We start from the raw sequence: 274,668 nt of genomic DNA, 5'->3' as shown, positions 1-274,668 counted from the left end.
GGCACAGGTACAGGGGGCAGTATGGCTGCTGGCACAGGTACAGGGGGTAGTATGGCTGCTGGCAAAGGTACAGGGCAGTATGGCTGCTTGCACAGGGGGTAGTATGGCTACTGGCACAGGTACAGGGGGTAGTATGGCTGCTGGCACAGTTACAGGGGGCAGTATGGCTGCTGGCATAGATACAGGGGCAGTATGGCTGCTGGCATAGATACAGGGGGCAGTATGGCTGCTGGCACAGGTACAGGGGGAAGTATTGCTGCTGGCACAGGGGGTAGTATGGCTACTGGCACAGGTACAGGGGGTAGTATGATGGCTGCTGGCACAGGGGGTAGTATGACTACTGGCACAGGTACAGGGGGTAGTATGGCTGCTGGCACAGGTGGTAGTATGGCTGCAGGTACAGGGGGGGTAGTATGGCTGCTGGCACAGGTACAGGGGGTAGTATGGCTGCTGGCACAGGGGTCAGTGTGATGGATGGCTGCTGGGCTTGCTGGCACAGGTACAGGGGGGGCAGTATGATGGCTGTTGGTACATGATGGCAATATGATGGCTTCTGACACAGGTACATTGGAGCAATATGATGACTGCTGGGCTTGCTGGTACAGGTATGGTGTGGCAATGTGATAAAATTATTCTTCTGAAAAACCATAGTGGTAAGGTGGGAAATGGTAAGGCTTAACAGATTGGGGGGGGGGGCACTGATTAAAGCCCTTGCCTAGGGTGGCAAAATACCTTGGCCCGGCCCTGCACACTTGCATATATTTATGCACACATACAACACACATTTTAGTAAAAAGTCCTCCCCTTTTCAGTTTGCGCTGTCACACAACTTTTAGAAGTGTACATACACATACACACGTATACACAAACTGGGTTTTATTTTTGTTGTTCCCCAGAACCTGTTAACGTTGGCAGCATGACTATTGGATCAGGCATTATAACCACTAATTATGGTGTCGGATCAGTTATTTTGTCATTTCATCGATTTGCACAGTTTTTGTGGGGTTTTTTTTTTTCATTTTTATACCTGCATTATTGTTCATTACATGCTTTAAGCATAATATTGCAGTTTGGTAGTTTGGAGTTAAAAGATATATTTACCAATGTTGGATTTATCAGAATGTGTACTTTCCAAAAATGTATGGTTTTCTGGAGTTCTTTGTATAGTTATGGGGTCTTACAATGCATAATTCACAGGCAGGGTCTTGTTTGCAGAAGCTGAATTGGTAGAGATTAAAGTCATATGCTCTGTTTTCATTTTCAGGACCCTTAAGGCCACATACTTAAGAAAACCTATGCATATTGGGTTTTAACCTGTTCAGTAGACCTCTGGCATTCATATATGGGGTGACTTATCTTTGTGTGTAAGAAATTGTTGCCATTTGCAACATTTTTAGGCAATTTTCAGAAATTTTATAAAAGCTGCTAAATTTAGGAAGTTTTGCAGTTTGGGTGTCAAAATGTTTAGTTTCTAAAAAATATATGGTTTTCTAGGGTTTTTTGTGCAGTTAGGGGGTCTTAAGACCAGGGCCACCATTAGTTATTTATATGGGACCACCCATGAACACAGTCACTCAGTACCAAAATTGGCCACACCCCTTGTGTGCGCTAATGAAATTATCAGCAAGTAGTTAGGTAGGTTTTGCTGGGACAAAAGGCTGAACTTGTTGGATGTCTTTTTTTTCAGTCACAACTATTATGATATAAACCAACCACTGCACTGAAAAGCAGCAGTGTAACTATAGAGGAAACAGACCCTGCAACTGCTAGGGACCCAGTGGGACTGAAAAGTAGCACAATATAATGTAATGGAAAATGTCTTGTGCCCAAAGTTTAGGGGCCCAATGATTTTGCTGTGGGACATAATAGCTAGTCAGAAATAGTTCATATTATTAGTAAAAATAATTGATGAATGTGCTCATAGGTCAGCCAGCTTATTGGGGCAGTGTCAGTGTTTTTTCATTATTTGAGAGTACGTTTTTGCATAAGTTATGTAAATTTCATAAATCTAGGGGACCAAATGGTCTTGCTTGGGCCCAATAACTAATCATTCCACTTTTCCACTGAAAAGTTCATGTTGCAGATATTCATATAATTCAGTTAGTAGATCCAAATTTTAACAGCGGATGTTACTTTATATTAAGCAGTTCATATAAACAGTAAATAAAATAATTAATATACTAATAAGTCAGTTAGTTTATTTGGCAGCAGTGGAATTCACCTGTCACGATCGGCACCCAGAATCCAGAACCAATGCTAGGCTCCCTGGTCTCGGCTCTTGCTTCCTTTCACCTCGGCTAATTGGATGCCGCCAGGTCTTAATAAGAGAGGAGCCAAGCTAAGGGTTCGGGACGAGCAGAGGGGCACGATCATTAAACAAAAAGTCTTTGGGCAGAAGGTCACATTTCAAGGAATAGACGTAAAGCGTAGTCAAACAGGCTGGGTCAGTGCGGGCAGAATTCAAGCAAAGTCAGACAGGCAAGGGTCATGCCCGGGAGTACAATCAGAATGGTGAAGACAGGCACGGGTCGGAATATGGATATCAGAATAGTCGATTTACGAGGCAGAGGTCTGGATCACAGAAATCAGGAAAGTCAGGCAGGCAGGGTCAAAAACAAAAATCAGAAGACAGGATTACTCAGGATAGCACCCAGGAACTCTCACAAGATGAACCTAACAACGGGCAATTAGTTTGAATGAAAGGCCCCTTTAAATACCTTTGAATTTGGCACCATTGCGCGCTGACGTCATCACGCCAGCACCAATGCGCCTACAAAAAGGGAAAGTGCACGCCGTGTGCGCCATAGGAACCAGCACTTAGAAAGAAGATGAGCAGCATGGCGGGTGTCCCTGCCGGCCCACTAGACCACCAGGGTGAGTGTTCCTCACATTACCTTAATTTTGGTGGTCTGTGGAGTTTGCTTCTGCTGCTCCTATTAAAATTCTCTGCATTGCCATTACTTAAAAAGTACCTTACACAAGCTTCTATGTGCATTCCACATAATAGTCAGGGGGTTTGTTTTACAGGAGCTGAGTTGGCAGCTGAGAAAATTCATATGAACTATTTTATTTGGGGTCCATATATGACACATACTTTGGTAAATCTAAGCATATTGACCATCAAATTGTTTGGTAGACCCCCAACATTCATATTCTTATTTGTACGCATGAATTTAGATAAATTAGGCAAATTGCTAAATTTTTAGGTGATTTTCAGATATGTCATAAAAACCACTAAGTTAAGGAAAGCTTTGTAGTTTACATTTTTTATTCCCCAGAATGTGTACTTTACAAAAATATATGGTTTAGAGGGGTAAGCCTACCGATTAAGCCCATGATTAAGTACCCTAGAGGTACGAAACACGTAGGGCCCTAGGAAATGTATGTATATTTTTAACTTTTTTTTGAAACACTTTATTTTCAATGTTTTGAACAGCTACATTTTTAACTTTTATTAATAAAATGTTTTTTTAACAGATTTTTGGGTTCACTGTACTCTTTTGCAGCTTTTGCCACACATAAAACTTATGGTGTATTTATGAATTAGTGTAAAAGTAAGCCATGTAATAAGTATGGTATATTTTGGGGTCTCTGCTAGGGATGCACCGAATCCTAAATTGTTTGTGAAATATTCGGCCTAATCCCAAACCAAATCAGAACCCTAATTTGCATATGTAAATTAGGGGGGAAGCTGGAAAGAGAACCACATGTGCAGTGCGTACTGAATTCCATGTTTGTGTGATGAAAAGTCATGTGATTTTTTGGATTCAGATTCAGTTTGACCAGGCACCTGGATTTGGCCGAATCTGAATCCTCCTGAAAAGGAAGAATCTTGGCTGAATCCCAAACCAAATCCTGGATTCGGTGCATCCCTAATCTCTACATCTCATGTACTTCAATAAACCTATGTACATTGGGCATTAAATTCATAATTTAGGGTGTTTTTATCTGGTTACCTAATGACCTGTAGAAAATAAGGTGCTGCAAAGCGGAAGCTTTGAGGTGATTTTTGGAAATGTCTTCAAAATTGCCAATATTGCTGCTTGGTACTTTGGAGTAGAAATACATTTACCCATTTTGGATTCAGGAGAATGTGTACTTTCAAAAAATGCCAAGGACCCTGGTCTCGGCTCGGCTTCACCAGTAGTGTGACCACCTTTGGGCTTCGGGAGGAGCCCTCAGCTTAATTGGGTGCCACCTGGACTTAACGAGGGGTACAAGGTGAGGAGTTCTGGCTGGCGAAGGGGCATGACCGGATAGCAAGAGTCTTTGGGCAGAAGGTCAAGGACAAGGCGTCTGGTGGAAACGGAACAGACCGGATCCGGACAGGCAGATAACAGAATCGTCAGGCAGGCAAGGGGGCAAAACCAGATAATCAGACAGACTGGATCAGGCAGAAGGATGGTCAGACAGGCTGGGTCGAGGCAGGCGGATATCAGAATCATCAGGCAGGCAAGGGTCGAACCGGGTTGTCAATCAAGGGGTTAAGCAGGAAGAGTTGTCATAGGCAGGCAAGGGTCAGGATACATAATGCAGAATAGTCATGAACAGGCAGGGTCAAACACGGATAATCAGTCAGGATAGCAAATTCTCAGTAGCACAAAGCTCAGTAAACCACAGGATATGATCCTATAACGGGTGCTGGCTACAGGTCTGAATGGGCCTTAAATAGGGATCCAATTGGTGCCAAACGTGCACAATTTTGCGCTGTTGCGCCCTGGCGCAATCACGCCAGCACGCCTGCGCCTTTAAGAGACGCGCAGGCGCGACGTGCGCGCCCCAGGAATCCCAGATGGCGCCGGCAAAAGGCGCAGCGGGTGTCCATGCCAAGGACCTGGCGTGGACCCCGCTGCCCACTAGACCACCAGGGTAAATTTCTTACAAAATGTATGGACTTTTATAGTGAATGTAGATCATATGGGGGTATTTACATTTTGGGGCCCCCACATGCCACATATACCTATGCATATTGGACATCAAACTGTTCAGTGGAGCCCTACTTATTTATGGTCTTTTTTTTGGTACCTAATGCTATGTGGAAGATAAGATGCTGCAAAGTGGAAGTAAAGTTTATCAAATTTGCCAACTTTAGGAAAGTTTTGCAGTTTGGAACTAGAAGTTTGGGAGTAGAAAGACAGAATTACCCATTTTGGGTTTGAAATTTTTGGGGCAAACTAACTTTTTTGTGGCTTTACGTCTCATAAAACGCAGTAATTATGTTAATTTGCAGTAACTGACAGAAATGTCAGGTAAACCCATGCACAATAGGAAAACTGTTTAGTAGATCTCTGAAACTCATATTTAGCATGCTTTGCCCGGTTACCTATAGGAGATAAGATGCTGTGAACTGGAAGATTTGAGGTAATTTTTCAAAATCTCCACATATTTTTATAAAAATGGATACATTTGGAAAGCATTGACACGTCAATTTGTAGTAGAAAGATTTCAGCTTGTTTGTTTAAAAATTTTATATTTTTTGGGGAGGTGGCTCTCTCCTTAAATGCTCGCTCTCCCAACCCCCACCTAATGGTGTCTTTGGAAGAGATCATGCTAAATAAAGAGAAAAGCAGGTATGGTCTGTCTCCCCCCAAAGATAACACTTTATTTTTTTCACTTAGGATATGACTGACGCATGGACACTGCCTTGACGGGGCGCGTCAGTTTATGCATGCTTTGTACAAACTTTGTAACTAAAAGTGTCTTCAGTTCAGTTGTGCAGGGGGGTTAACTTTTTTCAAATTTTGGTTCTGTACATTACCACAATGAATTTTAAATGAAACTCTGATGCAGTTGAACTGCAGACTTTCAGCTTTAATTCAGTGGGTTGAACAAAAACATAGCATAAAAATGTGAGGAACTAAAGCCTTTTTTTAACACTTCATTTCAGGGGCTCAAAAGCAATTGGACAAATTAAAAAACTGAAAATAAAATGTTCATTTCTAATACTTGGTTGAAAACCCTTTGCTGGCAATGACTGCCTGAAGTATTGAACATCACCAGATTCTGGGTTTCCTCCTTTTTAATGCTCTGCCTTTGTTTGTGGGCCTTTCTGTCCACAGTTAAGTCTTCAGCAGGTGAAGTGCATGCTCAATTGGGTTCAGATCAGGTTACTGACTTGGCCATTCAAGACTATTTCACTTCTTTGCTTTAATAAACTCCTGGGTTGCTTTGGCTGTATGTTTTGGGTCATTGTCCATCTGTATTATGAAATGCCTCCCAATCAATTTGACTGCATTTAGCTGGATTTGAGCAGACTGTATATCTCTGAGCACCTCAGAATTCATTCTGCTGCTTCTGTCCCGTGTCACATCATGGATAAACACTAGTGTCCCAGTGCCACTGGCAGCCATGCACGCCCAAGCCATCACACTGCCTCCGACATGTTTTACAGATGATGTGGTATGCTTTGATTCATGAGCTGTTCCATGCCTTCTCGATACTTTTTTTTTGCCATCATTCTGGTAGAGGTTGATCTTGATTTCATCTGTCCAATATTGTTTTTCCAGAACTGTGCTGGCTTTTTTTTAGATGTTTTTTTTTTGTTTTTTTTAGCAAAGTCCAATCTAGCCTTTCTAATCTAGATGCTTATGAGTGGCTTGCACCTTGCAGTGGACCCTCTGTATTTGCTTTCATGCAGTCTTCTCTTTATGGTAGACTTGGCTATCGATACGCCTACCGCCTGGAGAGTGTTGTTCACTTGTTTGGCTGTTGTGAAGGGGTTTCTCTTCACCATGGAAATGATTCTGCGATCATCCACCACTATTGTCTTCCGTGGACATCCAGGTCTTTTTGCGTTGCTGAGTTCACCAGTGCTTTCTTTCTTTCTCAGGATGTACCAAAGATAGATTTTGCCACTCCTAATATTGTAGCAATTTCTCGGATGGGTTTTTTCTGTTTTTGCAGCTTAAAGATGGCTTGTTTCACCTGCATGGAGAGCTCCTTTGACTGCATTTGTAATTTGTATGCAATCTTTTTGTTCAACCCACTGAATTAAAGTTGTTTCATTTAAAATTCATTGTGGTACAGAACCAAAATGTCTCTGTCCAAATATTTATGGACCTAACTATATATATATATATATATATCTGAGTATCGTATGTAACAATAAAACTCTTTGCTGAACATTAATTGACATTTTTGATACTGCACGCAGGCAATCTATACTATTTTTCAAGAGTGCTGGCTACCTCGTGGATTCATATATACACTATATATATATATATATATATATATATATATATATATATATATATATATATATATATATATATATATATATATACACACCTGTGGGGGTACCTGGGTCAGTGTCTTGGGCCTCTTTCCACAGTCTTTTAGGGTAAACAAAGCAGTCAGAGAAGTCGCTCTCTATTTTTCAAGAGTGCTGGCTACCTCGTGGATTCATATATATATATATATATATATATATATATATATATATATATACCTGTGGGGGTACCTGGGTCAGTGTCTTGGGCCTCTTTCCACAGTCTTTTAGGGTAAACAAAGCAGTCAGAGAAGTCACTCTCCTTAAAGGCAAGTGCCTGCAGTTTATTCTGTTACACAGTCTTTGGTAACAACAACAACACACAAAAGAAACGAAAAACAAGGAAAAATAAAACCCTTGCACCAGAGCGCTGGCTCAACATAGTTGACAGCCTAACTACAGTTGGATGGCTTTCCCAACACCAACTTAACAGCAAAAGAACCAAAATATATATCCCAATCACTGGTAACCAGTACCTTTCATGTGCAGTGCCGCTCCTGCTCTTTCTCTCTCACTCTGAGGTGAGTAGGGTTGCCACACGGCCAGTATTTTACCGACCTAGCTGGTAAATCACCTGCCAAGGTCGGTATAACAAATTTACTGGCAATGCCGGTAATTTGTAATACCCTTAAAAAAAGCCCTTGGCCTGCCCCCAATTTGCTCAAAACTTACCTTTTTTTTCCAGCCTTCTGGCCATTGCGTATGTTGCTCCGCCCCCTTTTGCGGCACGATGCGCGGCCCTGCCCCCTTTTGCGGCACAGTCCACCCTTTTTTGCATCACGGACCACCCCCTTTTGTTCCTGCCCCCCCACCTGCCGGTAACATTTTTCTGAAAAGGTACCAACAATAGAGGTGAGAGGGGTGCCTCCTCCCAAGGCCAGTCAAGAACTTTAGCTGCAGCAATTGCCTTGCATCTTTGGTCTGTATTCATTATTCCATGTTCCAGGGTGTTGTATTATATCACACCCTGGGAGAAATATATCACCCATCTATAACTAATCCAGCTGCTTTGTTACTATATATATATATATATATATATATATATATATATATATATATATATATATATATATATATATATATATATATATATATATATTGAGGATCTAAAGATGAAAAGACCTAAACTCCTAAACTGCTGCCAAATATTTCATCTAACTATCACTACTGCCATATATTGATCCAGACATTTATTTAAAGTGCTTGATGTTTTTGTAATAAAAAGTTTATTTGACATGGCTTGCCAAGTTAAGGAAAGCTATAAGCAGCATGGGAGAAGTTCAGACTCAAGTAACTCCACTGTTTTAGAAGTGCTGTATTGCCGGAGTCAGTAATAGAATATTCAAAAAAAAGTTTGATAATATTCTATAAATTTTGTCTGCTATGGTTTTTCATGCATTTAAAAAAAAATGCTGTTTGGACAGTGCAGTGTATGTAGAATAGCGAAGTAACTTTATATCAATGCTATCTGGATAGTTCTTAAGAATGTTTGCTCAGTGAAGAGATCTTCCAGTAGCGTTTTTTTTTCTCTGCAACTGAAGGAATTCTTATACTATAAGATGTCAAGAGGTCATCTTTTGGAATTCTAACCTGGAATAATCATCCCAAAACCTTCAGCTATGCTCTTATTCCAGGTCATAGAATATGCAGATAGACAAGTGCCTTGAGGGACAGGAACCAAAGTGGGTCATTAATGAATGCACTTGCAAGTACAGGTGCTCTATCATGGAGAGTGCAAATTACAACAATTCATTAACATGCTTGTGTCCAAACATGCTCCAACACTTCTACATGGTTTCCAATGCTTCAAACAGTTGAATGGGGAGAGCAATCCAAACAGCAGAATATCTGCTACAATGTGATTTATTTGCAACTCCTAATTCATCTGTTTGAACCATTTATGTTGAAGACTTGCGGTGAAGTCTTTTGAGGAAAGAAGCACCAGTCTATTTCAAAGTTTGGCAGTGCGCTGAAGAAATTCATGAATAAATGGTTTCCAATGCCTCTGCCTCTTCTCATGACTGGTGTACAACTGCATCTATCTTTACTGGAAACCCTGGAGCTAACCCCAGCATGTTCATTATAACTTGGATTAAATTTACGACAAAACAAAAAAATACAGTTGAATCTCTTCTGATGAGGTGCAATTGTGGGAGATGCACAGAAGCTGCATTGTGGGTAAAAAAATATGGTGAATTGTTTCCCAAATTCTGCACATTGCACTTGTGTTTGTAAATGACCCAGCATTTTACTATATGTACTGTCACTACAGAAGTAGAAGTAGGAAGGTGACCTTATAGGAACAGCACTGATGTGAAGTTTCCAGCACTTTGCCTTTTATTTTAAGCACAGACCAACTTGTGCAGTGAATTAATCGTATTGGCGGGGAAAACCCTCCATTCGTGAAAAATATTAATTTCTAGGAAAGTAGTGCAGTCAATCATGTAGAACAGTGATCCCCCACCAGTGGCACACGAGCAACATGTTGCTCACCAACCCCTTGGATGTTGCTGCCAGTAGCTACAAAGCCTGTGTTTATTTGTTAATTCCTAGTTTGTAGGCAAGTTTTTGTTGCATAAAAACCAGCTGTACTGCCAAACAGTCCATATAGGGGCTACCAAATGGCCAATCCCAGCCCTTATTTAGGACCCCCAGGAACATTTTGCATGCTTGCTTTGCTCCTAGACTTTAACATCTGAATGTTGCTTATGGGCACTCCTGATGTAGAAAATAGAAATGTAGTACTTGACAGCAGAAATAGATGATGCTATGTTGACTTCTGCATAGGGTAAATTTGTTTGTCGTGTTTGAGTCTTAGCTTGCACAAAAATATCAAAATGTTGTAGGGACCTATAGGATATCCTATCCCTATAGAGTTAATCCCCTACCGTTTGTATGTAGTTCTCTTTTCCCTTGTTATTGGGCCAAGCCCTTGTAACTGGTAAAGTGTAACACCCACACCTATTGGACAAAGAGTGTAATGACACTCCCCTGCCACACTGCTATATAGTGTGTGCAGGGAGTGTCCTCTTCCTCTTTGGCTCCTGGTGCTGCTGCTAGGTGAATCTCCATTGAGCCTGGGATCACCATAGGCCCCAGTAAAGCCTTTACCCTAAAGGGACCTGACACCTTTAGTGCTAAGTCGGGGACCAGGTAAACCCCGTGAACGAGGACCAGCTAAAATAGTAAGATACTGTTATAGTTCTCTCTAGGAGAGAAAGACAGAGAGATGTAGCAGAAAGAGCAGCTGTCGCTCCAACGAGGATTTGTAGTAGGGAGTAGCTTCCCACAAGGCCTGTTTGCCTTTAGAGCAGGGAACTCAGTTGTTAGGGCAGTAGGTGAGCAAAGGACTACCTGACCCCTACCTGATTGATCCCGATCCCCTCACTGTGCAACGTCGGTTGAACTGGGATTTGATATACACCTATCTGCAATATCCTTTGGGAGTCGCATCTGTTTGACTGTGAACCTTTACTGTCCAAAGTGATTCCATCTGCTGTGTCCTCAGAACTGTTGTAAGTAAACCTGTGGTCATTTGCCTTTGGCATAATAAACCTGTGCTCCTGTTTAACCTTTCAAAAGAACCTCCTGGCGTCCATTATTCTATTTGCACTTATATGCCTGTGAGTTGTAGTTCAACTACAGTTTAAAGGGGAAGCTTCCATTTGGCGAAGGCTCTGCCCTGGGTAAAGATTCGCAATGTAACCCATGCTCACTACCTAGCTGGTCACCCTTAACTCCTAATTGGCAGATTAGGCCAGAAGAGCGTTACAATGTCACTTATCATTTTAGTTGGTAAAAAAAAAAACACTTTCTGAGCTTTATACATTTGTTGGCATATTTCAGGGTCAACCGTAAGGAGATGCAGTGCTGGAAAACACTTATGACTGTAGGAAATCATTTTGAGAGAGTGAAGTGTCAGAAATAGTTTTGCACTTTGCCTCCCCATTTGTAAATTGCCCCTAAAATCATTTCAAATATTTATAAATAAAACTGAGGACTGCTCCTCAATTTAGCCTTTAATGTTCATTTACGTATCATTTCCATATGTTGGTAATATTCTGTATACATATTTTCCATACAAAAATACCTGTTTATGACCTCATTTTGTGTTATCTTCTCCTAATTCTTCATTCCTAGGCTTTCTGGCTTTTGTCTGTCTTTAGCATAGTCTAATGCAACACTGGCCTCACGCCAGCATACCTTTCCTCACTACCTGAAAGTTAGCTCCCTGCTTTTCATGAAACTCTGAAATCACAGTCTGTGCTTGAATGAGAGGTTAACCTAAGATTAAATGGCAGGAATATGCATGTCTTCAGCGCTGCCTGAAAATATTTCCATTTGAGATGTCTCATGGGATACAAATGGTTTCATTTACACTTTGCAAGGTTTTACTGTTTGAATTATATGCTTATTAGACAGGGACATATTTTCCTATGTTTATTTAAGACTTGTGCGCCTGCATTAATTATGATGGCAAAATATATGGCTTTGATAGCTGTTTGGAACTCGTCTGGAATCTAAAATCTGTTGACTGTATCTTTATTTATATAATCTACCTGCTCTTCCAGCACCAATATTCCATTGTTGTGACTGCGTATTGGAAATAGGGTTGCCACCTTCTGTCCCAAGGAAGTCTGGGCAGGGGGCGGAGCCACGACATAATGGGGACTAGTCTGTGACATCAGGGGTGGACCTATGACTTGATTGGCCGATTGCCACATCATTCATAGGAAGTCCTTCCCCTGTTTTCCTAATTTGGAAAACCGGGCAGGCAGTTTTGACCCAGGCAGTCCTTCAAAAAAACAGGCTGTCCGAATTAAAACCAGGCGGCAAACCAAACCGGGTGGCAAACTCAATTGGAAGTCATTGGATGCAAAATCACCTTAAACTGTTGCCATTGTAGGACCCACGCCCAACCCGTATCCTCATTCTCTTGCTCTGTATGCTATTTCTGTGCATGCCTCTGGTTAAGAAACAGAGAATCTTTAGTAATACATGGTGCTTTGGATTTAGATCTGCCAATATATGAATAATGGGACAGAAATAATACATTACATTTTACAGTTCAGGGCAATAACTATATATCTTATGAGTATAAGAATACTGTGCTACACTGGTGTAGGGAGCTATTTATTCTTGTCTCTCCTCTGTGTTGGTCTGTGCAAGGAGGGAGAGGAGTCCCTACCCCTGTGAACTGACAGGAAGGAAGTGTATGTATGTATATTTTTATTTGTATGGCGCTCTTTGAGGGCAAAGCACTGTACAGCAGAGGAAGGGCTGGGAGAGAGAAGCAGCAGAGTGAAAGAGAGGTGCAACATAATCCCAGATACTCCTGTGTGTGAAAAGTCAGTAGGGAACCCCAGTGGCAGAAAAACGTGTTCTAGTTAGGGAGCAGATGGAAAGGGGGTCCTTGTCAGGACTCTAAAGAGCAAAGCATGTTATTATAAGGACAAGCAAAGCCAAAGGGAGAAACTGCCGCATAAGTGGGAATCTCTTCCCCAGCAGCACAGAGATAAAAACTTTTGATATGTTATGTAACATTGCTCCTGGCTGACAGGCTGTTGTATATACTGTTATTTAAATAAACCAATCAACCTTTCCATGGTGAGTGATATTGCGGATCATGGAAGTTCCCAGGGAGGGGTTTCACAGCATCTGCCCTGACCCTGGGTGGAGTCATGCTAAAATATAGTGTATCTGCTCTCCCCTAGCGGAGACACAGGACTCCTGTAGCACCATAAAGAAGAGAATCATTACTAGATTACCTGCTGTGGCAGAATAGGGCTACACTGGGATTATAATTAAAGTATGTTTATTTAACTTTTGCTTTTGTTCTCTTTCCCTGCCAATCCTTGATAATCTTTCATGATATGGTATTTTCCTCCCATTTCCCACCAGACAGAAGACAAACAAATTGTTTAGCTATAATGCCAAGCAGAATTGTGCTTATTGCAGAGGAATACCCATGGTAACAGATTTATGGGGACATATTAAATAAAATGCGCATTTTATCTAATTGTCTAATTTCCCCCATTAAAATGTTAGCATATTTTCATGGTGACTTTGCATGTTCACTTAAAATCCTAATTGCACCATTGAGAGCACAATGTGTCAAAATACTTTGCATAATTACAATGTAATGCCATAAAGCAATAATGTATATGGGGTGTTAACATGAAGGATATGACATAGATAAATAGATCCTAAAGTGTCTGCTATACTTTTTTTAATGGTAGTCCACCAGCTTGAACCTAGTGAATTGGTGCTCCTGATCAAAGCTTTGTAGAGGTGTAATTACGCCTTATGAAAACAATTGAATATTTTCAATGCAAATTACTCAAGCTTTAGTATATTTTTAATGTTCTAGGGAATTTTCGTTTTAGTTCGTCAATTCGTTTTTAGTTCGTCAATTTTCATATTTTGCACTGTAGTAAATATGTCTCATGGCATCTCCTATAAATGCTATAATAAAACACATTGAGTTATCTCTTGTATAAATAGGGCCATCTGCAATTAAGCTGGCCACACTGAATTGACTGTAAACAGAACAGGAGCATGTGAGAGGAAATACGAACTTCTAACTAGCCTTCTAAGCCAGTAATACCTTCAATGAATCCTTGGAGAAAGAAAGCCAATGGAAAACAAAATATATTTCAATAAGGCATACTGTCACGTAAGGTATCCCAAAACCCAGAACAAAATCCAAGGTTCCGGTAGCGGCTCATACTTCTGCCTATAACAGCCGCCTTTTGCTTCGCGAGGAGCCCTCTGCTACTCGAAACCTACCACATCTTAAGGTAGTATAGTCAAGGAAAAAGCTGATGTCAATACCAGACAGTGCAGTATGGAATCAGGAGCCCCATACATGTTTAGGTTTTGCCGTTTCCTGGCCTCTTGGGACAGGTGTCACAAAAATGCCCTTTATCCACACACTACAGGCACCACTTTTTAGCCCGCCTATGACCCTTTTCCTCAGAGGATAAATGAGTAGAGCCCAGTTGCATGGGTTCCTCTGAAAGCCTAGGGGCAGATGCCTGCGATTTAGGTGCTAACTCTGAGGGGAAATTAGAAGTTGTAACTGCAGGGGTTCCTTCCTGGCATCTCTCCCTATGCCTCCTATCAATTTGGATAGTGAGATGCATTAATGAATCAAGGGAGGATGGAGCAGGAAAGTTAACTAGCCTATCTAAGCATCAGCTAACCCCACCCTGAACTGGCTACGTAAAGTGGTGTCATTACAGTTTGTCTCTTCCGCCCATTGGCGGAATTCAGTACAATAATCCTCGACCGGCCATTTACCCTGCCTGAGTTTACAGATTGCTGCATCAGCAGAGGCAGTAAAGTCAGGGTCATCATGAATAATTGTCATGGTCTTGAAGAAGGCCTCGAGTGAGAGACGGGCTGGATCAGCAGGGGATAGGCTAAATGCCTATAACTGAGGGGCTCCCTGGAGTAGGGTGATGACAAAGTTTACCCTGAACTTCTCAGTAGGAAAGAAGTGGGGTAGGAACCCAAAATGTAGTTTGCAGGTATCCCAGAAAGCAAAGAATTTGCTGTGACCCCCACAGCACGTTTCAACCTTTTAAACAAGGGTATTGGTAGCGGTCTGCCTGCTGGAGCTGGAGTGGAAGGATCCAGTTGCTGCTGAATTACATCCAACCTTGCAGACAATTGCTGGAGACATTGGACGATTTGGTCCTACTTGGACACTTGTTCCCAGAGACACTGATGGAGGCTTGGCAGGATTGCTTCCTTCAGCATCCATGTCTGACCCAGCATAATGTCACGTAAGGTATCCCAAAACCCAGAAGAAATGCTAAGGTTTTGGTCGCGCTTCTGCCTATAACAGATGCCTTTTGCTTTGGGAGGAGCCCTCCACTACTCGCATGCTGCCAGGTCTTAAAGTGAGAGAACCAAGGTGAGAGTTCTGGGCAGACTGGGGAACCGTAATGTATGACAAGTGGGAAGGGGAAGGGCAGCATAGACAAAGGGCAGTCTGAGGTCAATTCTAATCAAAATGGATTCTGCAGTATGGAATTAGGAGCCAGGGACATAGTTGAGAGCACAGCCTGGGTCAGAAGCAAACAGTTATGCAGTACAAAGTCAGGATCTGAGAGAATGGTCAGTAACAGGCAAAGGCCGGTACAGGCAGCAAACTAGCAGAAGTCAGGGACCAGGTATCCTTACACCTGCCCTCAGGGAAAATAAAAATGAAAGTAAACTGCCCATTTAATGGAAACTACCCTCATAACAGTTTGGGGAGGAATGAAAGGAGGGGGGAAAGGTTCAGCCCCAGCAACATTAGCCACCTAGTATGGGGTCAGATAAAGGTGGACATAAGGCAAAGCCAACAGGGAAATTATTAATGAAAGTATACTGCCCTCACAGCAGTTTTGGGAGGGATGATATTTTCATTTCCAGCAATATCAGCCATGAGGTCAGGGGAAGATAGGCAAAATGAATGATCATGTAACTTCACAGGCTCAACCTCCCCATAGATGTTTTTTGGGCCCCTCCAGTACAATATTCTGGGTAACCAATGACATATGGAAAATCAGAGGTCACATGCAACCCCCTTTCACTTGACGAACTCCATGGCAGTACTCACCAGGATAGCTCCCATTAGAAGGAACCTCTCCAAATCTTTAAAAGACCAACCACACCCACTGCCGTCTTTTTTTAGCCTTCTCCTTTTGCTCCCATTGAGAAAGCATAAGGCCTGCCCATAAGGCATCCTAAGGAGCAGGGGTTTTGGCCCCTACACACCCTTTTATTTTTACGGATGGGCAAGGGAAGTGGCAGTTAGCTTAAGGTCAGTTAGTGATTGGGCATAATTAGTTAGGGGCCTGAGCCTTACTGCCTCCTGTTACTTTGTTTTCTATGTGTCTTTTAATAGAGGGAAGGTTTCATGGCCAACTGCCTCCCTCAACAGACTTTCCTAAACTGGAGGTAAAAATGGCGGCAGACTTGGGCCTTTGCAGGAGGCACTAACACCAATTATCCAATGTGCCTCTGGGTAACCACAGCAGTTGCTTTTGGTTACCTTCCTATGCAGACAGCAGCTAATTATAATCAACAGGTTCCACTGGCTATGTGACCCCCAGCTGTGTGTAATCAGGGGATTTCTCAGTATGTGCAGACACCAGCTGAGTATAATCAGGTGATTCCTGTGCAACTGCCAGCTATAGTAAGTGGAGGTGGTCCCATCCACTCTTCAGCAGACTAGAATGCTGGTCCAGGAGCCTCAGGTAAGTGCTGCTGGTTTCAGTAAGCTTGTATGGCCTGATTACAATCTGGCATAATGAGGAACGTGTTCCTATTTTGTTCTGCAGTACACTAAACTCTAGCTAATCTGTGGCGTTTTGCCGAATAATTCTTGAATTTCCAGCGAAATTTGCGAAACAGTGAAAAATTATCGAAACGGCGCAGGCAAATTTTTGCATGCGCATTTTAGCGCCGGTTTCGCAAATTTATTCGCCGGCGGCGAATGGCTGGAATAAATTCGCCCATCACTACCTGTCTGCAGGTTCTTAAGGATCATTTTATTTGTTGCTTTAATATGATTAGGATGCCTACAGTCATCTGAAGGATATATGCTTATCCTAAGAAAGCTGATACCTTCAGAATGAATGCTTAACCAATCGTTAACTGTTATGTGTAAGCGTTCTATGAAAGACATATGTGTGTATTTATATAAAGGCCATCGGCATATGTCTGTAATAAGGGGGATGAAAACATTCAACTGTATTTTCTTGGCCAAAGTAACCCTATATGTATTGCCCCATTAGTTGGGGCGGGTTCTCAGTACCTCCTACAAGATAGTGGGGGTGGCTTCCACACAGGGTTATGCATTGACACTACTAAGCCTACTGTTATGATACAGTACTTGCATATGGACCATTTGATCTGTTTCTTGTCATACTGACAGCATTTTTAGGGTATGATGCCTATATAGAGACAGTGTCCATAAAGACATCAGGCCAGTCTGGGAGTTTTTTAGGGGTTGTCGTAAATAAGGCTGGTTGCATGCCTAGTGCATATTCTCCAACCACAGTTTCAGGTTACAGGAGTCTTTCAGCAAGCAGAGTGTCTGCTACACATTAGAGATGACTTTTGTTGAAGTACTATGGATGCATAATTTTACGTTCCATTGGTTGTTATTTAATCCTACCCATGTAAAATCTTCTTGCAGTTAGATTGCCAGGTTATAAAATATGATGGGTACAGGCTGAACGCTGCTGTTTGGGATATGAGTCTTTTAGTCATAGTGCTAGCAAAGTGGAGCATCACTGTGGCTTAAAGGCCAGTTTTCTGCTCTGTGTATATGAAGGCAGATTTATTGAGTTTGTTTTGTCAGTTTGTCCAATCTCCTAGTTATTATGTATATTCAGGATTCAGGGCTACCTGTTCTTCCATACCACATGGGTACTGATTTAGACTGCAGATGAGAGAAGCATCTGTGAGTGTTCATTCTTCCCTCTTCTTATGAGTCGGTGCCCTCCTGAACCTCCAGTATTTGAATCTGCTTCCTCACGGGTACATCCCTGTGTGTTTCTACCCATTATATTGCATCAGCATATGTCTTAGGGTAAGGTCAAATCTTGAAAAACGTGAGCCGCACATCCAATAAAAATATATCCTTTATTGTTTGGCTATCAACTAGTCCTTAATCATAGGCTTTATCATGAAGGACTTCCTTGTGAGGCTCAGCCACTCCTGATACACTCTGGTTTGAGTACACTCTAGTTCATCTGACCCAGTATGTCTATAGTCTGGTGGGTCAGAAGCCCTTCTGACACTTACTGGAATATCCTTATGTCCAGTCCTAGGGTCAGCTTCATTGATGTAGTTCATGGTGACTTTATAGCCTGTCTCTGGGGCTCATGTGATTACCTTAGTATCACTTGGGTTATTTTATTTTTGGATCTGGAAATCTTTATGGGTAACCAGTTATACCTTTCTCACAAGGCTATGTTCTGCCATCCACCAGGGGTTTTTGATCTGGTCTCCGCTGGGATTATCTTTCTGGAGAGGTTGTTTCCATTGTTAGTTAAGTTTCCCTCACACAGGATCTTGCACGGTATAAATAATTTCACCCCAGGTAGGTCTCAGATGCCCTTGTCCCTGTTCTTTGGGATCGGTTTCCTGTTGGAACAGATCTGACTGCTAGACAATCAGATATTTAGGTGTTATGGTACATGTTTTAAGCATGCCTCATTGTGCATTTTATGCCCTGCGCTTTTTGTAATATTCTAAACAGGCAAACCTACAAAGGGTCTGTTTGGAGTTCTCCCTCCTACCAGGTGTTTCTTGCAATCTGCACTGAAACTAGGCATACATGTGATGTATGCTTTCTGGTGAGTAGGAGAGTAAATTTCAAACTTGTTGAGTTTGCCATGTGCAGGGGTCTCTCTCCATCTCTTCTGGAAATGTCAAGCTGTTGAATTCACTTTTTCCTCACTCTGAGAGTGGGCTAAAATCTCTCTCACTCTGTGGTATAGAGCCTATACTATAAGATTATTCCTATCCTTGTAAACTTATTTCTGAACTTTTCATCTGGAGTCTCTATGTTCACTTATAGAAGTTGCATCATTTTGGGCTCTTTCTTCAGTGTTACTCCATTCCTGATGACAGATTCCTGTTAAGAGCCTATTACCCTCCCATTGGGAAAATAGTAGCTTGCTACGTCCTGATGAGTACTGACATGCAGTTCATCAAGGGAATAAGGAAGATTGTATCATACTTACCATGTCAGTACACCCCATCCTTTTCAAGTAATTTTTAGAAGCTTGTTTCAGAGACACCGATAGGTGGGTGTGGTTGGTCTTTTAAAGATATGGGGAGGGTCCTTTTAATGGGAGCAAGGGGAGGGACTATCCTGGTGAGTACTGACATGAGTTTGTCTAGGACATAGTTACACCACTGCTGTGCCATTTATGGTATTCCAGTACTACTGGTGGTTCATGGAGTAAAGCAGACCCAGTAGTAGATTGCTGCCCGTTTCAATGTGGCACTAAATTCACCTTTTTGCAAACTGTTGCCTCTTCCTCTGCTGAAGAACCTTGAGATGCCTGACTACAGTTAAAGAATGGAGTTGCCATTACTGTTCTCAGATGAGCTAAACATGAGCTTCAAAAAGAGTCTTTTTTTGATGTATTAATCATTCTTCTAAGAACGATTCCAGGTCTTTTTTTATTTTGCAGATGCCTTGCAATACACAGTTACTGGCTGCTAGGAAACGTTTGGCAATATCCCTATGCTAAAATAACCTGACTGCTTTCTTCATCCATTACTATTCAACAATATTTGGCTCATTATGTGTTTACTCAGACATATCAAAGTAAAAAATATGAAAGGGAAATATCTACGGTCAGATGCTTTTATTGTACGTGGAAAAGACCTCTGGATCAATTCCTCGACATATTGTGAAAGACTGAATCCTGGTTAAGACATCCAAGAGAAAAATCTGTGTGATATGTCATTTGCGTCATCTTAGTTGATAAAATAGAAAAAAAAGGGAAATTTCACTGAAGGTTAGCTTTTATGTAGTAGGGGAATAAAACTGTTTATTTTGAACATACAAGGAAAAAAAAAAAACATTTTTGAAAGCAATTTTTAAAAGAAAGAATCTGGTAAATTTTTTCCTCTAACCTATTGTTAACCAGACATTTTTCTGTGCTTGAACATTTCACAGCATTCATTGCAGAATAATGTGATAGTTCCCTTGTATCTTGAAGTTTTTCAATTAATTCAGTAATTAATGTCTAACTTCGTCTTCTCATGCCAACATAAATGAACAATGCATATTAGGGCCTAGTTCTGGCTAGCCCAGTTGTTAGAGCTAAATCTTGGTTAGAAAGAAAATAATTTTTTCATTCTGGGCAGTCAATGAAGGGATGTTCTTACAGTCTATGAGAGTCTGTCAATTTAATTAATAAAGCATGTGGGAGTACCTACTTGCTGGAACCTTACCTCGTGCTACACATCCAATGGATTCCCAGTGAACTCCAAAGTCCGTGAAAACATTGTAAAGAATGGAGCAGAGAGGAATACAATAGCTTGACTAAAATTCAATTGTTATTGTCCATATTAAAAACTATAATATACTACATTTTTGGACCATCCTTTTTACCCATTTTGTGGCACTTCCTCAGATGCAGTCTGTCTATTTACCTGTTTCTCTGCATAAAGGAAACTACTGTATAACATACAATGGTTGGCACTGATTGATAAATGCCAACACTAGGTGTCAGATTTATCAAGGGTCGAGGTTAATTTTGGAAGTTAGAAACTTTGAATTTCAAGCTATTTTTGTGTACTTCGACTAGGGAATAGTCCAACTTCGATTCAAAGTTGAAAAAAAGTTGAATATCGAAATTTATCATGTACTGTCTCTTTAAAACCTTGACTTCGACCATTTGCCACCTAAATGCTGCCAAAGTGCTATTGGGGGACCTCCTAGAACCTATATGGAGGCAATTGGTGGAGTTTGAGAGATCAAAGTTTTTTGGGATCGTACGATTCGAATACGGACCACTTTGACCCCCAAAAACCTTTGACCTCTATTTGGTTGGTCTTTTTGAATTCAACCCTTGATAAATATGCCCCTAGATGTTATGGTAGTGCTGTAAGAGGTAGATGTCTTTAAGTTTAGTTTTAAAGAGATTGAAGGACAATTCTCTATGAAGGAATTCAGCTATGGAATTGCATAAGCAAGATGAACAACAGAAAAAGGTTGGTGATGTGAGAATGCACGCTTGCGTCCTGTCTGGCGGGCGCGCTAATGCGCGTCGGCGTCTGACGCGGGACGCTGGCGACGGTCGCGGGCGCGGAGGCACCGGCGACGGTCGCGGGCGCAAGGACGTAGGCGGAAACGCCTGTGACGGACGTGCTGGCGTCAGTTCCGCGACGTCAGCGCAGAGACGCCAGTTTGGCGCCAAAGCTTCTGTATTTAAACCCAAACCAGATTAACATGCATTGCCTGGTTATTAGGTTATTTTGACTGAAACCCTACCGACTTTGAACTTTGGATTTCTGATTATTGACCCTTGCCTGAACCCGGATTTGATTACTGCCGCCTGTCTCGACCTTCTTGCCTGTTTCATCGTTTACGAATATTGCTGCCTGCCTTTTGACCTCGGATCTCCTGACTACGACTTTGCCTAATCCCTTGTACTTCGCTGACCATCTCACTGGCTACTCCCCACAACCCTACTCCCTGTTCCACTCCAGGTGGGTAGCGGTTGTGTTAGGCGCTTGTGGGTTCATTATCTTCTGCTCCGGCTCCTTCTACGTCTGTATTATACTGGTAAGTCCTGACAGGTGAGGCGTAACTACAGAGGAAGCAGACCTTCGTTCTTAGGAGGATTTTAACAACAGAGTTTAAGACTCTGCTGTGGGGAGACATGACAATTTGATAGGTCAGCTACTCAGGATAGATTAGGGGCATGTGTGAGTGTATAGAGAGCACTTGTATGAAATATCTGACTCTAACTTCCTCTTCAAGTCAGCAAAGAATCCTAGAGGTTTCTCATACTTTAGCCACACACTAATATGGAATGTGAGTACTGTACTTAAAGGGATACTGTCGTGGAAAAACATGTTTTTTACAAAATGTATCAGTTAATAGTGCTACTACAGCAGAATCCTGCATTGAAATCCGTTTTTCAAAGCAAGAAATGGATTTTTTTATATCTAATTTTAAAATTTGCTATGGGGCTAGACATTTTGACATTTCCCAGCTGCCCTCAGGTCATGTGACTTGTGCTCTGATAAACTTCAGTCACACTTTACTGCTGCACTGCAAGTTGGAGTGATGTCATTACCCCTCCCTCCTACAAGCTGCTGTAATGTAAATAGAGCCTTGTCTGCTGAGCCTCTCAATTGAACAATAGGTAGGTATCAAGATAAGATCTAACTGACACCACTTCAGAAGGACTGAATTCCTGCATACAAACAAATAAATAAAGCTGGCCATAGATGCAAAGATCCGATCGTACGAATCATTGTACGATCGGACTTTCCCATCTCCCGACCCTCCACTAACCATTCAGATCAAAGTCTTACCAGTCATATTAGTTAAAGAACAGATCAGCAATGTTCTGCCCCTGACAGCAATCGTATGATATCTATGTCCAACCAAAGCTAGTGACAGTCTCCCACTGAAAATCGTACAATCGGCAATACACGCAGAGATATAATCGGCAGCCGACAGAAATGTTCTAACCTGTCCGATCGACCAAACGACCGATCTCCACTGGACGAAAAATTTCGGGACTCTCCACACACGGTCCGAAAATCGTACGAATCCTCGATTCGTACGATCAGATCTTTGCGTCTATAGCCAGCTTAATAATAAGATAGTCCTGTGATCACTGCCCCCACTTTTTTTTTGGAAACGTAAGTGGGGGCAGTGATCACAGGACTATCTTATTATTTATATGTTTGTGTATATGTATGTGTATATATATATATATATATATATATATATATATATATATATATATATATATATATATATATACAATTCATTTTGAGCACTGGAAAAATATTTTATACAGATAGTTTATTTATATTTGTTTATACAAAAATGAATGGCAGAAACACAGGAGTACACTGATGACAGGGAATAGAAAAAAAGGATAAAATAAGGAGGACATCCTTGAGAATCAGGAAAACTTAGGAGGAAGTCTAGGAAGGGTTAAAATAGCTCAGGAGAAAGGAGGCAGTAAGTAATTTATGAAAAAATAAATATTGCAGGCAGGAAAGGAGCAAGGTCTGTGTGAAGTGGATAGCAGAGGGAACTCACAGCTCCTTTACCTCATCTAGTAACCAGTAAAACAAACTAGGAAGGCAGCAAGGAGAGAAAGTTCCCCCCTCCAAAGGAAAGCAATGAACAAACTTACAGAAGAGCAGGAGCTTTGAGAGTGTCTGTGGGAGGAGGGGCTGCTAGTGCAGCTGTAGAGCAGGACGTAGGAAAGTGAAAGTAATTGCTTCCCTGCAAACCATGTGACCTCTCTCCTCCAAACATCACACGCATGGGCAGAGAGGGGAGGGGGAGTGTACAGCTAGATTCTCATGTCGTAGTGCGACCTGGCTTTTCATTACAGAGTGGCTGCCTTCAAGCACACGGGTAATGCTGTGCCTGCTGTTAGAGCAGCACAGGATGAATGTGTAATGAGCAGAAATGGAAGCCCCCATGACAAAATACAAACTAAAATAACTTATGCATGGATTTGTGGATTAACATTTTATTTGCCAGACAGTGTTTATGGATGTGTGTTTTTTATAAAAATGCAAAAAAAAAAAAAAGTTTAAAATGACGACAGATTACCTTTAACACTTCTAAATGATGAACATGCAAGGCACATATCCCATGTGCCACCACCTTCTGTATTCAACAGTGGCAGGCATTCCTATTTATGTAACCATGTATTTCACTGATTGATGGGCCTTGAAATGTTTTTGCTATATATATATACTACAAATATAGGATCGGTTCTCCTGAAACCCATTATCTCTGAATTACGGGAAGGCCATCTCCCATAGACTCTATTTTATCCAAATAATCCAATTTTTTTTTAAAAAAAGATTTCCTTTTTCTCTGTAATAATATATTAGACAAGAAATTTGTTAGTGGAGTTTGGTAGTAGTTTCTACCGTAAGGCAAGGCAATCCTTTAATATCAGCTGGAAATTACAGAAGGCATATTTACAGAGATTGTTTGTGAACTCTTTTGAAATTTTCAATATTTCTGCATAAATTTTACCCAAAACAGGATTTGTTTTTCATGCAAAACCTAAAACTAGAAAAGAGAGAACTGAACAAAAGAAATAGTCAAAAACATTATACTTGTTAATTTATTCATTGAAATTAGTCAAGTGTTTTAATTGATGGGAAAATAATCAGGTGTGAGTTTGTGAAACCATTTAATGTAAATGGCTACAAAATCTAGGAAATCGTCTTGGTAGAGCAGATATAATCACCCCAAAGAGAAAACAACCTACATTTTTCATCATCCCAAAGACATGTATGTATTCCTGTTTGTCATGCTACTGTTGTAATATGACTGTAAAAGTCAGTGGGCTATTTCTAAATGCAGGGCATATTTGCAACTGGTCATTAACCCATAGAAAGGAAGAACAATGGCAGCAAACATCTGATTGGTTGCATTAGGCTACTTCCCAGGTGCAAATATGCCCAGTATTAATAAAAAAAAAAACCTTTGGCACTACAAGTGTTAATTACCTACTTAAATGCCCTTGTAGCAAATCACATATTGGTAAAGCAAAAGAATCTGCAGTGTTCAACATCGAGAAACTATTGATAATTGTAATTTCTAGAGAAACAGTCACTCATCTCTAGTAGGCAAATAAAGGGTCAAGATAAAGCAAATCTTGTAGATTAGCAATAATTTAGTGAATCCATACAGGCTTCAGCACATCCCTTAACAACAGCCCTATAATGTAATCTGAAGAGATGGAATCTTGATATCAAAACATTTTTATTAAATATATTCTGTCGGGCAGAAAACTTTTGCATTTTAGTTACAATCGTTCCCTTTTAATGGGTGATCTGATATTTAAAATGGTACTTTCTGGAAAAGAAGCAGTCTATGGTAGTGATGGGCGAATTTATTCGCCAGGCATGGATTTGCAGCAAATTGTAACGTTTCTCTGACCACAAATGTTTATACAAAACTGCGGCAAAAATTTGCAGATTAAATATTCATTGTGACAAAAAAAAGTCGGGATTGTTGCGCGTATAAAAATTGACATGCGTCAAAATTATTCGGACGGCCATTGACTTTAATGCATTTGGACAAAATAGTGGCGTGTATAAAAATGGTCTCTCATGTAAAAATTGTTGCATGTCAAAATAATTTTGACGCCCATTGTCTTCAATTCCTTTTGCAAATTTTTTGCTGTTTCGCAATTTTTTCTGGATTTTTGCAACTTTTTCATCGAAGTGAAACTGGACAGATTCGCCCATCACTAGTGGTATAATAGTGTCTTTGCAGGTTCACAAGTGTTTTTTATAGTATCAATCGTTTATGTTCCAAGGGAATGTTCCTTTACATATACAATGGGAATGGCTTAGTTGAAAACTAGGTAGCATTGTCTTAGGCAAATGTCAAATCTGCATAGCTTTATTGAAGGAGAACGTTCGATAGTCTTGCTTGTTTATTGGTGTTTGTTTGTTTTTAGCTTTCCCTACAAGGTTTATTTGGTATGAGAAACTATTTAGTTTTCAGATTTTCACTTGATTTTATCGAGTTTTTCTGCAATCCGATTAAATTGAGTTTTTTTATTAATAAATAAGCCAAAATTGGGCATGGGAGTTTGGTCGTGGTTTTTTAAATAAAATGAGAAATTCTGATTTTACTAAATAATCCCCTAAGTACTATGTGTTAAGAGACAAGGAGGAAGAGTTGAACAGGTTTGCTTTGAAACTCATAGGTTGCCGATACATGTTGAGTTTTACTAACCCACCAATCCAAATTAGGTATGACTTAAACACTGACCCATTCACTCCTTCAATTGAAACTTACATTTACCAGATGAAACCTCACTTTAATAAATTGTTTGTATGGATCCATAGGGTTAAGTTCCCCTATGGTGTTAAAATTCTGCATAGTTGGAAATCCCCTAGTATGACCAGCTAAGGGTTGGACCTAAATTGGATAAGGGAGGGGGAGTGAGTCCTTTGTCCCTGTGCAGTGTGCCTTGGCAGACTCTGGATTTGGCCAGAAGGTGTCACTGTTAAGCCATTTCTTCAAAAGCTGAGCTGCCATGTGCTCAGTGTTAGTCTACATTCACTTTTACTGAGAATGGAGTGATTTTATTCCTGCTGGGGTTCTGGTGTCGGTTACAGGCCCCAGACTATGGAGAGAAACCACATGTGTTATGTAATGCCCTTGGTGGGATTGGGAATAGCGGGACCCCGATAATCATGAGAGAGATTGCCCAGAATGAGAGGCCTGGAGATGAATACCAGAGAAGGAGGCTTGGGAGTAATCACACTCCAAATGGGTGTTGGAGTCAGCCTGAAGATTTCTGCGAGATGCTGTGGAAGCCTGTGCCAGTTTTGTGTGAGCCCTCAGTGATATTTTGCCTGAGGAAAGGATATCAAAGGATCCCAGCATGTATTGTTTATGTGCCTGCTACATGGGAGCAACTACCTCTAATTGTAAGCTCTTTGGAGCAGGGACCTCATCTTTACAACTTGTAAAGCACGCCGTACATTTGTTGTACTAATTAAAATACATAAATACATTCTCCATGGCATTGCCTAATAATTCATATGCATACCGTCCAACATTTGGAAAATGGAATGAGGGACAAGAAGTTCTGCCGCAAAAATTTAGTCACAGCCCTTAATGCCATGTCCATTTTGCAAAATTTGGCAGGTTATAGAAAATTTGAGCACATTTCTTGGGAGTTTTATGTGTTATTACAGTTTTGCTAATGAAAGTGAAATTGCCCTTTAAGCTGTAAGTCCCGAGACCTGTTTATCTTATTACATCTCATTAGTTACAATAGTATCTAAGTGCAGGTGCTGAATAATCTGGGCTCTCGAAAGGCTCTAAGTTTCAGAAACTGTATCTTTTTCTGACGTCCGTTCAGGAAATCAAAGGGAAATGGGGGACATTTCAGTAAGAAACTGGCACTGTGGGCTGAGCTGTCAAAATCAGGACGGTCCCACAAAACGGGACAGTTGGGAGGTTTGCGTATGGGTTAGTGTCATCAGCAGAATTCTTACTAGTCAGTCCTAGGAAGCAAGGATTACAAAGTATAAAAGGAACAATAACACCAAATAATGTAAGTGTTTTAAAGTAATGAAAATATAAGGTAGTGTTGCCCTGCACTGGTAAAACTGATGTTTGCTTCAGAAACACTACTATAGTTCATATAAACAAGCTGCTGTGGAGCAATGGCGGAAATTGAAAAACGGCTAAATGGCACAGGTTAACTAATGGATAACAGATTGCACCATTAGACAGACAGAGCTTATTTGCTATCTGCTGTGTAACCTGAGCATCTGCTGTGTAACCTGAGCATTTTCTCCTTTGAATGGCTGCCCCCATTGCTACACAGCTGCTTATTTATATAAACAATAGTAGTGTTTCTGAAGCAAACACAGCAGTTTTACCAGTGCAGGGCAACACTGCATTATATTTTCATTACTTTAAAACACTTTTATTTTTTGACGTTACTGTTCCTAAAAACCACAAGATTTTTTTAAGTTGCTTCTACTGAAGGCCAATACATACTGTTAGTGATGGGCGAATTTATTCGGCAGGTGCGAATTCGCTGCAAATTTCCCCGTTTCGCCGCCAGCAAATAAACTTTGTCGCAAATTTGCGAAATTGTCGCAAAATTCGCCGAAGCCAAACTATATTTTACTCCGGCGACAATTCCGCCGCTGGCGACAATTCTAGGCGCCCATTGACTTTAATGGGAGTCAGAATTGTCTCCGGCGTCGAAAATTTCGCAGATTTTTTGGCAAAACGAAACAGGAGAAATTTGCCCATCACTGCATACTGTAAATATAATATACTTGTTGTACTCCAGCCATGTTTGACATACAATTGTTTTGACAACAACATATCACAATTGTATTGACCTTTTTTTCCATGCAAATCATTACTTAAGGAATTTTTATCATTCAGCTATTATTATTATTATTATTATTATTATTATTATGGATCCTACCTAAATTTAGTTTCCAAGAAGAGGTAATAAATACATCTACTGTGGTTGGTATTTATTATTGTGTTCTTCTTTCAATGTAATGTTATCTATGGAGCAACCAAATTGCAGTAGTCAGGGAATGGAAATTACTTTACAACTGTTGACTTTTGTTGCGTGTCATGACCAAGAAGACTACGTATTTTGGCTCAAACCAAGCTAGCTATAACTTAATAAACTGTATATTGACTTTAACATTCCTAAGTTTGCATATTGCAAAGTTCAATGAAAGTTGCTTTCACCAAACATAGATATTATGGTAGTTTTAGAAGTACTGTGACAGTATTCTTTAGGCTCATGGCACATGCGGTGTTCTGGCCATCAATGTAATCAGGCTGAAATTGCCCTAATTAAGAAATATTTATTTAGATTATGGATGCACCGAATCCACTATTTTGGATTCAGCCGAATTCCTGAATCCTTGGTGAAAGATTTGGCCGAATACCGAACCGAATCCTAATTTGCATATGTTATGATTCGGTTCGACCAGGCACAAGGATTCAGCCGAATCCGAATCCTGCTGAAAAAAGCTGAATCCTGGATTCGGTGCATCCCTAATTTAGATGATAGAATGTCTAATATGAAAATAAGTGAATTTGACTAAAGGGACCAAATTGGCAGCATAAATCAGCCCATGTATTGCCACTTTACTTAAATGGTACTTTTGTGATCCCTGATCTAATATGTATAATACATTGACATTCTGTTATGAAGCATTCATAGTTGCTATTGTCCATTTCAGCACCCATTAATGGAACTCTACCAAGGTTTCCATGAACGTTCACACCGGTAGGGGTACAAGACAGGGATGCTTGGTCTCTCAATACTTATTTGCATTAGCTAAAGAGTCCCCAGCAACCTTAATATGCAGAAGTCCACAAATCAGGGGATTGTTCTTTGGTTAGGTTAAAAGAGCAGGTATCCCTGTAATCAGACAATGCCTTGGTAGATATATCAAGGCATTGTCTGTGTACAGGGATACCTGCTCTTCAACCCTGACCAAAGCGTTCTTTGATCTGTTCCTTCATTTGAGTCTTCATATGGGCCATCAAACAGCTTATAAGTTGAATGGAGGGCTGACACAAAACACAAGATTAAGTAATTGGCCAGTTAGATGATAACCAAGAGTATTAGTCTTTTGCTGCCATGGCAGCAGAATACAACCTCCGCAATAATATGTGGTACGGGTATCTTCAGCTCTGGCACTAAGCCACTAGTCATATTCCATCTCCCACTAAGATCTTCCTCTCTGCACCTAAGGGAACTTTGAAGACATCAGACAAATCAGCCGTATCTACACAAAGGGGTAATACTTTTGCACAATAACATACCAAAAAGACTATAGATATACCCCAGATCTATGCTGATTGTATTTACCTTCTGTATTTCACAGTAATTCAGTACTTATACCATACTGTACTATATACAGAACATACCTTACACTATATACAGAACATACCTTACACTAACACAACTTTATTCCATTGGGCCTTAATGCAGACAATTTATCCTTTAATGTGGGGTGAGCCCTGGTGCATTCCTACATACTTTTTGAACCTGTCTGCTGATTGTTAGGTTTTGGGAAAAGGTGGTAAACTTTCTAGTACAGACCCATAACATGCCAAATGTAATATATAATGATACTTAGCGAACAGCCTTCTCTCCTTCCCCCCCTTTCTTTCTTTCTTTCTTTCTTTCTTTCTTTCTTTCTTTCTTTCTTTCTTTCTTTCTTTCTTTCTTTCTTTTTCTTTCTTTCTTTCTTTCTTTCTTTTTCTTTCTTTCTTTCTTTCTTTCTTTCTTTCTTTCTTTCTTTCTTTCTTTCTTTTTCTTTCTTTCTATCTTTCTTTCTTTCTTTCTTTCTATCTTTTTCTTTCTTTCTTTCTTTCTTTCTTTCTATCTTTCTTTCTTTCTTTCTTTCTATCTTTCTTTCATACATTAATATATATATATATATATATATATATATATATATATATATATATATATAACCTGAATCAGACGCTTGCACTCTGAACCAGTCTTCCATAAGCGTGGGTGCAGGGTCAAAGTATTTATGTAAAGTTCAAGAGGACCCGCACTCCTTGGTTAGTGAACCAAAAATATCTTTATTTTTCAAGTTTGAAAAATAAAGATATTTTTGGTTCACTAACCAAGGAGTGCGGGTCCTCTTGAACTTTACATAAATACTTTGACCCTGCACCCAGGCTTATGGAAGACTGGTTCAGAGTGCAAGCGTCTGATTCAGGTTATATATATATATATATATATATTAATGTATGAAAGAAAGATAGAAAGAAAGAAAAAAAGAAAGAAAGAAAGAAAGAAAGGGGGGGAAGGAGAGAAGGCTGTTCGCTAAGTATCATTATATATTACATTTGGCATGTTATGGGTCTGTACTAGAAAGTTTACCACCTTTGCCCAAAACCTAACAATCAGCAGACAGGTTCAAAAAGTATGTAGGAATGCACCAGGGCTCACCCCACATTAAATATATATATATATCTTATCTTTGGGGGGATATATATATATATATATATATATATATATATATATATATATATATATATATATATATATATATATATATATATATATATATATCCACCCCCCCAAAGATAATACTTTTTTCTCACTTAGATAGGACTGACGCATGGACACTGCCTTGACTGGGCATGTCAGCTTATGCATACTATGTACAAATTTTGTAACTAAAAGTGTCTTTTTTATCATTAGAGTTACAGTACAATTGTGCAAAACAGGTTTTCCCAGGGGGTTCTATGTTGGAGTGCTGAGGTAAATTTTGTAGTTTGTATATCAAGCCTGACCACGTGCACCCAATGAAGGAAGGGATGATGATGTTTATATGTTTGATCATCTTCTGGTTACTCCTGCAGTTTCCAGTAACCCTGTGATGAAATGACACATTGTTTGCAAAAGAACAACCAATGTTTCTCTGAACTGACTGTTTTCCTATGTTCAGGTTGGAACAAATAAATGAAATCTTTTCATACAAAATATCTTCCAGTTATTGGAGGCCTGCAGCTGTGACATGGCTATAGGGAACATTTATGAATACACATGCAAGTGTGGCCATGCAAAATTGAATGCAAATGTTGCATTTATTGACTTTATTCTTTTGTTCATACATGCCGCTTATTATATGTATATTTTGTGCCAAAGCATCTCCTCCTTCATGTGCTGATTTACACACAAGGGCACCTACTGCTGTTGTAGGACCTTGGTTTTTGAGTTATTTAGCTTTCTATTCAGCAGCTCTCCAGTTTGCAATTTCAGCAATTTGTTTGCTTGGGTCTAAATAAATCTAGAAACCATGCATTGATTTGAATAAGAGGCTGGAATATAAATGGAAAAGGGCCCAGTTAGAAAAATGAGTAATAAAAAGTCTTACAGAGCATTTGTTTTTTAGATGGGGTCACTGACTGGAAAGAGTCAGAAGAAGAAGGCAAAAAATTGAAAAGCTTTAAAAAATAAATAATGAAGACTAACTTAAAAGTTGAATAGAATTGTCCATTCTATACTAAAAGCTAACCCACCCCCTTAAAATTAGCACATTATTCTGATTATTTATTTGATTGTGGTGATCTATTGAAATCGTTTCCAGAAAACCTGATTCTTGATTATCTACAAGTGTTTTTCCCTGAAAGTTAAAAACTTCCCAAAAAACATTTCTAACTAGTGATGGGCGAATTTGCGCCGTTTCGCTTCGCCGAAAAATTCGCGAAATGGCGAAAAATTTGCGAAACGTCGTTTTTTTGGAAAAAAAATTTTTTTGACGCCGGCGAATTTTTTACGCGAATTTTCGCAGGCGTTTCGCGAAATTATTAGCCTGCCGCGAATCGCGCAAATTCGCTGCGAATTCGCGCCTGGCCAATAAATTCGCCCATCGCTATTTCTAACACCTAGAGCAATTACACAGTTAATTTGTCTCCAAACATCTCAAACATATTGAAGACATCCTCCTGGAGATTTTTGTATTCCAAGGATTACAATAAATATTTCCATAGGCAACATGATGGACATGAACAGGAAGCAAAAAGGCAGCCAAGTGGAGCAGGAATGTGTCCAAGAGAAACAGGTGGTGTTAAGAAATAAACAATGCAAAGTTCATTAGAAAATTCTGTTTCTTGGTTCCAAAACAACAGCTCAGCATGGCCAGTATATACATTTGCATACATTTGCATTTTACTTTACTGGTGGAAGTCTAATGTAAGCAATTCTTCATTTATTTAAGGATTAACTTTTTCTCTGTAATAATTAATCACCTTATAAATTGTGATAATTAAAATAGCATAAATGTACTCGGATGAAAAAATAATTATATTTTTGAGAATTCAATGTTTTAGTAACCTTAACCTGATTACAGAAAGACCACATATTTGGAAAACCCCAGGTCTCAAGCATTCTGCATAATAGATTGTATACCTATAAATGATTCAGTAGTTTCTTGTCCAAGTTCCATTCGTATGGCATGTTCCTTTGTTCACATGTAAATGCCTATGGAATGACGAGGATGAATAACACTGGTAGTTAAATTCTTTAAGTGGTTGTTAACCTTTCGATTTACTTTTAGTATGATGTAGAGAATGATATTCTGAGACAATTTGCTATTGGTTTTCATTTTTTATTGTTTGTGGTTTTTGAGTTTATTATTCAGCAGCTTTCCAGTTTGCAATCTGATTGCTAGGGTCTGGATTACCCTAGCAACCACACACTGATTTGAATAAGAGACTGTGTTATGAATAGCAGAGTGCTTGAATAGAAAGATGAGTATTACAGATTAACAATACATGTGTAGCCTTACAGAGTATTAGCTTTTTAGATGGGTTAAGTGACCCCCATTTGAAAATTGGAGAGCTAGAGGATGACAAATAATTCAAAAACTATAAAAAATAAATAAGACCAATTGAAAAGTTGCTTAGAATGAGCCATTCTATAACATATTCATATGTTATAATATTATTTATTTTTTAATATAATAACATAGGTTGGAGAGAAGACTTCTGGGGCAGAAGTCTTTACAAATAGTAAAGAATCCAGCAAATTAATTGTAGGCATATGCTATAGACCCCTAGGGGCAGATTTACATATGGTCGAATATCGAGGGTTAATTAACCCGCGATATTCGACTGCCGAATGTAAATCCTTCGACTTCGAATATCGAAGTCAAAGGATTTACCGCAAATAGTTCGATCGAACGAACCTTACCCATAGGCTAATATTGCACCTCGGTAGGTTTTAGGTGGCGAAGTAGGGGGTCGAAGTTTTTTTTAATGAGACAGTACTTCGACTATCGAATGGTTGAATATTTGAAAGATTATTAGTTTGAATCGTTCAAAGCGTAGTCGAAGGTCGAAGTAGCCAATTCGATGGTCGAAGTAGCCAAAAAAAAACATTCGAAATTCGAAGGTTTTTTTTTATTCTATTCCTTCACTCGAGCAAAGTAAATGTGCCCCCTAATGTAAGTAGGAGGCTAAGCTCCTGATGCAAATAGAAAAGGCTGCTAGTTTGGGTAAAGTAATGATAATGAGGGATTTTAATTACCCAGATATTGACTGGTAGTACTGCTAGATGTGCAAGTCATTGCACCCCTGGGTAATAGTGACCATAATGTTATATCATTTAGGGGCAGATTTATCAAGGGTCGAATTTCGAGGGTTAAAGAACCCTCTAATTCGACCCTTGAAGTAAAATCCTTCGAATTGGAATATCGAATTCGAAGGATTTTAGCGCAAAACGTTCGAACGAATCAAACGATTTTAAGTGATCGATCGCGCAAAAAGTTCGATCGAATCAAACGATTTTAAGTGATCGATCGAATGATTTTTATTCAATCAAAAAAAAACGTAGAAAAGTGCTCTGGAAGGTCCCCATAGGCTAACATTGGACTTCGGGAGCTTTAATGTGGCGAAGTATGAAGTCAAAGTTTTTTTTTAAGAGACAATACTTTGATTATCGAATGGTCGAACAATTTTTACTTCGAATCGTTCGAATCAGTTGATTCGATCGAATTTGACCAATTCGATGGTCGAAGTACCCCAAAAAATACTTCGAAATTCGAATATTTTTGCATTCGAACTATTCACTCGAGCTTAGTAAATCTGCCCCTTAATGTCTGGTGCAAAAAACAAATATATACTGGGGCAACAAAAACCATGAATTTCAGAAAAGCTAATTTTAGTGCCTTAAAGGCTGCCTTTCAGAGCATTGATTGGGGCATTATGTTTTCAGCTAAAAACACAGAACAGAAATGATTGTCATTTAAAATGATATTGTTACTGTTCTCAATTTAATGAGTAAATGTTGAAGCACTAAGAATCACCCTATGTGGATTAATATAGAAGTAAAGAAGTTAACAGAAAAGAAGAGAAGGGCATTTAAAAACTACAAGTCTGGGCGTGGCCAACGATGCTAAGCTGAACAGACGCGTTTTGCTTTAGCTCCGTTCCCAGGGGGGACAAATCTACTTTTTTTGGGATATTCGGCGAGCATCCACAGCTGATTTTCTGCTATAAGGATTTTGAATCATGCCTAAGGGCGCACGGCCAAAGAAACAAGCTGCACCTAAGCGTTTTACACTTTCTACTGCCTCTACTTCTAAACGGACCGCCACTCCCAAGATGGCCGCCACGGAGGACTCCTCTCCTCTACACAGCTCCCTGCAATCGGAGCCCGACCTAGAGCAAGGAGAAGGTGAACCAGCAACAACAGAGGTTCTGCACTACTCTGGCGATGCCTCACTCATTAGCCGATTTAAACAAATGCTACAGGCGGAGCTGCGGGAAGTTGCGGACACCATTACTCAACGTGTGACGCAGGAGATTAAGGAATTGGGCGGCCGCGTCTGCGCCATTGAGGATAAAGTAGACGAACTGGTTGTGGAATCTACTGCTCATGCGACCGCAATATCTGACCTCCAACAGCAAGTTAAAAGCCTGAATGACCGGATGGAGGATGCAGAAAATCGGTCCCGTAGGAACAACATACGGATTCGCGGCCTACCAGACTCCGTGGTGAATCTTCAGGAGGAAATCCCGTCGTTGCTTGCTGTCCTTGTCCCCGAAATTTCTCGGGACAAATTGCTTCTGGACAGAGTACATCGGGCGCTGGGCCCTAGACGAGACGGGGGACCTCCTAAGGACATAATTGCACGCCTGCATTATTACACCGCCAAGGAGGCAATTATGCAGGCCGCTAGGTCGGCCTCTCATTTGGATTACAATGGCTCTACATACACCCTGTTCTCTGATCTATCTGGCATCACGCTACAGCGACGAAGGGACATGAAGCCGGTGATTGAAATCCTCATGGCCAATCATCTCAAGTATAGATGGGGATTTCCCTTCCGAATGACATTCTCCTACAACAACGGATCCCACACCGCTTCATCGGTACCAGAGGGTATGGATTTATTGGCACGACTTAAACTGACTACTACTCCGACTATCTCCCCGCGCTCCGTGTCCGAGCACCCCAATATCGAACAAGGCTCCGTGTCTCCATTTTGGCAGAAGCAAGCTTAGTCGTAATGTATGATTGTTGTACCCTGTTGGCAATGAGTGTTATTATTGCTTGCCGTTCTCATGTTTGGGTGTGATTATATTGTCCCCCCTGGGGGAGCCCCCCCCCCACATAGCCGATTACATGTCTCGGCTCACCCCTGCTTGCCAGGGTTTTCTAGTTAACAGTTCTTCTTTTGGAAGAAGTTTGTCTATTTTTGTTTTTTTGTATACTATTGTGTTTTTGGTACTCAACTCTCCTGCTATCCTGATGGTGTTATTGCTTTTGATTCTTGAACTCAGTCGTGGTGTCAGATTCGCAGCTACCTGCATTACATTATCATGGCTCTGATATGCGCTTCTCATAACGTCAAAGGGCTAAACTCCCCGCTCAAGCGGGCTAAGGCGTTCCGGCAGTACAATTCCATGCATATTGATGTGCTTTTTTTGCAGGAAACACATTTTTCCCAAACCTCTGAACCTAAGTTTTTTCATAGACATTACCCCAAAGTGTATACTGCCAATGCTACTAAAAAACATTGTGGGGTTGCTATCTGCTTGCATAAAAGGTTAAATGTTGATATTCAATCTATTTTTAAAGATAAAGATGGGAGATATCTTATCCTTACGGGTTTGTTAGATGATACGGTAATCACCCTAGCGGTAGTGTACGCCCCCAATGAACGACAGAAGCCTTTTTTCCATAAATTCTTTGCTACACTTGAGAAATATCAAAGAGGTCAGCTCATTTTAGGAGGTGATTTCAATGAGGTTGTGAACCCATCTATAGACAGACAAGGCCCCTCCCTTAATATGCGACTGCGTCACCCGCACTTTCTTTCGGCCCTACTGCACAAATACTCTATGGTGGACTCCTGGAGGGAATCTCACCCCTATAAAAGGGACTTCACATTTTTCTCCCACCCACATAAGTCCTATTCTAGGATAGACATGATTCTCCTGAATAAACAACTGGCCTCTTCGATTTCTTACGCTTCTATTCATGCTTGCCCTTGGTCAGATCATTCTATTGTGAAACTTCAGTTGCAGGGAGTAGCTATACGACCTAATTTCTATACTTGGAGGCTTGACGATACCCTGTTGTCTGATCCGATTGTAGTGAAGGACCTTGAAAACGAGCTGTTAGCTTTTTTTGCGGCCAATACAACCCCTGACATGAAGACTTCTACACTCTGGGCAGCCCATAAGGCATTTGTCAGAGGCCTGCTGATACAAGCTTTGTCTAAGCGGAAAAGAGTTGCGAAAGAGAAAGTGACAACCCTAATGTCCCATTTGAATCGGCTTGAGTCACAGCATAAACTTACCCCTACCACCCCTCTCTGGAAACAAATTGAGAAAACGAGAACGGAACTGAACTTGTTAATGACAGAACAGGAAATTAAACGGCTGTCGTGGGTAAAGCAAAAATACTTTCAAAAAGCCAACAAGGCAGACACGATGTTGGCGAGGAAATTGAACAATAAATTTCACCATACCCCATTTACACAGATTAAAACTAAGGAGGGGGCCTTGACTGCTAATCTGGCCAAAATTGTTGCTGAATTTGCATCCTTCTATAAATCTCTCTATGAGCAGAAGGGGAATTTGAACCCTCAGTCCGTCCACTCGTTTCTTGATAGCATCCCTATTCCTAAGCTATCTCAATTGCAGCAGAGTAGTTTAGCCAAACCGATAGTCGGAAGAAATTGCAGAGGCTATCAAAGATCTTAAGCTGGCCAAAGCCCCGGGCCCTGACGGTTTCTCCGCCAAATATTATAGGACCTACTCTACCACACTAGTCCCCATTCTGTCCACTTTATATAATGACATGCTGACTGGGGAGGGAAAGTTTGACGCGGAATCTCAACTCGCATATATATCGGTCATACCTAAACCTAATAGAGACATCACATTGTGTAAAAATTTTCGTCCTATATCGCTGCTGAATATAGACCTCAAACTCATCGCCAAAATATATGCCACTCGCCTAAATATCTTTATACATGCCTTAGTACAGAGAGATCAGGTGGGATTCATTCCTGGTAGACAGGTAACCGATAATATTCGTAGAGTTATTGATATGGTACACCATAGCAAACAACAGAATATCCCTTCAATGTTCCTGTCGTTGGACCTGGAAAAGGCCTTCGTCACGGTCTCTTGGCAGTATCTAACTTTGGTGTTAAAAGCATACGATTTCCCCTTAGAATTCCTGCATGTACTTAAGGCATTGTATCACACACCTAGAGCCTGCGTCCGACATCTGGGATTCCTTTCGGAAAAATTTGTACTACAAAGGGGTACCCGTCAGGGGTGCCCGCTTTCACCCCTACTGTTCGCCCTGGTTATAGAGCCTCTTGCGATTCATGTCCGTTTACATAAAGATATCTTTGGTCTGAAAATTGGGGACATAATCCATAAGTGTGTGTTATATGCAGACGACATAATGCTGTTACTTACTAAACCAATGACCTCGCTCCCGCACTTATATAAAATTCTTGCTGATTTCGGTTCTATTTCGGGTTTGAAAGTTAACTCACAGAAGTCGGAAGCGTTGAACATTAATCTCCCTGCTCCTGTTCAAAAATTACTAGAACTGAATTTCGAGTTCCAATGGCAGCCCAAGACAATCAAATATTTAGGCATACTGTTAACTTCGGATTACAATACTATTTCTGCTGCTAATTACCCTAAGGTATTTAAGAAAATATTCTCTACGCTTAGGACATGGGAATCCATGAAACTGTCTTGGCTTGGTAAATTCATGCCTTAAAGATGTCTATCCTTCCACAGTTGCTGTATCTTTTCCGTACGTTACCAGTAAGCCCTCCTATGACAACCCTAACTAAACTCCAATCCTCTTGTCAGAAATTTATCTGGGGAGGTAAAAGAGCCAGGATGAAAGCAAGTGTGACTTATAGGAGTAGACGTAGGGGAGGACTTGGGGCCCCAAATTTCCGACTGTATTATATCGCAGCACAATTGGCCCAGATGTCGGAATGGCATGTCACTTCTCACTCTCCTCTTTGGATAGATATAGAACAGTCGCAGGTTGGCAATCTGTTACTTAGCAATCTCATCTGGACCAAAGGGAACGCAAACCTCACACTACCCCCCACTGTGACCCACTCTCTGTCGCTATGGAGGAGTATCCGGTCTCAATACCCGTTATCCTCATATTACCGCCCAGCCCTGTCTATGTTACGAAATTCTGAGTTTCTTCCTGGTCAGGCAGGGTCGACTTTTCAGTGGTGGCATATGAACAATTTGTCTATGATAGCCCAACTGACTCCGAATTATAAGTTTATAGATGTTCCCACTTTGACAGCCAAATATCATATGCCTCCCTCCGAGTTATTCCGGTATGCCCAGATGAGACATTATTTCCTTTCCATAATAGGAAATGCATCTCGCTCTTTACCTCCCCCCACTATGTTTGAACAATTGTGCCTCCATTCACTCCCACATAAGGGTGCCATTTCCAGAATCTATGATCAGTTAGCTCATCAACAGCCATTAAAGGACTTACTATACATTAGGCAATGGGAACGGGAGCTTCATGTCACTTGGAGGAGGATGATTGGTTAGATAGGTTCCTAGATATAACTAAATGTTCCCCAGTATCTTGATTCAAGAAACTTCTCAAAAGGTTATGTCACGTTGGTACCTGGTCCCTGAGAAAATTTCCGCATGGTATCCCGCTACATCTCCCACCTGTTTTCGGGGATGTGGACAGGTAGGATCTTACCTACATGTCTGGTGGTCCTGTCCCAAAGCAATTAGATATTGGACACGTATTTATACCATGATCACTAGCATCACAGGGCTCACTTTAACTAAGCTACCTGCAGTGGCGCTGCTTCACGGCAGAATTACAGGATGTAATAAATATGTGAAAAAATTGATATGCCGTATTTTTTCGGCCGCCAAACAAATTATAGCTAAAGCATGGAAAACACCTACTCTTGATATACCTTTGGTTAAGTCCAGATTAGATGGTTACATGGTGATGGAGAAGCTTACCATGCTGGCTAGTGACGAGATGGATACTTTTAATGGGATCTGGATATAGGGGACTTACTATTTGACTTACTATTTGACTCCAGTCCTGTCGCCCTTTATTAGAAAAAACAGCCCTTGACCTAAATACCACCTTACCTATATCAAGCCTATACAATGTATACCACCACGGCTGTTACTACTTTGAGATGGTTCGCTGTAAGAGTTGAGACTATATTTTGGTTTTTTTTTCTTTTGTTTTTTTCTCCCTTGCCTTTCTCTTTTTTTTTTCTCTATCTTTACTGTCCCTTGTTTTCTTTCTTCTTTCCATGGCATGGGAAGTTTCTTAGGGCAATTGTTCCATTATGGCTATGTTGACTTGATATGCTGACTCTGTACTGATGTAATGTGTATCCCTGTTTATACTGCATTTTGTTGGATATTGTCATATTGCCAACTGTCATTTTTTTTTCTCTTTCCATTGCCTTTTTTTTGCTTTCTGTATTTCCTTGAAAATTGAATAAAGATTATTTTCAAAAAAAAAAAAAAACTACAAGTCTGGTGGGACAGAAGCTGCATTTAATGAATATAAACACTATAATAAATGTTATAAATCAGCAATCCGGAAGGCAAAATGAAGAAAAGCAAATGAAGAGTGCATTGCGGCTGAGGCAGAGACTAACCCCAAAAGTTTAAGTATTTGTATACTGTATGTATTAACAAAGTGCCTCAGTCACACCAAATTGTGAATACTTAGACAGGCAAGTGAACACTATTTTCTATCACGTTAGCATAATAAAATACTGGGTGAAACTGTAAATTATATACTTTGCTGTCATGCAAACAGCGCTAGCCATCCTTTAAAACTGGGTTGCACATTCACAACATGGTACCAGTGTCAGACTGGGGGGTCAGAGTCCACCAGTACTGCCACCTTAGGGGCCCGCATGCACCCGCCCGGGCCCCCCCCACCAACTTCAGGGCCACTGCCTGCAACCCACCCCGATCGCCACGTACCTGCTTCTTTCAGTCAGGACAGGGAGAGGCAGGCAGGTGGAAGCGAGTTTTTTCCCCAGTGTCCCACCAGTCCTGTCTGACCCTGCACAGTACACATTTTGTATATAACAAGAATTAACAGTAACAAATTGTAGCACCTAACTGTCCAATGCTTATATATAACAGCGTACTAAATACGAGGAATGTGTTCATTTGCCCATGGTGGGCTTAAGTGCACTGTTAATTTAAACTTTTAAGGGTGGTCTGGACTATATATTTTCTCTTGCACTTCCCTGTAGGTGTGTGTTCTGGCTTTATTTGTATCTGCCTTGGTATGAAGGATAGGGAAAAGCAACAGTGGAGTGAGTTATTATGTTTTATATGGCCACAGAGAAGCATTGAGTGTTTTCTACTGACTACATCCATTCCTGTTTGTATCCCAACACACTCACTGGAATCTGTAGCATTCTGTGAGAAAATCTGTTTTGTTATTCATTGTATAAGCCTTGTCAAGCCTGCTATAACACCATCAGTATATTCAAACATAATCTACATGTAACATATTTTCCACTACAATAATCTGTTTTTTTTTGTTACTATATGGCTGGATATGGGTTATGTTTAGTGCACATGCTAGCTAAATTGTCCCTGCATTTGTGGCTTGACACAATTGATGGAACTAATATGGCTAGCCAGGTCATCATCTAGTATTGACTCTGCAGAGGAAGTAAACAATTCCTTTACTGTTTACTGTTTTGTAAATACACCCCTTACAGTAACTTATGCTTAGGACAAAAAATGCTCCAAGCTGAATTTTTCTTTGGTTAATATATCATTATAAGGACAATATGTTGGTAATTTTAAAAAGCAACAGTTTTTAATTAAAGATGTTGATCTGATTTTAATTTATCCCACCAGCATTCTTCCTTTCCTTTTATTATTCCTAATACTTGGCATGTTTATCCATCATTGTTGAGCCAACATGTTATTATATTGGTGTTGGGTGGTGCTGATCTAAATAGATTTCTTCCTAGGGGAACAATACCAAGTTTCTAGGAATATTTTGTTTACTGCATACATGTAAAAAGCCTTGAAATATGTTGACATTTATGAGGAATCCAAAATATAATATGATAATATTATTATGAAATATATTTAGTAGCTTACTTGAAAATGACAGATGTTATGTTGACAGCCCACTCTGCCTTTTCTACTTGCATTTTAACAAAATTATAAGAGTCAAAGGCCATTTATCAAAGTTACTAGTACATACAGGTATGGGATCTGTTATCCAGAATGTTCAGGACCTGGGGTTTCCATATAAGGGATCCGTAATTTGGATGACCATACCTTAAGTTGAACACCTATGGTACACGATGCACTAATAGGCACTTTATATTTATATGTATGAATTGGGTAGAAATTACCTTGTTGATTAATTAATTGATCAGGCACACTTTGCACTTTATTCAAGTTAATTATTTAATTTAGGGATTCGATTAATCACTGGATATTAATTAAGACGTTACAGTCTAGGTACTTTTCTATATTTTCTTACTAATTATAACTTAGTATCAAGTACAAAATACTGTTTTATTATTACAGAGAAAAAGGAAATATATAACATAAAAGGAAAATATAGATTAGGAATGTCACTAACATTTATTATTCAACAGTACTAAGCCATTGAATAAGCCGCATACCTGCCTGTGAAGACAATCGAACATTTCATGGAAGGTTATCCCATCACCATGCTTCATTATCTTGACGAGTCAGGCTTAAAGGACAACTAAAATCACAATAACTGGGGGGTACCAAATGTTGGGCACCCGCCAGTGATTTTTACTTGGTACCCCAGGCCTCCTGTTAGCAAAAAAAACTGCTCCGGGTCAAGGTACAGGATTATATCAGTGCGCAGTGCTCAGAGACGTAGGGGCAAATTCACTAAAGGATGAATTGTCGCCAGCGACTATTTCGCCACACTCAACTCCACTTCACCAGGCGCAAATTTTCGCTAGCGTTCATTTCTGCCTAGCGAAACTTGTGCTTAGCTTAATTTGCAAAGGACAGGTCCATTAAAGTCGTATGGATGTCTTTATTAGAGATGTTGGTGCAAATGCTTGAAGTGGCCACTTTTTATTACAAATGTCCAAGGAAACTGAATAAAGACAAAAGAGATTCTCTAATGCCCTACACATGAGCCCACACTAAATCGAATGTTCCATGCCCCTCAAATGTCTGGGGAAAAGTGTTAACACAAAAAAGTTTAATAGTTAGGACTTTTGCAGGCAATCCCGCTTAGAAAAAGGACAAGTCACCAGCTTTTTTTTTTTTTTTTTATAATCTCTTTTATTTTTCAAAAATAGATACATTGACAGAGGATAACGTAAATATCTTTTCCAGTATAGAACATTGAAAGTAGAACACATCAGTACAATTCCATGTAGTATAACATACATTAAACTTATTGTTTTGCTCAAGGTTGCAGAAATGAATCCCATGGGGCCCAAATTTGCATATGTCTCTCTACCCTGTCTTCCAATAAAGCCGTTAAATATAACATATTCTGTGTTTGAGTAATTTTTGCAATGACAACATGAGTATCAATAGAGTATTGTAGCCAGTGTTTCGCTAAATTGGTTCGTGCAGGAGCTAAGATTTGTCTCATCAAAGTATTCTGGAGTTTCGTAAGGGACTTGGACGGGCAGGCTAAAAGAGCCGTAGTAGCTTCGGGGACTATATGTGTGTGAAATACTCGGTCAATTAAGTTATAAATCTCTGCCCAATATTGTTGTGCTACAGGACATGTCCACCAGATATGCAAATAATCCCCAACTGCTGTACAACCCCTGAAGCAAGAATCGGGAGTGGAAGGATCAAAACGATGTTTCCTTGCCGGTGTAAGGTGCCAACGCATCAGCACTTTATATGTGGATTCTCTAATGGCAGTATTAGGGGATATCCTGGAGACAGTATTCCATATTAGTGACCATTCCTGCTGAGGTATAGAACGCCCTAAGTCTTTCTCCCAGTCCAGCATGTATTTAAGGGGCTTTTCCACATCCATAGAGACTAAATATTTATACAGTAACGAGATGGTGCCTCGCAGTTTCCCAGCTCGTTGAGAGCAGGTTTCCAACAAGGTTGGAGGTCTAGATTTAAAAGAGGGGTCAACAGAGCGAATGAAGTGTAATAATTGGGAATATCTATAAGTCTCGCTCTCCGGCATAGATTTTACAAATTGTAAGTACTGAAATGACTTAATACCCATAGTCAGTAACATATCTTGTATTCTATTGATACCATTTACTTTCCACCATTGAAACGCCGAAGTAGCATAGCTAGGGAGAAAGAGCGGGTTATTGTGTAGCGGGGTGAGAATACTATGAGATCCAGCCGGTTGGAATTTCCCGCGGCTGTCATGCCATGACCAAATGGTGTGTTTCAGCACAGAGTTAAGCACGGGGACAGATTTAACTTGTGTTCTGTCTGCCCACAAATAAAAAGACAGGTCAGTAGGGTGTGCTAAAAGTGTCTCTAATTGGACCCATCTATTCTCGTGCGGTGGTAGATGCCATTGGGTGGTCTGGGAGATCCTCGCAGCTTTATAATACATTAATAAATGTGGTAAACCTAGACCACCTTGTAATGGAGGCCTATACATAGTTCTCCTATTGATACGTGGTGGTTTATGGGCCCAAATGAATTTGTTAATTTTAGTCTGAAGAAGTCACCAGCTTTTTTACAACTTTACTGCATTACCGGCAGACAGGATATGATGTACTGTAACTGACATAAGATTGAGGAGGATGTAGCTTCATTTTAGCAGTTTGCCTGGTCTATGGTGGCGAAGGAAACTCTGATAAAAGAAGTAACATTCGGTAAAATCTGCACTTTAGAGAATATGCAGAGTAACGACCATTCGCTACAGCAAAAAGTCACCTGGCGATAAAGTGTGAACGCTAGCCACTGTCTCTTTCGCTAATGAATTGTTGTCTGTGCCTGTTATTGAATTGGCGATGTCCCTGCGAATGTCATTTCTGGCGAATTGACGCTAGCATCAACCTCTTTGCCCTTTAGTGAATCAGCCAATTACTTTGAACAGCACAAAAGGAATTAACTCTACATATCGTCTTAAATTGAGTCATAATGTGTGGTCAATAACTAAAATTTATGTAAGGGCCAAGTGACCTAAATAATGTAAATCTACTTACAAGCATGTCAATTGCAAAATATTTTGTATTGCTTGTCAAATTATTCCAGCCATTCTGATTTCAGCCCATAAAAGTTAATCCCTCCTTGCTGCTAAAACAGTTTTTATCTTCTTCTCTTTGTAAGAGGTTGGACAATGGTATTGGGACAGGATTGGCTTGCCTCAGTATTCCAATTGAGCAAAGTTTATGCAGATAGAGGTTATGCATGTTTTGAGTGTATTGTATAAAAGTTTGTCTTTTTTTAGTTTTTGACACCTCAGCTTGCCTCCGGCATATGAAGTAATTTACTATTAGGTTATTTACTAAAAAGGGTTATGCTCTGTTTTTATAGTGCAGGACAGGGCTGGCCGGTGTCCACTGATGCACCTTGCACCATAGAAGTGTTGGCTGAATTAACTATAACCGGTGCACTCTTATGCCACTTACCCTGGTCATCATACACAATCCTAGTTTTATTACTCTCTCCTATAGGCTGAGAGTTCTAAATATAAATCACCTCTGTTGGAAAGGGCAAACACTGCTGCACTTTTTATTTCTGTATTTAAGAATCTTTTTTATACATCACACATTTGTAATTCAAAGGAGGCATACCATTTAATGATTGATAACTACTCAGGATCATTCAACTTACTTTAAGGATTACACTTCCTATTAAATAATTGCTACATGAGGGAAAAACAAATTGTGTATTCTCACTAGACAATTTTGGTGCTTTGCTCGCAATGCCTTATCATTTTACTTTATCCAGCATAAGCCATAATTTGTTAAAAAAAATGGAATTCCTTGTTTTCTCGAGTAGACTTTGGTTAGAAAAGAATACAAAAGTTGGAATACCTTCTTTGTTCATACGTTTGAAATGGGTTTAGAATTTATGAGTGCATGAGCCTAAAGGTGGCCATACACGGATAGATCCGCTCGTTTGGCGATGTCGCCAAACGAGCGGATCTCCCTCCGATATGCCCACCTTGAGGTGGGCAATATCGGGCTGATCCGATCGTGGGCCCTAGGGCCCAACGATCGGATCCTAGCGTTCGCCAAACGGGCGGTCGGATCGCGGGACCGCATCAACGAACAGATGCGGCCGCGATCCGACGGGATTTTTAACCCCATCCGATCGAGATCTGGCCGACTTTCGGCCAGATCTCGATCGGGGAAGCCCGTCGGGGGCCCCCATACACGGGCCAATAAGCTGCCGACTTGGTCTGTCGGCAGCTTTTATCGGCCCGTGTATGGCCACCTTTATTCTCTTCTTGGCAACTTATAAACAATGGTACATCTGGTTTTCTCTGCACATTTTTATGCTCAGTACTTAATTACAAAAAAGACACTGACAAGGGTTCCCGAAAGCTTAGTTTGTAATATTTCCATATAATTAGCCATACAAAAACTCTCACACAAGACTAACATAACTTTCTTTTAAGTACCGTATTTACTTAACACTTATTTAAGATTTGGCAGTTAGTGTTTTACATGCAGTCTTCTAAGGTAAGAAAATGCTTTGTATTAAGCACTCTTACCTTTAGCTATGCTGTAAAATAAGCCAAATACTATTTATAAGCCTTACCTTTGTATAATAGGTCACAGGTTATTCTGCTGCTTTAAACCCCCTAAAATAACCTCATATGAAGTGCAAGATCCCAAACTGTAACAATTTTAAATTATACCTGGTATCCAAGAAGATAAATTTAGAAACATTTTTTTTCTATTTGCCAAATTAATATCCTATACAGATACAGGATATATGAGTATTGTTGATGTACTATTCCATTGTTTCATAATTTATAAACATCTGTGTAAGTCAATAGAAATAATAATTCCAGATGTGTAAGGAAATTGTGATGAAAACATGTGAAGTAAATAAAAAAAGATAGTTACATTAGAATGGCTTGCATAAACAAATTAGTGCCTGGCGAATAAATTCGCCCATCACTAGTCTCCCATACACCCCATTTTATCCAAATAATCCATTTTTTTTTCTGTAATAATAAAGCAGTAGCTTGTACTTGGTCCACACTAAGATAACATAAATTCTTAATGGAAACAAAACAGCCTATTGGGTTTATTTAATGTTTACATGATATTCTAGTAGTTATGAAGTAAGGTATGAAGATCCAAATTATGGAAAGATCCATTATCCAGAAAACACCAGGTCCCAAGACTTCTACTTGAAAAAAACACAAAAATGTGTAAAAATTAATTCCTGCAGTTGGTTCCATTTCCAACTTTGTTTTTGTCTGATAATTCACTTGTGATGAAGCTGACAGAACCATTTCAAAGTCCTTTTTCTTTTTTCTTTATATGAAGAGTATGGGGCAAATTCACTATGTGCTGAAAATGCGCTATCGACGGCTACGCCGCGTTTCGCCAGGGCTGCGCAAATTCACAAGGATCTGAAGTTGCGCACAGGTTACCAAATGGTTGCGAAGTTGTGATAATATGATAATCAGTCCAAAGTTACGCTAGCGATGCCTAATTGGACGTGTATGCTGCAGCAACTCCATTACACTACACAAGGCCAGGGAAACTTAATAAAATTTAATAGAGGTCTTATATTGCCCTACACATGAGCCCACTGTATAGTTTAGGTACCAAATATAAGGGGGAAAGAGGGTACCCCCAAAAAAATTTACAATCTTTTTCAGCCTATCACCCAGTAAAAAGTAAAAAACGCCAGCGTTTTTTGGGACTTAGAAAAATGTTCAACTATTTTTGCAGAAACTCCTATCGACTTTATTGCACTTCGCCTGGTCTGAGCTGGCGAAGTCAAGTCTGGCACAAGAGGTAACGTTCAGTAAAATCCGCAAGTTAATGAATTAGCATAGTTACGTCCCTTCGCCAGAGCACAACTTTGCCTGGTGTAAGGATGCGAAGTATCGCTAGAGTATGTCTACTTTGCTAGCGAATTTAGGCCAGGGACCGTTAGCAAATCGGCGAAGTGGCAAAATGACGTCATGCTGGCGAATTTTCGCTAGCGTTACCCACTTTGCCCTTTAGTAAATTTGCCCCTATATATCATTGTCCAGTATTTTTGGAGGACAGTCCTGCATCCGTCACCAAAAAAATGAATGGGGCTTTGTAGGAAAGCAACTGCAGTCTGGGCATATTGGGGAGTGTCCAGGTGTTACTTGGCTTGACTGAGGTATGATGGGTCTAATTTGTTCCTTATTTCATGATTGGGTTGTGGGAGTTATGTTATTTATACGATAAACCATAAGGTGACTGAATGCATATAGACAAAATGGATAAAGGTAATGTTTTTATATAAAGCATCAACCAATTTTGCTTTCAAAGCATCTGCTTGGTCTAGCTGGCTTGGCATGTGTGGCCAATAATACATTTTCTTTATTCATCAGATTCTCTCACAGAAGCCAATTGGGCACTGTGTGTTTTTGGGGTGTGGGAGGAAACCAGGGGAAAAGCCACAAAATGCACAAAGCCTCTCTGTCGCTTGTGTTCTTACCCAGTGCTGCCATCAGAAATCACAGGCCCCGCACAACAAAATTATCAGGGCCCCCCAGGGCCTAGTGGTTAATGAAAACACAAATTAGTAGCCAGGGGCCCTAATTGTCCCTGGTTCTACATTAAAAAAGAAAGATATTTCTAATATACATTAAAAAGTAAATACCATTTATCAATAATGTGATCCCTTGCCTGTAGTTGCTCTGATTACTGATCACACACATTTTTAGATGGCACTAGCTGCATTACTTCAAAATCTTTATCCCTACCCAAGTTCTGGACAGCATTGAAGCAGCTTGCATGGTGCTGCTGTCCTGCTGTCCAGAACTCAGAGCACCACCATTTCACAATAGTCCAGCTGAGGATTTGTGTGACCAGGACTTATAGCTAGGAATTGCAGGAAAGGGAACCTAATAAAAAAAAAACTGGCTAATATATTGGATTCCTTGAAACCATACAGTGGGTGGGATCTGATCAGCCCATGTGCTTGAAACCCCATTTTGTGAGTAGCAGCTTCTGGGGAATTCCATTAAAACTAAAACTAAGAAAAGCTAGAATCACTGGGAGGTGGCAATAACATACCTTTTGTGGTCTTAGCCCACTTATCATCATTCATAAAGTATGCCCTGGCCCAGTCATTTTTAAGTAGGATGGTTCACCACAATCTCCCTGTAACATTCTCGTTATCAGGAACCTTGTACGGTGATGGGTACACTCACATGCACAGGGAATCCCTGTGGATTCCGGTGTTCGAAGGACTTTTGGGGCCCCGGGCTTTCTGCTGTGGAAACCAACAAGGAATGAGTGTGTATATAGAAAAAGTCCAAAAACTAGGTACTGGCAGGATAAAACAAGATGTGGTCGAAAATCAGACAATGGATCAAGGCAGGCGGCAGGAATCAAAAGTCAAAAACCAGTAATTCAAATCACAATAACAACGCTTTGGCAGGATCAGTAAACTGAAGCCAGCTTGGGCACTTCCAAAATGGAGAATGGGCCTTTTAAAGCTGTTTTGGTGGCAAAATTCTAATTTGCGCCGAGTGGATCCGCTATGCTATGGGTTACTGCCCATGGGCAAATTTGCCAAGTTTTTATAAATGAGCCCCTGTGTGTAAGAGCTGCGGGTTAAATGGAAGGAACTGAATAAAAAAAAAAAGAGGGCATTGTTGGCCAGACAGAGTCTTATATTGGGCCAAATGTAGAGGTAGTGGTTTGGTATCATAAGTGGATGCAGATAGAGTTTGTCTACTCAGAATAAGCATGCAATTTTGAGACTGAAGTTGATATGATTTAGTGCCCAGGTGCAAATTTGCCCATGGTTTATAACTAAGCCCTATTTCACCAGCATATGCAGTACCTCCCATACAAGTGCATTTAAAGACATGTTTCAACCTTCATGATCGAACCCAGAGAAAGAAGCTCAATTCAGCACATAGGAACACTGATGTCCCTTCTACATCACTGTTGGTGGCAATAGTTTGCTGGCACCATCTTGCTAGCAGTCTAGCAGTTGGGTGAAATGAAGGAAAAGAAAATAACTATTAAATAAATCATCAGAAAGGTAGATTTTTTTTACAAGGAAATGTTTCCATTTTTTTTGTAATTGCATTTTTCATTTTTTTTTCTTTTTCAGTTTCTTATTTCTTCTAGTACTACTCTGTCCTAGTAAAATGTGACTTTCTGTAGTTTCTAATGTACATTCTTGTACATATCTCAGCAGTTCATTCTATATTAAGCTTTACATGTTAGTTACCATATGATCAGCTTGTAAAATCCTTAAATACACAATACCAAAATACATGTCATTGCAGTACATCCCTTTAAAGTACACAAGATCCATAAATATCCTGTAAAGGATATCCTTATAAATTATGCTTAGTGACCTCATTAGATATAATTGGTGCTTAGTGATGTCATTTGTGCCACATGACTTACTGAAATTTGTGTATTCTAAAAAAGAATGTACAGCCTAGTTATAAAATATAAGGCTATTGAAATTCCTCTCAGGGTTTTAATACCTGTTTTTAAAGCACTTGACCATGGCTTTGAGACTATGGTCATGGAATAGGGGGTACATTAATCTTTAAATAGAGGGCCAGACTGGGTTGGTGGGACACTGGGAAAAACCCCTGTTGACCCCGCTGCCCAATGTTCCTGCAGAAATCTGTGGACGCTCAGTGCTCTCCCCCTTACCTTCGCCTACATCACAGCTGCATAAGGACAGCAGTGAAAAGGAATCCGAGGAGGGGGTGGGCTGCAGCCTCTGGTCGAGTCAAGACTAGGGCTCCTAAGGGGTGAGGGGGCCCCTGGACCCAACAGTTCAAACCAGCTTACATAATGGTCTGTTAAGATTTCTGTGGGATTATATGACTGCCTTGTTCTGTATTTTTGGATGTTAAAAGTACTATGTGTGCATTTTTGTTTTGTAGTCTGTAAAACCTCCGTATGATATGGAACAGGGTCAACTTTTGATCAAACCAGTAACACATTTTACACAATTGTAGGTTTTTAATAAATATTGGTCAAGGAATAAATGCTTCTCTGTTAAAAATGTATCAGGTTTACACGTCTAGACATGTCATCATATGTTATAGTGTTGTATTTGTGGGGAAAAAGAGCATAGTTAAATAGTTACATATAGGTGATACAGTTTCATTTGAACTTATGTCTGATCTGCAAACCACCAGCCATTTTATAGGTCCGCAAATCGGCCATTTTCTAAAGACATTTCTATATTTTATCTACTAAATTTTGGAGACTTGCAGATATCAAGTGCAAGTTGGAAGCAATGGAACTCATTTATAAACACTGGGCTAATTTGCACCTGGGCAATAACCCATTACTTTTATTGTTCTTTTACTTGCATCTTGTGAGGAACACCCATCGGCGCTCCTCTCCTCCGCTGTGCCTCGTGCAAGATGGCGGCGCCTGGGGAAAGATGTCACGTCACAGCACGGTGACGACATCATGCCAGCACGTGACACCCGTGTCAACACGCAGCACAATGGCGCAAATTCAAACTTTAAAAGCCGACAAAAGGATTAGATACACTGCCCCTGTATAGGTTTTGTATTCTACATTCCTAGGTGTGCTTTACTGCTATTTTGGACTGTTTTCCTGATCTTTGACCTCAGCTTCCCATCTGACCTTGAATCTTGCTGCCTGCCTTTGACCCTCTGCCTGGATTTTGACCACAATTTGTTTAACCCTTTGGATACCTCACTTGGACTGTCTTATGCTATCTGACTTCCTCCTTCCTCATCTGAGCGAGTAGGCAAAGTGCAATTTCAGACCGAATTTAACTTGTTTTTTTAATATTCTGTGTTTTTTTCCAGCAATTCCAGTATCATTGCAGCTCTCTGAGAGAATTCTGGAACTACTGCCATGTTCAGGTTGTAGCTCCAGAGCAGTGATCCCCAACCAGTAGCTCGTGAACAACATGTTGCTCTTTAACCCCTTGGATGTTGCTCTCAGTGGCCTCAAATCAGGTGCTTATTTTTGAATTACAGGCTTGGAGACAAGTTGTGGTTGCTTAAAGACCAGAGTACTGTCAAACAGACCCTCCTGTAGGCTGCCAGTCCACATAGGGGCTACCACATAGACAGTCACAACCATTATTTGGCACCACCCAGGAACATTTTTCGTGCTTGTGTTGCTCCCCAACTCTTTTTAAATCTGAATGTTGCTCACGGGTGAAAAAGGTTGGGGACCCCTGCTCCAGAGGGTCCTAGCATCAGTTGGTGAACTTGTGCCCGTAACTAGGCAAGAAGAATAAACAGATGCTTAGCCCAGCTATGCAGAAGTGCAAGGAACACTTTGGTCAAAAGTATCTTTATTGAATAATGTCAACATTTAAACTGTACAACAGCTACAGATTCTATTATACCATATAAGTAACAGTAGATGCAAGAGTTCACCTAACTATGTCTTATTAATTTAACTGCATTTTAAAAAATTCACATGAATAACCATGCATTCATCTACAGTGAATTGCCAGTTTGACCGCATCCTGCTGCAATTCGGGTTTATCCTGCCTGGGTTCAGTGGACCTGAACTGTTCAAACCCTCCCTACTTTATGGACGGGTTAGATCTGAAGGTACATTAAAGACTGAAGGGCTCATTAATGAAAGCAAGCCCAAATGCAGAGTGGTACAAAGGTTTTATACATGCTGCATAGCATTTTCCGGTGAGCACCAATACGCCCCTTGAAACTGCTAAGAGCAACTTGAACCTGCCAGTTATCGAGGGTTACCAAGCATAGTCCCAATTGACTTCCACCAAATGGCTGCTTTTGTCATTATTGATGCCACATACTGTAAGTGACAGTATTTGCACAAATATGCCAAATGCAGAAAAATGTATACTGCCCACAATTTGCCAAAATTATTATTGCATATTTTTTTTTTTTGCATCTCATGCAAGTTACAACATATACTTAATGGCTTGTAAGCTGCCTTGTTCATCATGAATTCAATTACTAGAAATCAGCAATGCTGAATAATTAGTTGTTTTTTCTTTAACTAAACAGGACAAGTAGAGAAATGAAAACTACTCCATGTTTCAAACGTCTTTCAGTATGGAAATGTTCTAACAGAACTGCCACTATTTATTGCTGTATATTTATGGCTACAGATTTTATTTTATACCCTGAGTAATATAATGTTTTGTTTTTAACCTGAAAAATTCAAGTTTTTACAGAAACTACTCTGGAAAAACTCTTGGGGAAACACAACTTTATCTGCTCTTAAAAGTTCGTCCTTTAATTTGTATACCTTGGATGTAATTGATTGTGCTGAAGGAATTTAGGAGTTTCACTTAGTGTTCCCTCTGAATGATCTATTTTGTCTCCATTATTGATGAAAATACAATATTGATAAAAATAAAAAAAAGCATGATTAATTCACATTAGAGGAGTATCCATTACCATGGATGTAATGTTGTTTGATACTTTTGTTGCAAGATGAGACAAACGAACAGTATAAGAGACTGACAAAGTAACTTCTTTAAAATGTGTTTATTGATCATACGAGATGATGGGAACAAAAGGGATGTATTGAATAAATGAAGGGAATCACGTCAAAAAAAGGGGGAGCGGCTTCATTTTTGCCATTGACAGGGTATTTAGGGGTGGTTTGTATAATACTATGTAACTTTGACAAAGGCTGAGTTGCAGCCGAAACGTTAGTTTCTAAATAAAAGCATTTATACTTTTGGATAAGTCCTGTGAGTGCGGCTGCTTCTTTGGAGGATTGTATGCTTGATACCGGGGTGTGCACCCAGGCAAGGTGAATCTACGTATCGTGAGTGCTGTGATTTTGGGGAATTAGATATATATATATATAGAATCCGTGAAGAGCCGGCACAACTCGTAATTCGCTGTGTTATTTGCCTGGGTGCTATCAGCAAAAAAGCATCATGAATATCCATAACCAAAGCGAGCACTCTCAGGTCTTATTAGTCCAATACAAGTGTTTTTATTTAGCAAACAGAAGCTGACGTTTCAGCTAGCACTCTAGCCTTTCTCAAAGTGAGAAAGGCTAGAGTGCTAGCCGAAACATCAGCTTCTGTTTGCTAAATAAAAACACCTTTATTGGACTAATAAGACCTGAGAGTGCTAGCTTTGGTTCTGGAGATATGTGTATATATATATATATATATATATATATATATATATATATATATATATATATATATATATATATATATATATATATATATATATATATATATATATATATATATATATATATATTTCAGTTCAAAAACTATAATAAAATGTGACCTGCAGAAATAACTTATGTGCTATACCCACTATTATGTTCTGAGGTTTCATTCTTTAAAAATGGGGGCCATGTAGAGTTCAGAAGTGCAAATGCATAAATATATCCCTGTGTGAGTGAAAAGACAGATGGAGCAGCACAAATAGCTTCTGTGATTTATTCTACAGTATATGTTGGTTTCATAGAGACCAATATTTCAGTAATGGTAAAACAACAAACGACTTTAGCTTTGTCTAAATTTGTAGCCACTTTTTATTGTCTCATTTGCAAGAATAATGCAGTGAGGCTGTTGAAAAAATTAAGTGTGTTCTGGGGCCTAATGGAAATAAAATATGTTATACCTGTTCTATTACTGATATACAGTAGAACCCCCCCCCCCCCATTTTACTTTTAACAGGGCACCAGGCAAAAAGTGATGTAATATAAAGAATGTAAATTCAGGAAAATGTAAAATCAACGAAATGTGTTAAAGCAACTTACTCTTTAAGTACTGAAAGGATATAAGCAAAGGACTCCGTTTTACTGTGTTAATGAAAAAGGTTAAGATTTCGGCATGACTTGTGAATCCTCAATCCTGGGCCCTTTTCTTCTTCCCCAACAACTGACACCAATAAATCTGGATGGAAAGGCCACAGCTTCTTTTATTATACATTTACTGTAAATAACATTCCCTTAAACATACGAATTACAAACCACCCATAATGATATTCTTAACCAATACATAAACACATACATAAACCATTTCTGGCTGCATATAACCATATAAATGTAACATCCTGCCTTAATTTCGAACCTGAGGCTAGATCCCAACACACCCACATACTGTGGCACCTAACAGGGCCTAGCCCCCCATGGCCTACTCAAACTTGAACTACCTTCTTCTGTTTTTTTCCCCTTTTTGGCTGCCCATAGTGCAGCCCACCACACTCCCATATTGCTGTGACTACGTAACCATCACTGTCACACTAACTACATTACATGACTACTAATTTATTGCACGGTGATTGATTTAAAGGCAAGTGGAGGAATAGCAAACAAAAGGAATGATGGAAAGAAAGAGATCTTCACCAATTAGGCACAGAGTAACCCTACTAAGCTACGTTAATGTTGGAAGAAAAATGTCATATATATGGGTATGGGATCTGTTATCCAGGATGCTCAGAGCCTGGGGTTTTCCGGGTAATGGATCTTTCATAATTTGGATCACCATCCCTTAAGTCTATTAGAAAATAGTTTAAACATTAATAGGCTTGTTTTGTCTCCAATAAGGGTTAATTATATGTTAGTTTGGATCAAGTACCAGGTACTGTTTTATTATTAAAGAAAAAAAGGAATTTGTTTAAAATTTTAATGGATAAAATGGAGTCCATGGGAGATGGCCTTCCTGTAATTTGGAGCTTTCTGGATGCAGATTTCCAGATAACGGATCCCATACCTGTATATGTAAAAACCTGCTCATAGTATCTGATGTTACGGCTGTTGGAAGTTAAATGCCTCAACCACATGGCCACGAGGCATACTAAGATGCAGAAGCCTCTGGTCTCCTCAATACCTACATGCACAAATGCAGTATACAAACCAATTTGCACACAGACACAAAAGAAACTGGAACAAATAATGCAATACAGTGAATCATAATCAGTAAAGTGACAACAAATAAATCAAAACAATACAACTAATCCTGCATTAGTCCTAATTAATATAAACCTTATAAACCCTTACCATGTCTTCTGTTTGGGCACATATTCCCCACACAAAATGCATCATTGTATCTGTATTTTTCTCCTCCGTTAGCCTGTACACGTAGTGTTTTTCTGAATGCAAGATCTGCTTCAAAGAGGGGGCCATTTTCTATCGGCTACATCATCATTTTTATTTGCATATCCAGACACACCTGATGACCTTGCTCAAAAGTTTTTCTAGTTATGTAACTTTTCTAGCAAGTATGTGTAATCCTATTTCATGCATGTATAATCCCACTCATTTATATATGTATAACCCCAATCATACATGTAATCCCACTCACTCATACATGTATAATCCCACTCATACATGTAATCCTACACACTCATGCATATAATCACACTCACTCATGTGTGTAATCCCACTCACTCCTACATATATAATCCCACACATGCATTTAATCCCAATCACTCATTGGCCATATCTTCCCCACCCAAGACATATCATTTGTACTGCATATATCCCCTCCATTTGCCAGCGCCATCACATTTTCCTAAAACAGCTTTCATCCGGCAGCCATTTTCCCTCTGACACATCATCAGTAAAATTGACATGTGCAAACAGGACATGTACTGAATGCTGTAAAGTTCATGCGATACAGAATACAGGTTTACACAGTCACAACATACTTTGATTAAAAGTTCTGCTGAGTTTGAGCACTGTAATGGTTAAACTGAGCTCAGAAGAGATGGTTAGGAGAAAAAAATAGGATCATACAGCTAGAGCAGAGTTTCTATGGGAACCAGCAATGCTATCTGTTCACTGGCTGTTAGCCTGGAGGGTGTGTTTAGTAATCTGAGTTGAGAAGCACTGAGCATGCTCAGAAGCCAACAGCCAAAGCAAATTCCTGAGGGAGGGGTCAGAGTGGGTTTACAGGAATGGAAGGAACTTCACAGTGCGCTCGAGCCGACACGTCGCCATGCGACTAAAAGGTGTCTGATTTTCTGAAGATACAGGAAGTGAAGGAGAAATCTCAGGTAAGAACTACATTTATCCGACTGTCAAATGAACACGTTGCGTTTTCATCTGACAGACGGATAAATTTAGTTTTGTCTCAATACGACGCTTGAGCCGCACCGTGGAGTTCCTCCCTAAGAGATTAAGGGGATGCTGTAGCCTTAATGTTAACCTTTTAACAACCAGAGTGGCGGATATCTAAAGATGGCTCTAAAGAGGCTGTTCACTGATTAAATTAGTGTGGAGGGGGTTTACATGTCCTTTAACGCAGTTTGCGTTTTTCATTGCACAAATCAGATTAGTTCTAAACTGAATCATGAACCTAAGTTTTAACACATTATTACTATTATCCATTATTTATCTAGTGCCAAAATATTGTGCAGTAACAGCATTCATATCAGTCACTGCAGCAGTGAAGCTTGCAAACTAAGGTCCCTAGACATTACCATATATTTTTGAATCTAGAGTCAATGATGAAATCTCTGTTCTGTATGCAATTTTATACTTATATGCAGCCCATAAGCTTGGGGAATTTATTTGTGTTGCACTGAAAATTAGGAATTATCAAAAGTGGTGTCAGTATATTACAGAGAGAAGTATGTGCCATTTTTGGTCTGCCTTTAGTCCCTAAGTCCATGTATATAAATTCCACTGGGATTTCTTTCTTTTATCAACAGTAATAATGTTCAGTTGTTTGTTTACCTTTTCCTGTATTAGATAATTGATTGTTAATGGTGGACATGGCTTGGAACTGCAGCAATCACTTTCTAACATTTAGTGCTTTATTGTAATCCATAGTAAACAATTCATTTTAACTGTCAACTTTTTACATGTTCCCATTAATCATGTTAGTAATCTTTCAATTGCCCTGTGCTTTCTGTATTCAGTAATTTAAAATATACACGTTTTAAGAAATTTTGTCTTGTTTTTTTATTGAACACAATGCTTGCTACTTCCATAGCTAAGGCCAGGGGCCATCCTACCCAATTTACCGTCTGAGGCGGCCTTAGTTTTTGCCGCCTCCCCACGACACTCAACCTCAGCACCAGACGGGGGTCGGCGGGGGGTCCACGTCGCTAGTACAGAGAACGCAATTGCGCTCTCTGCACTAGAAGAGCCGAATTTCCGGGTTTAAAACCGTAAATTCTGCACTTAGTTTCCAGGAGCGGCATTTTAGCCGCCCCTGGCAACCAGGGGGGCCCTGCCGCCTGAGGCGAGTGCCTCAACTCGCCTCATTGGCCGAGCGCCCCTGGCTAAGACAATGCTTTTGATGGAACATTAAACACTTATAAATACTGTAAATACATGTTCATAATATAACTATAGTTAAACTGTCCTAAACCAGTAAAAAGTATAAATACAGGTATGGGACCTCTAATCCACAATGCTTGGGACCTGGGGTTTTCCGGATAATGGAATCTTTATATAATTTAAATCTTTATACCATAGGTCTACTAGAAAATCCTGTAAGCATGAAAAAAACCCAATAGGCTGGTTTTGCTTCCAATAAGGATTAATTATATCTGAGTTTGGATCAAGTCCAAGGGCATGTTTATTAACATTGGAGATAAATATCTGGTGAGATTTCTGGAGCTTTAGGGGGTTATCTCTTGGGTGCCTATATAGGAAAAAATGAATTAAGAAAATCCTAAAAGCTCACTCCCAGAGTGGTGGAGCTGAGGCAGATGGATACACCATTCTTTCTCATAGTCTGCACATGCTCAGTACTGTACATGCACCAATCAGCAATAGGAGAGGGCAAAGAGGCCACACCACACCAAATTACAGATACTGATTGACCCCAGCAACCAAAAATATTTTTTTTTGTGAGGTTATGCATTTATTTTTATCAAGGCCCTTTCCTTGCTGCTACAGGTATGGGGTCTGTTATCCGGAAACCCATTATTCAGAAAGTTCTGAATTACAGAAAGGCTATCTCCCATAGACTCCATTTTATCCAAATAATCCAAATAATTACAAATGATTTCCTTTTTCTCTGTAATAATAAACCAGTAGCTTGTACGTGATCCATATTAAGATATAATTAATAGGTATTGGAAGCAAAACCAGCATATTGGATTCTCTAGGTGAACTTCTTCTTTAATGCTAGATAGACCTATAAAATATTTGTCTCTCTGGAATAAAAAGGCTATAAATCACTCCAGTATCAAATCCAATGTCCACATAAAGTCTAGCCGTTTTATATCAATATAAACCCCTCATTCATTAATTAAAGAATCTTATTTTAAGAAATACTGGAATTCTCCATTGAATAGCACACATGGAAAATAAGTGTTATGTGGGCTTTAATTTTGCTATTTAGCATCATTAAATCTTTCAACTTTCCCTTATGATTAACAATATGGCAGACTCAATTTCCATGTAAAGTAATTCCACTCTACCAAGGTTTCCCATGACAGAAGACTATAATGTCTGGTACATTTCATTCTCTATCTCTGTCACTATCAAATGCAACTGTTATCTGTTGCTGATATATTGGCAGAACAAGGGCTAATTTTAGCATTATACCATGACGGGACTTAATCATTATAATGCCCATTATATTTGAAATGATGGGTGCCAGAAGTTTTGCTGAACCAGACTTTACTGCAAACATTAAATAATTTAAAGACAATTTGAGGAACAGTGTACTCACAAACCAGGAGATTAGAGAGCCTATTAATGTGACTCCCTTTAAAGCAGTTTTCACCTTCAAGTTAACTTCAGTATGTTATAGAATTGCTATGCTGCTTTTCAATTTTATAATGAATTGCCTTCTTTTTCTGACTCTTTCCAACTTTCAAATGGGGTTCACTGACCCCATCTAAAAACAATGCACTCGTGGCGCTTCGATTTCCGAAATTGCCCGGGCGGTGATTCGGGAAATCTAATTGCCATGAGTGCATTGCGCTGGCGTTTTCTCATTCAAGCAGGTGGAAGACAGGAAGAAGGCAGTTCGGGGAAATTGTCGCCCTGCAGAAGAGGCGATTAATCGCCAGGTGTCTACATCTCCACGAATATGCCCGTCTGCCCTTACCCTTAGGCTATAAATATATTTCTACTGTTTATTACTCATCTTTCTATTCAGATCCTTTCCTATTCCCATTCCCATTTCTTATTTAATCAATGCATGGGGTAATTAGAAACCTAGCAAACAAGATTGCTGAAATTGCTAACTGAAGAGCTGCTGAATAAAAAAATCTCAATAACCACAAATGAGATGCAAATTGTCTCAGAATATCACTCTGTACATCATGGTAAAAGTTAATTTAAAGGTGAACAACCCCTTTAAAGGAACAGTTCAGTGTAAAAATAATAACTGGCTTAATAGATAGGCTGTGCAAAATAAAAAATGTTTCTAATATAGTTAGTTCAAAAATTTAATGTATAAAGACTGGAGTGACTGGATGTCTAACATAATAGCCAGATTTCAACTTCCTGCTTTTCAGCTCTCTGAGTTAGTCAGTGACTTGAAGTGTGGCCACAAGGGACAGAACTGTTCAGTGAGTTTGCAATTAATCCTCCGTATTCAAAAGCAAACCATTATGACCCATGTGCCCCCCCCCCTCAAGTGACTGATTGGTTACCGCCTGGTAACCAGTCTGTGGAAACCAAGAGAGCTGAAAAGCAGGAAGTAGTGTTCTGGTTATTATGTTAGACATCCAGTCACTCCAGCCTTTATACATTACATTTTTGCCTAACTAACTATATTGGAAACATTTTTTTTATTTTGCACAGCCCATCTATTTGCCCAGAATTATTTTTATACTGAACAATGCCTTTAAAGGGGTTGTTCACCTTCAAACAACTAGTTGTTATCAGATAGATCACCAGAAATAATGACTTTTTCCAATGACTTTCTATTTTCTATGTGTCACGGTTTTTCTAATATTGAAGTATAAAGTGTCATTTCTCTCCTTCTGAAGCAGCTCTGGGAGAGGGGGTCGCCGATCCTGTAAACTGATCTAAATTGATACATTTAGTTGATACATTTCTTATCTTTGTCCCTGCTGAGCAGAATCTCTGGGTTTCATTACAGGCAGCTGTTAGAATTGATACAATTGTTGCTAATACTCCAGAGATGCTGCTGAGAAATGTATCAACTCAATGTTGCAAAATTGTAACAGTTCAGAATCTGCACCTGGATTACTGAGCTGTCAGACTCAAACACCAGAGACACGAACATTCAACTTTAAACTTAGATTTTGGAAAAAACGTAAAAAATAAATAGTGGAAAGTAATTGGAAAAAGTCATTATTTCTAGGGAACAATCTAAAAACAACTAAATTGAAAAAAGTGTTTGGAAGGTGAACAACCCCTTTAAGATACTAGCCAACTAGTCCTGTCATCTGGCATTATCAACACAGAGTCCTTTGGAATAGGAACACCCAGATGACATCACTCAGGTCTGCCATTATTAATTTGGTCTGGTATATGTACTAATCCATTGCTACAGATTGAATTATCAGTGCAGCCAGTCTAATAACCTACTTACATTCACACAAACACATCTGCTCTACTTTAGTTTAAAGGGTTCCTCTATCCAAAAACTGTTTTTTTGCATAATGAAAGAAAATGTACAGTTTGCTTCTTTGCACGGCTAGAAAGTTAGAAGACATGTGAGTAATGGGTAGCAGTCCTAGCATAGAAGGACCCAGTGAGCTAGAGTAAGTATATTAAGGGACACGTTAATAAATAAGGTGCTTTGTCACTGTTTTTTACATTTTGCACCTTGTTCACCATTTATGAATGAGCCCTAAAGTATTTCAAATACTCTGCAGCTGCTATTAAACTAAAGACACAGATGTTAAGCAATGGCAACTAATATTTATTGCGATATTCCCTGACTTTCTCCTTAGTTTCCATTTTTTTTTCAAGTGGTCGGAACATTCCTCAGCTTTGATAAACAGTCATTATTCTTGAGAATGGGATGGCATCCAAATACTGAGTGCTTGTAAATTCTTTAAGTGAAATTCCATTTATTGTAAATTTGGCTTTTAAACATTGCATTTTTATTTTCTATATGTTCCCTGGCTTTAGATTTAGATTCTTTTGTGTAGACATTTACATTAATTCAGTCAGACACAATTTCACATATTGTGTTGCTTAAGACATTGCACAATTCACTTTTGGGGTCATTTGCTAAGTCTATTTTTTTTCAAAACTTCTCTTTTTAATTCATTTGTATGACGATATAAATATGTTTATCATTACTACTGAACATTGGAGAATATTCTTTCTATTCACAAATGGCTCCCTGCTGTGAAACAACAGGAATCCTAAGTATGTGCAACAATATGGGTTTTTTTTTGTTTTGTTTTTATATAAAACATATAGACCAGACCTTTGGTCAGGTTTGCTTAAAGAGGTGGTTCGTACTTCTAGCATGTTATAGAATAGCCAAATCTAAACAACTTTTAAATTGGTCTTCATTATTTTTTTTTTTTATATATAGTTTTTTAATTATTTGCCTTCTTCTTCTGACTTTCAAATTGGGTTCACTGTCAAAGTCTAAGTTTTTTCAATTCAAATCGAATTTTAGCCTATTCGATGGTCGAAGTACCCAAAAATTACTTTGAAATTTGAAGTTTCGCAAATTCACTTAGACCCTTAGTAAGGTTCGAGTTGTGTTTTCCATGAAAATTCTAGTTTTTTTGGGGTCAAAACGCACTTTTTTTTATACCCCAAAACTGCTTGTCACATAACCCACTAAAACTTGTGCATTATAATAAATAAAGTACCCCTTTGTTGGAAAATATGAGGATATTAGAAGTGCTTGTGCTTTTATATGGTCATGGAACTCATCTGTGACTTACAATATCCTCATATTTTACAGTAAGGGGTATTTTATTCTCTATATAATACACAAATGCTATGAATATCTTGTAAATTATATCCTTTTAAACGGTGAGTTCTGATGTCATTTCTGTCACATGACTCACTGAAATTTGTGTATTATAAAAAATAAAGTACCCCCAGTTGCAAATTATGAGGATATTAGAAGTTACCTCGGAGTTCCACGACCTGTATAAAAACACTCTGCCTTCGGCCTCATGTTTTTATATGGTCATCAAACTCCTCGGTAACTTATAATATCTTTATAATTTACAATTATACAGTACAGTATATCACTATATACTTGGCTGTGTTTATGCAAATTTATTTGGGTTCAAAGCATGCCCTTCATATGGATCTGTATACTTGACAGATGCTTGTTTGGGTTGCTGAAAATGACAGTAATTTTGCATGTTGGTTTGAAAACAAGTCTTTCAGGCAATTAAGGTATTGCCATTACATATTGAATGTGTTCTGGTTTGACATTTGCTAACTTGTAACATGTCCCCGTCTCTGTCCAGAGCTGCTGTCTTGAACTGCCATGTCCTTAGTCTATTGAGTAATGCTTGGGCCTGTTTAATTCTCTATAGTGTGTTCTTCTATCTACACCAAGACTCTCTTCATACACCATTTCCAAGTTTATGCAAAAAGCATTACTTTACTAATTTCTGTTAATTTTGCAAATGCAAAGTCGATGCAATATCAAAGGAGATTTAAAAGTAGCAATGGAGGAATCAGCAGATTTGTAGAATCAAAAACAGGGAACGTTGTGCTTTAAATTTAAAACCATTAAGCAGGGTGCAATGAGGCTGGGACCACGAAAGTCATTCAAAGACAAGAAATCCTCTATTTTCAACCCATTATTAATATATTAAGGACATTGAGACATTTTGCCCTTCCCTTTAAACAAAACAGGGAATGTTTGTTAAAGATATGCTACTACAGGTATGGGACCTGTTATACAGAATGCACAGGGCCTGGGGTTTTCTGGATAAGGGGTCTTTCTGTCATTTAAATTTTCATACCTCAAATCTACTAAAAATCTACTTAATTAAACTCAACAGGATTGTGTTCCCTCCAATAAGGATAATACGTTTTAAGAAACATAGCCATACATGATCCATAGGTTTATTATGTAAATTACTTTGACGGCTGCCAGGGATACAGTTGCCAGTCAGACTAAACTGAAATAAACAATATATGACTACTGTGCTCAGGGAATATTCAATAAAGCACTGCAAGCATATCCTCCTCATTATAACTCACATTTAAAACTTAAAAAAAAAGCTTTTAAAACAAATGTGACCCAGAAATAAATATACAACAAAATCGAAATAAACGAACAGGCTTTAAATTATAGATTTATTGTTATACTGTTACTTGGTGGCAACTGTATTGGCATTTTCAAGAAACTTAATAGCATTACCAGCTTATTTGCATTAACTTAGGCAACACCCAACACAGTGCTCAAGGCCAAAAATTACAGTACGGCTAAAAATACCATTTTTAATGAAAGAGTAGGATTTTAAGACCTACAGCATATTGCCTGCACACAAAAGAGCACATGCAGAATGAAATGTAATACACAGCTGTATCCTCAAAATCCATATGGTGCATATAGAATAGACTACACAAGTAAGTTATTCCAAGCATAGTTTTATATGTTGAACAAATAACAAAACCCTACCATTAAGGTTAACTTCCAAAGCAAACCATGGAAATTTTTAAGCATGAACCTAAATCCACGATGATATAAATTTACAGTATTGAAATTGAACTTGACTGTAGTAAAATGTGGTCTATTGCTCACTGCATTTTGAAACACAAAATACATTTTGTAAATGAAAAGATTCATGCATTGTATTTTTAGTTCAAGAGCAGTCCTGATGGCTTCAATTGGGTTACTTAGAAACTTAGAAAAGTGTGTCATCTACATACATTGCAACCTTTCTGTAAATCCCTTTAATTATAGGCCAAAAACCATCAGGTTCTCATTAAGGAGCATTGGCAATGTTCCATAGCCAGCGCAAACAGGAGCAGCGAGAGGGGACATTCCTGCCGAGTGCCATGAGAGAGTTCAAAGGGCTTAGAAATATTTTGATTTGTTTTAACTCAAGCCCTAGGTTGGTAGTATACGGCATCGATCCACTTCTTAAAGTTCTCTCCAAGTCCCATTATATCTAGTACTGCTCTGGGAAAGTGCCATTCCACAGAATCAAAGCCCTTTTCATTATTTAGCGTGATCACATTTCCTGAATTATTGTGTTTTATTGAGAGATTAGAAAAGTCTACATAGATTTATATCCATGGAGGAGATAAACCCTGTTTAGGGTTGGATATACAAATTAAGACGCTGGGCTAGAATTTTTGCATCTACATTTATTAGAGAGATGGGACGGTATGAAGAGCAATTGGTAGGGCCTTCCCCAGTTTTAGGATTAAAGTTATTAGTGTTTCTCTGATGGACTCAGGCAGGCTGCCTCCATCTAATACACCATGGTACAGTTTGGTTAGCAAAGGAGTAATATGTTTGATATGTTTTACATACCAATTGGTATGTAAATCAATCCAGGCCGGGATTTTAGCCATGCTGGGAAGGAAGCTATAGCTTCTGCTAATTCTCAATCAGTAATTGGAGTGTTTAGAGAGGTCCGGTCCTCCAAGCGCAACCTAGAAATGGAAGCAACATATTCGCAAATCTGTTCTGCTGTACATGCAGTTGATGTTTTATAAAGTTCAGTATAGTATTCGGTAAATACCTTGTTTATATCCAGGGGAAGTGAGACCAGATTGCCCTGACCATCTGATATGACTGGTATAGAGGTAAATGGGGAAAGATCCAGAGATAACAATACAAGTAATTTACCATTTTTATCACGATATTTGCTGTTTGGTATACGAGCTGCTTATTTACTTACTTTATGTTTACAGGGAATTAACAAAGTCTGATTCATCCTCCAGAGCCTTATTTTCTAAATCATGAATCTCTTGTTTATGTGTTTGTTTAGTGAAATCTTAAAAAGCAGGTTTTAAGAGTGTGCCATTCCACCTGAGGAGAAACAGAGCCTGCATTCCATTCCACCTGAGGAGAAACAGAGCCTGCATTAATGTTTGTATGAGATTCAAGTTGTGCCTCAATTGGTTCACATTTAAAGGGGTATATTTATCAAAGAGTGAAGAGATCCCACAGTCCTCTAGAGTGAAATTCCGCCACTCTCCATTAATTTCTATGGGATTTTTAAAATAGTATTTATCAATGGGTGAAAGTAAAAGTTCATCCTTTGATAAATACGCCTTTCAAAATCCCATACAAATGAATGGAGAGTGGTGGAATTTCACTCTTGTAAGCTGTGGCGATCTCTAACTTCACTCTTTGATAAATATACCCCATAGAGTCTAGATTAATCCAGAAGCTGCTAAGTCTCCAGGTGGACTCAGATGGGGCTGTATTGGTCATTAGGAATACTAGTAGTGAAGAATGGTCTGATGGATGGATGCCTCTGGGCAGTATATTTGTTGATACTAGACTTTTTGTTATCTCAGGTGACCCTAGTCCCAGGTCTATTCTGGACAAAGCATTGTGTGATGCTGAATAACAATTAAAGGGTTTTTCCTCTGGTGGTCACTTAGATGAAAAATGGAAGTTTAAGCAGCTAGTGGTGTAGCTCTATTAGTTTGGGGAGGCAGTCTGTCCCGCTCTTCTGAAATCACTGTGTTAAAATCACCCATGAGTACAAGTGGTACTAGCCACTCATTCCATAATATGGGTTAACAGATCTCCCTTAAATGGTGTGGGGGGGCATATTTATTAATTAACATATATGGTTTTACAAAATAGCAAACAATACATAATAATATACATTACCTGCCTTATCTATCAGTAACTAGTCTATGCAAAGTAAAGAAACAAGATTTTGATATCAATATGGAAACACCTTTAGTGTAGCTAGAGTAACTAGAATGATAAGTTGCTGCTTTTATGTGATTTTAAAGAGAGCGTTTTTACTGGTAGTTTTTAAAAACACGAAAAACACTAAAATGAGAATGTCGATAAATGGGCCTCCATGTGTTCATTTAAGGAACCAGTTGTAATCTTTTCTGGTAATGGTGCCAACACAGCTTACTCTGGAACAGTGGTTGCCTTAAAGCAGCCAACAAAATCTATGACAGGCTATGAGTAACATTAATAATAACTACATAAATAGTAATAACAATTTAAGAGTTTTGCAGCCAATGACATGTTTTTACAGGTTTTTACAGAGCCATACGACTTCATACATCAAGGCTTTAACAGACCAGAATATCAACGTATCTGTGCTCCACTGCAAGTGAAGTTAATTATAATTTGGTAATTATGTCCAAGTCATCTGACCTTAATAAAAGATAAACTTTAATAATTTGGTTGTCATTGTTATATAGATGCCTCTGTCTATTACAAGGCTTTATATGTGAACCATGAAAATATAATAATGTATGAACATCAGAACTGAAGACATCAAAGAATTATGGAAACATGAAAACAACATTTTTGTAGATTCCCTTTTTATTGATTTTATATACAGGTGTAGGGCCTGGGGTTTTCCGGATAAGGGATCTTTCCATTATTTGGATCTTCATACATTAATTCTACTATATTACAGGAAATGACCTGACTTGGCTTGTTTTGACTCCAATAAGGATTAAGTATGTCTTATTTTGAAACAAGTACAAGGTACTGTTTTATTATTACAGAGACAAAGGAAATGATTATTAAAAATGGGTATTATTTGGATAAAATAGAGTCTATGGGAGACAGGCTTCACATAATTTGGGGCTCAGATGATGGGTTTCCGGATCACATACCTGTAATATTAACAGTAAACTAAAACCAAAAATGCAAATACTGTACAAACGTACAGTGTATTTTGGGTAATTCTCAGATGTGATATTTATGTTTATACAGTTCCAAGTGGCTATTGACTAGTGACTTCCTTCTGCTGAGAGAAGGAGTCAGCCTCGCACTGGAGGGTCTGAGGCCCACTGGGGCTTCCATCACAGGGCCCCCCTCCAGCCAAAATCCCCCTCCAGGCCCCCTGTGCTTACCTGTCCTATAGTTGAGGCCACAATCAGGGCCTGGGGGGGGAGATCAGGGGGCAGGGCGGGCACGTGCAGACAGGTGCGGGTCTGGGTCGGCATGGCCAATTGAATTTTTACCCTGTGTCCTGCCAGCCCAGGCCGGCCCTGGAAGGATATAATGGACATATCCAGTACATTGCAATAGTTTTTTTAGCTTAGAATAGTAGCAGCCTCATTAGTCTCTTTTTGTTTGTAGTCACCAGGACATCCACCAAGAGCAATAGACAAATCTTTTTTTGGACCATTCCCACATCCAGTATTCCAGTTGTAACCATATTAAAAAACTTTAAAGGAGTAATCAGGAGTCTGGTTAGTCATTTGAAATGTATTACTCTTTCTCTAGCACCAAGGATATACAGTTACTACTTTCCAGTCATCATCCATTCTTTTAAGCATAAATCTTACTTAGTAAAATAGACTTTAAGTAGCTATGAATACCAGGAGAAATGAACTACGGTTTCTTTTTTATCTATATATTGTAAATTTTATTTGTGACTGCTTTATTCATATCTCTCTTCCAGCTTGAATAGAGTTTATAAAGAGTGTCTGCTCTAGGTTACAAGTTCAATAGCTTAGAAAAAAAAAAAACAATTGTGTGAACTCTGAAAATGTTTAGTCATCTGTGCGATTAATAAAATAAATATTTGGCGGGTTTGTGGGGAAATGATTTCAAAATGCTGTAAACCGTTAATAGAGTGAGATCTTCAAACAGGTGTACTCATTTAAGCTTCAAACAGTCAAGGAAATTTGGCAGTTTCTAGCCCGTTTGCTAAATGCAAATGGTATTTTCCTAATTCGTAAGCACAGCATTAGAACCTCGTATAATGTTCCTCGGGATAAAGTATACATAATTGCAGCCCAAGATGGAAACGTATTGGTGATCTATTGTCAGTAAGTTAAGAAAAAGCCAATTTAGCTAATTTGTTTGAAACTGAACCATGCCATTTACTATTGGTGATCTTGATAGTCCAATAATACACGGCAAGGGTTCTTACCTTTAATACCTTGAGGGGGATCTTTCATCTTTCCACCACGCAATTTAAAAACTATAAAAAGTTGCTTAGAATTTGCCATTCTATCACATACTAAAAGTTAACTTAAAGGTTAACCACCCCTTTAAAATGTCCAGAGTTGCTCTTTGATCTCCTGCACTGAGGCCAGAAAAAGATACAAAGTTTCTGAAACTTAATTAAATAAGAGGCTTTTGGCAGAGAGCCCAGAATACTCAGCACCTGTACTTCGATACAATTATAACTAATAAGACTTGCAACTTAAAGGGAATTTTCACCTTTATTACTTTATAAATACTCTAATGTGTTTAAACTTTCCATAACCTGCTATAACCTGGGCAAAACATGGGTGTGGTCAAAATTTCTGCTGTGCTGTGCATGCCAGATCTTTTTGTCCCTCTTTACATTTTTCAAATATTGGGAGGTATGCCATCACAGGGGGTGGCAGTAAGAACACCAGTGTGTACGAGACCTTGAAAGAACTGTTCAGTGTAAAAATGAAGCTGGGTAACTTTGCAAAATAATAAAAAAAATGTTTCTAATGTTGTTGTTGCTAAAGGTGATCTATAAAATCTGGAGTGACGGGATATCTAACATAATAGCCACATTCAATTATAAAAAGAGTTGGGGAGCAACACAAGCATGTAAAAAGTTCCTAGGGGTGCAAAATAAGTGCTGTGATTGGCTATTTGGTAGCCCTTATGTGGACTGGCACCATACAGGAAACTCTGTTTGGCAGTACATTTGTTTTTTATGCAAATAAAAATGCCTCTAAGCCTGGAATTCAAAAATAAGCACCCGATTTGAGGCCACTGGGAGCAACATCCAAGGGTTGGTGGGCAACATGGTGCTCATGAGCTACTGGTTGTGTATCACTGTATCTCTTTTACCTGTTAGTGGTCAGCAACTTGATGGGAGGGCCAAATGGGACATAACTGTTCAGTAACTTTGCTTCTGAATCCGACCTACATGCTAAGGATCAGAAGCAACCTAGCTGAACAGTTATGTCCCATGCAGCCCCCCTTCAAGTTGCTGACTTAGAGGTTCGAGAGCTGCACAGGAGGAAGTTGGGTTCTGACTATTACTTAAGCCATCCACTCACTCCAGCATTTATAGATTACATTTTTGGCATTGAAAAATTGTATCATGCCCAGCCGATCCATTTACCCAGTTTAATTTTTACATTCTACTGTTCCTTTAATATTTTGGCACTCGAAGAACAAGAATAGATTAAGTTAAATGGTACCTAAAGTATAAAGGTATACTGTATCTTCTTTCACTGCAGTTTTCCTGCTGATACTTCTCTATCCTGCATATGAAAATCTAAAGCTGCCATGGAACTATGGCGTGTCATTCTTCCCCTGTCTTACAATTCTTTACATCAAGGAGAACCATTAACTTACTAGGAGTTGTTACATATTTTTGCTTCAAGAGACAACTGTTATGATATCAGGTCATTGCAGATGTACATGAGACCCTTTAAGCACTTTTAAAAAAGTGATAATATTGCTCTAGCACAATACTAATGTGTGGGCTGTGTCGGCAGGGTATGTGTGTCTTCAATATAAATGTCTCAGCAGCTATTGAATTTAGTTACCAATGATCAGTACACTGTTTGGGGAATGAGAATCACCTCTATGTGAGACAGCCAGCCAAGTAAAACATAAGTCACTTTGTCCTTGCGTGCCCCTTTCTTTGCTTCGCATTAGGTTAGAACTGGAATTCAGAACAGCCCAAGATTACCAGATGGTCTCATATGCAGAGAAACGTATAAAAATCCAGTTACAGTAAGGAGAATCTATCACCTCTCCAAGTCTTTCACCATCTATGCCAATAGTAATGGTAAAGGACAAACTGGTAATTTGATTGGTAGAAGTGAACCTATTGATATTTTTTTACCAAAAGGTAACTATCATTATTACTGTTTGGAAAAAAATAATCTGCCTCTATGACTCTCTGAGGAAGTTTACAAATGCCCCAGCCCACAACAAATTGGATGTGCATTAACCACTGTGCTAAATCCTTTGATATGGAGGCACATGCAGCCTGGAGGCCCTTTTCTAGGGGCAATTGCAACAAAACAAATGCCCAAGATGAATGCTAGAGCACTAATAGGTGCAGAACACAGGCCACACTGTGTTTATCTGGAAAGCACAGGTCATTGGGCTTTATTATTAAGGCCTCACCATTGTAAATGAGCCTTTATGGATCTGAATTGTTTTCACAGTGGTTGCATAGAAGTTTAGATGCACTTCTTGAATCAACATGCAGTCTAGTGGCAGTGCAGAGAATCAGGGGCGTAACTACAGAGGAAGCAGACCCTGCGGCTGCAGGGGGGCCCAGGAGGTACAGGGGGCCCCATGAGGCTCTCATTGATGAGCAATTTGAATATATATTGGTAAAACAGGACAAATACTGGATATGTTGGGGGCCCTAAAATTAATTTGCTGCGGGGCCCAGCATCATCTAGTTACGCCACTGCAGAGAATCATATCTGAATTACAGGAAAGTCTGTTGCCGTGTACATAGAATACAATACAGATTCTTCTATTGCCATAAAAGAGGAAAATATTAACATTATTGCAGCCCAGATGATTGATTACATTTGATTCTTTTAGAACAGAACATGTTATTAATTATATATGATTCTTTCTGAGTAGAACATACAGTTAATGGTAGGAAAATGCAGAATTTCTGATCGGAGTTTACATTTCACACTGAAGGGGGGACTTTGCAACACTTCGTTGAACTTTCTGGCAATAAAACTGAGAAGCGACTATTTTCTGAGCTCCATTGTAACTAAACAAGGCAGACTGGTTAGTCAGTGCTCGCTTTTGAGCCCAGAACTAATTCATTGTTCATCTGTTTCCTATTAGCTTCATTGCAGTAGCAGTATGAAATGCAACACAGCCATCTCTTGCTATGAACACTGACATTACACTAAAGCTGCCAAAGTAAACAAAGAGCAACTTAGATGGTTTAACTATTTTAATGCCAAATCAAACCCCCAGTTTTGGAAAGCAGCTTAATGGAAACTTTGTGGAACATAATAATCTGGGCATTTGAACTTCCTAGAGGTTTTGTTGTTGCTGCTCTTTCACTTTTTTTTTTTTATAGCCATAGCCAGAACTTTTCATGTGAGCTAAGAGACAATATCCTATATGCCAGGCCAAGTGGGACCTTGTTTCAAAGAATAAGGAAAGAAACACAGAAAATGACAAGATGTGCAGAAACTGATACATTTCCGTTAGAAAAGTGTGCTTTATATCTGCCATCACCATTACTTGGAATCCGCGACTGAGGCAATTTGTTACTACATAAATCTGTATTCTTGGGCAAAGAAATCTGTTATGTATTCCTGCTCTTTTCTATAATTCCTTATGAAATTCTTTTATGGAAAAAAACATTCTACTAATTTATTGTGTCACAATTATTCCAGCATTGCACCAACTAATCCCATGACCATGCCAAACACTTCTGTGATAGTTGTCAGTTTTAGTATGATGTAGAAAATGATTTTCTGAGACAATTTGTAAATGGTTTTCATTGTTTATTTGCGGTTTTTGAGTTATTTAACTTTTTATTCAACAGCTCTTCAGTTTTCAGTTTCAGCAATCTGGTTGTTAGGGTCCAAATTACCCTTAACAGATGCATAGGAAAGAATTTGATAAAACTATGCACACAACATTGTTCAAAACAACATTTGTTAAAGGTCATGATGATTAAGGTTACCAAGGTACTACTTACTGTGTGCAGTTTGGTTGATTGAGAGGGGTAATTCCTAAGACAGGTATGCACTATGGAGGCATAACCCATTGCAACACAGAGCGGCACATTTATTAAGGTTCAAGTTGTGTTTTTCATAAAAAATTTGAGTTTTCGTTGTGTTCTTGGTCAAAAATAGATTTTTCGAGTTAAATAAAAACTAAAATGTTTCGAGATTTATTTAAAAATCTCAAATTGTTCAAGTTTTATTATACCCTGACCCTGGAAATAGCTAGAATCTTAAAATACATCATCTAAAACCAGTTGAGGTAATGCAAGAGTCAATGGCAGAGGTCCTTCATGATGTTTGAGTAAAGGAAACCGTTACTCAACATGCTTGGCTCCAAGATGGCATCCAAGATTGCGGCGCCCTGCTCCTTCACGTGGATCCTGCAGGTCGCAGCACTGTGACGCCAGCATCTTCTCGCCTGCCGATTAGTCGCCAGTGTCGGAATGGGCGCCGGCATCAAAACGGGCATCAGAACGTCCACGTCAGCGTCATGACGCCATCACGTCAAGCTTTTGGCGCCAAAACAGGCCTATTTAAAGGAGCTTGAACAATGCAACATTGCCCAAGTATAGGTTTCACTTTGTGAATTCCTGGGTGTGACTCTAGTATTGTTATATTGATTCCTGTGTACTGACCTTTGCCTGAATTAAATTCAAATTCTAAAATCCTTTGATAAGTATCCCCCATAACGTCTTTGTCCTACTGCCAACTGACTGGTCAAAACTTAGATTTGCTTTCTGAATTCTTTCCTGCAGTGTTGTGGGTGGGTACTAAATAGTGATGGGCGAATAAATTTGCCTGTCACAAATTCGCAACAAATTTCCACATTTCACTGCTGGTGACTAAATTTGCGAATCTCCAGTGAAAATTTGTCTGCGTCAAGAAATTTTGGACACGCATCGGAAAAGTTGATTGCATCAAAATCGCCATGCATCAACACTATTCGGACGCCCATTGACTGTAATGACAAAATTGATACAAGTGACTTTTCACACGTACGTCCAAAGTTGGACGCGGGCGTCCATTTTGATTTTCACTATTTTTTAGCAAATTTTTCCCCGTTTCATAAATTTTTCGGAGAATCGAAACGGAAGAAATTCGCCCATCACTGGTACTAAATCATAAAGCTATCATTTGCTTAGCCTAACATTAAATAATAATAACAATAACAAGGGCCTGTGCGCAAATGAATGGAAAAACCAAATTGCTCAGCAACAATAACCTTGATTCTCTGGGGCTTTTATATCATTGCAGTAATGCACCTCTGCTAGAAATATTAGAAAGTAAATGCACTTTCAAATCCAGTTATACAAAGATCTTATAACCAAATGCAGCATGTATAAACATACAGTATGAATCACGGTTAGCATAGTTTTCCCAGCTGTTCTATTCTGTAGCACAGGGAAGAAGCCTTGACTTGGGGTCCCTGGGTACAGAGGGTGCTCCTGTGTTCTGTATTCTGAGAAAGCCTTCCTGGATTAAAGAAGCTGACAGTACCTTAATGAAGGTTAGTACCTTAATGAAGGTTCAAGTGACCAGTGACCCTCAACTGGATATACAGAATCAATATTCAACAGCATGAATAAAATATCCATGCACTGGGTGCTGCTCCAGAAACATTGCATTCCCAAAGGATTTTTTTCTGTTGATTAGTCCCACAGTTTACATTAACTCCTTGACTATTCTGAGCTCATACTATATATATATATACAAAAAAGCACCTGCCTTGTAAATTGTAAATAATCAGACAGTTATAAATCAGGTCTGTTGGATGGACAAATGTCTGTATGTTTGTCTGTGTGACAAAACCCAGGGAGTAAATTGTCTGTATTTTTTTTTTTAGTGCTCAGTATGTCACAAATACAGCTATTCCCATTGACGATATTAGGAATGGACAAGTGGTTAAGCCTAAACACCATCAAAACACAAATCCCGCATTCAAAATACCTTTTTGAATAACATCCTTTGATTTATCAATAAAAAAAAAAATATTGAGTGCTAAGAATTAAAAATATGTACACTCCAGTATAATTATAACTATTAAACTTGAATAAAACATATAAAGATTCAAATACACCGATACCAGTGTGAAACCTGCGACAACTAAAAAGGAGGCTTATTACAGATTGTAACCTTACAGGTCAGTCTTACTGCATTTCAAAATGATTTTGAGTTGCAAGTATGTGAAGGTGAACATCTATATCCGTGCACCCCTCTGCAGAAAGTTTATAACGTGTGCTGGAGGACTGCCACAATTCAATCTTACTGCATCCAGGGTCTGACTGAGGGCCCCGGGGCCCACTGAGGCTGCTGCCTTAGGGCCCCCTATGCCTCCCGCCCTTGACGCAAAACCCCCTACAGCCCCCCACACGTACATGTACCTATCCTGGGCAGGGGAAGGAGATTTGGGCAGCGATGACTGCATTCCAAAATGTCAACTTTTTAGTATTTCTATTTCATTTTGCATTTCTAAATAGTTTTATTTAATTAAAAAAAAGTTGTTTATAAAATAATCCATTAATTTAACACACCACTGGCTTGGTAACGTTTGTTATCTCGATTACCCTGATAATATCCTGGATATTAATCTTTTCTCTTTCATGTTACGCTATGCCAGGTTGAACAGTGAGTTTCACATCATAGCTAGAACATCTAACTTTCTCATAAAATATACTTGTACTTGTCTGATCATTTACTTTCAGTTACTTAATAACTGAATGGAAGTAACAGACGATAGGCAGGGAAAGTGAATGCATTATTTACTTGAAGTAACTGTACAATTTCCCCCCCCCTTAGAAATTTATTATTAGTTTCAATTTGTAAATAGATTTTTTTGTTACCAGAAATAATTCAGAAAAGCAAAAAGCAGGCATTATATTGTTAATAATTAATAATTTGATTTTAGCAACAACCTTCTGAACTAAAAAATAGTGATATAGAAGAGATTCCAGTTTTAAAGGGGTGATATAAAATCATGAAGGATTGGATAATGAAGGAATAATGTATGTTCCCTGGATTCATATACAAATACTACATTGACTTATACCACATCATACATTCCCTGTCCTGTCTGCTCTTAGGTCTGGTTCAGGTGTAAGTTCCCACATAATTATACAAGGTTTCTTATGGAGCTTTTTAAAAGATTCCCCAGATGAGTGAGGGCATTAAAATGATGTGAATTCCACAAGTAAAAGCATTTTAGTTAATTTAAAGAATTCAAACCAACATCAGTATTCTCCAAGAAATGCACTTCTTAATAAACCCACACTACCTTCCAATATCAACTTATTACAGCTCATTACATGTGGCCCCACTAATTGCATAGTGATAATTTAGGAATGCAAAGAAATATCTAATTTGGGTGAAAATCACCATGCTTTTATAACCACAATAAAGTGTCTTTCCCAGAATTCTACCATATTATCATCCTCTCACTTAGTAGTGTCTGCTGCAACATAATGCACCAACATGAGTGCAAAAGAGTGTGTAACACATGCAAGTTGCAGCAAACAGTTTACAGGGTTTCCCGGAAAATGGGCCTTTTTGTAATTTGGATCTCTATACTGTAATCTGTTAAAAATCATTTAAACGTTAATTAAATCCAATGGTTTTGCCACCAATAAGCATTAATCAAATCTTTGTTGGAATCAAGATACTGTTATATTATTACAGAGGAAAAAGGAAATCCTTTATAAAGATTTTAATTATTTGATTAAAATGGAGTCTGTAGGAAATGGCCTTCTCATAATTCATAGCTTTCTGGATAGCGGGGTTCCAGATAAAGCATCCCATGTATGTGTATGGCATTGCCAGTGGAGCATAGCATATAAGTCCAGTTCACTTGGCACAAGTCAATTGCTGCTAAGGGCATAAGCTGCTAAGGTAACTGAATTCCAGGGTTCTCTTATGTGTGCAATTTGGTGCAACAGACTGGACTGCAATTTGTATAGAAACAAAAGAAATACTTTCTTTAATGAAAAAGTAACATATCTCCAATATACTTTGATTAAAAAATGTGTACCGTTTTTATAAGAAACCTGACTGTATGCAGTGAAATTCCCCCCTTCATTTATTGCTGTGAATAGGAATTGTCAGATAGTCCCTAACTGCTGAGCAGGGAAACAATCATACTTATGAACAGCAGGGGGAGCCCCTGCCTTACTTCCCAGCCATGCAGAATTCAAGCTTTGTTTTTGATGATTCCTAAGCAGCCCAGACCACACTGAGCATGTGCACAGTCTTGGTCTTGCAAAGATGTTTAACAAAGTTACAAGATGGTGACCCCCTGTAGCCAACTTTGAAAGCATAAATAATTTGTTTGATTAGGCTTGTGGTGCAGTAAGTTCATGTTTATATTTAGTATACAAAATACAGCATTTCTAGCCTTATTATATTTTAGACTTTACATGCCCTTTAAGTTTGTAAATGAGTCCTGTCTGTGCTTCTTTCAGAAAGAGGTCTTTACCATGTGTACTCCAGAATCAGAGTCAATGCAGATTGTTGCTTCTAACTGGTGAATCCTGGTGGCACTGCTATGCTACTATGACCCTTGTATTGGTAAAATCCCATTCTCTTATAAATTCCTGTATCTGGCTACATCAAACAGCAATGGAAATATAATCATTGTAGGAAACTCAAATCTCTGTTTTGAACCCAGTATTAATAAATATTCAACATCTTGCACACATCCCCCTGTGTGTCCTGATTGGGTTGGCAATTGTTATCCCAGCTTGCAATTATGAATGCCTGGAACTGGAGGAAACATCGTGCCTTTTCAAAAGATAGATTTCACATTTATTTGATACTCCCACAATACATATACAGGTATGGGTCCTGTTATCCAGAATTCTCGGGACCTGAGGTTTTCCAGATAATGGATCTTTCCGTAATTTGGCTCTTCATACCTTAAGCTTACTAGAAAATCATGTAAACATTAAATAAACCCAATAGGCTGGTTTTGCTTCCAATATGGATTAAGTATATCTTAGTTGGGATCAAGTACAAGCTACTGGTTTATTATCACAGAGAAAAGGGAAACTGTTTTTAAATGTTTGGCTATTGTAATGGAGTCTATGGGAGATGGTCTTTCCGTAATTCTGAGTTTTCTGGATAACAGGTTTCCGGATAACGGGTCTCATACCTTTACTCGAATTAATCACCTATGGATTGCAGTGACACTAAATCCTGAGACAACCTCATTTGTGATCTTGAGCATAGTTTGGCCTCACTATTTTCCAGCTTCCCTTTGAGTAATAGATTTAGTAGTTGATTTTCTATGGAGGTTTTCGTTTGACAAGGTCATAAGATACAGTTAAGGTCATTTAGTTACTGCACTGCAGTCAGCTGTGCTAAAAATCCCAATCAGGTACTTGCACCAAAATGCACTCCTTGCATTTTTGTATAATTCTGATTGTAGTGGTTTTAGACATTCCACAAAAAAACACAAAAAATTATTTTTGTCAAAAAAACCACAAAAGCCAAGTAATTTATTAAAACAGCCTAATATTAAAACGTGGAACTAATCCAAATATTAGTACAAAAACCTTGAAATCCTCGAAAAACTTGAATTAATTAAATATTTTACAATTGGAAAAGGACAAAAAAAATTAGATGGCAAAGTTTTGTATTAGGCCCATTCGAACAAACTTTTTGTTTACTTGCATACCACAGGGTTTCCTCACACGGGGTTTGCTTTATTATTGACATCTTGTACATTAAGCTGCTAAAAATGCCCTCCCCTTTAAAGGAGAAGGAAACCCTAAAAATGAATAGGACTAAAAATGCCATGTTTTATAAACTTAACTTATTGCACCAGCTAAAAGTTTCAGCTTCTCAATTGCAGTAATGGTCTAGGACTTGAAACTTGTCACAATGGGTCACCATCTTGGAAAGTATCTGTGACACTCACATGCTCAGTGGACTCTAAGCAGCTGTTGAGAAGCTAAGCTTAGGGGTCATCACTAATTATCCAGCAGAAAATGAGGTTGGCCTGTCATACAAGCTGATGCTACAGGGCTGATTATTAAATTCTGATGCTAGTTGCACTAGTTTATATGCTGCCATGTAGTAATTATCCATATTAATCACTAATCAGCCTTATACTGTGACATTTATATTCTATGTGTACTGTAAATTCTGAGTGGGTCCCTAAGCTCAGTAAGTGACAGCAGCACAGAGCATGTGCAGTGAATCTGCAGAAAAGAAGATGGGGAGCTACTGGGGCATCTTTGGAGACACAGATCTTTACTGCTACAAGACTGGGGTTGGTACAGAAGCCCAAAACATAATGTACAACATTTCTAGCTTACTTCTTTAGTTTAACTTTCCTTGTCATTTAAACAAAACAAGGGTTGTTTGTTTGCAGTATATTCAAGCTGACCAACTACTGTACTTTAGTCATCCCCAGGGATTGTGAAACATTATAGTCTTTAGTTAAATGTCCGTTCTTTTGCTCCATGAATTGCACTTTAGAAAATGGTCCTTTGTACCATTTTATTCCATCTAGAATGTCTTTATTACACAGAACAACTGTCAATCTTTTCCTTGTAAGTTAGAGGTTTCTCTCTTAATTATTGTCTTTGTCCTTCTCCAAACTTTTTCCAGTTCATATGTGTTTATTTTAGTACATGGGCTGCCAAAATTGTACCCTTTCGTAAGGTCTGATTTAGTCAATGATTTATACCAAGCCAGAATAATGTTTGCATCTCCTGAATATCCTTATGAATTAACCATTGCACACTCAGCCTAGTGCATTGTACTTTTCTACATTTAGAAGGTGAGTTATCAGTTTTCAAGACTGCATTTTTTAAAAAACGCCCGATTTTCAGGAGGGCTGTCCGGGTGAAAACTGCCTGTCCAGATTTCCAAATAAGGAAATCCGGACAGGGCTTTAAAGTGGATGGTGCAGTGATCAGGCAATTGTCAATCGCCACATCATTGGACCCACCCCAACATCATTGGACCAGCCCCCAACGTCATCTGACCCATCCCCGACGGACATCATCGGGCCTGTCCCTCAAACCGCTCGGCAAAAGGTGGCAACCCTATCTCAAATAATGATAGATTTTTCAATAATACACTTTAATACAATAGATTAAACAAAATTAACATTAATCAACATTTCTAGCCGAGATAAGAGCAAAACTGGCAGAATAACCCTTCCAAAACGTTACTTTCCAGCTTTGCTTCAGAGCTAGACCTTCTTTTGCCACTCTGTATTCTGTATTATATTCATGGTTTAACTAGGAACAAAAGAGAAATCAGACTATTGTAGGGGACTGGTACTTTAGCTTCCTCTTTTTGGTATCCTAAGGTTTGACATCGAAGTGGGCCTCAGTATAAGTTTAGACAGCTAAGGGATCCCTTAGCCATAGAAGGGAAGTAAGGCCTTTTTCCTGGGTCAAAGGACCTGTACAGTTCTCTACTTTGTGCACTAGGTGGGAGCATTTATATATGAGCACACATGCTCAGGATCCATTATGCGAGTCCTTACATGAGCAGGCAGGAAGGGTCTGATAGAACATAGACAAGTCAGGTCTAGTAAGTGGTAGGCTATACCTTTTAATAGGTCACTATAGGAGTGTCGGACATATTAGGGCTATTTAGCCAAACAGCCTGATGCTCACTGAGGAGTATTAGTGAAATTGTGTTCCCAGGTGCCCTACTGCCCAGAAGTAGACAGCTAAGTGTACGGACTCAGGGACTATGAAGGTATCTCTAGGTTCCACTTAGGATAAGGCCTAGAAGCTGGGAGTGCCTTTTACATGCTGCTGGTTCTCATTGCTCACCCTGCTGGGATATACACTGACCGATGTTAATAGTTGGTATATTCTGTTATCCTGCATCATTTTGTGGCATCCATTTACTGTGTACTATCCAATAATTGTTTAAAAGCACCCTGCCTCCAGTACACACAAGGACTCACACCTGGGAAAAGAGAATCTCAACCAGGGCAACTGTCAGTTAGCAAATGGTTTTGTGAATCCTGGGTAGTCCCATTTTATTATAGCCTTACACAATGATTGAGTTTTATCTCAATAAAAATCTGTAAAGAAGCATATATAAAAGGTAAAATAAAATGTGCTGCAGTAGCTTTCCCTTCTAAACCATGCATTTTCTCTGCAACCTGTTTGCCTTGTATTAATCCCATGATATAAAGAAAACACTATACTGTACATGGTTGTAATCAAATGAAATTGTTTCTAAAAGTATTTTCTCTGTTTATGTACAGTGTCGCAAATGACAGGCTGTATCTTAAATAATGTAGGAAAGCTGTTAGGGGGAAAGCTGTTAGAGGCTGTTGGATCCTGGGTTACATGAGGATATCTTACAGATGTCACAACTGTGCGGTGGAGCTTGTAAAATAACATCAAGTGTGATTATGTTGAGCTTCAAATTCACTTGTGCAAACTGACTTTATTATTTCCTTTAGTAAAGTGTTGTTACTCTGCAATGTTTATGGGCAAATAATTATGAGATGAATATTAAAAATATGAGTTTTCTCATCTGGAAAACTATTATCCATAAATCTCTGAATTACAGGAAGACCATAGACTCTATTTTAACCAAATAGTTTTAATAGTTTAAAAATGATTTCCTTTTCCTCTGTAATAAGTAAACAATGCCTTTGTACAGTACATGATCCCAACTAAGATATAATTAATCCATACTGGAGGCAAAACAATTCTGTTGGATTTAATGTGTAAATGTTTTTTAGTAGAGCTGGTTAGAATGATCCAGTGTCCAAATCAACTTTTCTAGCCTTAAAGGGATACTGTCATGGGAAAAAACATTTTTTTCAAAATGAATCAGTTACCGTATATACTCGAGTATAAGCCGACCCGAGTATAAGCCGAGGTACCTAATTTTACCTACGAAAACTGGGAAAACTGATTGACTTGAGTATAAGCCTAGACACAACTACAGCCCTGTCTCCCAGCAGCGCACATTCAATCAAAGCGACCCCCCAGCGATCAACCGGACTTCTTTGCAAAGTTGATGGAGACAGAGAATTGCCAAACGGATTACTGTGTGCATTGTCCCACTGTCCCACTACCATGTGCAGAGGGTGCTGTGTGATATTTCCATCACTGTTAATCTTTCGTATAACCAACAGACGGCGCTGTGTGATATTGCAGTCACTGTTATTCTTTCATATAACCAACAGAGGGCGCACTGTTATTCTTTCATATAACCAACAGAGGGTGCTGTGTGATATTGCAGTCACTGTTATTCTTTCATATAACCAACAGATGGCGCTGTGTGATATTGCAATCACTGTTATTCTTTCATATAACCAACAGAGGGCGCACTGTTATTCTTTCATATAACCAACAGAGGGCGCTGTGTGATATTGCAGTCTCTCCCCAGGCGAACTGTTGGTATAGGAATGATTAAAAGTGACTGCAATCTCAGCTACTGCCCACTGACTTTAGTATAAGCCGAGGTAGACTTTTTCAGCACATTTTGGATGCTGAAAAACTCGGCTTATATTCGAGTATATACAGTAATAGTGCTGCTCCAGCAGAATTCTGCACTGAAATCCATTTCTCAAAAGAGCAAATAGATTTTTTATATATTCAATTTTGAAATCTGACATGGGGCTAGACATATTGTCAATTTCCCAGCTGCCCCAAGTCAGGTGACTTGTGTTCTGATAAACTTCAATCACTCTTTACTGCTGTACTGCAAGTTGGAGTGATATCACCCCCCTCCCTTTTCCCCCCCAGCAGCCAAACAAAAGAACAATGGGAAGGTAACCAGATAGCAGCTAACTAACACAAGATAACAGCTGCCTGGTAGATCTAAGAACAACACTCAATAGTAAAAACCCATGTCTCACTGAGACACATTAAGTTACATTGAGAAAGAAAAACAGCAGCCTTCCAGAAAGCATTTCTCTCCTAAAGTGCAGGCACAAGTCACATGACCAGGGGCAGCTGGGAAATTGACAAAATGTCTTGCCCCATGTCAAATTTCAAAATTGAATATAAAAAAATCTGTTTGCTCTTTTGAGAAATGGATTTCAGTGCAGAATTCTGCTGGAGTAGCACTATTAACTGATGCGTTTTGAAAAAAACATGTTTTCTGATGACAGGATCCCTTTAATAACATCAGGTACAAAGTACTGTTAAGTTAATAGGGAAAAGAAGCAAAACACTATGAAAAAAGCATAGCTATATTTCAGAATTGCTTGGGTAACAGGATTGCAGATACAAGTATGGGACCTTTTATACAGAATGCTCAGGACCTGAAGTTTTATGGATAATGGATCTTTTCTGTAATTTGGATCTTCATACCTTAAGCCTACTACAAAATCATGTACACATTAAATAAACCCAATTGGTAGGTTTTGTTTCCAAAAAGGATTAATTATATCTTAGTTTGGATCAAGTACAAGGTACTGTTTTATTATTACGGAGAAAAAGGAAATCATTTTGAAAAATGTGGATTATTTGGATAAAATGGAGTCTGTGAGGCAATCTTTCCTTTATTTGAGCTTTCTGGATAATGGATCCAATACCTGTTATAGATTGCATACCTGTACCTGTACCTGTAAAACTGAAACCATCCCATTAAAAGTACCAGCAGCTAAAAGCCACTGGTGAGTTGCAATACAGATATGAAATTAGAGGTCTTTGGTTTAGGTACCCCTTCTTTTAAGTTAGGGGCCATATTTGCTGCACTGATCAGGCTCTGCTTTGCATTAAAAAAAAAATTCTCAATATGTTTGAGCCTTGCCAAGAACCCACAATGCCTGGAACCATAGAATGAACTACATTTAGCAGATGTAAAGTTTCCTGATTGATGCTGATCGATTAAAAAGCTTTACAGAAGGTATTTAAAGAAGCTAAGAAATGCATGCTGGAAGAAGCAGACTAAATAAGCAAGTTATGTTTTTGAGTTTGGACACCTAGAGTACCTCATAGTGACCTGTGTAATACTTTCTCAGTTATTGTTTTACAAGACTAAACCTGGTGTTCTGTGTTCCAAGGTAGAAAACTCACACCACAACATGTTTTATCCACATCAGCCAATGACTCACTACTGTGCTGAATTATTTTTTTATCATTTACATTGCAGGCAATGAACCTTATTTTTATTGATGGCCTTTTTTAATGACTAGAAAATAAAACAAGTGGTTTAACTGTTTTTAAGAGGGGTAGTATTTAATTATTTTTTTAAATTGTTATTGTAAAGAGGTTTTTGGCTGGCCAGTTGCATTTTAAATGTATCAATAGAAAAAATCCCAGTGTTCTTAGCTGCAAGAGCTACATTCAAGTTTTTTTGTGCTTAATAAATACCAAACATTCAAGTTTCTGAAAATATTATTCAAATTTGTCAGTTTTTGTGCTAATTTTTTTTAATTCGATCATTGATAAATCACCCCCTAAGTGTGTCTAAGGTTAGAAAAGGTGCAGGGTATAGTTCCCACTATCCCTTGTTTTCACAAGTGGGAGGTTCCCATACCAAACAAAGCACATGCACTCCAGTAAATGGTTAAGGAGGGTACTTACAATCCCCTCGCTTCTTTTCGGGGGGGGGGGTATTGCTGCTTCCTAGGTAAACCAGTGGTGTGTATCAGTGATGTGCGGGCCAGCCTGATACCCGTGGGATCCATGGGTCGGGCAGGTTCGGGCTGACTTCGCACTCCTCTTCACGGTGACAAATGCCGGCTTACGACTACAGGCTTCTGGCTTTATATATATATATATATATATATATATTGTGGTAGAGTGACCAAAACAATGTGGGAAAATGTGTGTTTTACCTTTAAGTTCTCCTTAGTGGGAGAGGTAGGCACCAGGAAGGGTGTTCATAAAGAGAGAATAGGTTCTCTCATTAAAGGTTTTGGCAGCCAGATTCTGGAAGCTGGAGTATTTTGGAAAGAACAGGCAAGCCAGGTACTCCGATCCAGAAGTCCAGCTCATGGATTAGAGCTCACCTTTCACAGGAAGGCTGTCCTGTGGAAAGGTATTTAGGTCTAGTGAGGCTGTTAGGAAACTCTCTTTAATGAGAGAACCTATTCTCTCTTTATGAACACCCTTCCTGGTGCCTACCTCTCCCACTAAGGAGAACTTAAAGGTAAAACACACATTTTCCCACATTGTTTTGGTCACTCTACCACATTATATATATATATATTCCATTGCTGGGGGTCTATAAAAGGAACCCAGAAAAGAAAAAATATCTAATCTAAGAGAGTTATATCTCAGGTTGGAGCTAAGGGAGTACCAAATATGTAATTTCTTGTGTTCGTTTCTGTTTGTGAAAATTTGGGTCCCTTACTGTAAACTAATAATATCATAGGGGTTCTATGTAGGGTTGTTTCTTGACAAGTAGTAAGTTAAATATCACTGTAAGCAATGCATTATATCTAACGTATGATTATAGACTACCCTACTACTATTTATCTATACTTAAGGGAAAATTGCTTAGTCTGGAACCTTTTTTTTCTGTGGCACTGAGTAGAATTGATAGCCTGTGCTCTGGATGAGTTTCAGTTTACATTTATATAAATATATTACAATGGTCACCATATGTATTAATCATGGTAAATGACATTTCTAATCAAATGTTAATCTTGAAAAAATTCACTTTCAGCATTCAAATGTATCTGACACAGAGAGAAAAAAAAATAAAGACTTAAAAGCTTGGATTTATTGCACACAAGGTAACTCTAGAAGAAATTTCATCCACTTTCCCTTATTTTCATCCAGCCCGTATATTTTAGTTGTCAGGTTGTCCAGCCGTTTCCAATTATTGAGAACTGTTGTTTGACCATAGATACCAGACTATCATTGGCAACTTTGATATAGGAAATAAAATAAAACTTCTCAACATCTTTGTGTAGTATTGTAATTAGTGTTACACAATGCCAACAAAGTTAAGCCTGGGCACACCAAAAGACAGAACCCCTTTATAAGGAAAACATTAAATTAAGACTATTTTTTGGTGGCATCTTTATAGTATAGACTATTTGTTTGTTAGATTCAGAATACGTGTACTCATCTGACCATATGTCTGGTTTCCTTTACTCTTCTGCCTGCATTTATTTTTGGGTGTAATGAAGAGTGCATTACTTCCTGTTCATGCCCTAGACCAGTGAATGTTTTAGTTCAAGCTCTCTTGAATGTTCTTACCTTATAACAAAGTTTACAGGTACAAGTAAAACAATAGTGTAACATCCAAATATCTCCCACCCTAATGAACCTTCTAATCATGCCATTTTGGAGAGCAACGTCTTGCTTGTTGAGCTAATTCAACACATTATATTAGCTTCTATGACAATATTACCTTAAACTCCAAAATATAATTATTTCTTCTCTGTCATATCAATAATACACTAAAGGCTGGAGGCTTCAAAGAGATAGAAATTCATTGATAGGTACATATCATTTTATTGGTGTCTTTTCCTTCTGTTAGTGTTAAAGCCCATTCTGCTGTTATCGGTTTCCCAGAATGCCCACATAACCATTGCCACAAAGAGTATCCACATATAAGAACAATTAAATGATGATTCAGAGTGTACACATCTTTTATTATAAAAGTTTGGTGCTGGTGTAAGTGAAGGTAATGCCATAACAGCAATACTTTGATAGTGGTCATGGATGGATGACTTGACTATGCCTGCCTGAGATGTCAGTGTGCCTCAGGCCTTCAACATTCCTCCTCCAGCTGCCTTCTATTTTTCATTTACATACTCGTACCTGCCCCATGCCCTCCTTTGATGTCGCGAGGGGTAGGTGTAATTTCAAAAGTGATGTTTCAAATGGGCAAGACCTCTGTGCTGACTTTGATAAGTATATGTAAACTTCAGTGATGCATGGGTTGACAAGTCGGTGAAGGGGTTGCCCATGACTTGTCCTCTCGTAACTCGGACCCAATCAACACCATTGTGCCATCATCAATCACAATCCCATAAACTGCTATATAAATGTTTCCATTGTCTCAGAAGAAGGAGCCATGCCCACAACAATTCCAAATACTCTATTGACTAACAGAGTAGCTCTTGATAGAATTATCTACAGTACTTTTATGTATGGTGAGTCAATTTTACCTCAATACTGTATATTTACAGACGACAAGTGAGTTTTGTCTGTCAGTACACATCCAGCATCTGTGACTGCAACTGAGATGCCTTACATTACAGCAACTTCTGGAGAGTTGCACGTTCTAGCAATTGAATTATCCCTGTAAGTGTTTCGATAAACTGCTCAGTCTATGATAGGATTTCTATTTAGTTGTACTTATGTGGACCTCTTCTTTCTTCATCCCTTTACTTGCAACTGGAGATCATTTCTTATTTTGAAAATGTTTTATTTGATTTTCATATTAAACCAGTAATAACATTATGACAGCAAATATTATGCAGATGAAGAAAGACATGTATTCAATATGATGGCATAGTGAGATTGAAAACGGAATTGGAGATCATTTCTGTTTCTCTCTGTTTGTAGAAGCAGTTTACCCCAAACGGCATACTGTTTAAGTTTAGTTCTGGAAAAGTATTATATGCCTTAAATAATTTCTTTAATTTAAAACCTGTGTGCAAACGTTCACCATTTGCCATTTGGGGTTGAAATATAATATCTTTTCCAGGATGTAATTCCTGTATTTTCAAATATTTTCTGTAGAAGAAATGAATGATCACAGTGGAAAAAGGAGCCTCAATGTTGTACACAGAAGACATCAAAAGTGTAGTGGTTTTTAGTGCTTTTCAGTACAAATTACAATAACGGCATCATGGAATAAACAGGAAGCAAAACCAGCTGATTTCCAGCATTTTAATCATTGTGAACAAAATAAAATGTATGAATGAATTCTGTGCATAGCTTGTGTTTAGATCTACACTGACATGTATAACAGTACTGTACATTTACACGCATTGGGGGTTATTTATTAAAATTAAAATGTTAAACACTCGAAAAATTAGTTTTTTTTTTAACTAGAAAACTGGTTGAGGTTCTGTATACTGTAAATCAAAGAGAGAGGCATCTCGACTTGTTTTTGTGGTCTGCGATGGGTTTAGCAAGAAAAAACTATTTTCCCAGGGTTTTTGGTCAAAAACGCAAAATATTCGTGCAATTTGGAAAAAAAAATTTGAGAGATTCTGTTTTTTTACTCAATTTTATAGAGTTCAATCTAATTTTTTTTATTAAGAAATAAGCTAAAAATGGGCATGGGAGTTTGGTTGTGGTTTTTTTTTTTAATAAAATGAGATAAATTCTGATTTTAGTAAATAACCCCCAATGAGTAGATAAATAGGGGTAACAGAGACAACCTTTTGTTGCAGTTCTATAGCCAAATGAGGCTGCAGTGAATGGGGCTCTCCCAAACTCTAGTTTCCACTCTAAAGCTGGCCATAGACGCAAAGATCTGATGATTCGTACGATTTTCGGACCGTGTATGGAGAGCCTGACATTTTTTGTCCCATGGAGATCGGTCGTTTGGATGATCGGCCAGGTTAAAAGATTTCTGTCGGCTGCCGATAATATCTCTACATGTATTGCCGATCTGACATTTTTCAGTGGGAGACTGTCAGCAGCTTTGACTGACGTAAAATTTCTGTTAGGGGCAGAACATCGGCTGATCTGTTCTTCTACTATTTATTTAAACTGAAGGTTAGTGGCAGGTCGGAAGATGTGGAAGTCCGATCGTTGGAGGATTTGAATGATCGGATCTTTGCGTCCGCTGGCCCAGTCCCCTTCCTCTGAACTCCAGGACCCCCAAATAAAATTAATTGCGTCGCCCACGCTCGAGTATGCGTGCTCTATTCAGAGCCTCCCCTATTAATATTCCATGTTCTCATTCAAATTAATGGATGGTTGCTAGGGTCATTTGGACCCTAACAACCAGTTTGCTGACATTGCAAACTGAAGAGCTGCTGAATAAAAAGCTAAATAACTCAAAAAACACAAATAATAAAAAATTAAAAACAATTACAAATTGTCTCAGATTATCACTCTCTGCGGTACGTCATACTTAAAGTTAACTCAAAGGTGAACAACCCTTTTAAGTCAGCCCATGTATTGTATGGACACCTTTAGCCTCCCCAAACAAAAAAATCAACCTCTGCCTATGCCGCCTTATTTTTTTCGATCTTGTTTGGTCTCCAATTTGATAACAATCACTGGTCTCTTCTTCCGATAATCTCTGTTCCACAGACTTTGAAGTCATTTGTTAGGTGTTCACATTGAGTATACCTCACTTCACTGACTCGTGTTTCCCTAGGAGGCAAATAAATATATATACAGTATATACTGGTTAGATATCTGCCACCCTGTCTGGTGGGAGATTGATCCAATGCACCCTAAAATGTAAAAAGCTGGAAAGCTTTGTATTTATGCTATCTGTTTAAGACACTGATGGCTACAAAAAAAACAAAACACAAAGATAGGCTTCTCTTAAGAACTAGTTGATTTAATTTTTAAGAGATGGCCCTTATCATTTCCATTCTGAATGATATTACACTTAGGGAAAGATCTACTAAGCTTGAGGGAATAATTCGAATAGAAAAAAATTCGAATTTCAAAGTATTTTTTTGGGTACTTCGACCATCGAATTGGTCAAATTCGATCGAATCGAATGATTTGAACGATTCAAAGTAAAAATCTTTTGACTAATCGACCATTCGATAGTCATAGTACTGTCTCTTTAAAAAATACTTTGACTTCATACTTTGCCACTTTAAACCTTCAGAGGTTCAATGTTAGCCTATGGGGACCTTCCCCAGCACTTCTAATTTTTTTGTGGTCGAATAAAAATTGTTCGATCGATCGCTTAAAATCGTTCGATCGATCGCTTAAAATCGTTCGATCGATCGCTTAAAACGATTTTTATTTGATCATTCGATCGAAGTATTTGCGGTAAATCCTTCGAATTCGATATTCTAATTCGAAGGATTTTACTTCGAGGGTCGAATTCGAGGGTTTTTTAACCCTCGAAATCCAACCTTTGATAAATCTGCCCCTTAGATATCCATTTAAAAATCTAAAATGTCTTGAATATTCCCTGATTGGTTTTCATATTAGAAAGAAAGAAGAATAGACCCCTCAATTTGTTTCATACAGGTGTCAAACAGTTTTCCACAGCACTTTTTCCATAATTATTTAAAAATATAAATCTTATCTGCATTAGAGAAGATTAATTATGAAAACTCCAATTACCAATTCATTAAATAGACCAAATTAATTACCTTAAATTCAATTAAGTATTCCTAATCAATGTAGTTAATAATCAATAAAATGTATTTCAAATCACTTGCGTTGTGTTATTATTTAATTTCTAATTTGTTTTTAAGAAAGTGCTTAGTGCTTTTTTTAAAAAAAAACAATCAAATTTGCTGGTATTGATGACTTAATTAAATCTCTTGACCAATATAACTTAGTACCTCCAGTGATTCTTAGAAAATAATCTCTTCTTATTCAGAGAGAAAATGCAAAGTGCTTACAATAAAAGGGGAATTAATCTATTCAACATTATCCCCCATATATCTAAAGTGCCATTATACTTGTGGTTAATTATATCTAAAAGTTAATAAATCTTTCTCTTTCTCCTTCTAAAGCAATTTCTATACTGACATAGTCAGACCCCTGTATAATTTTCATTACAATCTATATTAAACGTCTTCCACCTTTAAATTTTCTTTTATCTACATTATCATCCTAGGAACATTTAAGCAACAGTTCAATACAGTTAGGCTTCAGTGTCTCACATACATTTTTTATCAATTTACTCATAACCCCCAGGTAATCCATTTTCCCATCTTAGCTATTAGCCTCCATTTGCCAATTTCAGGGGAACTTTCTCTACGTGCCAAACAGATGACATCACCCATGTCAGATACGCTACGATGGGCCACTGAACACCAGTTTGGTTCTTTTCTTGAAGCACCTCAGGACCTACACTGCCCTGTATTCTTCCTCTAGCTCTGGCTGACATGGTATCTGCTGGGAAGCTATTTCCATTAAAGGGGTGGTTTACCTTTAAGTTAACTTTTAGTATGTTATAGAATGGCTCGTTATTTATTGTTTATCGGTTTTAAATGATATCCCTTCTTCCCAACTTTCAAATGGGGGGTCACTGACCCCATCTAAAAAAACATTGCTCTGTAAGGCTACATATGTATTCTCATTGATTCTTTGTATTACTTATCTTTCTATTCAGGCATCTCCTATTCATATTCAAGTCTCTTATTCATATCAATGTATGGTTGCTAGGATGATTTGGACCCTATAAACCAGATTGCTGAAATTGCAAACTGGAGAGCTACTAAATAAAAAGGAGAATAACTATAAAACCACAAATAATAAAAAAATAAAAAACAATTGCAAATAGTCTCAGAATATCACTCTCTACATCATACTAAAAATTAATATAAAGCTGAACAACCCATTTAACACTTTTGTGGGGCAACAGCTGCCCGCAGCTAATTATTCTGTCTGGCTTACGCTGCTACAGTGTCAAAGTACAGCTGGATACATTGAATTACTGCAACGTTTCCCATGCAAAATACAACTGAAGTCAACAATGTTTTTCCACTACAACTTTATTTTGTGCAAAATACATTGGTATCAAAAGGTGTTTTGTTGCTGAATTTTTTCTGATTTAACAAAAATATTCACTGATGGCAAAATTCACAATGATTCACAATGAAGCTATGCCTGGACCCCTCTATCGCTTGCATGTTTTGGGCCACCTGTAGCAACCACTTAATTCAGTGAAAGTTATGGAGGACTAAATCCTACTACTCAACCACAACTTTGCCACATTTTACTGGACTACAAATCTCAGCACAGGTAGTAAATAATGCTGGGAGCTGTAGGCCAATGACATCATTGTTGTATTTTTAAAGGGGTTCACCTTTAAATTAACTTTTAGTTCTGAGACAATTTTCAACTTTTTAATTTTCATAATTTTTTATTATTTGTTGTTTTCTAGCTCTCCAGTTTTCAGCAATCTTGATGCTAGGGTCCAAATTACCCTATAGGAACCATGTATTAATTTGAATAAGAGAATGAAATATGAAAAGGGTATAGAATAGAAAATGAGTATAACATGTAGCAATAACAATAAGAGGAGAGTATGTGGTGTCAAAAACGGCAGTATAATTCGGCAGGCATCACTGTGTAAAAATTGGCATAATAATGGTGTATTTAGGCACTATTTCTTTGAGCAACTTCTGCCAGAACTTGCTTAGAAAGGTCTGAAGCAGTGTAAAATAATGGCGGAAAACCTAGCGTTCGCATGGTGTAAAATATCACAAACCTTGATAAGTTCGCCATTTATTTTACGCTGCTTTTCCAGCAAATTTAGTGTTTACAAAAGCATAATAAATGCCCCTAAATGTGCAGCCTTACAGAGTATTTTTTTTTTTGACAATAATTGATCTCCTTTTGAAAGCTGGAAAGAGTCAGAAGGCAAAAATTATGAAAAATTAATAATGAAGATCAATTGAAAAATTGCTTGGAATTGGCCATTCCTTAACATACTAAATGGTAACTTTTAACTCTTTAAAGCAATAATGCTCAATACAGTTTTCTCCAGGACCAGCAGCCCTAGATAATGCAAGAGGATCCTTCAATGAGAATCCTACCTGATCTGTGTTCCTGCAGTTGGAGCAGAAAGCATTAAATACAGTTATTATTGTACACAACACTATATTCTCCCTTCTTTTGATTGAGTGAATGGTAGAGTAATTGCTATTTGTTTGACAACAGCAACATGAAGGACAGTGTTCTTCTTGGTGATCCCCATGCATCTGTAGTTTTGTATTGTAGGGTTTAGATCCGCCTTAAGAAAGTCTGCATGTTTTAAATTAAAACCCTTTAAAGTATGTGGTATGAGTACTTCAAGATAACATAAGGGTGATATGCATGTATAGGATCTATTATCTAGAATGCTTGAGACCGGGGGTGTTGTGATTAAGGGATTTTTGTGTAATTTAGATGAGTATTTCTTAAGTCTTCTAAAAATCATTTAAACATTAAATAAGCCAAGTAGGATTGTTTTGCCACCAATAAAAAATCCTCCAGCTTTAGGATCAACTACAAGGTACTGTTTTATTGTTACAGAGAAGAAGGAAACCATTTTTAAAATTAGATTTATTTGCTTAACTCTATGAGAGATGGCCTTCCCATAATTCAGAACTTTCTGGATAATGGGTTATGAATAAGAGATCCCATACCTGCACCCCATGCTCACTCAACCTCGTAGGCAAAAATATTTGCTTTATCTTCTGTTGGCCTGAGTTCAAATGTCCTTCTAATGCAAGTATGCTGTGTGCTTCTTTTATAAAATACTGCACCGGTATGGAATCCGTTATCCGTAAACCCATTATCCAGAAAGCTCTGAATTACAGAAAGGCAATCTTCCATAGACACCCATAGACATGTTATCCAAATAATCCAAATGTTTAAAAATGATTTCCTTTATCTCTGCAATAACAAAACCTTGTACTTGATCCAAACTAAGATATAATTAGTCCTTATTGGAAGCAAACCAGCATATTGGGTTTAGACTTAGGTATGACTTAAGGTATGAAGATCCAAAATACAGAAAGATCCAGAAAACCCCCAGGTTCCGAGCATTCTGGATAAAAGGTCCCGAGCATTCTGGACAAAAGGTCCCTTACCCGTATTTCTAAGCAGAAGGAACTCAAGCTTTGAAAGGCACATGGACACTAGGTATATTGAATGATATTTTCTTTTACTCTAATAAAATCCAGCCACCAGTCCTAGCCCAACTTTTAGCAGTAGTCCAAAAGCATATCGTATTTTCCGCATTTCTTGGTCTGAGGAATGTGATGGAACAAAAACAGAGAAAGAGAAAAGGAAGGTTTTGTACTTGTCTTGTAGCCAAATGTGTCTCATCACTGGATCATATTTTTTTCTGAGTATTTGAAATGTTTGTTTTGAGCAAAGCATCATCTGTTCAAAGTCAGCGGGAGCATGAAATAAGTGGAAAATGCTACGGAGCACTTTTAGAAAACTTTCTGTGCTATTTGATCAGTGTATTCTATATATACAGCAAGAGGGTTTAAAGGTAAAAGAGGAATAACTATTACCAAAAAAAATTATATAATAATTCTTATAAGTACTGAATGTTTGGTCCCTAACAGACATTATTAAATATTAATCGCCTTTTCTTGGATTCATATATTATCACCATAATCACTGTATATGTGTAACATATGAATTTGAGTACTTTTACTTAAAGGACCAGTAACATAAAAAATTTTTTTTTAAAAATTCGTTAGTACACATCAAAACAAAAACACCAACACAAATTATACTTTAAAATCACAAAGCTTTTATTAAGAAATAACTTACAGAAACTGCACTTCCTGTCCTGTACAGAAACGGCGAAAAGGCGACCATCCATCCTGCTGGGCTCGATTTCTCCTCCTGGCTACTCTGCTGACAGCGTGTGAAGGAGCAACTATTCACTGACAGGCATCGGCTCTCCTCGGCTCTCCTCTCCTTCACTGTGGATGGCTTCCCTCCTCCTCGCTGCTCCCCCCAGCCAGATCCCCTGAGCAGAATGATGAATGATCGGCCCGCTTGTCACTTCACAGCCGCACAGTACCTTTATTGCTGCGTATTAACGGTGCGCAGGGGGAAAGTCCTGAGGCGCCACATCCCTTTTGCTTTGCTAGTCAAAAAAGAGGAAACCACTGGCACCCACGGCACAGCATGGGATTTGTGCACCCACAAGCCAATGCACAAGCTCAAGCACCTTCACGCTTCCACCTGCGGCTTTGTTCCCACACGCTATTGCTAATACCTGACGTGACATTTGCTGCGCTGCTACACTTTGTCACACTGAATTAGATAGAAAAGCCTTTCTTTTCCTAACTGTGCTTCAACCACCCTTTCCGTCCCTGCTGCAATGCACAGAGCCTGAGATAGCGGGCCCTCGCCTTCTCAATTCTCATGGCCAGACCCACGCAGAGCTGCGAGCAGAGCAGAACATTTTATAACCATTTCTGGGAAGCCGCATGTTTACAGATGGGAGGGAAGTAGCGATGTATTTCCTAAACTTCAGCTCACAGAGGCACAAGGGGTCAGTATAAAAATGTGAGGGCAATGGACTGAGCAGCTTTCTCTGTAATCCCTTTGGAATGTGTTAACCCAGTCTCCTCTTCCTCCTGCGCACCGTTAATACGCAGCAATAAAGGTACTGTGCGGCTGTGAAGTGACAAGCGGGCCGATCATTCATCATTCTGCTCGGGATCTGGCTGGGGGGAGCAGCGAGGAGGAGGGAAGCCATCCACAGTGAAGGAGAGGAGAGCCGAGGAGAGCCGATGCCTGTCAGTGAATAGTTGCTCCTTCACACGCTGTCAGCAGAGTAGCCAGGAGGAGAAATCGAGCCCAGCAGGATGGATGGTCGCCTTTTCGCCATTTCTGTACAGGACAGGAAGTGCAGTTTCTGTAAGTTATTTCTTAATAAAAGCTTTGTGATTTTAAAGTAAAATTTGTGTTGGTGTTTTTGTTTAGATGTGTACTAACAAATTTTTAAAAAAATGTTTTTTATGTTACTGGTCCTTTAAGTATGTAACATATGGTAGCTCATTTGGTGTGTGAAACACTGAACCTTGGGTTCTTGCTGGGACCCTTCAGAGCTGACTTTTTTTCTTTTATTGAGTTTAAAACACAATATCATACAGTAAACATTGTTGTGAGACTGAACTATTTAATAAAGTTCAAACCATGAACATACACTGCTTAAAGGACAAGGAATGATTACTAGGGGGTGCCAAGTTGTTAGGAACCTCCTAGTCAAACAAGTCGCTTGTTTGAAGCCCCACAATGCTCATTGCCAGACCTGACCAACACCTTCCATCGTCGTTCACTGTAGCCACCACTCTCTGCAACTAACACTAGTCACCGCCTCCCAGTGCTTCAGTTGCACCCTAGGCATCTGCCTACTTGTCTACCCCTAGTTCCGGCAATGGCTATCCGAGTGGTAAATAGCTCTCTGGGTGGAACAGAATAGGGAAAAAAGGATGTTAGTACACACACGTGTTGCACAGTTGTATAGATATTTTGTTCTTCTGTTCCTTTTTTCAAACTATTAATAAATTACCCTGAAAAGTTTGAAAGTAAGAAAGTGATTATAATTCAGTGAATCCACTGGGACAGGGAGTTATGTGAATGATACACAATCTCTGAAAAAAATGCATAAAATGTGTTGGTGCTACAGTACATAAATAACAGATCATAATGAATGTGTACATTGTGTATAGGTTTGAGTGTATGTATGAGAAGTCCACAAACACCTGAAAAAACATCTCAATTGAACATGTCTAGCAGACAAGCCTTTATTATACAAAAAGCTCCAGTATTAGCATTATTGGGGTGTGTTTGCTCAACAAGGTAAGATAAGAATTGGCTTTAATTTTTTTGGATTTGGGGAATGAGAGGCTTCAGATGAGCAATGTATGGGCCCTTTAACAAAAGGTTTGCCTTGGGCCTATAATACTTTAGTATAACCCTGTATATAAAAGTGAGAGTAAAAGTAAGCTGATGTGTGAGAGTTCTAAGATAGTTACAATGTACAAAATGTTCTGTTCCATGACCTAGCACTGAGGAAGTTTATTTTTGACCTTTGAGCCATCAAGAAAAAAATAGTATTTAGTTTACTGTGTAACACAAAATAGAATGGGTTGGTTTAAGGTTGAGGTTTAAGTATTTGACAGGTGAGATCATTATTTAAGACACACACTACGGATTCACTTTTCAGGACCAAAAATCAATTCCTTCAATATCACAGGCTTTCTCAGGTAAGCTAAGGATAGATCTACTAGTTGTAACTCTCAGTTCACCTCTTATGCCATTAACTTAAATCAATTCATCAACCTGTGTTTTATTTAAAAATATAATATTTTATACTATAACCAGGGCTATGGTGAGTTCTTGGCTAATCATTACTTTTGCTGTCTTATATCTTTAGAAATTTCAAGGCCTCAAGATCAAAGCACCCTTTGAAACTATTTGTTGCAGCCTGTAACTTAGAATAGCTGATATAATGAATTTCACTGGAGGGGAAATGTATCAGTCCATGTTTGATCCAAAAACATATTTAGCTTCTTTTTGCAGTTTTGGAAAAGGAAGAGATAGAATATTGAATTTCCGCCTACAGAAATGTTTTGAAACATTTGGACCAGGTATGTATGATAGTAACTGATCTGCTTTATTGTGTATACATGAGGCTTATCAATCTGCCTTTTAACAACATGGTGGGATGTGCTGGACACTCATCTTATTACTCCTTTGCCTTAAAATTACATTATAGACAATGGCATCCTGAGACAATATACTGCTAATGAGATGTTTTTTAACGATTTGCCTTTCAATTCTGCATTTCACAAACCTGAGATTTTAAATGTCACTTACAGTATCTGACTGGGTCACTGACCCTGGTGCAAGAAAACCGATGAACATGAGGCTAGATTTTTGTCATTATTAATGTTATTAAAGGAAAACTATACCCCCCAAACAATGTAGGTCTCTATTAAAAGATACTGAGTAAAACAGCTCATGTGTAAAACCCTTCTTCATGTAAATGAACCATTATCATAATAATATACTTTTTTAGTAGTATGTGCCATTGGGTAATCATAAATAGAAAATTGCCATTTTAAAAAATAAGGGCCGCCCCCAGAGATCGTAAGATTCACTGTGCACACATACAAACCACATGTAAGGTCACATGAGCCAATTAACAGACAGAGTTCTGCCTTTTGCTTCCTCACTTCTTCCTGTTACAGTTAGTGTTGTAGTATTTCTGGTCAGGTGATCTCTGAGGCAGCACAGATAGAGTCACGAAATGGTGGTTCAAGGCAAGAGATGTAAAAGGGCAATATTTATGTAAATATATATTCCAGTTTGGTAAGATTCTTTAATATGTCATTCAATTTGATGTAAACTATCTGTTGCTTTAGTATTCATTTTCTGGGTATAGTTTTCCTTTAACTGTTATTCTGACTCTCTAGTAGTCTACTATTGAACTCACTGCTTGGTTGCATAGCTGTGTTTATTCAGAATGAAAATCTAAATAATCCAATAACTACAGATAATAATACACAAAGACCAGCAACAAATGTCTTGCAATAGCATTGTAAGTACAGGTATGGGACCTGTTATCCAGAATGCTCGGGACCTGGGGTTTTCCGGATAACAGATATTTCTGTAATTTGGGTCTTCATGCCTTAAGTCTACTAGAAATTCATTTAAACATTAAATAAGCCCAATAGGCTGGTTTTGCTTCCAATAAGGATTAATTATATCTTAGTTGGGATCAAGTACAAGCTATTGTTTTTTTATTACAGAGAAAAAGGAAATCGAAGTACTGTCTCTTTAAAAAAACTTCAACTTCAATACTTCGCCAACGTAAACCTGCCGAAGTGCTATGTTAGCCCATGGGGACCTTCCAGAGCATATTTTTGTATTTAAAGGAAGATCGTACGATAAAATCGTTCGATTCCTATGATTCGAAGTACGATTTTACTTCGAATTCACTTCAACCCTTGATAAATCTGCCCTTAATGTATATAATCAGATGTTAAACTATACAGTGTTTAATTTCCTTGGAATGTTTAATCATTTATAAAATAACAAAAACATATAATTACAATATTAGGGTAACTGAATATGTATATATACATAATAAATAAATAAATAAATAAATAATGTAACTGTGCTGCAATAATGTGAGTACAGGTATGGGACATGTTATTTAGAATGCTCGGGACCTGGGGTTTTCCAGATAATGGATCTTTCCATAATTTGGCTCTCCATACCATAAGTGTACTAAAAATTAATTTAAACATTAAATAAACCCAATAGGCTGGCGTTGCTTCCAATAAGGATTAATTATACCTTAGTTGGGATAAGCTACAAGCTACTGTTTTATTATTCCAGAGATAAAGGAAATCATTTTTAAAAATGTTGATTATTTGGATATAATAAGTCTACAGGAGATGGCCTTTCTGTAATTCTTATCTTTCTGGTTTCCGGATAACAGATGCCATACTTGTATAATTGGAACAGTAATATTTGTCTTGCTCTGTATGTTTTTATTATATCCCCTTTAGAAACTTGAACGAGAAAATGAACAATTTGTCTAGAAAATGTTCGATGGTGTGCTAGGTATGATAGGCTAAAATGGGTTGAATATAGTTCTCAATAGTAAACTGGTAAAAGGGTTAAAAGAAGTGGCTGAATTAGATTAGGAGGGACCCCTCAATGGTTTTCTTGAAAATGCCCAGGACCCACCACATAAAGGGACGTATTGACGTAAATTGCCATGGGAAAGCATCAATTCTAACGGGGAATGGCTTTTGCTTTTAAGTATTTTTTTTTTTTCCTGGGTGGGACAAAGTGTGCTTTTAAGTAGAGTAAAGGGTCTATTAGCAAGTTTACAAAATGCCAAGAGAGATTTATTTACATATACATTTGACTATACTTACTTTTTTTTTTTTTATCTGTGAGCCCTATTGGAAAACCGAAATGCTCAATCAATATTGAAAGGCTAATTTTTAATAGAAGAGTGTGGTTTTGTGTATAATCACTAATTTATTTTCCTTTTAAGTCAAAAGATACAGAGTGAATGTTAATTTAATGTTCATGTGACATTTTCTTTAGGTGGTGTTGGAGGAGACACTTTGATTGACATAGGCAGTGGTCCTTCAATCTACCAACTGGCTTCAGCTTGTGAATCTTTCAGAAATATAATTGCCACAGATTTTACTGACTGTAATCGTCAAGAATTTCAAAAATGGCTAAATAATGAGCCAGGATCATTTGATTGGTCAGAGCTTCTGCAGGCTGTTTGTAAGCTAGAAGGCAACAGGTATGTAAATAAGATTTATTATATATATACATAAATCGGTGGAGAGCAGGCACTACTCGTAATCCATAGTGTTATTTGCCTGGGTGCTATTAGCAAAAGAAGATTCTAGATATCCAGGAAACAGGCGAGCACTCTCAGGTCTTATCAAGCTTGTAAAAGTGTTTTATTTAGCAAAAAATAGCTATTTTTTGCTAAATAAAACACTTTTACAAGCTTGATAAGACCTGAGAGTGCTCGTCTGTTTCCAGGATATATATATATATATATATATGTATATATATATATATATATATATGTATATATATATATATATATATATACTGCCTGTATACGTATTTTTTGAGGGGACATTAGCTATGGTAGTCAGGCAAGCAGAGGATCAGAAGAATAAAGGGACACAGCGTGTTCAGGCAAAAACACAAGTTTAAAGTCACAACACAGTTCATAAGCGTTTTAACAGCACGCATTCAAAGACTTTTCCCCACACTGGGGTTCTCATCATACAGGTTGGTTTCTACCTTCTCACTCTCCCCTCCTGGGATACCAGCTCACCAGCTTCTGGCCTGGCTTACCTACTGTCAGCACCTCAATCACTTTAGACTCAGTCACCTGGCCACATCTCCCTCTGCTCCTTGCAGTGTCAGGCAGCACCCCCAGCCCCTGGAAATGTAAATCCTTGTACACAGCAAAAGGCTGCATTAATGTGTCTCTCAAGCAAAGAACCTTTTTTTGACTGTCCTAATTGGATAGTATTTAGGCCAAGGTATCATGGTAAAACAACTGTATTAACCTATCATTAAATATGTCACCTTGATTTTATGGATTGACAGTGTTATTTTTCTGCAGCCTTAACAGCCACAGCATACTCTTTAAAGTGGTGGTTCGCCTTTACATTAACTTTTAGTTATGTTATAGAATGGCTAATTCTAAGCAACTTTTCAATTGGTCTTTTTTTTAATAGTTTTTGAATTATTTTCCTTTTCTTTCCAACTTTCAAATGGTGGTCACTGACCCCATCTAAAAAACAAATGCTCTGTAAGGTTACACATTTATAATACAAAGCTAAATAAAAAACCTCAAAAACCAAAAATAATAAAACATAAAAACTAAAACCAATTGTATATTGCCTCAGAATATCACTCTTAGGGGCAGATTTATCAAGGGTCGAATTTTGAATTGAAAAAACTTTTTCGAAATTCGAATTCAAAAAGACCCACTGAAATTAAGTCAAAGTTATTTTTTGGGTCGAATAGGTAAGTTTTCGATCGAATAGGTCTGTATTCGGCCAAATTCGAATCGTTCGAATCAAAAGAATAGAGCTTTTCCCAAAATAAACTTTTTCAGAGTCCATCAAATGACTCCAAATAGATTCTAGGAGGTCCCCCTATGGCTACAACAGCAATTCGGCAGGTTTTAGATGGTGAATGGTCGAAGTCGAAATTTTAAAGAGACAGTACATGGTAAATTTCAATATTCAAATTTTTTTTCAAATCGAATTTGGACTATTCCCTAGTCAATGTACACAAAAATAGCATGAAATTCAAATTTTTACAATTCGAAAATTCACTTCGACCTTTGATAAATCTGCCCCTTAATATCATTAATTGAAAGGTGCACCCCTTTAAAAATGGCTTTTGTATCCCTGCCTCTTACCCCATTCCCTTGTTTCCTACCACCAAAAGCGCAGTGTCTTTTTCTTCCTTCCTCCAATAAATAGATGAATCAGCCAGTATCTGATTCCCAATTCCTAGGCAATGATCCAATAGTGTGGGAATTGCTTGTTAGGCAGTGTAATATGTATGATATGTCTGGTAAATCCCGACCTGCACATCACTACTGGCTCTATACACTTGGTATGAGAGTAGGAGGCCAACTTATATATATATATATAAGTGTATATAGTTGCACAGCATATGCATAAGGAGATGTGCTGTTGATGCTTGGGAATATGATGAGACTAGTGGAAGATGAGGGATGAACCAAAGGGATGACACAAACAAAAAATGGCAGTAAATTCTACTTTATGTTCTAAACTACCTGCAGTATCACTACATGATCTTATGGAACACTGAACCTAGATCCATTCACTTGACTTTAGTTATTCCTTTAGTTATTTTGTTTTTTCCTGGTACTTTTTATGTATTTGTTTATTGCTCTGTGTCCTTGTGTTTTTATGGCTGAACAGAGAAAACTGGAGAGAAAAGGAAGACAAGTTGCGAGCAACAATCAAAAAGGTTCTGAAATGTGATGTGACAAAAAGCAATCCACTACACCCAGAGATTCTGCCTAAAGCTGATTGTTTGATCAGTGCTCTGTGCTTGGAAGTAGCCTGTAAAGACATTGATGCTTATAAAGATGCAGTGAGAAACATAACCACGCTGTTAAAACCAGGAGGCCATCTGGTAGCTATTGGTGTATTTGGGGATAGTTTTTACAAGGTTGGCAAACAGACATTTTTCTGCTTGCCATTGGATGAGGAGACAGTTAGAAATACTGTAATAAATGCTGGTTATACCATTAAAGAGCTGGAGGTATTTCCTATTGATGATGCTTCGTTATATGGTGACCTTACAGATTGCTGTGCTAATTTTTTTCTCGTTGCTAAGAAAAATCTCACATAAATATAAAACAATGATAAAATGTTGAAAAAGCATTATCCAGATACCCACCTAACCTTACAGCTAATAACAACCCAAATAAACTTCATATATGCTGCATTATAGGATTCTAATTCTAATTTAGCAATTTGGTACACGCTAATTAAAAATCAAAGTGCAGGGCAGCTAAATTAGAATCACTTTGTGATCCCCATTTGAAGGCTGGAAAGATATATAAAGAAATAATTCAAAAACTATAAAGAATAACTAAGGAAGACCAACTGAAAAGTTGCTTAGAATTGGCCATAACAGGGGAGATCCATACCTCCTTGAATGTTCCATATAGCTGGTCATCTTTCTTTTAACTATGGATGAACTTACATTACATTGAGAAGTAAGGTTAAATGTCAAATCACAGGACAAACAGCAGCTTTGTGTAAAATAGATAGACAGACAGCAAAGAAGTAATTTGAAAAAGACACACACTGGTTAATTTGATTATGTGACTGTGCATGAGCCAATCTGCCAGCTGCACTGCCCTATTGGTTTATGCGTGTTTATATAAATTGCATAACCAAATGTGTGTCTCTTTTAGCTTAATGAAAGTATTTTCCTTCACTGCTTGTAGAGTTGCCAACTTTTCTTCAAATCACTATCACAATTCTGATATTGATACTGTTTAAAAAAAAACAAATGCTCTGTAATATTGTTGTTGCGACTTTTTAGTACTCAGGCCTCTCTCATTCATATTCCAGTCTCTAATTCTGTATGAATAAATCATAATTATATATATAAATAAACATTTTTTAGTGCTTGTTTTAATATCAGATACCTATGTTTTTCTGCTTACTGAAAATACAGTACTATTTCTGTTTGTTTGTTTCATTTTAAGCAAATAGTTTTAATTTTAGAAAAAGATTTATTTTTTCTCTGTATTAATAAAAAGTACTGGTAACTTAAATTTTGAGATTATATAATTTTTTAGTAGACTTTAAGGTGTTCATTAGTGATGTGCGGCCCGGCCCGATACCCGCAGATCCAAGGTTCTGGCCGGCCTCGCACTCCTCTATGCGGGTGGCAATAATGCCAGCTCCCGACTTCCGGCTTTATAGTCGCACGCCTGCTCGCTGGGTCTATAAAAGGAACCCGGAAGTCGGATGCGGGTGGGCTGAGGCAGGGCGGGTTAGGGTCGGGCTTTTTCCGACCCGCACATGACTAGTATTCATATTATGGAAAAAAACTTTATCCTGAAAACATCAGGTCTTAAGCTTTCCAGATAATAGATCCCACACTTAAGGGCAGATTTATCAAAGGTCGAATTTCGAATCTAGTCAAATTCGATTTACCTTGAATCTCATTTTTTAAAAAAAAATTATTTGATTATTCACATATTTATCAAGGTAGTCGAATTTTGGCTCTCATTCGAATAGCTTGCATGCGATGGACTTTGAATGGAATTAGATTCAAGGTTTTGACTGTAGCGCATAGTCAAATATGATCAAATTTGCCGGTGCTCCCACTTAAACATTCGAATTTTAAATGCCCCACTTCCTTTTTGGCATATTTTTCACACAGGAAGTCCTCCAGTGGTGCATTTTTGGGCTAATGGCGCACTTGCTATTTAGACTACACAGGTGGAGGAGGTGTTTCTGAAGGCAGGCTGCTTTTGTGATAAAATATGTCTGGGTGGAGGAGGAATGAGGAGGAGGAGTAATGCCTCTCCAGCCCTGAAGAGATGCCGAGGGCAGCTGAATCCCACACTATGTGTGATTGTAGTCACCACAGGAGGTGGAGAAAGGGTAACACGGACTGGGGAGTCACTGGGAGGGGTTTCTGGGGGGGGGAGAGGAGGAGGAAGAGAGTAGTGTAGGGCAGGGAGGGTATCCCCCTGCCCACGCAGGGTGTCCCCCTCACCATCTGGGGCATGCAGCATGTCCCACACCCCACCCAGGGCTCAGAGAGGCTACCCCAGGAGGAGGCCACAGAGGCTGCCCAGCATGAGGAGGAGGCTGTGGCAGCACCTACTGCTTTACAGAGGAGACAGGAGGAGAATGATAGAGGATACGAGGGCCCAGCAGCAAAATGGCTCAAAGATTTTCCAGTGACGAGAATGGAGCATTGGTGGACGAAGTCCTAGCACGATGGGATGTGTTTTTGGGAGTCAGTCCCACCGCATTAGTGCTGCCAGACACCAACAAATCTGGCAGCAGGTAACAGACAAAGTGAACGCTGTAGGCGCTGTACAGTCACCTGAAGGGTTGGATATGGGCAAAGTTAGCTCCCGGGAGAGCTAAAGCCCAGAAGACCAGTGGCAGGCTGAAGCCTTACGAGCACCGGCTTCTTGACACAATAGGCAAAGAGGTCTGTGAAGGGTTGGAAGGACCATACCGTGACACAGACTGGAGAAGTAAGTACATTTTATTAGAACAAAATATCTCACTCCTTTTTCCCATCATTTGGATATCTAGTATAGGTCAATCTAAAAACAACTGGATTTGCTGAGTAATCCAGTTGTTTTTAGAAGTCCAGTTGTTTTTAGATTGACCTATACTAGATATACTATGACCTGGATGAATGAAAATCTTCATAGTCATCATTTGGATAAATATCTAATTTCCCCTTTAGCATTTTATGGTAACATATTGCTCCTGTTTTGCATTAGTTTCTTGTGCTTTTCTTTACAGCTTTGCTGTTTATTTACCTGCAGCTGTAACATTGACAAAATGGCAACCATTTCTTTATTAACCATTTCCCCATTATAGCACAAATGTTTAGAAACTGAATTAAAGTTAACTTTTAAGTATGTTATAGAATTATATCATTATATATTTTGTATATTTTTTAAATTATTTTGTTGATGCTTCTGACTATTTCCAGCTTTAAAATGTGGGTCTAGAAAGAAAGGCTCTTGAAGTTTATTGTGAGTTTTTATTACTCATATTTCTATTCATACAATCCCCTAATTATATTCCAGTCTCTTTTTCAGATTAATGCATGTATGCTATGCTAATTTGGACCCTAACAGTCAGATTGCTAAAATTGCAAAGTGTAGAGCTGCTGAATAAAAAGCTAAATAACTCAAAAACCACAAATACTAAAAAATAACAACCAATTGTAAATTGCCTCAAGATATTGATCTCTGCATCATAGGGAAACTTAACTCAAAGTTGAACAACCCCTTTAACTTCAATCTGCAAAAGTGAAGTGTCAAGCAACACATGCAGAGCCTAGAGCAGCTGTATTGTCGTATATTACATTCTCTCCTGCGCTCATCATTACAAACAATGCCTTTGTGTCCTGTATTTAAGTTTTAACCATTCCATCTCTCGTGCTGTTGCATTATAGATTTAGGTTTAACCATTCCATCTCCCTTGCTGTGCCATTCCATTGGAGTTAGTATTTGGAATGAGAAATAAGATATTTTTGTAGCATGTGGGAGGTCTCTACACCAGGCTACTAGCCAAGTCAACTTGCAATTCCATATGATTCTGTCTTTTAATTCCTTTTTGCTTTCTTTATTCACAATTGCAGCCCCACCACAAACATTGTGGCATAATTCGGACAGTGACCAGGACCGGGATGAGGCCGCTCAGCAACCCCAGGAAGAGGGTAAGGCTGAAGATCCAGATAGAGCCTGGAAGCTCAGGTTACAGACATGTTCAGTGTTTATGCCCAATGTAGTTGCTCCCTCAACTTGTTTAGAGCATTACTAATGTATTTCATATTACAGAACACAGAGCTGATAGCCGCACCCAGTCACCAGCCGTGATTCCTGTGGTGCCCCCAGACGTAAGATCAATGTTTATAACTAATAACCCCTTCCTTTATTTGTCTGTGTGTGTCACCAAAGATGCAAAGCACATTTAATTAGTCCCTTATGCAGCCTTCTTTTTTATTGGAAGCTTGATTGAAATAGATTTTTTTGAATTGTTGCTTATTTTAATATAATGTATGCCCTTAAAGGATATGTAAATCCTACATTTTCCTACCATGTATATAACTTGGCCATATCTTTCCCACACAAGCCACATAATTTGTACTGCATATATGCCCTCCATTTGCCAGCACCATCACATTTTCTTAAAACTTATAGCAGCTTTCACCCGGCGGCCATTTTCCCTCTGACACATAATCAGTAACATCGAGACATGTATGTTGTTCATGCAATGCAGAATGCAGGCACAACATAGTTTGATATAAAGTTCTGCTGGAGTTGAGCACTGTAATGGTTAAGCTAAGCTCAGGAGAGGTGGTTAGGAGAACAAAATAGGATCAGACAGAGCAGAGTTTTTATGGGAACCAGTAATGCTATCTCTTCATTGGCTGTTAGGCTGGAGAGTGTGTTTAGTAATCTGAGCTGAGAAGAACTGAGCATGCTCATTAGCCAACAGCCAAAGTCAATTCCTGAGGGAGGGGGCAGAGTGGGTTAGAGGAGGAGAAGGAATTGTAAGTGATTAAGGGGATGCTGCAACATTTTAACCTTTTAACAACCAGAGTGGTGGGTAGCTAAAGATTTAAAAGAGGCTGTTCACTACATTTTTGTGGGGAGGGTTTATATGTCCTTTAAAACAGTTGTATTTTGTATTTAAAAAACCCATACTTTCAAACCTACCGACTGGTGTGAAATTTCCACTCTAATGTTGTCATGTTTATGCCACCCCCAAACATGCAAACACCCACCCCCAATCCAACTGGGAATATTAACTTTGCCAACTTCCTTCACAACCTTTTATTTGTTATGGGTTACGCACATGTCCAATATATATCTATATTTATATTTGATTTTCCTTGTAGGTCTTTCTGCTGCTACCGCTGCTCCTGCAGCTGCTGCTTCAGCTGGTGGATGGCCCAAATCCATGGTGAGATGCGGTTGACCATCCATTGTGAATTCCAGGACCTGGTGGCAGCCATGGCAGCCCAGTCTCACCGACCAGGGGGCTCTGCTGAGGGTGAAGTCCCTGGTCCACCTGCTGCTCCCCGGCCACCCTCTGAAGCTCCTCAACATTGGAGGGAGAGGGGGCATGGAAGGGGACAAGGTCCTGTCTGAGGGGACAAGGTCCTGTCTGAGGGGATAAGCGGAAACGTCCCAAGCTCCAGTCTGTGTCACTTTCCAACTGACTCTGGCCTCTTTGCCTATTTTTTCCTGGCGACAAGCTTTGCCCTATTCATGCTTCAGGTGTCACTATGTCCATTACCCAGCTTTATTTGCTCTAACATATTTCATATTTAAAGTGATTTTAAAGTGTTTCCCACTCATGCAGTGTTGCCTCAAATGTAACATATGCTAATCAAGCGATGTATGTATGTGTTTACATGTTATGTGCATTCATGTAACAATAGCCTTTGTTCAAGCAACTGTCAACACTTTCAAGTGAAAAAAGTGTACCTTGTGCTTTGCACTATGAAGTATTGTTGGCTACCTATGGCCTAATTTGGCTACCCAGCACTCATAATATGTGCTAATGCCTACTACTAGCTCCTCTACCTGTAGTGCTTAAATAGCAAGTCACATGTATCTGGTTTGCCTTAAGGCACAAAATGTTGGTTCTTACTTTGCACTATAAAGTATTGTTGGCTACCTATGGCCTACTTTGGCTACCCAGCACTCACAATATGTGCTAATGCCTACTACTACTGTACCTCCTCCACCTGTGGTACTTAAATATCAAGTCACATGTATCTGGTATGCCGAAAAAGGCACAAAGCGTTGCTTTTTACTTTCACTTGCAACTATTGCTGCCTATATTAACTGACCAGCACTAACCTTGTATGTGTTGATACTTTCAAACAGCTCATATTGTCATATACGGTAATGACAAGTGTCATTTGTATATCATATTGATTGTTATATTCATGTTCTGTACACAGGGCTTCTCAATGCCAAACTTTTTTTGACTTCTTTAATTTATGTTGACCAGCATGGACACATGGCTTTATTATGAATCTCATGCAAGAAATGCTTGCCAATAACCCACTAAAGCTCTGCCCTTTCTTGGTCAATGGGGGCTGCTACATATTGAAATGAATGTTGAGATTGCATTCCTCCTGTTTGTTACAGCTAGGGTACATATTGAATTGGTTGTAAAAATGTTTATGTGGTGTTCAAGAAACAAAAATTCTTTTGTCACACATCCATATTGTCTTTTTATTCTTATAAAAATGTTTGAGATTTTGAACAACATTTTGTCAGTAAACCCACAAAAACTGTGCGTTCCTTTTTTACATTTTGCTAAGGTAGTTTCCAAAAATGTAATACACATGGATAATGTCATTTGAAACAAAGAGAGCAGGTACATAACTTTTCAGGGTATATACCAAACCCCCTTTTTTGCAGAGTTAACAATTAAGTTCCATGTCGGACAAAAGAAGAAGGGAACTAACATATAAACCCCATGACAAGACCAACATATTAAGGCCAAAGAACAGATCTAGGTATTTGTGAATTTCATTGTTAAGTTAATATAGATGACGGCTCCTACAAAGACTCTAGCTCATTATCATTAGATTGATTAGTAAACATTATTACAATGGTGGACTAATAGGTTCAAAGGGTAAGCAAATGACAACATTCCCAGCGGAATAAGATGCTTTGAAAAGTAAGTGAAAATATTAGAAAAATCTCAAGCACAAAAATCAGATTTAGTAGTAAGGGCCTAACAAAATATGTGGACTTCTTTCGTCTACTTACAACAAGATCCATATCTTATTATGAACTAAGTTTTGGGTTGCAAAGCTAATTTCCTGAATTTGGGTCTCATGAGAAAAAAAGTTAATTCAGGTTAAGATCTCAGGTACAGGATAGATATTTGGTAAAGCGATATCTGGAGCTGTATTTCAAGTTAATCCTGTTATTTTCTTGAGTAAATCTCTCTAATATAAAGATGACACTTGTTATAGATTTTAGATAATCAGGAAGGTGTGAAATACAATTGATATAAATATTTTCTTGGTCTGGTATAGGAAGGCCAATAGTTCAAAACTAAACTAAATAACTGAATAAGGAAGACCAACTGAAAATTTGCTTGCAGGTCCACCTGTAGCATACCAAGCATAATTAAAGTTATGGTGAACAGCAGTACAGTTCTTACATTTGAATCAATTCATAGTTAATAGCTACTATATGTTGGAGTAAAATAAGAAGGGATTATGATTGAGATTTTAAAATATTTATTCCAGATTTTTTTTAATAGTTTTGAATTACCGTATTTGCCTTCAGCTTTTAAGTGGGGATCACCCACCCCCTCTAAAAAATAAATTCTAAGTAAGGCTACTAATTTATTGTTTTTGCTACTATAGTATTGCTCATTTATATTCAGCCCCTCTCCTATACATCATATTCTAGTCTCTTATTCAAATTGGTGCATAGTTGCTAGGGTAGTTTGGACCCTAGCAAACCAGATTTCTGAAACTACAAACTTAAAAAAACACATACAAATAAAAAATGAAGACTAATTGCAAATTGCCTCAGAATATCACTCTCTACAACATACCGAACATTAATTTAAAGGTGCACAACCCCTTTGATACAAGTATAGCAAAACTTATATCACAGAGATGTATATGATGTAACTACATCCAATTTTACTTCCACCCACCCTTTAGATGGGTGATGGGTGAATTAGCCAAAAATGTAAGTGCATTATCGCCAGCACTTGGTCTAATGAACAACTTCCATTTTCCGAGACAACATAGAGAGGCCACCCTGCTGAGCAACAACACATTTATAGAAAAACCAAGCCAAAAAATACCTACTCTACATATTTTGGCAGAAGCAAGCACAGGGAGATAGCAGCCAAGCAATGCAGAAGCCTGACAACAGGAGAAGGGAAAAAATGCAAATTGGACTCCAAGCAGAAATCTGAATCTCTTCATGGATGTCAAGAGTCCAGTTTTTGTAATGCACAAGAACAGGCAGGATGAAACAAAGCAGTAAAACAAAGGAACATATGATAAATACTCACACTCAGGTAACATACATATGCTAGGGCATTCCAATAAACAAACTCAATCGATAGTGTTGCCTTTGCAACGGAACCAACTTAAAGGGCACCTGTTGTCAAAAAATATTATTCTCATCCTCCTGATGCAGATGGCCTAGCACTGGCAGTATTCTGCACTATATATTTTGCAATATGAGGTCATCAAATAATTCACAAGGTTCATTACAAGACTAGTTAACTAGTTAAAAAAGACAAGAATTCCGAATTCCGAAGAGGGGTGCAGCCCTTGCAAAGCCTTGAATGCGAGCATGTGAGGAGGTAATGAAAGAAGAGTACAGGTCAGTAGAGGAGCATAGTAACAGTTGGAGTATATAGAGATGAGTTCAGAGATGTAGGGAGGGTCAGAGTTATGAAGTGTGTTGAATGCCAGGGTTATTAGTTTGAATTTTATTTCGAAAGGTAGCAGAATCCAATGCAGGGATTGGCTGAGTGGTATGGCAGAGGAGGAGCAGTTTCTGAGGTTTATGAGCCCCGCAGCAGTGTTCATTATGGACTTGAGAGGTGTCAGTCTCTGGCGGGGAAGGCTAAATAATGGTGAATTACAGTAGTCTAGACGTGATATGATGATAGAGTGCATAAGAATTCTGGCAGCATCGTGGGTGATAAATGATTGTATTTTCTGTAGCTGAAAGAAGCATGATTTAATAAGGTACTGGATATGAGGAGTGAAGAGCAGGGCAGAATCTAGGATAACCCCAAGGCACTGGGCCTGGGGAGACAGGGTGATAGCTGAATTAACTATGATAGATTCTTCTGGGATGTTGCGGGCTTTAGTTGGTGAAATGAGAACCATTTCCGTTTTAGAGAAGTTTCATTTAAAGTAGCGTTTCGACATCCAAGTAGAGATAGCGGACAGGCAGGAGGAGACCCAAGGATTCTGTCATGATTTTTATGGTGTAGTTTTTATTTCTTAATTACACTGTTTACACTGCACACAATTCACTCTACCATATAAAATTTAATTTCTGAACCAAAAACTGTAATTTTTTTAGTTGTAATATTGGTGTGTAGGCAGCCATCTCAGGTAATTTTGCCTGGTCATGTGCTTTCAGAAAGAGCCAGTGCTGCACCATGGAACTGCTTTCTGGCAGGCTATTGTTTCTTCTACTTAATGTAACTGAAGATGTTGCAATGGGACCTGTATTTTTATTATTGAGTGTTGTTCTTAGATCTAACAGGGAGCTGCTATCTAGTTACCTTCCCATTGTTCTGCTTATGGCCTGCTGGGGGGGAAAGGGATGGGAGTGATATCACTCAAACTTGCAGTACAGGAGTAAAGAGTGACTGAAGTTTATCAGAGCACAAGTCACATGACTGGGGGCACCTGGGAAACTGACAATATGTCTAACCTGATGTCAGATTTGAAAATTAAATATAAAAAAAACAGTTTGCTCTTTTGCAGATGTCTGCTTGAGCAGCACTATTAACTGATGCATTTGGACAAAAACTTGTTTTCCCATGACAGTATCCCTTTAAGAGCTCTGAGATCAGAAGAGGATCAGAGATGGATCTGAGTATCGTCAGCATAAAGGTGTTATTGAAACCATAAAAGTTGATTAGTCTGCTGAGGGAGGAAGTACAGAGAGAAAATAATAAGGGGTCCAGGAGAAAGAGGTCGAGGAGAAGACATTCCTAATCATGAAGGAATGATTAGTAAGGTAAGAAGAGAACCAGGACAGGGCTGTGTAAAGAAGGCCAAGCGAATGAAGGGATTTGAGAAGGAGTGGATGATCCATGGTGTCAAATGCATCAGAGAGATCAAGAAGTATTAATTGTGGGAAGTGGTATTGACTTTAGCTGTTAAAAGGTCCCTAGTTAGTCAGGTTAGGGCAGTTTCAGTGAAGTGTTGGTGACTAAAGCCAGATTGTAGGGTGTCCAGCAGGTTATTGTCAGAGAGGAATGGCGTTAGTTGTAAACTAGGCACTAGGCACTCAAGAGATAGATGGGATTATCTAGGGTTTTTTCAAAAGAGAGGGTTTTTTCAAAATGGGGGTGACAAGAGAATGTTTTAGTTGAGAAGGAAAGATTACAGTTGAGAGTGAGATATTTAATAGATGAGTTAAGTCTTTGATTAGACAGGGATTGGCATTGCTGAGAAGTTTGGAATGAAGTGGGCAGGTAGTAAGGTGAGAATAAGTCAAAAGTTTTGAGACTTCCTCATCAGTGACAGGGGAGAAGAAGCACAGAAGAGACTGGCGAGTTTGGATGGAGGGTGGTGAATGTCTAGGGGGGTTTAATAGTGTAATGTCACTTCTGACGGTGTCAATCTTGTTTTTGAAGTGCTCAGCAATATCTTGAGCATAGACAGATGTGCACGGAGGGGGGAAAGAAGAGTGGTAAAGGTGGCTAAAGGTTGTGCAGCTTTTTTAGAAAGGGAGTTAATGAGTGTAGTAAAGTACAGTATGTTTGTTTGGCTAGGGAAAGGCTGTTGTTATACAGTAAGAGTGTAGGGCAGATTGGTAGCTCCATAAGAAGATTCTAAGCAGTAATTGCGCCAGCGATGCTCAAATGCACATGAGTGTCTTTCGAGAGCTTTTGTATGAGCAGTATGCCAAGGTTGAATCGGTTTGGGTCTAGTGCATTTAGTTTTGGCAGGAGCAAGCTCATTAAAGGAGAAGCAAACCCTAAAGTTAAAAAACCCTACCCCCCTACCCTACATAGACCCCATCCCTACTCCCCCCAGCCTAGCTGCTACCTCGGGCAAATGCCCCTAAGTCTTTACTTAACCCACGGTGCAGATTCTGTCCAGCGGAGTTCACGGGTGGCATCTTCTTCTCTTCTGTAATCTTCACATGCACAGTTGGAGCAATTGTCTGTTTCGCGACAACTCACAGAAAAGTCACAGAAATTGAAGAAGACTACCGAAGATTACCGAAGCAGCTGAATATGGCACCCATAGGGGAATTTGCCTGGAGTAGCAGCTAGGCTAGGGGGGAAGAGAGAGGGAGTCTATGTAGGGCAGGGGGGTAGGGTTTTTTCAACTTTAGGGTTTGCTTCTCCTTTAAGGGCAGTGGTGCGAATGCTATAGTAGACAGATGTTGCCACAGTAGTACAGGAGGTGAGACATTAGAGTGAAGAGTCAAAGGATGCAACACTAGTCTAGTTCTTGCAAGTTGCGGTAGGTATGTGTTGGGGAATAGCAGGGGGTGAGGAGGTAGTTAGTGAGAGTTGAAATGTGAGCATATTGTGATCAGAGAGGGGAAATGCTGAGTTAGTAAAACTGGAAATTGAACAGAATCTGGTAAATATAAGACCCAGAGAGTTACCGTTGGAGCGAGAAGGGGAGCCTAAGCACAGAGATAAGCCTAGGGGATGTTAGTGAAAGAAGCAGGGTTGTTAAGATTGTTGACGGGTATACTAAAGTCACTTAATATGATGGTTGGGTAGTCAGATGAAAGGAAATAAGGAAGCCAAGCAGCAAAGTTGTCAAACAATTGTCAGGTTGGTCCAGGAGGTCCATCTATTACAGCAATGCGAAAGAATACAGGTTCAAAGAAAAGAGCCTAATGTAGTGAGACTCAAATGAGTAAAATGACAGAGAAGGAACAGGTGGAAGAATTTTTTTTAATACCTCACCCCCAGCTCTGTTTCCAGGTCTCGGAGTAGGTGTAGGTCCCATAGGACAGGGCAGCAGGAGAAACAGTGTCTGTAGGAGAAAGCCAGGTTTCAGTAAGTGCAAGTAGGTTGAAGGAATTTGTGATTAAATGGTCATGCATATTGGTGAGTTTGCAAACAGATCCGGCGTTCCAGAGCGCACAGGAAAGATTAAATGGTTTCTAGGGTATAGGGATAATTAAACCGAAGGGAAGGAGACCATGGAAGTGATAGAACATACATAGTACAGAAGAAAGATCTGGATTGTTTATAAATGTATTTACAAATGTGGGATCATTTTGTTTTGCCTAAAGCAGCCAAAGGCAGAATCCTGCAGGTACCATACCAAATTTTAAACAACACTGCAATACAAATGATCTTTGTCTAAAATAACTGTGTTATTGTGCAAGGCTTTTTCTAAAGGTGGAAGATTTAGAAAAGTGATTGTTTGGATGGCTAAAATATTCTTATGTGGAGTGTTTATTACACTTGGCTATGTCTTGTAAACAAAATCAGTAACTTGTTATGATGAAGATGACCTGACCCGTTTGATGGACATTTAATAATAATTTAAATTCTCTGTTTACATTTGGAATATCTGACTACTCTAGTAGGAATCCTCTGATATTTTAGGAGATTATCCAGCCACAAGCAAATTTGCCTCATCACTTTGTCAGGCTGCTAATATGATTGTAATCAAAAGTATTTTGATGCACATGTTTAAAGGCTCATAACTCCCAAAATCAAAGTTTCAATTTCTGATTCCGGATTTTACCATTTTATATAAACTGAAGTCCTGACAAAAATTGCCAAACAGTCAAGCGGAGGACAAAAGTTTCATGACATTTTAAATTGGCAAAAACAAAATATCTGAATGCCAAAACAAACAAATTCCTTTGAATTCTATAGCTGACAATCCTATTGTAAACATTTTCTTAAACATATATCAGTGCAATCAATTATTCGGCAATTAAAATGTGCCTTTTTTCATACATATAATATAATTTAGAACACATATTTACTGGCCATGGAGTGAGGGTAAAGGCTCAATCCTCCCTTCCCTAATTAGAGCTGTAATGTGGGTTACTCCCACTGGTGCTTTTGTTACTCCCACTAACTTGATTATAAATTTGCAGTCTATAATTGCACCAGTCAAGCATCACTAAACTGGCTGATGACCAACTCGTAATGCCACTGCCAGCCTTTATTGTCTTATTATGTCTGTATTATTAGAAGCCAAGGCAACAATGCCTGCAAACAAGAAACATCAAACTTAACTGACTTTGATATTAATTTGTTCAGAGTCCATAAGCGTTTTATGCCGTAATGGTCACAATTATTTGCCAATCCCTTTCCTTATAACTCTCTCAAATCTATTGTGTTGAGCAGAGCTAACATGAAACAGTGTTATGAGAATTGCAATAGTTGCCATCGCTCTCTCTGGGCTCTGGTCTTAGCACTTCATGTTTAGGATTTCCATCAGTCCCTGTTTTAAGACATTGGTTCCCATGAAATTGTGTCCCTCTGCAGAATGCAAAGCTGCAGCTATTGGCTTAAAGGAGAAGGAAAGCTACTAAACCAGTTTATTGTCAATAGATTAGCTGCAATAGTGCAAGCTAGAATGCTATATTTATTCTGTAGAATGTTTTACCATACCTGAGTAAAAAGCTCTAAAAGTTCTCTGTTTGTTTAGGATAGCAGCTGCAGTATTAGCTTGGTGTGACATCACTTCCTGCCTGAGTCACACCCTGCTCACTTATAGCTCTGGGCTCAGATTACAGCAGAGAAGGGAGGGGGAAGAGGAACAAACTGAGCATGCTCACGCCCGGGGCAAGGAGGTTTAAGCTGAAGGCAGGAAGTCTGATACAGAAGCCCATGAGTACACAATAGAAGGAAAGAAATACAGTGTTTCTTTTGACAGAGGACTCAGAGCAACACTACTGAGGGTTTATGGTATATTTAGGTGGACCTTTCTTCTCCTTTAAGAATGTTCCTGTTTTTGGACTCACCCATCCCCCATTCTACCGTAGGGGAGATTCATTTGAGTTGACACAGCAGCAATGGTATAGCAACAGTTGCAGCAGTTGCAAAGTGTGACATGTTAACATATCTATTTTCTGTCTTGTATTAAGTGGAATTTTGTGGCAATGACCTTGAGTGAACGTGATCAAAGAGGAGTGGTCAAAAAGTAGCAATGGCCTAAATAAAAATTTGCACGACATGCTTTGCATATTAAATAAGCTGTATGTGATTGCATGCTCATAGCCAAGTGCTGTGTATCAGTGCAAAGGATCTGGGATACAATGTTGATCTTTGCATTATGGGATACAATGTTGAGCACTGTCAGTGGGGCCCTGTACATTGCAGGGGGCTCTGTACCAACTATGTTTTCTGCTACTTAAAGGGGTGGTTCACCTTTAAGTTAACTTTTAGTATGTTATAGAATGGTTAATTCAAGCAACTTTTCAATTGGCATTCATTATTTCTATTTTATAGTTTTTTAATTGACTCCATCTAAAAAAAAACAAATGCTGTGTAAAACTACAAATTTATTGTTATTACTACTTTTTATTACATGTCCTTCTACATACCTCCCAAATGTCCTGCTTTCTGCAGGACAGTTCCAATTTTGATAGCTCAGCCCGCAGTCTTCGGTTTCTTACCGAAATGTCCCAACTTTCTCTTTGAGCGCCTGCACTCTGACTCTAGAAATAGATACAAAGTTTCTGAAACTTAATTAAAATAATGTTTGGCAAAGCCAAGAACAGCCAGCAGCTGCAATTGGATACTTTTGTAACAATTTAAGATAAGCAAAGATACAATTGTAACTATATAAGATAAGCAGGTCTCTTGGGAGAACTAGCATCTTAAAGGGCAATTCACTTTCATTAACAAAACTGTTAAACACATAAAACACTGCACTACGACTCCCAGAAATTTTCAACCTTTTATAATTTTGTAAAATGGACATTGTAATTAGGGGTTGTGGTCATAAAATGAGCATGGCCAAAACATTTGCCGCAGTGAGCTCAGCACAAGTTTTTGTCCATCTTTTTAGCAAATGTTGTGAGGTATGCTTGTATTCAGTACCTCCCCATTTATATCCAAGTCTCTTATTCAAATCAATGAAGAGTTTCTAGGGTAATTTGGACCCTAGCAACCAGATTGCTGCTGAAATTGCAAACTAGAAAACTGCTTAATAAAAAGCTAAATGGCTCGAAAACCATAATTGATCAAAAAAATTAAACCCATTGCAAATTGTATCAAGATATCAATCTCTACATCAAACTAAATTAATTTAAAGGTGAACAACCCCTTTAAATACATACATACAAATATATGACAGATGATGGCTACATTTGCTTGATAGTTGTGGCTTCACGTCAGTCTCATGGTTCATTGTTAACTTAGAGCCCACATATATTTTACTTTAAGTTAAAAAAAAACACAAAACCTTTTTCTTTTTTGGCCATTTCTGGTAAACAGTACAAAAACATGCATGTGCAGTAATACACTGTTGATACAATGTAAGACAAGGCAGCTGATTATCAGCTCTGTCTCTGCTGGGGAACTAAGACTTTTGCCACATTGTTTAAAAAGTAACAACCAGAAAATACTGCTTTCAATAACAATTGCTTTTACAAATAACTAAAAGCACTTTTTAATAAATGTATATTGGAAATTTGTTTAGAATTAGGTTTTCTTTTATTAGGCCCATTTTTATTTTGGGGATGATTTGCCCTTTAAATTCAATTATTCATTTTAATCATATTTTTATGGTGTAGCAAGTGCTAGGGAATTTCAAGTTTGTCTTAGCAGAGATCTGCTTTAAGAAAGACTAGCAAAGGTAGTGACTTTGGGCACTCCTGGATTATGTTCCTTATCCGGAGAAACTTTATTCAGAATGCATAAGATTAAAATTTGTACATTATTTTTCTTTTTCTCTGTAATAATTAAACTGTACCTTGTACTTGATGGTAACTAACCTGTATGAAACCATATTGGTGGCAAAACAATTTTATTTGGTTTATTTACTGTTTAAGTGGTTTTTAGCAGGCATTAAGGTATGGTGATTCAAATTACATTCAGGATAATGCATCCATAATTGGCCAGTACCTATTTAATAAACTGTGGTATAACTACTGCAAAATACAGGTATAGGCCATGCAGAATAACAGAATTTGCATTTGAACACAATTAGACTGCAGAGTTTTTACTTGAAATACCCCCTGTTATGTGAGAGTACTACAGAAAAAGAGTGCAGCTAAATGCTGGCGAGATGGGCTGTTGTGTTTTATTTTATTGAATTCACATTTACAGGGCTTTTACTGGAACTTAAAATTGTTTCTTACATTTGATGCCAGTGAATAAGCCACTGGGCTAACACCTACCAATCAAATGATTACCCATGGGATGTGTAAAAATCCTATCGATAGAACCGAGAAGCTCAAGTTAATTGGTCTGAATGAAACCGGCATTATATGTGAGGCTCCAGTAAGTTTATCCCTTTTGGCTTCTGAGAACATCATTTTCTTTGTAGAAAGGAATTACACCCTAACCACAAACTAAAAGCGTGCAGTGTGATCTTATCTATTGTAGTCAGATTTATGCAGGATGCTTTTTATGTTCCCTATTAAAAGTTAGTAAGACTATGCTTTTATTTAATGTTAATAAAATATACATCAATTATCAGAGGCAGTCCTTCTTTATAAGCATTCCCTTTATTATGATCTTTAAAGTGCACTGGCAGGAAATTGCTGCTTTAAAGCTTTGATATGTTCCTCCCATGTACTTATGTGCGGTATATATTATTATTATTGCTTTCTGTACAAAAGGTTAGCCATGGGTCAGCAGAAGTATTGTTACTGGTAATTAATCCTTTAACAGATTATATTAGAAGGGCCATGTGTCAGCTGGCTTGGCTATAAGTATGGCTGAACTAAACAGCTGAACTACACAGAGAGAGTCAGTTACCCAGCTTTCTACTGTAATACATCTATAAAAAGGCACCCCGAAGATAATCCCAGTCCTCCCCTGACTGGAGCTTTAAACCGTTTCTATAGATATCTGAATTTAGGCCAAATATGCAGGCCCGGACTGGCAAATGCCAAAGTGGCTGCTGTAAGATGCCATAGTCAGTCACTGTTTAAAAGGCTGTTCGGGGGCTGTTTGGTCCTCTGTGTACTTGAAATACCATGGCATTTTTTGAATCGCAGTCTGGGCCTGGACTAGTACTTTTTATTTTTAATTTTTAGACGCATTCCTAATTATTGGAGTAAAATATTTACAATTAAATGATAAATATAGCAGATGTTACAGCAAAAATAAGTCAGATGTAATTCTTTCACCTTGCACCCCTTAGCAGGGGACAACACCATTGGGCAAGCAGTAAGTGCAGTGCCCCATTGCATCCTGAGGTAGCGTAGGGGTATGGGACAGGAGGGGAGATGCTTCAGCCCACATAGATGCAGAAATGGAGCAAGAAGACTTGTGGCAATAGTCTTACAATCAAAATAAAGAGTAGAAGCAAAGTTGCTTTCAATTTTTACATCCACAAAACTGTTGAAGTTACATAGTAACGTAGTAAATTAGGTTGAAAAACGACACATCCATCAAGTTCAACCTTTTATGCCTATATATAACCTGCCTAACTGCTACTTGATCCAGAGGAAGGCAAAAAAAAAAACCCATTTGAAGCCTCTCCAATTTGAAAAATTCGGACTAGTCCCTGGATCAACTTGTACTATGCGCTATATTCCATACCCTGTATTCCCTCACTTGCTACAAAGCCATCCAATCCCTTCTTAAAGCTATCTAATGTATCAGCCAGTACAACTGATTCAGGGAGAGAATTCCACATCTTCACAACTCTCACTGTAAAAAAAACCTTTTGAACCTTTTTTAATCGGAATTGAGTGCCCTCTTGTCAGCTGGAAAGACCTTCTAGTAAATAAAGCATTAGAGAGATTATTACATGATAACCTTATATATTTATATGTATTTATAATAACCCCTCTTAAGAGTTTTTCTCCAGCATGAACTACCATAATTTGGCCAGTCTTTCCTCATAGCTAAGATTTTCAATACCTTTTACCAGCTTAGTTGCCCTTATCTGTACCCTCTCTAATACAATAATGTCCTGTTTGAGGGATGGAGACCAAAACTGTACGGCATATTCTAGATGGGGCCTTACCAGCACTCCCCCTCCTCCCGCTAATCTATGCACCTTTTAATACAGCTCAAGAACTTGTTTGCCCTTGAAGCTAGTGGCTGCCATTGCTTGCTACAGCCAGGTTTATAATCTTCAAGGACTCCCAGGTCCTTTTCCATTATGGATTTGCCTAGTGCAGTCCCATTAAGGGTATAAGTGGGTTGGATATTTTTACAACCCAGGTGCATGACTTTACATTTATCAATATTGAATCTCATTTGCCACTGTGCAGCCCAGATTGCCAGTTTGTAGATTCTGTTGCAAGGATGCCACATCCTGGATGGAATTAATTGGGCTGGATAGTTTTGTGTCATCTGCAAACACTGATATACAGTATAACTTACAATACCCTCCCCTAAATTTATGAACAAGTTAAATAAAAGTGGGCCCAATACAGAGCCCATAGGGACCCACTAAGAACCTTACTCCAAGTAGAGAATGAACCATTAACAACCAGTTTCCTATCCATGTGCAAATGATTTCATTTAGCCCAAAAGACCTTAGTTTAGAAAGCAGTTGTTTGTGGGGCATGGTATCAACCTAGGATGAATGTCCTCTTAAATAACTATAATTATACACAACACAGTTGCATTACATGATATCAGCCTTAAAGGTATTTGTAGCTTACTATTTTTAATCATATCATATAGCATCTTCTAACTGAGATCTGCTGAAAGATGTTTTAATGCTGCCTTCTTAAAAAGATCAGAAAGGTTTCTTTTTCTCAGAAAGCAAGATGGCAACCCTATATGACCCCTATCTTTGAAAGCTGGAAAGAGTCAAAAGATGGAGACAAATAATTTAAGAACTATAAAAATGAAGACCAATTGAAAAGTTGCTTAACATTTCCCATTCTATAACAGTTAATTCAAAGGTGAACCACAGGCTGTCCTAAGCTATAGCCTAGTGTGATCAACTATTATTATTTTTATTTTCTTTAATATTTATTTTTATTTGTGCTGCTGGGTCGGTCGGACACAGAAGAAGTCAGACAAGGCACGTGTGTGCTCCCAGGTATGTGCAGATCCAGTGATGTGACTGGCATGCACCGACCCCGATCCTGGCGTAGAGAGCTTGGGTGCACACCTAGCAGTAGCCTAGAAGGGGGGCCTATGAATGTAGCCTAGGGGCCCCACATCTCATTAATCCACCATCTACTCCAGGATATTCATTACTGTGCTGAGAAATAAAGGCAAGGTATTTTAACTATGCCCAATACAAATCTCATCCCCAGCCCTCTATACCTATTATGCGTATTATGCAAATATGACACTGAACTGTCACATGTTTACTTTGTTACATTATACTGTAAATGTATTTGATTCTAAATTTTAAAGGGTTTATTTGTAAAAGAAAAAAAAATCCTGTCTACAGTCTATTATCATTCATGTTTCTCCTTCAGTCGCAACCCTCTTAAACATTTGTAGAACTCCAGAAGCAACTGTCCAACTTGTTATCTTTAGTAAAAATTCCCTTCATACATGTTAACTATGTAAAATGTAATTTTTTTGGTCAGATTTACTTGTGAAAAGATGTGAAAAGCTGAAGTGCACAGATTTCCATTAATCCATACAAATAGAAAGCACATGATTTCATTCACATATTTCTGGATTTGAGAGTAACAACCAAGTGCAGTTACAGATGAAAAACACATGCGTGGTCTAGGACTTGGCAGTAAGATCAAGCACATGGACAGGAAGGGGAATGTTATACTGTATATAGGCCTGCCAATAGATTTAACTGTATATTAGAATATCAAATAGATATGGTATTTCAGAAGGTTTAAGAACTCACGAGACCAGGTTTGCATGTCATTTGTTCTCCATGTCAAAATGCGGCTGGCAAAATATCTTTCCCCCTCTTCTTTAATAAAATCTGTATGAAATGTGGCCATTTTAAGTAACCAAACTGTTTGAGATAAACAAAAAATAGTATGGTTGAATATACTAACATTGCCAGGGATATTTTTGATGGTACCCAAACTCCTATACTGTATATGCCTACATATATTATATAAATGGTGTCATCAGTTATAATCGGAGCATGACTTACTGAAATGTTTATTATAATAAATAACGTACCCCCATTGCAAAATATGAGGATATTAGAAGTCACCTCGGAGTTCCATGACCTGTATAAAAGCACTCGGCCGAATCTCCTCGGTGCAAGAGGGGGTACTTTATTGACTTATTCACAATGTGTGTGTGTATATATATATATATATATTTATATTTAATTTGATGAAGGTCCAACATTGGACACAAACTGGCAGTTTAAAAAAAAAGGTTGAACTTGATGGACGTGTGTCTTTTTTAACTTACAATACTACTACGTAAATGGTATGTAAATAAATATTTTTTTCATTTATCTGGAGTGTGCTTGTCCTATACGGTATATAGATAGACATTTTTTGCAATATAAAAAAAATATCAATTTATATGAATCTTCAGTAGATATTTTATATATGTTATCTATACACTTAGGGGCAGATTTATCAAGGGTCGAATTTCTAAAAAAAAAACTTCAAAATTCGAATTAAAAAACGACCAACCAAAATTTATTAAAAAATAATAGAAGTTTTGTTTTTTCGGGTGAATAGACAGAAGAAAATTTGTATTTGATCGAATTCGATTCAAAGTATTTAAAAAAAAAAAACTTAGATTTTTCAAAGTCCACCAATTGACTCCAAATGGGTTCTAGGAGGTCTCCCATAGGCTAAAACAGCAATTCCGCAATTTTTAGATGGCGAATGGTTGAAGTTGAATTTTTAAAGAGACATCACATGATAAATTTTGATATTCGAATTTTTCCCATTCTTTTAAAATTCTAATCGAATTTGGAATATTCCCTAGTCGAAGTACACAAAAATAGCTAGAAATTCTAATTTTTTCAATTAGAATTTTCACTTCGACCCTTGATAAATCTGCCCCTATACAACCACACAAGAAGTCATTTCATGCAATGCAGTCTTAAAATAGAAACCTCACTTCTATTATGTGACTACATTGTACTGCATTGATTTAATGTGTTTTCTGTATTTTCATTAGCAATGTTAGAGGTCTCAAAATAGCAGCCTAAGCATTCTACTCATGGGAGCCATAAATCAAGGAGTCTTGGGAATACTGGGGGTATATCAATTTATCATTTGCCAGAGCAATAATAAACTGTGGTGCAGAGCCTTTCTGATTTTCTTGTAAAAAGCAAATGATCTGTGATACACCAGAGACCAACACCAGTGATACTTTAAAAAGTTCTCTTCTATTTTAAATAAAAGGAATGCATCTGTAATGTACATTAGGGGTTCAGAAAAGAACAAATGAAGACAAGAGAAAAAAAATATATACTTTATAAGCAGGGATTGTCTTCCACACACAACAGCAAATCTTGTGTTAAACAAAATGCAATATCAAAAAAATGGAACCTGGGTAACAAAGATATTAAATGATGTCTCATCTACTGTAGATCACCCATGTGTAATTCACCCTTTAGACTTAAAGGGGTTGTTCAAATCTGCGTTAACTTTAAGTATGATGTAGAGAGTGATATTGTGAGTCAATTACATTTTTTATTTGTCTTTTTTTAACTATTTAGTTTTTATTCAGCAGCTCTCCAGTTTGCAATTTCAGCAGCAATCTGGTTGCTATGCTCCAAGTTACCCTAGCAACCATGCACCGAGTTGTAATATAGGAAAGTAATACATCGTGGTTTTTCATTTTCTCTTAGTTCTCTCAAAACTGCACAAGCTAGCCCTTCCGACTTCCCGGACAGAGTGGCCTCACAGCTCCCACCCTCTTCTACAAGTGAGTGGGTTTTCTAGCCTCAGTGACCCACTCATGTGTAGGGCCAGATTTAAATACCATTTCGCCTTTACGTTAACTTTTAATTTATTTTATAGTTTTTTAATTATTTGCCTTCTTCGGATTCTTTCCAGCTTTCAAATGGGGGTCACTGACCCCATCTAAAAAAGCAAATACTCTGTAAGGCTAAAATTTATTGTTATTGCTACTTTTTATTACTCATCTTTCTATTCAGGCCCTCTCCTCATATTCCAGTTTCTAATTAAAATCGGTGCACGGTTGCTATGGTTATCTGGACCCCAGCAACCAGATTGCTGAAACCGCAGATTGAAGAGCTGCTGAATAAACCTCTAAATAACTCAAAAACCACAAATAATAAAAAATGAAAACTCAATTGCAAATTGTCTGAGAATAGCACTCTCTACATCAGTGGTCCCCAACCAGTAGCTCGCGAGCAACATGTTGCTCTCCAACCCCTTGGATGTTGCTCTCAGGGTCCTTAAAGCAGGTGCTTATTTTTGATTTCCAAGCTTGAAAGCAAGTTTTGGTTGAATAAAAACTAAGTATAGTGCCAAGTAGAGTCTCCTGTAGGCTACCAGTCCACATAGGGGCTACCAAATAGCCAATCACAGCCCTTATTTTGCACCCCAATGGACTTTTTTATGCTTTTGTTGCTCCCCAACTCTTTTTACATTTGAATGTGGCTCACAGGTAAAAAAGGTTGGGGACCCCTGCTCTACATCATACAAAAAAGTTAATTAAAAAGTTAATTTAAAGGTTAAAGGTGAACAACCCCTTTAAAATGAGTACCAGAGATCAGAATCCTTTTCAGTTCTTTTTATTTAGGTACCATATTTTACTTTGTACATATACATAGAGAGTTACATAGAGGCTTAAACTTATTCAGATATCCTTATAATACACAAAAGCTATGAATATCTTGTAAATTATTATAATAAATAAACTACCCCCAGTTGCAAAATATGAGGATATTAGAAGTTACCTCAGAGTTCCATGACCTGTATAAAAACACTTGGCCTTCGGTCTCATGTTTTTATATGGTCATGAAACTCCTTGGTAACTTATAATATCCTTATATTTTACAAAAGGGGGTACTTTATTCACTATATATTTTATAAATGGTGGTACATTCTTCCCTATATATACACAAGAGCTGCAAATAGTCTTTATATATACTATTATTATTAATCTTTATATTATACTATACCAATAGCCATAAACAAATATGTAAGTTCTTAAATTTCTTGACATTTTATTGGTATTACCAATAAATATGACACATATGATTCTAGTTCATCATGTTATTTTCTTAGGTTCACAGTTTAGGATTAAGGAAATTAGTACGGAACATTTAAGTCGGCAATAGTCTGTCGTGAACCATAAGTATTTGTTTGCAGATTCTATCAATACTAGTATATCCTATGTGTTACTATATATAGGCTAAAATAAAACAATTTATGTACTCCTTTGATGTAAACAGAGAGACTTTCATATTGTGGATCAAAACCTCTTTGAAATGTCTACTGCCAACATACTTTATTCGAGCATTCCTAGCATTCTCTATTAAATCAGTCGTTGTGGTCTGCGTAAACTGTAGTAATATTTTATGATATCGATTCAATGTCAGCATGTCAAACAGCAAATGAAATCCAGAACATGTTCTCTGATTCTGAGGTACTAACTTTATATATGAGGATAAGGTGGGAATTGACTAACCAACATTACTTACTAATTACCCATAGCAACCCATAACAATTAGTTCCGATCAGTTATAGGGGTTATTCACTTAGTATGATATAGGGAGTAATATTCTGAGACAATTTCTAACTGGTTTTAATTCGTTTTTATTTGTGGTTTATGAGTTATTTAGCTTTTTATTCAGAAGCTCTCCAGTTTGCAATTTCAGCAATCCCAAATTACCCTAGCAACCATGCAATGATTTGAATAAGAGACTGGAATACGAATAGAGAGATGGGTAATAAAAAGTAGCAATAAGAATACATTTGTAGCCTTACAGAGCATCTGTTTTAGATGGGGTCAGGCCCCCCCCCTTCATTTGAATGCTATAAGGCATACGGTGGTGTGAAAAACTATTTGCCCCCTTCCTGATTTCTTATTCTTTTGCATGTTTGTCACACAAAATGTTTCTGATCATCAAACACATTTAACTATTAGTCAAAGATAACACAAGTAAACACAAAATGCAGTTTTTAAATGAGGGTTTTTATTATTTAGGGAGAAAAGAAATCCAAACCTGTGTGAAAAAGTAATTGCCCCCTGAACCTAATAACTGGTTGGGCCACCCTTAGCAGCAATAACTGCAATCAAGCGTTTGCGATAACTTGCAACGAGTCTTTTACAGCGCTCTGGAGGAATTTTGGCCCACTCATCTTTGCAGAATTGTTGTAATTCAGCTTTATTTGAGGGCTTTCTAGCATGAACCGCCTTTTTAAGGTCATGCCACAACATCTCAATAGGATTCAGGTCAGGACTTTGACTAGGCCACTCCAAAGTCTTCATTTTGTTTTTCTTCACCCATTCAGAGGTGGATTTGCTGGTGTGTTTTGGGTCATTGTCCTGCTGCAGCACCCAAGATCGCTTCAGCTTGAGTTGACGAACAGATGGCCGGACATTCTCCTTCAGGATTTTTTGGTAGACAGTAGAATTCATGGTTCCATCTATCACAGCAAGTCTTCCAGGTCCTGAAGCAGCAAAACAACCCCAGACCATCAAACTACCACCACCATATTTTACTGTTGGTATGATGTTCTTTTTCTGAAATGCTGTGTTACTTTTACGCCAGATGTAACGGGACGCGCACCTTCCAAAAAGATCAACTTTTGTCTCGTCGGTCCACAAGGTATTTTCCCAAAAGTCTTGGCAATCATTGAGATGTTTTTAAGCAAAATTGAGACGAGCCTTAATGTTCTTTTTGCTTAAAAGTGGTTTGCGCCTTGGAAATCTGCCATGCAGGCCGTTTTTGCCCAGTCTCTTTCTTATGGTGGAGTCGTGAACACTGACCTTAATTGAGGCAAGTGAGGCCTGCAGTTCTTTAGATGTTGTCCTGGGGTCTTTTGTGGCCTCTCGGATGAGTTGTCTCTGCGCTCTTGGGGTAATTTTGGTCGGCCGGCCACTCCTGGGAAGGTTCACCACTGTTCCATGTTTTTGCCATTTGTGGATAATGGCTCTCACTGTGGTTCGCTGGAGTCCCAAAGCTTTAGAAATGGCTTTATAACCTTTGAAATTGAACTCAGGTGTGATAAACCACAGTTAAGTTATTTTTTAACAAGGGGGGCAATCACTTTTTCACACAGGCCCATGTAGATTTGGAGTTTTTTTTCTCCCTTAATAACGTAAACCTTCATTTAAAAACTGCATTTTGTGTTCAATTATGTTATCTTTGACTAATAGTTAACGGTTTTTGATGAGCAGAAACATTTAAGTGTGACAAACATGCAAAAGAATAAGAAATCAGGAAGGGGGCAAATAGTTTTTCACACCACTGTATAATTCAAAAACTATAAAAAAAAGTTGCTTAGAATTAGCCATTCCATAATATATTTAAAGGTAACTTAAAGATGAACCACCCCTTTAACCACCCCTTTAATTATAGCAAGACATACAGCTGTAGGCCTTTAATTTGGACATCTGTAGCGAGCTGAACTCCACGAATGATTCTTGTTGGATAGTCATGCTGCGACAAAACGAAGGCGGCAAGTCAAATATAATGGGAGTGATAGAAAAATTGCAGGAATAAACTACATGTATACGACACAACACAACTGTCGGATGTGAATGCCACATGCTGTGTCTTCACCCAATAGTGGTGTCATGTGTAGTTTATACCTGAGATCTTTCTATCACTCCCACTATATTTTGTTGCGGCACCATGGATCTGACAAGAATCGTTCACGGGGTTCAGCCCTAAGGGTTGAACTACATGGGAGATTCTGATCAGAATTTGAGAGTCAAATTTTATCTGATTTTGCCATTCAACACCATGCAACACCATGCAGCACCATCCAACACAATCCAACACCATTCAACACCATCCAGCACCATGCAGCACCATCCAACACCATCCAACACGACAAGATCTGTAGGATCCTATGAAATCTGATCCCCCTATAGCTAGAATGTAAAGTCGATCAGATAAAGTCAGATGGTGAAGTTTGTTCATGCATCTGCATCTGACATTCAATGTATTTCAGTGGGGAAAAAAAAGACGGACACCATCAGATTTTATCTCATCGGATGAAGATGCAGCATGCAACATTACCATATTGTCAAATGTAAAAATATCCATGTAGTTTATCCATCAGATTTTTGTATTGGTCCCATTATATTTTGAAAAACTCCACAAGGGTCGCCAAAAATAAAGTTAAAAATTTAATATTTATTGTAGAGTCATTAAAAAAGGCACAGTATTTCCATTGTCCCAACAACTTTATTTTTGGTGGCCCTTGTGGAGTGCCAGATAACCCTCTTTTTTGTATTCTGCTGGTTTATCCTCTCCTTAAGATGAGGGTCTGGAGCTGCTGCACCTAGACCACCTGTTGCACATAGTGAGTGATTAATATATTGTGTCCTGTGCCCCCTTTATCAGTGGATTAATACCATTATATTTTGACCCATGCGACTTATAGGATGCGATCTGTCGATCCGACACTATCCTACATAATCTCTTGTGGAGTTTAGCCCATTTTAATACATTATGGGGCCCATTTACTTAACTCGAGTGAAGGAATAGAAGAAAAAAAACTTTGAATTTCGAATGTTTTTTTTGGCAACTTCGACCATCGAATGGGCTATTTCGACCTTCGACTACGACTTCGAATCTAACGTTTCGAACGAAAAATCTTTCGACTATTCGACCATTCGCTAGTCGAAGTACTGTCTCTTTAAGAAAAAACTTCGACCCCCTAGTTCTCCACCTAAAAGCTACCGAAGTCAATGTTAGCCTATGGGGAAGGTCCCCATAGGCTTGCTAAACATTTTTAGGTCGAAGAAAAATCGTTTGATCGATGGATTAAAATCCTTCGAATCGAACGATTCAAAGGATTTAATCGTTCAATCAAACGATTTTTCGTTTGATCATTCGATTGAGCGAATAGCGCTAAATCCTTCAACTTCGATATTTAAAGTCGAAGGATTTAACTTCAACAGTCGAATATCGAGGGTTATAAACCCTCGATATTCGACCTTAAGTAAATCTGCCCCTCAATGTCAGATATAGATTTATGAACAAACTACTTCATCCAACCTTATCTGATCAGACTTTGCATATAGAGGGAGATTTTGTAAGGATTCTACAACACTTGTGCTGTTGCATGGTGTTGCATGTTGTTGCATGTTGTTGCATGGTGTTGTGTGGTGTTGCGTGGCAAGATCAGATAAAATCTAACCTACAAAATTTGATCAAAATCTCCTGTGTAGTTTTACCCTAAAGGTTTGAAGGGATCACATTTATATTCCAGAGAATGGCTTTATGAAGTTTAGATAATGTCAGACAAATGTATTTGCTTTTAGTGTAGTGGTAAGTTGGACAGTTTGGTTGCAGAAGTATTAGGTTTACTTAGATTTGATTTGTTTATTAATGATTTGGAGAAGGGCATTGAATGCAGTTTGTCTGTGTTTACTGATGGCACAAAACTATGTTGTACGATTGAATCTATCCAGATGTGTCATTCTTGTGGGGGGGGGGGGTAGTGGCTGTCTGCCTGAAAAAATAGTTTTTGCAGAAAAACACAACTAATAATTTAAAAAAATATGTAAAAAAGTAACAGATGTGCCCATAGCATATTGCTACCATAAGAGCTTGAATGCTGAAGTCCTCTTAGAGCTATACTCAAGCTTATGTAGTCATGGCCAAAATTGTTCACCAAGTTTTGCAGCAAAAAATGACTGCCATAGACTCCAATGGGTGAAAAAAATTGTCGTGTATAAAAAAATTTGACTTCAATGATTTTTTTGAATGAATTTTTGGGGTCAGACGGGTCAGATTCTCCCTATACACCCTATAACCAAAAAACAAGTAGAAGATAAGATGCTGTTTATGGTGTGTTATTTTTTTTCAAGTTTTATTGAAGTTAAGCAACAGTTGCAGTATAGTAGTTTAAAGTAAAAATATATAAATAATCTGAATTCTTCAGAATGTGGGAGATTGCCTTACTTTTAAAGTCGGCTTATTACTGGTGCTGTGCTTTGAACTGGTGTAGGTTTTTATATATATAAGTCAGGAATCTCCATAAAGCTGTGCCTATATTTTCACTTGTGTTGACAATGAAGGGTGTGGCTAATATAGGCAATTGTAAATTATTAGAAGGACATACCTCCCAACTGTACCATTTTTCATGGGACAGGCCCGATTTTGACAGTTTAGCCCGTAGTCCTGGTTTCTTACTGAAAACCAGGTGAGTTTCCCTTTGATCTCATGTGCTGATGCCAGAAGAAGATACAAAGTTTCTGAAATTAAATTAAAAAAGAGGGTTTTGGCAGAGAACCCATAATACTCAGCACCTCCACTTAGATATATTTGTAACTAATAAGATAAGCAGGTCTCTTGGGGGCTGAGACTCACAGAGGACTTTACCCTTCATTATCACAAAAACCCCTAGAAATGTGTTCAAACTTTCCACAACCAGCCAAATTTGGTAAAACAGACATGGTAGTTAAGTGGTGTGGCCATAAAATGGGCATAGTCAAACAATTTTCACTTTTTGTCCCCGTCGCATTTTTCAAATATTGCAAGATTTGGAAGGGGTATCAATATTCTTTCGCCATGTAGTGTAAAACAATAAAACAACGGTTTGCTGAATCAGCAAACACAAGAACAAGTAGAATATATATTATATACTTTTTGTGTTGGAACTTTTCATTAACAGAGGACTAAATCACTGGGGGTGGGAGCATTTACAGAAAGTAACACCTAAGCTGGGGGGGAGGGGAGCAGGGAGGGGGGTCTATGTAGAGTAGGGTGGTAGGGGATTTTAATATAAAGGGTTTGGTTCTCCTTTAAGAACTTGCACACTAACCCGGTGTGCTTCCGTATTTATAGACCCACGACAAACCCACTCTGATGTCATGGAAGGGGCGGTGCATACAGGCACAAGTCTATAAAAAGCTGTTACTGGAGGCAGAAGCAGAGCACTGTAAGGTCAAGGGCAAGGTGGGCACAGGGTAAAGTTCAGCCTGGACCTGCCCGTGGCCTACTAACATTTTGTGGAATTCGGCCCGAAACCACCCAACTCACAGGTCCCTCTGGTTTCAGTCTTCCCCGCACATCACTACTGTGCATACCTTTCCTTCTCCTTTAATTATAAAACTAAATAATTGTGTGGGAGTGTACACTATAAAATAATTTTAGATTTATGTAAAGTATTGGAATTGTTAGTAATTTATCAGAAAACAGAAAAAATAATTGAATACACTACCGATATACCTTGTCATACAGAGAATAATTTCCACTCCCTAAAACATGCATAATACATGTAAAATGTTGTTCCTGAAGAAAACAGCAGAATTTCTATATTTAAATTGCATGACTATGCCTCGGGAAATTCCCAAACGTCTGAGTGTAAAAATTTTCACCCAACATGAACTCTTGACATAGCGTAGATAATCTTTCCCTAGCAATATAGCTGGCATTCCAATCTAAATTAGTCTGTGATAAAATCAATTTTTTTGGCAGTGTCTCAGATATGAGATAACAATTACTTGCAACAAAGATTGTATTCAAACAGCACAGCCTTAAATAATGTAAACACAGTTTCATTTTTCTTTTAGAATGGAAAAAACTGCAAACTGCCAAGTTGTCAATAGCAACAGAGCATTGGTATCACAGTACTGTATGTAGACTTATGTTGTGTCTGATAAAACAATCAATACTAGAATGTACTTTCGGAATTATGTTTGTCCTGTAATAGCTTTAACATTATTTACAAACAATTCCAATGATGTAAAACGGAAGTGGGCGGGAGGCCAGATGGGAAGTGGGCGGGAGGATGGGGATCAGAGTGCGCCTGGACCCCTCTGAATATTTTTTTGCAGGGGGCCTGGCAGACTCTAGTGAAGCCACTGACCAAAATGATTGATTAAACCTCTCATCACACCAAACTTTAAATTCGTTTGTCCATACTCACATTCCATTCGTATTCAGTGAAATCCTGAAAGTAAATCAAATCTATTTAGTAAATGTAACACTGCTCACACTTACAGATACATTCGTCGCCCAGCTTTTAGGAGCAGCAAACCAGTATACAAGAAGAATAGGACTGTCCGGCACTCAAAGGAATCCACAGGCCAAGGTTAGTTAAAAATGACTTTATTAAATTACTTTATTAAACAAAGTTAAAAATATACTTGAATCTCTATTTCGTACCCACAGGGGTACTTAGCCCATAGCCCATGATTTAGTAACCCTGTGGGTACGAAAAGTGTAGGCCCCATGGAAATGCAAGTATATTTTTAACTTTGTTTAATAAAGTCATTTTTAAACAAATTTTTCTTGGCCTGTGGATTCCTTTGAGTGCCGGACAGCCCTATTTTTCTTGTATCCATTATCTAGAAACCCGTTCACCAGAAAGCTCCAAACTATGGAAATCTTATCCAATCTTATCCAAATAATCCACATTTTTAAAAATGATTTCCTTGTTCTCTGTAATAATAAAAAAAACAGTACCTTGTACTTGAGCCAAACTAAGATAAAACGAATACTTATTGGAAGCAAAACCAGCCTATTGGGTTTATTTAATGTTTATATAATTTTATAGTAGACAAGGTATGAAGATCATACATAAATATCTGTTATCCGGAAAACCCCAGGTCCCAAACATTCTGGATAACAGGTCCCATACCTGCACAATACTTTGACGAGGCAGAGAAGGATCATTTTAAAAAAATCTGAGAATTGCTGTGTTCCAAGGCACGATATAGTACTTGCTCCTTGGCATCAATTATACATGTTCTTGCAGAACTTCAGAAAAGAATGTCTTGACATGTTACAATATGTTTTATCTTATCAAATGTTCCCAAAGGTGTCAAATGGAGTTGAAATGTGGTGACTGCATCGGGAAAGGCATATATTAAGCTCACTTGATCTTTGTTGGCCTTCAGGTTAAAACAGCTTCAGTGCATCTTTAGAATCTTTGCCCTACTAAATATTTATCTTTTTCAACACAAATTTTGACCAGAAGGGATGGCATGCTTCTATGGAATAGTGTGGAATTTTCATTTGGTCAGTGTGTAATTGATCCTGTGAAAGTTAACAACTGCAGAATAGTCAAAAAATCCCTTTAATTGAATGTTTCCCCCCACCATATTTGTCTGTAGCATTTATTGCTGTTTAACTTCTCATGCTACTCACAAGTTCTGCAACAGCAACAGAGAAATGAAAATGTGATTAATTTGTAAGCAAGATTTTCTTCCACCCATCGCCTGTGAACTGTCCATATTGTGTGATTTGTGCTACGTGTTTATACTTTTAAAAGTTTTGTTGTTGTGGTTTGGAAACTTTAAATCTTCCATGAAGTTAGGAGTTTTCCAAATGTCTCAGCACTTTTACTAACTGGAATTGGGCTTTGGATCCTGGATGGAGATGCTGCTCTGTCCCATAATGAAGTTAACTCAAAATGCTGGTCTACTGCATTGGACCAAAATTAAATGGTTATTAAAAACTCTTTTATGGGAGCTGTACGGTTACCTTAGCAAATTCAAATGTAGGAAAATAAGTTGGTATTGAACTACTTAAACTGTGCTAACTTGACAGTACTGAAAATATTGCTTGGCATTTCAATGTTTTTCTAGTCAGGGGTGCTTCGCCAATGAGGCGAGTTGAGGCTGTCGCCTCAGGCGGCAGCACCCCACTGGCTACCAGGGGCAGCAAAAAAGCTGCTCCTGGTACTTTAAGAGTGAATTTCTGGGGGAGGGGGGGCAGCAGCAACTGCTGCTGCCTCAGGCGGCGGAGGGGCCAGGTTCGCCCCTGTTTCTAGTACAGGTATGATATCCGTTATCCAGAAAGCTCTGAATTATGGAAATGCCATCTCCCATAGACTCGATTTTATCCAAGTAATCTAAATTTTATTCTCTGTAATAATAAAACAGTCCCTTGTACTTGATCCAAACTAGCCTATTGAGTTCATTTAATGTTTACATGATACTACAAGGTATGGAGATCCAAATTACAGAAAGATCTATTATCAAGAAAGTCCCAGGTCCAGAACATTCTGGATTACAGGTTCCATACATGTAGTAGCAACAATAACTTTTAGGGGGCATATTTACTAAAGGGTGAAAGTTAACATTTGGAGTATTTTCACCAAAAATTAAGATTTGCCACAAAGTTTTAACACATACATACATGTACACACACCAACCAGGCAACACATGTTCAATAGGAACTTATTCCATCATAGTAGACTATATTAAGCAAAAAGTCCAGCACTACTAGTTGCAACCAACTATGGGGACCCTGGAATTACTGTAATATATATACACTTGTGAGATACTTATCAGAATAGAAGGCTCAGTGTGTGCATTGCAACTCCTTACCACAAGCCACAATATGCTAAAATCATGTATGGGAGCAAGTACAGTACCTTTTGGTAATGAGGCTTTCTGTAGAACTTTAAGGACCATATCCAGATCCCACACTGGTGTTAAGCATCAATGCCTGCTCAATTCATTTCTTAGCTGCTGTTAGAAAATACTGAAACTATATTTATCATACTGTGACGATTTAGAGAATCAGACGTCTGGTTTACTGAGCTGCTATTGGGAAACATAAGAGGAGGGACAGGCACTAATTTATTTTAAAAAGTACATTTTAGAAAATGGTAAAATGATAAAAAAACTATAAAGAAATATAAACTGTTTTTGTGGTTTTGTCATTTGTTTTAGTTCTTTTATATACAAAATTGATCTTTGTATATCCCAAATTGTTTCAATTTCTTTTTTTAGTTGTTTCTATACTGTAAGAGGTACTGTATGTTCCAAACACCCAATACACTTTTCAGATGTTTCCTTTATTTTTAAGGGAACAGCTTTTCACACCATAGAGAGAAAATTATCAGAAAAACATCAGTTTAATAATATATATGTGAAACATCCAACATCAGTGGGAAAAACACCTGTAAAATCAGGTGCATAAAAACATGTTGCTAAAAAGGTTTTAGACAAGCATGAACTTTTTTAGGTGATACGTCCAGCAACCAAATTACTGAAGCAATGCACCAAGGTGAACACTAGCAAATTGAGAAATAAAGTTCATCTTAAATTTTAATACAAAAATAGGATTTTATATCTAGCATTCTAATACGCAGAACACTCCAAAAATTGGCACTTGGAGAAGCCAACCCTAAAATCCAGCCCCATCCAATTCTGCTTTGAAATCCAGGAACCTATTACCAAATTCTGCAACCTTCCTCCCACTTTTAGCTCCTGGTCTACACTTTTACTCCACTACAATACAGTGATATATGATCTGTTAGGGGAGGTTTATATGGTAAGTTCACCTTCACATTTACAGTACTATGCTATTGATGGACCTTTTCTAAACAACTCTTAACTTAGTCTTTATTAAATATTTTGTATGTTTTTTGTAAACTTTTCTATTTTAGCTCTTTTCAGTTTTCACCATGCAGTTGAAAGTGCTGTCTGATTGATGGGGGTAACTGAAAAACAGATTGTCTGTGAGGCTTCAGTTTTATTGCTATTTTTGTTTTTTTATTACTTAATTTTCAGGTTGACTGCTATTCAGCTTCCATTCGCATTGATAATTATATCTCTAGCAACCAAATACCAGCATAAATAGCAAGCCTAGGAGCTGCAGTACAAAAAAAATATAAATACTATAGGGAAATGAAATAAACTTTGCAAAGAGAACAAATTTGTGCACAAATAAGAATAAAAATTCACATTGCAATGTAATATTCTGCGTTGGACTTTTATTGCATTGTGAATTTTCAAGACATGCTTGAAGGTGGTGTAAACCATTGGAGCAAACTTAAAGGGCTGGTTCACCTTTAAGATAATGTTTAGTATGTTATAGAATGGCCACTCCTAAGCTACTTTTCAATTGGTTTTTATTTATTCTATCTAGTTTTTTAATGATTTGCCTTCTTCTTCTGATTCTTGTCAGTTTTCAAATAGGGGTCACTGACAATATCTAAAAAACAAATGCTCTGTAAGGCTACACATTGTTATTGCTACTTTTTATTACTTATCTTTCTATTCAGGCCATCTCCTATTCATTTTACAGTCTTCAAATCAATGCATGTTTGCTAGGGTCATTTGGACCCTGGCAATCAGAAAGCTGAGAGCTGCTGAATAAAATGCTAAATAACCTCAATGTAAGTATGGAACATATAGTTATGAACATATAGTAATAAGGTATATTACACATGCTTTAAAGGAAAACTATACCCCCAAAATGAATACTTAAGCAACAGATAGTTTATATCAAATTGAATGACATATTAAAGAATCTTACCAAACTGGAATATATATTTACATAAATATTGCCCTTTTACATCTTGCCTTGAACCACCATTTCGTGACTCTATCTGTGCTGCCTCAGAGATCACCTGACCAGAAATACTACAACACTAACTGTAACAGGAAGAAGTGAGGAAGCAAAAGGCAGAACTCTGTCTGTTAATTGGCTCATGTGACCTTACATGTGGTTTGTATGTGTGCACAGTGAATCTTACGATCTCAGGGGGCGGCCCTTATTTTTTAAAATGGAAATTTTCTATTTATGATTACCCAATGGCACATACTACTAAAAAAGTATATTATTATGATAATGGTTCATTTACATGAAGCAGGGTTTTACACATGAGCTGTTTTACTCAGTATCTTTTAATAGAGACCTACATTGTTTGGGGGGTATAGTTTTCCTTTAATGGTAGCTTCTAGATGGAAACCACCCTCCCCCCCATACCCTACCTCCCCCCACTTACAAGTTAGGCCAAAAGGCCATGTAGTTTAAATTTATAAAAGCACACAGCACAAAAGAAAACAAACAGACAATGAACTGTAGAAGCATTTGTAATTATTGTCTGAACATACAAATGCAAAATAAATACTGTCAAATACAAAGTTAAAAAAAGCTAAATAACCTAAAAACCACAAATAAAAACCAATTGCAAATTGTCCCAGAATATCACTCTCTACATCATGCTAAAAGTAAACAACCCCTTTAACAACAGCAATTTGCTGTGTTATATTTGAGCTTGGAAAGACAAAAAGAATGGTATAAGGGTAGGAGTAATAATTAAACACGGTAGCAAGAAAAAAAATGAGTAAGTAGGAGCAAAAAGCACCACCATGACAAATAGAGCAGATAATGACAAAAGAGGAAAAATTGGGCTTAGAAGGGATACCGGTAGACTAATTTACAAAGAACTATAAAAGTACCTGAGGCATAGAAGTGGGGCAAGCAATGAATCTTTGACAGCTGAGATATACCTTTAATAACTGGTAGGGATGTTTTAATTAAAAAATTGGGTTTCATTTGAAAAGGGCTTTTATTATACAGCTTTTTATGTCTGGATGACAGGTCCCCTTTAAAATGGCAATTTTCTATTTAGGATTACCAGTTGTTACATACTACTACCAATATTTTTATGAAAATCGTTTATTTAGATGAAGCAGTATTTAACATAACATGTTTTATGCAACATATTCCTACATTATTCAGGGTTTAGTTTTCCTTTAAGGCCAATTAGTAATTAGATTCTCATTCCTTGGCGGCACAGAAACCTGCATCCACATTGAATAATCTCCCCTGCAGCATCTTCTTATATGACATGCATATCTCATTTTCTGCTCGATGACTCATGATGAAGCTTGGCTTCGCAACTGCTTCCCAGAGCACACTGAGCATGTGCAGTGCCTCTGACACCCCTAGCAAAATCCAAGATATGGAGCTCCTGTGGGCCTGAATCCTTAATGTTATAGAAATGCACAACCATTAGGCTGGTGAAGAAAGTTCAATATATATATATATATTAAAGGAGAACTAAACCCTTTGCTAATAAAAACCCCTACCCTCCCTGCCCCCCCTCACAGGTGTTCACACAAGTAAATGCCTCTAAGCTGGTAATTACCCCTCTTTGCAGAGTCAGCGCAGAGGAGCTCACGGGCACCATCTTGCGGCGCTTCAGTAATCTTCGGGTCCCTTCGGCATTCCGTGGCTTTTGGCGTATGCACAGTTGTTTAGGACCGGAACATTGCTACAACTGCGCATGCGCCGATATGGCTCTGCTTCGCTGACTCTGCAATCAGGGGTAATTACCAGCTATGGGGCATTTACTTGTGTGAACACCTGTACAGGGGGAGTAGGGAGAGGGGGAAATGGAGAATGCAACCTGTTCGTAAAAAAACCTGTACCCCCCACCCCAGGTAGACCCCCTCCCTCCTCCCCCAGGCTAACTGCCCCCCCTCCCGGGGAAATGCCTCATACTCCATACTTACCCCTCGCGCAGATTCTTCCAGCGGAGTTCCACTAATCCATCTTCTGCAATCTCTGTAAACTGACTGGGAGATCGGTATTTTTTCACATGCGCAGTTGGAGCAGTTTGCCGGTTTGCGACAACTGCGCATGTGCGAAATTACACGGAAATTGATGATCTCTCAGTCAGCTTACAGAGATAGTGGAAGATGGAGGCGTGCAACTCCGCTGGAAGAATCTGAGCCGAGGGGTAAGTATGGAGTATGGGGCATTTCCCCGGGGGGTAGTTAGCCTGGGGGAGGAGGGAGGGTGGTCTACCTGGGGTGGGGGGTATGGGTTTTTTATGAACAGGTTAAATTCTCCTTTTACCATGTTTCAAAAGATTTTAGGCATAGGGCTACAAATTAAATAAAAACCCAAGTTGTATTTACCAACTGCCAATTTACAATTGATATTTTTATAAGAGCTTCCTCATGAATTGTCTCTTTATTGTGCCTCTTCCTAAATAGAAACTTATCTTTTGCTTACGATCCTGCCTGTTATTCAGCTTCCAGTTTAACATTAAAACCACTAGTTGCTATTGTGAGTTACATCTAGCAACTATGTCAAAATGTTTCACAATTCAGAAATATATATATATATAGAAAAAAAAATAGAAAAACATCTGAAAATTGTCCATATAATTACAATGTTTCCATGTTAATAATAGTTGACATCTCCATGCTGGTTTTCCATAGTTCCTTGACAAAATGTAGAACATGGACAACGACAAAGATAGAGTTCATCAAGAAACAAATATTTGGAGTTTTCCATCCAGAGTAGCAGTGGTTAACTAAGATCAAACAGAAAAAAATCACTAAATTAGAAAAAAAGTAATTTCCAAAATCAAGAAATCAAAGCAAGAATAATGCATTGTGAAAACAGCATTACAGTTAAAAACTAAAAACTATGATATATTATTAAAAATTCATTCAATAACAAAATCAATATATTTGGAAACTGTGTCATGAAACACACTGCCACAACGAAGTAAAAAAAAGTTGAACAAAACAAAAGTATGTGACCCTTAATTTTTGGGCGTATATGCCTTAACATTTTACAATGATCACACTTTATGTGCTCCAAAATGAGCTTGTTGGAAATGAAAGTATTGAACAATGAGGTAGTTGCTTGCGTTGAACCAAACTTGAGGTTTCTTCATTTGACATGTGTTGCCAAGCTTTTGCCACAGCTATTTTCCATTGCTCTTTTACTTTGGAGGGTTTCTGCACTGCAGCCTCTTATTCCATAATGCATACCTTATTGTATATAAATCATTTTGCCTGACAAGTTTAAGGCTCTGGATTATCACCATGACTCAGAGAACTCCATGGCATTTTGGGTTACAGTATTTCTACAGGATAAAGTGTTAATCTGAAGGCAATACAGACATGATATTTCTATACACTTTTAAGTTTAAGTTGTTCTACTGCGATATTTATCAGTCATTAGTGAGCAATTCAATCCAGTGGCAGCCATACATGCCCCACCAAATATACTCCCTGCTGCATGTTAAATGGATAAAATGGTGTGGCTCATAAACAGTTAATTCCTTCATCCATACTTTCATCTATTCATTGTATTAGTAGAGCTTGAGATTTCTTTAAAGGTGTGGTTCACCTTTCAGTTACCTTTAAGTATGTTATAGAATGGTCAGTTCTAAGCAACTTTTCGATTGGTCTTCATTTTTTTTTATAGTTTCTTTAATTATTTGCCTTTTGAGCTTTCAATGGGGATCACTGCCCCCTTATAAAAACAAATGCTCTGTAAAGCTTTTAATTACTTATCTTTCAATTCAGGTCCTAATTCAAACTAGAGCATGGTTGCTAGTGTTATTTAAACCCAAGCAACCAAATTGCTGGATTAGCAAACTGGAGAGCTGTTGAATATAAAGCTAAATAATTCAATAACCACAAATAAAAATGAAAAGCAATTGCAAATTGTCTCAGAAAGTCACTCTCTACATCATACTACATGATAATGAAAAACCCCTTTAATGGCAGATTGTAATACATTTGGGGGGAAATTTACTTAAGGTCGAATATCAAGGGTTAATTAACCCTCGACATTCGACTGCCGAATTGAAATCCTTCGACTTCGAATATCAAAGCTGAAGGATTTACCACAATTCGTTCAATCAAACGATCGAACAAAAAATCGTTCGATCAAACAATTAAATCCTTCGAAACGTTCGATTCAAAGGATTTCATTCCATCGATCGAACGATTTTTATTCGACCAAAAAAAGATAGCAAAGCCTATGGAGACCTTCCCCATAGGCTAACATTGACTTCGGTAGGTTTTAGGTGGCGAACTAGGGTGTCAAAGTTTTTTTTTAAAGAGACAGTACTTTGACTATCGAATGGTCGAATGGTCGAATAGTCGAACGATTTTTAGTTTGAATCGTTCAATTAGAAGGCAAAGTTGTAGACAAAGGTCGAAGTAGCCCATTCGATGGTCGAAGTAGCCAAAAAAAAACATTCAAAATTCTAAGTTTTTTTTCCTCTATTCCTTCACTCGAGCTAAGTAAATGGGCCCCTTGATGTACAGTTTGTGAATAGCTGACCTGTAAATTGGCAACTGCAAAAAGCACCAGTGTTTGCTCCTCCCCCTGCACCCCCAAGAACTTTGGATTTTTCCATGCTTTCAGCGCTGTTGTTCTGACATTAAGGGAGTAATTTATTAAAGATTGATTTTTATAACTAGCATGAACTCGAATGAACTCACAACTCGAATGGTATCTTATTTAAGACAAAACTCTAATGGAAAAAACTTGATTCTGCAAGTTCGATTTGTGAAACATGAAAACTCAAATTGATCGAGTTTTTGGAGAAAAAAAACCTAGAATCGCTTGAATTATAAGAGTTTTCAGGCAAAACTTGAAGGCTAGTCACATCTTCAAATGATTCAAGGGACCTCTGCCATTGACTCCTACATGACCTTGACAGGTTTTAGATTTTATTTTTATTTTCGGATTCAAGCTATTTCCAGGGTTGGGGTATAATAAATCTCAAAAAATTATTTTCTTTTTAACCCAAAAATGTGAATTTTGACCAAAAAATCACCTTGAAAACTCATATTTTCTTGGAAAAATGTTTTATTTGAGGTTTCAGCTTATTTCGCTTTTAATTTAGCAGCTGTCCAGTTTGTGATTTTAGCAAGCTGGTTTCTAGGGTCCAAATTACCATAGCAACATGCATTAATTTGAATAAGCAACTCGAATATAAATAGGAGAGGGCCTGAATAGTAAGATGAGTAATAAAAAGCAGCAGTAAAAGAAAATTTGTTTATAAATGGGGTCAGTAACCCTCATTTGAAAGCTATCATTAAAAAGGCAAATAAATAAAACAACTGTAAAAAAAAATAATAATGAAGACCAATTAAACAGTTGATTTGAATTGCCAGTCTAAACATACCGTCATACTAAGGGGGTTATTTACTAAACCCCGAATGCAAAAATTCCCAAAAATTCGTGATTTTTTAAAATAAAATCAGACTTTTAAAAAATCACAAATTTTTCGGAATTTATTGATGGAAAAGTGTGAATGAGAAAATCCAGCATCTCAGACCATTGAGTTTGCATACAAGTCAATTGGAGAAGTCCCAATCATTTCTTGATGTGCGCTGGGTATCGTGCAATACCCCGAAGTTTTCGGTCAAAAAGTATAAGAGATCTGAGTTTTCAGGTGAAAAATCCGAAAAAGAGGTAAAAATCTGATTTTTCCCATCAAAGCAGATTTTCGGGAAAATGTAATAATAAATAAGCGCAAAAACCCGAGCGGATTTGATCAGAGTTTGTAGCAGAAAATGTTGAGATAAAATCAGACTTTGATAAATAACCCCCTGAAAGTTAACTTGAAGGTGAGTCACCCATTTAAATACAATTGATAAAGAATAGCTGCAATTTTACAGGAATTATTATGGGAATTACTTTATAATGCACCCTTAAGAGTAATGGCATAGGTAATATGAGAAGCAACATATTTTATTGTGACATTATATTTAAATTCATACATATCCTCTCTTCACAGTTACACTAAAAGGTTTGCCTTTCTGCACATTCCAAAAATATTTGGAAGACTGACCCTTTCTACTGTTTTTTTATAGATCATCTCAGTTTTCCTTATGCAGCAGTTAAAGTTTCGGAACATTGTATCAACAACATGCAGTAAATGTGGAACTGATCATGTGTTTCTGCTGTATATGGGATCACAGCATTCAGAGAATACAGCAGGTTTTGTATATCCCCTTAATCCAATTCAAAGATTTTTTTCCACTCTTTCTTTTAAACAGGAAATATTTCAACACAGTCATTTGATAACTCCAGATTAAACCCAAACAAGATGTTGTTTGAATAGAAACCTCATACCTTTCTTGTGTCTCAGGGGGAAATGTGCCTATCTTTATATATATATATATATATCTCAGTAGCAAAATGAACACATTGGTAACATATGGCTTTGATAACCCAGTGCTTTATCCCAAAGGAGGGCTCTAACATACAGTATAGTATTGAGCAATGCATTTTGTTTATTTGTACATGTGGCTTGATATAGTCTAGAAAGCTCAAAAATACAAAAATCACATTTTTCGTAGAGCCCTGTTCCAGCAAACAATACTTATTTTTGTGTATTTCCCTTTTCTCTAATAAAACAGTACCTTGACTACAGTTAGGTCCATAAATATTTGGACATACAACTTGTTTTTCTAATTTTGGTTATGTAGATTACCACAATGAATTTTAAATGAAACAACTCAGATGCAGTTGACTTTCAGCTTTATATCAGTAGGTTAAACAAAAAGATTGCATAAAATAATTGAGGAACTAAAGCCTTTTTGAACACAATTACTTCATTTCAGGGGCTCAAAAGTAGTTGGACAAATTAAAAAACTGAAAATAAAATGTTCATTTCTAATACTTGGTTGAAAATCCTTTGCTGGCAATGACAGCCTGAAGTCTTGAACTTGTGGGTTTCCTCCTTTTTAATGCTCTGCCAGGCCTTTACTGCAGCGGCTTTCAATTGCTGTTTGTTTGTGGGCCTTTCTGTCTGAAGTTTAGTCTTCAACAAGTGAAATGCATGCTCAATTGGGTTCATATTAGGTGACTGACTTGGCCATTCTCTGATGTTTTTTTCTGTTTTTGCAGCTTAAGGATGGCTTGTTTCACCTGCATGGAGAGCTTCTTTGACCGCATGTTTGTTCACAGCAAAATCTTCCACATACAAGCACCCCCCTCAAATCAACTCCAGGGCTTTTATCTGCTTCATTGATAGACATAACAAAGGAATTGCCCACACCTGCCCATGAAACAGCCTTTGAGTCAATTGTCTAATTACTGTACTTTGTGTGATGTCTTGGGCATGCATGGCTGCCAGTGGCACTGGGACACTAGGGTTTATCCATGATGTGACACGGGACAGAAGCAGCCGAATGAATTCTAAGGTGTTCAGAGACACTGTCTGCTCAAATCCAGCTAAATGCAGTCAAATTGATTGGGAGGTGTTTCATAATTCAGATGGACAATGATCCAAAACATACAGCCAAAGCAACCCAGAAGTTTATTAGCAAAGAAGTGGAATATTCTTGAATGGCCAAGTCAGTCACCTGATCTGAACCCAACTGCGCATGCATTTCACTTGTTGAAGGCTAAACTTCAGACAGAAATGCCCACAAACAGAATCGAAAGCCACTGCAGTAAAGGCCTGCAGAGCATTAAAAAGGAGGAAACCCAGAATCTGGTGATGTTCATGAGTTCAAGACTTCAGGCTGTCATTGCCAGCAAAGGACTTTCAACCAAGTTTTTGAAATTAACATTTTATTTTCAGTTTTTTAATTTGTCCAATTAGTTTTGAGCCCCTGAAATGAAGTGATTGTGTTAAATAAAAGGCTTTAGTTCCTCACATTTTTTTTGCAATCTTTTGTTCAACCCACTGAATTAAAGCTGAAAGTCTGCAGTTCAACTGCATCTGAATTGTTTAATTTAAAATTAATTGTGGTAATGTATAGAACCAAAATTAGAAAAAAAAGTCTGTAACTGTAAGTTGCATGAATCCACCTTGGTGGCAAAACAACCCTTTTGGGTTTATTTAGGTATCAAAAGTCAGTTATGATAAAAAAATATATAATTGTTTGATATTTATTATGCCCTGAAGCTACAAAAAGCTTGAATCTGAAAATACTCTTAAAACATATTGAAAAACAGGTGTAGCTCACCAAATTGTCTTATCGGCTTGTCTCACGGGTTATCCTGTGCTGATATCCCAAATAGGTTAATCTGTTAACACTTGATAAAGGGCTTTTCCCGAAACATCTTGGGTGTATCCACTCCACAATAAAGAAAATTGCAGTCAAAGGTTGCTGCTTTGGATTTGTCCTACACAACATATCTTCACCTCACAAACTCAATCATTGATAAATAACCCATATTATTTAAGTCAAATGTGAACAACCTCTTTATGGTTAGATCAAGATAAAGTAGAATATGTTTAGAGGCTAAATGCTATGTTTATAAAAAGACCAAAATAAGTCGGCAATACAGTTATATAAAACAAAAACTAAAACCTCTACTGCAGTAACCCATAGCAGATTTTGCTTTTAAACACAACTAGTAAATTGGTTGCTATAGGTGATTAAACCTGTAGAAAACTTTGAATGCTTTATTACATAACTCCCTACAACGGTATTAATGTACTTCCCCAGAGTTAAAGGAAAACTATACCCATCAAACAAAGTATTTGCATAAAACAGCTCATATGTGAAACCCTGCTTCATGTAAATAAACCATTTTAATAATAATTAATATACTTTTTTAGTAGTATGTGCCATTGGGTAATCATAAATAGAAAACTGCCATTTTAAAAAATAAGGGCCACCTCCTGGGATCGTATTAATCACGGTGCACACAAACATTCCAAACAAACTATACTTTTTGGATCACATGAGCCAATTAACCAGGGGCGCTTCACCAATGAGGCGAGTTGAGGCACCAAATTTCTGCTTTTCAACCTGGAAATTCGGCTCTTCTAGTGCAGAGAGCGCAATGGACTTTTGCTTCCATACTTCTTCCTGTTACAGTTAGAGCTGCAGTATTTCTGGTCAGGTAATCTCTGAGGCAGCACAGAGACCATCATGAAATGGTGGTTCAAGGCAAGAGATGTAAAAGGGCAATATTTACTTAAATATATATACCAGTTTGATAAGATTCTTTAATATGCCACTTAACTGAAATAAATTTGTTACTCAAGTATTCATTCTGGGGGTATAGTTTTCCTTTAACACAAGAGATTCTTCTTCATAAATTACCCAAGAACCCTGGACCTGAGATGTTTTGTATATAATAGCTTTTTATGACAAAGTAGTAAGGTTATCTGTGGTGCCAGCTCACATCCAACAAGTAGTATAAGTGCTGTCATGGGTATATCCAAAGATCATAGATATCTCTGACCCTGTTCTGTATAGAGGACATATCATGAGATAATAGGGTAGAAATTCTGTAATCTGGTCTGGAAGATATACTTTTGGAAAGTAGGGACCTTGTTGTTGCAGAAAACACCAGAGGTACTTACTTAAAGGGGTCAGGGCCGCCATCAGGGGGTCACAGGGGGGACAGTCCTCCCGGGCCCGGTGGGTTTTCAGATCTAAGGGGGACCCGGACACGCCACCCTTTACCTAATCTAATGGGCCCGCCCTCCCTAAATTTCATTGGTGGTCAGCGGCAGTTCCAGTTGGTTGCGACCCGTGCGTACACTTGACGTGAGTTGTAATAGAGAAGTGTGTAGCCTGCCGGCTGCACTCAGAGGATTAAAGATGCGACGGGAGGCGGTGCTTCTTCCTTGGAGACAGTGGTGCTTCTTCCTGCACTTTATTTTCACTTTGCTGTGGCTTTGAGTACTTTTGCTAGGATTTTTGCAAATTTGCACTTTATTTTAATTTTGCTGTGGATTTGAGTACTTTTGCTAGGATTTTTGTCCCTAGTGTGATAACTTGGTAACTTTTGCACTTTTTTTTTTTAACGTATACAAAAAAATGCACTGTACAATAAATATGCGTATACATTAGACAAGTTAGATGGGGAAGTTATTTTTAGGATTTTTTTCAGCATGAGAAACAATTCAATCTTCCATTGCCCTTATTAGGACTGGTTATTTTTTTTACCAAGGGGTTAAACCAAATGGCTCTTATTTGTACAATTTAAATGCAGAATAATTGTAAAAGAAAGTATATTTTAGGTCAGAGCAGGTACCTGCTTAAAGAGCCTACCTTTATGTGGTGGCAGGATTAATAACCCTTGGCCAAATGATTTTATTCACTGTTTTAGTGCTTGTATTCATGTGACATTTGTACTGTTGGGGGGGCGTGGCAAGGTAGACGTGACAAGGAGAGGGGAGGCGTGGTGAGGGAGGGGGCCCAGAAAATGTTGTTGTGCGGGGCCCCGTGATTTCTGATGGCGGCCCTGAAAGGGGTTGTTATTCTGAGACAATATTCAATTGGTTTTTCATATTTATTATTTGTAGTTTTTGAGTTATTTAGGCTTTTTATTCAGCAGAATTACAGTTTGCAATTTGTATGCATTATAACATTCTAAAAGTTAAAGTAAAGGTGAACCAACTGTTCAAAAAGCAATTTCAAAATTTGAGGATTTCCATTTCTGTGTATGACTTTTCATAGTTACATAGTTACATAGTTAAATTGGGTTGAAAAAAGACAAAGTCCATCAAGTTCAACCCCTCCAAATGAAAACCCAGCATCCATACACACACCCCTCCCTACTTTTAATTAAAATTCTATATACCCATACCTATACTAACTATAGAGTTTAGTATCACAATAGCCTTTGATATTATGTCTGTCCAAAAAATCATCCAAGCCATTCTTAAAGGCATTAACTGAATCAGCCATCACAACATCACCCGGCAGTGCATTCCACAACCTCACTGTCCTGACTGTGAAGAACCCTCTACGTTGCTTCAAATGAAAGTTCTTTTCTTCTAGTCTAAAGGGGTGGCCTCTGGTACGGTGATCCTCTTTATGGGTAAAAAGGTCCCCTGCCATTTGTCTAAAATGTCCTCTAATGTACTTGTAAAGTGTAATCATGTCCCCTCGCAAGCGCCTTTTTTCCAGAGAAAACAACCCCAACCTTGACAGTCTACCCTCATAATTTAAGTCCTCCGTCCCTCTAACCAATTTAGTTGCACATCTCTGCACTCTCTCCAACTCATTTATATCCCTCTTAAGGACTGGAGTCCAAAACTGAACTGCATACTCCAGATGAGGCCTTACCAGGGACCTATAAAGAGGCATAATTATGTTTTCATCCCTTGAGTTAATGCCCTTTTTTATGCAAGACAGAACTTTATTTGCTTTAGTAGCCACAGAATGACACTGCCCAGAATTAGACAACGTGTTATCTACAAAGGAAACTCCCAACACATTGCCATTTAGTGTATAACTTGCATTTATATTATTTTTGCCAAAGTGCATAACCTTGCATTTATCAACATTAAACCTCATTTTCCAGTTTGCTGCCCAGTTTTCCAGTTTAGACAAATCACTTTGCAAAGTGGCAGCATCCTGCATGGAACCTATAGTTCTGCACAATTTAGTATCATCTGCAAAAATAGAAACAGTACTTTCAATGCCCACCTCCAGGTCATTAATAAACAAGTTGAACAAGTTATTAATAAACAAGTTGAAAAGCAAGGGACCTAGTACAGAGCCCTGCGGTACTCCACTAACAACACTGGTCCAATTAGAAAATGTTCCCACCACTCTTTGTAGTCTATCTTTTAGCCAGTTCTCTATCCAGGTACAAATACTATGTTCCAGGCCAACATTCCTTAATTTAACCAGTAACCTTTTGTGTGGCACTGTATCAAATGCTTTAGCAAAGTCTAAGTAAATCACATCCACTGCCATCCCAGAATCGAGGTCTCTACTTACATTCTCGTAAAAAGAAATTAAGTTAGTCTGGCAAGATCTATTACGCATAAAACCATGCTGGCACAAACTCATAGTATTATGATTTGCTATGAAGTCCAGTATCTTATCCTTTATTAACCCTTCGAAAAGCTTTCCTACCACTGACGTCAGACTAACTGGCCTATAGTTTTGAGGCTGAGAACGGGATCCTTTTTTGAATAGAGGCACCACATTAGCAATTCGCCAGTCTCTCGGCACTATGCCAGATCTCAATGAATCCTGAAAAATTAAGTAAAGAGGTTTGGCAATCACAGAGCTAAGCTCGCTAATTACCCTGGGATGAATACCATCTGGCCCTGGACCTTTGTTAATCTTTTTTTTTTTTTAAAAGTTTTTATTATTAACCGTAGGCATTACATACATTAGCATTCATTGCATTGACATGTAGATTGCAGTTTATCACTGTAACATCAGTTAGTACACCATATATAGAAACTCAATATAGATACTTAGTTTATTCACACTTGCTCCGTTGACATAGGATAAATGTCTATCCACTGACCCCATACCTTGTCAAATTTGTCAGGATGCCCTCTCGCTTCATAGGTGATCTTTATTAATGGCAGCCTATGGTTTACCAAATTGAGCCATTGGTTTATTGATGGAGGCTGTGGTTGAATCCAATGCATAATGATTACTTTACGTGCATAAAACAGGAGAGATCTATACATCGTTCTAATGCCACTCTGGGGAACCATTTCGTCTATCACCCCCAATATGCATGCTTCAGGAGAGATTACTTGAGGTAAGTCTAGGACGTCGCTAAGTAAGCGAACTACTCTGTTCCAGAAGCTTTGAATTATCGCACATCCCCAAAGCATATGTATGAAGTCTGCATTCACCTGATCACATCTCGGGCACTTTGATAGCCTATTAGGAAATATCTTACTCAGTCTAAGAGGAGAGTAGTAATAGAAATGCATAATTTTAAAACTAATTAATCTATCTTTCGTTGAGATAAGGTAATTGTAGGCATTTTCGGTAGCCTCGTCCCACATATCATCAGATATTGAGGGTATAGCTCTCTGCCACTTTCGTTGGGCTACCTGGAAGGGGGTACCCCTTGCCTCCATAAGGGTCCGGTATAGTCTTGATACCAGTTTATGTGGGTTATCTGCATGCAATGTAGTATTAACTTCAAACGTATGGAAGGGGGGACTGTATCCATTGAATTGGGCTTTAAAAGCATGTTTTAGTTGCATGTATCTGAACACATTAATGGGCTCACCAGGGCACATATCCTGTAGTTGAGGGAGAGTAGCGAAGACCCCATCTTTCACTAGATTTCCTAGTATTTTGATCTTTCTGTTAACCCAGTAGATAAAGTCTGCGAGATATCGGAGATGTGGGAGGTTAGAATTCCCCCACAGTGGAGTGTAGTGAGAGATCAGATATGGGGATATTTTGCTTATTCGAAGGGCCACTTGCCATGCCTTATACGGAGCCTGTAGGACCGGGGGTAGTGGGGGGAGGTCTTTTGTTTTGCGCATAGGACAATGTGCCAACCCTTCCAGGGAGCCCAGAACATGGGCATGTAGGAGCATATTGGGGTTTTCGGGGTCTGGATTGAACCACTCATGGACATGAGACATTTGAGCCGCAACATAGTATAGCCACAGGTTCGGTAAACCCAGTCCCCCACACGCAGGTGGAGCCGTGAGAGATTCCCAGGATATCCTAGGTTGTTTTCCTGCCCATATAAATGAAATCAATACCTTATTGACTTTCCTAAAAAAATCCTTTGGTATTGGGGTTGGGGCATTCCTGAAAAAGTATAAAAACTTTGGAAGGAAGATCATCTTAAAGATGTTGATTTTCCCCCATAACGACAATGGCAGGTTTTGCCATTGAGTGGACGTTGATGTGAATTTGGCCAACAGCGGATTTAAATTAAGGTCTTGAAAGTTAGACATCCGTGTTGTCACTTTTATTCCAAGGTATTTTATCTGAGATTCCCAGACTAAGGTATTGTCTGGTGTTGGTTGATATGGAGGGGCGTTATCAATTGGCATTATAAGTAATTTGTCCCAGTTTACCCTTAGACTTGAGTGGTTACCAAAGTCTTGTATTATATGTAAGGCGGCTTGTAATGATGGGCCAGAGTCAGCCAAGAACAGCAGGATGTCATCAGCGTATAAAGCTATGCGCTCTTCACAAGTCTTGTATCGAAGTCCTATTATGTTTGGAGCTTTTCGTATATTTATGGCCAGGGGCTCTATGGCTAGGGCGAACAGCAGCGGGGAAAGAGGGCAGCCCTGTCTAGTGCCCCTGTGTAATTGGAATGGTAGGGATAATGAATTGTTTACTCTGACTTGTGCCATGGGTGCTGCATACAGTATCTGGACCCAGTTGATAAATTTGGGTCCAAAACCAAAAGCCTTTAGTGTTTCCCACAGGTATGGCCACTCAATGGAGTCAAAGGCTTTGGCTGAGTCTAGGGACACCACCACTCTTGAGCCCATGTTCTCATGCATAATTTGTAGATTGGTGTAGAGCCTTCTCAGGTTAACAGAAGTCGATTTATTTGGCATGAAACCCGACTGATCCGGGTGAATTATTGATGTTATAACTTTCAGTAGTCTGGAGGCTAAAACTTTGGCCAGGAGCTTGGCGTCCGTATTTATCAATGAAATAGGGCGATATGATTCACATAAGTCGGGGTTTTTCCCGGGTTTATGAATTAGAACTATCACAGCAGAGTAAAGAGATGGTGGTAGTCTCCCCTCCCCAGCCGCCGCCTCTAGCATTTGTACAAATTTAGGAATTAGGTCCTTGGCTACCTGTTTGTACCACTCCGCTGGCAGACCGTCTGGGCCTGGTGTTTTGTTGCTGGAAAAGGATTGGAGTGCCACTGCTACTTCGTAAGGGGTTATAGGGTTCTCTAAATAGGCCTTTTGTTGGTCATCCAGTTGTGGGCATTCAATTTTCCCAATATATTTGGCAATGTCTGCCTGTGAGCAAGTCAATTTTGATGTATATAGATTAGCATAGAATTGTCGAAATGTCTCTGTTATTTCTTTTGGGGAGGAGGTGATAGTCCCACTGCCGGACATTATTCTTGGGATAACTGTGGACGGTGTATCAGTTTTGGATAGGTATGCCAGAGCTGAGCCGCCTTTTTCCCCTTGGTCAAATAGCCTTTGAGCTGCATAAAGCTCTTTCTTTTTGGTAAGGGTAGTAATGGTGAGTTCCAGGGCTTGTTGAGCCTTATTTAGTAAAGTGTGGTTAGCATCCGAGGGGGCTGCTGCAAATGTTGCCTCTGCCTGCTGCAGCTCAGCTGTGGCATCCGCCACCTTTTGTTTATTGTGCTCTCTTGCCCCTTTAATGGCCCTAGAAAGAGAGCCCCGAGCTACTGCTTTGGATGCATCCCAGCACATATCAACCGAGACTGTATCACTATTGTTTACCCAGTATTCAGCGTATTCTAGGTTAATTGTCTCTTGTACCTCTGTGTTTCTCAGCCATAGTGGACTAAGCCTCCACATTCTATCGGTGGTTTCACTACCCGCCTGTATCGTTACCATCAAGGGAGAGTGGTCTGAGAAGGCTCTGGGCAGATATTGCACTTCTAAGACTAATGCCAGGAAGTCAGAGGAGGCCAGTGCTAGGTCGATACGTGACAACGTGTTGTGGGTAGTTGAGTGGCAAGAGAACTGTTTGGCACCCGGGTTTTTCCACCTCCATATATCTCTCAAGCCCATTGTTTCAGCCCAATTTGCCAGCGGAGTGGGCGTTGCTACTTGGGACATCAACCTATCTAGCGAAGGGTTTAGCGGGGAGTTAAAGTCGCCCATAAGGCAAACAGGAGCTGGAGGGAATTCTATTATTTTGTTGAAAACCTTTTCAAGTATGTCCATTGACATAGGGGGGGGAAGATATATGTTAGCTAATGTCACTGGGGTTGAATTTAGCCTACAATGAATAACAATGTATCTTCCATAAGTATCTAGGTGGATCTTGATTAAGTCAAACAGGACATGTTTCTTAACCAGTATGGCCACTCCACGGGCATAGGTGGAAAAAGTGGCATGATAGTGGTGTGCTACCCACGCTTTTTTAAGGGCGAGAATTTTCTGTCCAACTAAATGAGTCTCTTGTAGTAGTAACAGGGCGGGTGAGTAGGTTTTAATGTATTGAAATAGTTGCGCCCTTTTAAATTTTGAGTTTAAACCCCTAACGTTCCAGGAGCAAATCTTGATACTAGACATTATTATGTGATATCTTTGTGAAAATAACTCAGGATCAGCATGTGTACATTGAAATACTTGTCAGTTACCTTGGTGCCTACAAAACTATCTACATAACATTCAAACTGTACGTTTGTCATAACTTTCCCCCTTGTCCCTTCCCACCCCTGCCCGCTTTTGCAACTGAGCAGGCCTGTTCCCCAAACTTGCAAACTTCCGTTGAAAGAGGTAAAGGTAGGTTACTATTAAGTCACAGTCTCAGCCCCAAAAACACAAAGGGGTAATTTGCCCAACTTGACAGGAAAGTTCCGACCATCCATGTAGTAAAAGTATATAAGATATAGGGGAGGGGAAAAAAAAAAAAAAGGGGGGGGGGAGAAGAAGAGATATAGTAAGTGGTCTGCCCTCTGACCATTCCAGGGATCAGTGCAAAATGTTTTCAGGGCCTGGGTAGAAGATATTACCACTTTAGCATATTAGGTAGGTTGGACGGATTTACTCGCCCCTTAGGCCATAAACAAAAGTGTTCCTCTTAATGTCGGTGGGTAGTCAAAGTAACGGACAAATGGCAGTATACTCACAGTCAATCACAGTCAGAAGTACGTATCTTGCATCGGTTAGAGCCCTATTTGTAGTGCGATCATCCGGCCTGTTCTTTAGTTGTTGTCGCCAGCGTGTCGCAAGGATCTCTGTCTTGGTTCAGGAGGGTGGTTTGTGTCAATCCACTGCATGACCTCCTCTGGCTGATCGAAGAAAAGGGTTGAGTCTCCATTGGTGATCCGCAGTTTGGCGGGGAATAACATTGCATATTGAATTTTTAACATGCGCAGCCTGCGGCGTGCTTCTGTAAATGAGCTGCGTTTGCGTTGGACCATGGAGGAGAAGTCATGGTATAAGGAGACCCTGGCGTTATCGTGGATGATTTCTCCCTTGATCCTTGCTGCACGCAAGGCGGCATCTCTATCTTTAAAATTCAGGAGCTTCATGACCACTGGCCTGTGAGGGCCTCCCGGAGGGGGTCGGCGGGCTGGCACTCGGTGAGCGCGTTCCACTGCAAATTGAGCAGAGAATGTGTCTGCCCCGAGCTTGGCCTTCAGCCATTCCTCCATGAATGCCTCCATCTGTGGGCCTTCACATCCTTCAGGTAGGCCTATGACGCGTAGGTTCGACCTGCGTTGTCTATTTTCTAGGTCGTCGACGTGGTCTATGAGCAGTCGTTGATCTCTCTGTAGTTGTTGAATCTGGCGCTGCATTGGTGTCACATCGTCTTCCAGTGCTCCTATCCGTCTCTCGGTCTCTGCCGTCCGCTCACGGAGTTTTTGCACATCCTGTCTTAGCAGCGATAGATCCACTTTGATTTCCTCCATCTTGGAAGTCATCGTGGCTGCAGTGTCAGAGATCTGGGATGTTAAGGAGTTTCTGGATTCGGATATCGCTAGCATTAGCGTTTGCAGGGTAGGTTCCGCAGAGTGGTCTTCGGAGCAATCAGATTGTGGGGAGTTGGGTCCGCCATTATTTAGGTCGTCCGCAGGTTTCTCCCTGGCGTTCCCGCCGCCATCTTGGCAGTGCGGTTTGCCAAATAGTTTCTGGATATTCTCCGATCTGGACTTCGCCGTGCTTTTATATGGCATCATGGAGTGTCCGTTGTCCACCAGGACTTCTTAGGTCGGATTTGGGTCAGTATTATGAGCAAGGATTGGGTCAGGATCAATGCTGATACGGGAGCTCTAGCTCTGTGCGTCTGCCCTGATTCACATCCTAGCTCCGCCTGGACCTTTGTTAATCTTAACATGTTCAAGTCTCTTTTGAATTTCTTCATGTGTGAACCATGCATCATTAGTTGTATTACTAGAATTGGGAGTGTTAAGAAGGAAACCTTCACTTACTGGTTCCTCATTTGTGTAGACAGATGAAAAATATGAGTTCAGAATCTGCGCTTTTATTTTGTTTTCATCAACCAGCTGACCCCGCTCTGATAGTAAGGGTCCCACCCCTTCCTGCTTCATTTTTTTACTATTAACATATTTAAAAAATAATTTTGGATTTTTTTTACTGCTTGCTGCAATATCCTTTTCTATAGCAATTTTAGCTTGCCTTATAGCTTCTTTGCATGATTTATTGGCCTCCTTGTACCTTATAAATGTTTCGGCTTATCTTTTCTTACCCACCTCAACACCAACGCTTCAATTGAACATGAAAAAGGTATAAATATTTAGCCAAATTGTTAAGATTAAAGGCGTGTCCTCATGGCACAAATCTACTGAATAGACATGCTTTTAACTTTCAATGCAAATAGCCCTTTCCTGGTAGACATAAATCAGACACAAACCTTGTAAATTCTATAATTATACATCCATATTAATAGATAAAACCCCTTGTTCCTTCTAGCCAAAACATGTTAATATGAATGCCAGAGAGTTTAACCATATATTAATGGCAAGCTAACATTTATCTAAATCCTATTCTGTTTGTGGTCATACATTTTGGATCTGATATTCAAGGCTTCATTCTTAAGGTGATAACAAATACAGAAAAGGAGATGAGTGCTCTAAGAGGAGAATGAAGGAAGAACTGAGGGATTGGAGGGGCAGACGACTCATTTTAATTCTAAAGACTCATTTTGGTGTATTTTATTTTCACGTGAAAAAGCACATTGCATAATGCCATCCCATCCACACCACTGTAAAACCACCTAAAAGTAGAAAAAGGGTACAGGAAGGTACATTTCTGTGATACAAAAATAAAATCCTGAACAAAATGTCAACTTAGAAGTTATAAGCCAGTAAGCCTAGCATCAGTAGCGGATGAAAATGTAAAGGACAGGCTGTTAAAGGGATATTGCAGGCTGTTAAAGGGATATTGCAATCAAAATGCATATCACAATATGCATAATTTAGTGACAGAGGAAAATACTATCTTTAAATGTAAAAATAAAAATTTAATGTCACTTTAGTTTTTCCATCAAAAGCTGACAATTTGTGAAATCAGAGCTTGAGATATGCTTACTAAAAGAAACTATGATGAAGTGGGCCAATAAATGGGAGATGAGGATTTTTCCTTTGCTTCTTGTTTATAATTTAGTGTGCATATCGTACCCTGCCTAAACACTTTTTTTATCCTGTTAATGTGCATGCGAATCCTCCACAATAGAATGTCGTTGGCTATGGCAATAACTGAAGAAATGGCATGCCAATGGCCCTTTGCTCATAGCTTTATTTGCTTAGTTGAGTGACAAAACATGCAATCCATGTCATGGGGCATAATGTTTGAGTTTACAGTGCCTTTAAAAAGTTTTACCAAACTGTCATACACGACAGCAGCAATGCCGTCATTCTTAAATTGGCCAAAGAATGTTCTCTGCTCCAATAAGAAGAAAAATCCCATATATGAGATTAAAACTAAATATATCACTTTATAGAAGCAGCAACTAAATTCGAGTTGCATTGGGTAGATTTCTTCATATAACAGTAATGGGTTTTTCTGGCCAAATGCCCTTCTGAAACACAACAAGTAAAGACATTTTTCTGAATAGACAGACTTGTGGTCTGGAAATGAGCCATGTCCTGATCCTCTGTTGCACAAAATATATTTTTTGTCATCAGTCTCCTAAAACTAACTCTCTGTTAGAACAGCCACAAAGGCTATCAGTATCTGTGTATGTACCAACCTCTGCATTACTCACACATATATTCTCTGTCCTTGTGGTCAAGCAAAATGTAAAATTAGGACAAAGTTAAAATTGGGACAAGGATTATTTCAACAAAAATGCTGCTAAGCATGGGGATGAGCCCCCACATTTTGCTTCCTTTTTATGCATGATTATTGAGAGGAGAGTAATATTATAGAATCAAATCCAAATAAAGGACAATTTAAAGTACAGTTTATGAGATTGGTTGCCTAGATTAATTTGTTCAGTGTGAATAATTCCATGTCCAAATTTCATAGAATTTGTCTAGGTTACCCTCCAAATAGGCACAAAGATTGTGCCAGATATACAGTATGTTAAAGTTTTTGAGTCGCTGCCAACCCAAGTCTGCTTCTTTATCTGGAAACTGCATCCTATAGATGCCGATGGCGGCATTTCCAAAGCACCCCCCCGCGCTTGCGCATGATTGCGTTGCGTGTAACATTAACATTTTTAATCTCTTGTTACACTTTTAATTAACTTGTATTTAAGCATAACATGAGATTTTCATCTATATTGATAAAACATATACAAATAATCTCATATGCACACAATAAAAGAGCTCTGTATCCCCGCACATTTATTTCCGTCACACAGTAAAGTTTGGGAGGTACCTGAACACAGATATATTGGAAAAACTGCTGAGCATATGTGAATAGAACAGTTAATTACCCAGCTAATGCTGTGAAACGTCAAAGTTTATATTAAAAAATATAAGTATAGTTGATAGAAAAATAGAACAGATCATATATGTTGCTATAATCATTGTTGTAGGGGGTTATTTACTAAACTCATTGAATGCAAAAATCCTGAAAAATTTGGAATTTATTAAACCCCGAGGATGGAAAAGTCTGAATAAGAAAATCTGGCATCTCAGGCATGTCGAGGTTGCATATAAGTCAATGGGAGAAGTCACAATGATTTTTTGATGTGCGCTGGGTTTCGAGCAATACCCGAAGTTTTTGGGTGAAAAAATCGTAAAAATTATGAAAATCTGATTTTTTTCCCAAAAGCAAATTTTCAGAAAATGTAATAATAAATAAGTGTAAAAAACCCAAGTGGATTTGATCGGAGTTTGTAGCAAAAAATGAGATAAAATCGGACATTGATAAATAACGTTGAATATATGGAACAGGTGTTTATTTTTATATTAAGATACATGGTCCAGCAGTAGCAGCAATAAAGCTATCTCAGTGGTATGTTGAGCTAAAGGTTCTCATTCATGATCATTAACACTGTGACTATGAGCTGATGTTTGTAATGGTAATGCCACCACATGTAAAAGAAAGTGCTAGATCTTCCACATCCTCGGCAACAGAGAGGTAAGCATGCTTTAATAACCTTATGGAGTTTTGCTGGTGTTAGCTGCCATCTTTAGTGTATTTTTTGAAGATTTAAATAAATAATACCATCTTGTAGCACCTGATAGTATTTTTGCTATATCCTGCCAGAAAAAGAGCAGGCACTTGCAAAGACCAATCTTCCAGACAGACTTGTCAAATCATAAGTAGTTTTATTCCAGTACACAAGGCCAGTTAGTCTGACGTCAAAAGTAGGAAAGCTTTTCGAAGGGTTAATAAAGGATAAGATACTCGACTTCATAGCAAATCACAATACTATGAGTTTGTGCCAGCATGGTTTTATGCGTAATAGATCTTGCCAGACTAACTTAATTTCTTTTTACGAGAATGTAAGTAGAGACCTCGATTCTGGGATGGCAGTGGATGTGATTTACTTAGACTTTGCTAAAGCATTTGATACAGTGCCACACAAAAGGTTACTGGTTAAATTAAGGAATGTTGACTGGAACATAGTATTTGTACCTGGATAGAGAACTGGCTAAAAGATAGACTACAAAGAGTGGTGGTAAATGGAACATTTTCTAATTGGACCAGTGTGGAGTACCGCAGGGCTCTGTACTAGGTCCTTTGCTTTTCAACTTGTTTATTAATGGCCTGGAGGTGGGCATTGAAAGTACTGTTTCTATTTTTGTAGATGATACTAAATTGTGCAGAACTATAGGTTCCATGCAGGATGCTGCCACTTTGCAGAGTGATTTGTCTAAGTTGGAAAACTGGGCAGCAAACTGGAAAATGAGGTTCAATGTAGATAAATGCAAGGTTATGCACTTTGACAAAAATAATATAAATGCAAGTTATATACTAAATGGCAGTGTGTTGGGAGTTTCCTTAAATGAGAAGTATCTAGGGGTTTTTGTAGATAACAAGTTGTCTAATTCTGGGCAGTGTCATTCTGTGGCTACTAAAGCAAACAAAGTTCTGTCTAAAAAAGGGCATTAACTCAAGGGATGAACACATAATTATGCCTCTTTATAGGTCCCTGGTGAGGCCTCATCTGGAGTATGCAGTGCAGTTTTGGGACCTTTTTACCCATAAAGTGGATTACCGTACCACAGGTCACCCCTTTAGGCTAGAAGAAAGGAACTTTCATTTGAAGCAGTTAGGGGGTTCCTCACAGTCAGGACAGTGAGGTTGTGGAATGCACTGCCAGTTGATGTTGTGATGGCTGATTCAGTTAATGCCTTTAAGAATGGCTTGGATGATTTTTTGGAGAGAGAGAATATCAAAGGCTATTGTGATCCTAAACTCTATAGTTAGTATATGTAATGGCCACTCACCCTGGTGGTCCAGTGGGCCAGCGGGTGTTGTTGCTCCCTCGGTGTTCCACGATGCACTGCCTTAGGGTGCGCGCAGCGCGCACTTCTGAAGTTTCTGTGCGCAATCACGTTGGCGTGATTGCGCCCTTGCGCAATGGCGCAAAATTCAAAATGTTAAAAGGCGCATTAGAAGCTGCAGTGCCTTGCCCGTTAAAGGATCTTGTTCCTGAGTTTCCTGGTGCTTCTGTAAATCTGATTCTCTGTTGTGACCCCTGCCTGCTACCGACGCTCCTGATTTCTGAATCCTGACCCTTGCCTGATTATCGACTTCGCTGTTTATGAACCCCTTACTGATTGATCTCCTGGTTTGACCCTTGCCTGTCTGACTTGTACTGTGACTGTCTGCCCAAAAGACTTTGCTTTACAGTGGTGCCCCTTTGCTCGTTCAGAACCTCTCGTTTGGCACCTCTCTTATTAAGACCTGGCAGCATCCAATTAGCCGAGGGCTCCTCCCGAGGTGAAAGGCGGCTGTTAAAGGCAGAAGCAAGAGCCGAGAACAGGGTTGGTTCTGAATTTAGGGTGCCGACCGTGACAGTATAGGTATGGGTATATATAACTTATGTGAAAGTAGGGAGGGGTGTGTGTATGGATGCTGGGTTTTCATTTGGAGGGGTTGAACTTGATGTCTTTTTTTCAACGCAATTTAACTATGTAACTATGTACACAAGGATACAGCCTTACGCATTTCATATCACTCAGATACTTAATCATAGGCTCACGATAGGCTTTGGAGACTATGATGAAATAATAATGATCTTAAAAATACCAGACAAAATCTAGAGATCACCTTCAATCAATGTAATTTCATATTTTGTTATAATGAGAAGCATTCCAGATGCCATAAATAATCTTTTATAAACTTAAGATTTCAGATTGATTTTAGAGAAATGTATCCTGACTAAATTCTGCTTACGTACAAAAAGTTCTTGACAAAAAATCCAATGCATAATCCCAACCAAATCTAAATTTCCAGGTACTACAGTTTCAGAAAAGGATTAACTGTTACCCGTGTGTCTGTACAAATGTTTGTTTGAAGGTGGACTCCTGTTATTAGTTAATACTGTCCATTACGTTTAACAGAATATGGTCCAAACTGTGGTCCTGTCAGTGGTGATATTTTATAGCTTATGGAAACTGTGACATTGTATAAGCAATGGAAATATAGAATAGGCAGAGCACAGAGTATATTACATATGCAACCAACTATGTGCACATCATCTTTTGCTTAACGGGCGTGTTTATCAACATCTTAAGATAGGATTGGTTGCCAAGGGCAACATCACTGGTGATATTTACCTCCAACATACCCCTTAATGCTAAATGCACAGCTATTTTATCAACTTCAATAGGTTTTAACAATCTAAATGGTATACATAGGATTATACCGCTAAATTACAAGGGGTCGTTTCAGCTGATATAAACCGATTGCAATTGTGAGTCTGTTTAAAGTCACATGGGTGGCCAATTCTTTAGACATATGTGTGCTACACCTATTGATGAATGGTGCTGAGGGAACCCTGGAGCTCTATCTGGTCCCAAAGCGGTGGTAGCTCCATGGTTCCACTCCACCAATAGGTACAATTGCACTTGATTCAGAATGGGAGGCAGGGACTGATCGGCGCAGAGCAAATACACAGAAGTTCAAAGACTGCATTTTGATGCAAGTACCTAAAGAGTGGGGTTTTATGCACAACTGACTGCAGCAGACATAAATGACCCCTTTGAGACTGACACATGTGGGATTATTTATTAAAGATCGAGTTGTGTATTCCATAAAAATTAGTTTTCGAGGTTTTAAAAATCTAATTTTAGGGTAAAAAAAAAAAACAATTTTTTTTTAAAAAATCGAGATTTATTATACCCTGACCCTGGAAATCGCTCAAATCCTAAAATACACCATCTAAAACATGTCGAGGTCATGTTGGAGTTAAAGGCAGAGGTCCCTTGAACCATTTGAACATGTTTCCGGAGGGTTTTGCCCTGAAAACTATCAATTCAAGTGATTCGAGTTTTTGGGTTGGTAATTCGAACTTGCTGATTCAAGTTTTTTCTTAAGTGAGAAACCATTCAAATTGTGAGTTCATTTGAGGTATAAAAAAACTCTAAAATTTGACCTGTGATAAATAATCCCCATAATATGTTATTGAAATACATTTGAACTTCAACAAAAATATTTGACCTGGCATAGGACAGACACAGCTGTGGTAAATACAATTGACTTTGGCCATTTGCTGTTCTGGACCCCCTCTCTATGTGCACCTCACACACACCTCTCCACCCGCACACATCCTGTACTTAGCAGTTTATTATTGTCCATTTCTCTTTGCTCATTAGTGCATTTTTCTAGAAAATGGCTGTTTGCTGCTGTATCTAGCAGTTAACAGTATGTCAAGACAAGCTTTCAACTACATATTCTTTCCTTCATGACAGGATTACTGATTATTTCCACCAGTTACCTAAGGAGTATATAAAATGTTATTTTCTTTGTCATGTAATGATGAAAACTTTGTTCTAAATGTAATTTAAGAATGCATATGATGCAATGAAAAAAAGAAACCATCCATTCTACGACAGTGACTTGATGGAAACTATGCATCTAGGTACAAAAAACTGTAATTTACTGACATTGAACTGTGTTAAAGCTACCCCACAAAAATCAAATTTTTCCTCAATGTGACAAGCAATAATAAAGTAATTTTTCATATCCAAAACATCTTTCTTCCCCTGAGAAAACACTCTATGAGTAACAAATTTGCTCAGGTCTAAAAATGTATAGCAGCCATGATTCCCAACAGTCCAGTGCAGTTCTAATGATGCGTTATATGTTGCAACAAGTTTCACTACAAAGAGCCCAAACTTGTGTAACATCACATTTGCAGGAATTATCTGTAAAGATAACTGTTGCTATGTCAGCAAAAAAAGCCTTTCATCCATTAAAGCTAAAGGTAAATTGCTAGGCATATATGCAGCAAATCTCAGTGGGGGGAGGAACAAACAGTTCCCATAAAACATCGGATTTGAAAACAATATAAGCAATCATTAATAATATTTTTGGGTTAGGTCCTTTGTACTTTCAGCAAACAGAAATATAAAACAGTCTACTTTCTCTGGGGTTACATCCTTAAAAACATGCTATGATAAATAGTCATAAACTATAGAAAGCACTTCTACACATATCAAACAGATATAATGTGTCTCAATAGCAACAAAATTCTCTGTTTAAGAGATAAGCAAAATTATTTCAAACCACATATGCAGCTACTTGAACTACCTACCCAGATACCTATAGTCATTATAATCGTTAAGTTAAGTATCTTATAGAGTGGCTAATTCGAAGCGAATTTTCATTTGGTCTTCATTTTTTCTTTTTGAAAGAAGTTTTTGAATTATTTGCCTTCTTCTTCTGACTCTTTTCAGCTTTCAAATGGGAGTCACTGAAGCCATCTAAAAACAAATGCTCTGTAAGGCTACAAATGTATTGTTATTGCTACTTTTTGTTACTCGTCTTGGACCCTAGCAACCAAATTGCTGAAATTGCAGTCTGAAGAGTTGCTGAATAAAAAACAAAGTAACTCAAAACCGATTGCAAATTGTCTAAGAATATCACTCTCTACATAATACTAAAAGTTAATTTAAAGGTGATCAACCCCTTTTAAACAGATTTCAAAGGAGAACAATTTAATAAACATTTTATGATTTATTATTATTCCATTAATGGGACTTGTATGCATTTTTGTGCAGTCCTAATCAAGACAAGGATGATCAGGCCCTGGGATTGATCTGGAGTTGGGATTACTTTGAATGGCAATCCCTAATGAGTACCTGACATTGTCTAATAGGACTATTAAATAACTTTAATTGCTCTGCAATCTAAAATAAAGGCCACTGGACTACAAAATGAAGTACAGTTTCATGGGGGGTGCGGGGTTCCTTTAAACTTAATTCTACCCTGACATTTTTTAGTGTATGTGTACCAATAAAGTTCTCTGTAAGGTTCTGTGGCATATGAGGGTTATATAGGACAACAGGCATTCAGTTGATCAAATGGTAACCACAGATAATGGTAGTTTCACAAAAGTCAACAGAAGAAATGGAATCTTCCAATGGTTGCTCCTTTGAAGAATTTATATTTCTTTTTCCAATCAACATTTAGACACAAGATAGGAGGAAAAGAGAATATGCACATTTTAGTTAGAAATATTATATTTATTTTGTATTGCATTTATTCTGTGACTAGGATAATCAAAGGGTTCCCTGCTTAGAGTAAATCTAAATTCTTGCAAAAATTCTTTCCTTGAAGCAATGCATAACTTTTAGCCACAGTTTAGCTGCTATAAACTGTCTGCCACAAGCCCCTAGCATTCAAAATAATCACCCCTTGTTTTGCTGTTTACTCACTGGCACTAACTAATACTGGAGACCTCAAAATAATTCAGTTACATTTCATTCAAAAAGCTTTCTTGGCGGTTTTCTAATCTTTCCATAACTGAAAACATATATAAATTAGATTGGTGAAAGTGATTTAAAATAATTTTACTCCTTGACTAACATCTTACATAATATTCCTCATAAGGAAAACAGATAATTAAAGCTGTACATGCTGATTTCAACTACAGCACCTGCATTCTGTACAATTTGTCTGTCCTGCTATTACTCAACTTTAACAAAATGCTAAAGGTTTAACACTTAAAGGCAAAAGTCATCTCTGTATTTTTTCTCACACATATCAAACACAGCTGCAATGAATTTGTTTAATCATAGTTAACATTTTTATGATATTTGTTGAGGAACAGCATCAGAATTCACCAGTAATTGAGAAATTATTCTTTTTGTTTTTAGGCAGGTGGTGTGAATGATTTCACCAACTAAGAATTTTTGGCCTATTGGTGAGTGGTAAGTGGAAAACCTATGCACTTCAAATAAAAAAAAACGCAAAAGCTTTGTTGAGAAATAAATTTACAACTGAAAGTCAAGAAGCTTTTGTCAAATCTCTGTCCATGCAATTAATCAGGCAACTTGACATTAACAATGAACTGCATTCTACAACTAGTATTCTAGTACAGGAATGGGATCTGTTATCTAGAAATCCAGTACCCCGAATGCTCCAAATAACTAAAAGGCTGTCTCCCATAGACTGCATTTTATCCAAATAATCCAATTTTTTTTCAAAAGATTTCCTTTATCTTTGTAATAATAAAACAGCATCTTGTACTTGATCCAAACTAAGATATAATTAATCCTTAGTGGAAGCAAAATCAGCCTATTGTTTTTTTTTTAATGTTTTGATGTTAAAATTTTAGTAGACTAGACAAGACTGAAGATCCAAATTATGGAAAGATCGATTATCCGGAAAACCCCAGGTCCCGAGCATTCTGGATAACAGGTCCCATACCTGTATTGGAAATGCTTTGCCTATGAGAGTGCGACAGTGATTGTCAATGACAGGCTGATCACCATTCATAAATGCTAAAGCCGGTATTAATACTCTTACTATACATACTAATTATGACTTTTATTATGGACGTGCAAGTCTAGAGAGTGCATTTGCAAATATTTGCCCACCCCATGTACTGCCTTTGAATGTGCTCTGTTTACTAAACTTGATCTTGTTAAAAAAAACAGAAATGCTAAAAGTGAACCTATTTGCGTAGTGCTCTGCTGTCAATGTCAGGACTGCCATATAGGATTTCCCTTTATATTTATATTGGAAGCAGTGTCAGACTGTTAAAAGTGTTTGGCCAAAGTGGTCAAGATTGCCTTGTGTGCCATTAGCCTAAATATAATGGCACTTTAGGGGGCCCATTCACTAAGTTCGAGTGAAGGAATAGAAGGAAAAAAGCACGAATTTCGAGTAGTTTTTTGTGCTCCTCGACTAGTAGCACAAATAGAATAATTCGAATAGATTGAGCGCAAAAACGATGCAACTATTCACCCACAGTACTGTCTCTTTTAAAAATACTTAGACTCAGAATCAAATATACAAGGTGGGTGCAATAAATCTTACCTGGATAGGCAGACAATAAAAAAAGTTCTTCTTACATTTACTTTTCTTAAAATACATATCCATAACTTTATGAATTGCATAACGAAGTAAACAAAGACTTAAAGGTCTGGCAAACAGACTTAATAGGCATGTGAAATCTCAGAAACTATGCAATGCAATGCAAATACAAAGCCTGATTTAAGAACTATGAAAGCCAAGGGTTTTTTTGTACTAATCTGAAACAGATTTTTCCAGTACAAAAAAATGCTTCACTTGTAGAAATGTATCACTGCAAAAGTAACAATTCACTTTTTTTTGCCATTCACATTCAAACTGCATATAATGTATGTGAGTATCGAAATGAATAAAACAATAACACACCAAGAAGACCAACAACACTGGGAATTTGTGATATTCAAAAAAGTGTATTGATAAGAGCATATAGTGATAGTGTTTGGAGTGTGGTTGCCTTGTGAAAGGACCCAAACATCATTTTTGACCACTAAGTGAGGACCAAGATGGAAGCTAAGTGGGATACAGACAGGTTTAAAGAACTTTTATTAGTTTCTGCAATGTAGGTTTACTGGCAGACAAGACAAGGTACACAATGCATTGCAGAACTAGCAGGATTAGAAGGCAAAGGTAAATGCACTGGGACATAGAAAGTAACAGGCAGGCATAGCACAAATATTCAGGGAAGGGATTAGATATGGCAACATACAAGCAGGATCAGAAAGACCGTGTCCATACCTGGACCAGGATAACATTTACCTCAAATAGGCTTACCACATTCCCCTTGTGTCTAGTGCCATGCTGATGGTCCAACACAGGCATTATGAATCCACCCAGGCGTGCCTGAAAGGAAGCACCCTTTAAACTGCCCTACATTTGATGATTAATACCGGTGACCATGTTGGGGTTTTCCTCCTTTTTTGCACAATAGCACATGATATGAATTATATCTAAGTTGCAGTAAGCATTACTAGTGACTACTGAATCTGTCCCTTTTCACTTCGAAGAAAAATTCACAAAACTATTGATCAAGATGTTGATCAGTTGATCGACTTTTGGGTGTTCTCGTTCGATGTAACAAAAATATTATGATAATATGCATTATTTTACGTTTTCATATAATCAGTCCCAGGGAGCATACATATCATTTATTTGCACTGAATTCAACATATTTTTAAATTTATATGCATGTGCACTTTCATAATTTTAAGTCATACATGTGACACATTAGTTTTGACACAGTCCATTTTTAAAATGGTGAAACCACCCCTTTAAACTTTAACGTACTGATAGAAAACTTTGGATCTTTAACAGATTAATAGGTTGCTCATTCCTAGTGAAAGCAATCTGATAATTTAACAGACCCAAGAATTCACAAAACTCAAAAAAATTGTTACTGAGAATTTCTTTTTTTACTGAGACCTCTACTGAGATCAGAAATTTACCTCTATGGTTTAGGATTCAGTAATTAATGAGTTTCAGTTCATAATTAAATAGAATGCTCATTTGTTCCTTACATACTTTCTAGTGGAAGGGAAAATATGCATGTCATTAACATCTTGAGAATGTGTTTCCAATGAACAGTACCACATTTTTCATTTTCTTTTTCAAATGGAAAATGAACTTTCTACTTACACATACCTGTGGTGAAGAAGGATTGAATGCTACATTGATGACTGTCTGTGTGTGTCCAGAAAGCTTTTGCAGGTATGTATTGGAATGAATGTCATATATGTATGCCTACAGAAAAATATTATTAAAGTTATATATTCTGTTGACGCAAGAAATAAAAAGAAAGAATATGGATTCTCAATAAATTAAGATTGTTAACATTTAGCTATATTAAAGTTTGTATATGTAAGTCATCTAACTATATTTCAAATGAAAATAATGCACAGATGAAGATAAACTTTTGCACTGCTTGAACCAGAATCCTGATGGAGGGAAGTTATCTTTTGTATCATCCATTTTTTCCCCTCTAAAAATATATGGTGACCTATTAATTGTCCTTGGTATCAATGCATTGTGTAAAACCTGACTGTGTCTCTTAGAAGATGTATGGTTGATGTCCTGTCAGGTGTCTAGGAAATAATAATTTCACAGCTTTGCAGGTTCAAAGCTTGTGCGAGTCCAGATTAATAAAATATCTTTATTTGAGTTGGGATAACATTTAGCTTTATTCTACATTTCAGATGTAACCTCCAAGTTCCTTACCATAAAAGCTCTATTCATATAAAAATTGCTATTTTAAAAATTGATCCTGTAATAGATACAATCTTGGTGGAATGCTGTAAATTTATAACCAATTTGATGACCTAAAAAAATATAACCCAACTGGCCTCATCCATATTGGAGTGTATATACTGTATGTGGCTCTGGACAAGGTGACGAAAATAGCAAAACATTTCTTAGTATATTCTGATGACTGGATACATTTTTCAATAACCAGAATGGAGTTCTAATTTTAGTGGAGGCAAATTGTTTAACTTTATGAACAAAAAGAATTGTCAATCCAGCAGCTGAACTTTGAATTCAATGTTACCTGCTATTTAAATTAATTGATTCTCTGCATTTTGCATTCTGTGCTTACTTCTTCTCCCTTTCTTTTCCATTGGGTAAAAGCCTGTGACCTTGGGCTTTAAATTTACCTCCATTTCCTGGTGGGCAATGAGACTTTTAAAAAATGTGCATTTGTGCACAAAAAAACACAAAGCTGTTTGTACACCTTAAATGCCTACCCATGGGTTAAGTTATGGGTTACTTCTAGTGTGAATTACCTCCTCACAACCTCAGAAAAGCTGTATTTGGCCATATTGATGATATGCCAGTTACCTGCTCAGCATGCCACCTTGCTACACCAGACCATATCTCTTGCTCCATCCCCACACAGTAAAAAAACAGGGAATACCTCCCTGTGTTATTGAGCTTTGCACTGCTGTGCTACATGAGGTTTACATTTTACAATACAGCAAACTAAGATATTTTCACAGATCACTAACTGCTCATGCTGCAGAGCATCAGACTGCTTACAAAGACACAGGCAGCTATTAATTCTGTTTATTGATATGCACTGATGGGGTGACAAAGGAGGATCAGACATCACATGGGTTGGACAGTACTGTCCATAAATTATGCCAGAGGTTTCTGGGGGAAGAGGAGTAGAAGCAGTGGTTAATGAAACAAAAATTAAAAGATATGGATTTGCTTGCAATTAAGTTTTCTGCTTGTTAGACATGGTGCAGACATTTTTATGTAACCTGCTAGGGAACTGTTTAAAGTTGTCTTTCCTGAAAGCATTTTCATTTCACTGTTAAAACTGCAAACTTGAGTTAATAAATGCATTTAATCTCTCCCTTACATATATCTTATATCCAAGCATGAAGTATCTGTATTTTGTTCATGAAATACTGTGACACAAAAGAATGTGCAGACAAATCAAAAAATATCAACAAATACTGAAAGCCTAAAAATTACAGTTTGAAAAACACACATATGCAAAATGAACAAAACAGTAAATAAAGCATGTTTTGCTTACACTTCTGTCTTCAGAGCCACATGCTATGAACCTCCCGCATGGACTAATAGCTATTCCACATGGCTGACAACGATTAACATGTCCCTCAAATTTGCGAACACACCTATTGAAAGAAACACAAACACAAAGTTTTCTATACACAGTAGTTACACTAAATTAATTCTATACATTACATGAAGAAACAGTTGAAGACATTCTTAAAACAAATATATATACAGCAAAGTAGTGTAAAGAGATTTTACTGAAAAATAAAGTGGTATATATCTGCACCTACAGAAGCATGCTAAAACTGGAGGGAGGTATGGAGAGGCAGAGTTAACCCTAAAAGTCCCAAAACCTGAATATAAATTGCATTGTAGAGTTGCAGTACTGGAATCTGCTAACAAGTTATAATACAAAAAAATGGCTTTCTGAAACTTTGGGGCTCATTTCTGAAAATACCCTATCTGGGTGCATGGACACTGAACTAGTTACTTAAATGTAAGCATTAATGAGCCAAAAAGTAAAAGTACAAAATGACAACATTATAAACATTTTCTTTCCACCATAAATTTCCACTCTTCATATTCACTTTGTCTGCTGCCTTTCTTTACTTTTTTTCTTTGTTTACGGTCTCCTCAGCCTTGTCCTTTTCTGTTCTCATCTCTTCTGCCTTTTTCATTCTTTTTTTCACCCAATCCACTTTTGTTTTCCCATTTCACTCTCTTTATATGTATTCTTCCTCATTTTATCTTTTTTAGTTTCCTCACTTCTTTTCACTGCTTTCTATTTTTCTTTATACCTCTGTACTAAAGCCTTCTACCAAATTCCCCTAATTTTTCTTCTCCTTTCAACTTTCCTACTGTTCTCCAATGCACTTCATTTCCTACTGACTGGCTTTTTTTCAAATTAGGGTTATTTATTTGGGTTATATCTGTAGTTACATAGAGTTAGATATATACATTTTTATGTACACATTTTGCAAACAAATTAGTTAAGTTTTGATTCTGAAACTATTCAAGCTGAAGTCGAACTGAAACAGCTAGCCGATTGCTAGAGATTACTTTCAGTACCAACCAGGAAGTGGTTTGGAATCAGGAATGGAAGATGAATAATGCATGAATAGAATGATAAGCTATAAAATAAGAACACCAAAACAGCCTCTATAGGAAGAATCAGATAGCATTTTAAAGTACAAGACAGAGAAATGAAGATAAGTAACAGAATAAAAAAAAACAAGAATGAAAACTGGAGGTATTAGAGTCTGCGGATGAATTTACCTCATCAGAGCAATCATGGCTGCTTCTGTTGATACATTTGAGAATTCCATGTTCTATTCAACATTAATAAACCTAAAACCTAATTAAAAATCAATAATTTTGTTCCTTTAAGGTTGAAGACATAGGGGGCATTTTCTCTGCCAGTAATTTTTGGTTCAAAAGGACCAAAAACTGTCTTTGCTGTCTGAAATATCTGTATGCACTACTACTGGTTGTTCTTAACCCATACACACTCCATTGTGTGTTTTCAGGCAAGAACCTTCAATACTGGCACTTGCAGGCAGTTCTCAGTTTAGTCAATGGGAAGCATCAGGGTGATTTTGGCAGGTACTGTGGTATTTCAGCTTTCATCCCAAATAATTAATAATGTGAAAGTGCATTTTTAAGGGAATGACTAATGGTACTATGTATGGTTTCGCTAATAAGTGCATATTTTAAGAATATATTAAAAAAGATGAAAATATGACTATTTTGGGTGGGTTATTTTCAACATTCAGCACCTTCTCTTTTAAAATTAACTCTTTGACAACAGTGGCATAACCATAAATAAAACAGACCTCAAAATCACGGGAGACGACTACCGTGGGCCCTGCTTCCCCACATGAGCAGCCTGGGAGTGGGGGTTACAGATGGGCGAGTGGAGAGAGAGCCAGACCCCCAAAGACTTTTTTGCAGGGGGTTTGGGGCACCCTTGTTAAACCACTGCTTCACAACTTAATAAGATTTAACAGGTATTTTATATTGAAAGGCATTTGGTGTACTCAGAGTATTTATAATACCTTTGCAGAATCTGAGTTAACCCAGTTCTTTAGCAACCAACCACAGTAAAATCAGGACACAATTAACAACTGATTTTAAAATACTAAACCATATAGTATAATGAGTTACAATATAGTAGGATGATTTGAAGACAATGAGTGGATGCTGAAATCTCCCGAAGTAGTATAGTTTACATTACAAATAATCCAAAATTGGATACTAAAAAGGCAATATTTATTCACAACCATGCCATGAAGAAATGGTTAAAAACATATTAAAACCAAGCAGTACTGCATCTGGAAAGAGGGATCCCTCTCTTATGTGTGCTTGACCACACCACCAGATTATTACGTATCAGGTGCGTGGAAAAGCAAATAATGGGGATTGAAACAGTTTCAACAGTGTGCTGAACTAACTTTTGCAGCATTGCGATCGCTGATTCACTAATTATGTTACGGGATTAAATATTCTTTTTATACACACTCATTTGGATTGAACATTGGCCATTATACATTGACTCTGCGTCTGAGTCTCCACTCAGCTACCATACTGGGCCTCACTACACCACCAATATCGACATCTTTTGGGGTCTACAGAACTCGCTGGGCTTATTAGCCCCACCTATTTAACATCTTTGATGCAAAAGTTCCTAAACATTGCACGCCTCCTTGCTCTTTGAGACTACCTCTCTGACACCTAATATTGGATTAACATGACTCACGCTGTTTTATTTTTCTAAGGCACTTTGCAGATGTGGATATCACGCATACAATTAAGACAGACCTGTCGTTAATTGCTTAGTGTTTATTGTTATTTATAGCACAGTTGCAATCCCAATTATTTGCTTTTCCACGCCCCTGATACTTATTAATCGGGTGGCGTGGTCAAGCACACATAAGAGAGGGATCCCTCTTTCCAGATGCAGTACTCAAGTATTTTCTATTTGAAATATGTGTTTGTGGACACCCTAATATTTTCAACTCTTGGCTATAATAATTATTGTTACACTTTGCTTAAATGTTTGGGTATTTTTCAATAGTTTACATTACTAAGATATAAGGAAGATATATGATATGTCTAACTACTCCCTATAGGAAACTTAAAAATCTGTCAAAGCAGTTTTTTTATATTCTTTAAATTTAAAAGCTTCCTTACCCGAGAAAAAGGAGATTATTTGCAGGATATCCAGAATAAGATGATGATATCATTGCTTTAACATTCACCATAACAAAATGTGATGACAGTTCTAGCTACTGTTTCTATTTTTCTTTTCTCTGTATATCAAAGTTGCGTAAAGAGATTTTACTGAAAAATAAAGTGGTATATATCTGCACCTACAGAAGCATGCTAAAACTGGAGGGAGTTATGGAGAGGCAGAGATAACCCTAAAAGTCCCAAACCCTGAAGATAAATTGCATGGTAGAGTTGCAATACTGGAATCTGCTAACAAGTTATAATAAAATAAATAGCTTTCTGAAACTTTGGGGCTCATTTCTGAAAAGAACCCTACCTGGGTGCACGGACACTGAACTAGTTACTAAAATGTAAGCATTAATGAGCCAAAAAATGTGATGACAGTTCTAGCTACTGATTTTATTTTTCTTTTCTCTGTATATAAATGTAAAAGAATCATAAAATCTCCAATGTTACTACCACTATCTACAAAAGATTATGCAGGTTATGTACTTTGGTAGAAATAAAATAAATGCTAGTTATACACTAAAGTTTAATTTTCTTTAAATGTGGTAAGCACTAATGACCATCTTTTTTTGGGCTACTAAAAACTACTGCAGCAGGAAAAGCCTGCAACCCCCGCCCCATGCCATTGCCATTACGGTATATAGATGTGGATTTGTGTACATAATGAAGATGATCCATGTGAACAAATATATACAAGCAAAGAAGGGATCTGCACTTTCAGGGCTTAAGGTGAAACAATAGGTTGTTTATTGGGTGGAGACTTGTGTGGTGTGAACTGTATCAAATATGTACAACGTCATTACAAAACATTTTTGTATTTAGAATAGTTTTCGAGGACATACAGTATAAGCAGAATATATGCAGAATGGAAAATAATAATTTCCTTTAGAAAAAGAAATTCCCAGAATACAGGTCCCTTTAGAAAAAGAAATTCCCAGAATAAAGGTCACCTATGGACAACCAAATATTATGATTTTAGATAACTTGGGATACAAAAGAAATTAAATGTAAAATCTATGGTCAATGATAAGTGATCATTTCAGCTGTCATTCCTATACTGGGTCATCTATAAAAATGCAGGTATTTTGCCAGCTGCCAGAAGGGTTTTTGGATGCATGTATGGGTCAGATCAGTCGGTTGAGGGTCTAACAGTAAACTTCTCTGCCTCACCACCCTTGTACAACAACTATTCAGGGATTATGACAACATCAATTCCAGGCTATCATGATGCCACTTTTGGTTTTATGGTAGTAATGGATAGCATATAAGGTTAAGGGTGCAGCAATAGCAGAAATGATCGGGTAAACTGGGAGTGGCAGGTCATGTGTGGGTCAGATCAGATTAGGTCACAGTAGATGAAATTGATTTTGCCTTCCTCTCTAGATCAACAAAGTAAGAGTGTTTGAAAAAGGCTGAATACTATGGACAATGTTCAGCTTCACTGTGTTATTCTAGATTTTAATTTTCAGTTTTACATGCTGCATGCAAATGCCTAGCTGCCAGCTGGATAGATTGAGAAAACAATAATATACACTATTGCATTTTGGTGTCTACATGTAATTTTACAGAAAAAAAATCCTTTGCATTCTATTCAAAACTTTTTACCTACCGCAATGTTCTCATGTCCCAAAGCTTCAGTCCATCTCCAATGGCAGTTGTTGCAAAGAGATTGTATGCTTCAGATGCTTGGGTACTGAATGCAGACCCCTATATCAATAGTGGAAAAATTCCAATATGAACAACATATACTCAATATGTATGTTTATAACAAATACATCTTCGTTCTTTGTAATCTTTTACAGGTAATGTTTAAATTGTTGATTTACATTTTAGCTATTATAATGGTGTAATAGGGTTGTGAAAGGGATTCCATGAACTATAGGAGGCAGCAATGCTAGTAGGATTTGTGAAGGGCCCAAAAGGGGGACAATGAACAGACTGCAAAGAGGCAGAACCTCTGGCACACAGGACAGAATAGAGCAGGATAGACAAACTACACACTATCTGGATAGACAAGGATTCTTATACAAGGCAGGGATTCTTACACAAGACAAAGCATGCACAAACTAGTGTGACCAAAGTACACAGGCTACACATGCACTTGCAAGGGACTCAATGCTCAGACCAGGAATCAAGAAGGAAGGGTTTATATAAAAAGGACTGGAGCTTGATTGACTGGATCTATATAGGCTATGAGGCCTATAAGAGTTGACACAGGCATCAGGTAAGGCAGATTCACCAGAAACATCTCAGCTGCCTGCCTCACAAGTGGTGAGGGAAAAGCATTCAGAGGGTAGGAAGTCCCTTGTACAAATCTCAGAAGAGCATAAGCAAAACAGACAGGAGCAAAGACTGTTTCAATTATAACATGAAGATAGCATCCAAATGGTGCATGACAATATCTAACACAGCTTTGGAAGCAATAGTAAGCTCTATGACTTTAAACTTGATCAGAAGTATTTAGACACATTTTTAGCAAAAATTATCCAGACATTCCATCTAAAATGCCATATTTTGAAATGGACATTGCTGAGTCTAATGCAATGCCAGTAAAAGAACTATTTGTAAGGTGCATGGGATTGATATTGATCAGAAGCAAACAAACCATGTGCATTGCCAAACATCAACCAGAATGGTGCAAAGGTCACCATCAATAAACTCTGGAGCACAGGAAACATGTCTTCTGGTGAGATAAAAGTCATGTCACATGTGAGATGTCATGTGTAAGAATAATGGTCTCAAGCTGTTTTCCATGGTTTGGTGAAGGAACCCTAATTCCATTAAAAACTGTGTACAATTACATCCTTGCTAATTCTGTACAACAACATTCTTGACAATTACAATCCTTCTATTCTGTGCTCTTTTATCTCTATAATTCCCTAAGTTAGATACAAGCCAGGCCTGATCACCGATATCAGTTTACAATCGATCATATACCTGAATGAAATTAACAATGTTATGAAATCTAGTGGAAAGCAGAAAAGTATAGGATACTGCACCAACAAAATGAGCACTAACTTCACATGAATTGCTTTGGTTTTGGAATAAAATACTTTGGCTATATAGTGTATCCAAACATATAACTTTACTAGCTCCTCTGTACTGCACATCAGATATATTAAGTGCCAGTTATCTAAAATTCAAAGGACAGAAAATCCACTTTGTGTTGATGATACGTTAATTAACCCTGATCCGCCTGCAAAGCTCGCTGGCAAAATATATTTGGATTTTTTCTGTGCACTAGGTTAACACAAGAAATTTCCATTACCCTACATAAAACGACTCCCACAGATCTTGCACGTGCTTCTGGTCAAACATATTTCAATCATTGGGACTAAATTAAATTTTACACTGAAAAAAATAAACCCTCTTCAAAATGATGTTATCCTAATCTTTGCAACTTGAATAGATATTGATATTTATATCAATACTTTCATTGTATCCAAATGCTTTACTTCTTCCAGGCCTACTATATACCAACCAGATATTTTCACAGGAATAGGACCCATTCCGCCATATAATTTGGAAAAGTGAAATGGATTCTTGCACAAGATAACTATGGCCTTGATTAGAGTATTTTACAACCCTGTTCAGTAACTTTGATGCTTCATTTTAACAAACTTTGCAAAAACAAATGTGATTTATGGCTTGCTTCTACTTTCCTAAGCCACAATTGCTATTTTGCCTCCACTGAAGTGATTTCATGTTTCAACAGTCTTGGAGGAATACAGCATTTCCCTAGCCTCAAATCATTCTGCTGACTGAGCACAGAAACAAAGCAGCAGTAGTAGGACGAATGATACTTGAGAATTTCAACACAGTTAAGTATTTTACCATATAATGCTAAAACATTCTGTATGTAAAAAACACAGCCCTGTTGTGTTACTGTTATTCAATGATTCATGTATGCACTGAATGACATTAAATACAAAACTAAACACAGTAGGTAAAAGATAATTGTTATAAGTGCCTTACAGCCTTACTTTATTCTGGCAGATTTGGTGTGCTGCTCTTGGATGGACATCTGGAATCGTAGCCACACTGCAGTTTAAGTTGAGATCAAAAACCTCTAAAGTGCGGTTACTTCCAACTGCAAGGACAAGATCTAAAAGCACCAATGCTCAGACGATAACAAGCAAAAAGAAACTCTGCTTCTAAAAAAATATTTTCTCAGCAAGAGACATGATTGCCTTTGCGAACAGTTAAGGTGGCCATAGACGCAAAGATTCGCTCGTTTGGCAACATCGCCAAACGAGCGGATCTTTCCCCGATATGCCATTAACTAGCATGGCTATATAGGGGGTAATCTGATTGTTTGGCCGTATGGCCGAACGATCCGATTACGATGCGCAATGGGCTCTGGCACGATCGGTAGGGTCAAAATCAACCCTGACCGATCGACCTAACGACCGATCTCCGCCGGACGAAAGATGTCGGCACACGCCACACACGATCCGAAAATCGTATGAATCCTCGATTCGTACGATAGGATCTGTGTGTCTATGGCCACCTTTAGCCCCTCACCCAACAGTAGGATATCGATTGCAAACTTTATAGTTTGCTCCACTGTGCAGTGTATGTAATAAAACTTCTTAATGAAAAAGTTGAAGCAGGTGTTAAAGGTTCGCAATACGCAATTAAGATTTGCAATGCAATAAAAACCTAATAAAGAATATTACATACTGACATTCAAATTTTTATTCGCAAATTTGTTCTCTTTGCGAATTTTATTACATTTCCCCCTTAAAGTGGAAAAAAATAAATTTCAATCAATATTTGGCTCTGAATATCAATCCATATTCAGCAACTTCCCTGTTTGCTGAGATACTTCTCCTACTAACCAGTCTGTGCTGGTCAGCAATATGGGTGGATAGGGCATTTATCCTTCTGAAAGAGGCTTGCTAAGTTACGTGTGAGTGAACACATGCTATTACCTCAGATAGGATAGTTGAGGCTCTATAGTTGGCCTAAGGGAATGTCCATTTAGCTAAATTCTGGTTGACTTGAGATATGGAAATCTTGGCTAACTCTTTACTAGATATGATATTACCAGTTTCAATTATTCAAGTGGTTTCCAATCAGGAACCTGTAAAATATTTTTGACTTTTTTGAGCCTCAGGGAGAAGTACTTCCAGTTGGCAATAATATCATAATTTCATTAGAAAGATAAAGAAAAGAATGCAGTATTTTCTTGTGTTTTATAGTGAAAAACATTTCTCTTGCAATACCATTCTTGAATAAGGTTAATAGGAAGTTATAGGCAAGAGTTTATGCAGAAACCAGAACAAAATATCCCCTAGATTATGTAAAACCAAATGCATTTATTGACTTTTGCGTTTTTATGCTAATATATTTCAAAACATTTCAAATAAAGTTAGTAATATTAACCCAGATAAATTCTCTATGATTTTTAACACTTCATAATATGAAGACTACAAGAAAAGGATACAGGAGTAAAAGTCATTTACTGCTGAAAGCCCAGTGATTTCAACTGCTGTGTCCATCTGAAACTTCTGAACTGACTTGCACCAGCTTTTTTGTTTGTATCTGTAAATCAAATGAGCAAAGTTTAGCTAATGCTATTAATAAAGCCAAATTATAATCTTATATCATGTATACACTAAACATTTTAATATATTTAGATAGAATCAATTTTCTTTTTTGCAAAAGTCAACAAGGTTAATCAGGCAGGAAAAAATGTTAGAATGTTTTACCTATCAGTATAATATAACAAAAGAATTGAATTTGCAAATGTATTTTTATGCTGTATTTTGCTGTGCAACATTTTAATTAAACCTGCACATATATTAAAGAAAAAACAAAAACATATTGTCAACTAGTCAATAAATTAAACACTACTTTGAGTTTCATTTAATGTGAACTCCATACTGATTGATTTAAAGATGCCTCAAAGCTCATTCGTGACTGGTTTAAGAGTAGTGGTGGATAGATTTAAGGGCTCTTTTTTCTGATTTCTCTTACTTTTCTCCTATAGAGGCAGAACAGAAGTCTGGTTTTGTGTGAAGAACCACTTTATCCTCATGGAAGAAACATAGAGGACCAAGTATATTAGAAATAAGGTCAAGAGAACAAAGGAGGGGTAGAACTTAATGTGCTGCCTCTATAGGACTATAGGAGTAAAAGGATTTATTGGCGAATATACATATCCCCTTTTCACAGATCATTCCTGTTGAAGCACAGTTACACAATGGTATGCCCTAAAGCAAGGACTAGGTATGTCCAAAAGAGAGGGCCAGAAGAAAAGGATGAGAAGGAACCTCCACCACTTAGTAGACGTTATATAAAAAGGACTAAGGAACCAAGTCAAATTAATCACTGTCTGTAAAACCTTGCAGCCAAAGGCTGCTTGAGAGGAGGCAAACGACAATGAATTTCTCTGGCTTGCAATCCATAGGACCCCTACAGTAAGTACCACTTTTCAGTGGGGTGGCAGCATGCTTGACTAATCTAGCCACTGTAGCACTGACTTTTAGATATTTTATCCTACTGGACCTTGTGCATTTGGTGGAAAGGATATTTAGGGGGTTATTTATTAGAGTTCAAATGCCAAAAACTTGAAAAAAATTTGTTTGTTTTTTATACTATAAAATAGAAATTTTTAGTGGGAAAAAAAATTGAACTTTTGAGATTTATTATACCCGGGGGGTGGAAAATGTCTGAATCCGAAAATCCGGCATATCAGACCTACTGTTGTTGTATATAAGTCAATGGGATAGGTTCCTAGACTATTTGAACGTTTTGGAAAAATCTGACTATTTCTGACTTTCAGGCAAAAATCCCAAAAATTATGCTTTTTGGGGAGAAAGGACAAAAAAATCATACGATTCGGGTTTTTCGCTCAATTTTTTCGTGCTTGTCCCTGATCTAATTAAATCGTGATTTACTTATAATATATAAGGTCCAATCGTGGATTCTAGTTTGGTCAGACTTTTGTATTATAATAATCAGAGAAATTTTGACTTATATATGATACGATATATATGATAAATTTTGCCCAGAATGTCTAATTTCTTGATTGTATTCTGTCTGGAGTCTGCCCAGAAGTATGATTGTCAGGGAAAAGGTTCAGCATTTACAATAGAAAAAACTTTAGAAAGGTTTTCAAAAATGAGGGACTGGCCCCAAAGCAAGTGATGATGTACAACCTGAAGGACAGAGAGGTTAAGTTTTGCTGCTGAGAACTTATTATTATATAGTAAGCTAATACTTAAAGGACAACTATACCCCCCAAACAATGTAGGTCTCTATAAAAATATATTGCATAAAACAGCTCATATGTAAAACCCTGCTTCATGTAAATAAACCATTTTCATAATAATATACTTTTCTAGTAGTATGTGCCATTGGGTAATCATAAATAGAAAATTGCCATTTTAAAAAACTCTTGGGATCATACGATTCACTGTGCACACAAACTATACTTCTTAGGTTACATGAGCTGTAGTATTTCTGGTCAGGTGATCTCCGAGGCAGCACACAGACAAAATGGTGGTTCAAGGCAAGAGATTTAAAAGGGCAATATTTACTTAAATATATATATTCCAGTTTGGTAAGATTTTTTAATATGCCATTTAATATGATATAAACTCTGTTGCTTAAGTATTCATTTTTGGGGTATAGATTTCCTTTAAGAATATTACAGATATCTGAAGCCTGGTCCTAACAAAAAGGGGTACCTCATCAAATTCTGAACCACAAAGGTAGGCCTGAACCCAGAATGTCTTAAAAAATCTCTTATGGGGGCAGATTTACTAACCGGCGAAAATTGCCAGCATCCACTGCGCACACAGCGCAACACTTTGTCAGGCAAAAATTCGCCCAGACTACACCAAATAAATAAAATACGGATGTTTTGCCATGGGCGCTGAACACTGGTGACCTTTCGCTAGCGTTACTTCAGCAATGCGAGCATTTGATAGTGAAGATGCACTAGCGTTCATTTATGCCTAGCGAAACTTCACTAGGGATCTTGTGCTCAGGTCAATTTGCATAGGGCGGGAAATTAAAAGTTGTATAGACTTCTTTATGTTAAATGTTGGTGCATGTACTTACAAACTACACTTTTAAAACACGTCCAGGGAACCTTAATAAAGACAATAGAGTTATTCTAATGCCCTACACATGTGCCCACTGTTCCATATGTTTGCAAATGTATGGGGAAGTTATGCCTTTTGCAGGCAATCAGGCTGAAAAAGAAGTTTGATATAAAATGGCTAATTCTAAACAACTTTTCAAGTTCCATTTTTTTCTTTTTTATCATTTTTGAATAATTTGCCCTCTTTCTTCTGACTCTGCCCAGCTTTCAAATGGGGGTCACTGACCCCCATCTAAAAAACAAAAGCTCTGTAAGGCTACAAATGTATTATTATTGTTACTTTTATTACTCATCTTTCTATCCAGGCCTTCTCCTATTGATATTACAGTCTCTTAGTCAAATCAATGGATGGTTGCTAGGGTATTTTAGACCCTAGCCACCCTAGGACCCTAGCCACCAGATTGCTGAAATTGCAAACTGGACAGCTGCCAAATAAAAAACAAAATAACTCAAAAACGCTAAATAATAAAAAATGAAAATTAATTGCAAATTGTCTCAGAATATCACTCTCTACATCATACTAAAATGATTATGAAGGTGAACAACCCCTACAAAATTCAGCAAAATGTAAGCCTTCTTGCTACTGATTGACTGGGTCATTAATCAGAGCCGTAACTAGAGGGGGCAGGCCCTGGCGCGGGACGTGCAGCCGGGCCCCACCCCCCTCCGTACGGCCAGAAACGGCCGCATTAGAACAGTGGCACGAGCTGCTGGGGGGGGCCCTGAGGGGGTGCGGGCCCTGGCCCAATCGCACCCACTGCTCCCCCGGTAGTTACGCCACTATCATTAATTAAAATATGCAATAATTAGCTGGCTTGGCTATGAACATATAGTTTTTGTTGAATTAAATCTGATTTCCCACTTTATAAAAGCCAAGCAAACAATGGCACCCAACACTGCAGTCAATAACAGCACTCCTTTGACATGATTTTACTGTATCAGTTTTCCAAATTGTGCAGACATGATTAGAGAGATGTTCAGGCTTTCCTTCCCATTTAAAGAATAAGTAAACCTTTTATTTTAATAACCTAACCCTAAAAAAAACTCCCAAAATGCCAAACTTCTCTTCCTACATTGAGTCTGATGTCCTTTCAAATATATATACAGAAACACCCTTAGTATACTGAGCCTTCCTTCTCTTTTGAATAAGAAGACGGTCCAAGATCTGAACTGCGCATGCCTGGTTTTCATTGAAGCAGGAGACATCAAGCAAGTGCAGTAGACAGTTTTTTGACCAGCTTCCTATTCATAGGAGTAGAAATTTGCATTTCTTCTGAAACTTGAATAGTTATTGTTTATATTATATAATATATATTATATTGTTTACTTAATATTAAATCAATTTAAAGCATATACAGTGTTTTTTCAGAAACAGGTTAACAGGATATTGTATCTATATATTTTTATAAAGCTATTACTGGTTCTTCAAGAAAGGTACTGCTGCTGTTCAAAATATATATATAAGGTGGTCAGTTTTAAAGTAGGAGAAAAGTCCATGTTTTGCATTGGATAGGATTACCACAAGCATATGCTTCAGCTGCAGAGACTGAAAAAAAACATATTATACATATTTTAACATGCTGAAGTAGACACAAGTCTAAACTGCCCTAACAGTCCACATTTAATGACTCACCTGCTATCTAAATGCCATCAACTGCTGTTTCCATACGTATATCTCTGACAAATACGTATAGAAATTCTAAGTAGCCATGTAAATAAAGCTTAAATAAAAGCACAAAGGAAAGAAAAATATACACTTAAACATGTTTTACACTGTATGTTTTCTTAGATTGAAAAAATATATTCATAATATATTCACCATTATAACACATATGAAAGTCATTAGTATCTTCCTCTGTTTTTCCAATGAATCTGTTACTGCAGATGAGCGTTTAGTTCCAGGCTTGCAGGGGATACAAAATGCATAATTCTGAAATAGTATAATGGTTTCCTCAGCTATGGCTTGGCATTCTTTTGTTTCTGCTCTTAAAGTACATGAAAAGTCATATGCCAAAATCAGTTTTTAACCCTCTTGAGGAAAATGGCTCATATCAAATATGCATCTTCAGTGAATTTCCTTAAGTTATTTTGATAGAAAAACACAAGGCTTTCTGTTGTAGAGAGCCCACATTATGTTTATCTTGTGATACAATCATATTATAAACAATGTTAAAGTACCTCTTTAAATCATCCTTGGCGTCATCTAGTGAATATTTCAGAATATGAAACTCAGCTCCAGAGGAAAGCAAAATAAAGGTATCCATATAATAAAATTGTGGGAATCGAACTGGCTTAGAAAACATTCCCTTCCCCTAAAAATTGAAAAAGAAAGTAATAGCTTTAAGTTTTCTTTTTGCATATTTTGACACAACACAGCTTTGAAAGTATTATAGATAATAGAATTAATTGCAAACGAACATTTCAGTTATTACACATCTATATTGTAGAAATTAGCAATTAGTATGTTCATTTTGCAGATTGGAAAGTCAGTTGCATGGAAATGATTCAGATAAAAGGACTTTAACGGATCGCATGCTGCTTTATTCATACATTGGTTTCTTTACTTATTCCTCCAAGCCTAACGTAAAATACAGGTAAAGGGCCTGTTATCCAGAATGCTTGGGACCTGGGGTTTTCCAGACAAGGGGTCTTTCTGTAATTTCCAACACTAAGGGGCCGATTCATGAAGCTCGAGTGAAGGATTCGAATGAAAAAAATTTGAATTTCGAAGTATTTTTTTGGTACTTCGACCATCGAATTGGTTAAATTCGTTCGAATTCTAACGAAATCGAACGAATCGAACGAAAAATCGTTCGACTAGTCGACCATTCGATAGTCGAAGTACTTCCCCTTTAAAAAAAACTTCGACCCTTTACTTCGGCAGGTAAAACCTACCGAAGTCAATGTTAGCCTATGGGGAAGGTCCCCATAGGCTTGCCTGTGATTTTTTGATCGAAGGATTTTCCTTCGATCGTTGGATTAAAATCGTTCGAATCGTTCGATTCGAAGGATTTAATCGTTCGATCGAACGAAAAATCCTTCGATCGATCGATCGCAGGATTAGCGCTAAATCCTTCGACTTCGATATTCGAAGTCGAAGGATTTCAATTCGAGGGTCGAATTTCGAAGTATTTTTAACTTCGAAATTCGACCCTTAATGAATCTGCCCCTAAGCCTTAAGTCTTCTAAAAATAATTTAAACATTAAATCCAATCGGATTGTATTGCCTCCAATAAGGATTCATTATATCTTAGTTGGGATCATGTATAATGTACAGTTTTATAATTATAGAAAAAAAAATATTTTTTACATATAAAAGTGAATTATTTGATTAAAATGGAGTCTATGGGAGCCTTCCTGTTATTTGGAGCTTTCTGGATAACAGGTTTTCAGATAAAAGATCCCATACCTGTATATATTATGTTTGTATCCAGCCCTGAAAATATCTATGTACACTGTAAGTTTAGTTTAAAGAAAAAAAATGGGGGCAAATAAAATATATTTTTGATGACTGTATGTCCTTAGAGCAAACTAGGTTCAAACTTTGAACCATATTTATAATAATGTGAACTGGATTTACACTAATTTTACTGCATATGGTAGTTTCAGACAAGTCTATTAGGGGTGTATGAGCTTACTTAAATAGTTTTATATAGTTTGTAGCATTGAATGGATTGGGTTAGAACCAAACTGTAGTCAATTAGTTCATCAGAATCTTTTACACTCAAATGTCAACTACCAGAATCAGCAGGGAAAGCAACAAAATCTTTAAAAAACATTCATACAAAGTGCATAAAGCCAGTTTATTAAAGGCAATGTCAAAACAACTCAATGTTTTTGTCTAATAAAACAAAAACATAATCCTAAACAACTTTGCAATATACATTCATTACACATTTCTATGTTTTTTAAGTTATTTGTATACGCAATGCTACTGAAAGTAGTGTTTGTCTGTCCCTGTCTATTCTCTGCTCTGATGGCTCAGACTGTTGATACAACGTAAGACAAACCAAATGAATAACAGACCTGTCTTTGCTGTGGAACTAAGACTTTTCCAACATTGTTTAAAAAGGAACGACCAGGAATGGCAAGAGGCCCTCGAGTCTCCTCAAATAGTCTCTATTTATAAATTGAGAATGATTCAATTATATGTATTACATAGGGCATATCTTACCCCAGTAAGACTGCATTTGATTAACCATGCAATACCTGAGGTCTGTAATAGATGTGTTGTGGAGAAAGGCACGTTAGTACATATACTATGGGAATGTGATGTCATTAAACCTTACTCGGCTGCAGTTTTGATTCACTTAGTCTTAGAGAATATTTCAGGGGTTGCTATTCCTAGAACTTCTATGGTCTGCTTATTAAACATCCTAGGACATATGGTCTCTAATCAATATACCAGAATATTCATTCAAGAATCTCTTTTCTTGGCAAAAAAACTGGAAAAGTAGAACCCCACCGGAAATCCGGGTATGGTTAAATACTGTGCAGGATACGTGTAATTTGGAACGTATAATCTATCTTAAAAGGGGTTGCCCCGACAAGTTCCATAAAATTTGGGACAACTGGATTGATAAAGTCCCCCAAATTCACAATCTAAAATATCATTTGTGTCACTGTCGCTTTTGGAATTTGCTAATAAAAGCTACCTGAATTAAAAAAAAAAAAAAAAGGAACGACCAGGAGTTAAGTAAATGCTGCTTTCAATAGCAATTGCTTTTACAAATAACTTTAAAAGCACTGCACATTTTTAATAAATTTATATTGGAAAGTTGCTTAGAATTATGTTTTATTTTATTATTTTGTGGTTGACTTGACCTTTAAAGGGGATGTAAAGGCAAAAATATCTTGTTGTATGCAGTTTTACTTGCTCTGAAGGCTGCAGATAGGAAACTTTAGACTGTCCCTAACTGCTCTGCAGGAAAACAATCATACTTTCAAAGGGCAGGGAGGAGCCCCCACCTTACTTCCCTGACCTCGAGCAGCTTTGCTTGTTTCCCTGTAAAGCAGCCGGCGACTGTGTAGACTCGAGAATTGTATCCACAGACCCAGTGCAGTCTGCGTATTCTGATCTTGCTGTTATCTGTTTCTATGGCAGATATATTATTTGACTTGTGCTGTTTGATCATTTATGACAATCCCTAAGCTTAACCTCCCAATTGAAGCCCAGACCACACAGAGCATGTGCATGGTCTTGGAAAGATGTTTAACAAAATTACATGATGGTGACCCCCTGTGGCCAACTTTGAAAGCATAAATCATTTGTTTAATTAGGTTTCTGGTGCATTAAGCTCATGTTTATGTTTAGTATACAAAATACAGCATTTCTAGCATTATTATATTTTAGACTTTAGTTCCCCATTTAACCTGAGTAAACCTCAATGTACATGAAAATCGTTTAATACCTATTATGATCAGCCAGGCAGTTCTTGCAATGAAAATGAACACCCATATCTAATAAATCTCTAATTTCTTATTAGAAAGTATTACAACTTTTGCTGGATTTAATTCAAGCATTCCTGCCAGTACGCAGAACATAAACATTAAAATGCATTGTTGCAGAGCAAACTACTAAGCTATATGCACTTTATTTGCACAGAATACCCTGCATGAATCATCTCATCTACTTGCTAGAACAGAGTGAGTAATATTTGCAACACACATACACAGCTTTACATAATTTTTTAATATTCTCTTACTTACATCATATTGTGGAGAGCTTGTGCTTTGAAATGATCACAACATACTAAACGTACAGAAAGCAGAAGACACTAGCAACTCAAACCCAATATTGACTAGTACTGCTTTAATGCCTTACAATTTTAGTATTAGATTTCTGTTCTCCCAGCTGGTATAGTAACGCTGTCTGGCACGCAAGAGTCTGAGCCTTCCAGTTTTCCTGCATAATATTATCTGAGCAGGAAGACATGGCAAAGCTGACACAAGATACTATTATTGGTAAAAGTTTTAATGAAACCACTGAGCTACCAATGCTGAAGATATCTGTAAGTCAGCACAACGGAAAGTCTACAGTGGTTATTTTATTTCCTTTTGGAAATACAATTTGGTCCAAGAGAATAAATCTTACTATTTTGGGAGTCATGAATTAAGGTTTTAAAAAAGTCTGCACGAGTTTCCAAAGAACAAAAATATATTAGAATTTTAAAATTTTTCATCAAACCTTTGTTAAAATTATAGAGGAAGAAAAACAAGATGGTATAATGCAGCAAACCACTGGGTAAAAGGGGATTCTGATGAAGGTAATAACAGTAGTAAGGGGGTTATTTACCAAAACTCAAACTTTTCTCATCTTTTTATTAACCCAAGCTCGACCATCCATGAACTTGAATTATACAGATTTTTGGGATTTGATGCCGAAATCACTCAATTTTTTCGGGTTATCGACCGAAAACCCCAAGAAACCCAGTGCAACCAAAATATATTCAAACTGTAAAAGGGGCATCTACCATTTACTTCATGAACTCTGCAGGTTTGAGATGGTGGATTTTCAGATTTGGACTTTTAGCAACTTTGGGGTATAATTTTTCCCCAAAAAAACCTCTACCTGAAAAAATTGAGGTTTAATAAATAACTCCCTAAATGTGTTCCTAGCAAGTTTGCACTTCAAATGGCAAGCTGCATTTGCTGCTCTCTTTTCTCTTTGCCACAGTTATCATTGGAGTCTCCCTGCTGATGTCATGGTGTCTAAAAATATAAATATTATATATATATATATATATATATATATATATATATATATATATATATATATATATATATATATGACTTTGATTGAAATACAAAAGTTCAGTTCCTGCTTTAAAATGTGTTTTGTTTTGCCATTTCTTAATTGGTAACAATTAACAATTTTCTGCCCCCTCTCCAAAACCCCTCTGAAACAAAACATTTGTTTTGCCTTATGACCGGCCTACTCCTGTTGGTGGAACTCATATGTTCTTATGATATCACTTCCAAACAAGGTAAAATCATCTCAAACTACCATTGGATAGATAGTAATAAAGGCATGAGACCTGTTAACCAGAATGCTTGGGATCATGGGTTTTCCAGATAAGGGTTCTTTCTGTAATTTGGATTGTCATACCTTAAGTCTACTAAATCATTAAATAAACCCAATTGGATTGTTTTGCCTGCAATAATGATTAATTATATTTAATATATTTAATGATTAACTGGGATCATGTACGATGTACTGTTTTATTATTACTGAGAAAAAGGAAATATTTTTTCATTTTTAAAAACTGTAATTGGTCTAGACTATGTGGTCTATATCTTTCTGGATAACAGGTTTCTGGATAATGGATCCCATTCCTGTACTGTATACTTTCTTAATTAACTTTAACATTAAGTTTGATGTAGACAAGAATATTTCCAAATGGTCTTAATTTTTTAAAGTGTTTGTGATATTTAGCTGTTTTGTTCATCAGCGCTCTAGTTTGGAATTGTAGCAGCTTTATTAGTGTATCTATTTACACAGTTTTTATTTTCACACTGAACTGTTCCTTTAAAACACAATTTTTTTGGTGTTACTAAAACTAAAGAACTAAAGCCTTACAAAAGAAGTAGGTTAGAAATGTTCTACATTATATTTTGGGCTTCTGTACCAGCATAAGGCAACCACAGCCCTTTAGCATAAAAGATCAATTCCCCCAAAGATACCCCAGCTCCCCAATCTGCTGTTACTTACTGAGCTTAGGGACCCACTCACAATACACTGTATATACAGAATATAAATGTCACAATATAAGGCTGAATAGTAATTAATACAGATAATTACTACATGACAGTAATTAGCATCAGAATTTGTAAGATCTGTAGCATCTTATATTACAGGCCAACCTAATTTTCTGCTTGATAATGTGCGACGACCCCTAAGCTTAGCTTCTCAACAGCTGCTCAGAGCCCACTGAGCATGTGAGTATCGCAGACATTTTCCAATATGGTAACCCCCCTGTGACAAGTTTGAAGTCCTGAATCATTGCTGCGATTGACAAGCTGAAACTTTAATCTGGTGCAATAAGTTCAATACACAATTTTAACCATATTCATTTTCAGGGTTTAGTTCTCCTTTAAGTATTATAGACACCGCTTTGGATCCTGGAATCAAGGATAGCCTGAACTACAAATTCTTCTGTAAACTGGATTATTTAAAGTTTTTTGAGGAGACATATGTCTGTAAAGGCTTATTAACATAGATGATAACATCCACAAGTTACGTTGCCAGTAACATGCAATAGGTTGCTTGTTTTTGTTTATTAACTTATTTAGGTTGCTACTAGCAACTGTTCATAGTAAGGCAGATCTAGATATAACATACAAAGAGCATTTTTCCTAGAATATGCTCAATTGCGAAGTACTTTAAAGAATAAGTTGCAGCATATAAGGGCAAGGAAGAATACTATCTAAAACTGGTGTATTGTTCTCTTTGGCAATAAGACTTTCTGCATTCCTACGTAGTTCCCTAAAACATCAAAAAATTCAGTATAGCTACTGTATAAACATTCCCATATTTATAATTAGGGAAATGGATGGAGCTGAAATCTTGTGTTCCTGGGTATTACATCTGGGCTCACTTTCTGAGTTTCTCTCCAGATTCTTCTTTTACAGCATAAATAGAAGATGTAGAATACACAAACAGTCATAGCACAACAGCTAAACCAGAAAGCAGAAATCTCACAAGAATATGGTCAGGGCAGGTAGAAAGGTGCTGAATCCAATTTTGGCAGAAGGTCATAATTTCAAGAGAACCTGAACAAAACACTCAGGGGCTCATTTACCAACAATCATATTTAGATTTTTTTTCTACGAATCTCAAAACATTTGTAGTTTTCCCATTTTTTTAAAAGTTCGAAAAGGTTTATTACGTGTAAAAACCACGGAAACCTCTAATACAAAACTTTTCTAGGTAAAGGTTGTTGAGACCCTACAGAAGTCCATGGGAGTTGTGTTGATCCTATTGGACCATATTAAATCAATTCAGAAGTTTTCAAATTTTTTTGTTTAGAATTGTCCAAAAGGTTTTCATGTTAGTATTAGAATTTTTAGATGCATTAGTCAAGCAAAATAAACTTTACTTACACTGTATAAATCATTTAAGGTGGACCTGTCACCTACACATAAAAAGCTGCATAATGAAAGTCCTTTGCAAATTAAACATGAAATACAAATAACTTTTTTCATTAAAACATCTATACCTGTTATAATAATGTTTAAATATCTGAGCTGTCAATCAAATATTATCTGCCCCGCCTCAATTAGTTTCACTTTCCATTCAGCACTTCCTACATGTCACTGTACTTCTCACATTGTCCCTTCCCTCCCTATAATTATGTAGGGCATTGTGTATGAGCATTAGGTTCTCCATTCTCAAGCATACACAGGATTTTGGGGTGATACACAATTTATCTTAATAACAAAATGACTCCTGCCTGCTTGCTGTGATAGTGTAATTCCAAGACTAGGAAACAACATTTAAATAATAAATATAGTGTACGTAAAGATTATTTTGCTCAACTAACATGATCGATAGAAAAGAATTGGAATTGTTTCTTAGGGTGACAGGTCCCCTTTAAATTTTGTTTCCTTACATCTGGGAATTCATTATAGCAAGGAGGAAGGTGCCATTTTGTGAGCACTGTTTCTAAGGCAAGCTTGTTTGTGCACCAGAATAGTGGACCTGATGCCCATGCCAATGCAATGGCTATACAATAAAATGGTGAGGAGGGAATGAGGGTAGTGCAGTGACATCTAATAAGTGCTGAATGGAAAGTAATTGCCTGCCCTGCCTGCCCTGCCTCCATGCCTATCACATAGAGGAGGGGCAGGCAATATATGATTGACTGCCAAGATTTTTAAATGGGTTTACAACAGGTATGGATGCTTCAATAAAAAAACTAATTTGGATTTCATGTTTAATTTGAAAATTACTTCTATTATACAGCTTTTTATGTCTGGGTGGCAGGTCCACTTTAAAGGAATTGTTCAGTGCAAAAATAAAAACTGGGTAAATAGATAGGCTGTGCAAAATAAAAAATGTTTCTAATATAGTTAGTTAGCCAAAAATGTAATGTATAAAGGCTGGAGTGATTTGATGTATAACATGTCAGTCAGAACACTACTTCCTGCTTTTCAGCTCTCTTGGTTTACACTGACTGGTTACCCTGGCTACCAGGCAGTAACCAATCAGTGGCTTGAGGGGGGCCACATGGGTCATACCTGTTGCTTTTGAATCTGAGCTGCATGCTGAGGATCAATTGCTAACTCACTAAGCAGTTATGTCCCATGTGGCCTTCCTTCAAGTCGCTGACTAACTCAGAGTTATAGACCTGAAAACAGGAAGTTGGATTCTGGCTGTTTTTATAATCTGTTCACTCCAGCTTTTATATATTACATTTTTGGCTAACTAACTATATTAGAAACAATTTTTATTTTGCACAGCCTATCCATTTACACAGTTTTTATTTTCACACTGAACTGTTCCTTTAAGGCTACAAATGTATTGTTATTGCTACTTTTTATCACTCATCTTTCTGTTAAGGCCCTCTCCTATTCATATATACATCTCTTATTCAAATCAGTGAATGGTTGCTAGGATACTTTGGACCCTAGCAACTAGATTGCTGAAACTGCAAACTAAAAAGCTGCTAAACAAAAAGCTAAATAACTCAAAGAACACGTAAAATAAAAATAAAAAACAATTTTACATTGTGTCAAAATATATAAATTAATTTAAAGATTACATTAATTCATGTTTTTCTTTGAATAATGTGATGAGTAAGTCAGAGAGGCAGTCAGGCATTGTAAGCAACAATATTTTTTTGAATGCAAGCCAACTATATATGGCTCTTTTTCAGATAGGATATCTTAACATTACATTGGGAAACTTGTATTCAAAACTTAGGACATTTCATAGAATGTCCGTTTAAAAGAGAAAGTTTCAGTATTCTTATTATTCAATTCTTGTTTAAAGCCACTTCTTGTTTTAATCACTTTTCCTGGTAACCTGCCATCTCTAATTAGGATACATCAGTGTTTTTGCTGGAACTTGGATACCCACTTCTCCAGAGTTATGCACTGCCAACTATAAAAGCCTGCCTTACTTCCTCCGCAGCTGACATCTACATAAGTCAGAGAAAGAGAGAGAGAGAGAATAGTAGATGTGTGCTGGTTAATTATAGGTTTAAGCAAAAATGGTCCAGACGGACCATAAGGTATGCACCACCTGAAAATACATATAGGTATTGAACATCTTGAAAACAGTCATAAATCTGGGGCAAATTATCCAATATAAACAATACAGTGCCTAAAAACCATATTACTGCAAGAACTGACTGCGTAAAGCAGATATTGAATAGCTTCCATTACAAGGAATTACTTCAAAGAGAGCCTTAGAAAGATTTAAACTGTCAGTTAAACGAAAGAATTAATCAAATCAAAGGTAAAAATCTTTACTTATTTATATAAAACATTACAGGTCAAAAAAAAGTTTTCATTTTCATTTAATATATCAGTTTATTTTCACTTCCATTCTGCTATATTACATTTCATTAGCCCATGATCTGATTTACCTTTCCAGACCACAGTGATTTGATTCCCCCCACCCGAGCTTTGAATACAGCATGAAAAAAAAGTGTTGGATAACTACTAAAACCTGCAATAGGAAGTAATGGGGCCAAAGCGGTAACTAACAAACGGTTGTGTTAAAATAAACAGCCATTGGCCCTCCAAACACTGGCCATTGGTTGCCAGGAATAGTAAAGGTACATAAGAAGGAAAATAATTTAAAAACTAGAAACAAAATTAAAAAGGAAGATAATAGAAAAATTGTTATGAATCAAACATGCAATAGAAAACTAAAATATTAATTGAAGGAAAGATAAATCACTAGGGGGGAGCTAAATGTTATGTACCCCCCCCCCCCACCCTGGCAGTGCTCCTGTTTTCAGAAAACTGCGCTGGCCTGAGGTATTGAGAGCATCACAGAGCAATTGTCTTTTTCCACTTCATTCTTCAATGGCCCCAGGCTGATACAGATTGAAAAAGATGCTGTTTTTTTATTAAAATTGGGCTTTCCACTCTACTGAGCATGTGCACCCAGTGCAAAGAAGCAGAAAGAAGAATGCTCCGTGGTGCTCGTTCATAAGTAACCTGGGCCGGTGCAGTTTTTGGTAAAAGGAGCACCAACCTGTGTGATTTTAATCATTCATTGGGGGATGCATAACTTTGGTGATTTATCCATTCCTTCTCTTTTTTAAAGATAAACTAATATTGTAAACTAAAACTACAATATAATTTCTTATGATAACACACTAAATAGTGATGGACGATTTTCTCCATTTTCGCTTTGCCTAAAAATTCAAAAATGGATGCCTGTGTCAAAATTTTTTGCCAATTTTGATGCGAGCAACTTTTCGGACACCTGTCGGTTAATTTTCACAGGAGTTTCGAAAATGTATTCACCAACGGCGAAATGTGGAAATTTGCTGCAAATTACCGACAGGCAAATTTATTCGCCCATCAATAACAGTAAATTTATCGAATATCAAACCAGGGAATCTGAATAAATCCCAACAGTGTGATATTTTCTCCATTTATCAAAACGTTCCTGTTATATACATTTATCAAAGACTTGACTACTTTGAGAAATTTAACGGAGTGGTAAATTTACTGATAATTATTATATAGCCTTCTGGAGTATGGAACACAGATAACAGTGAAAGCTATCAACAGTTAAGACCGAAAACACAATTAAAAGACAGACTGGCCCAGCATGTGTTCCATATTCTGAAATCAGCACTAATAGTAATGCATCTGCCAGACACACACACAAACTTACAGACAAAGTTATACAAGGCAATCAGGCCACCAACATACAGTACATACTATAACTTATCCAAATAATAGCACTATTAGCAACATCATGGTAATAGCTAACACTAATATTTGGAACAGTCAAATTAATATTAAAAAGTTATGCCAGGATCACAATGTTTTGTTTTAGTTACTATTTATAAGGGACTGCAAGTCTCTGCGTGTTCCGTTTGTTTATATATTTTTCAGATGCTTTGTTTTTTTTAACAATGCTGAAGGAATGCACTCATTTAAACATATCAATAATGTGTTTTATGTGATGGCAACATATTGACAGAAAAAAAGAAACATTTCATTAACTAGTTTTTAATTACCATGACCAAGACAGGATCTGCATTCTTAACACTCCATATCTTCAAGATATTGTCTTCAGCTGAAGAAACCACCCAGTTGGAATCATGACTCCAGCCCAATCCATTCACTGTACCATCGTGACCTAAAGAACACAAATTTTCTGTTTTTACTTCACTTTACTTTTCTTACATTTCTTCCTACTATGTATAGTGCTTCCCCCTGCCTGCCTCTCGAGTCAAGCACTGCCTAACAATGGCATTCAAGGTGCCGTCCTCAAGCTACGTTTCGTAGCTCAGAGGACTGTGGCAAATTGAACCATTCCCCATGCAATGAGCAAAGTGCAAAAAAATGGCTGACATTTTTATGTTTGGATTACTACAGTATGTTGGTTGTTAAATGGTTTTAAGATCTGCTCATTTGACAATGTGGGCAGAAGAGCAAATATTATAATGTGTGGGCAGCTTAACTACTGTGAATATTACTGTATTTAATTGACAAAAAGCTAAGCTTGCATGGGCACCCCTTGGGATCTGTGTTCCGGCACCTCTCCCAGTCAGGAACGATCCTGGCTTCTCCGCCACCTGAGGCAGCTTGCAACCCAATAGGCTGGTTTGGCTTCCAATAAGGAATTATTATATGTTAGTTTAGATCAAGTGCAAGGTACTGTTTTATTATTATTACAGAGAAAAAGGAAATCATTTAAAAATTTTTAGATAAAATGGAGTCTATGGGAGACACCCTTTTCATAATTGCGAAAACATAGGTTTTAAATGTCTTTAAAAGCAAATGACAGGAATTTTTTTTTATTGCACACATAAGGTTTAGTTCTAATGCATGGAATGCAGATTTCCAACATATGTTTATTAGTCAGAGTGGGGCTGGTACTGCCTTTTCCTGCAAGTTTAAATATAAATTAATATAAAAGTGTTATATCACATTAAAATGATTTTACTGAAGTTTCTCTGCAATGAAAGCATTAGAAAATCAAACACTTCATAAATTTACACCACATAATTCTCATTATTGAATTCTTGGATAGCCTGGCATTCAGGGCAATACACGTATATTGGACATTTTATATATGTATCATGCAAAAACTGTATTGTGTAGTGTGCAACTGCTCTGTATTCAATGGAGAAAATCAAAATAGGTCCAATACAAATAAGACATCCATGTTAAATACAGAAATAACCTAGAGGGTAATAGTTATTGAGGGGACATTGGTTAATCTTGATCTGAGATAATTGCTTTATAGTTTAAATTTAAGTTATTGTGCATTGAAAAGCCATGATCCAAATATCATGGAAAGCACTTCGAGCTATATAAAGGGATAACTACAATATATAAGAAATATGATAGCAAGCACTTTAGTCACAAGGCCCCTGAGCCTGGTTTTGGCCTGAATACATCTATAAAACTCATGTCCAACAAGAATTTTTCAACAAGCACAGATGTGTGTATAACTTAATGAAAGAATAGCCTGTATGGAAACCTGCGATCTATTACATGAACTGACATCATTTAAGTAAAATTGCAGTTAATGCAAATATGGAGAAATTTAAAACACATAATTATGATGAGTAATTTAAAAATATAACAATATCAAATAAACTCGACACAGAAAGAGAAGAGGAATGTAAACCGTTGAAAATGTACGTTTTTATTCATAATGAATGGCATGCATAGTCCTTGTTTGAGTTGGTTAGTTGGTAAGCTATGAAAATATGTCACTATATCAAACATGCCCAATATTAATTACCTTCTCTTACAGTCTCAGTTGAAGGAACAGTTTCAGAAGCAGCAAAGAAAAGGAGCAAAACTAACAGAAGAAAAAAGGTAACCTGCCACTTCTTTGTAAATGGATATAAATTAAATTCAATTCTTAAACACTAAAATCATCACTTTATTGAGAAATATTTAAAAACAGAGCACACCATAAAGCTACACGATTGACGTGTTTCGTGGTCAAACACACATCTCATTCAGTCCACTTGAACATTTAAAAGGCTAGAAGACACACCCCCTAAAAACAATAACCATTGCAATGCCACACATATATAATATACCAAAGGATATACGTATACAAAATAAGTAATGGGCTCGAGCCACTTTGTAAATTTAATAGATATTAATATTTGGTATTCTGGATGAAAACCCATAAATATATATTATAATACATAGACTTAGAAGTTGAGGAATCTAGAACCATATTGTTTTCCGAACCATAGAGAAATTGATTAGAAAAGTTAATTGGGGAAAAATTAATTAGAAAAAATCAATTAATTAAAAATAATTAATTGATAAAGAATAATAACTGTATATGATTGTTTTATTCCCCTTTAGGAGTGAATAAATATGTAAAGAAAATCATTAAGCAAGAAACCTCCCCCCATGCATGTGGATAAAATGAGGAGTAGTGCATATAGAGGTGGGCCCAGAAGTCTGTGAATCAGTTGCAAAATAACAGAGAACCAGGACTTTAATTTAAAAGTAGGTTGGGGTCCCCATACCAACTGTATGGCTGCAGATAAGCATTTATAAGGGCTGAACCACACAAATGTTTTGTACTTGCATTAACTGATTGCATTCTACAAATCAGCCCAGATATTTAAATCTGTAACTACATAAACTTTTTAGCATTTCTTTGACAAAAATAAAAAGCTCGCCACCTGAAAAATGCCAAGCTTTTTTTTTTTTTTAACAGGTTTCCTTTTTATTATTTTCAAAAAATTAGGGATACAGAAAGCAAAAAGGAGGGACGGGAAAGCAAAGAAAAGAAGGTACAATAACATCATATCACACACAGCATACAATCAAATGTACAGCAAATTTCAGTACATCAATGCGAAGAAGCCCCTAAGTGAATATCACACCACAAGTCCCACATCTTCTGAAATTTACCCGGACACCCTCGAGCCTCATAAGTGAGTTTTATTAACGGAAGCATGTTATTAACATATTGTATCCATTCCCTCTTAACCGGAGGATCAGGAGAGATCCAGTGCATCACCAACATTTTTTTTGCATAGAACAGTAATGTCCTCACCGTTAGTCTAACATGGGCAGCCGTCAGGAGATCCCCTACTATCCCCAACAGGCAGCTTTCATGGTTATACATATTAGGCACCTCTAGGACTTCTGAAATATATACACACACTTCCTTCCAATAGCCCACAATTGTCGGACAGGTCCATACCATGTGCCAGAAGGAACCATCCAATACACGACAGCGTGGGCACCGTGGTTCAGTCAATCTACCCATTCGAACTAGCTTGTTAGGAGTAAGGTAGGTACGCAAGAGAAACTTATGCTGGATTAACCTGTCTCTAGCTGAAATTAAAAAACTATATAAGTGACCTGTCCCATCCTCCCATTGATCGATAGAAAGGGATGGCAAATCTAACTTCCACGTGTCATATGCTCTTCCAAATGGAGAAGGTAGAATAAGCAGAAGACTAGTGTACACATACGAAATCATTTTAGGAGGATGAAGTTGACGTAAATAGGTAAGTATGACAGGTTCTGACAAGTCCCCCAATTGTCCCCCAAATTGTGAGTGGAACATATGCCTCAGTTGGAGATAACGAAACATGGGAATCGTAGGGATGACCAACTCCTGTTCCAATTTAATTTTGTCCACAAAAAGACTGTCTACTATTAATTCTCCTAAATACTTAAGCTTCTTGGGGGCCCAATAACCGACCGCATCAGCCCCATGGAAATGTGGCAAATAGAAGTTATTCCATAGTGGAAGATAAGGGGACTTGAGTGGGAACTTAACACCAAGCAATTTCATAGCCTTTTGCCAAGCCTGATAGGGTGCTAGCATACAAGGGGGCAGATTTGGGTGGTCTTTCAATTTCCGGAGGGGGCAGTTCCGTAATGCCTCTAGCGAGCCTACCCAATGAGCCTGAAGTAAGACATTAGGATTATCTAGATCTTGCGTGAGCCACCAATGAATATAGACTATTTGCGATGCTAGGTAGTAGTAGAGAAAGTTAGGTAACCCAAGACCTCCCTTATCATAGGGCACATTCAGAGCCTTAGAGGAGACCCGTGGCACCTTATTGTTCCACAAAAATGGAGTAATCAAGGACTGGATTCCAGTACAAATCTCCTTATGGAGTGGGAGTGGACTATTATGAAACACATAGAGATATTTGGGTAAGTAAACCATTTTAATCAAATTGACCCTCCCCCACAACGTCAGTGGCAGAGATCCCCAAACCGAGAGGGCCAATTTAAGTTTCTGAGTGATAGGGGTGACGTTCATAGGTACAAATTGGTCTGGCTCACGATGAATGTGTATGCCCAGATATTTAAAGGACTCCACACATTGTAAACGAGTATCCGCAAGCAGATCAAAGCACCTTACCGGGTCTATAGGGAAAATAATAGATTTAGTCCAATTTATACGTAACCCCGCAAAGGTGGTGAATGAGTTAAAGATCTTTAGGACTGTCTGTAGCGAAGGGCCAGGATCTTCCAGATACAACAAGACATCGTCAGCATACAGCGATATTTTCTCCACTAGGTTGCCATAACTTAATCCTTTAATCAGAGGGGTATCCCGTACCATTAACGCAAGGGGTTCAATCGCCAATGCAAATAACATTGGGGAGAGTGGGCAACCCTGACGTGTGCCTCGTTGTAACCAAAATGGAGGTGTGATTACTTCATTTACTTTAATTTGTGCACTAGGATGCTTATATAGAAGTCGTATCCATTTAATAAACGGATCCCCTAACCCAAACTTCCTGAGAACCACCCATAAATAGTCCCATTCGATCGAATCGAACGCCTTTTCCGAATCTAAGGCCACAGCTATCCGTGAGCCTGTATTGTCATGAGGTACCTGTAGGTTAAAATAAAGTCTCCTTAGGTTAACATCAGTCGAACGGCCTGGCATAAAGCCCGTCTGATCAGAATGAACCAACATAGAAATCACTGAGGACAATGGAGTAGCCAGCACCTTGGCCAAAATTTTTGCATCAACATTTAAAAGAGATATTGGCCGGTACGAGGCGCAAAGTTCTGGATCCTTGCCCTCCTTATGTATCAACACAATCAACGCTGAATAAAACGACTGTGGAAGTTGGTTTTGCTCATATGATTGAGTTAGAATAGTGTGCAGTGTGCCAATAATCTCTTCTCCTAGGGCTTTATACTGTAAGGTACCTTTGGTCGCAGCTCAGTCTTCTCGTGGACGCAGGCGCAGGGGTGTGCAGGGTTCTGCGCATCCTTGGCGTCTGTTTCCGGCGCCCGCGTCTTTGCGCGGGTGCGCGTCCGTTCATTCGGGCGCGCGCGCGTCGCGACGGTCGCGGGCGCGCTAAAGTTGACGCACGGCGTCCTGACGCTGCGTCCTTACGTTTGGCGCCAATCTGTCCCTATTTATCCTTGTCGAAAAAAGCAAACAGCGCTTGGTGATTATTTTCCTTGCTCCTGAACCTTTGCTGTTGTACCTCTCTTTGAACTTGATTCCTGGATTTTGACCTCGGCCCGTTTCTGACCACCGCTTGACTTCTGCCTGCCTATCGACCCTGCTTGTTTTGACTGCCGCTTGTACTCCGCCTGCCTTCTGACCTCGGCCTGTTTCTGGTTTGCTTGAACTCCGCCTGCCCTTCGATCTCTGCCTGTCTACGGATTCTTCTCTACTCTAACACGGCCTGCTACCACCACCTGTGAGCTCCTGCTGTACACTAAAGCAGTTTTAACTGCTAAGCTCTTCTCCAGTGGCTCCTACCCTCCTGGCACTCCTGACAGAATCACCAAGCCAGAATGGAGCCATCAGAAGAGTTGCCAACTCTAGTCGATCTGTCTCAACAGATTGCTGCTCTGACCCACGTTGTGAGGGATCTTCGGGGAGACTATCAGAATGTCCAAGAACAACTTCAAGACATTCGGATGTCCACTGCTGCCTCGCCTCCTTCCTCTTCAGGACAGTCGGATTCGGGAACTGCAGCTGCTAGTGCATCACATGGGGAACCCAAGGTAGCGATGCCCGACAAGTTTTCTGGCGATCCTAAGACTTTTAGAACTTTTATTAATGGTTGTCGCCTCCTCTTTACCCTCAAGCCCCACTCTCATGCCACAGATCAAATCCGAGTGGGGGTTATGATTTCCCTTTTGCAAGGACAACCACAAGCCTGGGCCCATCGTTTGTTGGAACAGAATAGCCCTCTTCTTGCCTCCACTGATTCCTTTATCCAGGCGTTATCCAAGATCTATGAGGATCCTCATAAAGTAGAGACTGCTGAAGCGGCTATCAGTAATTTACGTCAACTCCGTAGACCTGTGGAAGAATACGTGACGGACTTTCGTTGTTGGGCACCAGACACCTTGTGGAATGACAGGGCCCTCCGGCATCAGTTTCGCAAGGGTTTGTCCGATCAACTCAGGGATGAGTTGGCTAGAGTGGGTCTTCCTGGTTCTTTGGAAGAGTTGATTCTTCTTGCCATCCAGATTGACAGAAGATTAAGGGAGAGACGTCAGGAAAGAAGGTCCAGTATGCCAAGTCAGGCATGGGGCCATGAATGGGTGCTTCCTACAGCTCCTCCTCCAGTCCTTGTTTCTCCTTCTTCTGATGGCGAGCCCATGCAAATCGGGGTGGTACGCAAGACCCTGTCCACGGAGGAAAGACTGCGACGAAGACGGCTAAATTTATGTCTATACTGCGGTCTTTCTGGACATTTGTTAAGGAATTGCCCCACTCGACCCAATGGTAATTTCCTCTCACAGCAATCTTCTAATACTCCCTTGGTTCCCTCTCTCCAGTCTTATGTTCTTCTACGTCTCTCTTTGCAGTGGAACCAAAGAAAGATTGAGGTGGATGCCGTAATCGACTCCGGAGCTTGTGGGTGCTTCATAAACCAAGACTTCGCGAGTCAATACAAGATTCCTTTTATTTCCAAGGCCCAGCCAATACCTGTTAAAATGGCTGATGGTAATTTTGTTTCTTCTGGTTCTGTTTCGCAAGAAACCCCATATATTTTTGCTTCTTCTTTAAGAGGTCACTCTGAGTTAATAAAGTTTGATGTGATGGAAAACCTTCTTTTTCCCGTAATTCTTGGCATTCCCTGGTTGAGGGGTCATAATCCAACTATTGACTGGCAGGCTGGAACAGTTTTCTTCAACTCGGATTACTGTCGTTTGAATTGTTTTCCTCCAAAGATGCTGGGTGCAACCATTTCCGATGATGAACTTCTCCAATTTGTCCCACAAGTCTACCATGAATTCGCTGATGTCTTTAACAAGAAAGCGGCTGACTCACTTCCTCCCCATAGGAGTTATGATTGCCCGATCGATCTTCTCCCTGGCGCATCCATCCCTTTTGGAAGAATATATCCTTTATCTGAGCCTGAGTTAGCTACTTTGAAGGACTATATTGATGAGAATCTGGCTAAAGGCTTCATACGTCATTCTTCCTCTCCTGCCGGTGCAGGTATTTTTTTTGTCGAGAAAAAAGACCACTCCCTAAGACCCTGCATTGACTTTCGTGAACTCAACAAGGTGACAATTAAGAATCGTTACCCGTTGCCGCTCATTTCTGATCTTTTTCAAAGACTTGGTCGTGCTACAGTTTTTTCTAAGTTAGACTTGAGGGGTGCTTACAATCTGATTCGAATACGTGAAGGGGACGAATGGAAGACTGCCTTTCGTTCCCGATATGGTAATTTTGAATACACCGTCATGCCCTTTGGCCTTTGTAACGCTCCTGCCACGTTTCAATATTTTATCAACGATATTTTTCATGACTTACTGGATCAATTTGTCATCGTATACCTGGATGATATTCTTGTTTTCTCCAATTCTTTAGAAGATCATCGTTCTCATGTGAGGGAGGTTCTGCTTCGTCTTAGGAAACATCTTCTCTACGCCAAAGCTTCTAAGTGTGAGTTTGAGAGATCTCACATTGAATTTCTAGGATTCCGAGTTTCTAGTCAAGGTTTCAAGATGGACACTAAGAAAGTTGAGGCGATTATTAACTGGCCACCCCCGAATGACCGAAAAGGGGTTCAACGTTTTGTGGGATTCGCAAATTTTTATAGAAGGTTTATCAATAAATTCTCTTCCATCATCAAACCTCTCACAGATCTTACAAGTTGTAAAATTAAATTTTCCTGGTCCCCAATTGCTCAACAAGCCTTTGAACTTCTTAAAAGACTTTTTATTTCTGCTCCCATTTTAGTCCATTTCGATGTTTCCAAACCTTTCGTTCTTGAAGTGGACGCCTCTGAGGTAGCTATTGGAGCAATTCTTTCACAGCGAGCTGGCCCCAAAGACAACTTACATCCGGTAGCGTTCTTCTCTAAGAAGTTAACTCCTACTGAAAGGAACTATGATGTTGGAGATCGTGAGTTGTTGGCGATTAAAGGTGCTTTGGTAGAGTGGCGTCATTTATTGGAAGGAGCTGTCCATCCTTTTATCATTTTCACTGACCATAAGAATCTGGAATACTTAAGATCTGCAAAGCGTTTAAATCCTCGTCAAGCTAGATGGGCACTCTTTTTCTCTCGTTTCCAATTTCATATAACTTACAAACCTGGGGCCAAAAATGCAAAGGCTGATGCCCTGTCCAGAGTTTTTCCGGTGGAGAAGGTGTCCATGGTTCCTGATACAATTCTTCAGTCTGGACATTTTTTACTTCTGCAGTCTTCTTTTATTGATCGTCTAAAGAAGGTTCCTCAAGCTCCAACAGATTATCCTGGTGTTGAAGATATTTTTGCTCAAGATGATTTACTTTTGAGGAACAATAAGTTGGTGGTTCCACCAAATCTTCGGGTGGAGGCCTTGAGAATAGTTCACGATCATCCTTTAGCTGGGCACACTGGTATTCGAAAGACCTTAGAATTGGCCAGACGTCTTTTTTGGTGGCCCTCGTTAATAAAAGAATGCACTGCTTATGTGCGATCGTGTGAGTCCTGTGCTAGATCCAAGTCTTCTTGCAACAAACCTGTGGGTCTTCTCCGTCCCTTACCCCTTCCTGAGAGACCTTGGAGTTCTATTTCCATGGATTTTATCGTTGAACTGCCTCCATCCAATGGGTGTAATACCATTTTTGTGGTTGTCGATCGCCTTACCAAGATGGCACATTTTATCCCTCTTCCCCGGCTCCCCTCTGCTGCCATGACTGCGGATGTGTTCATTAAAGAAATAGTTAAATTACATGGTCTTCCTAAAGAAATTATTTCTGATCGCGGTACCCAATTCACATCTAGGTTTTGGACTGTGTTGTGTAAATCCCTTGGTATCTCTTTGTCTCGTTCTTCAGCCTATCACCCACAGACCAATGGGCAGACTGAGAGGACTAATCAGACGCTGGAGCAATACATTCGTACTTTTTCTTCCTATTTTCAGGACAATTGGGTGTCACTTCTTCCATGTGCTGAGTTCTGTTATAATAATTCTATGCACTCTTCTACTGGCCAGACTCCTTTCTTTTCTAATCTGGGTTTTCATCCTATCATGTTTCCAGATGTCCTTTCTGAGGTGACCCTTCCTGCATTACAAGATCGTTTGGAGTTTCTTAAACAAAATACGTCTTTTTTGAAGGAACAGATAAGTAAGGCTCAACAAAATTTCAAAACTTTCGCAGACAGAAAACGAGGGAAGGATCCTGAATTCAAGAGTGGTGACAAGGTTTGGCTCTCTTCTTTGAATCTTCGGCTCGCTACTCCTTCCAAGAAGTTGGCTCCAAAGTTTCTGGGTCCATTCGTTATCAAGAGGGTCATTAATCCTGTGTCATTTGAATTAGAACTTCCTGACTCTCTTAAAGTATATCCTGTGTTTCATGCTGCTCTGCTTAAAAAATTTGTGCCTAACATCTTTCCAGGTCGTGTGTCTCCACCTCCTCCAGTTATCTCTTGTCAAGGCGAGGCTGAGTTTGAAGTGGAAAAGATCTTGGACTCCAGAGTTCGTGGCAGAAGGTTGCAGTACCTCGTCAAGTGGAAAGGTTTTCCAAATGAAGAGAATTCCTGGGAACCAAAGAACAATGTTCATGCTCCGAGGTTAACCACAGCCTTTCATAGGAAATATCCTGACAAGCCTGCTTTTGACGTCCTGAGGCCGCCCCTCAGGGGGGGGCAATGTAAGGTACCTTTGGTCGCAGCTCAGTCTTCTCGTGGACGCAGGCGCAGGGGTGTGCAGGGTTCTGCGCATCCTTGGCGTCTGTTTCCGGCGCCCGCGTCTTTGCGCGGGCGCGCGTCCGTTCATTCGGGCGCGCGCGCGTCGCGACGGTCGCGGGCGCGCTAAAGTTGACGCACGGCGTCCTGACGCTGCGTCCTTACGTTTGGCGCCAATCTGTCCCTATTTATCCTTGTCGAAAAAAGCAAACAGCGCTTGGTGATTATTTTCCTTGCTCCTGAACCTTTGCTGTTGTACCTCTCTTTGAACTTGATTCCTGGATTTTGACCTCGGCCCGTTTCTGACCACCGCTTGACTTCTGCCTGCCTATCGACCCTGCTTGTTTTGACTACCGCTTGTACTCCGCCTGCCTTCTGACCTCGGCCTGTTTCTGGTTTGCTTGAACTCCGCCTGCCCTTCGATCTCTGCCTGTCTACGGATTCTTCTCTACTCTAACACGGCCTGCTACCACCACCTGTGAGCTCCTGCTGTACACTAAAGCAGTTTTAACTGCTAAGCTCTTCTCCAGTGGCTCCTACCCTCCTGGCACTCCTGACATATACCATTCGCTAGGTAACCCATCGAGACCCGGTGATTTAGATGTGGCTATAGAGTGAACAGCATCTCTTATTTCTTGTAAGGAAATAGGTCTGTTCAAGTATTGGGCATGGTCCCCAGGAAGCCGTGGGAAGGGGATAGCATCAAGGAAGGCATCTAATTCTCCCAAACTGTAAGTGACTCTCGTATTATACAGGGACTCGTAAAATGAGGCAAATTGAGCCGCCATCCGTTCCGGGTCAGTAATAAAGTTTAATGCCAAGCTTTTTATTTTTCAAAAAACCACTCAGGGAAAACATTGGGCAGCAAGCCAAAGCAACTGATTTCTGCAGTGGTTATGCATAAAACAGGATGCTCACAGCTTTATAAATCTGCACCTGAAACCATCAAACTTTATCTGTTCAAATGTAAATATCATAGTAGAGATTCAGATTTTCTAGTAGCCCGCAAAATCTTGTGCTGACCTCTGCAGCTGCATGTTGAGAATTTTTGTAGGATGTTAAGGCTATCCAACTGGATTCTCCCCTTTATTTCAGCACTAAGCTCCAAAGCTAATAAGAAAAAATAGGCGGTGACTCCAAAATGGAAGCATAATCTCAGCAGGCATGTATAACAACAACATTGCAGTCTTTTCTACTAACAACCTGTGTAACCTTTTACAGAAATTATTTGCTGTAACTACAGCACAGTGTCTTTTGGGAGAACATCCACTGCTTTACTAATCTCAGCTGGAGATGAAACAAACTGTATTCTAATTGCAAGAAATACTCATACATTCTTTTGTAAAGCTTTATTCGCTCATAGGTTCCCATATGGATTAACGTAAGATCCATGTGCATTTCTTTTTTTTAATACATTTTATACATACTCAACTTGGCTCCTCTTCTTCAATAAAAACAAATATGGAATGTATCCAATAGTCAGCTCGTTTAGCAGCATTAAGCCATTGCTCTATTCAGCACAACTACACACACTTCAAGCCAGACTGTAAGCCTCCTATCTATAATTGATAGATACATACAGTATATGCAACCTTTACAAACCTATTATCCATAGTCTACATATATAGATATGCAAGGGCACAGGAGTCTTGATACTTTTGTAGTAGCATGATCAGAAAAAAACAACCTAAGAAAAAACCTCCAATAATGAATGAAAAACCAAAAGTGTAAATAAAGCAAAATCACAACTCAAATATTATAAATTTGATACCTATTATTCAGCCCTCTCATGTACCCAGACATGTCACCCTGGCACATACGCTCCAGGAGAGACAGTAAGCACGAATTGGTAAACATCTGAATTCTCTACCTAGAGAATTGAGTAAATATAAGAATTTTCTTACCAATTTTTCCCTTACATGGGTTACATCAGATCTGATGTTATTTGTAAAAAAAACTGACTGTATACAGTATAAATGATTATATTGCAGTTAGTCAACACTACAGTGTACATTAGTCTGTGTTCATAATTCCTTTTTTTTTTTGTTTCTGGAGCAAATCTGAGCCTATTTCATTGCATAATTTGTGTTATTAAGCATCCTTCATTTCTTGTGAACTAGTTTTATATTATTCTTAAAGTGGACCTGTCACCCAGACATAAAATAATAAAAGTCCTTTTCAAAATAAACATGAAATCCAAATTCTTTTTTTTATTAAAGCATTCATAGCTGTCATTCATAATTATGAGTTCCAGACTGATGGAAACATGATTCAAATAATTTATATAGTGGAAGATGGTATGCTACTAGCCATCATTGACCTGGACAAGACAAAAGACAGGGAATGCTGGGAGGGGGCAATGATTTAAACCTGCTTTCCTGTTCAGTGACCTGATGGGCGGATTAACCTAAATTGTTTGCCATGTGTGACTTGAGAAATTTAGAGTGTTTTTCAATTGTATGTAAGAAATTGTGTGAGAAAAATGACAAATTGCAATATTTTTAGACGAAATAAAAAAAGTCATCAAACCGCTGCCTTTATTGTAGCTTTGCAGTATGGTAGTGTGGAGTAGAAAGACATAATTACCCATTTTGGAATCGTCAGAATGTGTACTTTCCAAAAATATAGGATGAGCATACTTTTTTATACATTTGCCCTTCAGTACAATAAATGCTGTACATGTGTTGATTTTGCAATATCTGGAATTAAAGAACTGATAGCTTGTATGGGGTGTCTTAATTTTGGGGCACTTATATGCCACATATTTAGGTAAACCTATGCATATGGGGCATAAATGTATTCAGCAGACCCCAAGCATTCATATTTAGGGTGTTTTATCTGGTTACCCAATGATATGTGGGAGATATGATGTTGTAGACTGGAAGTTTTGAGGTAATTTTTCAAAAATTTCACAAACGTTTATAAAAATTATAACTTTAGGAAAGAATTGCAATTTGGTAATTTGGATTACATAGATATATTTACTCATTTGGATTAATCAGAATCTGTACTTTCCTATACAAGTGACAAATCTCCATAAAACTACATATATTTGGTATCGGCGCATTCAAGAGACATAGAACATTCGAAATCTGCTGTTTTCTCATGCAAAAAATTTATTCATTTTCTGATATATGTGTTTGTATTATCGGAAACATGATTCATAGCATATTTGGAAAACTTAGGTTGTCCTGAAAAAAACAATTTATTGTTGTCCTGGGTAAACTAAAAGACCCACCAGGAAAGGCCCCTAAAAATGAAAGAGTACCAAATCAGCTGGCAGTAAAAGTTTTAAATATGTTATTTTTGTTTGGTTTTTTTTAAAAAATGATTCAACATTAACACTGAGTTTACATTTCAGTTTATAATATAGTTCAAGCTGAATAGGTATTTTTGTCACAAGTCTTACACTAGCAAATTGCCCAATGTCTTCAATACAAACAAAACCCAAGAAGCAATAAACCCAGAAGTAAAAGATGACGAAGCACAATTAAGTTGAGAAGGGACTGTCAGGTTGACAAAACAGTAAGGTTTAGGAACTTAAAGTAACAACCACTTACAAAAGCAGAACTATCAGCGAAAAACGATAAACATGACCTACAGGTAACTTTTCATGTAGATTAATATTTTGAAATAAAAATTTTAGTGTCAGTATCACTTTAATCAGTGCCATACAACAGAATGATAAATTGCGTATATAGAAAATTATGAAATGTTTTGCATGTGAAAGTCAGATGTGAGATTCATTTGGATCTATTATCCAAAAACCCATTATCCATAGAGCTCTGAAAAAATTAGAATGCAAATTGTTAATGATTTTTTTTTTGAGAACTGTGACTATGAAAATTGTGGTGGATATTTAATAAATCTGTTTCATAAATAGTCTTCATTTTTATTCTTAAATTTATATATATAACGAGTATGAGTGCTTGGGTCATTAAAAGCACTTTAAATTCCAAGCAGAAGTACAAAAAATTATAAGATGATTTTAAATTTTAATTTTAGCACAAACAATGGTAGTGGTATGCAACTAATGTCTTGTTCAAAAAAAACATTTTTTTTTTCCATACAAAACAAACCACAAAATAATGGTTTATAAACATTTTAGCTGTAGTATGTATTTGGTTTTATAGACTTACATGTATAAATGTAGTTTCATATACTGTACATAATGAAATACATACCTAAACTAATTCTCTGCTCTTTAACTAAATCCAGACCCAATCAAATTCAGGAATCATTTATTTGCTGTGCAATCTCATACAATATATACAGTACCTTCATTTTCTATAACAGATGTTCTAATTTCCTATTGAATACAGTAAACCAAAAGCATACCTGCAAAAACCGAAGGCTCCCCACTGAAATCAGAACTGAACAACAAAATAGATTTGTCAGATAATCCACATGCAAGTTTCTTTCCATCTCCTAAAAGGAAAAATATGAAAACGGGTAAATCTGCATATTTGATTCCAAAAAAATTAATTCCAAGCCAAAAATATTGATATTTTATTTCCATGATCCTATAACCCATACAAACCAATCAGTATTTTAATTGTCTAGTACAGTTAAAATGGTAAATGTTAACAGGAATAACTGGTTTTACTATTGGAGCAATACCAAAAAGGAGATAAGATTTTTTTGTATTCTTCAAAGGCTGTTATGATGTAAAATTCCACTCATCACAAAATTGTGGGTTGATTACCTAATGGTCTGTGGGGAGAATATTTAAAAGGCAATACAGCACAGAACATTATTATGTTAAATAGTCCCAAAAGGACAAATGATTTCTTGCAAGGGTCTGTTACCTTTCAAGAAATGTATCCGATTCCTATTTACTTAAAAACTCCTGTTTGTTCTACAGGAACACACTTTTCCTCTGGGGATGTGCTAGCACTGCCTGTTAAAGTGATTGGCAGCTACCAATGGTCAGCAGAAATTGCAAAAAGATTGTCTAGAGAGAGAAAATTACGTCTGTGAAAACTGAACAACACAAAGAAGGCTCAAGAAAGGTTACAGTATCTGTACTCAGTTCTCATGCCAGATGAAAGAATACAAGTTACTTTGCATTCCAAAGTAACTGTACTCTGTCCAATGATACACTCAAGGGTGCTTGGTCAAGGTTTCCATTCAATCTTGTACAACAGCCCTGCACATCATTTCATTATTTATACATCATGGTATACCCAATGTTTGGACCACACCTTTATCATCATATATTTCAGATTTATAGTTTATGACACAAGTACTTATCTATTTAGTATTCTGCCTTATTACATCATTTTGCAAGGTAAGGAAACGGCTTTGAATAAATAAAATGTTCCAAGCTACCGTGTTCTAATGTTTTCTACATTATTTTTAGCTAAATGGTAAAAGATAACCAAGTGATGTTGAAAAACATACCTGAATACTGAATGCAACTGACAGCTGTTGGCTTGCTAGCTACAGATAATTGTTTCCAAGGAATGTTTGGTGCAGAGCTTTTCAGGGGATATTCTTTCATTATTCCGCTAAAAATGGTAAATATGAAGGTAAAATAAGTTTAAGATAGCTAAATGTCATTAGGATCTTTATACGGCTATATTTACTCTTAAGAAAGAGTTTTGTATCCATCTTTCTTGCTTAAAGGAAATGTCTACCCAAAAAATTATTTTTCCCTAATAAAAGAAAACATAATTCTAAAAAACTTTGTAATATACATTCATTACAATTATTCTATGGTTTTTAATTTATATGTAATAATATAATGTAATAATTTATATGTATATGTAATGTTATTAAAAGCAGTGATTGTCCCTTTTTATTCTCTGCCCTGGTGGCTCAGATTGTTGATACATTGTAAGACAAGGCAGCTGATTAACAGACCTGTCTTTGCTGAGGAACTAAGACTTTTGCTACATTGTTTAAAAAGTAACAACCGGGAGTTAGGCAAATATTTCAAATGTCTTTCAATAGCAATTGTTTTTACAAATAACTTTGATGGGGTGGTTCACTATTAAGTTAACTTGTACTATATTATAGAATGGCTAATTCTAAGTAACTTTTTATTTGGTCTTAATTTGTTCTCTTTTATAGTCTTGGAATGATTTGCTTTCTTCTTCGGACTCTTTCCAGCTTCCAAATGGGGGGTCACGGACTCTATCTAAGAAACAAATGCTCTGTAAGTCTACAAATGTATTTTTATTACTAAGTTTTATTACTCATCTTTCCATTCAGGCCTCTCCTATTGATGTTCCAGTCTCTTATTCAAACCAATGCATGGTTGCTATGGTAATTTGGACCATAGCAACCAGATTGACAAAAATGTAAACGAGAGAGCTGCTGAATATAAAACGAAATAACTCCAAAAAAAGATGAAAACCAATTGCAAATTGTCTCAGAATATCACTCTCAATTTCATACTAAAAGTTAATTATAGGTGAACAACACCTTTAAAAGCACTGATATTTTTAATAAATGTGTATTGAAAAGCTGCTTAGAATTAGGTTTTCTTTAATTAGGCAAATTTTTATTTTGGTGTTGACTTGCCATTTAACTATTTAAAACATGGTCATCAAGTATTCTTTTTACCATCAAGTGAAAGGTGCAGTAGTATTGACTACTAATAAGTTAATATATTTCAGCTTGGATGCTGTCACATTTGCAATTAATGCCTACCTTTGAATGTTCTTCTTCACTTTTGAAGGCTCGATAGTCTTTTTGATGTTGGTTTTTGGAGAAAACATTTTCATTCTGGTGGTTTATAAAGAGAATAATATTTTAAAATGGGTCACATATTTGAATTGCAATCTATACTGAAGTTTACCACAAAGTAACCATAAATAACATGGGAAACTCTGCCCTGGTGTAAAGGCGTTTCATGACCATACAAAGGCATGCGTATGCTAGCCAAGTATTTTAATGCATGTCATGGCTGACCAAACCTGGGCAAAACCTTGCGCCTTTTATGGCATTATCCCTAAAAACGTTTCGGATTGCGGGGTTGGCTTCCTCTGTAGTATTAAAATCCCCTCTCCTCGCCGCTCGACTCCTTTAAATTAACGGGTTTCTGTCACAATGGTTTTGGACCATGTAGCCAGCTCAGATTTTTTTGCACTCAGGTGGGCTAATTTAAACAGTTTTTCCCAGTGTGTGAAGAAAAGTTTGAGAAACTGGGACGAAGACTGCAGTATTTGTGAACATCAAGCACCAACTGGAGAAAGTAATAGAAAAAAAATCCCTCCTAAAAGACTAAGTTTTGGAAGTCTTACAGATTCTTCTAAGTCTATAAGTGCTGGAAATCTTTTGTTTTGTATACCAAGCTGTATATTGTAGCAGGGCTGCTAATCCTATGTTGATGCAAGAGTGCTGAACCTTTTTATTTTGTTAATAATAAAAGCCAGCCAAGCTGCAAGGTGGCGTTAGACTCCATTTGTGTGCACTGGCTATGGTCCCAGCTAAATCTTACAATATCTATGCATACATTTTATATTTACACATTCAGGGTAAGTATACACCATAAGGGGGAATCCCCAACCTTTTTAATCAGTGAGCCTCATTCAGATGTTAAAAGAGTTGGGAAGCAATAAGGGCTGTGATTGTACACCTAGTCTTTATACAACCAAAACTTTCCTCCAAACCAGGAATTTATCACCTGCTTAGAGGCAACTGGAAGCAACATCCAAGTGGTTGGTGAGCAACATGTTGCTCATGAACCACTGGTTGGGGATCACTGCATTATAAGTAGGGATGCACCGAATCCAGGATTCGGTTCAGGATTCTGCCTTTTTCAGCAGGATTTGGCCGAATCCTTCTGCCGGCCGAACCCAAATCCTAATTTGCATATGCAAATTAGGGGTGGGGAGGGAAATCGTGTGACTTTTTGTCACAAAACAAGGAAGTAAAAAATGTTTTCCCCTTTCCACCCCTAATTTGCATATGCAAAATCTTTCGCGTAGGATTAGGGAGTTCGGCCGAATCCAAAATAGTGGATTCGGTGCATCCTTAATTATAAGATCCAATTGTTGGCTAAGGGAGACCTATTGGTACAGAACTGCATCAAGTTTCTGAAGCAGTCCTCATCCAATAAGAGGGGCCAGTAAGCTAATGTCTCAGTCTGGAAGGGCACGGTCAGCAGCCTTTATCAGTCTCTGTAGTAGAGCAAAAAGTCATTGCTAGTCCCTCCAAAGCTGGTACAGATTCTCTGTCAACCATCAATAAAAGTCTAGAACACCAACACATCCTGCACCCTGCTACACACAGAGAAGACTATACTAAAACATTTGGTGTAATAAATGTCATTGTGTATAGAGAAAACAATTCTAAATTATCTAATGGAAAGCTCTATCTAAATTAATTACAGCTGTCAGGTTTTAAAGATATTACATTAGCAATAATATGTATAACATCTCAGTATAAATGGAAAAACCTTGCCTACCTTGGTGCTGCAGAGTAGCCAGAGGACTTGACTTTTTTGTGGAAAACTAGTGGCTGATCCTTTACAGTGTTCTTTACACCTAACATTAAAAATAACTATTATCAGTCTGATACCGTACAGCTGTGATGAGTGAGGTAAGGTGTTATTTTATTCATTTTCAACCTAAAAAAGAAAAGTAGTTGAAATACCCCACCCCTTCTATGTGTTATCTATGTTTCTGTGTATGTGCTAAAGTTTGTCACCATCTATTCCCAATAGGTAGCACAACAGAAACAGTGCAAATCATTTATAATAAACAAACTATTTTTGTGTTGAAGCATTACTAAGATTTCAGATTACTGGCATCACCTTAAGACATTTCCTTCAGTGTAGGATTCTCAACCTATGGTACAGCACACAAAAATGAATCCCCAAGCTGTTTAGGCTTGGTCTCCATTATTATCTTTAACAATGTATTATTTGATATTTCATCAGATTATGGTATTTAAAAGAATGTGCAGATTCCCTGCAATGATTTATGTCTCTTGAGAAGTGTATTAATAAACCCTGGCAAAGTAGTATACCATAAGAAGTGACCACAATTTGTTATACTGTTATGAAGATGGCTGAAGGCTACTGTTTAAAACATCTCAGAATGACATTATGTGGTAGCTGGAATTTGCTATAAGGATTACTAAAGAGAGATGGAATCTGGAGACATGGTCTTAAAATAAAATGTAAGGTTAGCTTTGTGTTAGTCAGGGATATTTTCACATAAAATTGAACAAGATATGCAAGTGAGCATGCTTTTCACTCACACCAGCTAACCACAAAAATGCAGCATGAAGAACCAAATCATTGCTCTTTAAAATTAATAAAGATAGTGCCAGTGAAATATTAAAAGACTTTTTAAATGATCGATGAATGCACTTAATTAAAAGTGAGACACTGGATCAACTGTTCCCAGAAATGGAAAAGCAATCAGTTATTTGACCACAGGACAATCCATGACTGTTTTTGCGAACATAGCTAGGCATTTTACCAAACACTTTTATGTTTGAAGACCATTGTACTGAACTCAATTATATTATTCCAGATTAACCATTTCACAAGGTTTGTAAAATACAAAAAAAAACAAAGCTACCACGTTAGTAACCTAACAACTGAGATAGTTGCTTTTATATAAATACATGATGTATAAAAAAATATATATATATATATATATATATATATATATATATATATATATATATATATATATATATATATATATATATATATATATATATATATATATATATATAGCATCCATGTTGGGCCGGCACTACTCGTAAGAAAAGTGTTTGGTGCCTGGGTGCTATCAGCAAAGTGAGTAAGATATCCTGGAAAAAGACGAGCACTCACATGTCTTAAGATGCTAAAAAAAACGGTGAAATTGATTGAAAATAAATAACTGACGTTTCGGCTAATCCTATAGCCTTTCTCAAAGTTCAACACACAGTGAAGACCAAACATTTAAACCCCAAGTGGCATGAAAACAAACGTGATGATGTCATCGGGTGTCAAGGGGCGTGGAAAAGAGTATACAGCACAAAGAAAAATAAAGCCTGAACATACAAAAAAATTGAATAAAAATAAAATAATATTGCCCACATGCAATCAGTAGTTTCTCACCACTTGGGGTTTAAATGTTTGGTCTTCAATGTGTTTTGCACTTTGAGAAAGGCTATAGGATTAGCCGAAACGTCAGTTATTTATTTTCATTAAATTTCACCTGCATCTTATATATATATATATATATATATATATATTATATATATATATATATATATATATATATATATATATATATATATATATATATATATATATATATGTATATATATATATATATATATATGTATATATATATATATATATATATATATATATATATATATATATATAAAACACATCTTGATAAAGACCCCATTGAGTGACAAAATGTCGATTCAATAAAGCTTTTTACTGCATAAGTCCCTAGAGCGCAACAGCATTTTTGTAATATAAAAGCAAATATCTCAGTATAGTGTGGCTTTCATTCCTGCAACCTGTTCAAGTTGAACATTCTCATTCTTCAAAATGGTCAGCCAAAGGGAATCTAAAGCTACTTCATATAGACAAATGTGTAATTAGCAAAATATACTTGTTTTTCATAAACATAATTACATTTTCTCATTTACTAAATTACTGCAAAATGCAGGATAGATAAAGCACTTCTTAAGTAAGTTAAAGGATGAGCTCTAATAAAATTATTTTGTTTGTGTCATAGACCGTTAATTAGAGCAATAATATTATAATTAATGTGGTATACAGAAGATGAGGCAGAATAGATATGATTTAAGTCATAGTTACCATTTACACAGCCAAAGATTTGTTGCCAGCTCAGCCATTCAGCTGCTGGCAGCCTGTTGGTATATAAGTTCCAAAGCAATGGCTTACTTGACTGATATCAGATCAGCACTCGATCAGGTATACATTGGGTTGTGCTAATAGTTCTGGCAACTGAAGACAGAACTGGCCTGTGTTGTCCACAGTCAGTGACTCTGCATCGGTCCACTATGAGATCCAGTTGTTGACCCAAGGGACAAATAATCAAATCAGCCTGATCCAGCAGACCACTTGGGTGGCCAAATCAGATAACATTTGTGTGGCCAGCTTGAGTCAAACATTTGCAGGCACAGATGTCAGACTTTCAGTTACCAAAATGCTTTCAGTATGTTCAGGGACCTAAGGAAATTAAACAAGCAGCTTCATCACAAGCTTTGAGCTTTCTTAAGATTAAGTTTGAAGTCATAACTGTTACATTTGATTATTTATACATAATTATTCAGCTTTGTCCTCAGTTTTAAAAACTCAAACTTTAACTTTATTTTTTAAAGTGCATTTAAAAGTAATTTACTAGGGTGGTTAATTTACTGGAGAAACTTTAGTCTAAATATTTCAAGTGGCAGACAAAGTCCTTATATGGAAAATATCAGTTTGTTTCCAGTTTTATATAATACAGAGCAGTCATGTTACATGCCCCTTATTTATTCCAAATCAGCACTATCCTTTTCATACTAAAGTTTACTATCATTCTGCCTTCTGTCTAAATGGTAACAGTTAACACTGCTTATGCTAAGTTAAATTATGCTAATTGTAAAAAATTATAATTAATCTCCTCCGCCTTGAATTGTTAACTGCTTAACAGCCAAAAATCCCAAAAATTTAAGGTCTATGGCAGCTAGGGTTGCCTTTAAAGCTGTACTACTGCTTCTACATTGTCCCTTCCCCTAGGCAACGAACAGACACATGAGTTTGCCCCAGACAACAACAAACACATGTAAAAAGAATGTAAAACCACATTAAGGGGTGATGTTCTGAATACCAATGGGGACTACAGACATTATTTGCTTTACAATTCTTTGAGACTAATTGCCAACAAGCTTGGCAAAGGAATATGGTATTGGTAGGTTTAGATTGGCAGGTGGGGCTGCAAAAAATCTGTGGAATAGGCAGGGTTTCAGAGGTGTTGGCGAATAGAGAGGAACAGGGCATATGGGATGAACTGAAGGTGGAATGACAAGATATTAAAAATGTATGAATATTTAATATTAGCCCCAATCTAGACTAGTGTTCTACCTGCTAGGCCAATGACATACTGCCAAGATGGCAACCCTAGCTTGAGCCATGCATGAATTGGTGGAGTGAATATTGTGATATCTAAAGAAACCAGGTTGCTTGATTATGTATTATATCTATAAAATGTAAACATGAAAAACTTTGGCATGTTATTTTTAAAAACTGGGTGTCACCCTACCTTTAAACTGTTTTAAAAAGTTGCTTAAAGGGGTTGTTCACATTTAAATTAACTTTTACTATGGTGTAGAGAGTGATATTCTGAGACAAAATTTTCACTTGGATTTAATTTCTTTTGAGTTATATAGCTTTTAATTCAGCAGCTCTCCAGTTTGCAGTTTCAGCAATATGGTTCAATAGGGTCCAAATTACCCAAGCAATCAAGCACTGATTTGAATTAGAAGCAGGAATATGAATAGGAGAGTGCCTGAATAGGGAGATGAATGATATAAAGTAGAAATAATTATACATTTGAAGCCTTACGGAGCACTTGTTTTTAGATGGGGGTCAGTGACCCTCATTTGAAAGATGGAAAGAGTCAGATACAGAAGACAAAAAGAAAAAATGAAGGCCAATTGAAAACATACTAAAAGCTAACTTAAAGGTAAACCACCCCTTTACTTGTGCTTTGTAGACAATAGACTTTTTTTACTATATATTTTACTAATTTTTGAGTAGTTAGGGGCCCATTTACTTAGCTCGAGTGAAGGATTAGAATTCGAATTTCGAATTATTTTTTTGGCTAGTTCGACCATCGAATTGGCTACTTCGACCTTCGAATCAAACGATTCGAACTAAAAATCGTTCGAATATTCGACCATTCTATAATCGAAGTACTGTCTCTTTTAAAAAAACTTCGACCCCCTACTTCGCCACCTAAAACCTACCGAGGTGCAATGTTAGCCTATGGGGAAGGTCCCCATAGGCTTTCTAATGTTTTTTTGGTCGAAGAAAAATCGTTCGATCGATGGATTAAAATCCTTCGAATCGAACATTCGAAGGATTTAATCGTTCGATCAAACTATTTGCAGTAAATCCTTCGACTTCGATATTCGAAGTCGAAGGATTTACATTCGGCAGTCGAATATTGAGGGTTAATTAACCCTCGATATTCGACCCTATGTAAATCTGCCCCCAAGTCTACATTAACAGAGGATTTCATTGTTTGGAGACATCCAATGGTTGTTTTTACAATGTGCATGTGTGTATGGATTTAAAGCGTTAAAAGTATGTGTCTCGAGGAGTAAAGGAACCCCCATGGGCTCCGTGATATGGATTAAAAAAATTTCTAATTAATTGTAGTATTTGGTCACAATAAAAAAAAAATTGCAGTTGAATAGTGGTGCCCAGTTTAACCTTCTCTCCTTATACTATAAAGCTTTTCCACATTTTTTTTAAGGTCTGGTGCATTTTTCCTATAATTACCCACTCATACCAGGCAGTATGTGTGTCTGGAAGGCCAGAGGGGTCATGCCACCCCCCCCCAACATTTTATTTCTTTTTTTTATCCATCCCGTTCTTTGGAACATGAGGAACACAATACAGGAAAGTAACATTGGTGGTTTAGAGGCTTAAAAATAAATTGCCCTTCCTTGCTACTATTTGCCATACACTTACCTATTGGTTGTGCTTCTCAGTTGTATCGGAAATTCAAAACGGAGGAACAGAACCAATATGCAAGCATTCTCTTGGTGTAACTGGACTGCACAAAAGTGTGCACAGATGAAGTAAGCTTTACAATCTCAAGCCAATGAACAATGAGATGCTGCCATCCTAGATGCCTGCCTACATTCTACGTGGGGGAGGCAAGTAAAAGTGTGATAAAAAAAGGAGAGAGACTCAGCGGCAGTGCTTTGAAAGAATATATATTAGTGGTTGTGTAGGGTGGAATATGAAAAGGAGAGAAAAGCAGGGAGAGATGAAATAAGCAAAATAAGGGGATCTCAATTTTTAGAGGTAGGGCAGGAATAAGAACAGGACACAGCAGCAGGGACATACAGCAAAGAAAACAGGATATTAATTGGGAACTAGAACTTTATACCCTTAACATATATTTCTACTGCAGGCATTTAGAGAGCGTTGTGTGTAGGATAAGGTTACCATCTATCCCTGAGCGAAGAGGATCAACCTCGTATTTGTAGTCACTGTCCCCATACCAATTTGTGCCTGTAGGCAGTTCCTGTCTGGAAAATAATATCCTGATAATCCCCTGTAATATAACAGATGGTTCTCTAATCAATATCCATGCTATTGCAAATCAGGGAGTCACTTCAGGTTAGACAGCTAACTGAATATGCTGCTGTTTGTCCAATTCTGGGATGGCTCCCCAATTGCCCAATTTGTGCGCTGAAGTACAGCAGAAGCTGCTAGGATGGCAACACAATACTGACCAAGTGCAGAGCTGTCTAAAGAAATGTCAATTTTTCAGCTTAACACAAGTAAAGAAAGCAAGGGTGGCAGAAAAAAAGCTATATAAGGCAAGCTAAAGATATATATATATATATATATATATATATATATACACACGTGTGTGTCCTGAATAGTAAATCACCGTAAGTGGGTGCACGTGTTGTGCGAGATGTTCCCTACATATTTACTGGGGGCCCTTTTGATCTGTTCTGATGCCCTGTCCTACAGTAGTTTCTAAGTGTACTTTGGCTTGTGCTATTATGAAAGTTTTTTCCCAATAACCTAGTTATTTTGGTCATAATCATGCATTAACCACTGTCCAGCATTTTTTTTTTACAAAAAAACACGAAACTTGAAGATTGTACCCTATACTGTGTATACGGTAAGCGAGTTCTGGCGTCCTTTCCCTGCAGCGTGGTAGACTTCAGGTACATCAGGATGATGTCACTAGCCTGTAGGAGGTATCTGAAGAAATGAAATGCGTTGGGTTAGTGACATCCTGGTGCACCTGAAGTCTACCATGCTTCAGGGAAAGGATGCCAAAAATCTGAGCTACCACGAGCAACAAATCTCCCTGTGTGCCAGGGAAGGAAAAATGAGGTATCAGAGAGACAACAGAGTGAGAGATAAAGGTGAGAAAGAGTGGAAAGAAAAAAATTAAATTGTAGGGAGAGTAACAAAACAATGACTCCTGAGGAGGAAGTAGGGTGAAAATGAAAAGAGTTCTGGAGAGTGGGAGGAAAAAAAGGAAGAGGATATAAAATTGTAATGGAGTCTACTGACCTGCTCCAAGATGGCGTCCAAAATGGCGATTCCTCTTCCCTGCACATGGCTCCGGGTGGTCGCAATCATCCTGCATCATCTCCTTCTTGCCCTGTGATTGGTCGCCGGCGACGGAACGGACGCCGGCGTCAGAATCGGGCGCCGGCGTCAAGGCGTCAGCGTGGGGACGCTGGCGTCTGCGTCTGACGCCAGCGCGTCAATTTTGGCGCCAATAGACTGGACTATAAAGACCCTCATTTCCATCCTGACCTTGCCCAATTATAGGTCTATTTCATATAGTTCCTGGGTGCGATATATTCTGTTTTGCTTATCCGTGTTTGAACCTTGCCTGTTATCGACTTTGAATCTGTACTGCCTGTCTTGACCATTCTGCCTGTTTTACGACCATTCTTTGATAAACCCTTTTCTGTACCGCGAACTTGGATTGTTGCCTTCTCTTTGGTCCTTACTTCAACTGCGCCTTCGGGCATTACAGTATAATTGGGCCATGGACCCCTCGGAGGAGGCCCAAGTACCCCTCGATGTCGGAGGGGCCATTCGGGGATTGGCTTCTCGCATGAAATCCTATGAAGCCCAGCAGTCTCAAATTGGCCAGGCAATTGATGTTATCCTGGAGAAATTGACTGCCATGTCTCCAGCGGCTCCTGCGGCTGTGCCTGTTCCTGCCATTCCTGCTCCTCTCCAGGTGTCTGAACCTCGTGTTCCCGCTCCACCTCTTTTCAGCGGAGACCCAAAAGCTTGTCGTGGTTTTATTAACCAATGTGAAATTCAATTCACTCTGCAGCCAGGCCAGTTCGTCTCCGAGCAAGCCAAGGTTGGTTTTGTCATCTCCCGTCTGCACGGGAAGGCTCTGGAATGGGCGTCTCCCCTTTGGGAGAAGAGAGACCCGCTGATCGACAACGCCGGGGCCTTTCTCCAAGAACTCCGGACGGTGTTTGACGCTCCTGGTCGTACTACTGCAGCCTCGGCTCGACTGTTCCAGCTTCAACAAGGCACTCGCTCAGTTCCCGAGTATGCCATTGAATTTCGTACCCTGGTGGCAGAGACCTCCTGGAATAACAATGGTTACCACGCGGCCTTTTACAACGGCTTGGCTATACGCATTAAGAATGACCTCGTTTCCCGGGAAATTCCTTCTCGGTGGGAGGATCTGGTGGCCTTGGCGGTGAAGGTGGATACCCGGCAGAGGGAGTTCCAGCTTGAACTCGACCGAGAGCGTACAAAGAGGTACCCCCGGTTCCAACCTTCTTTGGCCCCCCGCTTCCAGAGACCCCTGCTTTTCAATCCTGTTCCCCCTGAGCTTCCTCCTGCTCCTATGGATTCTGCTTCTTCCTCCTTGCCGGCTGAAGAACCCATGCAGATTGGGCGGGCCCGCCTGTCCGAACAGGAGAAACTCCGGAGAAGGGCTGCCGGCCTGTGCCTTTACTGTGGGGGTAAAGCCCACTTTGCCCAGGAGTGTCCAGTGAAGCCGGGAAACGCCAAAGCCTAGGTAAGCTCGGGGAGACTTACCTGGGTGGGATTTGTCATTCTCCCCATTCTTCTACTCTACGTTTCCTTCTTCCGGTGCAGATCCAGTTTGGCTCTTTAAAGTTTTCCTCACAAGCCTTTCTAGATTCCGGTGCTGCAGGAAACTTCATGGATCGATCCTTTGCAAGACGTCATTCCATCCCTCTCCAACCCTTGGCAGTTCCTCTTCGTGTCCTGGCGATTGATGATCGTCCTCTGTCGTCTGCCTTCGTCTCGCATTCTACTCAGGAACTTTCTTTTAAGGTGGGCACCTTGCATTTGGAGAGATTATCCTTCCTCCTCATTGATTGCCCTTCCACTCCGGTTGTCCTGGGACTGCCATGGTTATGTGCACATAATCCAGTCATTGACTGGTCCACATTGCAAGTTTCCAGATGGAGTCCTTTTTGTTTACAGAACTGCCTACCCACTGTTCCGGTTGTCAAAATTTCCTCTGTGTCCTCTAATTCTTCTCTTCCCTCTGTATACCAAGCATTTGCCGATGTGTTTAACAAGTCTTCTGCTGAGATTCTTCCTCCCCATCGGCCTTACGATTGCCCAGTGGAACTTCTATCCGGCTCTATGCCCCCCAGGGGCCGCACCTACCCACTCTCTCTTCTGCTATGAAGTTATACATCCAGGAGAATCTTCAGAGAGGATTCATCCGTCCTTCCACCTCCCCTGCCGGTGCAGGTTTCTTCTTTGTTGAGAAAAAGGATGGTAGTTTGCGGCCCTGCATCGACTACAGAGGACTCAACAAGATCACAGTTAAAAACAGGTACCCTCTTCCTCTTATTTCTGAACTGTTTGATCAACTTAGGGGTGCCAATATCTTTACAAAGCTGGATCTTCGGGGGGCATACAATCTTATCCGGATCCGTGAAGGGGACGAGTGGAAGACCGCCTTTAATACCCGTGATGGACATTATGAGTATTTGGTCATGCCCTTTGGTCTCTGTAATGCTCCTGCGGTCTTCCAGGAGTTTGTTAATGATATTTTTCGAGATTTGTTGGGTCTATGTGTGGTCGTTTATCTGGATGACATTCTTGTTTTTTCTAAAGATCTTCTGGAACATCGTGCCCAAGTACGTGAAGTCCTCTCCAGACTAAGGAAGAACAATCTCTTTGCTAAATTGGAGAAATGCACTTTTGAAGTCTCGTCTATTCCTTTCCTTGGCTATATCATTTCTCCTCTAGGTTTCAAGATGGATCCTGCCAAGGTGTCTGCAATCCTGGACTGGCCTCTTCCTACTAGTGTCAAAGCCATTCAGAGGTTTGTCGGCTTTGCCAATTATTACAGACAGTTTATAAAAAATTTTTCTTCCAGACTTTCTCCAATTCTGGCCCTGATTCGTAAGGGGGGCAAACCTCAACACTGGTCTTCTCAAGCCCTGGAATCCTTCAAGTCCCTCAAAGAGGCCTTTTCTTCCGCTCCAATTCTTCGGCACCCAGAACCTCTACATCCCTTCTTCATGGAAGTCGACGCCTCTGATGTCGGAGCTGGAGCAGTTTTATCACAGAGATCCATTTCTGACGGTAAACTCCATCCTTGTGCGTTCTTTTCTAAAAAATTTTCTGCCCCAGAACAGAACTATGATGTGGGGAATCGTGAACTACTTGCCATCAAATTAGCCTTGGAGGAATGGAGACACTTACTGGAGGGTTCTTCGGTTCCTGTGACGATTTTTACCGACCATAAGAATCTTGAGTTCATCCAAACCCTCAAACGCCTGAATCCCCGGCAAGCCAGGTGGGCACTTTTCTTTTCCCGTTTTAATTTTGTCATTACCTTTCGTCCTGGCTCCAGAAACAGGAAGGCCGATGCCTTATCCAGAAGCTTTATTCCCGAAGATTCCTGTGGTACCCTCCATCAAGATTATTGCTGCCTTGTTCCCTTCCTGTGCCTCCCAATTGTTGTCCGCTCAAGATTCTGCTCCTGCGGAAACTCCTCTTGGTGTTGCTTTTGTCCCTCCAGAATTTCGTCTTGCTATTTTGTCTCAGTCTCATAGTTCCAAACAGGCCGGACATCCTGGAATTCAGAAGACGACCGAGCTCTTATCTCGTCTAGTATGGTGGCCAACCTTAAGAAAGGACGTTAAAGATTTTGTCTCCTCATGTTCCACGTGTGCTGTATCCAAATCCGGACATTCTCCTCCCAAGGGTTTTCTTCTTCCACTGCCCATCCCATCTCGACCCTGGACTCACCTCGCCATGGACTTTATTGTCGATTTGCCCATTTCCTCCGGCCACACTGTCATTTGGGTTGTTATCGACAGATTCAGTAAGATGGCTCATTTCACTCCTCTCCGCAAACTGCCTTCTGCTCCTGAACTTTCAGAACTGTTTATTAAACATATTTTTCGCCTCCATGGCTTCCCAGCAGAAATTGTGTCCGACCGTGGTCCCCAATTTGTGTCTAAATTTTGGAGGTCACTGTGTAATGCTTTAAATATCTCTCTTCAATTTTCTTCTTCTTATCATCCCCAGTCCAATGGTGCCGCTGAACGTGTTAACCAGGCCTTGGAGCAATTTCTTCGTTGCCATGTGTCTTTGTGTCAAGACGACTGGTCGGACCTTCTTCCCTGGGCGGAGTTTGCCCATAACAATTCTTTACATTCTTCTTCCCAGAAATCTCCTTTCTTCTGTGTGTATGGCCGGAACCCATTGGCATTCCCTCAGGATCTCTTACTCACAAATGTTCCTGCTGCTAATGATCAAGCCGCTCATATGCTGGCCATCTGGCAGGCCACCACTGCTAATCTGGAAAAGAGTTCATCCTCTCAAAAGAAGTTTGCCGACAGGAAGAGAATTGCCGCCCCACCCTATGCTCCTGGTGACAAGGTCTGGTTGTCTACACGGAATATTCGCCTCAAGATTCCCACTCCTAAGCTTGGCCCCAAATTCATCGGTCCCTTCCCATCATCGAGGTCATCAACCCTGTGGCAGTTCGTCTTCTTCTTCCTCCCGAGATGCGGATCCCTAATGCCTTTCATGTGTCTCTCCTTAAACCTGCAGTGTCTTCCCCCTCTTCTTCTTCCACAGCTCCTGTTGTTATCGATGACCATTTAGAATTTGAAGTCAGCAGGATTCTGGACTCTCGTTTTTCCAGGGGCGCTCTCCAGTACCTTGTCGAATGGAAGGGTTTCGGTCCCGAGGAATGCTCTTGGGTGAAAAAGTCGGATGTCCATGCCCCCATCCTTGTTCGCAGGTTTCATAGGCAGTTTCCTTCCCGTCCTGGTCCCGGTGGTCCTGAGGCCCCCCCTAAGGAAGGGGGTACTGTAATGGAGTCTACTGACCTGCTCCAAGATGGCGTCCAAAATGGCGATTCCTCTTCCCTGCACATGGCTCCGGGTGGTCGCAATCATCCTGCATCATCTCCTTCTTGCCCTGTGATTGGTCGCCGGCGACGGAACGGACGCCGGCGTCAGAATCGGGCGCCGGCGTCAAGGCGTCAGCGTGGGGACGCTGGCGTCTGCGTCTGACGCCAGCGCGTCAATTTTGGCGCCAATAGACTGGACTATAAAGACCCTCATTTCCATCCTGACCTTGCCCAATTATAGGTCTATTTCATATAGTTCCTGGGTGCGATATATTCTGTTTTGCTTATCCGTGTTTGAACCTTGCCTGTTATCGACTTTGAATCTGTACTGCCTGTCTTGACCATTCTGCCTGTTTTACGACCATTCTTTGATAAACCCTTTTCTGTACCGCGAACTTGGATTGTTGCCTTCTCTTTGGTCCTTACTTCAACTGCGCCTTCGGGCATTACAAAAATAAAAAGGGCAAGGAAGGAAAAGAATGGAGTAGGAATACATAAGTGAACAGCAGAGGAGGAAAGGTGTAGAGAAGAAAAAGAGAGAAAAATAAAAGATAGCTATAAAAGAGAACATAATAACAAAAAGGGGGGAAAGGTTTCTTTTTTTTTTTTTTAATATAAAAATGGTAGATACGATAAAAGTAGGCAAAAACATAACAGAAGGAAGAACAGGCCTTAAAGAGAAGTGAAAAACAAAATGAAAGTAGAGAAACAGACCAGAACATAAGAAGAGAACAGAATTCAGTAGATAACAGAAAGTGTGCTCCATGCATAAATGATACCGTGGCTTTGGTTGCTAGTGTAGTTGAATTTTGAAGACTGGCGGTGCAGCTCCACAAGTTTATAAACATTATAATGCAGCATTATTGTCTAACCTTCCCGGCTTATGCAGTCCCTGCACCGTTTTCCCTCCTATGGGTTAGGCATTGCTGCAATCCTCTTGCTCCAAATAACTTGATCCTTGCTAGGAAAGGGAGTTTGGTAGAGCTTGGGGTGCCAGAATCTATTGCCCGCACTGTACAATATGCTTTGGTATAATTACCACTGCCTCACTGTATATAATGTGTCTGTGGTGTTTACGATTATATTCTTGATGTGCAGGACTCACTAGTCTTTCATCTTATATTGTAGAGACAGCATTAGCAATTTCCCTATTGGTGTATTGTGCTGGCAGTGAGTGCTACTAGAACATCACCAGAGGGTCCCAACACCATGGATATATTATGTTCTTATAAAGCGCTTCTGCACCCCACAATGCACCTTTGAAAATTCTCAACACTTTTGGGCAGAATCTAAAATAATAAAACTATATTCTTGACTTTAGCTTCTTTTATTAAAATGGTGGTTCACCTTTAAGTTAACACTTAGTATGTTATAGAATGACCAATTCTAAACAACTTTTTAATTGGTCTTCATTATTTTTATTTTTAATTATTTGCCTTTTTCTTATGACTTTTTCCATCTGTCATAGGGGGGTCACTGACCCCATCTAAAAACAAATACTCTGTAAGGCTACAAATGTATAATTATTGCTATTTTATTGCTCATCTTTCTATTCAGGCATCTACTATTCATATTCCAGTCTCTTATTCAAATCAATGCATGGTTGCATGGACCCTAGGTTTCTGAACCAGGTTTCTGAAATTGCAAACTGGAGAGCTGCTGAATAAAAAGCTGAAAACCAATTACAAATTGTCTCAGAATATTCAACTTTACATCATACTAAAATTAAGATGAATAACCCCTTTTAAGTACTAATGTCCACCCTCTGGCTAACACACACACCACCCACCCACCAAGGGAACACATACATGCTAGGCTACATTGGCCAATGAATAGACTAAGTTCTGTCTTTTACTCCCACTTCTTCCTATTACAGTTAGAGCTGCATTATTTCCTTTCAGGTGATCTCAGAGGGAGCACATAGACCATCACAAAATGGTGGCTCAAGTAAAAAGATAAAGGGCAATATCAAAACGGCAGTACAGGTATGGCAAAACTCTTTGATAGGTCACTATGTAATAGAAAGTATAGTTTTTCTTTAATATGATGTTATTTGGGCTATCAGAGTTAGAGTATATTTTGCTGTTGCTGTGGTTCTCCTTAAAATCTCATGAAGGCAAATCTTCAGGTAGGTGGAGTTTAAAGGGTGTGGCTTTTAAAAATGGTTATGGTCTAATTCTTGCTGCTGTGTGCTATGCGAGCTGCCACCCTTGTGTTCCCGACACACACCTGCCTCCCTCACCAAGTAAAATCATCTGCTCCCTAAGCCTGGTAAAAGATCAGAAAATATAAAACCCAATGTAGTTCTTTCTTAGTATGGATGTTGTAAATTCATATATGATTTCTAACTAACCAATTGTCTTGAGACTGATAGACTTTTTTGATGCTTCCATGCAAAGTGGAGATGTTGATAGCAGAGGCTCACTAAAAGGAACAAAAAACAAATTAAATTGTGACTAAAAAGAGAAAATAAAAATTATATATTTTTTAAGTATAATGCAGTTTTAAAAAGTGTCATCTTTAAAAAGTGTTCATGAACACATTACGAAGGCTTGGGTTTAAATGTGAAAAATGGTACAAAGTTATAGAAATTCCCTGCTAGTAAGACGAAAATAGTTTACCTACAGATGGGTAATTGGCATCGCCTTTACATATATAACTAATTAGTAAAAGAGAAAAAAATCTTATTGGAAAATAACCGCTCTTCACATTTTCACAGAAATTCAACCTTTAGTAAAGAGGCCCATGATAATTACTATGGTAGAATAAAGAAGGCGGTGGTGGGGGAAAAAAGAACACACAAAAGGAGAACTAATGCTTAACTGGGAAGTAGGCTAGAAATGCTGAACATTATATTTTGAGATTCTGTACCAGCCCATGGTGACCATAGCCCTTTAGCAGTGAATATCTGTCTCTCAGAATACTACCAGCAGCTCCCCATATTTGTTTTCACATGCTTTGTGCTGCTGCCAGTTACCTCAGCTTAGTGACAGACTCACAATATACAATTCTGCTTGATGATTTGCAACAGCCCCTAAGCTTAGCTTCTCAACAGCTGTAAAGTCCACACTGAGTATGAGAGTGTCACTGAGACACCTTACAAAATCCAAGATGATGATCACCACCACTGCACAACCTTTATGTTATACTGATAATGAAACTTTAGGCTGGTGCAAGCACGTTCAGTATAGAAAATATGGCATTTTAACCCAAATTAGTTTTTAGGGGTTAACGTCTCATTTGAGAGATCTTAATGATAAAAGTGAAGAGGCATGCAATGGGGCACTGAGAAAAGTGATGGGAAGGAAGTGACAAAATATTGAAACTATGTACCATATGTATGTAAAACCATATATATATTGCAAACATAAATTATGATGTCGGTTTACAGTCTCAGTGAGCATATGATATCAAAACCACACCGAAGCAGCTCAGGTCAGTGCTAAACATACCATTATATTACAGTTTGCATATGATGTGCATAAAAGCATGTAAGGAACAAGAAAATAAATCTAGAAAAATACAATCTCCTCTTTTTTAAACCAGTGATCATTATCATCTGACAGTCTTCCCTGTACATCTGAAACCATGTAGACTGACAATCCAAAAGTATGGATAGGTGAATGAGACACAAGCTGATTTTCCAAGCATTGTTTGATGGCCCCATATTCATTCTATTGAAAATAAAAATGGTACCTGGAAACAATGGAGAGGCCGATGACTGATCTATGTGCTTGTACACCTTGGTGTTGTGATCTCATCAGAGTAAGTGCATCAAATTCTATGAGTGAAACTTGATTGCTGAACATTGAAGTGAGCAGACAGTAAACCTGCAGTGGGATGAGTGTGAAAATCAGGTAATTCTTAGGGGCAGATTTATCAAGGGTCGAAGTGAATTCGAGGGAATTTTCGAAGTAAAAAAATTCGAAACTCGAAGTAATTTTTTGGATACTTCGACCATCGAATAGGATAATATGACTTTGAATTTACTTCGATTCGAAGTAAAAATTATTCAAATATTCGACCATTCGATGAACAAAGTACTGTCTCTTAAAAAAAACTTTGACTTCAATACTTCGCCAAATTAAACCTGCCAAAGTGCTATGTTAGCCTATGGGGAACTTCTACAACCATTTTCTAAGTCTTTACACATCGAATAAAAATCCTTAGATCGATCGCTGAAATCCTTCGAATCGTTCGATTTTTATTCGATCGCAGGATTGCCAAATTTGCTGAAAAAACTTTGAATTCGAAGTTTTTTAATTCGATGGTCGAATTTCAACTTTTTTTGTACTTCGAAATTCGACCCTTGATAAATGTGCCCCTTAATGTTGGCAACTGGTGTCGGTTATTTGGACAATTTGGCAGTATATTTGACTCATTATCCAGAAACCTGTTATCTGGAAAGCTGCGAATTACAGAAAGGCTGTCTCCCTTTAATCCATTTAATCCAAATTATCCGATAATTTCCTTTTCCTCCTTAATAATAAAACAGTTACTTGTACTTGATCCCAACTAAGATATAATTAATCATTGGAAGCAAAACCAGTCTATTGGGTTTATTTCCCAAGTCTAGTAGACTTAAGGTATGAAAAAAAGAGATATGCCATGTTTATACACTATACACTGTGTTTACAATATGAATCAATAAGACTTGTAATATGACACTTTCTAAACAGAAGATTGTTTTCCTGTCCTATTTACATATAAAAGCGGATAGAATGAGAAATTTGGAATCATTTTGACAAAAAAAGAGAGAAAAATATGGCAGTTTTAGGCTATACCCAAAAAATATGGTGTTATTTTAATATACAGAAAATTAGAGCCCAGCACACAATGTTGTAATGGTCTATTCTAGGTTTTACTATTGGCAAAGTATTAATATATTTCCAACCATGATATACAATAGTAACTAATATCCACCAAATTAAACATAGCATACCTTTTTGTCCACATTGCTCGCCAGTGCACATGATCCCACCAACATGATGCTGAGGTTATCATAATCTTTCAAGAAATGTTTAGATGTAAGGCTAATTAATTTGATAATTATGACAATACAATAAAAAATATTTTAAAAAACATATTACTACTAATATTTTGGAATTTAACATAATTAGAGACAGTTATGCTGCAGAGTGAAATATTATGTAGATATAGTTTTGTAACAGCAATTGAAGTTGAAAAGTTGAACGTTTGTGAACCCTTTTGAATTTTCAATATTTCTGCAAAAATATGACCTAAAACATGTCCACTGATGAATGCACTACCCTTATAAGAACTGCCTCTAAACTGAGTGGCAATAGAGTGTGTTTTTTATGTCTTGGCACTGTGTGAGCGCCTGCTCTGTGCCAGTGCTCTTTGAAATAGAAACTAAAATTTTGTGCAGGAGGGCGCAAAGTTTAGGAGACAGATTGTCATCTCTACCCTACACTGTCTAAATTTTCACTTTAATAAACCAATGGCAAATAGAACTCATTCCATGGTGCTGTACAATAGCTTTCCCAGAGGCTACACTTGTTTTGTATTTCATTACAAAGTTTAGTTGCTTGAGAGGGCTTTTACACATGTTGGAGCTAATCATTTGAGGAGCAAATCTAAGGACAATAGCATATTATATTACAGGTATGGGATCCCTTATCCGGAAACCCGTTATCCAGAAAGCTCTGAATTATGGAATTGCGGTCTCCCATAAACTCCATTTTATCCAAATAATACAAGTTTTTAAAAATGATTTCCTTTTTCTCTGTAATAATAAAACAGTACCTTGTACATGGTCCAAATTAAGATATAATTAAAGGGGACCTGTCACCCTAAAAAATAATTTCAAATTCTTTTCTATCATGTTAGTTGAGCAAAATAAACTTTACTTACACTGTATTTATTATTTACATTTTGTTTCCTTCTGTCTTGGAATTATACAATCACATCAAGCAGGCAGCAGCCATTTTGTGGACACGGTTATTAAGGGAAATTGTGTATCACCCCAAAATCTTGTGTATGCACGAGAATGGGGGACCTAATGTCCATGTGCAGTGCCCTAAACAATTATAGAGCCTGAGGAGGGAAGGGGGGATGTGAGGAGAGCAGTGAAATGTAGGAAGTGCTGAATGGAAAGTGAAAGTAATTGACTGCCCCTCCTCTATGCCACGGGCATAGAGGCGGGGCAGGTAATATTTGATTGACAGTTTAGATATTTAAACAACTTTATAACAGGTATGGATGTTTTAATGACATTTTTTTTGGGGGTTTCATATTTAATTTGCAAAGGACTTTCATTATGCAGCTTTTTATGTGTAGGTGACAGGTCCACTTTAATCCTTCTTGGAGGCAGAACCAGCCTTTTGGGGTTTATTAAATGTTTATTTGTTTTTCTAGTAGACTTAAGGTATGAAGATCCAAATTACGGAAACATTCGTTAACTGAAAATCTCCAGGTCCCGATCATTCTGTATAACAGGTCCAATACCTGTATATTGTGGGGCATTTTGAAAGCCATATATTTGAGCTACTAAAAGAATGCAGCAGCAAACTGCCCTTGTCCCATTGTCCTAAACTCAAAAAATTCCATTTTTATAAAAATCTTTTTAAAAAATTATAACACCTGAAAATGCTCTTGGGTGTGTGAGAGAACTGCCTAAAAAACAATGCTAGAGCTTTCACGCAAAATACCTGAGAACTATTTGTGCCTAAAGCCTTAGGAGATAAAAAGCTCTGCTCCTTTAGTCAATGGTATATAGAGAAGAGCTCTTTTATTGACATACTTGCGAAATTACAGCAAGCATCAGTAATTAGCTTTAACGGAATACTAGAAGTTAGAATAAAACTTACCACTGAAATTTAAGCTAGCTTCAACTTCACAGTTTTCCATGTTAATTAGAATGAAGCCAGAGGAACTCCCCACCCACAGAAGTCTAGGATGTCCAAAGAAGGAGCTTCAAGGTAAAAAAACCAGAAAATGTATAAAGAAGAGTCTATTACAATCCTGGCTGATAGAATGATTAATGGATGGTTGATTTATCATTTGGTAACAATTTGGATAATAAAGAAGGATTTCCAGCAGTCCAATTTACTTTTGGATTTATCATCAGTACCATGCGTACTCAGTAAAACATAATATGGGTTGCTAAACATGCTCCTTAGAGGAAGGATACATGATATAAATTATAAATTCAGGATTCGGTTCGGGATTCAGCCGTTTTCAGCAGGATTCGGCCAAATCCATCTGCCTGGCAGAACCAAATTCGAATTTACATATGCTAAATTAGGGGAGGGAGGGAAATTGTGTGACTTTTAGTCACAAAACAAGGAAGTAAAAAATGTTTTCCCCTTCTCACCTCTAATTTGCATATGCAAATTAGGATTCAGATTCGGTTCGGTATTCGGTCGAATCTTTCACAAAGGATTCAAGCAGATAAAATCTTTACATATTTTATAATCACTAGAATAATTCGTACCTACTAGGGTATAACATCCATTATCTGGAAACCCATTATGCACAAAGCTCAGAATTACAGAAAGCACATCTCCCATAGAATACATTTTAATCAAATAAATTCTAATTTATAAAAATGATTTAATTTTTCTCTGAAATAATAAAACAATACTTGTACATGATCCCAGCTAAGATATAACTGCTCTTTACTGGAGGCAAAATTACTGTTTAAAGGATTTTTTTGAGTATTCTGGATAACAGGTTCCATGTCTGTAGTTCACTACTTTAATAAACAAAAACACAGACATTAATTCTATGTGCTTACATTTCAGTCTCCACCAAAGATTGTTTAAATTTGTGAATATATAACACAGGAAAACTGGAATCCATTATTACGGTGTCCTTATCTTTGGCAGAATTCTTCCAAGAGACATTTTTTATTTCAGACGTTGCTAGTCCTGTAAAATAAGAAATTCATTCTGAGCAATATGCATGGGAAGAACAAAAAAAAATCTAATTATCTAAAATGCATTTTTTTGTATTCAATCATAAGCTTTTTATAAACCCCATGCAGTGCCAGCACAGCTCACTACAAAATCAATCCTCATGTTAGGATGTCTAGTAAACAAATTATTGTTTTAAAAAGACAAGGTTTTTCAGTAGCTGCTCTGCTGAAAAGGCAGCAATAAACATGAGGCTGCAATAATAGTTCCACCAGGTTCCTCAAACAGCTATTATCATACAAAATCCCTATTTGTATTCAATATCAAATTCTAGTTTTTAACACGATACAAGGTCAGCGATGGCTTTATAAGCATGTTAATGAAGGAGCAAGAACCGTGTACCAGTGAAAACTTACACTCCTCTCAGTAACTTAGGACAATGTTTTTTGTGCTGTAAAAGGCAATCACAATAAACCCATGCAAACACAAAATAACTCCCAATGTAATTGGGTGAATTAAATTTGAAGAAATTCAAATGGGCAGCATTCCGATTAAAAGAAAAGCCTTTATTTTTCACATGCAGGGCAACAACGACAGAGCAACGTTTCGAGCCCACCTGGCTCTTTGTCAAGCTAATTAACATATGTACATTTCCTCCTTTTATCTTATTGCCACATAGCACCATCAGTTAAAGGAAAACTATACCCCCAAAAAGTATATTATTATGAAAATGGTTTATTTACATGAAGCAGGATTTTACATATGAGCTGTTTTATGCAATATCTTTTTATAGAGACCTACATTGTTTGGGGGGTATAGTTTTCCTTTAAATTTGAACCCAAGACCCCAGTCAGTGCTAATTACTGTGAAACCCATCTTTTGCACTATGTTCCCTTTTCTTCTCTGTGTCGACTTTAACTTCCATTTTGACCTTTAGGTTTTTAGTTTTTCAGACCCAACCACCCAACTCACAAACTATTGTCTCCCAGAGTCATCATCATAAACTCAGACGTGACATCACCCAGGAAAAGAGAAAGGTTTAAGAGAGCTAGTGAAGTAGTTTAAGAGAAGTATAGAAAAATGCTTTACCAGATTTTAACCACCTGCTACATTGGGTGACTGCATGGTAAATACATTTTTAAAAGCCTTCTACAGCTTGCTTCTGGATGCTTTGCTAAATCCAGCAGCTGATGATGTTAATGGAAGGTAGGGGTACCTTCCATTCACATCATCAGCGAATGCGCACTTCAGAAGCGTAAAGCAGACCATCTGCGCATGCACCAATTACAGAATGGGGGGGGGGTAGAGCGGCAGTCTGTTGCCTAAGGACACACGAGGAGATTCAGGGAGATTTTGTCGCCTGGCTACTAATCGCCTCGTCTTTTGAGCAACTATCTCCCTGAACTGCCTCAGCGTTTTTCCCCATAGGCTACAATGAAAAGTTGCTTGCGTTAATGCACACATGGCGATGCGTTTTCAATAGTTGCCCAAAGTTGCCTCAGTGAGGCAATTTCAGGCAACTATTGAAAACGCATTGCCGTGTGTGCATTAACGCAGGCAACTTTTCATTGTAGCCTATGGGGAAAAACGCTGAGGCAGTTCAGGGAGATAGTTGCTCAAAAGACGAGGCGATTAGTAGCCAGGCGACAAAATCTCCCTGAATCTCCTCGTGTGTCCTTACCCTAAGGAAGCAACAGGCCTTGATGCAGCCCTGGGCAGTTCCTGTTCAGTTTGAGTTGCCAGCACCCCTCTGATTTCCTGCTTAGGCAATATAACAAGAACGACACATTACAATTAAGTTATTAACGACATCTGTATGAATGCTGGCTGTGCACAATGTCTGACACACTGAACAAGACATGGGGGTTACTGATTTATTGCTTAAAGGAACAGTTTGGTAAAAAATAAAAACTAGGTAAATAGGCTGTGCAAAATTATATAATCTTTGTAATATAGTTAGTTAGACAAAAATGAATCTTTAAAGGCTGGAGCGAGCAGGTGTCTAACATAACAGAACAGAACCCATTTCCTGCTTTTCAGATTTCTAACTCTGAGTTAGTCAGTGACTTTAGGGGGGGGGTCACATGGGACATAACTGGACATAACAGAATTTGCAATTGATCCTTAGCATGCGGGTCAGATTCAAAAGCAATGTGCCCCTCCCCCCCTCAAGTCGGCAATTGATTACTGCCTGGTAATCAGTGGAAACTAAGAAAGCTGAAAAGCAGGAAGTAGTGTTCTGGCTATTATGTTAGATATCCACTCACTCCAGCCTTTATACATTACATTTTTGGCTAAAAATATTGAAAACATTTTTTTTTACACAGCCTTCTTTTTACCCAGTTTTTATACCGAACAATTCCTTTAAGAAACAGTTTAGAGGAGCGCCACCAACTCAGACTTCACAGAAGCTCTCTACAAAGCAAAAACAAGATTATGTGCCTCTCTTCTTCCACCTAGGGATGCAACCTTTAAAAAAATGACAGAAATGGGGCTGATTGTGTCCATGTCTGTTCCGAGTGACAAGTCACTAGGCACATCAATAGGTGCGCTCATAACAATGGAGGCTATTACAGTCTGGATGATTTGACTTAAATTCAAATGGAACATTCGGTGAAAAGAGTTGAAAAATGTAAGATATCAAATATAACCTGATTTGTCAAGTTGTCCAGATTCTTGAAACTTCTGAAGAAAGTTGTGGTTTTCTTTCTGAAGATCAATTTGGCACACAGGGCGAAAATGGTGCTCCTCTAGCAAACTAAATACTCGAAGCTAAAATACAAAACGCAATTAGTTTTACAGAAAAATAGATCAGGACTTAGAAATAGATACATCATTTACATATTTGAGGGAAACCTTAAACACATCATTATCTCACTGTATTTCTGTAAATTCAGAATGTATTTTTGTAATTTCAGTGTTTATTTGCCTTTTGAACATAATCCCAAATGAATGAGCTCATGTCAAAAAAGGGTATATTTCCCCAGAGTGATCACTGCAGCATTCCCTTAAGTAAAACTAGAATCAGCAAGCATCAGATGCAACACTTATTAGAGAATGCTGCAGAATACTTTCTAAACTGTATTCACGGATATGCTAGACATTAAACCCTTGTTCCCATGCAGTGCTGAAAAGTGATATGCACCGATATAAATACTGTGGATGTTTGGCTCCTCACAAGCCACCAGCAACAAACTGTACATTATTTAAGGAAACCGTCATGGGGGCAAATTCACTAAGCCGCGAAGCGCCGAATGCTAGCGTTAATTCTCTAGTGTTTGGCATTTTCGCTACTGCGCAAATTCACTAACGAACGCTGGCGTAGTTTCGCTAGTGTTACTTCGCAACCTTACGCCAGGCGAAGTTTCGCTAGCGACGAAACTACGCAAATTCACTAACTTGCGCAGTGTACTGAACGCTACCTTTTACGCTAGACTTCCTTCGCCACCTCAGACCTGGCGAAGCGCAATAGAGTAGATAGGGATTGTAAGTCCCAAAAAACGGTGGCGTGTTTTCTACATGATGGCTGATAGGCTGAAAAAGATCGAAAATTTTTTGGGGCTCCCCTTCCTCCCCCCTACATTTCCTGACTCATGGCAACTTACCTAGACAGTGGGCACATGTGTAGGGCAAAATAAAATTTTTATTTGCTGATATGAAGGTTTTCTAGGCATTTGTAGTGCAGATACGTGTTCCTCCATTGAAATTTGAATTTCGCGCCGTATGCAAATTAGCCTTCGCTAGCGTAACTTCGCTTTATATAGCGAATCAACGCTAGCGCAACTCCGCAACCTTACGCTACCCCTGTGTGCAACTTCGGATTTTAGTGAATTTGCAGAGCCCTGGCGAAACTACGCCTGGCGAAGTGCGGCGAAGTTGCGCCTGGCGCAACTTCGCATCTTAGTGAATTTGCCCCATGGAGTTCACAAAAGCAGGTAGGGTTAGGATGGATGACGGCCTGCCCTTAACAGCACTAATTAGTTGCACACAAAGAAATAAGGATCCTTTTAATAAAACTTGTAAAACTTCAGCAGAAATGTTTCACTTCCATCACATTTGTACTGCCATTGTTTTCTTCTTCATTTTCCTCTATATAAATTTTATTTTTCAACACCAGTTATCAACAAAACGTGTTCTGCAGTTCAGACTTGGCAAAATACCAATATTTCCTATAGGAGCATGATAAACATTTTTAGGACAAAGCAATAGATAAAATGTTTGATAATTTTGTCAAAATACCATTAAAAATAATTCATTTTAGAATGCCAAAAAATGTATTCTCTAGCAGAACCTTTTGAAGTTAAATAACTAGTCAGTTAACATTATTATGGAATGAAAGGGCATACATACCTGTATGTGTATCCGAGTGACAAATTTTGGTGTAAAAACAGGGGTTTGGTTTTATAATACAGTTCATGTCTTTTATTTGCTGCCTAAATGTGTCCCATTTATTTGAGTGATGTAGCATAACTTTATTTTTAGAGTTAGCCAGGTGTATAGATATATATTACCCACTTTCATAAACAGTGCAATGTTTTGGGGTTTTTCTGCATTTGCAGCACAAATTATTAATTTACAACGTAAAAATATTCACTTTTAGTGATGGGCGAATCTGTGCAGAAACGCATTGAAGTCAATTTTTATACGCGCGACTATTTGGTCTAAATGCATTAAAGTCAATGGGTATCCGAAAAATTTTGACGCACGACAATTTCTATACGCGGGTCAATTTTTTTTGACGCGGCAGGTTTCGCGCGAAACATGGAAATTCATTGCAATTTCATGTCGTGACGCCCATCACTATAAACTTTATTTAAGTTTTTACCTTTTTTGGTATCAGTTATTTTACAACTTTATAAATAAGCCCTGTTTGTGGCAAAGTAGTAACAATAACTCTTTCAACACTTTATATCATGATACTATAGTAAAACAAATAAATACATACATTTCTACTTTACCTAAAAAGACTGCATTATCTTAGGAACTAACTTAAATAACCTATACAATATATGGATTGGTGAAAGATATCACATACCTATATCCAGATAGCTCCAAAGAGTTTTTACGCAAGTTATTCTATTTTGTTTAATGATTTCCATTTCTATAATAATAAAACAGTACTGTGTCTTGCACTTGATACTAATAAAGCTTTCTAAATCCGCATTGGTTACAAAAGCAATCCTCCTCTACCCTTATTTTTCTTTAAGAAGAAAGCCTTATTGGAAAAACCCAAAGTCTGATCCCTTATATTACAACTTCTGAGCTACTTGCCAATATAAATCATAAATCTGTTGTTACTGAGGCTTTTCGTCAGATGGGAAAACATACGCAACAAACCAGTAACTAACTGTAGTCTATGAAGCACGTTTAAACAAATCACAGATGTAGATTCTGAGTGAACAATATTTATTCAAAATGTGGACTTTTGCTTCCCTCTGCTGCTGATTACATGCTATTGCCGTCTGTATAAATGATAATGATGATGCTGAAAAGGTATTATTTTAGTGCATTTGTAATGGAATCCCTTTGTTCACATTCAAAGAATTAAAAGTTAAAATAAAAAAACATGTTTTATATCCAAATTGCAACTATTTGTATAAGAACTGTTCTTTAAACTGCAGTAAAAAAATAAATGTTAGCAATTACCTGGCCATCAGCACATCCAGTAACCAATTGCTTCTTTTCAGCATCAATATACATCTTTAAAAGTGGAAAGGCTGTTAAAACAAGATTCAATTTCTGGAGTAAAATATTTAATACTCACAGTCAATATAATTTGATTATTTGTAATACTCACAGAAATATTCTCTGTCAACTTGTGCTGCTATATTTAGTAAAAAGGTGCAAAATATGTTGCTAAGATTGAAATCCCAGAACCAGTAACAAAACTGACACTAACTTTGTAATCAAGCAGTAAACTGCCTACTAAGGCCAACCAAAAGCAATGGATTTTTAAGCAACTTTGCCATATACATTAACTTACAAATTAAAGCCTTAAAGGGGTTGTTCACCTTCAATGTACAAATCTTATGAAACCACTAACAATGCTCTCAATGTGTTAGAAAAACCATTTTTCATAACAAAAAGTAAAAATGCCATTGTAAAAGCTAATTTTTATACCTATTAACTCAGTCCTTCTCCTGTCACTCTGGCCAGTTTTCTGAAGTGATGGGAGGGGCCTATATTGAACCTGACACACCAAGAACTTCCTATATGATGACATCATCATGCCCAGGCTTTGCCCTTACTTGTTTCCTATTGGATGTTGATACTGCCCTCCTCCTAGTAATTTATTGGGTGCTTGTGAACTGTAACCGGTCACATAATTTGAATGGTCATTGGTTGATTACTCAATTGTAATGGCAGAGGTTAACAGACGCAGCATATAAACAAACGTGCCTTGTAACAAACAATCACACAGCCATGCAGACAAATACTGCAGAAAAGAAAGGAGCAACATTGTTCTCCCAATTCTGGCACTCTCCTTCTGCCTAGACTAAAACTGAATGGAGTGCTAAAGGGGTGCAACCTTTTCTGGGAATAAATACTGGCTTTTCATATTTTTATCTTTTAATACCTTTGGCATTAAGCACAATGTCAGTTATTTACAAAATTGCAACAAAACCAGCACTGACTTGCTTAGAAACGTATGTAACTTATACATCTAGCAGGGACAGTAGGGCTGCCACCTCACCCTTTTAAAACCAAACACATATGAAATCCACAGCCTGCATGGCTAATTATCAACTCATTTAGATGCTGCAGACTGAACTGATTTCTGTGCAGCCATGTATCATGCATCTAAATGAATTGCTAATTAGCCATGCAGGCTGTGGATTTCATATGTGTTTGCTTTTAAAAGGGTGAGGTGGAAACCCTAAGTGATTTTGTGCGCTCTCCCGGGGGGGGGGCACTAATTTACCTAGGAAAACGATACCTTTTTTAAGTGTTTAAGTGTTCCACTTCTGGAACAAGATTTAGAGCTCTAAATACCAAAAAATTAAAAAGTTATATTTTTCATGATATAGGGATCTATACCAGAAAAATATTTTACTTTATGCACAAAAATTCAACTCATTTGGAAAGCCTCAAGCTCATACAAATAGTCATCTGTCGTCTCCCATAGTATCCATTTTAAAAATGATTTCTTTTTTCTCTGTAATAATAAAATAGTCGCTTGTACTTGAGCCCAACTAAGATATAATTAATCCTTATTGGAAGCAAAACCAGCCTATTGGGTTTATTTAATGTTTACATGATTTTCTAGTAGACTTAAGGTATGAAGATTCAAATTATGGAAAGATCCATTATCCGTAAAACTCCAGGTCCTGAGCACCTCAATCCCCCCCATCTGCACAGTTGAAGTCTCTGCAGCACACAGCCCACACTCCCCCTCCCTCTCACAAACTTGTAACAGTTTCTCTTCAGTACCTGAATGTTGCTCAAATTCCCCAGCACAGGAAGCAGTGGCAGATTGACAGCAGACATAGCCAATAGGAGTTAAGTTAGCTGCCAGTACAATGTGTGATGTCATATAAGGAAGAGGAAGTGAACACTGTAGTGTTTTTGGGGGTCAGTGACCCCCTCCCAGCACAGGGTCTGTGTGGAACTGAAGGATTAGTACAGGGACACTTCTGAGGTGAATATCTCTTGAACTGTACTTTTTCTGTTAACTATTTCTATGGAAAAGTTTGTTCTATTCATGTGAACTGTTAGATTTGTCATTTTGTTACAAAGGTGAACAACCCCTTCAATATGAATGCTGGCCACCAGACAGGGCACATAAAAAGCTATTACTAAGCAAAAGCATAGTGTTCCCTTTTTCCTGCAGTTCTGAATATGTAGCTGGCTTCTTTCGAATACTTGAAGCACGTCACTTCTAACATGTGTAGAACTCCTTAACTTACTATAGTGTAGGCACATAAAGCACCATGGCTAAGTACAGTATGTGCATTGATATTAAGCTGCCAGGTATTTTCAAATGATGTGTATATGCAAATGCACACTGGGATGAAGTAGATGAAGTCAGTGGATCCAAAATGGCATCTGTGAGCTGCTGCACAAGATGTTATGCAGCATGATTAATCTAAAAGTAAGGCTTTTTCTGCAAAATATAGTGATTAGAAAGGGACAGAGGAGCACTCATTTGGGTCAGAATGAGAGTTTGCTGATTTTTCTTGGCCTTTAAAGTTATATGTAAACGTAATTGCTATTCTTTGCATTCACCCATGACTAAGCCAGACCTCCATATATAAAGTGTTTCACATGTGGTGTTCCCCATTTATTTGACTCAGATATGTTGGATGTTTGGATATGTTGGAGTTGTGCTCTAGAGAATTCATTCCCCGCATATAAACCATACAGTAGTAGCAATTGCTAATTTATTAAAAATAAAAAGATATTGATAGTTTTCAGTTACTACTATTTTCATTGTATTATACATACTATATGTTAATATGTAAACAATCATTGATATAGAATTCTTATGCAAGATGAATAATATATTTGCACCTGATAACACTGCAGACTGAAAAACCAGTGACTCAGCATGATAATTCCACACCTACAACAGACAAAAAGACAGTTATATGCAAAAATAGATTAATTCAGAAAGCCATCACTGACCATAACAAAAAGTACAACAATGCAAAAGTCAGATAAGCACATTTTTTCACATATTTCACAAAATTCATGAAGCAAGTTGTGTACTTTTACCTTGAATGTTCTGTCCTCAGAAATGGACACTAGAAGATTGTCTTGCCAGGGGCAAAACTTTGCGGCATTTACTGAACCTAAATGCCCTGCTAGTTCTGCTAGAACATCCTCACACTATTTGTAGAAGAAAAAGGAAAACAGATTATATTATTCATTAACTTTCTTGGCACTTTAACACAATTATTAAACTCCTTGTCAAAATCCTCTGTATTGGCATTTTCATATTAGATTGCAACTCAGACAAGGCAAGTCATTTGATGAGGCACAAGCAACGTTTGTCTGATACTAAAAGAAAATGTAAGGCCTAATTTACAATATATCATGCTGTGCAAAAAAATGTTGTGTGTATAAGAAGCAGGAGCTGCTTGAAAATGTTGTGTAAAAACAAAATTCATCTAGTGCAACTTTTTATGTCTAAATGTACTTACTGGCCTTAAAGGGCAAGTTAATCCCAAAATAAAAAAATAGCATAATAAAAGAAAACACAATTCTAAACAACTTTCCAATAATCATGTATTAAATATTTTCAGTGCTCTTTAAGTTATTTGTAAAAACAATTGCTATTGAAAGCGGCATTTGCTTAACCCCTTCTTGTTACCTTTTAAACAATGTTGCAAAAGTTCCCCAGCAAAGACAGGTCTAGGGAACGGACTTCAGCTGACTTGTCTTACATTGTATCAACCTCACCATTTACAGCTTGGTGATGTTATAGGAACTTGCTTCTCAAAATACAAATGCTGGAGAAAAATGCTAAAAAGAGGCTCCTTCAGTTATTTAAGTAATTCATTTAGGATGCCTTATTTGTAGGTAAATGGCAACAGAAATGTTTTTTACCAATAGGTTTCTTTGTTGATTTACACAGTATACTGCTTCAGTTATTTACTAAGAAGATTTGCTAAAGTTGCACTTACCTCTACACTAAGAATGAGTATCTTGTTCCGTGCACATGCTGCTACTTTCTTTCCATCAGGATGGAATTCTAAATGAGCAACCATTCCTAGTAGTGTTCCTATCACACGTCCTCGAGGCAAACGTCCTAGAAAAAAAAAATATTCAGAATACAATAGTTAAAATGACTTAAGACTGTTCGCATGGCTAGTACATGATTTTTAGAACACATGTAGCGAAGCACAAAGTGGAGAAACATCATGGTAATGCGTAGGTTCTTTTTCAGGTCATAGATAAACAACAGAGAAATATCAGAGGAGGAGATTACGATGTAGGTTAGAAGCTTTCTGGATATATCAATTGAAAACCACTGAGAACTATGGGGGTTTAAACAGAGAATGGGAGATTTCATGTTTTTGTGATTAAGGTGTTCAGTGTGTTATTTGAGTACGTTCCATTATTTTGGGTATCTTATATACATTTTGAATTTCTATGAGTGTAAAAAATATTTTAGAATGATGTGTTTTCTATTGATTCAACTCTGATGAATTTATATTTTTATGCATTTTTGATATTTATGCCCATTAATTGTATGAAATATGTACTCTTTTTCTATTAATTGGCCTCTACTATCCCCATGATATATTGATCTACTGAAGGGGTATGCATTCATCTATTTATTTATCAGTTGATAAAATAAAACATTTGATTTTTTCTCTTCATAACATGTATGCACTATTTTTAGATGTTATGTCAAGGGTTGGGAGAGGCTGTGCCCTATGCTTCTAAGGAAGTGGCGTGAGGGCACGAAATGCATTAAGCGTGGGGTTGATACACTGTTGCTGATAATTGACTCTTTTTTATGATGTAACCAAGTTGATAAAATTTGATACTTTTAAAGACCCTGATGCTGCCTGGTGCTCCATGACCACGATACACACTAAAATGACTTTAGGAATGGTAAGCCCTTGTGAGTATGGCACTTGCTACACCTACTGTGTTGATTTGTCTGTAGGGTTAAAGGGATACTGTCATGGGAAAACATGTTTTTTTTCAAAACGCATCAGTTAATAGTGCTGCTCCAGCAGGATTCTGCACTGAAATCCATTTTTCAAAAGAGCAAACAGATTTTGTTATATTCAATTTTGAAATCTGACATGGGGCTAGATATATTCTCAATTTCCCAGCTGCCTCCAGTCATGTGATTTGTGCTCTGATTCTTCAATCACTCTTTACTGCTGTAATGCAAGTTGCAGTGATATCACCCCCTCCCTTCCCCCCCCCAGCAGCCTCACAACAGAACAATGTCTAGCCCCATGTCAGATTTCAAAATTGAATATAAAAAAAATCTGTTTGCTCTTTTCAGAAATGGATTTCAGTGCAGAATTTTGCTGGAGCAGCACTATTAACTGATGTGTTTTGGAAACAACATGTTTTTCCATGGCAGTATCCCTTTAATCTAATTTTGCTGTTTATATTTCTATCTAACCCCTCAACTATTTTTATTTAATGCACTTGGACAAAATAGTTGCTCGTGCCAAAATTGTCACGTGTCAAAATTATTTGGACACAAAGACTTCAATACATTTCGCAAATTTTTGCCCGTTTCATGAATTTTTTGGCAAATTTTTTTACCGTTTCACAAAATTTTCAGCGAAGTAACACGGGACAGATTCATCTTCCATTGCTGCCTGGTTGGGTGATTAAACCCTATCAACCTTATAGTTGTTATAATTAAAAGCCTACATGCTGCATAACAATAATTAAATAAAAACAAGGAACACTGTGTTAGAATATCAATCACTACATTATATTAAGAAGAAAATGTATTAACATTTGGGGGGTTATTTACTAAACTCTGAATGCAAAAATCTGACTTTTAAAAAATAACAATTTTTTTTTATAATTTATTAAACCCCGAGCATGGAAAAGTCTGAATCTAAAAATCAGGCATCTCAGACCTGTGGAGGTTGCATATAAGTCAACGGGAGAAGTCACAATGATATTTTGATGTGCGATGGGCTTGGTGCTTAAGTTTTCGGGTGAAAATTCCAAACAAATTGTGAAAATCGGATGAAAATCGGTCAAAACAATACGAAAAATTGTGAAATCAGATTTTTCCCAAAAAATTTCTGGAAAATGTAATGACAAATAAGAGTAAAAAATCTGAGCGGATTTGATCGGAGTTTGAAGCAGAAAGTACCGAGATAAATTCAGATAAATAACCCCCTTGTTATCATGTTTTCCCTCTTTAAAAGTTACTTTTGAGGTTATCACTTCTTTAAATGTCTAATTATATAAGCCGTTTTATAATATTTTGCAAAGCACAATAATTTCCCAGGATGTGACCATAAATTTCCCTATGTTGTTTAACATAAAGGAGTTTGGAAATACACAGCAAGCACAAATAAATAATGCCCAGCACTGATTTTTAGGAGAAAAGTGAATATATTGATAAAAACGTCACTTTCTTAATGTTGCCCTAAGAGTATAATGCCAATTTTTACTAATCTTTTTATTATTACATCTAATTATAAAGTGTCAATATTAATGACAGCCTTCCCGGCAAGGGTTTCCAGTGTATACAGTTAGGCCCATAAATATTTGGGCAGAGACAACTTTTTTCTAATTTTGGTTCTGTACATTACCACAATGAATTTTAAATGAAACAACTCAGATGCGGTTGAACTGCAGACTTTCAGCTTTAATTCAGTGGGTTGAACAAAAAGATTGCATAAAAATGTGAGGAACTAAAGACTTTTTTTTAACACAATCACTTCATTTCAGGGGCTCAAAAGTAATTGGACAAATTAAAAAACTAAAAATAAAATGTTAATTTCTAATACTTGGTTGAAAACCCTTTGCTGGCAATGACAGCCTGAAGTCTTGAACTTATGGACCAAGATTCAACAGATTCTGGGTTTCCTCCTTTTTAATGCTCTGCCAGGCATTTACTGCAGCGGCTTTCAGTTGCTCTTTGTTTGTGGGCCTTTCAGTCCAAGTTTAGTCTTCAACAAGTGAAATGCATGCTCAATTGGATTCAGATCAGGTGACTGACTTGGCCATTCAAAAATGTTCCACTTCTTTGCTTTAATAAACTCTTGGGTTGCTTTGGCTGTATGTTTTTGGGTCAATGTCCATCTGTATTATGAAATGCCTCCCAATCAATTTGACTGCATTTAGCTGGATTTGAGCAGACAGCCATCACACTGCCTCCGCCATGTTTTATAGATGATGTGGTATGCTTTGGATCATGAGCTGTTCCATGCCTTCTCCGTACTTTTTTCTTGCCATCATTCTGGTAGAGGTTGAACTTGGTTTCATCTGTCCAAAGAATGTTTTTCCAGAACTTTTAGCAAAGTCCAATGTAGTCTTTCTATTTTTGATGCTTATGAGTAGCTTGCATATTGCAGTGCACTCTCTGTATTTACTTTCATTGTGGTAATGTACAGAACCAAAATTAGAAAAAAGTTGTCTCTGTCCGAAGATTTATGGACCTAACTGTAAATCTGTAAATATTTCAGACTAGCTCGCACTAAATGTTCTGGTTAATTCAGATTACTATTTTATTCACTATTAATTTGCATCCTTGGTTTTACATGACCTGAACTGACAATTTTTTGTAATTTGTAACTTGCTTACTTTTTAAGTATTGTTTTAATTCCATGTCTCAAATATATCATAGAGGAGTATGGTCTCAACAATTATTTATTGTTCTTATAGGGATACTGTCATGGGAAAAAAACATTTTTTCAAAATGAATCAGTTAATAGTGCTGCTCCAGCAGAATTCTGCACTGAAATCCATTTCTCAAAAGAGCAAACAGACTTTTTTATATTCAATTTTGACATCTCACATGGTGCTAGACATTTTGTCAATTTCCCAGCTGCCCCAAGTCATGTGACTTGTGCCTCCACTTTAGGAGAGAAATGCTTTCTGGCAGGTTGCTGTTTTTCCTTCTCAATGTAACTGAATGTGTCTCAGTGGGACATGGGTTTTTACTATTGAGTGTTGTTCTTAGATCTACCAGGCTGCTGTTATCTTGTGTTAGGGAGCTGTTATCTGGTTACCTTCCCATTGTTCTTTTGTTTGGCTGCTGGGGGAACTCCAACTTGCAGTACAGCAGTAAAGAGTGATTGAAGTTTATCAGAGCACAAGTCACATGACTTGGGGCAGCTGGGAAATTGACAATATGACTAGCCCCATGTCAGATTTCAAAATTATAAAATATAAAAAAATCTGTTTGCTCTTTTGAGAAATGGATTTCAGTGCAGAATTCTTCTGGATCAGCATTATTAACTGATTCATTTTGAAAAAAAATGTTTTTCCCATGACAGTATCCCTTTAATATGTTACATGGTATTGCAATACTGTTTGTAGTGGATGGCAATATATACTAGCATGTTACAGCACTATGAGATAATTGTTAAACTGTTAAAGGAAAACTATACCCCCAAAATGAACACTTAAGCAACAGATAGTTTATATCAAATTGAATGACATATTAAAGAATCTTACCAAACTGGAATATATATTTACATAAATATTGCCCTTTTACATGTCTTGCCTTGAGCCACCATTTCGTGACTCTATCTGTGCTGCCTCAGAGATCACCTGACCAGAAATACTACAACACTAACTGTAACAGGAAGAAGTGAGGAAGCAAAAGGCAGAACTCTGTCTGTTAATTGGCTCATGTGACCTTACATGTGGTTTGTATGTGTGCACAGTGAATCTTACGATCTCAGGGGGCGGCCCTTATTTTTTAAAATGGCAATTTTCTATTTATGATTACCCAATGGCACATACTACTAAAAAAGTATATTATTATGATAATGGTTCATTTACATGAAGCAGGGTTTTACACATGAGCTGTTTTACTCAGTATCTTTTAATAGAGACCTACATTGTTTGGGGGGTATAGTTTTCCTTTAATCTTTATCAAGGGTTACAGTCAGGCCTGGATCTGTGGCTCAGGAAGGTTGGCAGGTGGGCAGCAGGACTCTGTGGCCTAGAGGCAGCCAAACTGGAAATCCAGGACTGGTTACTGTTGATTCAGTATTGAACAATCAAAACAAAATGGCTTACCTTCAAGCAATGAAGATTTACATTCGTCCATCTTCCATAATATAACATAATCTGGTGACGCTGAGCAGACAAGACATGGATTCATTCCATAACTTAATGTTACTGCAGTTATTGGTTGATGATGACCTTTCAGAATGATCGGCTGTTAAAAAACCCACAACATATGTCTCAATATAGTTAAAACCATAATTTAAATCATTACACTTTCTTGAAGTAAATTGTTGGGTCACGTAAAAACAGTCTAATATAAAATAAGTAGTGATGATATGAATATTAATGGGGAAAATGCCATAATTTCCAACTGAAGAAAGAAAAAGGTGATTATGTTAAATGTGAAAAAATAAAGTTACCTTTTTTTGCATTAAACACAACCAGATTTGAAAATGATAGCAGTAAACTATGAATTGTTTTGTAATTAAAGATATACTGTATACACTGAAGGAAACATAAAATAGTACATAGGATTCAGCAAACTCAGTTTCTGTCAGACTTAAATGAAATATAAATGCTTAGAAGCCCCAATGAATAACTGATGAACAAATAAACATATTTATTTAGTATGATAAATTCCTTCCCATTAAATAACTATGTTGCTAGGTTATATTCAAAATGTTTTCTTAAAATATGGACATATGGACTACAAAACTATCACTTCACTCATCTGGAATGAAAACACTGGGAGTAAGTCTGGTTTATATTTGTAAAGGTCATAGATTACTGGGCCAGAGGAAATAGTTATTCCTGCACATATATGTATATGTCATAACTAATTAACTTCCAAATACATACTGCTAAATGTTCATGCAGTATATACTTTGAAGCTGTCCCCTTATAAAAGGAATGGCAATGGCTGTAGATGTTAGATTTCATCCATTAAAGAACTCTGATTAGAGCAGCAGTGGGGAAAACATATATGAGCCACAGCTGAGGTGTCAATAGAAATATATAAGAGTCGTGAGAACTGTACAAAGCAGTCAAAAAGGTTGTTATTATTATAAATAGTTGTTATTTGGCCAAAGTCTGTTGAAGCTGGTTTGTTACATAGTCTTTAAAATGTTCCAAATCCACAGATTTCATGTTTCTGGCATAGCGAAAGCAGGAAAAACAAAGCAGTTGTGTATGCTTTGTAGAGCAAGCTAAAGACAGAGTAATGGTCACATAAAGAAATCATATAACCGAAAAATCTTAAGTGGGAATGCTAATACACTATAGAAATTGGCACAGAAAATGGCATGGGAGAGAAATTGTAATTCAAGCTTAGAAAGTTGTTCTTGATATAGCAAATATAGCAAAAAGAATCAATGTGATAAAGGGGAGTGAAATCTAGCGATTGTCTGGTAAAATTCCAGATGACAGGAGAGCGCAACAGGCAACATAAAATATAAGAAAGAAAGACTGAAAGGGAAGCATAGTAGGTGAAAAGGCCAGTATAGGGATACACAGCTCCGTTTCTGATGAAGGAGCCGCCTGCAATGCCGCCCCCCCCAGCCAGCTTACCTGTCGGGAGAGAAGGCAGGAACACTATTGCGGAGAGCGCAATTGCCACTCTCTCGCAATAGTACAGCCGAATTTTCGGTTTAAAAACCGGAAATTCAGCTATTAAAGGTGCAGGAGCGGCTTTTTGCCGCCCCTGGAATCCTCTCTGGCGCTGCCGCCTGAGGCGAGCAGCTCAGCTCGCCTCATTGGCGGAGCGCCCCTGGGGATACAGGATAATGCTGGATATGATGAGACTGAGGTATCCTAACCTGGTAGTTTCATACATGATAAAGTCATACGCAGAGCTGAATGAATCCTCGTCCTTGAATGCTAAACTTCCCATAAAAGTTTGTACTTTTCCCTTAATCGTGTGTAAGGGTCCTTAAACATGTGGGTTGAATCTGCTTGTTTGCTGCCTGGCTTGAACCTGGCTTATCAATTCTCTTGCCTCTTAACCTTTAAAGTATATCATAATGTTCGTTCTTGTACTGATACCAGTTTGAGCATACCTCCCAACATTTTGGAAATAAAAAGAGGGACAAAAAGATTTGCAGTGCAAAGGCAATGTTTTACCACGCCCATTTTTTGGGCACACCCACTAATTGCCATGTTAGTTTTACAAAATGTTGCAGGTTATGAAAGGTTTGAACACATTTCTGTGTTTTTTATGCGTTATTACAGTTTTGCTAATGAAGGTTAATTGCCCTTTAAGCTGCAAGTCACAGTTTCCCCAAGAAACTTTAAATTATTAAAAAATTTTCTTTGCTTATCTTAAATTGTTACAAAAGTATCTCAGTGAACTTGCCACGTATTCTGGATTCCCTGCCAAAAGCCAATTACGTTTTAGAAACTTTGTATCTTTTTCTGGCTGTTCAGTGCAGGAGATCATAGAGAAAGTCAGGACATTTCAGTAATAATCCAGGGCTGCGGGTTGCGCTGTCAAAATCGGGACTGTCCTGTGAAAAACAGGACTGACCCACAAAAACGGGACACTTGGGAGGTATGGTTTGAGGAAAGAATTTAACCAGTAAATCCACATAAAAAAGAAAATCTTACCTCCTCAGTAGGATTAGATATGCTCCATATACAAAGATCATTTCCATTAAGAGGAAAGGCACAGTATTGACAGCTACAGGAAATCTGTACATGAGATACAGGACAACTAGATACAGTGGATCTCCTCTCTCTTATTACAGTCAGACAAGGAGTATTATGCAGTGCTTCCATCATAATTTAACCCTGTACAAAGAAATATATGATTTTTGAACATTTCCAGTTATTTTTATTACATTTGTAAGAGTCAGCTAACAAACAATTGGACAGATTTAATTTAAACTTAAAAAAACAAGTCTCCTCCTTCAAGTCCTAATTTCCCTATAGACTCCAGTGGAGATTTTATATGATAAACAAGATGATAATTGTATCTGAACTTGGCGTTATGTGTTATGTTTAGAGCAGGCATGTCCAAAGTGCGGCCCGGGGCCAATTGCGGCCCTTTTTCAAATTTACACCGGCCCTCAGCCTCCATCATGAAATTAATAATAATGAGGCCCCCCAGCAGGATCAGGAATCCCATAACAGTAATATTACAGCTCATTAGTGAAACGATCTGCCACTTGGTCTATATACTAATACCTGTGTGCTGAAGGTGTTAGCAATAGACACATACTGGTATGTAGAGACGCGCTGTTTTCGCATACTTCTTTAGGGCTGAAGGTGTCAGTAGACGTACTGACTTGCCAGTACAGTAAACTAAAGAAGTATGGCGTTACTATGTTCCAGTACATGTCTATTGCTAACACCTTAAGCACACAGGCAGCAGTATAGACCAAATGGCAGATCATTTCAATAATGTGCTCAAATATTACGGCTACGGCTACTCCATTCCTGTAATTTAATGTTAATAGTTCAAAGAATGTCGGTCTGAATGGTCGGCCCCCACACCTTTTCACCTCACCAAATCTGGCCCTCGTTGCAAAAAGTTTGGGCACCCCTGTTTTAGAGGTACTGGGCTGCTGCATTGCTTCTGAACCACTACATGTCTGCAGGTGCTGGTACACAGGATCCCGATTCTAAGGACATGATACAGATCAGCACACTATGGCTAATGACTAAATAAGTATATATATATATATATATATATATATATATATATATATATATATCATGGAAAGACCCCAAAGTATGAATAGAATAGGGCAGTTTGTAGACAAAACACAAATGTGATAATTAAAGGGATACTGTCATGGGTAAAAAAAAAATTTTCAAAATGAATCAGTTAATAGTGCTGCTCCAGCAGAATTCTGCACTGAAATCCATTTCTCAAAAGAGCAAACAGATTTTTTATATTCAATTTTGAAATCTGACATGGGGCTAGACATATTGTCAATTTCCCAGCTGCCCCAAGTCATGTGACTTGTGCTCTGATAAACTTCAATCACTCTTTACTGCTGTACTGCAATTTGGAGTGATATCACCCCCTCCCTCCCCCCCCCCCCCCCCACAAGCCAAACAAAAGAACAATGAGAAGGTAACCAGATAAAAGCTCCCTAACACAAGATAACAGCTGCTTGGTAGAGCTAAGAACAGCACTCAATAGTAAAAACACATGTCCCACTGAGACACATTCAGTTACATTGAGAAGGAAAAACAGCACCTGCCAGAAAACATTTCTCTCCTAAAGTGCAGGCACAAGTCACATGACCAGGGGCAGCTGGGAAATTGACAAAATGTCTAGCCTCATGTCAGATTTCAAAGTTGAATATAAAAAAATCTGTTTGCTCTTTTGAGAAATGGATTTCAGTGCAGAATTCTGCTAGAGCAGCACTATTAACTGATTCATTTTGAAAAAAACATTTTTTCCCATGACACATCCCTTTAATGTATTATCAAAACCCATAATATAACATAGCCAACGAATACCATATTTCCTGTTCCTTTCACATGGCAGTGGGCAACAATGGGTTAATCCCTCCTGCCATGCAAATGGGACAGGAAATACCAAATAAATTCCTGACTTCCTCCCCCGGCCGCCATCTTTTTTTCTCCTGTCGCTCCCCCCAGATGTGCCAGAGAAAGTACCTCTCCTTTCCTGAGGTCCCAGGCCGAGGTTCCAAACCCTCTTGTGTGCCCAGGGAAGTCCGAATGTGGACTAAGGCCAAATGGTGCCGTTTGACGCTGTCAGCCGCAATGCTGGAGATCCGGCGCATGCGCAATAAGACGTCAGCGTTTCTCCGGTTCCAAGATGGCGCGGGTGGTCTGCGCATGCGCGAAATTACGCGAACCCGGAAGTGGCGCGAAAAATTGAAAAAAACAGCGCGAAAAGGAACCGAGAGCCATTTAAACTTCAATATTGTGGCGGTTTGTATCCCCTATGCTGCCTGGTGTTGGTAAGGCTGTTGTAAGCTGCTTGTGCCGTTTGTGCTTTCAGAAGGGTGCTGTGTAAGTAAACAGATGGTTACCTTCTGAACTAAACAGTTGTGAGCCTGTATGATACTAATATGCCATAAAAAAATGTTTTTTCCTTAGGCTGGCATTGCAGGTGGAAAACCTGCCTTCATCATGAGCTCCAGACGCTCGCATTCAGGCTCAAGGGGGTGAGTTTTGAGAGGTTATGGGATGATCTGCAAGGATAAAAGGAAGATACTAATGTTTATATTTTATTTTAGGAGTTCTCCTTCTGGACAAAGGAAAAAGACAAGGAGACAGTGTGCATCTTGTCAGGAATCTGCTATGCCGGATAAGGGCTATTCCACACGGGGAGATAGCCACGCGTTTGCGGTCGCGGCGACAAAGCGCCGCGCCAGTCGCCGCGACCGGCGCAGGCGACAGTTTTGTATGGGCGCCTATGTAAAAACACCTGTGCTAACCACACGAGGCGATGCGCTTTTCAACAGTCGCCTGAAAAAGCCTGGCGAGGCATTTTCAGGCGACTGTTGAAAAGCGCATCGCCTCGTGTGGTTAGCACAGGCGTTTTTACATAGGCGCCCATACAAAACTGTCGCCTGCGCCGGTCGCGGCGCTTTGTCGCGGCGACCGCAAACGCGTGGCTATCTCCCCGTGTGGAATAGCCCTAAAAGGCTATGCGAAAAATGCTTTTCTGAAGCTTCAGGGATAGCACCGACACAATTCACTGAATTCATGTCATGGATGAAGAACACTTTTAACCAATCTATGGCCAATATGGTGTCGCAAGTAACAGATAACGTTAGGAGAAACTTAGATGGAGGCAGTAGCCTAGGGCAAATAGCCCACAACCCGGTTGAGCAGACAGAGATACAGGGAGACACCCCCAATAGAATCAATTTACCAGAAACAGAATCTGAAGGTGAAATATCTGAAATGGAATCCGAGGGAGAGGAGGAATCAGAATTTAATACAGACATGATAGAGTCTCTAGTTAAAGCAGTCAGGAAAACACTGGATCTGGAAGACAAAGTTCAAAACCCAGAGAAGCAGGATAAGATGTTTAAGAAAGTATCTAAGAAAAACCACCTTTTCCCTATACACGAAGTCATTCAATCCACAATTGTAGGGGAATGGGAATTCCCAGACAAGAAACAGATATTATCAAGAAGAAAAAATGTTCCCTTTTGCTACAGAAGATACCAAAACATGGGATACCCCTCCTAAAGTAGATGCAGCTATTACCAGGGTGGCCAGGCGTACCACCTTACCGGTAGATGAAGGTGTCTCTTTAAAGGACACTATGGAAAGGAGGCAGGATGGAGCTCTTAAAAGAGCTTATATGGCAGGGGGTGCTTTATGTAAGGCATCGGTGGCTACAACCTCAGTAATGAGAGCCTATAAAATCTGGATACAGGAACTGGAGTCCGCAATCAAGTCAGGAACGGAAAGAGAAAAACTATTAGAAATGCTACAAGACATCAAGATGGCAAATGAATATGCATCAGAGGCTTAAATGGATTCCATAAAACTGGCTGGGAAATCCATGGGGCTTTCTGTAGTAGCCAGAAGAAGTTTATGGCTCAGACACTGGAATGCGGATTCACAATCCAAGCACAATTTATGCTCACTCCCATTCAAGGGAAACCATTTATTCGGGCCAGAACTAGATCAGATAATATCTAAAGCCTCAGCAGGGAAATCATCTTTTTTGCCTCAGGAGCGCAGAGACAGAAGATTTCAAAATAGAAATCCTAGGAATTCCCTCAAAGACGCAAAACAATACAAACCGGGAAAACCATTCTCCAGGCAATGGAGGCCCAAGAATCAATTTTTTTCCTCCAAAAGAAGTGATCAAAAAACACCCTGGAATAACACCGACAAAAAGGCATGAAGGTATTGGAGCCCCATCACTGGTTGGAGGAAGATTAAAAGATTATACAGAGGTGTGGGCTCGGGAAATTTCGGATCAATGGGTCCTGAACACTATTTCAACAGGATACAAATTAGAGCTAACACAAAATCCCCTCAGAAAGTTCGTATCCTCAGACAAAATGAGACCTACAAGAGAGAGGAAAAATTTGACGCAAGTCATAAAGGAATTGGAAAGAAACAAATTAATTGTTCCAGTACCAACAAATCAAAGGTTTCTAGGAACCTATTCACACCTATTCTTGAGACACAAGCCAAATGGAGAGTTCAGAGTAATCTTGAATCTAAAAAGTATAAACGAAAAATTGGCAGTTCCGCCATTCAGGATGGAAACAATAAGCTCTATTTCACAGGCATTGTCACAAGGGGATTGGCTAGCAAAATTGGATATCAAGGATGCCTATTTACACATTCCTGTAAAAAACAGTCACAGAAAATATCTCAGGTTCAAAATCTTAAATCAACACTACCAATATCGAACACTTCCATTCGGATTAGCCATGGCACCGAGAATCTTCACCAAAATCCTAGCACCCATAGTGGCAAACTTGAGGTTAAAAGGCATCCAGATATTCGCTTACCTGGACGATATCCTGATAAAAGCTCCATCAAAAGAAAAACTTACAGAGCATCTTACAATTACCATAAATTATCTCCAGAAGCTAGGATGGCTTATAAACTACGAAAAAAGTGTCATATTGCCAACGCAAAGACTAGAATTCCTCAGAGTCCTTATAGACACCCTAAATTTCAAACTATACCTCCCAGACAGAAGAATCAGAGACATTCTGGAAACAGTAAAACAGGTATTATCGAAACCTACTCACTCGGCAATGACTTGCCAGCAAGCTTTGGGGAAATTAATATCCATCACAACCTGCGTGAAGTGGGCAATGTCACACGTAAGAATCTTTCAGATGGACTTCTTACAGAAGTGGGACAAAGACTACAAAATTCCATTACAACCAATCAGGCTACACCCAATGACAAGGGAATCTTTGAAATGGTGGAAGAGGAAGAACAACCTGTCGCAGCCGGTATGTTTACACCAAGTAAATTGGTTAATCATGACAACAGATGCCAGCAAGTGGGGCTGGGGAGCCCATGCCCAAAACTTAAAAACACAAGGATTATGGTCACAGGAAGAGAGGAAGAAATCCTCCAATTGGAAAGAGTTGAAAGCTATATTCCTGGGTCTGTTAGCATTCAGTCACCTAGTCAAAGGGAAGTCAGTGCTGGTGAGATCAGACAACATAACAGCTGTGACATACGTCAACAAACAAGGGGGAACAAAATCAAAAACCCTATTGAACTTGACCATAATTATGTTTGCATGGGCGGAGAAAAACCTGATGAACTTAACAGCAAAATACATTCCGGGCATAACAAATACATTGGCGGACAAATTGAGCAGGTCCAAACCACAGAATGGGGAGTGGGAACTGCATCAGCAGGTTTTCCAACAAATACTCCAGAAATGGGGTCCATTCTCCATAGACCTAATGGCAACGCATCTCAACGCGAAGATACCGATATATGCGTCTTGGACACAGGAGATGGAATCCAGGGTGGTGAATGCCTTTTCAATTTCCTGGAAAATCCCCAGACCGTATGTGTTTCCTCCAATCAGCCTGATCCCAAGAACTCTGAAAAAAATCAAAGAGGACAAAGCGGAGGTAGTCTTAGTAGCCCCTTGGTGGCCAAGAAGGCCATGGTTTACGCAAATACAACTCATGGCCATAGATCACCCATTCAGACTACCACAGAGGATAGATCTATTAACACAAGGAGAAATCATCCATCCGCAACCAGCCAAATGGGCTCTGACGGCCTGGCTTTTGAGAGGATAAACCTGGCAGCATCAGGCCTCTCAGCAGCTTCCATATCTACATTAATGGCTGCAAAAAAACCCAACACCATCCAAAAATATTTCACTATCTGGGAAAAATTTTACAATTGGCGTGAAATTAATGGAACCAATTTCCAAGAAATTTCAGAAATCCAGATTGTAGAATTCCTGCAGAAAGGCATGGACTTGAAGTTAAGCGCTTCTACGCTTAAAGGACAAATTACGGCTATATCACATTTCACTGAGATATCCTGGGCAAACAAACCTTTGATCAAAAGATTTTTCCTGGGACTTAAAAAAATCTTACCTATATCTAGACCACAAGTCCCTCCCTGGGACCTGAGTATTGTCTTAGAAGCACTAACAAAAGAACCATTTGAACCTATAGAAGAAATTCCTTTGAAAATGTTAAACCTAAAAATGTGCTTTCTACTCGCAATCGGCAAGAAGAGTGGGAGAACTGCATGCGTTATCAGTTAGTCCAGGAAAAATTTAATTTTTTCAGGACAAAGTAGTATTAAGAACAGCAGATAAGTTTATCCCAAAAGTGGTGTCGGATTTCCATATGACGCAAGAAATAACGTTACCTTCTTTTTTTCCCAATCCGGAAAACAGTGAGGAAGAAAAATGGCACACATTGGACGTAGTCAGATGTATCACAGCTTACCTCGACAGAGTGAGCAGCTTTAGAAAAACAGACTCCCTCTTGGTTATACCTGAAGGGAAAAAACGGGGCGAGCATCCAGCAAAATCCACTATTGCGGTTTGGATAAAAGAATGCATCAGATCAGCATACTCTGTAAATGCCAGCACAGTACCCACTAACATTAGGGCACACTCAACAAGAGGAATTGCAGCATCCTGAGCTTTTCAAGCCAGAACCTCATCTGAAGACATCTGCAAAGCTGCAGTATGGTCTTCGTTTCACACTTTCCTTAAGCATTACAAATTTGATGTGTTTATGAGCAAATCTATGGCTTTTGGAACGGCCGTTCTGAAATCTGTTATGGGTCAAAAATAAAAAGAATACCCTCCCTTGCATTATGTAGTTGTTGCTTTTGTACATCCCATTGTTGCCCACTGCCATGTGAAAGGAACAGGAAAAGCGAAAATCATATCATACTTACCGAGATTTTCCTTTCCTGGACTGGAACATGGCAGTGGGCATGGCTTCCCACCCTCGTTAGGGGAGACTCCAAGAGAATCAAGATGGCGGCCGGGGGAGGAAGTCAGGAATTTATTTGGTATTTCCTGTCCCATTTGCATGGCAGGAGGGATTAACCCATTGTTGCCCACTGCCATGTTCCAGTCCAGGAAAGGAAAATCTCGGTAAGTATGATATGATTTTCGCTTATCTTTGCAAACAATTATCCTGGAGAATTCATATGGAAAACAGTTACCTTTTGCTAAATATAGTGGACGGTACAAATTGTCTGTTTTATATTTACAATTTTCCCATATTATAGCTTAATACATGTCAAAGTTGTACATTGTTTTCTATATACAAAGCTGCACACGTAACATGCCACCCATATTATCCAAGTACCCTAAAATTATACCAAATGCCTAAAAGATGCGTTAGGGTGCAGGCCAAAAAGCTGTAGGCTGGCTGTAAGTGCACTGGCACACGGCTAGAGTCAACCACAAACCAAAATGCAAGATTGGTGTAAACACCAATTTACAACCTACTATTGCACAGCATTTATTAGCTGCTAATAATGCATTGCCATTCAGAGGTTAGTCTGTCTGTGTTTGCCATTCAAACAATTAGGGTGCCTAATGCCAACTGCCATCATTATATATGGCTGCCTTTCATTTGAGCTTGCGTGGACAAGGGTAGGTGTGGGACAGCCAGGTCTCTTACAAATATATCCCTATCAGACCTAGGCCTGATAGATGCAGTGCAAGAAATAACAAGCATGGTAAACAGGTAATTAAACTTTTATGCACAGATAACCTAAAAGATGGTTTGAATGGAACCCAGGCCCGGATTTGTGGAAAGGCCACCAAGGCCCTGGCCTAAGGCAGCAGGATTTTAGGGGGCGGCATGCTGCCCAACCACACCCTCATGGTTCAGAAACACTGGGCATGTGCAGGAGATACAATCGTTTTTTAAACTTCCTGTGCGCCAATTCCCATAGCTCTGAAAATTTGCGAGAATAAAGGGGAGGTACCGGGTGACGAATGACAGCAGGCCTAGGGACGCCCACTTTGTAAATCCAGCCCTGATGGAACCCACAAATTCTGTGGCCTAGTCATCCAATTTACTTTTAGTCCCCATGCATTGTGCTTTCATTCCTGGGCTCAGTAGTATGTCTCCCAGAAACATTAACAAAAATTCTTATTTTATTTTTGTAGAGTCTTATCTAGACATAAATAGGGTTGCCACCTTCTGAAAATAAAAATTCCAGCCATGACAGAAAAGGCAACAGGGTTGTGATGTATGTAGAGCTGCAAGGAGGTGGGGCTGGTGACATTACTGGGCAGATATGGTGAGTAAGGGCTGGGATTAGGAGATGTGGGTTATTATAATAATAATTATTATTAATAATAATAATAACATGTTATGACCATTTTTATAATTAGTTGAAGGGGACCCCCAAAAAATATATTGATGAAAATAAATTCAGTGGTCCTTTGAGCACATTTGCAATTTATATTGATTTTCTGTTTTTAGGTTTCTGAGATATTAGCCATTTTAGACTGCAAATACAGGTATGGAACCTGCTATCCAGAATGCTCGGGACTTGGGGCTTTCCATATAATGGATCTTTCCGTAATTTGGATCTCTAGAAAATCATGTAAACATTAAATAAACTCAATAGGCTGGTTTAACTTCCAATAAGTATTAATTATATCTTAATTTGGATCAGGTACAAGGTACTGTTTCATTATTACATTGAATTGAATTAGAATTTTGAATTATTTGGATAAAATGGAGTCTAAGGGAAGTGGCCTTTCCATAATTCAGAGCTTTCTGCATAATGGGTTTCCAGATAACGGATCCCATACCTGTATATAGCTTTCTGTTCAACAGGTCTCTTTAATGGTCAGAGTGTCAGTGACTCTGTCTATGTACTTGCTTTATTAAGCTAGCCCAAGGGTTTCTGATTTGGCATTAGCAGTCTTAAAAGCAAAATCTTAGAAACGTCTAGAAATATGAAATGAGTGTAAATTGCAAACTGCTTTTTTTATATAGTTTTTTAATTATTGTCCTTCTTTTTCTGACCCTTTCCAGCTTTTAAAAAACAAATGTTCTGTAAAGCTACAAATGTAATGTTATTGCTACTTTTGATTACTCATCTTAATATTCAGGTCCTCACAGGGGCACTGTGCCAATGAGGCAGTGCCCCAACGGTTACCAGGGGTGGCAAAAATGCCGCTCCTGGTAACTTTAAGAGACAAATTTCCAGTTTTCAAAAAGAAATATGTCTCTTCAAGTGCAGAGAGCACAATTGTGCTTCTCTGCGCTAGCAACCTGGATACCCTGGAACTTTCAGGACCCCTCCGGCACCAAAAAAGGTACGGAGGGTGAGGGGGCGGCAGCCACAAGCCGTCTCAGGTGGCAAAGGGGCTAGAATCGCCCCTGGGTCCGCACCTACTCATATTGAATTCTCTTATTCAAATTAATGCATTGTTGCTAGGGTAATTTGGGCCCTAGCAACCAGAATGCTGAAATTGCAAACTGTTGAATTAAAAGCTAAAAAAGTCAAGAAACCACAAATAATAAATAATGAAAACCAATTGCAAATTATATCTGAATTGCACACTCTTCTACACCATATTACATTTTAACTTAACTGGCACTTTGGAACTATAGGCTGCTGATGCTGAAACTCAAAGCATGCAAAGCACCTGAAGTAGCCCAAATGAGGCACAGCCCTTTAGAGTTTCTGAAGCAAACCCACATTTTCTGCATGTGCATTATACTTAAAGGTACATATATTAAATCTACACATATGTTGTGTTACTTTCCCTTTAAAACAGCAAACCAGCACAGCTGACTATGCATAGCCAGGGTAAACAATCCTGTATTAATACATCTTATAATATGGACCATCTGCTGGAAGAACTCACATGAGTAAAACTCTATTTATAAATACGTAGCACAACGTACCTGCGTTGCCTATGGCAGGAAACCGTATTCCAGAACGCCGCACAGCTGCGTAACTAGGCAACACAAGATGCCTTAGCCAAAGTACGGCAAGCGAGATGTACCAGTTAATAAAATGCCGCATTTTTCGGCATCAGAGTGTTTTTTTTTTTCCAGACAAAACATTGTGAAGAAAGTGTAATCTGATCGAGCAGTTGTAAATAACGTTTATCATCTGCGTTTGGCCTCTTTCTTTCGCCGATCGTATTTTCTGCTTGTGCTATAGTTTAAAGCCCATCCTCCGCCATGTGTACTTCCTTCCAATCCCTTCTCCCCTACTTGGACTCGCCGATTGCACACTTCCTTATTCTCACATGGCTCCGCCTCCTGCTCGCTGCTGACATTTCTCTACCGGGGTGTTGCTAAGGCAGGTGTACTGTGTACTTTGTGTGCTCGCTTACTTGGGCTCTCTGACCACTTTCTGGTGAGTCTGCGTCTTTTTTTGATTGCCAGGGTCGCGAATTTTCGCTTTATAGCTACCATACCCAGCCATTCTGTTTTCTAAGCCCCCATTGAACGCTTTTACGCTCATTAAACTTCTATGGCAGACTCCTAAATTAGCTTGGTGTGTAGCAAGTAAATGTAGCTGCGGCTGGGTGTCTGACGTTATTTTCCAGCAGCAAATGGGCATATTATTGGACTTGAATTTATTATTCTCTGGGTAGCTGAGTTGCACTAACTCGTCAGAAACTTTTCTGTTTGTTTAACTTTTTCTCTATATGTGATTTAGTTACACACGAGATTGGCCCGGACTGGCAATCTGTGGGTTCTGGCAAATTCCAGTGGGGCTGCTATAAGTTGACATTGAAAGTCAGTAATTAGTGGGCTGGTGAAGGCTGATTGGGCCTCTGTGTACCTGAAATGCCAGGGCCTATTTTAATTCTCAGTCCGGACCTGCACGAGAAATAACCCAAATAGGAACCTTCCAATGAAGAACCTGTCTAATAAACTTGATCCCGTTCCTATAAATGGGCTGGTTATTATTTACCATAAGAATTATATGCAGGCCTGGAGCAGGCTGGGGACCAGAATTTTCCTTGGAGGACCAAACATGGCCCATAGGCCTTCAGCTGGACAGCCCTGATGCAGGAAAATGATGTTATTTAGTTTATGTAGTGATTAAGGTGGGTTCCTGTAGGTATATTTTCTTGCAGCACCCTGTAATTGGGTAGTGAGAATGAGAATTGTGTTCTCTTCATCCAGGCTGATGGCATGGTATAAAAACCAATATGTGCATTGGTTCTTATGTCAGCAAACGAACAGGTTAGAACAGGGCTGCGGGTCTTCTCAATAGTGATTTTTACTAAATTTTTCTGATCACGCCTACTTCCGATGATGCCACTTCTGGTTTACAATGACATCTCTTCCTGATTCTTGGTCAGCGGGTTGCTGATAAGGTACTTGTGGGTCCAAGCGGGTAAGAATGCAGGTCCGGGTTGCGGATTGCAGGGTACGGGTCGGGTACGGGTTCCAAAAAATGGACTCTCTAAAAATATGTTGTATAAAATAGCTCACGTGTAAAACCCTGCTTCGCATAAATTAACCATATTCATAAAAATATAACTTCAGAGGTGTGTGCCACTGGGTAATCTTAAATAGAAAAATTTAAAGGGACACTGTCATGGGAAAACATGTTTTTTTTTCAAAACGCATCAGTTAATAGTGCTGCTCCAGCAGACTTCTGCTCTGAAATCTGTTTTACAAAAAAGAGCAAATAGATCTTTTTCATATTTAATTTTGAAATCTGACATGGGGCTAGACATATTGTCAGTTTCCCAGCTGCCCCAGTCATGTGACTTGTGGTCTGATAAACTTTAGTCACTCTTTACTGCTGTACCACAAGTTGGAGTGATCTCACCTCCCCCCCCAGCAGCCTAACAACAGAACAATGGGAAGGTAACCAGATAACATCTCCCTGGTAGATATAAGAACAACACTTAATAGTAAAAATCCCACTGCGACACCTTCAGTTACATTGAGTAAGAGAAACAATAGCCAGAAAGCAGTTCCATAGTGCAGCACTGGCTCTTTCTGAAAGCACATGACCAGGCACAATAACTTGAGATGGCTGCCTACACACCAATAGTACAAGTAAAAAAATACACTTGTTGGATTAGGAATCAAATTTTATATGGTAGAGTGAATTATATGCAGAGTAATTTAGAAATAAAAATGACACCATAAAAATCATGACAGAATCACTGTATATACTAAAGGCCGCCCCCAGGACTATAAGATTTCCAGTGCACACACGCAAACGGCGTACATACAAGTTAGGTCACATCAGCCAAATAATAGACACAGTTCAGTCTTTTACTCCCCATGTCTTCTTGTTACAGTCAGAGCTACATTATTTCTGGCCAAGTGATCTCTGAGGGAGCACACGGACCATCATAAAATGGTGGCTCCAGATAAAAGAGCAATATTTATTGAGAGATATGTGTGTGTATGTATGTGTGTGTATATAGATATAGATATATATAGATAGATAGATATATTACAGTTTGGTAAGATACTTTGATAGGCCACTTCATATGATTTAACGTATGTGTTGACTAAGTTTTCATTCTGGGGGGCATAGTTTTCCTTACATATATTTTTATGAGAAAAATGAATCAGTTTCAGTGCATATCTTGCCTCGGCAGTTGGAATTTTGATTGTTTTTCTAGTTCATATTATTGACTGCGATTTATTTGTGTTTTACGGACTTTTTTTTGCATAGGATGTTGAAGTTACACCCAGTAATGCAATGGTGGAATACTGGAAAAGAAACTTCTTTATGGTTTTGGTGCTGCAGGCATTTTATCTGACGAACTGTTCAACAGATGAAGAGATTCCTGAGGAATGGTTGCTCCTTCATGTTGTTCAAGGGCAAATAGGATCTGGGAATTACAGTTATCTAAGATTAAACCATGAAGGGACCATTATGCTCCAGGTGCAGAGCCTGAAAGGTGATGCTGATATATATGTTTCTTCTTTAACGCTTAACCCAACTTTTGATGACTATGAGCTACAATCAACAACCTGTGGTTTGGATAAGATTACTGTTCCACATGACTTCTCCCGGCCTGTGGGCATAGGAATTTATGGCCATCCATCTCACATGGAAAGTGAATTTGAATTAAAGGTCTACTTTGACCGAAAGCTGCGAACTGACCCTTTTGCTGAAGCATCTTTTGACCCAGAGAAGCTGGGGGCAAATCAAAAACAACAACAGCAACAAACATCTCTGGATTCATCTCAGGAGGAAGAATCTATTCTATGGACTATATTAATAGGGATTTTAAAAATAGTTCTCGAAATTCTTTTCTAAGCAATATTAAACATGTACTGGTATTCAGTATATTTGGTATTTACAGTAAAGTAACTGGAATTTTCTATAAATATTTAAATGTTAAGATTTATACAAAAAAATGGATGATGATATTATCACCAATTCAAATAACTAGAATTTACTTGGCCTGGCAGTGCAATCTTTTTAATGCCTGCCCATCCCCAACACTGTACACATGCAGATATCACCATCATTTATTTATATAGCACCAACAAGATACGCAGTGATTTATTGGACCTGTTATCCAAAATGCGCAGGACCTGGGGTTTTTATTATAATGGTTCTTTCCATAATTTGGATCTCTACACCTTAAACCTTCTAAAATATTTTTAACAATGAATTAAACCCAATAGGATTGTTTTGCCTCCAATAAGGATAAATTATATCTTAGTTAGGATCAAGTACAGGGTACTGTTTTATTATTACAGAGAAAAAATAGTTTTAAAAATGTGAATTATTTGATTAAAATGGTGTCTATGGGAAATGTCCTTTCCATAATTTCAAGATAATGGACCCCATACCTATATATTATAACTGCATCACTTACCTTTACCAGACCTTCAATACTGCTATGTTTACTGTCCGTCTTTATGCCCCTCCAGAACTGGTGAGGTTACATTTATACAAAAACTATACAGGGTTTCTCCAGTATTATATACTATAGTGTTTATTACTTAATTTGTATTCGTTTCCAAAACCGATATAGATTTCCAACATATGGCAGCACTTCTTTAACATCGACCAACTACAGCTAATTGTAGAGGCATATCTCATTTGGCAGGGGGATGCCAACTAAAATATATGGGTTATTTACTCCTCTGGTTTTACACCTTATTTGGGCTTATTCTTGTTAATCACATGTTGACTGCAGTTTTTTTTAAAAAAAAAAAAATTAATTTTGTCCACAAAGAAAGGGCATGTTATTTAGGAATTCATCCTTTATCCATTGCTTACAAAAGAATGAGAAATTAAGTCTTCTATTTTTGTAACAAATCTGTAAACTTTAATATTCTGCTCAAAAGATTTATTTTTAAATCACTTAATGTATTTGAAAACAAATGATTGGAAGCTGTAGGTTTAAGAGCAATTATGTACTAACCTCACATTGGGAATAAAAGCTTTGCTGTGGTTTCTGCAGAAAGTATCGAAATGGTGTGGAAATGTTGGGTGGTTTTCTATTTAAATCTCATTTGACTTTGAGCTTTTTCCTAAATATTTTTGTGTTTATCAGCTAGGACACGTGGGCTTATTCTAGTATTTGTCACTCCCATTATACTTCTTTGTTTCTCTTGTAAGAAAATGATAAGCAACAAAATTAAATGAAATATTATGGTTTCTACCTGTAACAATACATAGGAGTTATCCTAAGATATGGAAAAAAATCTATGTTTATCCCCTGAAACATCCAACCCTCATTTTTGATTATCTCGTGAATGGGCTGTGCTAACTAGTATTTTTTTTATAATTATGATAGTAAGCAGTTATGTATAATTTCTGCAGGCTCTGTCACCAAGTATTCTTGGGAAAATTCATGGAGATGCAGTGTGACATTACCCCATTCTTCTGATGTTTTTTTCCGCCTCACAGAACAGTGTACTCTATGCAAAAGTGGAGTCTAGGGGAGACAGCCTTCCTGTAATTTGGAACTTTCAGGTAACGGGTTTCTGGATAACGGATCCCATACCTGTATTGTGGTTATTTCATGTTTCATGTCTACATCTTTTATTCTTCACTTTTATGCAAAAACGGAATTCCAAAAAGGTTTGGCATACAGATTGGTTGTTATTAAAGATTATAACTTTTTAAGATACCGAAAACAACATTATTTGTTTTAGCTCATACTACTACAGGTATAGGACCTGTTATCCAGAATGCTTGGGACCTGGGGTTTTCCGGATAACTGATCTTTCTGTAATTTGGATCTTCATACCTAAGTTCTAGTATATAATCATGTAAACATTAAATAAACCCTATAGGCTGGTTTTGCTTCCAATAAGGATTTGTCATATCTTAGTTTGGATCAAGTACAAGGTACTGTTTTATTATTAGAGAAAAAGGAAACTTTTTTTTTAGTCTAGTTAAAAGTCTATGGGAGACAGTCGTTGCTTAATTCGGAGCTTTCTGGATAACGGGTTTCCAGATAACGGATCCCATACTTGTAATTCCAAGGCATTCTGTACCTATATAACATGTAAGGAAAAAACATTTTACATTTTAGTATGTTTTGCTGTTTTAATCTACTCTGTAGGTTGCACAGTATGCCAAATATGTGAGACCAAATGATGCTAAAATATCCTATAAATAAGCGTGCTTTCAAGGGCCTCATTTCATGCTATGTCCCAAACCCCAGGGCTTTAGTTAAATGGTGTTAACATGATACATCTGCCTTACTTTTCCTACCTTAATATTACTTTTTTAAGTAATGCAGGTATGGGACCTGTTATCCACAATGCTCAGGACCTGGGGTTTTATAATTTCAAATAATTTTCCTTACATTAAGATTAAAGGGGAACTCCAGCTTCCAAAACCAAAATTTGATAGAGGCCCATATAACACAGGAAAAAAGTATGAATAAATGCCATTTTCTATGCTGAAATCCAGCTGTCTCACAGTTCTCCTTCTGCATCATTTGAAATTGTGGCAGGGAAGGAGGGACTAAACACTGATGTTACAAATTGCAACAACTTCTCCACAGCTTACAGACAGCATGCAGGAACTACATAACCCACAATGCATTGCACTGTGATGTTCCAGTCCTTATCAAAATCACCTGTGTAGGGAATTGTGTGGTTTGGAGGATGCAGGCTGATGACAGATGGCTGTTGATACAAAGTAACTGTAGTCAGACAGCTCAGCAAAGTAGTCCGAGAGATCAGCAGGAGGCTAGGATTAGGGAACTGTCATAAACCATTAAAAATCATGAAAAGACTGCATATTTTTAATTGATGTATATTGCAGAGTTGCTTGAAATTATGTTTACTTTTCAAAAAGTTATGTTTTTGTGGAGTTCCCCTATAATTAAACCCAATAGGATTGTTTTTTTCTCTACTATGGATTTATTATCTCTTAGTTGGGATTAAGTACAAGGTACTGTATTATTATTACAGTGAAATTTTTTTAATTATTTGATTAAAATGGGAGTCTATGGGAGACTGTCTTCCCTTAATTCTGAGCTTTTTGAATAACTGGTCCCATATCTGTAAGACACAGTAGCCACATAAATTTGCCTTAGACTAGTACAGATTTTGTCCAATGATAATTTTGAATAGAAAAAACTGGAGCTCACTTTTTGTTGCCGAAGTCCTCCTGACTAGGGATGTAGCGAACTGTTCGCCGGCGAACTAGTTCGCGCGAACTTCGACTGTTCGCGTCCGCCGCAAGTTCGCGAACGTCGCGCGACGTTCGCCAATAGGCGTTCGCGTCAAAATCGTTCGACCATTCGATCGCTAAAATCGAACGATTTTCGTTCGATTCGAACGAAAATCGTTCGATCGAACGATTAAAATCCTTCGATCGTTCGAATCGAACGATTTTCGGATGTTCGAAGTTCGCGAACAGTTTGCGAACTGTTCGCATTTTTTGCGTTCGCGAACACATACTCGGCGGTTCGCTACATCCCTACTCCTGACAACCAAAACAGTATTTTCAGCAGAAAACACTTAGGATCGGAAGTCTAATAAGTAAACAAAACAAATTTGTAGCAGGCAAGATAGCAGAAAATTATAAGGGAACAGACCTACAATTTACTGTGCAATTCAAGAAATATTCACGGTAAATACTTAAGTGACTTGTTCTAAATACTAATGCTCAATCATATCTGAGCAAATTAGAAAGAAAGCTTGTTTTTTTGCTGGAGTAGATGCCATTTCAATTAAATTATACTCAGTGCCTTGCAAAAGTATTCAAAATCCATTTTACTGAATAAATGCTACTCTAAAATGTTGTCCTGTGTGACCTTTTTATCTCAAAGCACTGAAGCTCAAAAGTAGACCCACAGCATCCTGCAACCAACACTATCAACTTTGTAGATATGGTGTTATTTAAGGGAGGGGGGCACTAGTTTGAATTTTTCAACACACAGGCTCATTTATAAACACTGGGCAAATTTGCTTCTGTGCAGTACCCATGGCACCCAGTCAGGTGATTACCTTCAGTGTTCACCCTGCAGCTGACTGAAAAAAAACTAATAACTGATTGGTTGCTATGGGTTACTGCCCAGAAGCAAATTTGCATGGTGTTTATAAACAAGCCCCATTGTATTGTAAAACCATTACCTATAGCAACAGTAACAGCTTTGTACAGTACACCTTGTAGTATGAATTTCTGACTTTATTGGATGTGTAGTTGCACTGGTAAACCTGTCTTTCATTTATCAGAACAAACTTTTAATCACAACTAAGAGTCAACTTAGGTGTTTTTTTTGTTTTTTGCAAACTCCAGGCATATTGCCGATAACGGATCTTTCCGTAATTTGGATCTTCATACCTTAAATCTACTAGTAAATAATTTAAACATTAAATAAACCCAATGTGCTGATTTTGCTTCCAATAAGGATTACTTATATCTTAGTTTGGATCAAGTACAAGGTACTGTTTTATTATTATAAAAAAAGGAAAACATTTTGAAAAATGTGGATAATAAGGAATCTTGGAAGCTTGCCATTCCATAATTCGACAACCTTTTTTGGTTTGGTGTAGATTCTATTTCCTGACATTGCCCATTGAGACATCCAACCATTAGATATTGTTTTGTACCATTTTTCTATCCTCTAGCCTTGATTTGCACAGCTGAACTTTAGAATCATGAACTGAATAATGATCCCATATCTGTGACTTCTTATATCCATAAAACATAGCAGTTATTTTAATGATTTGTTGTTTTTCACCGGTGTTTCTGCAGCACAGGGACTAAATATATATCCTAAAAGCAGCATTATTTCCATTTTTGTTGAAGATAACATAGCCAAATTAAATACAATACTAATTTTGTGTTTCAGTGCTTTAAACTAAAAACACAAAGTGTTGAATATGTTCAGTAAAATTGAGAGGAGAGAATTGGTCATATCTCTGAACACTTTTCCATTGTATTGTGTATTTGATATTGCTTTAAAGGACCAGAAACACCCTATATTTACATATAGGGCCAGCTTTATCAAGGGTTGGATGGAAAATAAGTGAGTTTTTTTTATGGCCAAAACTGTCAAATTTCACTAGGAATTGTTAAAATTCAATTCGTTTTTTTTTAAATTCGATTTTCGAAATGTATTCGACTATTTGCCACCTTAAACCTGCCGAATTGCTGTTTTTAGCCTATGGAAGATGTCCTGGGATCAATTTAGAGTTGTCTGCAGCCTTCCTGACATTCAAGTTTTTTTCAGAGAAAAAAACTCAAACTCGAATCAAATTAGATTCGAATTTGCGGGTCGATCCTACTCACCCAAGTTTGAAAAATTTAATTTTTATAATAAATTGCAATTGGTCGAATTTCAAGTTCATGGGAGTATAAAATAACTCCCATGAACTCGAAATTCGACCTTGATAATCTGCCCCATAATGAGCTGTTACCCTAAACTGCAAAACATCTTTCAGTGGTAAGATATGAATGTTTTGGCTCTCTTACTAAGCTGCCTTTGGTTTTGTCCCATGCACCAAACAGTCAGATGTGTCATTTGGCCAAATAGGATTGTTTGGCTTTTTTGTGGCCAAGAACTTTTTTTTTTTACAAAAGTAATTTTTATTGGTTTTAACAAAAATAAAAAGAAAAATTACAAGGTACATGTATAAACATTGGATACAATGTACAAATGTTTATAATAGCTTAAGTAATTGCAAGGTTTCACAGAATGTAGCCAAGAACTTTAATGATCAGATAAGAGCAAACATTTGGAAGAGCTGTGACTCCTTTCCGCCAGTGCACAATCCACACACCAAGGAGTGATATTTGTTGAAATTTTCCATTTGAAGGTACTGTACATATACTCCATATTGTCATAATAATTCAAACCACCTACCATATCTGGTGTGCATGGCTACCTTAAAGTGATACTGACACTAAAAATGTTGTTTTCAAAATATTAATCTACATGAAAAGTTACCTCTAAGTCAAGTTGATCTTTTTTCACTGATAGGGCTGCATTTGTAAGTAATTGTAACTTGAAGTTCCTAAACCTGAATCCTCGATTCGTATGATTTTCAGATTGTGTGTGGAGTGTCCTTACATCTGTCGTGCCCTGCCGATCAGACAGGTTAGAAAATTTCTGTCGGCTGCCACTAGCTTTTTTTTGGAACATCGCGTGATCTGTTGTTTTACTAATTTATTTGATCTGAAAGGTTAGTGGCAGGTCAGGAGATGGGGAAGTCTTTGCATCTATGGCTAGCTTAATGCTAACAGACTACTGCTGCACAAATATGGCAGTCCCCTTATAGAGGAACAGGGTAATGTAAAAAGCATCAAGCAAATACTTTTATGGCAAAATTAATAAAATAATATAAATAAATAGCATTCAATGACAATGTTATATATATGATACTGGTGTCAGTATCTTTTTAAGGCCAACGACCAATAGTTTACCTGATTCACACTGGCATGATGATATGACAGACACTAATTGTAGGCAGTATTATATTAAATGGCGATGCAAAGAAAACTTAAAAGCCCACAGGCAGTCTTAAGAGAGGATGGATTGTCTTGGACTGCCCGAATGATCCATATTTTTTGATAATGTAACTTGTTCAGTATGAGTACAAGCTACAGGTAATAGGGTCAAAGCGGACATGTAATTAATACATGTGACCATTATGCAATTCAGTTTCTGCATTGACTTTAGAAATCACTTAGCTTTTTTCCACCCTTTTACATAGCAACACAATATAGGGTAGTTTGCAGATGTGCCTTAAACATGGGTAATTGCTGCCAGTCATAGTGCAAGATGATGGGCATATATAGGCCAACATAAGCTGCTGACTCCAGACCAAAACAATGGCCTGTACCACCAATATCTGGATCAGAGAGATAGTTGACCGGTTTCTGTCATGCCTGAAGAATTGTGTAAATATGATGGCTTCCAGCTGCAGGAGTCTAAAAATCTCTATTAGTTGACAGGGTTTCTGTCACAGCAAATACTATATGACCCCATAATTCTACCAGTTATGACTAAAGAGATTTTGTGGGGACAAGAAGACTATCCTTCAAACATATATTGCACTCACGTTAACTAGTAAATGCTGAATATGGCACACAAAGACCTGAAAGTCAGATTGCATATATACATACATACACACAATAAGAATGAAAAACACAGACATGATTTAGAAGTGGTACATTTCATCTTTAGTGGATATTTTTTTTTTTTTAACAAAAAAAGCTTTATTCAAGTAGAGTACATTAACATGGTCATTAAGCAGGTTTATACAGCGTTCCTTAAATCACAGCCACCGTTGCAAACAGTGGTATCGGCTGACATCAAACATATCACAGTGTCCCATATTACACCATGCATGTACTGATATTCATATCGTGTAATCGCTTTACTACCATTTTAATAAAGAACTTCTACTAACCTAACCTAACTTATGCATTACTTCTTTGTACGTGTATCAAAGTCAACTCAGAAAACATAGGACAGTGAAGGAGGGAGGTTGCCTGTCCTACCACATTACTAGGAAATTTTTAGGGGCAATGTCTCAGCGGTCAATTATGGTCAACGTGGATGTCCAGCCATGGGGACCATATTTTTTCAAATTTAGCCGGGCAGCCTCTTCTCGTATAGAGAAGTTTATATAGCGGTATTGCATGTATGATCTGGGATTCCCAAAATCCAACAGTTGGGGCTATTTGTGCTTTCCATTTCAGGGTTATGGACTTTCGGGCATAGGCAAACATTATGGAGAGTAACGATTTCTCAGCTGTAGTTGGTGCTAGATCTGCTACCTGATTCAGTAACATACCTAGGGGTTCCACCCTGATAGGAATTTCCATCATATCAGAAATGTATTGCGCTATAGCCCCCCAGAACCTTTGTATCCTGTTGCATGACCAAACTATGTGTATGAAATTCGCTGGGGAATGATGACACCGTGGACATTCATCAACCGTGGCCGGGGACATTTTAGCCAATACACTTGGAGTGAGATATGCTCTATGCAGAAATTTGAACTGTATCATTTTGTCTCTGGATGCCACAATATGGTCAAAGACCGAATCAAGGGTCTCCTTCCATGCCTCAGCATCCAATTCGGGTATGTCACGTTGCCATTTCTCCAGTAATTTACCCAATGGGGAGGTCCCTGCAGTCATGAGAATGGCATAAAAAACTGACAGATTTTTAGTATGCGCATCAGCCAATGCCCTCACTTCTATTTGGGAGGGGGTAGTTATCACCGGCCCCCCATTAAATTGGGAATGCGTGGCATGCCGGAGTTGAATATACCTAAAGAACATTTTGTTGGGCAGGTCGTATTTATTTTTAAGGGTGGGGAAGTCCAGTAGTTTACCATCAACCATAATGTCCTGAACATACTTAATATTGTGCATAGCCCAGGCTTGAGGATCTGGTACAGTGTGCATGTGGGGCAATTTGGGGTTGCACCAGAGGGGGGTGAGTCCTGAGCAATGCGCTGCCAGTTTAGGAAAGAGACCATTAGCTGTTTTCCATGCCCATACAATTTCTCTCATGGATATCGTTGCCTTTGCCGTATAGTTACAACCTCTGTAAAGGAGGTTCTTAAGTTCCTCATATGACCCTATGGTTTGGGCTTCTAAGCGTATGGCGGGGTTGTCTAGCGATGGGGTTATCCACCACTTTGCTACGGCCAGTTTCGCTGCCAAGTAATACAGAAAGAGGTTCGGAGCAGCCAGTCCCCCAGCGTGGGTTGGGAGTTGGAGCTTGACTATGGCTATTTTTGGGGTAGATGGATGCCAATACAGTTGTATAAGGAACTTTCGAACTTTCTGGAAGAAACTATTCGGGATCCTTACAGGGGATTGCCGAAACATGTATGTAAATTTGGGGAGCATGATCATTTTGAAGAGGTTTATACGCCCTATCAGTGACAGTGGTAGACGGGTCCATAGTTTAATTTTCTGCTCCAGTCCCTGAAGTAAGGGCGCTAAATTTAAGTCTAGAAATTTACCTGGGTCCTTATGTATGGTGATACCCAAATATTTAAATTTGTCTGTCCAAGTCAAGCCTTGAGGCAGTACCGGTAGAGGAGTTGGTAGAGGATCTATGGGGAAAAGTGCCGATTTACCCCAGTTGATCTTGAGGCCAGAGTATGTGGTGTGTACATCAATGATATCCAGTGCTGTCCCCAGGTCCTGATCAGTGTTAGCCAGATAAAGTAACGTATCATCCGCAAACATGGATATTTTTTCAGTTACCCCTCCTATTTTTAGCCCTTCTATCCTAGGGGATTGTCTTATCATGCAGGCTAGGGGTTCCATGGCTACAGCAAAAAGCAAAGGGGAGAGAGGGCAACCCTGGCGAGTCCCCCTGTGGAGCCTGAATGATTGAGAGGAATTTTGGTTAGTGCGGATGGATGCTTCCGGAGCACTATACAGCATTTTTACCCATTTCATGAAATTATCAGGGAAGCCCATACACTTCATCACTGCCCACAAGTAGGGCCACTCCACTGAGTCAAACGCTTTTTCATTATCTAGGGCTGCAATAACTCTAGAATTGGAGTTGTCATGAGTTACCATGAGGTTTGTATATAGCCTTCTTAAATTTATGTCTGTGGTCCTCTGTGGAATAAACCCCGATTGGTCAATATCAATTATTTGAGTGATAACTGTGTTGAGGCGCCGGGCCAGAACCTTCGCCAGTATTTTGGCGTCGCAATTCATTAAAGATATCGGTCTATAGGAGGCACATTCCTTAGGGTCCTTATTCGGCTTTGGGAGAACTATAATCAAGGCCTTGTTCATCGATTCTGGGAGTGGTGTGCCCTCTCTGACATTATTAAACAGCTTAACCAGACTGGGGGTCAACTCTTTTGTATAAGACCGGTACCATTCTATGGGGATCCCATCAACCCCTGGAGTTTTGCCTCTCGGAAATGATCCAATGGCTTCACTAATCTCTTGGGCTGTTATAGGAGTGTCTAACAGTAGCCTTCCTGGCATGTCCAATGTGGACATGTCAACTTTCCCCATGTACCTTAATATATCCTCATAGTTACAGACCAATTTAGAGTCATAAAGAGCTGAATAATATTCCTTGAAAGTGTCATTAATTTCCCTGGGGTCCATGGTAGTGACCCCTGTCTTTTGGTTTATTACAGGTATCGCTGTTTGCTGGGAGGGGTCCCTGCTAAGATAGGCCAGTAATTTGCCACATTTGTCACCTAATTCTAGAACATTGGTTTTGTGATAGAGGATGTTTTTCTTAACCGCTTCCGTTGAGTGCTGTGCATTTTGCCATAATGCCATGGTGGCTGCGTTGGGATTGGCTATATATTGGGCTTCTTTAGATTCTGTTTCCTCCTGTTTCTCTTCTAGGTGAGCCATGGCCTGCCTCTTAACTTGACTAATCAGCATAGAGTATTCCCCCCTAATATACGCTTTAAGAGCATCCCAAACCATTGTAGCGTCTGCTGTACCCTCATTATGGGATAGAAAGTCAGTGATAGAGGAGGCTATAGGTGCTACCAGTTCTGGATGGTTTATCCAGTGTTGGCTCAGCCGCCAGATATTGTCTCGGGGCTCGGGGCAAACCTGTATAGTTAGGCTGATAGGAGAATGGTCGGAGATTCCTCTAGTTAATATTTGTATTCCCATAGTGGCACGAGCAACCTCTGGCGAGCCCAGCGCCAGGTCAATGCGAGAAAGAGTGTTATGAGTAGGACTAAAACAAGTAAACTGCTTCACTCCTTCATTGCGGGCTCTCCACAGATCTGTCAAGTGGAACGTGTCTACCCATTTCAGCAGTGCCTGGTCGGACCTAGTGGGTACCGGCAACCTATCTAGATCTCTATTAAGTACATTGTTAAAGTCACCCATAATTATTATAGGAGCCAAGGGGAGTGAAGAGATTTTGCTCATGACCGTATACAGTATAGTATCAGCAAATGGTGGCGGGATATACAGATTGGCGATCGTCAGGTGCCTACCCATTATAGAGAGATGCAGTATTAGAAATCGTCCCCCAGGGTCAGATATTACAGTGTGCAGGGTGTACGTACAAGTTTTGGCAATAAGGATGGATACCCCTCTGGAGTAGCTGGAGTACGGCGCATGATAAGCTGCCGCAACCCACGGTTTTTTAAGCGTTGTTAGTTTACTCCCATCTAGATGCGTCTCCTGAAGCAATATTATCTGTGGGTTCTGTTTCCTCAGGAATTTGTTGACCAGTCCCCTTTTGATTTGGTCACCCAGGCCCCTAACATTCCAAGAGATCAACTTAATGCTATACATTGAAAAACATACAAATAATGACCTGCAGTATATCTATCCATTACCCTCCTAACCTTCAGTTTCTTGATAGTGTTCCGATATAGTATCTGGCATGTTGATCCATTCTGAGTGCAAAGTCTTTCTTGATACTTAAGACATGAGCCAATAAAGTAATGCTTAACTTTCCCTGCCCCCACCCTATCCACCATCAACCCCAACTTACAGTGGATCTGACTCCCAAAAAGTGTTCGAATAAGCAAAAGTGACAAGACCAGAGTCTCAATAAGAAAAGACATGTTCTCCAATGTCGGTTTTGGGTTGCAGACCCACACCGGTCCCTTCTCAGGATATATGTATGTGCATCCTAAGGTATTCCTTTGTAAGTACATCAAAACATAGTGTGTCTATGGTGCAGAGCATTTCCATACTTATCTGCGGGGAGATCTCCCAGGCCTGGTTTCCAGCCATGCGTCCACGTCTCTGGCAGTAGTGAAGAAGTGGGTTTGGCCGTTGTCAACCACCCGCAGTTTCGCTGGATATAGCATGGCATATGGGAGCTGTAGTTGTATTAGCCGCTTCTTAACATCCGTGAATTTCATACGTTGTTTGCGGATTTCAATCGAGTAATCCGGGTATATGGATATCCTGGAGTTTTCATGCATGATATCCCCTTTGACCCGTGCTTCCCGTAGTATTTTGTCTCTGTCTCTGTAGTTGAGCAATCGTGCTATCATGGGTCGTGGCTGGGCACCTGGAGGAGGGGGTCGACCTGGCACCCTATGGGCGCGTTCAATTGCAAAGGTAGGTGAGGTTATCAGTGGAAAAACGGTCTGAAGCCACTGCTCTAGAAAAACCTCAGGCCGCCCCCCCTCCACTCTTTCTGGTAGGCCGAGCAATCTGATATTGTTGCGTCTTAGTCTGTTCTCCAGATCATCCGCTTTAGCCTCTGTTTTAGCCAGTCTTTGTTCCATGGACTGCATCTGCACCTGAATAGGGTTAACTGTGTCCTCGAGTTCCCCAACCCTTCTCTCAACTTCATGAGTGCGTTCCCTGATGTTTTGTATGTCATGCCGGAGAATAGTAAAATCTGAGCGTAGTTCATCAATTTTACCAATAGTGGTGGCATGGTTGCTGTTTAATACAGACATGATCTCTGCCAACGCAGCACTTTCAAACAGGGAGGAGGCCTGGTTAGTTACCATGTTCTCAGCCTCTGATGGAGCAGGTGGCTGTTGGCTTGCACCCTCCCCCAGCTCCACTGAAATCTGGGGCTCCTGCATGGCGACACTGGATATGTCTAGGGTGGGGGCAACAGAGCTGCCACTGCTGCCTCTATCCTTGGGCTCTCTGGCAAAGCGCTCTAGTTTTTGCGCAGTATGTGCGCTTATATCATGCCCACGCGGCTCACCTTGCTTCCCATGCGCCGTGCCTGTCACAGAGCTGCGGCCGCCATCTTGGATTTCCCTCTCTCCTCGAGTACGCTTCTGTTTAGGCGTTTGCGTGCGCTTCTGTCCCATTTCTTCCGCAGCTGGCACTGCTGGGGAGTCGGCGGTGCAAAGGGGATGATGTGCTGGTTCGGTTCGGCCCTTAGGATGCACAATATATGGGCTGGTTGGCAGGTGTCGGGACGGAGCGCAGGTTAGTGCGTCTTTCCTCCTCTACATGCGGCCACGCCCCCCTTAGTGGATATTTTTAAATGCAATATATTTGAGCAGCACAATCAACTAATATAATATGGTCCCAGTCCATTTCAGCACATTTAAAAAAAAAAACCAGTATGGTTTCTGTAAAAAAAAAA

The 274,668-nt window shown here is 38.4% G+C and overlaps 3 protein-coding genes and 1 long non-coding RNA gene across 5 annotated transcripts; 3 read left to right on the top strand and 1 right to left on the bottom strand.

Annotated features, from left to right (window-relative positions):
* Nucleotides 1-96,193: 96,193 nt before the first annotated feature.
* Nucleotides 96,194-102,835, top strand: inmt.L (indolethylamine N-methyltransferase L homeolog). Its single transcript, NM_001090129.1, is given in 4 exon segments — nt 96,194-96,206; nt 96,377-96,590; nt 99,070-99,277; nt 101,463-102,835. Coding segments are annotated over 3 exon segments (762 nt in total). The 5' UTR covers nt 96,194-96,206; nt 96,377-96,472; the 3' UTR covers nt 101,899-102,835.
* A 2,557-nt stretch (nt 102,836-105,392) lies between these two features.
* LOC121393666 lies at nt 105,393-106,863 on the top strand. Its single transcript, XR_005961231.1, has 3 exons — nt 105,393-105,483; nt 105,605-105,663; nt 106,669-106,863. It is a non-coding gene; the product is annotated as an uncharacterized LOC121393666 (long non-coding RNA).
* A 31,437-nt stretch (nt 106,864-138,300) lies between these two features.
* wdr27.L (WD repeat domain 27 L homeolog) lies at nt 138,301-258,234 on the bottom strand. 2 transcript variants are annotated; one of them, XM_041562748.1, is made up of 25 exons: nt 258,107-258,234; nt 247,860-248,042; nt 245,328-245,469; nt 240,263-240,387; nt 239,352-239,465; nt 239,148-239,199; nt 236,283-236,353; nt 233,288-233,408; nt 230,519-230,651; nt 229,590-229,693; nt 227,702-227,766; nt 226,456-226,589; nt 225,113-225,183; nt 211,104-211,182; nt 209,345-209,419; nt 208,091-208,197; nt 207,026-207,115; nt 192,587-192,708; nt 181,557-181,690; nt 176,712-176,809; nt 175,246-175,367; nt 172,872-172,969; nt 168,045-168,147; nt 166,151-166,249; nt 138,301-138,781 (listed from the first exon to the last, which is right to left on the bottom strand). In XM_041562748.1, exons 2-25 carry the CDS (start codon nt 248,031-248,033, stop codon nt 138,734-138,736), a joined length of 2,481 nt encoding a protein of 826 aa, XP_041418682.1. In that variant the 5' UTR covers nt 248,034-248,042; nt 258,107-258,234; the 3' UTR covers nt 138,301-138,733. The 2 variants fall into 2 exon arrangements, with proteins under 2 accessions (XP_041418682.1, XP_041418683.1); XM_041562749.1 differs by lacking the exons at nt 138,301-138,781; nt 166,151-166,249 and having other exon boundaries at nt 168,043-168,147; nt 175,246-175,303.
* Nucleotides 258,235-258,497: 263 nt separating this feature from the next.
* On the top strand, nt 258,498-262,368 carry c6orf120.L (chromosome 6 open reading frame 120 L homeolog). The gene is given in 3 exon segments (NM_001171714.1): nt 258,498-258,566; nt 260,865-261,911; nt 262,106-262,368. A coding segment is annotated over 1 exon segment (564 nt). The 5' UTR covers nt 258,498-258,566; nt 260,865-260,891; the 3' UTR covers nt 261,456-261,911; nt 262,106-262,368.
* Nucleotides 262,369-274,668: the final 12,300 nt, after the last annotated feature.

The sequence above is a fragment of the Xenopus laevis genome, chromosome 5L (genome assembly GCF_017654675.1).
Source record: "Xenopus laevis strain J_2021 chromosome 5L, Xenopus_laevis_v10.1, whole genome shotgun sequence".
In the NCBI taxonomy this organism is placed as follows: Eukaryota; Metazoa; Chordata; class Amphibia; order Anura; family Pipidae; genus Xenopus; species Xenopus laevis.
This window is presented reverse-complemented; position numbering and strand designations above follow the sequence as displayed.

Bases quoted from the DNA above. Each gene is read 5' to 3' on its own strand.
- wdr27.L (XM_041562748.1), bottom strand. From the start codon at position 248,033: ATGATGGAAGCACTGCATAATACTCCTTGTCTGACTGTAATAAGAGAG. The intron at 236,354-239,147 runs GTGCAAATATAT...TTGTTTTAACAG, and splicing joins TCAGTCTGCAGTGTTATCAG to CCTTTCCACTTTTAAAGATG. The intron at 172,970-175,245 runs GTAAGGCTGTAA...CTATTGATATAG, and splicing joins ACCAAATCTGCCAGAATAAA to GGGTCTGCATTCAGTACCCA.